Genomic DNA, 236,724 nt, shown 5'->3' with positions numbered 1-236,724 from the left:
GCATGTTCTTCCTGTGCTCGGTGGGTTTCCACTGGGTACTCCCATTTCCTCCCACAGTCCAAAGAATTAGATTAGGCTAATTGGCATTACAAGTTGCCTGTATTGTGTATGAATTTGTGTGCCCTGTGATGGATTGGCACCTATTCCAGGGTGTAGCCCACCTTATGCCCTAAGTCTCCTGGGATAGGCTCTAGGCCCCCTGCAACCCTGTATACAGGATAAAGCGGTATAGATTGTGAGCGAGTAAGTGTAACTAGTCAGAAATTACAGCCATTTTCACATACACACACATTTGGGGGTCATAAATAACAGAAAAAATGGCTGGCATGCAGTTGAGGTGGTTCTGTGTCTTACACATTTGGTAGCTGTTTACACAAACTCTGAGCATAAGGTCCAAAGAGGTGTCTGTAGAAGTTGCAGGGGCTATTATTGGGCAGAAACCCTAAAGACAATCCAATCAGAGAGATGGAAAAACAAGAAGATGTGATCAAATTGCTTTATCAACTCATTGGCCTTGGCTCATTTTCCATGAAGAACATATGAAAGAGTTTTTCATTTTCAGTGACTGCTCACGGAAAGACAGAATACACGCATCATGTTTAAAACTCCTTATGCAACACATAATGCATGAATGTGTTCAATGGGAATGATGTGTTGTATAGACTGGCATATACAGTATGCTGTATTTGCTTAGATTGACATGGATGTGTTTAATTTCAGCTTTGGTTAAAAAAGATAAACAGGGAGGTGCAGGTGGGAATAACCTGGACAAAAAGATGCCATTGGTTTCATTTACATATTACTGATTACTGCTTATATTCATTTTTAATATGCAAAAATTATTATTTTATTATCTTTGATTGTACCACTGCTTTGCAAAATAACTTTTTATACCACCTACTGTGTGTTATTCAGTTTATGAGAAATGATGGTTTGTAGAACTTTGTATTATTAAAGAAAATGTATTTATATTAGCCACACGTGCACTGCGCGTTCTGACACATTTCCACCAAAACCAGCATTAACCTTTTCCTATTGGATCGGACTAGACGGGCCAGCCCCCATTCACTCCCCATGTGCATCACTGAGCCTTGGCCACCCATGACACTTTTTGCTGGTCCACCAGTTTTCCTTCCTTGGATTACTTTTGGTATGTCCTGACCAATGCTGCCTGGGAACAGAGAGGCATCAAATCTTGGCTCTCTTGTGGGATGTTCCCAGTCTGCAGTGGTCAGGACATACCAAAAGTGATCCAATGAAAGAAAACTCTGTGAAATGGGGAAAGGGTCATGGGTGGCCGAGGCTCACTGATGCATGTGGGAAGTGAAGTCTGGCGTGTGTAGTCCGATCTAATAGAAGAGCTACTGTATCTTAAATTGTTGTAAAGGTTGATGCTGGTTCCAATAGAAATGTGTCAGAACACAAAGTGCATCACTGTTTTGGTAACAAAAGGGGGAATCTACTCAAAATTAAGCAGGTGGCCATAATGATACGGCTGGTTAAATCAGACATCTCTGTCCAGCAAACCGTAAAACATTTCCTTAAACTTAGCCAACTGACTTCAGGCATGTTTTAGATTGAATGAATTAAAGTTCTCTTAAGCAGGAGTTTTCGATCTTATCTACAAAGTGCCACTGCGGCTGCCGGCTTTCATTCCCACCAAAAAATGTTGTAGATGATTGACGACCAATATGTACTGATTAAACAAGTGGAATCATTTTTTCAGACATGTTTGGTTAGAATGGAAGTTTGCAGTTATGCCAGCCCTATTTGGAGGAGAATAAGGGAACCCCTTGCTCTTCCAGGTTTTCTGCAGTACAGTTATGATTGTAGAACTTCCACTTTTGACCACCAGGTGTCACCATGTTGGAAAGCTGCTGGTCTGCTTGCAGATTTCCCAGCACTTCCACTGTAGAACATAGGGTCGAAGGTCACCTCTTTTATGTTTTTCTCAAATCCCAAGCTATTCTGTGTGACAGGGCTTCCTCAGAGAAAGGGAAATCAATACCAAACACATCTGCAAAACATCACGTTCCTGGCTGAATTCCTCTCACTCAGTCAAAATAGGAACGGGGCGGATACTGTATGGCTCGATACAAATTAACTGCTGTTATAACAGAGTCTACCAAGTGTCATGAATGTAGACGGATAGATAAAGCTATAAAGTGAGACTAATAGCAGCTATTATACATTTTTTTTATCCTGAAGGAGACAGAGATTGAGAGATCGGTTTAGGGAGCCTGTTGCCTGGCAACAAGTCTTTTTTACTTCGAGCCTAACTGTGCTGTAGTTTTTTTTTTTTCTTCCATGCTCAGTTCAAGAGCATATTAATTTGATTTTTGGTTCTGAAGTGTATTTGATAGAACTACAGAAAAGAAGAAGTAATGGAATTGGTATACTTTTATAAACTTTAATTTCTGGTTCAAGCATCCTCCAAATGCCATTCTCTAAATGCCATCCTCTTACCCCATAACTCCTGCAAACAATTTTCTGCGGGTTTGACATACAGGTTTATAAAAAATAATTGGTCAGAGAAGAATGATTCAGTGGTTACGTTTTCTATTCGTAAACCCAGACTATCACACACTGTACAGTATTATCATTCCCTTTCAGCTCTTCCACAGGCTGCATTTCTCTAATACTTTTAATGAGTCATGGGTCTATTCTTTTTAAGAGAATCCCAATTGCCTTCTCATGGACGGCTCTGCTAGATCATTAGAGCAGATTTTAAGATTCTGGATATTGAATAAACCTGACTAGACTTTAAAAGTTGAACTTGCCCACAAGGCACTGCAAGATGATGCAATGAGCCCTTTGCACACATCTAAGAGATTTTTTATTTTTTTTTCCGGCTGGAATTAGCATTCTCACTTGCACTACAATAACCACAACAACAACTGAATCGAACTCTTATGAGCTTTTGCAGCATTCCTTCGTGTAACAGTTCTAAATAAAAAAAGACTTACCTCAGCTTTTATAGCTTTGGATGAAGGAGAATAGTAGATGAAACAATATGGTAGAGCAATCAGTAGGGATTGAATTTTGGGAAGGAATTCAAAAGGATCTTTGTGTACAGTTAATATTTCCACCTCAAACATACATTACCTGGGTAAAAATATAGTCACACAAATTAAGATTTTATTCAATCACTGTGAGCTTTAATTAAAACAGAGAGTGTGTTGGAAAGTTCATGTCCTGGAATATGCCCTGGGACATCAAAGAAGAAGGACTCCATAGACCTGATAACCTGATCATTCAGTACATTCAGATCATCAGCTGACATTTTATTGCCACATAACGTGGCTGATATTAGACCTGACCAACTGAAGCATATATATAGTGAGAGGCTTGTACAGTGGTCACTATAGATATATAATGGGTGCATCGCTTCATGCACTTCCCTTCTTACCCTGACATGCCTATAAATCTAGAATAGGGTTAGCAGATCATACAACCTTTTTCCATTGCTTCAAGGTCCAGTCTTTATGCTCTGAAGCAAACTGAAGCTTTTTTTTTTTTGATGAGTCTCACTAACAAGTGGTCTTCTTATGAACACACAGCTGTTTAGTCCCAGTCCTGTGAGTTCTCATCTTGTACAGCTGTTTTTTAACTGTGGATTTTTTTTTTTTTTACCATGCAACTTCACCAAGTGTTTAGATGATCTCCACATTTCTTACACAATGATGTCAGGTCAGCACTACCCTTTAAGGTTATTAAATACTGTAAGGGTTCTTAACTTAGTTCCATAAATTTTAAATCTTTGAAACTTGTAAAATTGCAACTTCCACCGCCCCCTTTTTGGCCACATACTGTAGTATAGATCATTGGTGGGGCAATTGCCGCTCAGTGGTAGGTTCTTCGCCTGGGTTCGATTTCCAGTCAGTGCCCAAACCCCCCAGCCACTGAATGCGGTGCCTTTCTCAAGCCCGGAGAAAAAATGGGAGGGTTGCGTCAGGAAGGGCATCCGGCGTAAAACCTTTGGCAAGTTGTTGTGCGGACTGGATATTCCGCTGTGCCCCTTGCCTGGAGCAGCCAAAACACCAACCACAACAAGTATAGATCATTGGTGATGGCTGATGTTCTTTTCAGGCACTTCCAGTGGAATAAAAAAAAAAAAAAAACAGCTTGAAACCTATAGGGGCAAATAAACTGCCACTACAGTGAGTAGAAAGCTAATCTGACAGACTCCCAAGCCAGCCAGTGGTCTTACTGTACCTCAAAATCATGTGGCTCTTCCACTTTATAGACTACTAACACTGACTGCATTTAACACAAAACTAACAAAAACACTCATAGTCATTTTATGACTGTCTACTCTTACAAATACTAGTGTTTGCAAAATAATGCTAACTGTTAAAACTCATTCACCAATCTTTTGTTAATTTCAAAGTGTAATTACGTAATAAAACACACATGATGTCAATTAGCTACCTATCTACGATAGCTAGTTACTTATCGCCGATGCTAACATTGGTTAATGTTAACTTACCCTGCTAGCTAAAAATGGATTTATTCATGCTCTTTATCTAGCATGAAATAAGGCTTACCAGAATTTATTTTACCCTCTTTCTAAAGTGTAAAGAAAAAGTAATCCCTTCATATTTAAAAAAAAAAAATATATATATATATATATATATATATATATATATGACATCTAATTTAATACTAATTAATACCCTTTAGCTGCTTTATTTTTGCTATTTATCCGTCCAGCTTATTAGCATGCTGACACGACTCCCCACATACTGCAGTTCAGAGGAAAAGGAAAAGGAATTAGCCTGTACAAAAATATCTTTCTGTTGCTTTTTGTTCTTTTTGCCAAGGTCGAGTGAGTTCTTCTTAAAATCACATCCCACTACGACCACTCAGGGACAAAAGGGTTACACCCTTCCAGACCATGAAGGGAAAGTGAAGGAGGTCATTAACAAAAATGCACAGCTTACATCTAATAGCTAGTTGCTGGTCACCATGGCAACTTAAACTGGTACAATAGCCGCTCCATTTAACCTCTTTGGATAAAATCAGTAACTTGGATTCATAAAGATGAAAAAAAAAAAAGCAACTGAACTGAACTAAATCAAATGTGTTACAACAACAAGTTTTTACAGATAAGTACACGTGCGCTTGACAATCAGTCTGAGTGGGAAAAAAAATCTGACGTCTTTATATATATAAAAAAAAGAAGTACATAATGTACCTTCAGGAGTATCCTTAAGAACCTGAATGTGGGAGTTGTCACTGAACGCGTCTGTCAATTCTTTTGTTAAAGAAAGTAATGAAAGGAATCATGGACGTCTTGTTCAGTTCTGCAAAATTGGATCACTTTGCTGACTCACATGCTTAGACCAAAAATAGCTTAAAAGATTAAAAGAAAAGTTTGCTTTTTAAACCCTAATGTTTCAGCCAAGGATTGCTTCGTGATTGAAGTTTGCTTCTTTTAGTTTTGTACATGAGCTACTAATTTGGTTAACAGTCGTAAAGGACCGGTTATCTATAAATACAACTCACTGACATGGCGGCTGTCTTAAAACCAGCATGTCTTCTCGGGTAGGAGGAAAATAATTGAGTATTTAAAGATAATGCAGTAAGTCGCCAACATACAAACATTTGAGGTATGAACTTTTGGAGATTCAATCGCAGAAGTTAGATCACATGTCTGGCGAACATAGTCCTGTGCGTGCTGTGTGAATCTCAGGATGTCCGAAGTCTAAAAGCAGCGGCGATGAAACAGATAATGCTAAGAACGGCAAGTAGTAATGATGGAAACAAAAGTAAAACTTATTAAGGTAATGGAGCGAGGTGATACGAAAATTGCTTATTCTTTTAACATGAATCGTTCAACCATTGGGACGATTCTAAAGAACAAGGACATGAAATGTGTAAGTTTTATACTGTGTATAGTCAAATAGTATCTTAGTAACTATACATTGCTTGTTGGACTTATGAACAAATTGGCCTTATGAACAAACTCTCAGGGACGTTTCTTCATAAGGCAACTCGTTCAATTGAGGAAATGGAAAATATAGCATCCACACATTATCTCTTAGAAGAATCTGGTTGGAAATCCACAAAACCTGAGGAGAACATGCAAACTCCTCACACATGAGGGAAGACTGGAGGGAAGTTTCAAACAAGACGTGGTGCTCACCTCTAAGCTGCCATGCTGCCTTAAAATTCATTTGGATATATTGGAGTTGTTTTTAAATATACACATACTCTGTGATTTAATCTGCTGAAAAATCCAGCATGTTCTAACCAGCTCCAAGCAGAAACTGGCCTAACTGGTAGGCCATCTTTGTTCGCTGCTTACTTTCTCAGAAGAGCTGCTACTAATGCCACATTGTAGGAAGATACTATCAGGCATAAAAGTAGTTCGAAAACTACATACAATTATTCATCAGCTTGTACAAGTAATAACAAAGCTGTAATAAATAATCTACCAGTTGGCAAAGATGGTCTACCAGTTTGGCCAGCTGAGTGTTTTGGCAGACCAAGCTGGATTTTTCAGCAGGATTATGAAACCGTTTATGTAGAAACTGCGTTGCTAAGAAAAAAAATGTGTGTTTAAATAGGCTTACAGTTGCATGATGGGAAACTGTTAGTAATAATGTCTTTTTCTTGTTTGCCTGCTAACAAGACTGACCAGTCCAGAAGTACCTTGACCTGGACCCTGAACTTCAACTATATTTAGAATAAAATGGTAAATAACAATAGTGCAATTTATCTCATTACATGCTCTGCAATCATTAATCATTCATCACAGCCTGACATAAAAACACTTTTTATAATAATGCAATTAATCCAAATGACTTTCACCCCAAAAATCACTTCTCATAAACTGCCTGATGTCTGGTTTACAGACTCACCACTACATTACAGAACTCTACATTGCCCAGTTCTGGCAGTGAGATCTACCCTGGAATCATTACATTGAGTAGAGTTCTGCTTCCAGTTCCCACGGCCTACATGGTTACGCAAGTTATGTCAAGGTCAGCGTCACTACATGGCTAATATCGCCCAGTCTTGTGGTTTGTCCAGCTGGGTGGTTTTTGGCAGAAATAAAAATGTCCTGCTGAGAAGGGAACTCAATTTCTGTGTTGAATACAGAAGAGCTGGCTTTGAAGGTAAGTCCAAGACTTCTGGAGCCCTTCCTAGCCACCAGTGGCGTCCAAGGAAATTATTATTGGGGCTGTCCTGGACACCTACTGTATTACATGGAAATAACAGAATATCCAGATAGACTTCAGTTTAATTCAAGGAAATATCCTGTTTTAAATGTATAATAAGTTGGTAAATAAAGCTTTTCCTAGACCCTCCCTAGTAATACTGGTTGTATCTTTAATCCAAGACATTATTTTTCTTGCCATAAAACCTTAGTCTCACTCTCGCCTCTTTCTGTACATCTTGTTTCCTTAATTGCAAGTCCTAATGTTCTTCCACTTTGTTTAGAATCCACTCCATAGCCACAACGATCGAGTCATTTCCATCATAGGAGCTCAAGTTTTATTTCTACGGTCTACTCGTCCTCTTTCATTTCGGGTCCATCTGCTGGACCTCAGATAATGAAGGCCTAAAAACGCAGTTTTAATTCCAATCGGACCTCTGCAAACACAGGGTTCGAGTTGAGGCCATTCCAGCGGGTCATTTTGGTGTAGCTAAATCCGTAGGGACGGTGTTTATCTGGCGTCAGGGCAGGGTTAGCAGTTATCTCTGCCTCCCTTTGGGACAGTGCTGGGGAAAGGGGTTTGTTTGCGTGCATGGCCGTGATTAGAGCCAGTAATAGCACATACTGCGATATGGAGCAATAACACCACTAAGTAAACATTCTGATCTCAATGATGGCACTGGGCTTTTAGGGACTTCTCATAGAAAAAGGATATTCATAACTCAAAACCTTGCAAAGAAAGCGCCAGAATGATAACACACAGGACTGGTAAATATTCTCATACTGTCTAGACATACTATAGATTTGCTATAATAACCTAAATCATGACCTTCATGTGCATCTATAACGTTGAGATCTAATGATGGTCTCAGTTTTAAAACAGGGGTATTTTCACTTACATTATCAAAGATCCAGACAGCACAAGTTTCTCTTTAGTAAGACTTTTCGTAGTTTAACTGTTTAACCTTTGACTGTTTGAACCGCTGACACTGAAGACTCCCTTTCAAAAAATGATGAATAAAAGTCTCCTTATAGAAAATATCCTGTTAACTAAAGAACATTTTAAATCGTTCAGAATGATTAGAATTCAGATTATATGACATCCTTGTGAATGCTGTTATTATAGTCAGAGATAATATAAGCTGCATTTTCTATAGGAGAAGAACATTAGGGAATGAGGCCATTTGGATTTAGCACATCCAGGCCTCTAGAGGGGGCTAATGCATGGTGGTATCTGTGGTAGCATTATTTGGTTCTTTTTAGGAACACCTGAGTTTCACTAGTGGGCTGATCCTACTATCCAGGCTGATCTCCAGGAGTTAGTGGATTGGTCAGGATTTAGGCAGGAAGGGTTAGCGTTCATTTGGGATTAGGATGAACACACTGTAAAAGACCACAACACAACACACTACCATGCCAATGCCACTGCTGGTCGAGTGATGCTGGTAAATGTAGACGTACAAGCACAGCAGGGACATTGTGGTCCAATTACTCAAAAACACACGGCGTTAAGTTAACTACAAAACCACTTTATTGAAAAAGCAGATTATCTCATCTACAGTTAAAGGATATGTCCAAACTTCTTATAACATTAAATAACTTTAAACCTTTTTTGTTTTGTGTTTAGATAAATAAATCTACTTTTCTTTTTTTATTTAAGAAATATCTAAGGGAATCAAAACATCGAATGATACAAAAAAAAAAAAAAGAACAAGCAGAAGGTCAGAGACGCGTTCTGAGAACTACACTCAAAGATCAAAGCTACGGCTCACCGCCGTCTCGGATAGAAGCAGAGGATAAACGCTAGCGGTGTTTATTTACAGGGACTCTATCTGTGCTCTATCAAATAGTAGTACTTTTTAAAAAATTTATTAAATGTATTAAGACATCATGGAGAGGAAATAATAATAATAATAATAATAATTATAATAATACGGTTGTGTAAAGGTGAAACAACCTTTCTGGGAATGCTCTGAGAACAAAATATCAGCGTTGTGTGGAATTCTGCACGTGATTCATCTTCTTTGTAATAATAATAATATTAATATTAATAATAATAATAATTTCTGTGCATTTTGAAGTAGAATTGTGAAAGTATATGTTAGAAATGTCACGTCGGAGACAGGATTGGTTTCAGCCTGCCTTTGTCCACTCAGTAGTGTTACAGCAGGGCTTCTGTATACCTGTGATAGGCCACAAAGACACATACACACACACAACCACAACCGAGGCAAGAAGAGTTTGCTGGTTTGTCATCAGGCTGCCATCAGCGCTTGACATTTAACACACATACAAACACAGACACTCAAAGTCGAACAAACAGGCACATACAGAGTGGCCCAGCCACTGATGCATGTTGGGAATGTTCACACACACACACACACGCACACACACATCCATCCTGTGGAGCTCGGGTGAAACCAGCACCTCGAGTGTCAGCAGAACGTCAGATCTATTCACAAGTGAACAAAATGGCCATCCTGTCTTCCGTCACCACGGCGGCATCGTGTCTACAGTCTACAGCGTGGCTCCTCTCAGACAAACCAGTGCCGGGAAGGTGTACTCTGCGTCGGAGTCTAGTACCAGCTTAGAAAGCGATCGAGACTCAAACCGGAAAAAGTCTACATTCATGTAAAGAAAATGTCTCTGAATATCAATAGGGTTAAATATGATATGTTAAGGCGGTATATGTGTGTGTTATGAGCGCGGCTACTCATCCTGACACACAAGACGTAATGTCTGTGTGTATGTGTGTTACATGTGAATACGTTGTAAGGATTTATATTCCTTACCAGCATCACATCACACATACCGTATGTAGAAATACAAAACATCGTACAGATAAGAACAGTGTAACATTAAAAAAAAGGCAGTGAGTAAAAAGACAACAACAACAAAAAAGAGTTAAGTGCGAGATTTTCAGTGAAAGGCCACTTGTAAGGCTTTTCCTTTCTCGGAATGTAGCTGTATATGCTGGTTGTGTCCTGTAAGTGAGACCAGGGGGGGTCAAAGTTCGAGTCTGTGACATCATTCCAGGGTGCAGCTGCAGAGAGACAGATTGTGTGTCTTATCATTGAAGGTGTGGAGGGTTGGAGCAGCAACGGAAATCACACACATTTCTCTTCATGGCACGATCTTGTGTGTGTGTGTGTGTTCACAGCTCAGTGACATGAAGCGGATAGTTGGTCGGTGGCTGGGCGGGACCGGAGGTTTTTAACCGGTGCAGGTGGCAGGCGTGACACAGCAGGTGACCCTCCAGCGGGTAACAGCGATGGCCTTCTTCATCAGTCAGCTGAAGGCCACAGTCCTGAGATCAAACACACACACACACACACACACACATACACGCTGAAATGAGTTCAGCTGTTGTCATAGCAATGATTGAAGTCTTTCGGGTTTCTAGTCTAAAAATATTGAATAAGAAATGTATTTCAAGATGTGACATAAAAGATATGAATGAAAAGGAATCAATATGAAAAAAAATGAACAGGAATTTTCTGCTATAGGACAACAACCGATGATTAGGTGGTGATGTTCAGTCGAGGTTGTATTTATTTATTTATATTATATTATATGTATATTATATGTATATTAAATGTATATTAAGAGAAAAGACTTGTCCACAGCTCATCACGTCTAATCCCCCTCAGCTGTTAAAGCCCTGACTCTGGGGACTCCTTTCAAAAATACTGACTCACCATCTATACTGCTAAATCCTGTATACAGGATGCCTGGAGCCCATCCCAGAAGACGGGATAAACCCTGGTTAGGGTGCACACACACACACACACACTCATTCACAGACTATTTGCTTAATCTGCATGTATTTGGACTGTAAGCCATAATGAAACCATAATTCCTGAAGGAAACCAACCAAGCACATGCATCACTACAGAACTCCACACACAGACCCCGAGGCAGGAATCAAACCCTGGAGGTACCAGGCAACAGTGCGAACCACTAAGCCATCTGCTAAATAATCGTCTCCCTAAATAAACCAATCATATGCCATATAAGGCCTTGTGCAGGTTGAGATTAAATGTCTTAGATCGAGGTGAGATTGAATGTCTTATCTGATCTTGTCTTATCTTAACACACACCTGCGATCTGATTCACCGCTGACTGTCAGAGCTCCCATCCAAGGAATGACTTCTGACTAATCAGCAAAATGAAGAATTCAACAGCAATTCAACTGTGATGTAACAGAAAATGAATTCTACCACCCTCTGCCAAGGTTAATGAGGGCAAAGCCTTTTTTGAACTGTCTTAAATCTGTCATTTGTGTTACATTTTGGTAATTTACAGTGACTGAAGGCGGTTATGGGCAAAAGGAAGTGGATCACTCAGAGGGTACAATAAAGAAGCAGGGTTTAATTTCATGCGGAGAGATGTCACGACTTGTTACGACAAGCAGAAATCAAACTCCAGCTAAACCTAAAGCTACACCCTGAGCACCACGGAGAGACATGCAGCTACGAGAGGGCGAGAGGGTTTTATTTTTTTACTTGTAATATCAGAAGACTTTTTTTTTTTTATGAGAGAGAGAGAAGGAGAGCAAGCTAGAATGTGAAGCGACATTTATATAGAAACAGTGAGGTTTCATACACACAGCATAAAAAAGAGCTCTTACAGGGTTCAATTCCACCCAACGTAAAGTTTAACAAACAGTGGAATCTGGTGAATGATTTACACACACACACACAAACACACACACAAACACTGTGTATTAAAACATTACATTTACGCCTTGTTTTTCTTTCTTTCTTTTTTTTTTGAAAAAACATAAAACTGACTTCAAACCGCATTCTTTTAGGAAACTCGTAACTCTTATCTAAAATATCATGAGTGCTCCAGCATTTAATAAAACATGCATGTTCAGGTGCAAAAACACACACACACACGTTCTTCTTACCTCACAGTGATAACACTCTACATGGTAGTCTTTATCCATGGACACGACCCGTATGGTCTCCTCTGATCCCTGTGGGAAAAAAAAAATACACACACACACACTCAATAAGTAAATGATGACTGATGTGGAACTGAGCATGAAGTTGGAGTGTATGAGGAGAGCCCTTACCTCAGCGGGGAGAATGGGTTGACCACACGATGCACATTTTGGAGCGAATACTCTGTAAAAACCCAAAAGACATGTCATATATAGAGCTTTCACATCTAAACCTGTGTAACTCATAACTGGTAAATAAACAGGTCAAATAGCACATGCTTTACAAATACATTTCTATAGCTGGTTGTACCACAGCACTTTGAATTCTTGAATCTGATTGGTCAGAATGTGCTGATTAATTTTCTATCACAGCAGCTCTGACTATTTTTCCAGCTGCAAATCACAGATCCATATTAATGTACTCATTATAAGACTGAGCCATAGAGACAGACAGACTGATAGATAGACACATACATACTTGAGTGATCAGGAAAATAGACTGTTATATATAACTAAAGCAACTTTTCTACAATAGTAAACAAATCGATATAGACAGACAGACAAACAGATTAATTTTCTATTATAGCAGCTCTGACTCTAATTCCAGCTGCAAATCACAGGTCCATATTAATGTACTCAGCTAACAGTTAGAGATATAAACAGACAGAACGACAGATAATTGAGTAAATGAATATATAAATAGACAAATAAATGAGACAGACAGATGGTAAAGAGTTCAACAGAGACAGACAGACAGACAGACAAATATACAAATAGATATATAAACAAAAGATAAATTGATAGAACAATTAATAGATATAAGTTAAAAGACAGACAAAGAAAGAGACAGATAAATAGATAGATTAACAGATAGAAAGATTGATAGATAGATAAAGATAAGTTGATAGATTAATAGACAGACAGATAGTGAGAGAAAGAGAGAGTGAGACATCTCTGAATGAAATTCATTAATCCATCATTGTTTCTATAGTAACAAGTTTAATAAACTTTTAAAAGATTATCATTATTTAACATTTTTTCCCAGATTTTCTCCGTTATTTAGTCATATTTAATTCCTCCCCGTTACTAGGGGGCTCAAACATTAAGGCTACTACTACTAGTCAGTCAGGGAGGACCGAAGACTATCATGTGTTTCCTCCGAACCACATAACGCCAGCCAACCACATCTCTTTCGACAGCGCTATCCGCCCCTTCCGCTTGTGTGAGCTCACGGACGCCAATGATTGGCTGTAGAGCCGTGATTGATGTTAGAGCACTAAGTGTCTCCCATCCCTCCCCTCTGAAACAGCTCGGCCAGCTCGGAGGCTACAGCATCACCCGGGAATCAAACCAGCAATCTCCAGATGATAGAGCGAGCACTTTTCGGGAAGATGTTAATTTAGAAGGAGAAGGAGTCTCTGGTTGAATTGCTTTCTAACAGTTAGCAGTAAAGCTGTTTGTAGGAAAACAGGTCATGATGACTATCATTGCTGGCAGAGTGCTGTGGTACAAGTGGATTAAAACATCAGGATGTGCTCCTATTAACACTCTACTTTGTGTCAGGCCACACCCTGTTGTTGATTATTATCCTAAAGGAGCATGCACCCAGGTGATTTATTCCTTACACACACAAGCTAAGAGTGTTACGACTGTACTGTTACGTAAAGGCGAAGAAATTCAAAAAAATCACACAGGCTGTGCAAGAGCAACATGAACCTAATTAGAAGGTAGTCTTGGCTGTAGTTCCTGGTGAATATTTCCTCTGATACATCTGAATTCCAGCAGGGGTCTTTAACACAACAGACTCACTCACACCAGCGTGATTTAAAGTGGGCTCTATTCCAGACCTACTGCAAAACACTGCATCATTACAGCTTTTCTGTTTATTAAAAGTTAACTGATGTGTTTTGCACTAGTGGTGTAAAGTTAAGCAATATTTATGGACGGATCCAAACTGAACGGATCTGTGAGTCCGATATCTATATCTGATCCGATGTTCCCCGACGCCGATGAAGCACTTACGTGTGATAGTCTTTAACACAGTAGATGTTGTTCTCAACGTCAACGGTGAAAGGAACCCCGTCTAGTCCCTCCTTACACACCACACAGCGGAAACAACCCGGGTGGTAGGATTTCCCCAGAGCCTGGAGGATCTACACACACACACACACAAATATATATACATCACTCAAAGGAATTTAAACATACAAACTGTAAGGTTTTTGGAAAAGAAGATTTCTTGTTGAGTTTAATGCACGGCTTTCTTTCTCTGAAACTCTAAACCATCCTAACTGACATCATAACGAGAAAACATTGACTTTGTGTCATCGTGTGTGCGGATCTGTTAATTACATTGCTGAACTAAAACACCATATCTGAATACTGATCATTAAAACAGAAGGGAAAGAAAAAAATCGTACCATTTCCATGATGAGGTGTCCACACACGAAGCATTTCTCTGCCGTCTGCTGGAAGCCAGAATACTGACACACACAAAAACAAACACGAACACATTCGAACCTTAATTAATAACACAGATTGCACAAACACACACACACATTATGCGCTTAGGGGTAGTCATGATTCATTTATTCTAAAGAACCAGTTATTCATTTTTTGTTCTTGCTTCTGAATTGCAGAAACCCTATGGCTCATCATGCATTTTAATTTCACATAATAAAAGACATGGCCTTTTAATCAAATCTATAATCAAGCTTAAATAGAAAGCTCCTCTTCAGTTAGCAGTTTGGGATGAAACTCATGAATCGGCTTAGATTTCAGCATGGCAGGTGCTTTATAAGTCTGATTAGAAATTAAATCTAAATTTATTAGGACCAATTAAAAAACAACCTGGAAATTCTCTATTTGCATGTACAGAAAAAATACATGCAATGAGAGACACATATCGCTGTTTGCTATCATTCCTTCTGGAATGTGCTTTAGAGATTCAGATTTAAAACTACAGGATTGTAAACGAGATGTAAATTCAGTGCATTGGTGCAAGACGCTAGCTCAAGTTATTCTGTGAAGTTTCTGAAACAGATTCACACTAACATTATCTGTCCAATAACAGCTCTGTTTCATTCTGATATCAAATCAGTTTATTCATTTTGACACGACTGAGTGATCAGATGCAAGGAAATAAATAAAAGTGGGTGATAACTGTACTGTAACCTTTCCTAAGGTATACGGAAGATTGCGATTGCAAACCCAAGCCCTTCTAGAGAGCCAATGCTGTCGTGTCAAACAGATCCACACGTCTGTTCTGCTGATACCTATTCTGTTTCAGGCTACAGGGGGTGCTGCTGAGTCCTGGACTACAGAAAATCGGGAAATAGTGTGGGGACAGTAAAGACTGATTTACAGTCTTGAGCCACCTGTGATTTTTTTATATTTTGCTTACTAGGAGCCAGACTTTCTTGTATTTTTTTATGTAGTCTTGATAAATAGTTCTTCAGGCTTTTTTGGCTTTAATTTTTGGAAGTGTGTTGGCCTTTTTAAGTCCAGTCCGTGTACCCGAGCAGTTTCAGAGGAATGTTTTTTGTTTTAAAGCATGAACCAGCGAGTAACAGGTGCAGATGATGACAGATGATCAGGCCGGTGATTAGTACTGTATACTGCTGATGCTGAATGCTGAGTGGTTGGAACAGACGAGAGGGGAAATGAGGTCGCTGCTGAGGTTGTTGAATAAAAAAATCCCAATATTTAAATTGTATCTTTAGGCACCTTGCAGCCTGTCGTAGTAAAACATTTGTTCTCATTTCTTTTATTTAACCTACATTATTGGATTTCATTTAATATAAAGAAATGAGAGGCTTGCATAGTACTATAGAGCCATGTTGGAAGTTACATGGCTACATCTCTAGTTTATGAACGTAGACAGCTGAATTCAGCTAATATTGGTAAACATGCAACTATAACTGTGTGATTATCCATATAAACAACTAATGTGTGCAGGAAGACAAAAACATTCATCACCTAACCATTAAACCATTAAATAATTATGTGATTTGTTTTGTTCTGTAGAAACCTTCCTCCAGTGAAATGTTTTACACAAATGCAGAAATAAACATAACACTGGACAGAAACTGCAATGGGTCACAGAAAAATGTATTAAATAAAAATATAAATAAATCAACAAACAAACTGATTAATTAATAAAATAATAATAATAATAATAAAAATAACCTGAAGTCACTGGACTACAGACATTTACACACTGATCAGCTCTGATACAGTGTTGTCTGAGTGCTTGGTTTGTTGACCTAGGGGTTAAAGTGCAGTGTAGTTTGGAACTCAATCTTATAAGTTTTACCTTATAAGTTTTTTAAAACCACAGTTCCTTTAGTCGTGGGTTGCAGAACAAACAGGAATGTCCTATGTGCTTATTTTTATAGCAAATCAGTAGCACATTTAAAAGCATACACAGTGTTTGATTTGGGGTAAATTCCATGGCTGTTGATGAAAAGTATATATATTCTAAATATTTTCTTCATAAATATCATATTTTACCTTTTAAGGGAAAGCATGATGGAATATCACACAAACATTATGCACACTTTATGCTTCACTTAGCAAGACAAATGTCATAATGCAGCCAAATTGACCATTTTAACCATGTCCGCTTTTACAAGTTGACGGTTTCAAAATAATGACAACAACAACTAATTTAGAAAGTCAGAATGCTAAAAAATAAAATTTTACCACTGGTTTTCTCCTTTAAAATGGAATTATGCTACTAATAGAACTTGCCACTGTGGTACACACTGTGCTAAGTGTTCTCTCATTTTTAAAAATATTTTATCCATAATAGGTCACTGTCATCGAGTATATTAATCTTAATCTCTACAATTTTAATTAAATTATGTGTTAAAATATGATGTTAAACTGTCCATGATAATAAGGAGTGGTCAGCCAGGCGAGTCCAACCCCTGAATGTTATACGGTAGAGCTTTACAACTAGCAGATATGTTACAGGGATAGACTTTACTAACTCAAAACTATTATTTGCTTTAGAGAGAAAACTATTGTTTTTGTACTTTTTGACTTATGTGAAATGTATGTGAAATTACAGAATGGCTTAAATTTACCTGAAATTGGCTGCTATGGCTAAAAGACATTTAGCAATTTTTAATTTGCATATTGGGTGCATTCTGGTTTAAATTGATGCAATTTGCAGTGTTAAATGTTAAAATTTAAATTCTCAATGTAAAAATGATTTTTTAAAATAGTGTATAATAGAAATTTCATAAAGTAGCATGATATGATATTTTTGTTTCGTCTCCCCGCTCTAGCTGTATCCTGATGATATGTAAGTGTGGACTTAAACACTGCTCTACCAACAAAAGGCCACAGATGCTCCATATTCCTTTGTTGTTTGGATCCACATTTTCAGGCAACAGGTTGTAAGCATCTAAAGGAAGGAAATGACCCTAAGGGTGACCATCTGCCTACCCTTAGGCCATCAGGGGAGAAGCAGCAATGGGGTGGAACTAGGAGTTTGATTGTCAGAGCAATCCACATTTGTGAAAACAGCATATTCAATTGTTAAACTTTTTGATTTCTATTGTTTGAATGCATCCCATTATTGCCATAAAGTTTTGGTAATCAAGACATTCCAGCCCAGATTGTATTGGATTAGGTACTGTAGAGCTAAGGGTGCATTTACTGCTAGCAGGTGGGCTTAATAACAAGCCAGTCAATACCAGGAATAGACCATCTGTCAGACCCTCAGTGTCAGGAACAATTATCTTAGTAATCAATTTAAAAAGCAGAAGGAAGCAGACGCACGCGTACCATATGACCAAGACTTCTAAAGATTACAGAAAGGGGTTAAAAGACTTAAACCCAAACAATTCCTGAATGCAGAGATCAATTTTATTGTTGGCACAAGGATCCTGCTCAATAGGAATCAATATTAATGCTTTATTTTTATTTAGTTTTAATGTTAGCTGTAGGGCAAATTTAAAATGTGTAAGGAATATTCCTAACATTTAGTACAGTATGTTAGAATTACTCCTTACCTTTCCTATTTTCAGAGTATTAAAAATAGATGATTAACCCAAAAGGTCACCAAAAAATAACCTTCGTTCATAAATTCAAAATTTACATAATAACCAGAGATCACGATGATGTTTTTATGTTGCTGATGGAACAAGATCATTCTGAACCCCAACTTACAACCCTATTGTCTGTAGTAGTCAATATTTACATTGTTGTACTGTGTAATTGCAAAATGTAATTGCTTTTTTTTTTATAATAACAAATTATGTTTTGGAAAAAAATAGAAAAAAAAGAATTTGCAGCTGTGTTAATATTTTATGGCTTGTGCAGAAGACCAGAGCAGTAGCTCATATCTTTGTTTGCCACTGTGATTATGGTTTAGAGATTTCGACCTCATAACATCCCCCCCCCCCCTCTCTCTGTCAGAGTAATAATCTCAGAACTAGGAGAATGTGCTCAGGGCTCCTATTATTGCCTTTAGAAAGAAAAAAACACTACTGACAATTTTCTCATGCAATGCCTAGAATTTGTCTACTAAGAATTGTTCATTGCTCTCATCCCTCCATCTCTTTCTGTAATTGTCTGTGTCTTGGGGGAGGGTAATTAGTCCCTACTGGGAAATGGGGGGAAATGGAACTAAATTGGGCAGGGGAGGGCTTCTATTCTGGCCAGTCACAACATCTGTTCTCCCGCGAGGGTTAAAGAATGTGCAAAATGCACTTTATCTGCTTATCCATCCATCCTTCAGTCCTCGTTATCTGTGCCTCTATCTGTCCAGCCCTGCATCCATCCCTCCACCCTCTCTCTCTCTCCCTCTCTCTAAGGAAATTTGTACACTAGTCACACTTCCAGTTATATATCTGTCTTATATCTGTCCATTGACTACCTCATCTGTTTGTCCATCCCTATAGGTAGTATTTAATTACATATAATTATATTTGTATAGTTACACTAGATGATATCACAAAGCAGTTTTACAGAAATCCATAGAGATTTAGATACATAATGAACAAACAAGAGGCAACAGAGGCAACATGAGGAGGAAACTTCGAGGTGTAGTAAGGTAAAGGCCAGCAGTACAGCACAAGCTTTATAATGACTGCAGTAGTTCTCTACAGTAACCAGGTTAGATTATCGATTGCAGCAAGAGTGAGACTTGGACATACACTGTTTTTAAAAGTGTGAACCTTTGGGGTACCCATGTGAGAAGCGAGAGGTAGCAGAAGAGAATTCATTAGTCCATGGGTTTGCTATTATGCAGTCCCAGTGCTTACAACACAACTGCACTGATTGTGTGTCAGCTAGCAGAATAGATGTCCATCTCTGTATAAGTACAATTTGTTGCCATATGCAGCTCTGTTTATTACTAGCATACATATACAGACATTATCATTCTATTTAAATGCATTTGAATTTGTTTGTCTCCTAGTCTCATGTTCCTCTGAAATCATCAGTGAACGATGCGCAGTTGACCTACAGCAGCTGTACTTGTCAATCCTGGTAAAGGAGGTGTGGCCTATGTCCCTGTTAGTCACATCAGAGAAGATGTGGTTTATGTGCCTGTTAGTCCCATAAAGGATTTGTGGACCATGTGCCTGTTAATCCCATAAAGGTGGTGTGGCCCAGGTGCCCGGTAATCCCATAAGGAGGTGTGGCTCATTTGCCTTTGCCTGTTAATCCCATGAAGGAGGTGTGGCCCATGTGCCTGTTAATCCCATAAAGGTGGTGTGGCCCAGGTGCCCGGTAATCCCATAAGGAGGTGTGGCTCATTTGCCTTTGCCTGTTAATCCCATAAGGAGGTGTGGCCCATGTGTCTGTAAATTTCATAAAGGAGGTGTGGCCCATGTGCCTGTTAATTCTATAAATGAGGTGTGGCTCATGTGCCTGTTAATCCCATAAAGAAGGTGAGGCCTATGTGCCTGTTAATCCCATAAAGGAGGTGTGGCCTATGTGCCTGTTAATCCCATAAAGGAGGTGTGGCCTATGTGCCTGTTAATCCCATAAAGAAGGTGTGGCCCATGTGCCTGTTAGTCACATCAGAGGAGATGTGGTTTATGTGCCTGTTACTCCCATAAATGAGGTGTGGACCATGTGCCTGTAATCCCATAAAGGTGGTGTGGCCTTTGTGCCTGTTAATCCCATAAAGGTGGTGTGGCCTATGTGCCTGTTAATCCCATAAAGGAGGTGTGGCCTATGTGCCTGTTAATCCCATAAAGGAGGTGTGGCCTATGTGCCTGTTAATCCCATAAAGAAGGTGTGGCCCATGTTCCTGTTAATCCCATAAATAGGGTGTGGACCATGTGCCTGTTAATCCCATAAGTAGGTGTGGCTCATTTGCCTGTTAATTCTGTAAAGGAGGTGTGGCCTATGTGCCTGTTAATCCCATGAAGGAGGTGTGGCCCATGTGCCTGTTAATTCCATAAAGGAGGTGTGGCCTATGTGCCTGTTAATCCCATAAAGGAGGTGTGGCCTATGTGCCTGTTAATCCCATAAAGAAGGTGTGGCCCATGTGCTTGCTAATCCCATAAAGGTGGTGTGGCCTATGTGCCTGTTAATCCCATAAAGGAGGTGTGGCCTATGTGCCTGCTAATCCCATAAAGGAGGTGTGGCCTATGTGCCTGTTAATCCCATAAAGGCGGTGTGGCCTATGTGCCTGTTAATCCCATAAATAGGGTGTGGACCATATGCCTGTTAATCCCATAAGGAGGTGTGGCCCATGTGCCTGTTAATTCCATAAATGAGGTGTGGACCATGTGCCTGTTAATCCCATAAAGGTGGTGTGGCCTATGTGCCTGTTAATCCCATAAAGGAGGTGTGGCCTATGTGCCTGCTAATCCCATAAAGGAGGTGTGGCCTTTGTGCCTGTAAATTAAAAAGGGAGATGTGGCCTATATGCCTGTCAATCAAAGATTTTACTGCATATCGTACTGTGTATGACTGTGTATGTGACAAATAAAATTTGAATTAGAAAATTTGAATTTGAAAGACGACCAGGTAAAGGAGGTGTGACCCATCCAACCAGGTAAAGGAGGCCTATGTGCTTGCAAGTTCCAGTACAGAAGGTGTGGCCTATGTGCCTGTCAGCCCCCATTACAATTGTATGTCCTATGTACTTGTTTATCCTCGTTAAGGCGGGGCGGCTCATTACTTCAAACCAGGTAAAGGAGATGTCCCTGTCAGCCCCAGTTATCAAAGGTGTGGTCAATGTGTCTATCAGTCCCAATGAGGGAGGTGTGACCAATGTATCATTCTTCAGGTGATGATTTTTCATATTTAAATCAAACTGCCCAGGACTCAATCAATCGAAACTAATCAGGACATCATTTCAGGCAGAAAGATGCATGCTGTAACTGACATATAATCAATTCGCTAAATCTTAAGATGTTGCGCAGACGAGCATTGTTTTTCCAAACTTACCAGGAAGTCCTCCTCACAGTAGACCTTTCCGTTCACATTGTAGAATGCTTTTCCTCTCAGTCTCCTCCCTGAAAAAAAAACAAAACACAGCATACGATTAGCCACAAGCAAACTTCACCTCACTAACCAGAGCTATAATAGTCCTCCTGTAAGACGTTTCACCAACAAACGTATCTCGTCCAATCAAAATTGTGTTTTGTCTTTAACTGATGCATGAGGCATGTCAGCATTTATAGGTAGACCTTAAGTTTGATAATTGGAGAAAAAATCTCAAACACCTCAGACTGGGCAGGTATTTTTCCCTAGTCAAGCACAGGATGTCATAAGTAATGAAAAAAAAGACTATACTATAATTCTGAATTTCTAATTAGGTAGCTCAATTTGTCTCGTGGTGCATCTGACAATGCAATGCAGAGACTTTATTTGAACAATAAGCTTACACTACATTAATTACTAGCAATAGCAGAAGCTTTTTTAAATAGTTGTGCAAATGTGAACAATGAAAAAAAAATCTATGAAAGGGCTTAATCCAGTATAGTTGATATATACAGAAAGAAAAAAAACAGAATAAGCAATGTGCATATTCAGGCTATCAGCTTTACAGTCACAGTTTCACAACAGTCACGCAAGTTTAGTAGAACGGTTAATATAATGGTCATAATGCATACTTTAGGGTTAAATTACCCAAGCTGACACTTTTTATCTTAGTAATTGGACCTTCAGGCAGGCAGAACATGGGCCTGGATAGCACACTGGAGCTTACACTTATCTATCAGCTAGTGAATTTATAATCTGTCCACCTGTGTATACTTGTACTCACATGCCTTGAAGATTTCCTTTGCTATTCCATTACATAATCATGCATTCGTGTCATTTCGACTGACGCATAGTCACAAGACTGTGTAGTACGCTAAGTGAAACTCCTGACATTCTGCACACTACTAAGAAACATCACCTAGTACCCAGTATATGAGTATGCCAGCTCAAACAAAACTCAAGATCCACTTTCAAGATTTCTTGGCATGCATGCACCTGATTCAGCTCGTGAGGGGCTTGGTAATTATCCGGCAAGTTCAATCAGGTGTGTTAAGGCAAGGAAAAGAAAAAAAAAGCAAAGCTCTACTGGAGTGTGTTTCTGCCTCTAGGTCTTGAACACGGTTCAACGGTGACGTGAGTGCCAGAAATTTTGTTTCCATGCCAATAACACGTGCTGGTGCTATTTTAACTCTGAAACTTTGCGATCATCCATGAAGACAGAGTGCGGTCTGAAAGCATCTAATCTCTACGTTATAAGGGAAAACTGTTTGTTCTGATTCTGTCAGCAGTGCAATTAAAAGCATTACATTTACAGCGTTATGTTAAGAGATTTCAGACAATTAACTCATAGTGCATGACTCAGACAATTAATTCACAGTGTATGAGTCAGACAAATTAAAGCACAGTGGCACTAATGCATGAATCAGCTGAGTGTTTAAATGTGGAAGAGCGACGAGAAAACACACCAATACACAGAAATCAAAACTACCACCAGTATCACCGGAAGCCACAAACATAAAGATGATCTCTATCTAATCCAAGTCATGCTATGGCACGGATACCAACAGTTAGTTATCAGTAGAGATGCGGGTAAAAATGCATAATTTTTTTTGCCACACTGACTCTTAAATTGTTGTTTTTTTTAAATAAATTATTTATTTAATTAATTAATTAATTAAGAAAGTTATTATTATTTGTTTGCATTTGAGGTGGGAAAGTGTTACCATTCCTGTATAATCCTACTGGTGGGTAGCACTCTAAAATATTTACACATTGGTAGGCAGCACAGCATCCTGTGTTGTAGGAGGCAATTATTTGTGAAGTTTGTTTAGAATTTTAGGATATTTATAAAATTGTGATACATACAGAATCACAATACAAATCCAATCCAATTGAAATCATTCAGATTAGGGATTCCATCTTACTTGTTTACATGGACTCTGGTCTGATAAGATGTGCAACTACAAGCACAAAGCATTTAATTAGAATGTAACTTTTTTTTCGTGTCCAATTCCTCCCCGACACTAGGGGGCCCTACATTAAACTACTACAACCACTCAGTTGGGAGGGCCGAAGACTATCATGTGTTTCCTCCAAACTGCGAGACGCCAGCCGACCGCATCTTTTCGAACTGTTAGGGGCGGCATAACACACTCGGAGGACAGTGCTATCCGCTCCTTCCGTTTGCGTGAGCTCACAGACGCCCCTGATTGGCTGTAGAGCCGTGATTAATGTGGGAGCACAAAGTACCTCTCATCCCTCCCCTCTGAGAAAGCTCGGCATCACCTGGGAATCGAACTCGCTGCCAGAATATAACTTTTTTTTGACATGCACATAGTTGCCACTAACTTTTAAAAACAATGTGTTTTTGGGTGTGGACCCATATGCAACCACATCCAACATTCAGGTTCCAGCTGGTAAGACTGGAGGACAGAGTTACGATTTTACACGTGTCATGCTGACACACACAGCCTATAAAGTACAGCATTTTATAGACTATAATATTTGTTTCTCCTGGAGCAGTGTAACTGTTATGAGTTACAACATGACACAGCATACTGTGTATATAGTCTAAGTTTTGCAGTTGACTTTACCCTGCCTATTTTTTTATTTTTATTTTGCATTAGCTGTGTTCCTTCAGTAATTCTAAAAAAGTTACATAAGGGTGCATAACATTGCCTGAACACTGAAATTCCCACTTATATATGCTAATGGAAAGTATAATTTCAGAGGCAGTGATTAAACAAACAAACAATAGCTATGAGGTCAAACTGGGACTTTTTATTGTGCAGAATAACAGAACACAGTTATGAAACTGTAAAAAGTAAGAACTCCGTTTATTTCTCTATAAAATCCCCTGCTACACTAATGCACTTATACCAGCGTAATATCACGTGTGCTTGGATACCATGCCTTGTACTACTGTAAATGTCTGATACACTGGCTTCCCAGGCACTCCTTTAATGGCCCAAACATGTGGAAATGGCTTGGAGTGAGGTTAGGACTGTACAGGTGATGTGGAGATAACTTCCAGCCCAGTTCCTGTAATGTGCAAGTGGAACTGGTGAATGATTGGGTGTACAGTTTACACAGACTGATGTGTCTCTTCCGCATGCTGGTTACAAGTCGATTTTCAAAGATCAGACGTTCTATTAGCTGAATGTTTACCAGAACGATTGCAGTGGGCTCCGAGCCTTCATAGCCGCGAATGTCATCCACGGATTTGAAAGTACGGCCTTTTTTAAAACTGCGCCGTTCATATGTTTTACTGCAGCTAAGTAAGTTCAATCCGAACTGTGCTTGAAGTCTTTTACACCAATTTCATTCTTGAGAGGTTTTATCCTAAATCCCGGTTTGACTCAAACATACATCGTATCTCGAGTATAGTGCAAATCGCAAACTTAATTACTGCACTAGTCTGCAGTTAAACATCATCACAGTCTGACTTTTTGGTGCAATGAAATATAAGCTTACTTGATATCTAGTAAAACAGATGGTAATGCAAGTGACATTAATAAATTAGGTCTTATACTAAAGCAGGGATGAGAATGTGGCTAGTATTCTTATGAGTCCACACATACACACGAACATCCATGAAACACACACACACACACACACAGAAACAGAGTCTGTAAATCAGTCTGACTATTCCGCATTGAACTGTTCCCGCCAAGCTGGTCTTTTAGTTCCTGGGGTTGACGGGAGAGACCGGTCACTTTTCTTTTAAACCCCCAAATTTATGCCCTTGCCCCTTTCTAACAGAACCCCAACCCACAAACACACGCACACACACACACACACACACACCCACACACACCAGCCAGACACCAGCTCTGAGTTTACTAACAGAGGCTGTGATTAATTCCCATAAATGAGGGCTCTAATGGGCGCAGGCATACAGAGCGGGTGTTGTTTGAAAGCCTCTGTTTGCTGCCAGCTGCAGAGAATCCGGATCAGGGCTTTGGACACAACAAAAACACCGCTCACACATACTGACACACGCACATGCAGACCCTTGCAGCGGAGACAGGATTCGATAGATAGCGTGCGAAAAAGCGCTCTACATGTGCTGAACAATAGAAGGTGTTGAAAGATAGGAAGGTGAAACATACGGACGCACGAAATACGTGACAGAGTGCAGGACGTCGAGCTTTGAGTCACTGTAACATGCTGAAAGGTGGGGCTAAAGTGAAGCGGAAAAAGGCTGAGACACAGATGGAGCGAAAATAGAGAGAGACACAAGAAAGATGCAAAGTGAGTGAGAGAGCGAGGTTAGTGAGTAAATGGGGACATTCTTTCGGTCTGAGGTCACCGGCTGGTCCCATTCACCTCCTTCTCTCCTCCACCCCACAGAGAGACAGCGAGAGAGAAAGAGGGAGGGGGATGGTGAAGCCTGATTCTTCTACAACTCCCTGCAGTCTTTGTTAAAATCCTACGTGCCCTCTACTTCTTTTTCTTACTTTTCCTCCGCTCCTCCATAAACTTTCTAAGATGCTACTGATACACATGGTGATAAAAAAGTAGATATGCATCATATCGCATAATTCGACACACATCATCGCTGTAATGACAGTCACTTCAAACCATCACCACTACTGTGCTACATTTGGGTGACATCACTCATTCATCAATCGTCAGTAAGGGATTTATCCTGGGCTGTTGAAGCCAATTCCAGCGAACACGACCCGTATGGGACTCTCATCCATCTTATGGCATCATTTGCACATATATTTACACCTCAGGGCAGTTCAATTAAGCCAATCCACATTAGTTTGGGTGGAACTGGAGAACACACTCATACTTGAGGAGAGCAATGCGAAACACAGACGGTATCCCTGGCTCAGGATCGAACCAGGAGCTTTTGTTCCTGATAAACAGATTTTATTGTCTTTTAATACTCAGGTCAATGCTTCAATGCTGGATTTTTTCTCCACTTAGAAAAAAGTTCGGGCTTGGGAGTATTCCGCACTTTCACAAATTATTATTCGAAAACATTATTCTCTACACCTTGACAAAAATATAGTGTTCAAGAAAAAAAAGGGAGGTAGCAAACTGCAACAAATTATAATTTAGTAAGTGAACATACCTTAAACACAGTTTTCTTTAAAATACAGTTACAACAAACCAATTATCAGCAGATGATTAAACTGATTCCTAATAAAATTTTACAAAAGATTTTAAGCATTAAAATTCTTGTTCTATTGGCAAATAATTTTTTTTTTGCTCGTTTTAGGAAATTATTTCTAAACAGATGCAAAATTCTCTGTCAACAGAATGAGAAATTTTCTATTACAATTTTAGTAACATTTGACTAGAAATAAGTGTTATTAATATTTGGTATGTTGTAAACTTTTTTTTTTTTTAAGGAATTGCAGACAGGTTTGGCTAGATTCAAGAATTTTTCACTTGCAAAGATGGTAAGATTGTTTTGCAATGCACTTTCAGCACAGAATTATCTAATGTTGTAATTTTACACACTAGCTATAAAACATATACAGAGAAAAAAAACCTATATAGCATGAAGTCCTTGAAGGTGAAGACTTATGATGTCGAAGCAACATTTTTGTAGTAATTTCATGAGATTTTATTCAAGGCTGTAAAAACATATACAGTAAATAAAAATACAGTCAGAAACCTTGTCTCGCAACTTAAATTGAAATCTTTCATTCAAGTACGGTTGTAAAAACTGCAGGTTCTGCCAGGTTTAACACACTCTTCACATAATTTAATATATTAACGCAATATATAATTTAACTACATTTTCTAGTAGCCTAGAGCAAGGTTTCTCACAGCTTGCTGTTAATAAACTTCCACTAAACCCTAAGTACAGATTTTAAAATATTTTATATAAAGAGCTTTGGTCATAGAGCTTTTGATATGTGAACTTTGGCTAAAAATATGTGTTATGTTTTTTCAAGACATAATACCTCCCTGTACTGAATAGTATGTTTGTGCACTTGATTTATTTTATTCAAACTTTCATTTGGTCACTTGTGAATCAAGCTGCATCCATTTTACTCAAAGAGTGAAGCAGCAGCTTTGCTTCCAACAGGTATTCAGCAGGAGGTAGGTTTATGGTGGAGGTAATTTAAATGTAGATTTTCTGTGTGTTTGCATGTGTTTACTGGAGGTGTAACAATAAATGCATGTGTATTATCAGGTCAAGGTTGTTGGGTTTGGTGTGTGTTGTGTTTTAAGTGAATACAGTCTAGCTTTAAACAGTGCTGGGTGATTTTCTTGACTAATTCGGTTAATCTAGGTTAATGGAAGAGGCAGCACTTCACTGAGGACTTATCTTGTAAGGAAATATTTAAATATCACTTTAGAGACATGAAATTTGAACAAGTTGATTGAACAAGTTTATTTAAAATATAATGCAGCATCACATTCCAAGTGACAATTTAACAGTTGGAATTACGTTATTTCTGAGCCATTAAAAAGAACTAGAAAGTCGATCTTGGTGCTGTGCCTTATATTATCGATATTTCAGACAAAATGTCATGAGCAATACTCTCGCATGCTTTCCTACTTTATCAGCTCTGGCTGTATAGGTCAGAGGAGCACATGGAGATTTTGCTGATCACAAATTTACCAGACTTCAGTGTTCTAAGAAATGATCCAAGGGCCCTAACATAAAAATGCCCTTAAATATCTTTTTTTTAAATAATGGCTAATTTGCAACTCTTTACAAGTTAAATTTATAATAAATGAAAATAAATTTCCTGGGTTTTCTTCCTCACTACGATGTGCCAAAAACATACCGAACTCTAACTTTAAAATTAACAAGTTACGTATCAATCTGTAACGTTTACGTATTGTTACACCCGCTAGTGTTTACATGTGGGGCTCCAGGTGACCATGAGCTTCTGAAAATCACAGATGAACATGCACACACACATACAGGAAAACAAATGATGTGCTCTAAACCACCATCGCCATCATCATTAAACACTACACATTACACACTTCAGACCTCGAACCCTGTACAGCTGTCACAGACACACCAGTCGTCTGGTCCTGCTTTCACAGAAGGTTATTGTGTATGTGTGTGTGTGTGTAGACTGCCAAAGCATATGTTAGTTTACTGAGCCGAGAGCCTGGAGTTAATCCATGGATGGCTGTAGCGCTCTTGTGGAGTTTTATCTATTGATTCTCGGGGCTAAGGGGGGCAACAGAGCCACAGCGTGAACACGATAGAACACAAATCTCCCTACAAAGTCACTTCTGTCTGCTCTGGAGCTGTAACGCTTCAAGCGAAATTTATACTCCGGCTCATGCTTAGACATCGGAGAGTCGAAGTTTTCTCTTTCCCCTCACTTGCTTCCTCCTTTGCTGCACCGTATCAAAAGTCAGAAACACACCAAGCCGAGCACCACACAGCCAGGCATTCATGGGAAGAATTCTTTAGGGCGTTTTTTGAAGTTATTTTGAAGAGAACATAAGAACCTTCACATGGACAGAGACAGAAACATGTCAGTCATATATTCTGAAGCTGGCAGAACAGGAAAGAAACCCCAAGGTAAGGTCTGTACCAATGAAACCTACTTCTCTACTTATATTCATCACATTACATCTGACTGGAGAGGATTTTAAATAATTTAATTCAGATTCCTCCTCAGAAATGATGCCAAGGGCAACAAGCACCAACAATATTATTTAATTTAGTAGCAGATATACCTTTAGTATAAAAAACCTAAGACTGACGGTATATTTGCTACTAAATTAAATAATATTGATGGTGCAAGTTGCTCTTGGCTACGTGCTAATTGAAGAAAACATTTTTGTATACTTCCAAACAAATGCTTTTAGCATACAAGCTGATAAAAAACATTTTATCATTCTACTTTAAGAAAACATTTTAAGCATGGTAACTGAAGGAAAACATTTTAGCTATACACATTGGTGAAAACATTTTAGCATACTAATTTCAGAAAACATTCTTACCATGATAAAATGATTTAGCATGGTAGCAGATTTTTTTAAATGTGCTAGCTGGAGAAAATTTTTTATTAGCCAAATAAATATATTTTAGCATAAAGCAGAGGAACCATTTTTATTATTTTACTTTAAGAAAATATAGAGGATAAAACCTTTAGCATTGTAGATAAAGAAAAAAAATCAACACTAGGTCAAGTAAAAAGATTTACTCTAGAATGCTAAGAAATCCTTTTAGCATGCTATCTGAATAAAACGTAATTTCTTAAATTGCTAGGTGTAGAAAACATGTAATACAAGAGATATTTTAGTTTATAAGCTGATAAACTTTTAGTATACTAATTTAAGTAAAATATTTTTACATGGTAATTTCAAAAAATGGAGAATGGTAGCTGAAGAAAATAATTAAGTATATAGAAGGTCAAGAAACCATTGTAGCACACTAGCCAAAGACCCTTTCACATGCTAGCTGGAAAAAAACATATTTTTTAATGGAACATTTTTATGGTAACTGAAGAAAATATTTTTAGCGTACTAGTATAAGAAAACATTTTAGCAAACAGGCTTTTAGCATACAAGCTAATGAAAACTTTTTTTAATCAATTTTTTTAAAAAACATTTTAGCAACTAAAAACATGGTACAGTAGCTGAAGAAAACATTTCAGTATGCAAGCTTTGGACAACATTTTTACTACAAAAGGTGAAGAAATTATTTTAGGATGCTAGAAAACTTTTTTTTTTTTACATTAGCTAAAGAAAATGTTTTTAGTATACAAACTTTTTAACATACACATTCATGAAAGTATTATTAGAAATATAACTAAAGAAAACATTTAAGCATACTAGCCAAATAAAAGATATTTAAATTAGGAAGTTTAAAAAAAATACTTTAAGACTGAATGTTTTCTTTTCACATGCTAAAACTTTGAGGCTTAATAATAAAAAATAAATACATTTTAGCATAGAAACTAAACTAAATATTTTAGCATGTTAGTTTCAGACAGTATTAGTCTGAAAAATTTACTATAAATAGTGAGAAAAACATTTTAGCATGCTAGCCAAAAAACTTTTTTCAATTATTAGATAAATATTTCTTTGGCATGCTAGTTTAAGAAACCATTTTACCATGCAAGCGAAATAAATCAGATTAAGAATACTAGCTGAAGAAAAAAAAATCCAGAGAAATAAAATAAAATGTTATATATACAAAGTCATAAAAAGCATTACACTTTACCTTATCCTAGAGAATTTCTTGTAAGACCAAATGTAATAAAGTCTTTCATCTTGAAGATCAAATTTAAGGCCTTTACCTATTCTTTATTATTAGTCTTGTTTTGTCTTGTATTAACTGTATTAGCTATATAAGTGTGTATTTGTATGCAGGTAGTGTGTTGATACACTGCACATACAGATACATAAAAAAATAAAAAAATCAAAATCAATGAAGAGAGTTTATCAAAAAAGCGAGTTCTCATATTTCCTCTCCAGTCTGATTACTGAACTTAGACATGACTTGTTAAATATAGATGCCAGCATATTTATAGAATAGAATATTTAAAGACCACTGGACATAGAAGTACGTATATATTCTCTGCTTCAAGTTCAACAGCATCATTTGTAGTTTGTGCCGCTATTTAAAAGCAGTAACAAAGCAAAACATAGCCACTTTATTAGTGGTTAGGCGATGTTTACGCAGCCAATATTTCTTTAATCAGATCTGAGATTCCAACTGTAACAGTTTACATGTACACTGATCTGATAAGCTGTGTGTCTATGCCTAACACATTTCATCAAAATATAACTTTTTTTAAATGCACAAAGTGGTATTTGCTGGAAATATTCAATATATCCAATTTTTAAGTTACATCATCTTTTCTAATAAATCCCACCCCCTGTGTTATGATTGGTTACAAGAATTCAGTCTCATCTATTACTGGTTAGATGCTTTACTATATGTGAAATGTGAGCCAATCAGAGGTCCTCCTTCTGCTACAGCCCCAGTGGCTGGAAGTTTGTAAAGACTAATGGGACAGAGAGTTCCTGGAAAATCACCACCTCATGCAATGTTACGCTCTTGTAGGACAACCGTATATAAGAATATATTTATTCCAACAAGCAAAAAAAGATTGGATTTACAAACTGGTTACTTGTCTAATGTTTCTTATTTAATAAATAAATTAAATAAAGATTTACTGTATACACTACCCTTCTTTTAATTCGCATTAAAAATAAATACACGATGACTTGATGCATTTTTATTCCAACTAGGCTATTATTTCCATTATAAGTGCATTACTCAGGTCTATGCTATACTATATGAGGGAGACCTCATGTCTGTGTTTCCTTCTGGCTCTCGTTTTTATTTATGCAATCATTGTTAGTCCTTGCGTGCACGCTGCACAAAAAATACTCTCACCATATGCATTACGTGAGTTTGATCATACATAACTGCTGTCTCTATTCTTTCTCTCTTTCTCTCTTTCTCTGTCCCTGTTTCTCTCTGTCGTGCTACACTTGGTGCTCCTGAGCTGCCAGTGATGAGACCCACTCTGCCCTCCAGCCCTGTCTGACTCATCCTGGTCCCCTGATTCTGGCAGAAGATCTCATCACAGGGAGACCCCGTGTGGTCTGCTTGGGATGCGTGACGATTCCACTTGACCATGAAGACGGCCTTGGACTCGGCTGATGCAGACAGCTGTTCTCTGATGGCTTGAGTCACTCAATAGAACTATTGAATCACTCAATAGTTCAAGACTAAAATTCCCACAGTTTTGCACCTGAGCCTCCAATAACGAAAGTGGACTCCATGTTAACTTAACCTGTTATACTGAACTTCCAGCCTCCTAACACACAGTATAACTGCAGATAAATCCCAGGTATCTGATATCACCCTAATGAGGATGGGTTTCCTGTTGAGTCTGGTTACTTTTAAGGTTTCTACCCACTGTCAACTTAGAGAGTTTTTCCTCGCCATCGTCACCCTCAGCTTGTTCATCAGGGACGATCTGATCATTTTGTTTTGTTGACTGTCAAAAGCGCCATATAAATAAAATATAGTTCCGTTGAATCGAATATTAGCTACTATCCAGATATTTGTACGCAAACAACTGAATTTTCAACGAGCCTTAGTGGTATAATGTTAGCACTACGCTTACAGTTTGGCCTATTTTGGTCTAGCGATGCAGTACACAGTCCAGGATTTGAGGGAAAATTCCTGTGTTTCAGGATTTGCTATTGTATTTGAACAATAAGCAATGTTTTTTTTTTCTGGAAGTCCAGCAGAGTTTCTTAGTTGTAGCTTTTCTTTTTCTGCCTAGTTATTTCCTTTGCCTGTTTAGCATTCTCTGTGCTTGACCTTTGCCTGTTTTGGGATTGGCGGTAATGGAATTTCCTTCGATTAGCATGCCTGTCTGTGTTTTGACCCCATGCATGGAAAAGCCTGGATAAAAAGAGAGATATGTTTGCAATCCTGAAGCCTACACATCCTCCACCTCGACAAAATCGTTCCCTCCCTTTTCCCCTTAGTGTCTCGTTATCTCCAGCTCATTTATTTCTACATCAACATCAAACTGGTGTGATTAGAAAAGAATCTCGAGCCCTGTGAGCAGTTGCGTAAGCTCACCTGGATCAGCGCCGTCTCTGCGTAACGCAGCTCTTATCTGCTTTTAAATAAAAACACGCTTTCTGCTTCTGCTTATTCAGAAAAAAAAACATCTACAGTGCTGCCTCTTATTTTTGCCCAATGCTATGAAAGAAAACATGCTCGTTGTAATTCTGTCCTTCCTGTGTGCACCCCCATTCTCCTCACACACACACACACACACACACAGACACACACACATACAGAGTAGAGAGAACAAGCGGGTCCTTATTACCTGCAGATGGGCACAGTGCATGATGGGATGCGGAGGTGATGACTCACTGGCTGTGTTTTATTCGTGAGGGGGAATTCTAGTTGTGAGCATGTGTAGGCCTGCTAGTCCACACACTAACCCAGCCTCTCTCTCTCTCTCACACACACACACACACATATGTTTCAGGTCAACATGCTACCAAACACAAGCAGGCGGATGTGCGTGAAACGCCAAGTTCATTTAACCTCCTGGCACCCACAGGAAGCTCGAATCTGAGCACGCTGTCAGCTCTGGTGGAGTAATATGCTCAATAACAACTAGAGAGGAGATGGGAAAAAATGAGAGAATGGACAGAAATGAGGAAGCAAGAGAAGAGAAGAGTATGTGCAGAAGAGACAAATGAAGTTTGGTGAGACAAAAAGAAAACAGCATGAGAACAGAACAGAAGCGAAGAGAAGATGAGAGAAGAATCAGGCAAACAAGAAGAAACTAAAAAAGAGACAAAGGAAAAGTTGAAAATGAGCAACAGGAGAAAAGAAGCGAGCAAAACAGGAAAACTGCAGAGAAAAAGAGGAAAAAGAAAAGAAGAGAAAAGGACAAAAAGTAAAGAGAAGGAGGAACGAAATAGGAAAACATACAACATAAAAAAGATTAGATAAAGAGACAACAAGAGAAGAAGATGATGTGTGTGTGTGTGTGTGTGTGATCCATGTAGAAGTACATTTATTGTTTGTGCCTGGTTTTTGGTGTGCATGTGGTAATATGTAAATGTGTACATGCCAGACGTGTGTGCGTGTGTGTATGTATGCGTGCGTGCATGTGCGTGTGTGGGGGTTTGTGTTTGTGTGTGTGTGTGTGTGTTAGGCCAGTTCCGGAGGGTGGGAGGGAATTCCTGGCTGTTTGAAGAGGAAAGGTTGCAGCTGTGGGACAGCGCCAAGAGCACAGAGCAATTACACAGAGTCGAGCTCCTGTACAAAATGACCGAGAGGGCGCTCACACTCTCTCTCCCTCCTAATTACACAACTACGAGTCACCCACTGTAACGAAGAGGTTATACAAATAAGCATAATTTCACAAACACACACACACACACACACACACACACACATGCGTGATTTCCGCTGTACCTTTAAAAAAAAAATAACAAGCAAAACAAAAACTAAGAGAACTTAAGGGTCTGGATTTCACTGACTCCAGAAAAGACACAAGTCCCAAAAAGATCAACAAAGTAAATCTATCCCATGTAGACTTATCTGTAGTGTTCCAAGCACTCTTGAGGATTTAACACAACAGGATTTAGAGATGGAATTAGAGATGCTTCAGTGACCTTCGATTTGAGTCCAGAGGTTGCCAGCGTTGCTAATAAGAAAACCGGAACCACACCACAATACGACCCCAAGCACGTGTCAGTTATTCCACAACAGATGTGCGTCCTTAACCTGAAGACAAGTAATGTACGCTGTGAATTAAAGGGTGCTTTGACACAACGTACTACCTATCAATTTTTGCAACTTCAAGATTCTGCACATGCAAAGACAAACTCGGGAACAGTTTCATTCATTTTGTTGATTATTTGTACTGGGAGCATTATTTGATGGGAATATGTGTATATCAGTAAATGCTACCCCTAAAATCTACAGTAACTATGTTAGAGTAAAGTTTCAAAACATACCGGACTTACTGTTATAGTACAGTAACCCCTTCAGTAAGCACTTTTTTCGGCTGCTCCCGTCAAGAGGTCACCACAGTGGACCATCCATTCTGCACACACAACTTGGCACAGGTTTTACACCGGATGGCCTTTCTCATGCAGGAATTTGTATGAGGTGTGGCAACCCACTGACGGTGCTGCTCGAACAACTTTGCGTTTTCGATACGGTAGAGTGAATCGATTCATGCTGTGATAGCATTTTTTGACACGTTATGTCAAAATAATGACACCTGTGTAGCAAAATTCACTTTTTGATTATCTTTTGACATTTACATTGGTTTTCAGAGTGGGTGTACACAAATAGGAAATTAGGAGAAAAATAAAACCCCTTTTTTTCTTTTTAAATTTTTGTCCATAAATTTGAACACGGCCCTTAAATTTTAAAAAGACATACAACACTGGGCAAAAGTCTTACAGCTCCCCATATCTAACCATTCATATTTAATTAAATTAAATGATGTAGATTACATTAAAGAATGGGAACCTCGTTTCCCCTCTCGTCTGTTCCAACCACTCAGCATTCAGCATCAACAGTAGAGTGTACTAATCACCGACCTGATCATCTGTCATCATCTGCTCCTGTTACTTACTGGTTCAGGCCTAACGTTAAATTTTTTTTTCAAGCTTGAATGATTCATAAGTCACTGTGTGGCATAACAATAAAAAAAACATTCCTTTGAAACTGCTCAGGTACAGGGACTGTACTGAAAATGAGAGACAAAAAAAGCACTTCAGGAGCCCTGAACTATTCCTCAACACTACATAAAAATACGAGAACATCTGACTCTTTGGAAGCAAAAAATTTAGACTTTCACACAGCGCTAGATGTTAACATTTAAAAATACAATAATATGGCACCTTTAATAAGAATCAGCTCAGACCAATAAGATGACCGCCATCATGCTTTGTGCTGTCTCGAAAGACACAGAGAGACAGACAGAGAGTCTTGTGAATTCACAGGTCAAAAAGAATCTAAAGAAAGGCAGCATGGAGTAAAAGTAATTGCTACCAGAAGCAAATCCATCTATTGCTTCTTGCACTCTTTTCCCTCAAGTGAACTTTTCTGTCAAGGCGAATATTGAAACACATAAGCCATCAAAAATCTATGTTAAGTCAATGCTAAACTAGATCCCCCCTGTAATTCACTACAGCATGTTAAAAATCATTTAAAACCTACGAACAATCATTCACACAGCTTATTCATGGCGACTCACGGAAACGACAAACCAATGAATAAGTAACTTAAAACAAAAAAATTACTCAGATTATACATTCAACACTCTCTTCAAGTCGTGCCCGTGCAGCGGTTTAGTGCTGCTGTAATCCTAAAGAATGTCCTATGCTCATCCCAGAATCCCAATCTGCTCATAATGAACATCCTTTCCACACACTCTGTACTGGTATACTATTATAATACAGTTTAGGGCTGTATGGATCTAAAACTACATCTGGATTCCTGTTAGGCTGCTTGTTTCATTGTGTATCTTTTTTTTTTTTTTTTTAATAAACTACTAGCTCATTTTATGATCTAAACTACACCATAAAGGGCCTCCTCAGTTCCTCTGTCTCTGCAGCTGGAGGTGTAGGCGCTGATGATGTGCATTCCTGCTCAGAACAATGCATTCGGGCAAATGCGGAAGTGATCTGCTCCGCCATAATCCTGGAGAAAGTGTATCTCTGTTCAGGAGAAATGGGGGGAAGAGCGTTCCACTGTTCCATGTGAAACGGGAAACCATTTCAGACTTAGGTGACACGGAATCACTGGAGCGGGTGTGTGTGTGTTTGTGTTTGTAACTCACACATTCATAAAGACATTCAGGAATATGTGTCATAAATAAATAAATAATGAGGAATGAGGAAAGCAAGGTGTGAAAGGGTGGGCAGGTGTGTGAACAAGTGCATGCGTGCGTGTGAGTGTGTGTGTGTGTGTGTGAGTGTGTGTGTACTCACCACATGAACAGCAGGTGAAACAGTTAGTATGGTAGAGTTTCCCCATTGCCTGGCAAGCCTGACTCGCTCCATACACGCCTTTCCCGCATTTTATACAAACACCTGAAACAACACATACGTGCATGTCAGAATTCACCTTTCAATCCACAGAAAGCGTTAGTGTTAATCATAAAAAACATGCAACACACAAAGCGAACCAAACCAAACTGAGCTGCTTGGGTTTCTATATTAAATAGGAGGGGGAAAGAAATCTGTCAGCATGCATGGCATGTATTAAAAAAAATATGCCAGTGAACTGGACCAGAAAATATGTCAAACTTCATCCAGCGCAAAGATTCAGATATGAAGGCACTGAAACTTTTCAGCCAAAAAAGGGCAGAGATTTATGCCTCTTTCATCACAAGTAAATTGAATTGCAGTTTCAGACAGTAATCTCCATTTTGGTGCCTCGCTAGTTTCAGAGAAGTGCTTGTAGTAAAGTCGTCAAATCTCGCCAATTTCCAGGAAAGAATGATCGTCCCAGGAAAGGAGGATCAAGACCTACCTCTGCTGCAGAGGATACCTTTATTAGATAAAACCAGCATCAGAAACCACCAGTTTACAGCAGCTCAGATTAGAGCCCACATAAATGGTCAAACGTTCTGCCTTGGTAAGGGAAAATGTCAGCATATACAGTACCTGTACTATATAATGTCAGGTGGTGTTTGTGTGAATTCTATGAATATAAACACTAAGGTTTGGTTTTTAACGTTAAATGTTGGTTACAACATTTGGCTGGGTTTCGTTATGAGAAGTCTAATGCATAATGTGATATGAGACACAGCTTTACGCACTGTCATATTCAAATTTTAAGCAGTGGCTTGTCTCTACTTGTATCCTGTCTATGTGTCATGCTGATATCAGTGCATCCTACCTGTCTCGCATTTTCCAAAATAATATGAATCACTGGTGCTTCGGTATTTCAGCTCAAGCTGCTGAATGACACTGAGTCATTTATTCATCTCAAGCTGGTAAATGTTTATCAACTGACTGTTTCCTCGAGCGTCCGAATCCTCAAAAAACAAACTTCAGGTGTTCGTATTTATAGAATTTACACCACCCATATAGACCATCTTACAGTTTACAGTACAGGTGTGCGTAAACTCCCCCCCACTGCGGCAGAAAGTTGGACCAAACAGATTCATGCCTCGGGCTCCCTCGGTTATTCTTTTTCTTTGCACCAGGTCACAAAATTTCTAGTTTTCACACAATATACAATAAATTAGTAATGAGCACCCGAGCAATCCTGGCAAGGATAAAACTTTTACTTTGAATTAATAAACTAACAAATTAATAAATGTAGTAAATAAGTTACATAGTGCCACATAAACACGGTACTGTGCCCAATAGGCTCCGTGGTTCTATTGCACTTCACAGGCTACTCATTGCTACAGTATAATGTCTTCTTAGAGTTTCAATTCGCACTAAGAAAACTCACACACACCTAAAGAACAGTGTGTTATTTCCGCTATTTTTTTATGGATTACATTATCAATCCTTTTAATCTTGTTTGTTGTAAATAGACCTACATAGGGAAAACAATAATCTAGAGACAAGCTCTGATTGTGCAAGCTGTAGTTGGACAGTAAAGGGATTATTCATACTCATTACAGCAAAATAGGAAAGCATTGTCCCATATCACATTTTGGCTCAACTACAACTTATCGTAATCCCCATCAACATCTCCGCACTGTTGCTCTATGCCCAATCAGAGCACTCCGAATTGCTGATGTAGTACGTTTCTTACACACGTTACATCACGATCATCTTGTTAAAGAGCTCAAAATTATGTGATTTTGCACAAATGCAGTTTTGGGAGCTGTGCATGTTATTGGCGAGTAACTGTAATACTCCGAGTGCTACTCCACATGGTAATTGGTGGAGCGTGAAGGAGCAGCGGTCATCGTCCACTTTTAGTTAAAGAGCAATAGCTTGGCATTATGGGAGAATGAATCAGCACATGGCGCTCCGATGACTGCGGAGCTCTCACGCACGACATGGCCGGTCTCCACTGGGGGGTCGCATTCCACAGCGAGGGCAGGGTCAAAGCCTGGGGTCGCCACGAGGTCAGCACGCCTCCAAGACACAGCGTCGCGCTCGGGGGGGTCGAATCACACGCCACACACACACACACAGAAACTCCCCCACATGCAACATGGGTGAATGAACAAATAAACAGGAGGCCTGTGAGTCATATGATATGAATCTTTAGAGCGTCAGTGTTCCAGCTCGAGCTGGTAAATGACTCCAGGCTGAATTGATTCATTCCTCAAGCGTCTGGAGCTCCATAATCCAAACCTCTGGGATGATACATTCACACAGTTCGTTAGAGATGCATTTCCTGTTGCTGCTCCTTAAACAAGAACAGCAGCAGCTCAACAAGTCTTCAGTGACTCTTTTATCATTTCACCTCAATCCTTTGCACGAAAGATGGCTTTATAACGTGTCTCAATAAAAATCACAAAAAATATTGGCAGTTGCTTTAATCACATATACTTTTACAGAACAAAATTCTACCTTTTTGTGCACCATTACCGTTCACATTATGAACATCTCGCACATTATACGACGGTCTCTGTCTTTTTGTATTAGAGAATTGAGCAGTGTCACTGCACAGATGTTGCGCTAATAAATGTCAAAGGAGAACCAAGTGCTAGGAGAAAGGTACAAAGCACTCTCTACTCTCTCTCTACTCTACTAACTGCAATTATAATCGAAATATATGTATAATATACACTCTACATCCCTGCTCTGATGCAATTTTCGGGCATTTTTCACACTTAGTATGTTTTTTCCATATTTAGTGAGATGTAAATGCTGTTTTCAGACCCACTCCATAAATGTGATTCCTGGTCCTGTAAAAAAAATTATGGTCTGGGTTTCACATCCATCAAACCCAGATGTGATCCACATCTGGTGGAAGATACCTGCGTCGTTCAATTTCTCACAGTATTTCCTGTACGTACTGTCATAAGACTGGACATTGTAATCAAACATGGTGTGTAAGAAAGCATGTCTTTTTTGTATAAAAATCTTCTTATACAAGAACATCTGCATGCTTGAAGCCATTCCAAAAGAATGCATCTACACATTGCGATTGCAAAGCGGGAAAAAAAAAATGATGACCTTTGCACACAAAACTTTTTGCAATTCTGCCTTAATGAAAGTGATGCAAGAAGCTGAATAATAGATGTTTAACTTGGGTAGAATTCTTGAACGTGAACAAAACATGCGATTATAAGCCTCTACACCAAAACAAGCCCTGGGTCTGGACTCAAGCGCTCATACCAAGTGTGAAAAGACTCTATAATAGTGATAAAATCCCACTAGAAACACAGTATGCTAAGTGGAATAGGTGGGATAACAGATGCCATTTGTTCGTTTATTTGGTTTCTTCCTGTTTTAGGGGTAAAGAGATCGGGTAGATATTGTTTTCTTAGCTTCAGGTTAGTTATTAAGCCAAGATTGCTTTTGTTTTGTTATTTTGCCACATGCTGGTCACTGAAGCGAACCTCCAGGACAAACTAAAGTGAGAATACAATTACATCCATTAAAACTTCAAAAACGTATTAAAAAACTGTTCAGTGTCTTGGGCTTTGGGCGATCCCCCTCTCTCTCGTTCTTATCGGCCCTCTCACCCTCCTTCCCGCAGACCCCGTAACAGTCCATTAATCTATTTTTAACCCACTTAATATGAAACCACATACAAATGGTACTCGGATCTTGGGAAGTTAATGCATTCTTTGTCATTTTGACTGCTTAAATGACATATGCAAGGAAAAAATTTAATTTAAGCCATATTTAAATAATCATTTAGGCTATATACACACAGGACGGCAGTCTAAGTGTGAGTCAGAATGAAAGATTGAGGTTCTTACTCACACTGACCTAAATCATGCACCATAAAGAATTTACCTTAATGATTTTTTTTGCAAGACACAAATTTAAACAGGTAAACAGAAAAAATTTGATGACTGTGTGTTCATTTTCCTTCCAAATAGACCCCGAGATGGTCCCTGACATCCCATCGTAACCCCGTGGTGGTCATTTCATGTGACCGACCATACACCTCAACAATTTTAAGCAGGGCAACAGTACTTCTGAAAATCTGCCAGCATAAAATTCCTTTCAATTTCAATAACAGTCACGAGGTCCAGACCATCCCGCTCCAGCAGTAAGCCGACCCAGGCCTGTCTGCGTGGCTAGACAACTTCCCGCCGCAAATCAACTCCTTCCAGCCTTGTGTTGCCTTTTTTTTTTTTTTTTGCCCTGATCAGCGCAGCCTCACCTGGTACACACTGGTACGCACTTCCTCTTTAAGACTTTTGGGGTTCCTGATGAGGAACAGCTGGAGAACTGCTACGGTTTTGCATTGTTCTCTGCATGAGCAAAACCTGTGCCGCTTCCTGCTGCATCGCAGGATCCTGCTGTTCTCAGAATATATTCGCCTGGGGGAGCTGGTTATTGTAAATGAAACGTAAAGACAATTTAAGTGATTAAAGCTACGAAAGTAACTCAAAAATTATCTGCACTCTAGTTATATTGAGAGTCTGAGAGTAAACGGCAGAGTTTGGAACGGGAACATCCTCAATCGCCTCAATCAATATAAAAAGTTCAATCAACAGAAAAAATTTATGCTTATAGTTTTTAGGAAACAATCAACAGTGCTTATTACAGTGAGACGTTTATCGAGCTGAGAGCTGAAGTCTAAACTTCACATTAAACGCTAAGAACTGCTATCCAAGGGCGTCATGATTTTGCATGACAGCGCACGTCCGCATACTTCTGCCCACAAAACTTTTTTTGAGGTGTTAAAGGATCCTCCCTATAGTCCTAATCATGCTGCATCGAACTTTCAAAGTTCTACGAGGACAAAGATTCAGTTTTGATGAAGAAGTGAAGACAGTGGGGCATTCGTTGCTCACAGCCCAGCCTAAAACATTTTTTAAGGAGCAAATACGAAAGCTTGCTGACAGATGGACAAAGTGTATTGAAAGGCAAAGAGGTTATGTCAAAAAATAATGTATTTGTCTTTTCTAAATGTTAATTCAAATATATTTATATTATATATACTATAGAGTGTGGATAATTTTTGACTTACTCTAGTACATTACTCTTATGTTTAACTGGATTAAAGCTGGGCGATATGTCACATCACAGACATTTCTGTGATACACTTTTGTGATACGCTTTTATTCAATTGAGACTTGAATTCAAAATTTCTGTCTTGCCGTTTTGTTTTCAAGATGCTCTCCTAGCTAGAGAAGGAGAAAGCATGCGGCTTGTACATCCTTTGTCTTTTAAATTCTCTTGTCCTTCAGGAATTTTTTTTGCGCATTTAGTCTGACAACTACTTTAGCTGAGAATGCATAAAATCATAGTGTTTCCCAGTATCACCATAGCTGGGGCTTTTGCAAGTCACTCGGAATAAAAACAACTGCTGATGATGTATTGATGCCAGTGATGTATTTTTTATGTTGTTTTTATAAACATAAAAAATACATCACTGAACTGGCCTGCACAATGCATCCAGCATTTCTGGCAAAAAAAGAAACCCTCTGCAATTGTCCCACAATGCATTGCTGGAAAACGATGCCCTCGTCCCAAATTCCCAATCCCAACCTTAAAATAAAGCCTTCTGGATCGTGCATACTGTATATCTGTAGTGAAATGGAGTGGTGTATGTATACAGAGAACACATGAAGAAACATCAAGGAGGATGACTGTAGTTCCCATGGCGATTAAAGCGCAAGCATGCACATCCTGCAACTGTCTATTCAAACGAGCTTAGAAACAAATAAGCGAGCTGTTTGTTACTCTATCCTTCAGGCAAGAAAGTACCACCTGGCTTTATTTACCCACAAGAGAGTGCCTGGGGCTACGTGTGGGTGTAGCGGTGCTGACACTGGCCGACGCAATGCTCCTGTGTGTGTGTGTTTGCTTGTGTGTGCATGCGTGAGTGTGTTCATTATCATTCTGAGCAGACAATCAGACTTTACCCCCACCGGTTGCGTCTGGAGCCCGAGCCGCCGTCACGTGCCAAGAGTCTGGCGTCGCCCCCTGACCAGGTAGTGAAAGAGAACATGTGGGAACACTATAGAATATATAAAGTGTTGGAAAGTGAGAGAGTAAAAAAAAAAAAAAAAAGACAGGTATAGAGGAACGAGGGATTGAGAAAGCACTGTTGGGAGAGGATGAGATAAGTAAAAGAAAGAAAAGGGAGTGAGATAGTAAGAAGACTGAAAAGTGAGAAGACAGGAAAGGGAGAGATTAGAAAGCGTCAAAAAGCGAGAGAGAGAGAGAGAGAGAGAGAGAGAAAGAAATGTAGACACTCAAAAAGCATTACAGAGCGATGGAGGGAGGAAAAGGGGGGGGGGGGATTATGCTATCATGAGCCACGGAGCCAAACACCCTGCATGACTATCAATTTTTCGGGACAAGGTTGTCACGGTAACCCAGAAGTTTCCTTTTAACAAAAGGAAGAGAATTCGTGTGCATGGTCACTTACCTAACTCACGAACATAGTACCAAAGAACACACACACATACAGTACAGACATAGACGCACTCACACACACCTTTCCTCTCCTCAATTCACTGAGATAAAGAAAGAGAAGATTTCAATAAAGCCAAGGTTGCATAACAAAACTGAGTAAAATCTCAAAAAGGGGTTAAAGAAAATCGATGCACGAAAAAAAAAAAACAAGAATAAAAGAACGACTATGATGTTTTTCCTCCTCCACGGTGTTTGTAATGTGCGGAATAACCACAGGCAAAAAGTGCAGGAAAATTATCTATTCAAAACTCACTCATAATGGAAATCTAAAGGCAGCTGCTTGGAGGCCATTTGCAATCTAAATCCCAGGTCCCACTTTTCACAACTTTTACTACGCATCACTACAAACTCACAAACTGTGATGAGCCATGAGGTGACCCCTAGTAATGTACAGCTCGCCGGGTATGGGCTGTGGCCGAGCTCCGCCTCGTAGGGCTGCCTGTGGTTGACTCTATGTTTCATCACGGCCTATTTGTTGGTCGTTCGTGGCCTTGATACAGAATCCTACAGCAGACCTACAGTGTAATTACGGTAGCACTACAGTACATTCAGCTACCGCTAGCTGCGACAACGGCTATATGATCCTGGCTCTGTTAGATTTATATGTGGACAGGTAAAATCTTTTCTGGGACACGGACATACATATGTCTCAATTTGGGATGTTAAACACAGCAACAACGTCTGTCTTGATTTGTCTCAAATCAAAAAACATCCTTTAGAATTATTTGCTCATTTAGCCTGGCATGTAAGTCTGGCTTTTTTCAGTAGGACTGTGAGCTTCATGACTTTATTTATAGATACTAATTTATTAGTCTATCTATCCTTGTCGCAGTAACTCTAGTTAGTCGTATTTATTTGTACGCTCATGGATGTGGAAGAGGGCAGACAGTGGTGTCTTCGCAGTGTGTTATGCTGCCATGTGACATAGCTTCAGCAGAACTTTGGAAAGTTGAAATCCTGAGCTTTAAGGAAGCCTTCATCCTTCCTGGTTGGTAGAGGAATAATGGGCGAGAGCTGGCTGGTAGGTGGGAGCTGTCCAAACCCAAACTGGGGACAAAATATCAATGGTGTTTAGAGGGTTGGTGGGGTTGTTTAAATAAACTTTCTAAGAAGACAACGCCGCCAATCTGTCCGCAGATTCATTCAATAAGGCACAAATATTCTGTATGGTATCAACAACTCGACTTTTAAGTTTGGAGTCTGAAATAAGAAGAAACAAGACTTGTTTTATGCAGCATGGTAATGAAGAGATCGTAAAAACGCAGGAGCATCCCTTTAAGAGAACAAAGCGAGTGTATGAAGGGTTTAGTCGGATATAATGCACTGATAAAGAAGAGCTCTTACATAACCTCTCTGTATGAACTCATGAGCTGCAGCGTTGCTAGATCAGCCAGGAACGGCAAGCCTTTATTTAGCCTTTTACTGCAGCAAGGATTTGTGTGCGTGTGTGTAAGTAAGAACATAATTGTCTGAGTGACAGAGAAAACGTGTTTGTGTGTGTCAGAACGAATTACGATTCCCCTGAAGAAAATTCCCATTAGTGTGGTTCCAGTAAGAGATTAGATTTTTTTTTGGTGAACACACACAAACTCAGCTGATGCAGGGACACATAGTTAAACTGTATATACAAAACACAGCACACATCCACCCAAGGTAGAACGACTGTTAGATTGTCCTAAAATTGTCTCAGCAGGATAAAGTGCTGCAGGTTCAGAAACACAGAGCGAGAGCCCGTCTCTCTCTGCATGATTGGTCAGTGGCTGTGACCTGCCTGGGGCGAGCGTAACTGATCAGCATTCAGCTGGACATGCGTGCAAAAATGCTTCAGTTTTTCACTGCTAGTGGTCTTGAATACATGCACACATATACACCTCGGGGAAAAAAACGCACGCTGGAGATAAGACACAGAGCCAATGGATGCTGTTACGGGACAAACAGTAATATAATAAATTTAAGTTTGTAAATAGGTCTTGTAGGTCACCACTTGACGTTGTGTTCTTATGATCACAAAGTTTGAAAAACTGACAATTAATAAGAAGTGAAGCTCAGCACAAAATCCTCATCTTGAGCTTTCTGTCTACATGTCTCATGTTTGGTGCCTAAAACGTACCTTGCTTCCGTAGCAGTGATGATGTTAATAAAGCGAACTGGTAGATCATGTTTAGCACACTGGGTGCTAATATAATCATATGAAATGTTATCGAGTTATTCTTGCACATGTGGTTTCTGACACTGTGTAACTACTCCCTGCAAGAAACAAAGCGAATGTGAACAGGATTGTGTATTTCTATACACGTCAAAGCGAACAGCGATGTTTTTTCTCGCAGCTTTAGTTCTTACTAGTTACCATTTAAAGGTTGACGGCCAAGAATCGAAGATAAGCTTATAATCGTGCTTTTATCAGCAGAGTTCATCTGTGACTTTTTTTGTGTGGGGATGTACACCAGGGATCACTCACTCACTCACTCATCGTCTATACCGCTTTATCCTGTATTCAGGGTTGCGGGTGGCCTAGAGCCTAACCCAGGAGAAGACAGGGTACATCCAGACACATATAGATACAAACATTACGGGCAATTTGGGAATGCCAATCAGCCTAATCTGAAGGTCTTTGGAGTGTGGGAGGAAACCGGAGTACCCGGAGAAACCTACCAAGCACAGGAGAACATGCATAACTCCATAAACACAGAGACGGTAAATCGAGCTTAGCCAGGAATCGAACTCAGACCCTGAAGGTGCAAGACGACTCATCACTACACCGCCGTGCCGTTAAACCAGGGATCACCAGATACGATATTATCATGATGCCTTGGCGCTTATTTGATTTGCATTGCGATTCTCTAAGTATCATTATTTTTTGATTTTGTTACAATTCTAAACAAACTTAGCAAATAATTCGCTCATACCACATGGAATGCTGTGCTGCCTGCCAGTGTGTGAACACTTTAGAGCACACCACCTGTAGGATTATAGAGAAACAGCAATGTTTCACACCAAACATCTATACGTTTTAAACATTTTTGAATTGATACATGAATTGCCACACATAAGATTCACAATACATAACAATACTGTTATCTATAAATATGAAGCTCAACGAAATGTAAAAGCGTTTTGAGGGAGATTCAGGTTTTCGGTGTTAATCTACAAGAAACTACTAACATACAAGATTCAAATGAAGTCCAAAATGTTCATATGGAGAACATAAATACAGACTTTTGTGACAACCAGCCTGAGCTGAGTTCAAGGTGAGTGTGTGACTATTTAGATATGCTGGCTTCCTAAACTTGGAGCTAAAAAGCTACAAAAAGAGGGAACTAGAAAATGCTAGAGGGCAGAGAGAAGAGAAGTGAATTTTACCACAAAAATATAAATAAATAAAACCCTAGTCAATTTTCATAGATGAGAAAAATATGGACCACACAATAGTATAAAACGAGTGATGCAGTAGTCTAGTATAATGCTACTAAATAATAAATGTTTGTAATAAATACTTAATAGAGCATTCGGAATAACCTTATAATGTCTTATTTCTGTTTTATCTTACTTATCACATAACACTAAACCACATGAGGTCATACAATAAAGCTCAGTCAACGTGATGGAAAAGTTACCAGGTGGAAACATGTGCTTTTTACATCCGACATCCTTTCCCCTTCAGTGAAATAACTTTCTGTTGATGGGATATTTTTAAACATTTTAATCTGAGATCTGCTGTTTTACTTAAGAAAACAAAAAAGTCTAGGTTTCAAGTGGTTCATGTTTCACTACATCAACAGGTAAAAAAAAACAACACACAAATCTTAAACATGTTCATGTCTTAATTTAAGGTAAGTAGTGAAAACCCAACATTTATTATTATTATTTTTTTAAGTTTGATTGACGTCCTTAAAATTCCACCCTGTCTCAAGAAAAACAAAACAACGAAACAATGACTCGCTCTCAGCATCAGCAATGAGCAAAGTAAGTGGTGGACTGATGTCTGGAGAAATTCCCATGATTCACACAACAGCCCAGACGCTCCTGTTCGCCGGTGGAAAGCTAAAATAATAGACGTTACCTGTGCACCGTGTCGGCTTGGTTTCCCAGGCTGAGATTAATCCCAGCCTTTTACAATGCGGAGTCACCGCACACAATGCACCTCAGTCACAAACCCTGGACTGCATGTGGGAAACGACCCCACCTGCTCTTAAGCCACTTCTACGCACCACACATGACTCACACACACCCTTCAAGATGCACAACACAGGCCTTTGTTTCAGCACTCAGAGTATCAACAGTAGTGCTGTTGGTGAAAAACTTTCTTAGAAAAACAAGACACAAACCTAATAATCAAGACAAATCCACCAAAATAACTTGGCCTGTATACCGTACACAACAAATCTCTTCCAGAACTTCCATACTAACAAACTCCATGTAGGTCTTTATGTGAAACTGATTACATCTAAAGAAAAATTCATTACACACTCTGGAAAAAAAGGATGAGAATACGTACAGTATGTGTATTTCTATATGCTGCATCAGAATTTCAAGATTGAAGTTATCATTTAAAAAAGTACGGAACAGTTCGGTACGCTTTTATCTGAGAATGTTCACTATATGGACAAAAGTATTTGGCCAAACTTGTTAATTATTGAATTCAGGTGTTTCAATAAGACTGCTTATCCCCAGTGATGAGCAATCTTAATGCTTCAGCATATCAAGACATCTTCCAATTTTGTGGCAACAGTTTGGGGAAGGTCCTTTTCGATTCCAATATGATCGTGTCCAGTTCACAAAGCAAGGACTATAAAGACATGGTTTGATGAGTTCGGTGTGGAAGAACCTGACCGGCCCGCACAGAGCCGTGACCTATACCCCATCGAGCGCCTTTGGGATGAACTAGAATGGAGATTGCAAGCCAGGCCTTCTCGTCCAACATCAGTGCCTGACCTCATATTGTAAGTGCTCTACAGAATTGAAGGGTCCCACAGAAACCCTTTAAAATGTTGTGGAGAGCCTTCCAAGAAGAATGGAAGCTGTTATAGCTGCAAAACGGGGACAGACAATGACATTTTGGCCAAATACTTTTGTCCATATAGTGTAGTTTATTCAGTATAAAAATCCAGTGAACAAACATTTTCTAGATGAAAAATGCAACTCAAGGAGAAAGATATGACTTTTCAAGAAGCTGTTACTTTATCAACAAGTCCAGGTGACACCTTCTTGTGCATAAATTAGTTTTGACTGCAATGCATTATTTAAAAATGTTGGCAAGCGGATTTTAGCTATGTTGATATAAGTATGCTCTATACGTTACCGAAATATTCCTTCTTCATGTGCATTTCCAGCTCCCTCTCCAGCTCGAGCGTGAGGGCCTCGAGCCGCCTCTCAGCCTGGCTCGCGCCGCTGTCTCTCGCAGGGGTCACCTGGTAGGGCAGTTTGAGTCTCGGCCCCTGGGCGCGGGCTCTGGTGGAGGCACCGTGGTGTATCTCTTCCTGCACAGTGAACGGATGAAGGTGCGCGCGGTGGAGCACGCTGGCGTCACCGGTGTCCTGCAGCAGCGCGTCTTCCAGCAGGGACGCGCGAGGCGACGAGGCAACTAGTAGCTCCGGGCACGCGCCCATGGAGCCGCGCGAGCTCCGCGAGCTCCTGGAGCTGTGGCTGGAGATGCTGGACCTGGGGCTGAGGGTGAGACCGGCGCTGCTCGGACCGCAGATGCTCGATCGAGGGCTGGCGTGCCGCTGGTCGTAGCCCATGCTGACGCCGCTCGTGCGGTTGCTGCTCGGGCGGCTCGCGCACTCGTAGACGTAGCCGGGGCTCGAGGGCTTGCTGGCGTCGCTGGAGGTGCTCGCGTAGCTCGAGCGCGGGCTGAGAGCGCCGCTGCCGCCGTCGCAGTGCGCAAGACTCGAGCGCGGGCTCCCGCATTTCTCCTGCTGCCCGGGCGCCGCGAGGCTCGACCGGGGACTCGCGTGAACAACGCACGATCTCCGGTGCCGGTCGCCGCCGCTTCCGCCGTAGCACGGCAGCGCGACTTCGGATCTCGCGTTACAGTACGCGTCGTCCACGTAGAAGGCGTCTCTGTGCGCGCGCTTGCTCTTGTGCTGCTCAGGTAGCCCGAAATCCAGGTCGGGCTCGAGCTCCCGGTAAGGCTCGCACAGCGACAGGTTCTCCATCAGCTCGCTCGCTCGGCGTGCAGGATCCTCCTCGTAGTAGCGATCCATCGGTGTTCCCGGTGCGCATGCAAGGAGAAGAACGAGAAAAAAGCTCGTGCATTTCACTCTGTTTCTGTCGTGAATTCCTCGACATGCATAATTCCCCGAAGTCACCAAGCAGCAGCAAGGTTTAGGGGGAAAAAAACAGCAACAGCAAACTGTCTTTAAAACAAAGTTTTCTGCACGAGGTGCTTGCCGAAGTTGAAGGGTCCTTTTGCAGTCAATGGCGGAGGAATTTCCTCTCTCACTCTCTCTCTCCTTCCCAAAACAAAACGTCGCCTTCTCGGAACAAATCCGTTTAATTTCTCGCGCGAAAAGTTTGCCAGTGATTCGAGCAAAGAGCAAAATAAGGAGCAAAGAAAGGAAAACTCGACATGACAGAAAATGGGGATTTAAAAAGAAAAAGAAAAAAGAACGAAGAAAGAAAGTAGAGTAAGGGAAATAAGAGAAAAGGAACAGAGGAGCAGCGCGCGGGACTCGTTTGTGTGTGTGTGTGTGAGGGGCAGGAATGCGGGGAGGGAGGTGCGGGAGGCGCGCGAGGCCGGGCAGGGGTGCGCTCCGTCGCTCTGGAATGCGCGTTAATGCGCGCGCGGAACAATGACGGCGAGCGAGCTCAGCAAAGGGCGCGCGGGGAGGGGGAGGGAGGGTATGGATGGTTAACGGGGGCGGGGGATCTTGTCCTGCCAAAGATTAAAGCAGTGGTTTATTGGGGGGTTGTTTGGAAAAGTCAAACTCATGCATCGATCCCAAAAGTTTTTGTTGTGCCAGATGGTTGTGCTTAAGTCTAACTGAGCTAAAAAATTAATAACTAGGATAATAATAATAATAATAATAATAATAAGAAGAATTTCAGAGTGATAATTTGCATCATGCAAAATCTACCCCATAATTACATGAGAACTTTTCAGACTGTTCTTTCTTTCTTTCTACTGTGCAGCTTGCTTATCCCGTAGAATCCTTTGATCCATCTTTTTCTGAACTATCACCCCAACTTTAACTCAGGACGCCCCGTTACAGTGTCTATAAGGCTCTCTGTTGCATATACCAGTATGAAAGTCTATGAGGAAAGAAACGAAGAATTTGTGTTCATTTTAATATTATAGTTGATAGTTAACCCACAGCATGGTGGCACTTTCAGGCTCCAGGTTCCATTCCCACCTCAGCTCTGTGTGGGATGGGGTTTGAATGTTCCCCTTGTGCTTGGTAGGTCCCTTACTCTGATTTCCTCCCACCGTCCAAAGACATCCAGATTAGAAAAACTGGTGTTCCCAAATTGCCCATTAGGTGTGATACAGTGCAGAGCCTAAGCTCAGATAAGATTCAAGATTCAAAGAACTTTATTAAATCCAGAGGGAAATTGCTTAAATGGGGGGAGTTAAACCAGGAAGGGCCTCAGGTGTAAAAACCTGTGCCAAGTTGTTGTGCAGATCAGATGGTCCACTGTAGCGACCCCTCGACGGGAGTAGCTGAAAGACTAAAAAGAACATTAGCAGCAAACATGGACAGGTATACTGTTCTGTTCCTGGCTACCTGGACACTATTTCAACCTTTCCCATTCAGCCCTCATTTGAGAAAACCAGTCTGTTTTGTCTCTTGACACCGTTGGAGCTTTTTCTATCAGTAAGAGTATTTAATGAATCCCTGTGATGTCCCTGACTAACTGTTCACTGAACAAACAAGAGAAGATTCTGGCAACCAATTTGCATCATGCAAAATGCACTCCAGAATAATTGCATGCTTATGTGAACTTTTCAAACTGCTCTCTCTGTCTCTCTACAGTGTTGCCAGAATATACAAGGTATTTATAAATAAAGGACATTTATAAAGCAACAAAACATGTCTGATTTAGAGGCCGAGGTAGGCGCATAGCACATGGTCTGAGGCACAGGTTCCTCCTGTGTGGTGAAACATATCACATTCAAGTCTTTTCCTATTTCATGTCTTCACATTGTAACTACACCCAGTATCAGGTTTATGTGCTGCCCCTGCAGGAATGCATGCTTTGTGGGTCGGTGTGAGGAAACGAAGAACAAAGTCAAAACACTTGTTTAAAAGGCAAAAATCCTACTCCTGAATTAGGAGACTGAGGAGAAAAATAGATTTAGATTTGTGAATTAATGTATTGCAATGCTGACTCCAAAATATTTTTTTAAAAAGTAATTTTTAATTTATATACAGTATGTTTGCATTTGCAGGTAATGTGTTGCAGTTCCTCTATAGTCCTACACGTGGTGCGCTTTAAACTATTCGTAGCATCCTGCATGGTAGGAGCAACAAAAAAAGAAATAATTAAATGATGAATAAATAAAGTTTGTTCAGAATTCTAACAAAATCTTAATTAGTCATTTATTTAAGGCCAAGCCTTAAAGATTTAGTGTAAAAGCTTGTCTAAACACGCTTTATATAAGCTTTTACAGATTTTTTCCCCCTATAAATCCATTTGCATCTTTTCTTCTAGAAAAATGAGGCCCATGGCGTGTTACAGTACTTGTCCTCAGTTTATGATCAAACCGGTTAGCTATAGGTTTTCCTCTTCTTATTATATAATTATTATTATTATCACTGATGTAAATACTTTCTTAGAGACCCAAAGCCACCAATTGGCTTTGAAAAACTCAGGTTAGTGTTGTATGGAGCACCTGAAGGGACATGTTAAAAAAATACAATTATTATGTGGTAAGTTTCTGCTATGCATGAGAAAATCCAATATTTTTTAAACACATGTCCCTTCAGGTGTGCCATTGTGTTCCTTATTTGTGTTCCTCGAGTGTGGAAAATCTTAAAAACAGCCCTGCTGAGAATAATCCAGTATTTAGTACAATCTGGTCAGTTGTAGTCCTAGTAGAAACCATGTTAATCCCACAAATCACTTGAATCTTCTGCTTGAATGCGCTCACAGCTTTTGAAATCAGTGCAACCACAAAACAAAGCATGGCATGAGGCAGAATTCTGGAAGAAAATGTACAAGAAATTTCCTTTTCTGTAAATCTGTAGAATAAACACACCTGTTACTGAACACCCCCACACACCTACATGGCATACCAGCCACCTGTTGCACAAACGCCACAAGAACGATTTATCTTTCAGAATGGAGCTGCTTGTGTATTATATTAGTATTGTTACTATTCGCTATAATTTATCTAGCAAATGTGGAATAAAACCATTTCATTGCACAAATCTGAAATCTGCATTTACACTGTATAAGCGAAAAAAAAAAGATTAAACAATTGTACTGTTTGCGCTCAATCGTGTGAACGTAAACAAGGGTGAATAAAACATTATATTAATTCTAGCTTTATTTTAATTTACATTAAGGAAAAAATAATAATAAAAAATTCTATATAATCTTGCTTTTCAATATACTTTGTCCATCTTTCAACAAGCTGTCGTATTCCCACATTAAAAAATGTTTTAGGCTAAGCTGCATGCCATGAATGCACTTCATAAGTCTTCACTTATTCATCAGAAGTGAAACTTTGTCCTCGTATGGCTGCTTTCAAGGGGACCAAACAGCGGATCATTTTTGACTTACCTTATATTAATTATTGCAAAAAAAACAACAACAACTTACATCAATTATTACTGTGGCAATCCAACCAGCCTAACATCAGGATGAATCGCTTTAGTTGTGGTAAACAAATAATCACATTATGAAGTTAATTAATAAAAAAGTTAAAAACTGTTAATACAAATAAAACACAAGAAAAGGTTTAATAACAAACAACAGCTGCACTTACTGAATGGTCGAATGTAGATACTTTAATGATTACAAAAAAAAAATGTAACCCTTAATACAGGAGATTTGTTACAGTGATTGGTCAAGTTTTTGTCATGTGACTTGTTTCATAAGGATGTTCAGTTCTTCAGTTATTATAAAAATATAAGGTGGTGTGTGTGACACAGTGCTGTGTATTCAGTCATGAGATGAGATGGGCACTACATAAAATATTAACCATACTGAGTTCTGATTGGTCAAAAGAAATTAATAAGCATGCGTCATTTAACAGCGATTGGTTCCTGAAACGTTGAACCAATGCTTGTTTTTGGTATTTCTGAAACATTCCTGAGAACAGAACTATTTTTAGCTCATGTTAAGTTTTCCAAGAAAATGTTTTTCTTCCACAGAATATAATGTTTATGCTGAATTTTTGAAGATCTAATCTCTCGAAAAATTTAACTGGACATACTAGAAGCTGTGCTTTGGAACTTTATTGACCCACGACTGGCAGGAAAGACAGAACCAATGCCACAATCATAAGAAACAACACCACATCCAGTATGAGCTGTTTAATGGGTGAAGTGATTTGCTTTTTCCCATGCCCTCTGCTCCTGAACCACTCCACCACTTCTCCCAGGTCGTACTCCTTGGGGTTGTAACCGAGTTCGGCCCTGGCTTTCTCCATGCTGAAATAATGTGTGACTCCGGTTTTGTAAACTTCAGCACGTGTCAGGAGAGGTTGGAAATTGTAGACACGGCCGATGACGCTGTGAAGCATCTCTGTGAGAAATGCAAAGAAGTATACGAGAGAAACCGGAAGCCGAAGCTTGGGGAAAGTGTAACCCAGACCTTCAACTAATGGCCTAAAGAATTCAAAGTTGTTGATGGGCCGGCCGTCTGAGATGAAGTAAGCCTGTCCGTCTGCACGGTGCTGACGTTTATCTGTCAGAGCTTCTGCAGCCAGTTCGTGTGCACTGACTAGGTTATCGACATGGACAAACTCCACTAGACTCTCAGCACCTCCATACACAACCCTAAAGAAGCCACGCTCGATGTATCCTACAATCCTTGGAAGATGTCTCTCCTCTCCTGGGCCGTAGATCCCAGCTGGACGAAGTGCACAAGTGTGCAAGACCCCACCTCCACCCGCTAGAGGCAATCCGTTAACTTTTAGCACCCGTGTTTCCGCCAGCGACTTGGTCCTGGAGTAGTGGTCCGGATGAAGGTGTAATGGCAGATAAGGAAGTGTCTCGTCACCGTTCTTTATGACCTGGCCACCGAAGACTACGTTAAAGGTGCTTGTGTATACCAGTCGAGGAACCTGGAGATCCACACACGCCTGGATAACGTTTTCCGTCCCCTGAACGTTCACCTCTTCAATCAGCTTCCTGTTGAGTTGCTCTCTCCCAGACATCCCATACGACGCAATGTGAAAAATGCAGTCTGCGCCACGCAACGCGTTTACCACCTGTTTGAATTCCCGGATATCACCCTGGATGAACTCAACGCCCTCAGGTAATGCTTCACTGGGTGGCTTCACATCAAACAGGACCACTCTGAAAGACTTCTTGCTGAGAGAGTGAGCAAGACTGCATAGAACAATTAAGAAAATGTATTATTATTTAATAAGCCTGTTTTTTCTTCTTCAAATTAATGACTAATCAAGTTTATTTTGATGGGAAAAATAATTTAAAAATGCTGTGGGTAATGCATTGCATTCTTCTCTGCATTCTGAGAATTCATAACTGGGTCCATAACAGTGTTTGGTGTTTGTTCGGTTGAGTTGTTGAATTTATTTACCTCATATATTTCAATATAGTCTATCATGGTAACATCATGACATGATTGAATTACACCTTTATAAACATGCATCTTCACCTCTAAATAATGACTTAAAGTGGCGTCAGTGATTCTATTTAAAGACACTTTTAAAAAATCTTGGACTTGAATAATTTGTTGTCCGTACACAGCCCTGGTTCGCTCTCCAAAAAAAAAAAAAAAAAGGAAAATGGCCCATACCACATCACACAATACCATACATCAGTGGCATGTCTGTGTTTGATAACATTTGTTTTATTAGTATTGAGATTAGAAACCTAAATCACAATTAATAGTTTAAGGCAACAATCATTTGGGGGAAAAAAAATGGTAGGAAACCTGGCTTTCTGGTCAATAACATACTGTATGTTTGTATTCAGACATACAACTGAATTGTATTCAGTCATTTTATAGAAATGTCCCCAATATCACCTCTTTATCCTTTCCTCTTAAAGGAGGAGTCAGCAATACTGTAGAAATATTGCAAATATTTGAACAACTACGGGTAACAACATCCTTATGTTTTAATATGAATTAAAAGAATAAGAATACGTAAAGCTTTTTTTTTATATTTAAGCTTTTGGCCAGATGCCTGGTTTCACGTACTATGTAACATACATGAAAAAAATTTCAGTCATTAACATTTAATAAATTAGCATCTTCTTGTTAAACAAAAAGTTAGACAGAAGCTATCTTTATGTGTGTTTGTCTGAACACAGACTATAGGAAGTGTTACCTTCATCAGTAAGCACAATGAGAGGGTTGTTTTATGGAAATAGAGGCAAGGAATAAGTTGCATCATATGATAAAACCTTACAAATACAACCCTTCCTTCACCGCACCTTCAAAAGCCCCGCCCACCCAAAAGTTAACGGTCATATAGCCATGTGATGGTGGACACCTCCAGGGTCCACGTTCGATTTCGACTCGGGTGTGTGTGTGTGTGTGTGTGTGTGGAGTTTGCATGTTTCCTCCGTGCTTGGTGGGTTTCCTCCCACAGTCCAAAGACATGCAGATTACCTAAACAGGCAATCCCAAATTGCCTGTAGTGTGTGAATGAGTGTGATGTTTGTGTGCCCTGTGATAGATTATCCCCCTGTCCAGGGGATGTACCCCACCTCATCAAGGCCCCCCGTGACCCTGGAAACAAGATAAAGCGGCACACACGACTAGATCTAGCCCAACTTTGAGGGGATATTATTTGAATTTGAATTTGAGAAAAACAATCTTAGATTAGAATAGCTGATTTCTCCTTTAAATCATCAAGAGAAGACATGGCATGTTTTTTGAGTCGTGCGTCAGGGATGTCAACTCGATGATCGTAGGTCCTGGAGGTCTGGCTTTGTGGATGGAAAATGTAAATAATGGCGAGTTCAATGAGGAAAATAATCTTATTCACCTCCACACATTTAGAACTTGTCTAGTTTTGATCTTATTTACCTCCACACATTTAGAACTTGGCTAATTTTGATCTAATTTACGTTCACACATTTAGAACTTGGCTAGTTTTGATCTTATTCACCCCCATATATTTAGAACTTGGCTAGTTTTCCTCCTATGGTACCTAATGCACCGTTAAAGTACACCTGAAATGGTTTAATGTCTCCCTCTGGTGGTGAACACAGGTGCTGCATGGATTTACCTCATATGATGTAACGTTTTACGTCTATTTTCAACAAAATAAAACATTTCTTAGTGATGTATTTATTAATTATTACATACCGGAAGCCAAAATATCCTCCTCCTCCAGTAATGACGTATTTCTCGACATTCATCTTAGGCACAGAGTGATATGAGCTAAAGGGAAAAGAGAGAGAAAAGTGTTGTTGACATTGTGCACTATTGTTGCATTAACAAGGATTTAACGCTGATGGTATAAGGCAAAATAAGACAATAAGCACCAAAAGCAGTCATTAACATACAAATATATTTGCACATAAATACCTGTTACGGTTTTGTACCCAACTGCACACGAGAGTAGGAAGAGAGTGTTTAATTCTGATTGGCCAGAGGCTCGTCACGTGACTTGATTCAAAAACGCTGATTCATTAAAGGCACAGCGCTTAAGCAGTTTCAAAATGGCAACCTGAAGCAAACGGTTATTGAGTTCCAGAATGTTCTGAAAACAGTGTCTGTTTAGTTCTTGTTTTGAAATAACAATAATTTAAGACATAATAATTAAACTCTTGGGAGTTTACATCCCTTATTATCTTAAAAAATACTTTTGCTGTTATACATGATGGTTTAGATACCATTACAAAAAAAATGTTAACCTCTTGGTAACCACTGCAGTAATACAGGATGGTTTGGAAAATGTTCCCAGCGTAATTTTCTAACCTTTATCTTTACGTTTGGAGTAAATTTCCATAACATTCCCATAACTTTAAATATTAACTAATCTCTTACAGTAAGTGATTTGAAAAACATTACTGTAACTTTAAAAACTTTACTGTTAATTTCTTGACCCCCTCTGCAGTAATACTGTATAATTTCTTAAAACATTAAGCTCTTGACAGCCTCTGTCGAACCTGAGGATCATTTGCAGAACATTCCCATAACGTTCACATAACGTTTCTTAAAAATATTAATCTCTTGGGAGTATGGGACAAATTGGAGAATGTTTCTGTAACATTTAACGTTTAATTTTTTTAAATGTTCATCTTTTGGAAACCTCTATAAAACCCGGGGACCGTTTGGAGAACATTCCCATAACATTAAACATTAATTAAACTTTTAAGAACCTGTTCAGAAGTGGTTTGAAGATCATTCCCACTATCTCTCACTCATCATCATTATCGCTTTATCCTATATTCAGGGTCACAGGGGCCCTGGAGCCTATTTCAGGAGACTTAGGGCACGAGGCGGGGTACACCCTGGACAGTACACCCAATCCATCGCAGGGCACATACACACACTTACATGCTCAGTCACACATTATGTTTGGGAACGCCAATTAGCCTAACCTACATGTCTTTGGACTGTGGGAGGAAAATCACAAAGCACGGGGAGAACATGCAAAATCCATGCACACAGGAGGTATAAGGTGACAATGCTAACCACTACACCACCGTGCCACCTAAAAAAATATCATGTTATAACTTAGAAAAATATTATCCTCTTGAGAACCTATTCAGAACCTCTGGGTTATTTGAAGAACATTACCACAATGATCTCATGACTTTTTTTTTTACTTCTTGTGAACCTTTGCAAAATCTTGGGATGGTTTGGTAAACATTACCATAACATCCCCAACATTTCAGCAACCCACAACATTCTTCTAATGTTTTTGTTACCTTAACTGACGTGTTCTTAGCATCACAGTGGCTTATTGGTTAGCAATGTCACCTTGCACCTCCATGGTTGGGGTTCAATTCCCGCCTTAGGTTTCCTCCAGGTACTCTGTTTTCCTTCCACATTCCAAAGACATGCAGGTTATGCTAATTGGCGTTTCCAATTCTCCTGTAGTGTGTGTGTGTGTGAGTGTGCGTGAATGACCATCGGGTGTTAAAATGGCAACCCTACCCCTTAAGTTACCCAACATAGGTTAAATAATGTAATCTTTACGATTACATTATTTATATAATTGTAAAATATGACAAAAAGTCTTATTAAGATCATGTTTATAACAATAACAAAAACACATTCAATGAAACAAAAAATAACAAATCATATTAAAAATGAACGTAGAAAGAAATGATATTAAAATGCAATAAGTGAATAAATGTGAGCAGATTTACAGGAGGTTTTTGTTTTTACAAAAGATGAATGAGCTTTATATCTACATCAAAATTATGGAAACAAAAGGCATATTCAAATACTATACTGAGTCACTCAAAGCTTAAACATCAAGGGGAAAGTTTTTCTGCTTAACAGAAACCTGGGTTTCAGCACTGTAAAACAGGTAGTTTAACATTTGTTCTGTATACAATAACCATGAGTCTGGGTTTCATGATACACAACATATAAACACTGAGGAAATCCAAAATATAAATACAACAGATAAAAACAATAATAACACTAATATAAGTTAGTGAAAAATGTAATACACTGCATTGACATCGGTTTTGCTGCTAAAAACAAATAGGGTCCATAGCCACAACGCAAATGTATATTATTATTATTATTATTATTATTATTATTATTAATGGTCTATTGATAACTCCTAACCCTAAGATGGATTGATGTTTTGTGTCAATGTGAAACATAATATTTTACTGTAGAATGGCATTCAAATAAAACCAATTACAGATCAAACATAATTAAAAACTGATTAAAGTTATTTTGTCAGGCTTTGATGTTTTCAAAGCCAAATATTAATTCTAAACAAAGGATCAGCTATAGGAATAAACAAGCTCACAGGTCATTATGATATCACATGGTATGCCATTAAGAGTTATATTAATGATTAATTATAAAAGTTTTATAATAATCAGTTAAAAATATTTCCAATTATTATTTGACTTAAACTGATTAAAATGTCACTTATATTTATGATGAAACATTAGTCACTGTATTTAAATAGTTAAAAGGTTTGAACATCTGGTGCTTCTTTGTAACCACAAACCAAAGAGAATAATCACAATACAGAATCACAATTAAAGAGAATAGAAAATCCACATACTGTATGTTTGGAACTTCAGTGAAGTGCTATATTAAAATATACTCGAACTCATAAATGAACTAACTGTGAAGCATAAAGTAATGAGTATAATGTGTCTAATTAGAGTGACCTGGACATTCCTTATTAGATTTGTTTTGATCTAACATTACTTAATTAACTAAACATTAAATAATAATAAAAAAAAATCAGTTGTTTATAATACTTGTTTTTTTATGTTGGCGTATTTAAATTTGAGCCATTATTTTTATGCTAATGGTATGGTACAAATTTGTCCTTATCTATCAGACAAAGTTTTCTGCACATATCCACACCCACAAAATGAGCTCCAGAATGCTGCCTTTTAAAACATCCAACAAACTGGTTAAAAATTTTTAAAAAAGCCGCATTATTTTTAAAATCTGCTTCAAGAAAAATATTAAATATATAATCAGGGTAAAATAGGTCTGAGCATGGATGAGTTTTACATTTAAAATTATTTTGTAATGTTTTCTCTTTCTTTTTGCCTCTTAAAGCTTTGGAAATCATTCCAGATAAACTGGTAGAACTCACTGTGTTGCCAAATACAGAATATAAACTAGCACAGGGTGTGTTGACACACTCAAATTGCTCACAGCAATTTGCCAATTATGATTAAAAAAAATATTTATTAACGAAAAAATATGTTGCACTTTTTATCCTATAATTGTTCTGTTTCATGTTGTGAAATGTCCATAAAATATGCGAGTTGCTTTTATCATTTATGTTATAGCAGCTATAAACAGTCACTCCCATGCCAAACTCTCTTATTTCTTTCTTACAGTTAAAGAGAGAAAGTTACAGCTTTACCTATGACTGTTATGAAACTTTGACACTAGAGACTCCTTCCATTAAATGTTAAATAAAGCCTCCTTACTGAAAAAAATATTGTATTGACAATTACACATTTATTATAGAAATAATAACACATTAAAATAAGCACACTAGAACTATAAACCTGTGATTTTGCAACCATCAGATTTGCTGTTAGAGAAAACTAATCAACCCCTTCTGACCAACCAGATTCCAGAACTCAACAGCATCGTGCTGTAATAAATACAAAAAGCAAACTTCCTTCAATGCAGCATGAACCTCGTGCTTGAGAAATATTTATTTAGCCCAGGACCCCGATGAGATTCCTATATACATCGATGCGTTGTTAATGCCGTAATAAATTCCCATCCACTTTCCTCATCCATGACTGCCATCTCAGAGAGGATAGCTTCATCCTGGCTCTAGAGATAAACCCCGCGTCTGCTTGTCCATAAAGGAAATGAGGCAGCCTCATTGTTTGAGACACTCTTTCGAATGCTTGCTCATATGTGAAGGCAGTCGCTTTATTAGGAACAACATTAGCATTAATAATTTGAGGCTGAGCTGATGTGAAAAACGTATGTGAGAAAAAATAGAGCTGTCTAAATCTTTAGCATGTGAAGTGTCTACAGTGCGAGTGTAGAAACCAATTCTGATTGTGAAATACTGTGCGAGATTCACAATTACTGCAGTCGCTCAGTCGCTCATTTTTTGTTGCATAGTTAATCAATAGCTGTAAAGGAATTGAACATTAAATATTATACACACTATAAAACTCTGTACGAAGCTGTCGGATTCTTCAGTTGAGTTGACGATGAAGCACCATGTGATGAGTATTATTGTGTATTTGGCACGGTATAATCATTGTCCTCTTACACGTATAAATAAATCGTTAAAAATGAACAGATGCTCTTTTTCTCTTTTCCCAGATCAGTCGAGTGATGTACAGAGTGCATTCAAGGCTCTGGACTGTTTCTTAAGATCATCACATTGCTGCCTTTTTTTTTTGCTGTCCTCCTGCGTCCACAGCAAGTGAAGCAGAGCGTCTTGCAGTAAGCAGCATCTGCTTATAGCGCCTGTCAGGGAAGGGCGTGATGTGGTTGATGAAACCATCGGACCTGTTCTATCGGTAGCCTCTGTGTGGTGAATGTCTCTGCGCCACACGTGCACACGAGGCACAGCATGCCTTCTTATAGTAATCGTACACACACAGACGGGCCTGGACCACCACGTTGCAGTTGAAATATTTGTCTTTACACTTTTCATCTGGGGAAATAATGAGGAATATAAATATCTGGTGCTATGACTTATTGTTTAATCATTTTAAATGTATATATCACAATAAGAAATCTATTGGAATATTTATATAGAAATTTTATATATAACTGATTTTATTAGCATATTTGTCATATTTGTTACACGTAAATGATCAAGATCATTATAACAAATGTTTATATTACACACAGATATAATTTAAATCTTGAATATACCAAGATTTTGGAAAGCTACGGTAAATTTGACGTAGGCCTGATTACTGCCAGATCCGTTGAATCAAGAAATAAATTATCTGTGCGATATTAAAATTTGTTTGTTGATCTGAATCGTTTGAGTGTGACAATTACTTTTTTTCATGAGACTATATACAATTTGTAGTATATAGCGGTATATACAGTAGCACAGTTAAGTATATAGCACTTTATGCTCATTCTGTTGTAGAATGGCTATAAATATTATACTTTTATATAGTTGAGAATGTAGCTCTGCGTATAATTTCGTACAGTATTGTATTTGTATAGTATTTGTCCAATACAAGCATTGTTTTGCATAATGTATCAGCTCACCAATCTGTGGAACACATGGATCGGGGTTGCACTCCTCTTTGTCTGCTGGTTTCACCTGTTCTTCACATCCCTCGCTTGGCATCATATCATCAGAGAGACAGCGCACTTCTCGGACACGGAATCCTCCCTCACATGTCTTTGAGCACTACACACACGAAAACACACACACTTGATATGGCCAAATTTCCACACAAACAAAACTTATTATTATTAAACCAAATATGCGTGTTTGTGTGTGTTTGTGTGTGTGTGTAAGAACATGTTACTCACTGTACTCCAGTCAGTGTAGTACCACTTGGCTCCACAGGCCTTGGCAGAGCAGGTCTGTTGGCTGAGTGGTTTGTCGAGAGAAGAGCATTCGTAGGGTGGCATCACCGCATAGCTCTCCTCAGACTTCATCATACACACCACTGTCCTCTGCTGGCTGCCTGTTCCACACTCCGCTGAGCACTGAGAGCCCAAAACCATCATCCGTTAACAGAGAAGGATCAGCTATTTCCTATTTCCAGCTATTTTATTACCAGCAACACAATGTACAGTATGTGCAAAATGTCAGAGCAATGTACAGTATGTGCAAAATGATAAAATGTGGTAAAGATGGTGGTAATGGTGTGTGTGTTTTGTGTGTGTCTATACTCACCTGACCCCAGGGCCCGGTGAACCACTCAGTCCGGCTTTCACACGGCCCGTTGTTACACGGCTGAGCCTGAGGGGGGCGCTCAGTACCACAGCCTTCCAGGGGCACGCTGCTCACCAGGTTAGAGAGACACACGACACTGCGGCTTCGCACGCCAAAGCCGCACTCTGCAGAGCACTGACCCAAACACACATATACGGTTATCTTATTGTGCTTTTAATGACCTTCCACTGACAAAAGTATTAATGCAAATTGTTCATGTTATGCTCAACCTTAATCTCACACACACCCTCACCTCAGTGACCAAAAAAACAAAATCTTCTAAACAAAAGTTTTCTAAATAAAATCTGCAATGTGTTTTGTATTGAAAAAGGTCAAAACCTTCTATCGATCCTATCACGGTGAGAACATTCGGTCCTCAAAATCATTCCCAAGCACACATATGAGAATATTACTGCAACATCATTATTATCATGTGTGTGATGTGCGATTGTCTTTACCTGCTCACCCCAGTCTGTGTAGAACCAGCTCTTAGCACACGGCCCCGTGTCACAGTTCTCAATGTCACGGGGGCGAAGATTCATGTTGCACTCTTCATCCTCTACGATATCACCCACGTTACTGACGCAGTGCACCTCACGTGTTCTCTGACCGACCCCGCAGGGCATGGAACACTGACACCACACACACACACACACACACAAGAATAAATGCCTGAGCATATGATCATTATCTTTTACTAGCACAGATCCTAATTTGTTGTGTTTATGAACACAACAAAGTGTCAGCAAGTTGCTGTGCAACATTTCAAAAATATTGGTTTTGAAAAAACATGAGGTTTTGAGTTCAGTTCTTACTCTGAAGTGTAAGTGCACAAACACACGCAAACGTCCTGAAAGCATATTATTACTGTGCAGTAGAGAGTATATATACACCGACTGGCCTAAAAAATAAATAAATCACCATTTCAGAAGAATCAAATTATTGGCCTGCATCAAGTACCGAAAAAACTATTAAGAAGATTGAATAAATAGAAATCACTTAAACAAAGCTATCTCGTTAACGTAATGGTAATGTAAAAAAAAAAATTACAAGCAGTTTGCTCTCCAGCAAGTAGCTTGAATTTACTAGAGAGCATAAAGATTGGACTTTGGAGCAATGAAAAATGTGGTCTGATTAGTCCAGACTGACCCTATTCTAGAGAGATGGGCGTGTCAGGGTAGGAAGGGAATGCATGAAGTAATGCACCCATCATGCATAGTGGCTGCTGTGCAAGCCTCTGCAGGCAGTGTTATGGTCTGAGGTTGCTTCAGTTGATCAGGTCTAGACTTAGGAACATTATGTGGCAATAAAATGAAGTCAGCTGACGACCTGAATGTACTGAATGACCAGGTTATCACATCTATGGATTTTTCTTCCCTGATAGCACATGGATATTCAAGTTGTGAAAGGGTGGTTCTGGGAGCATGAGGAATCATCGTTACACATAACTTCACCACCACACTGTCAATGACATCTAGTAATTGTTGTTGTTGGTCTTTCGGCTGCTCCCCGCAAGGGGTCGCCACAGTGGACCATCCAGTCTGCACAGGCATTACCCCGGGTAGCTTTTTTGACGCAACCCTTCCATTTTATCCGGGCTTGGGACCGGCACTGCATCCAGTGGCTGAGGGTTTGGGCACTAACTGGGAATCGAACCCGGGCCTTTCGCACGACAGGCGGTACACCTACCACTGAGCCTCCAGTACCCCCAGGAGTGCAACTTTTATTTTGACCAGCCAGTGTATATCTTGTGTCTACATTATACCAGATGTACAGATAACATGAGGCTAATTTAACAGGATAATAATAATAATAATATAAGAGCATAAAAATCCATAATTAGTCTGAGGGATGCGAGATGCTTTACACTCACAGTGCTCCATTCTGAGCGAATCTGCCACTCGCTGCAGATCTTCAGCTGACAGGTGCTGCTGCTCTCGGGCCGTTCCAGATGTTCGCAGCGTTTGGCGGGTACGGTGAGGGTGCGGTTGGCATAAAACTGTCGGCACAGTATCTGTCGGTGCTGCATGCCGAGGCCGCATGTCTTGCTGCACTCGGACCATTCGCCGATATCCCAACTGCTCGAAAAAAACATTCAGCAGAGTTAAGTTATTTATCACAGGGTATTTCTGGAAGGAATATGTTTTTTTGTGCTGTTATATAAAAAAAATAAATAAATCAGGTTGTTTGATGCAGCCCCAAGAAAAATAGAGGCTTCCGTACCACGCTATATCTGAATATTTTCCATTAATAGCTGATCCTCAAATGTTTTATACCTTTTATACCACAGCAATTTGTCAACAATTACAGCTGTTTTTTGTATTATTATCAAGGACCACACTTTTATAAAACACTGATTATGGTTACAAAAAGAATCAAGAATTCAACAGTGCTGTGGTATTAAAAAAAAAAAAAACCTGGTTTTGGTCTCCACTGTGAAATTCAGTAAGAGATGCCTTGTTGGAATGGCCTGTACTGTAAATCAGTGTGTGTCTGTTTCTGTGTGTGTGTACGTGTGTGTGTGCGCTCACAATGCAGGACATGGCTGGACGTTGCAGGGCTCCTCCTGTGGGCTGGGTTTGGTAGCGCTGTCACACTGACTGTCTGACACACGCTCATGAGTCACTCGGTGCACACAGCCGAACACAGTGTGTTTGATTCCTACACACACACACACACACACACACAGTTATTAATTACTACTATCTGTATATACCTAATACATTTCCAGTTCATTATACAGTAGATATGTTGTACAAGTTATTTGTTATTCTAGTCGAGCAAATACTAAACTAAAAACCAATGCAGTCTTCTCATTTTTTAAAACCTACTCTTTGATGCAAAGAGTATTGCTGAGTAGCCATCGATCAATCTGTCAAGGTCTTTTGGAAGTCAAATTTACTGTATGACTATCAACTATAATGATGGCCGGTGTCTATCGCAGACCTCTAGAATTATACACCATAAATGATGAAAAAACCTGTCACCAAGCTATGCATTAATTTTTTTTTGCAAAAGTAAGTAAATTAAAAAATAATGCAAATACAGTTTTTTTGGAGCATTCTATTTACACTTAATCAGGATCAAGATTCTGCTAATGTTTATTACTTTTGACCAATAAACATATGCAAGAATGAACATTTTAGATTATGTTTAGATTACACTTTAGATACCAGCTCTAAACCCATGAAACTTTATATGAAATCAGTTTCTAAATCTGGAAATCAATGCCAGTGGAAATGCAAAGTTTTTTTTTTCTTCAGACCTCTGCCACAGGAGACGCTGCAGTCAGTCGTTCCAGTGAGTTTCCAGTTGTGTTCTCTGTGCCTGCGAGGTGGGACCTGATTTTCAGGCGTATGTGGTGGGTTCCTGTGCCCATCTATGTGTCCTTCCTGAGACGGCCTTTTACCATACTGATCGTATCCTGCCTCACCGGTCACTGTGTTACCTACAGAAAACAGGGTCCCGACGTACAAATGAGCTACAGATTTTAAACAAATGACCTATCGAATGTTTCCACGTTGCGTTCAGGGTAAGTGTTAGATTCAGGGTTAGTTGGGTTTTGGGTTATGTTTTAGTATGGGATTGGGAAAGGAGGAACTGTCAGTTGATGCATATTAGTTTAATGTTAGTTTAATAAGCATTTGGGATTAAATCTAATTTACTGTAGGCAAAGAAGCTAGGTGAAGCAGCGTGTCACCACTAGACTTGTGATCCCACGATGGGGAGCCCTTTGTGTCTATTATATTTCCATATCTATACATAAAGTAATGTTAAAATACATTTTAAGCACAAAACGTGTAAGGTGAACATCAAAGCACCCTACATTACCAGTCAAAAGTTTGGACGCACTTTTAATCCTATGGTCTTTCCTGATTTTTATTTCTATACTCTCCTTCGAACAGTTGATATTGAGATGAATCTGCTACTTATGCTCTGTAAAACCTTCATGCTGGTTGTTAAGTGGTGATTTCTGAGGTTGTTACCTCTAAATGAACTCCTCTGCAGCAGAGGTATGTTTTAAAAGTCTCGCTTTCCTGGGAAGGTCTTCATGAGAGCCAGTTCCATGATGGTGCTTGATGGGTTTTGCAAAAGCACTTAGCAATACTGTTCCTGCTAGAACTGTATCCGATGTAACCGACCTCAATGTCTTAAAATAACAACTGACTGTTGCTGTTGTTGTTACTTAATTACATTATGCCATATGTATTATTTCTTAGTTTTGAAATCTCCAGTATTGTTCTAGAATGTAGACAATAAATTACTGAACCGAAAAACATCGAATTAGCGGATTTGTCCCAACTTTCGACTGGTACTGTATGGAAATATTTAAAATATATTAATTAAAACTTTATTTTAAAATTTGGCTGAAAAAAAACATTATATAACAACATTATTATTAGTTTCCGATTCTCACGCCTTTATTCTCTAAGCCGCTTATCCTGTACAGGATTAACCTAATCTGATTGTTTTTGGACTATGGGAGGAAACCAGATAACCTGGGGGAAACCCACTAAGCACAGGGAGAACATACAAACTCCGCATACACAGACCCAAGTCAGGAATCAAACCATCAACTCCGGAGGTGTGCGACCACAGTGCTAACCACTAAACCACCTCCAGTGAAAAACCAAACTGGATTTACTGCTTTCCCATTCACTAAACCACTGAACCATAAAGTACTAGCACACCAGCTACAGAGTGTTATAATATGAATCAAGATAGTTAGTTAGTTTTTGTTAGTTGTTGTAAATATAATAATAATAATAATAATAATAATAATAATAATAATAATAATAACGATCAGCTCACCCTCTTCTGAATCTGGGGTCGTGCTGATGGAGTTCTCAGAAGGAAGGACGTACTCATAGTGCACTCTGGGATTGGGCTGCTGGTAGATCATCTGAGCCATGAGAAAAAAACTCTAAATGAGCGTTCCTGACCCAAGCAGTGTAGAAGGCAAGGCTTACACTTTTATATAAGATACTAAAATCCAGTACTAACTGTATCTAAACTAGCTTGAAGGGACAGTCAGATCAGAATTCATGTGAATTCATTCAAACAAGCAGTTTCTCAGTACTTTGTCTTATTCTTCTTTGATCCCTAGCTAATAGCTGGCGGAGGGGGCTAGCACTGTAGCCAGTAAACTGCTGTGGGTGCCGCTGTATTCCGGACATTATGCAGGACATGTTACCATTTCTGGCAGTCGGTGGCTAAGATCCTGGCGTCATTTGTGTTGAGACGGCGGTTGTTCACATCTTCCTCAATGTTCTTGAGCAAGGTTTTCTTTGAGGCTGCTCACTGGATCTTCCACTAGGTTGGTCGCTGTCCCCAGAGGAGCTGGTGTGGTAGTCCAGCATGTTCATTCGGCATACTGTACGTTACTCAACACTTTTTAAACATGCTCTTTAATAGTTACGTGGTAGTTACACCTCTCTCAGATAAATTAATTTTGAACAGGGTCACAGATGAAAATTCCCAGTGTCTGACCAGACATCGCATTTAAAAAACCCTAAGCTGGTTAAGATTCTCGACCATGTCACAGATCCATAAAGGAGGATTGTGAGAATGAGTGTCCGAAAGAGGGAGATTTTGGTACAAAAAATGCTTCATCCATAGGCACCACTTGAGTGGAGAACACCTCTGCTGCCTGTCCGATTCTGCTGTGGATGCCACTCACTTTCTTCTCTTGAACCAGCGATCCAAGGTCTCTGTACCTGCGTCTCGTCAGTTGCCACTGCTTTAGTTTGCTCTGTGTTCAGTTATTTTTAAGTGCTGTGTTACAGATCAGAAGGGCAAAAGTTCAGTTTGCCTCCATTGGGCCATTGAGTAAGGCTCTTTACTATGTCAACTCACAAAGTACAAGGAAAATATGGAAACTCCACTCACAGACCAGAGGTGAGTTGTGAGGCCTGGAGGTGCGAGACAACTGTGCTGATCACTAAGCCACACCAAATTTTAAAAAGATTATTATACTAAGACATGGATGCGAACATGGCCAACATTGAAATACACATCCAACATCTAAGTCTATTGCTGCATGAACGGTACTAGATACAATAATCCCATTGTGCGGTAGTCAAATTTACTTTAACACCCTTATTATTCATGATTCTTGAATCAGCACATTCTATTATACCTCATTTAATCATGATATTAAACCAAGGTTATTAAGTTGCACGCATCAATCACCCAGAAATACATCCCATAAATAACCTGCCTGTGAACATCACTCACATAGACATCCAGAATCTCATTGGTTGGTCCTTCAGCTAAAAAGGACTCTCCAGCAGTGCTGCTGATCTCATTGGGCCGTCTGTAAGTGAACATCGTCCCTCCTCCTTCATACTTTCCAGGTCGGTCGATGGCCCAGTTTCCATTAATGATGGAACGTCCAGAGCGACTCCGCAAAGCTGCGGGGGAAAAAAGGGGACACGCTGAGACTGGAAGCTGTCAGAAAGGGTGTATAAACATCTAGTTTATTTCCTCCCAGTTAATCATGGTGATTTTTAGGAAATTTACCTTTAATGCATCATCTAGTGGTCTATATATTCTCTGTGACACAGGAATCGAATGATATTATAAAGTGCTATAAAAAACAAATCATCATATTTACGTTTTAGGAGTTACCAGGGTCTGTTCTTTGGATCCAACTCCAAAGTGATGCAATGGCGTATCAGCTATCTTTTCAGTATTTTTTTTTCTGACACACAGGGGGTATTTCTGTTTCCAGTTATCTAGTATTGACCATATAACTTTACGATGTAACAAACTCGCCAGAGACATAATTTATAAATGAATTCAGTCAGCAGAAGGCCTGCAGGGCAATGCAGCTTTCCAGAGGAAAATCTTAACAATTTTTTCCAACCTCTGTTAGACATCACCTTTCAGCAAAGCCGTAGATCCTGCGGCGTTTCGTGTCTTTCACAATCATCTGATCTGAACTTCAGAAACGGTCCTCTATTGTCTGTTCCGAGTCAGACTGAGACTCCACAGCAGCGGCGTCTGTTCGGTTGACCGTTTTGACACTGTCGTGTTAACAGTGGCCGAGTTTACTGGAAAATTCTTCCGTGTAATTAAAGTGGCTGCTGAACTCATTGGGGAGGAGAGTTAAGGGGACACTAATGAAAGCTTGTTTATGTCCATGACCCCTAAGGCAGGACAGGAAGGAGTGTGAACACAGGGTCCTGTCTGCCACGAGCCAGACACACTGCTGGGGCTCGACGTGGCTCTCATTAAAGCAATGTCTCCAACAATAAAGCACTGACATTCCTCCAGTCACTCCTCATATAGCAAGAGACTTTCGTTCTCTCTCTCTCTCTCTCTCTCTCCGTCTCTCTATCTCTCTCGACACACAGATTTTGCGACTATAATCTCAGAAACAGAAGAAGCTGACTTTTAGTGGGAACTAAAATTATTTTGCTCTTATAGAAACAATCCCAGATTCTTTCATGAGCTCATAATTTTATTTAAATTGAACAATTCGTTATTAATACATCAATAAGAATTTAATGTATTATTAAATTATATTACATTATAACAGTATATATTTACATGCTATTATATCAAACGTGTTGTTTCTGAATGACAAAACGTGTTATTAAGCTTTTTATTCCTTAAATTAGGAAATTAGATTCTTCAACATAAAACTGGAATTATAGTCTGTATGTGTATATGTGTGTATAACCTTCCACTCACCGAGGTAGTTTTGGCTCTTGACCATCTCAGTGATGTTGATTTTGGTGGCTCCCTCTGGGATCTCTACAATCTTGTGGTAGCCCACTTTGGACAGGCTGTGCTGGAACAGGCCAGAAACCAGCCGGCATGCCGTGTTGTCCCCGCCGCAAACACCACATTTATCCAGCACCTTCCCTGAACCCAACAGCTCATCACATCCTGGACTCTGTTACACACAAGCAAGAAAAAGGACATAAAGAGTGTTTCATGTGATGCATCTGCCACTGATTTTCTCACCACATGATGAGAATCCTTTTGCCATGCTGTATATGGGGAAAAGATGTTCAAGAGCTTTAAGGAATCACAGTTACGCAGACTGGTCATAGGCAACAAAAATGCATATGACAGAAGTATACAGTAAATGACAGCACTGGCTCTTCTCTGATACTTTCAAGGCCCCTTATATTGTATATAAACATTTTCAGTTTTCCATTTGTTTGCCCACAAAAAGCAAAGAGGACATGTAACCCTTTTATAAATAAAGTAAAAATAGTCAAGGAACGAAAAACAAATAGAGCTAAGCCCTCAGCTGAGCACTGCTGCATTGGCTTTTACCCCTGAGAACAAGATGGTCACCTCCATGCACCTCCGTTGCTCAGAGGAAGCTACTGACTGTTGTCTGGACGACTACGTGGGGAATTGTCCTATTGTCCTCTTGGGGGACGCCAGTGCTCATGTGGGCAATTAAGGAAGAACCTGGATGGTGATTATTGGAAGAAACAATCTGCCTGAACTGAACATAAGTAGTGTCTTGTTATCAGACTTCTGTGCTTATCAGGGATAAGCATTAACGAACATCATATTTAAACAAAGGGTGATCCACAAGTGTACCTGGTAGCTGAATAATATAGGCCTAAGATCAAACATTGACTCTGCGGTTGTTCTGGACAGATGAGTAAAAATAGGAGTAGGGCTGTCAACTGATCACCACTGATGGTGGGTTAGATCAGATAACAATGGAGATGGCCAGATATATTGGGCAAACCCGAAAATAGAGAAAATGAGCTTAAAAGTCTTTGATGCCCACATCCAGAAGAACTTCATGGAATCTACTTTAAATATTCCTCGGTCAAACCCTTCGTTGTAGAGGTGACTACTCAGTTCTATAGCAGAAGAAGCAGAAGAAGCAACACAGCCCACTGGTAAAGTAGATGGTAGGGGTAAAGAATGAGGCTTTCTGGACATGGTTGATCAAGGGGAATTCTTAAGCAAATGATTACTAGCAGGACAGAAGGCCTGCAGCCAGGGTGGTCATAAATACAGAAACCTTCTGGCTAACTATCAGCCAAGGGAAAACAGAGTTTGGTCCAGGAACTATTTAGTAGGGGAGGAGATATGTGGCATCAGGTGGAACTCCTGAACCAAACTAGCAGGTTCTCTGAGGAGAAGCTAGAGTCTGAAGACTTATCAGGAGCCTCGCTTATACCTTTGACCGGGTCAGTTGATATGAGTCATTTGGCGTTTATACCAGAGAGCGTAAAAAAAAGGAAAGAGTAAGTGATATTTAAAATATATAATTTTTTGTTACCTATCAACATAGCAATATTACCAATAAAATATTTCCATTAAATATGGTGTAGATATGTTTTTTTTTTTCCTCCATGTTTGGTTTTCTTTATTGCCCTCAGCTTGTGGTCTGATTGGCCAGGAGATTGAAAAGCAGTTTGCAACCAAATAATTTTTGGACTCTAACATATAACACTTCATTGTGATGACATACTGTAGACATGCAGATTTTTAAAAACAGGATTTCCAGCAAGTGCTGGAAAGCTCTCTGTGACTAAGCTGCCGGGATTATCATGGTATTGGAGACTCCTTTCATAAATGCTAAATAGAATGGGAAATGTCTTTATTGTCATTGTAAAACTAAAAATAAAAACTTTTTTTTTTACATAACATTTACATTGCTTTACAACAATTACATGTTTATGAAGTCTTAATAAAGTTTATGTGGCATGTCTTCTCTATAATCCTTAAAAAAACTGAAGATTCTTAGTCATCCAGGTGATGTTATCTAACCTCACCTTATTAAAGAGCTGTTACTGTACTATGGAAATGTACAGTATATATAAGGTATTAAATTGCCTTAAACATAACCTGTGATTTGACTTGCAGCCAGATGTTAAGGCTGTTGTTATAGAAAATAAATCCTTTGGACCTGTCAACATACAACAGGTCCTGTTAAACATTTGTAAAACAAGATTCTTTCTGCTGCTCTATTAAATCCATCAAAATCGAGACATCTTATCGTAAAAACAAACCTCAGTGGCACACAGCTTGAGTGAGAAGCTAATAGTTTCTTCTTTTGCCTGGTCTCCCCGGACCTGAAGTGCTCGTGTTTGACCTTACAGCACTCATTTCTGTCCCTGCGATTTGCTCTCAGTGGGTGGTGGTACACCGTCAGGCTCCAGAAGAACTACCAATAACCGAAGTAATGAGTTAAACCTTCCCCGAGATCCACTTTCAGCTGGAGACGGTTAGACGGCTTGCTGGTCGCGGGCAGTCTGACTTCCCTCGCGCATTCCTCACCATTACTGCTGGAATAAGCAGCAGTAGTGTCTGTGTGTCCACGGTAAAATCAGGCACAACTCAGATGGTGGTTGGGAAATGGTTAAGAAAAGACTGATATGTTTATTTTGATGCAAATGTGGTTTAGTTATAAATATTCATGCTACATTTAATAAAAGTCATGAATAAAATATGCTATGGAGAGCTTAGTAATGTTTAACAAAAAGAAAACATCCTTGTATGATCAGATGAACCAGTTAAATCAGATCACTAATGTTTGGTTTGAGTGGGCTTCATCGTTGACTTGTGAGTGAAAATGTTATTAAATTTACTGCAAATTGCCCTGTTTTAATTCAATTCAATGCATCTCAGAAGTATGAGACGACCTTTACAGAAAAGCCACACGCAGAACCTTTCCGCGTCACCCGCACTGGCAGATTAAAATGAGAGTGTCAGATGTGGTACACTTTGCAACATGTGAAGCAAAAAAGAAAGGTTGTGCGAATTTTTTATCAGACTGGCACAGCTCCACCGTTTCACTGGAATATGAGCTCTTTGCTGTGTCTGGGTGGCTGAGTTTATGGTTACGATGTGTGAACAAGAAAAGGTCAATGATCTGAGACATGTCGTGATTAGAATTACAGAAACTGTCTGATTTCCGCAGTCAGCCATGGTGGCTAAGTCTCATCTAAAGACAGCCAAACCACCAAACATCTACAGTAATGTAGCTCTCTGTGTAATATCTGAACCGGCTGGTCATGTTGTCTGCAGAAACACAAAAGGTTCATTTTAACAAGTGAATGCACCAGACATTTTATTTCTAGCTTTAAAAAGGGAAAAATCTTTACTGAAGTAATCATCAGCAGCAAGTTCAAAACAATTTGCGTTAGCTACAAGTAAGTACAGGCTCTTTGGCGCTCTCACTCATATTGGATTGGATGCAAAAATTTAAATCCCCATGGTTTCCAGTTGAAAAGAAAAGAGATGATACAGTAAATACTGTTTGGCATATGAATATTACAAAACATGATCAAGATCAGGGGTCTACAACGATTCCGTGCATGCCTTCTTATGTCTAATGATTTCTTTATGCCCATAAATACAATTATTTGAAGCAGAAGCTCTGTATCATAATCCTGGTTCACGTCACCACTTTTCAATAGATCCATGAACTCTGAACATATGAGACACATCTGTTTTCACTCTGACACAGAAATAATAAACATTTTTACATTACATGAACATTCTTTCAGAGCTTACATACAGTGGTGTGAAAAACTATTTGCCCCCTTCCTGATTTCTTATTCTTTTGCAGGTTTGTCACACTTAAATGTTTCTGCTCATCAAAAACCGTTAACTATTAGTCAAAGATAACATAATTGAACACAAAATGCAGTTTTTAAATGAAGATTATGTTATTAAGGGAGAAAAAAAACTCCAAATCTACATGGCCCTGTGTGAAAAAGTAATTGCCCCCCTTGTTAAAAAATAACTTAACTGTGGTTTATCACAGTTAAAAGTATAATTTCTGTAGTCACCCCCAGGCCTGATTACTGCCACACCTGTTTCAATCAAAAAATCACTTAAATAGGAGCTACCTGACACAGAGAAGTAGACCAAAAGCACCTCAAAAGCTAGACATTATGCCAAGATCCAAAGAAATTCAGAAAAAAATGAGAACAAAAGTAATTGAGATCTATCAGTCTGGTACAGGTTATAAAGCCATTTCCAAAGCCTTGGGACTCCAGCGAACCACAGTGAGAGCCATCATCCACAAATGGCAAAAACATGGAACAGTGGTGAACCTTCCCAGGAGTGGCCAGCCGACCAAAATTACCCCAAGAGCGCAGAGACAACTCATCCGAGAGGCCACAAAAGACCCCAGGACAACAACTAAAGAACTGCAGGCCTCACTTGCCTCAATTAAGGTCAGTGTTCACGACTCCACCAAAAGAAAGAGACTGGGCAAAAACGGCCTGCATGGCAGATTTCCAAGGCGCAAACCACTTAAGCAAAAAGAACATCAAGGCTCGTCTCAATTTTGCTAAAAAACATCTCAGTGATTGCCAAGACTTTTGGGAAAATACCTTGTGGACCGACGAGACAAAAGTTGAACTTTTTGGAAGGTGCGTGTCCCGTTACATCTGGCGTAAAAGTAACACAGCATTTCAGAAAAAGAACACCATACCAACAGTAAAATATGGGGGTGGTAGTGTGATGGTCTGGGGTTGTTTTGCTGCTTCAGGACCTGGATGGCTTGCTGTGATAGATGGAACCATGAATTCTACTGTCTACCAAAAAATCCTAAAGGAGAATGTCCGGCCCTCTGTTCGTCAACTCAAGCTGAAGCGATCTTGGGTGCTGCAGCAGGACAATGACCCAAAACACACCAGCAAATCCACCTCTGAATGGCTGAAGAAAAACAAAATGAAGACTTTGGAGTGGCCCAGTCAAAGTCCTGACCTGAATCCTATTGAGATGTTGTGGCATGACCTTAAAAAGGCGGTTCATGCTAGAAAACTCTCAAATAAAGCTGAATTACAACAATTCTGCAAAGATGAGTGGGCCAAAATTCCTCCAGAGCTCTGTAAAAGACTCGTTGCAAGTTATCGCAAACACTTGATTGCAGTTATTGCTGCTAAGGGTGGCCCAATCAGTTATTAGGTTCAGGGGGCAATTACTTTTTCACACAGGGCCATGTAAGTTTGGATTTTTTTTCTCCCTAAATAATAAAAACCATCATTTAAAAACTGCATTTTGTGTTTACTTGTGTTATCTTTGACTAATAGTTAAATGTGTTTGATGATCAGAAACATTTAAGTGTGACAAACATGCAAAAGAATAAGAAATCAGGAAGGGGGCAAATAGTTTTTCACACCACTGTAAGTAGTTGCAAGACTGTAGCTGGCTTTTGGTCTGATTATCTCCCTTTAGGTATCTAATTGAGACATATTTATGGTCACTGCTACGGAAGCTGTGCTGGGAACATATACTGTAGACTGATTCATAGACATGGGGTGGAGGAAGGTTATTGCTTGAGTTATGCCTCCAAATACGGACAGCAAAGCCAAAGCCAGAGGCCAACTGAGTGGCCCTCTAGAACAGCTTAAGTTAGAGGCAAACAAGGTGGCCTCTCCAGCACAGCCCATACCAGAGGCAGATAGGGCAGGCTCACTAACAACATCCAAGCCAGAAAATCAAGAAAAAACGAAGAGGGTGCAAAATGACTCCAGGGTTGGGGGTTCAAACCTTACCTCTAATCTGAGTTTATATGTTCTCCCTATGCTTTATGGGTTTCCACCAGGTACCAGGTAGGCTTGTAGGGGTTTACAAATTCCTCGTAGTGTGTAATTGTTTGTGTCCTACTGACTTCAAGGAGTTGGCACCCAATCCAGGGTGTCCCTCACCTAGTGGGCTCCCTGAAACACTCTCTAGGTAAGATAAGCGGTATGGAGAATTAATAAATGAAAACACCACCTACATTTGATATAGAAAATAAATAAAACCTATAGTTTTTTATTTGACTAAGACATCATGCATTTGTTGCCACGAGTACATCTGAGATAAAACAGGATGGTTCGTTGGCACCTTAAAATCGACGTATGTCCAGTGAAAATGTAAATTTGTTCTTGTTTATGAATCTTGAAGACTGGCACAAACTTTAAATTCTAGTGTCTCCATAAACAATGATAATGGCACTAAGTAAACTAATTAATGAAGGAGGTAGTTAACTGATCAACTATTTAAGTAGCAGCAGAAGTAGCTTAATAGGAAAACAAAAGACAACGTGACAGTGCAGGAAGTACTGTAGTTAGTAAACATTTTGGGAAGTTTAATGGATCTAGAACAGGATCAGCTCATCTGGAAATTCAATATCCCCCATTACCTGAACTTCCAGCCAAGCATTTATTACCAAGCTGAACGTACACCAAGACAGCTTGATATAAGATGGAAATTAAATAACCCTGTGATATTCTCCCAACTGGAGATGGAATAAAAGAGAAAAGAGAGTGCAATCCCATATTTGTTTCATTACAAGCATTTAAGCATCAAAGAACTGCTGACTTTGCAGTTTCCTTCCATCTGTAAGAAGCTATGCATGGAGAGAGGCTGCACTTGCAGATGGCCAAATGTGACCATCCATATAGAACAGAAAAGGAGACCTTAGCTAAGATCCTTCTACTGTACACACTTTACACTGCAACACAACATTACACTAACATGTATTTACTGGTAGAGAGTTACGTACAAAGAGATCTATGATAAATATTGCTATCTCATGATCACAGCTGTTAATTATGGACTAACAAACTGGGCGAAGGGTCAAGTCAACCTTTCCTTAGATCTTTAACAACTTCCTTCCTAATATTCCCTAGTATGGAGGACCTTAACACGGCCATCAATTCTCTTAACCAGGATTATTAACCCAAGTATTATATCATTAAAAAAAAGACAAAAAAGTTGATTAGTTAGGAAGAGATTTGAAAACAACCCCTCTAAAAGCATGGAATAGTGGTAGGTGCAAGGCAAGTAAACAGTCAAGTGTTTTGTGTTTTAGGGGACTAACTACTGTAGTCAACTGATGTTGTAGGCAGCAGGGTAGAGCGGCAGATACCATTGCCTGTTACAGCTCATGATGTTCGAGGTTGCTCTGTGATGCACTGACACCCCATCCACAGATAGAAAATGGTCTTGCAGGATATTTGCTCCACATGGGGGAGACACTAGGTGGTGTAACTATACGTGGTGTTTTTTGGAAGGTAATTCTTCTAACCCTAATTATCAAACAATGTCTTTCCTCAGTCTTTACTTTACAGACTTTCCTCCACTAGTTCATGAACGATTCGTTCTTTTTTAACGAGTCTTTAACGTGACTTAGAAGAATGATTAGTCTTAGAGAGAGTGTTTCATTCATCTTCTACTGGGCGCGCATACGCAAAGCATTGCAAAACCTTGGCAGGTTATGTACAGAAAACAGAATTGAGCGGTTTATCTCATCTCATCTCAGTCTTTTAGTCTGTTCGTTCTTTTGTCACGTGACTTCCATAGACGCTATGCAGTGAACTGCTCATTCTGTTTATCATATGTCCTTAGCTGCATTGTGATATTTTTAGTACTGGAACTATAGTCAAAATGTGTGTGTGTAGATGTGTAGGAGGTCTGTTTATTGAAAGTGTAACATTTTATGACATTAAAAAAAGAAAGAAAGAAACTGAAAAAGATTTGTTCATTTTGATGAACGAAATTCCAAGAACTGAGTCACTAACATGATCCAAACGTCCCATTACTATCCTTCACTGGGTCTCTGGATTAGGAAGGAGCACTGACTGGCTTACAGTTCCCACGTAGTAAATCATCTAACCCATCATAGATGAGACTAAGTTCTTGTAACTAATTGTAACATTGAAGAAGTTTCAAAAAAAGGTTGGTGAATGAAATGATGAAGCTGGAGAAATATGTTCTTCTTCGGTTATATCACCTGCTATCAATTGGTACCCTGTTCAGGCAGAACCACTTTGCACATGTTAAAAAAAGTTACAATCTGAATAAATGCTTTGAGCAATGTGTAAATGCACATCTTATTAGATCAGCTTCCTGGTAAACAGTTAAGTTGGAATCTCTAATCGGACCGAATGATTTCAAATCGACTGAAGAAATATTGTCCATGTAAAGTTAGCTAACAATCTAAGCAGTTTAGGGATGAAGGTTTAACAGGGGCAGTTGTAGAGTTTATTTTGTGAAATTATAGGGCTTCTTTCACAATTTTTTATTTTTTCACGCTATAGGAATAACTCTAACAAGTTTCAGGACAATCAATTTCTGCAAAAACTAAAAAAGCCAAATGCTGCACTGTAAAGGTAAAATACTGTATGAAATGGCACACACTACACCAACTACTAAAAATTCTTATAGATATTCCTGTTAGTCCACAACCCTTGTAGCTGAGACTCACAGTATTACCAGTTACTGCTCCAGCATGATCGAGAAACCTGGTGAAGTCTGTGCGGTTTGGCTAAGATTGGAGCCCAAAACCTCAGCTATCCCATCCCAACCCATATGATCTCCTGCCAGTACTGCAGATTTCATCCTTACAGAGCAGAATAAGGTGAACAGGAGCCACTGCAACACTAGGAGGTCGATGTTCGAGAAACGTGAGAAGGACAGCATTTGAAAAATGAGAAAAGGAAAACATGCCGCGTTCATTGTGAAGAAAAATCAGGAGAAGCATAAAATGCAACATTAACCGAAAAATGTCAGACGTCTGTTCGTCCAAACAGACTATCGGTTTTCACAGTCACAAAAGGTTAAACATACCAGCTTTGTTCGAATGACAATAAAAATGACACATGCATTGATGCGTTCTTTGCACTTCCTCCTGTCCCGCTGCACTTTAAAGAGACCGGTCATGACGCGACAGCTGAAACTGAATATAACAACAAAACCGGTGTGTGTGTGTGTGTGTATGGGTGTTTGTACAGCATGTGGCCTCCACATAAGGAGGTAAAAAATAATCTTTAGTACTTTTAATGAAAAAAAAAAAAAAAAGACAGCACCTGTTTTGGATACAGTTTGCTAACATCTTGTTTAGCTTCTAGGCATTTATTATTTAAAGTGATTCAAACATATGTTATGGACAAATGGACTAAATTCTAGGTTACTTAGGTTTAAAAACTTACATGTTAGACTACAGCACTTATAAAATGTAACATACAAATGTCAGATGAATGTTAAAATATCTTTCTTCTGAATGTAAGACATCTGCGACTCAGCTACATTACACGCTATGTTACAGCTAAAGGTCTCACCTTCTTCACCTGGGGTCGTAGTGGTTAGCATTGTGGCCTCTCACCTCCAGGGTCGAGGGTTTAATAACATGTCTCTGTGTGTGGAGTTTGCATATTCTCCCTGTTCTTGGTGGATTTTCTCTGGGGACTCATCCACAATCCAAAGACAGGCAGATTAAGCGAAATAGTTCCCAAATTTCCTATACTGTGTAAATGAGAGTGTGTGTGTGTGCTGTGATGTACTGTATTGGTACCCTGTTCAGGTTAAACCCCTGCCTAGTGCCCAAAGTCTCCTGGCATGGCCTCCAGACCTCCCGCGACCCTGTACAGGATAAGCGCTATAGAAAGTGAAGGGATGAATGTATCAGACTCAATTAATATGTAAAACAGAATTTTAGAAATGTATTAGTGCCATAGGTTGGGGGTATGTTTGGGTTAAAGTCATCTAATTCAAGTGAGCAGTAAAAGATATGAAGCTGGAAAAAAGGTGATGCTCACAGTATCTACATGCGAGTCATTCATTCATTATTAGTATCTGCTTGATCAGGGTTGCTCTGGGGTAAATTAGGCTGTATGGTGGGGCTGGGGTAAATTACTGGTTGTATGTCTATAAGTTTAGAAAAATTAACCAACCAGCAAAAAGCAAAACCTCACTATAGAGAACTACAGAAAGAGTCTTGTACACGTCTATAGTTAAGAGCAATTATGGGCGGCGTGGTGGCTTAGTGGTTAGTGTTGTTGCCTTGCACCTCCAGGGTCCGGGTTCAATTCCCATCTTGGGGTGAGTGTGCATATTTGCATGTTCTCTCCATGCTTGGTGGGTTTCCCACATTGTGAGTGTGTGTGTGTGCCCTCTGATGGACTGGCATTCAGTCCAGGGTGTACCCCGCCTTCTGCGCCAAGTATCCTGGGATAGGCTCCGGGGCCTGTGTGATCCTGTATACATATGGTCAGAGAGGGTATTCACATATCACACTGACACAGTGGACATTTCATTTTCCACTGAATATTTTCCCCCAGAATTATCTAGCATTTTGGGGAAATTGTGGTGTAAACTAAACCGGGGAACTCTGGCTTTGCTGTACAGACTTTGCTGTGCTACTTTGAATATCCCTATACAATACACACATAGACCTTTACAGGCTAACTGCCGGGACTCACAGTAGCCCTGTTCACACCAGCTAAAAATCTTCTCTTACATTAATCTGTGTAACTCAAGACACAGAACACCATGGGGTTATAACCAAAACGGTAGTCCGAGCGCGGAGCTGCCAAAAGAAACACAAGGCACCACTGGAAAGCAGTAAATCAGCCTTCGTGTGAATTCAGGACATTTTACACAAAGTCGATTCAAACATCCCGTATCGATGCAGATTAACTAGGCTTCTGAGGATGAATGTGAGCGCACAGGAAGTCTCCAGTGGAAGAGGACTATACCTTAGCGTGATCATCACAGATCCATACAGTGTATGCACATACACAAATAGGCTTAAGGGCAACCTGAGAACTTTAACAATCCCTCGTAAGCACGTTCTGAGGCATGAGGCCAAGGTTAGCATCACAACATAAACACACAGCGCTAATAAAATGAGCTAAAATAGCCAGAACAGTGTTGATTCAACTGGTGTTATGGGCGTCGGGTTTCCCAAACGCTTGTTCAGAAACCCACACTACGCTTGGGCGTAAGCTCAAAGGTCATCTCTATGTATCACGTTTCTAAGAATATATGTGCTACTTTACTCTGTAATGGTTAGTTCCTGCTTTCCTATGCTAATGATATATATATTGATAGAGATATATCAGAATAAACAGAAAGAGAGCAGAGCATGATATGTTTTTATAAGGTTAAAAAAGGAAAGAAAGAGAACCGTGAAATGGCATTTTGGTGGCCCCTCAGCTTATAGATCAGTCAGTGTGTGGGATGTAGTGACAGCTTAACAACATGGAGGGTCAAACCATTTCTGGAAGCCAAATAACAGGAAACTACAGTACATGCTCACTAACAATAAAAACCTAAAAAAATAAATAAAAAAAAGACAGGGCAAGGTCAGGAGAAGGATGCAGCTGACAGAGCATCGTGGTTTATGGTTTAGCAAAAGTTCAAAGTTGATCAAAACAATCCATCTCATAACTGAACATGGGTGAAGGTGATGATTAATAGACTTAATAGAGATGTTAAGTTAGGATTCAGAAGTGAAAAAGTAAAGTATGAATGATCTTGGTGAATTTGGTCATTATGAAATTAATTTTTCCATTGACTTAACCATGAGCTAGATTAAACAGTGTTATAATCGAATGTAAAATCATACTGTAAGTCAAACTGATTTTTTAAAATAAAAATAAATTTTCTCATGAGGTTCTACATCGCTTGCGATCAGTAATGTACACCAACATCAAAGTAAGCATGGAGACAATGGTATTCCTTATTTAACCATAACTGTAACTCATACTGTAGCATAAAAAGTAAACACCCCTCCATCTTGCTTTGTAACAAAGGTTCAATTCTACTCAATTATAGAAACATTGATATAGATGTCTATCCCCAATGAACAAGCCGGGAAAACCTCCTGCTGAAAGTCGACATCAAGAAGAGACCTTGGCAGAAAGTAGACAGTGTCGAATTCAGCACATAATATCTAATATCAATATGTTCACACCTTCAACAGTAAATGACTACCACTTGTATTACAAAAGCAATTATAGTTGAATTTGCTTTATATTAGTCATACAGATTTAATATTAAATTAAATATATAACCATGACCGTAGAAATACATTTATTGGTAATGTTAATATATTCTGACTGATTATTATCACTTATAACCTCTGGCTAGATTTTTGCTAAAACATCATTTTTTGGAGCTTGGGCATACAGAAAACAAAAAAACAAACTTGTTCTTCCAAACTATCACTTTGCAAAGTAATTCCAAGCTCAGAATTTCCAGTTACACGTTCTATAAAATGCACACATTGACAGTCTGAGACACTGCTTAAAGCAGGGCTTATAGATAGCTAGGTGGCACAGTGGCTTAGTGGTTTGCACTGTCACCATGCACCTACAGGGTCTGGGTTTAATTCCCACCTTGGGTCTGTGTGCATGAAGTTTGCATGTTTGGTGGGTTTTCTCCGGGTACTCTGGTTAGATTGCTTGCTGTTCCCAGTGTGAATGTTGACCAGAGGTCCAATCGTTGCCATAAAGTCACCATTGGGACTACACAGGTTGATGGATGAATAGTAGAATGTGTACATGTGCATGTGTGCAACTGGAAAACACCAATTATGGCAGCATGTCTTTGAAGTGTGGGAGAAAACCAGACTACCTGGAGGGAACCCACCATGCATGGGGAAAACATGCATACTACAGCACATGCATGCTAAATTCTTTACTACAAAAAAAGGCTTGTGTGAAAATCCCAGTAGATCAGCTGATAGAGAAATACTTAAACCAGCCAGTCTACCATCAACAATCATGCCACTATCAAAATAACAGTTTATTAAAAATAATAACTTTCTCCTCATTCCCATGATTGATGTGAACATTACCTGAAGCTGCTCATCTGTATACAGCACTGCTGCCCCATGATTGGCTGATTAGTTAATTGCATAAATATAAAGGTGTACAGGCATGGCAAGTGCTGTTGATGAAGAGAAACCTCCAAAACAATACTTCGAGAGACTGTAAAATGAATTGCTACTCAGTAAATATCTGTTTATTGTTGCTATAACAGTGATAATAATAATAATAATAATAACTAAGTTATTTTAAGACCATTACACAACATTGCATCTTAGTATAACTGAATAAAATGTAAGAATGTCCAGTTTACAATTTATATATAAAAATTTATATTGATGAATATACAGTATGTTTTATAAGATAAATACATTTTCCGCTTAAATAAAACCACACCATTCCTTCGCTGATTATTTTGCTATACCAGCACTCCTCCAAGTTTAATCCACATCTACTTAATCTTATGTACATTACATAGCCCAAGGATGATGAGAGGGCCAGATGTGATGCGAATGAAGGAAAGTAGCTGCCCTGTATAACATTTTGGACGTACTTATCCCATATTAGACCATATTAAACTGTGGAAAAAGAAAACCATGTCTTGTCATTATGGTGATAGTATAAACCATGAAATGAGTGTACAGAAATGATTATAGAAATATATGAATAATAGAGATGCGGGAATAGACGCAGTTATAAAGTGCGATTCTTTTGCATTGTGTAGCAATAAACGTCTCACCAGAGTCACTATAAAATAGATTAATTTTAATGCATATGTTAGCCTTTAAGGTGGTAAAGTGTCGCTGTTTTCTTTATAATCATACAGGTTGTGTGTTCATGCAGTACAGCATCCCGTGTGGTAGAAATTAACTATATGCTGTTTGTTTCAAATTGTAAGAAAATCTGGGAAAAAATAATTTGATACATAAAAAATTGGTACTTACGTAATCGCAATACAAAGTGAATCGACACCTAGGTATCATGATAATATCGTGTCGCGATTTCCATCCCCAGAGACTAAAACATGCCTTCCGAGCACAAAAACTAAACATGATCGCTTAATATATCCCACATATGGATAGGGTGAATCAAATTTTTAGAAATTTACACTCAGTTCCAGACAGAAGGTAGTCATTAAAAAAAAATAAAACTAAACATCTGTGCATCATGGTGTGCATCTGTGATAAGCACTGATAGGAAACTTACCTGAGTCGGCCAGGGCAGCACATGTGCATGAAGGCAGAGCAGCAGCAGGAGGGCTAAAGCCGAGAGCATAGTGGCTCTTTCAGCACAACAGCTATCCACAGAAATATGCAACGTTCCTGCTGCGTCCTCATCCACTGCACTTTCTCAGAGTGTCGAACATCATCGCGCGCTCACACACTGACACAAGATCCTACACCTTCTGTGTCTGTGAGTAGCAAAAATGCTGCAGCATGACAAAAACAGTCCCGCACAGTGCAAGGAAAAATATGAGCTGCTAAAAATGAGAGAGGAGGTCCTGCTGGAGGAACGGGGGTGTGGTGGTTGGTGGGGAGGGTTGTGGGTGAGAGACGAGGGATAGTATATGAAATCAAGAGGAGATGAGAGAGAAGGTAATCTGTGTGTTAGACACAGACTAGCTGGAGGGGAAAAAAGGAAAGAAAGAGGATGGAATGAAATTAAAAGATACACCGGAAATCAGTTAGGATGTGTGCACGCTGTGTGTCCTTCAGAAAAAAAAAGAGGGATGGAGGGACTGAGCAACAAGGGATAGAGAGCTGGTGGTAAAAGAGGAGGAAGGAGGGAGGTGGAGAAATACGCTCCAGTCCAAATGCACCACTCGAGAATCATTTAGCAGAGAGGACTCAGAGCGTAGCTCAGCACGTAATAAATTAAGACAATTACTGTTCAATGTGTTAAACACAAAAAAAGTTTAAAAGGCTGAGGTGGTCAGTGATGAAGGGGAATAAAAGACTAAAAAGATTTTCAGACAGCATGAGGCCTCTCAAACTGTCAACTGCAATTAGTGTTAATCTCATCCTGAAGAATATTTCTCATGAATGAAGTGTTTTTTTTCCCCCGTCAACTGTACCAAAAGCGAAAAAAAATGGCTGGGCTGTAAGAAAACGATACTGCTTTTAATATTTTTTTTTACGAGAACAGTATTAAAATCTCTAGCTGATTCAAATAAAACATTCACATAAATGGTATTGCTTTAAAATTACATTTGTAAAAATGAAGGAACTATTAATAACCGTGTGGTCAGATTTTTCCCCAGCTCCAAAAGTATTTGGACAGTGACACATTTCTTTAATTTAAACAATTAAATTGAAATTGAACACCCAAGAACAGAAAGGCCAGACTAGGTGTGGTTCTGTGAGACTCTGTGATGGATGCTGGCTTTTGGCATGGGCATGTACTGTATATCTGCCTGTGGAAGGGGGTGACTGTTGTTTATTGATGATATAACTGCTGTTAGAAATTCTGAATTGTATAAAGCTCTAGTTTCTACTCAGATTCGGTCTAATGCTGCAAATGTGGTACCATAGTGCTTCATGCTACACACAATGACCTAAAATGTACAATGAAATTAAATTAGTAAAGTAAGAAATTAAATAATCTTAGTCATTTGATTTTAACCTAAAGAAGAATGTACTTACTTAAGTAAAAATTGAAGATACTGTATAAAAACTACAAATGAGCATCAAGTGCACAGAATGCACTTATGAACATTCATGAGTAAAGGAAAAGTCCCTGATTTACAAACGAGTTCTGTTTCGGGAGCACGTTCATAAGTCCGATTTGTTCTTAAGTCTGACAAAGTGAGTCTTATAGGGCTTCTACATGAAAATACAATGTAAAGCATACCAATCCAGTTGACTACATCCTTCCCCTTTCCCCACACTGCCATCATGTGGCCAAAAACCATAATAGTGCCTACGGAAATTAAGTTTGCATGTCAAATGTAACAGTGTTGTCACTGCGCATTTGAATCGTGAAAGAAATCCTGGACGACATTTTGTCTCAGAGCTGTTTTCCACTGCATTGGACTGTGAAGTTCAGAACTGTGTTTTGTTAAGAATTTTCTGAAATTAAGATTATTCACCATCAGGACAGTTTTATAGGACATCCATTTTCTATGATCCTGCTCCCGGACTGATTCACTGAAACCGGTGAGGCTGAATCATTTTTCCCACACCCTTCACAAGGAACACATACAATCAGACTTTAGACATATACGTACACTACCGTTCAAAAGTTTGGGGTCACTTGCAAATTTTTGTGTTTTTGTTTAGTGATTTATTTTCTACGTTCTGCAACAATACTGGGGATTTCCAAACTATAAAATAACACATATGGAATTAGATAATTACATAACAACAACAAAAACAACAGTTAGTTGTTATTTTAAGACACAGAGGTCAGCCTTTCTGTAATAGTTCTTGCAAGAACAGTATTGTCAAGTGCATTAGCAAAATCCGTCAAGCACCATAATGAAACTGGCTCTCATGAAGGCCGTCCCAGGAGGGCGAGACCAAAACCTACCTCTGCCGCAGACGAGAAGTTCATTTAGAGTTATCAGCCTGAAAAATGACCAATTAACAGCACCTCAGATTAGAGGCGTTATGAAGTCTTTACAGAGCAGAAGTAGCAGAAACATCTCAATATCAAGATAAATGCATTTTTTGGACAACTTCAGCATTCCTTTACAGTGTAGAAAGGAATAAAAATCAGGAACAATCATGGAGTTAAAAAGTGACCCCAAACTTTTGAACAGTAGTGTATATTTTGTACAATATACATGAGCTACTTCCATGATTAAATCAGAAGTAGAACCACGGTCTGTTCATATCTGCGGAAATTCGTGACTTGAATGTTTGTAAGTTGGGGACTACCTGTAAAAATAAATTTTATATTGTGTACGTACAGTATACGTTTTTCTGTGTAGGTGAGGCCAACCCTATATTGATAGACCACTGGATTCACTGTGGCCTTGACCAGGATAAAGTAATTAATTAATAATTAACTTTAAGGCTTGTTTCACCAGATGTGCATATGTACACAATTACACCATACAGTATGTGCAGATACTGTTCAGTTACTGGATAGTTATATTGAAATTTGTTTATTGCTTTATCACATTATTTTATTCTAAAAACATAATTAGTGACATGTTCTGATCAATCACAGATCGCTCATTTTATAGTACAATTTACAGAATTTTAAAAATGTTACGAATGAAATTATACATAGTTCAGTTGTAGTTTCAGAAATGTGCGGATATTTTTTGAAAATTATATCTTTGTTGTTGTTCCTCTTTCAACTGCTTCCAATAGGGGTAGCAGAAAACCAGGTCCGCATTTTTGATTTAGCACAGGTTTTTAAAACAGATGCCCTTTTTTATGATGTGATTTATCTGGACGTGGGCCAACCACTGAGAGTGCACTCCTGCAAACACCATGCTGGGAAGATTCCATGACCAAGGAATGGAACCCGAACCACTGTGGCAAAAGTGCCATATCCTAGTCACTAGTACATCCCTGTATGTCATCAAAACAAAATGCTACTTTAAATGGAACTGAACTTAAATAGATTTAAAAGACTACCCATTTTTTAATAGAAAGATTAAATCTTTGAATTGTTTACATCAAAAGGAATTAAATGTAGTTGAGAGTTATGACAGATAATATAAAGGTAGATAGATAAATAAATAGATCTAATCTATTGATCCAGAAAAAAAAATCCAGGTAATGTGCTGATCATCCATAACACTGACAGGTAAAGTGAATAATATAGTAATAATACTGATCTCTCTATCAAGCAGCATAGTGACGTAGTAGGTAGCACTGTTGTCTTGCACCTCCAGGGTCGAGGGTTTGATCCCCCCTCTGGTCTGTGTGGATAAGCGGTATTGGAGATGAATGAATGAATGATCTTACTGTGACTACTGAACCTACACAAGTCTGGTGGTATAGAATGTTAAGAAATTAAGGATTGCTGAAAGGTTGTGAGTTCAAATCCCAGGACTGCCAAAGAGCCACTTGTTGGACCTTTGAGTGAAACCTTAAACTCAGATTAATGTCTGGATTAAATTTCTACTTCCCCATAAGTTACTTTGAATGAAAGCATCTGGTGAACGAATTAACATAAATATAAACCCCACTGCATCTGACAGAGAGTCCGTGAGGGAGCAGGAGTAGCCTGTATAAGTGTCATCCACTCACCGATGCGTTTTAGCATAACTGGATCTAGGGATCATTTCTGCATTAAAGATGAACACGTACACTATGTTCATCGGTGTGGCAGTTTATCAGACGATAAACTATACAGCCATGTTAAAGTCATCAGGGTGTTATAGAGAACAAAGTCTCTAAAGGAAACCTGGGAGTGAACTGAAGAGTTTTTATATAAACACACAAATAGACACATGGCTAGTCAAAACATGGTGAAAAGATTCTAGTAATCTATAAACATGTAATCAATCTGTAAAGTTGACATGTCTGTACTTTACAAAGATAATTCGGGGGTCGTAAGACGAGTAATAGAACACATCAACTTGCTTTGAACACGGAACATTTGGATTTTTTTGTCTGTCTGTCTATCAGTCTGTTTGTTTGTGCACACATCATGTTAAACCTACTGAATGAATTTCATGTTTTTTTTTACAGGTGTATTTGGTCGGGCTTAAGGTAACATATAGGCTTTGTTTCATTGCAATCGGCCCACAGGAGAAGAAGATGTGTTAATCTGAATTTTAAATTGAAAACGTCTTTATTAAAAACATTGACCTTGAAAAATACCATTAGTTTATCTCAACAAATGGCACTGTACATTTTTAATATGAGTGTGCGATTAAATTCCTAAATGCAGTTGAAGTCGTGGGCACATCTACTAATAATAAATAACTTACTGTTACTATTACTGTAACCAGTATTTTTGAGCCATAGTGTATATCACATGATTTTCATTAAAGGCATGAAACTGTTATTAATGTCATATGTTGTTCCCTTTTTGTTAAATCTGTAATTATGTCATGTTTCATTTAAATAGCAAGGACAATAAGCAAAAAATCTATCCAAGAAGCATTCAGGAAATTGTAGATTTCTTCCATTTTTTTTCCATTCTGTAAATTTTTACTTTTAATAATTAGACTATTTACTTCTAGTACCTAAATGAATTACTGAGAACACAATCCATGGATGTGTCAGTTAAAATGGGATTAAAACTGTTATACCAGCCTCTATGAATGTAGTCCTGTCACCTGATAAGACTTGTCACAACTACTTTCTCATGTTTGGGCCATTAAAGGAGTTCCTGGGAGGCCAGCGTTTCAGAGGTGAATCAGGTAGTCAGATTATGGTTCCGGCATACTGAGAAAACTTTTTACTTTGATGGTATTCAAACAATAGAAGAACACTGGGATAAGTGCACTAGTGCAATAGGGGTTTTATATAGAGATAATTTTTACTTTCAGAACTGCTCATTAAAAAATATAATTTTTTTTAAAGTTTATTATTAAGCCTTGATCTGTCCACCATACATGTTATCTAAATGTGCAATGTTAGAAACTTCATTTTTGTTACAGTCAGACATACTAGCTAATATAATATTATATATACAATACTACCTAGTATGTTTATAGCTTCTGGACATCCTGAATTGTGGGTTCAGTCACACTGTGATTTAACAGCAAATAAGTGGATGAATTAAAAAGTCAAAATTTATTTTTATTAGCCTAGGATTTTTACCCGCAAGCTCCCTGTTGCACACATCTATGGGTAAAATGGTGCCTCAGCTAGCTCTGTGTGTGTGTGTGTTGGTGTGTGTTATTCTCCATAGGAGGCAGTAACCGGCATGCCCTCTCCCCCTGAGGCAACAGGTGTCTCATCACCATCAAAAACACAGACTCCTGTTTAACAGCCATTCTGTGCTCATAACACACACTCACGTCGATCCATTACTGAGGCGGTGACAGCTTTCCATCCCCGCTATGATGCACACACACACACACACACACACACACACACACACACACAAGCAAACAAAGCCCAGGAGCAATACATTATGCTGTACCCGAAAATCCCTCTCTCTCTCTCTCTCTGTCTCTCTTTCTGCAATGTTTTTTTCATCAGTACATTCATCTCCATAAAGTGAAAGACATTTATTAAACTCGTCGTCCTTCATCATGAAAGATTCTCACTGAGCTTTCCTGCCTAATGAGGACCTAGCAGGCAGAATGTTTTCACATGGTACTGTATGAAAAAGTTCATGCAAATTTTTTTTTTTTTTTTTTTTTTGACAGCATGAATATATAAAAAATACATTTCTTGGGCTTTGGTGAAACGCAATGCAATCCGTCACTTTTATTCATGTGTGGTAATAAAATATGTGGCAATATCACCAGTTTGACCAGCCAGAAATAAAAAGAGGGAAAAAAACATCAGTCAAGCTCGATTTCTGTCATCATTTGAACAGGAATCTTCAGCCTGCATTATGTTTGCGACACCTTTTAGGGTGATTGCTTATAGTATATATATATATATATATATATATATATATATATATATATATATATATATATATATATATATATATATATATATAAACTGTTAAGCTTAACCCTGGACTGGCTAATAAAACGTTCTTACAGTACAAGCTAGACATATAAACTGTGTCGTTGTGTTTTGACATTTGACACTGAAGTGTGACATTTAAATCATGTCCCATATTTCTGACTATAAATCTTAAACATATTTAAAAAAAACAAGAACTACATTAACATTTATACATATAAGGTCACTCCACCAGTTAAGCAAAAACGTGATCCGTGATTTTTAGGATGTCTGTAAAATTCTTGACCCAGCAGGAATTTTTGGTTTTGTTAAAACGTTGTGATGACATTCATTTAGCGATGTTGTTATTACTGTAGGTTGTTTTTGAAAGTTAGAGTTATTTCGGTAAAATAAAATGTTAACTGCATGAGGATATGATAGGGTCCATCTACATGCGATCCGGCACATCGGGCACAGATTGAAGATCCTTAGTTTCTGTGGCAGTTACTTACATGGACGAGTTGCCAGCTCGATGCCCGATTGTCGATCTGTGCATTCGGAGATGAAGGACCTTAATCGAGGGTCCAAGAGTGGCAGCCCAGTGGTGTCAGGACTCATACCAGAGACTTCCTGATCAGCAGTCCAACACTTTAATCACTAAGCTACCCCTGCTCCGTTGATTACATGATGATGAGATAATGAACGCCCCTCACAATGTTACAAAAATAATTTTAAACCAATATTCATACCAAACTGATGGGGTGTGGTGAGATCACTGATCATTGCAATCTCCGATCGGAATTCTAAACCCTGTTAAAAACTAAAGGCACCATGGATGTGGTCGGACTCTGTGTGAACGGATGTTAATCGGCATAAACGCTCCAGACAACAGTTACTGAGGTTGTACAGTATTTGCAACGTAACGTTCCATTCGCTACAGAATGCATGCCCTACTTCCCAAAATAGGGCACATAACCAGAGCATTACTTCACAGGATCCCAAAAAAATGATGGGCTTGTGTGTCCATATTACTCTTTCGGAAAACGCTGTCATACGAGCACATATGCTAAGAGTTTGGCAGTGGAGTCGCAGAGTAGGAGGAAGAAAAACACTCGCATTGCAGCTGGGAGATGTATTAGAGTCCAGCAAGGCCAAACAAGCAGCTCTTCACAACGAGGATTCCAGACTGCACAGGAAGTGCAGAGAGTTTCTCTACATTTTCATTTTTAGATAACTTAATCAGCATATCAAACAGAGCCGGGAAGCAGTGCCAGTGTCCAAAAAATACACGTTCATATTTAAATTCAATTTCATACAGGGTTCATCCATTTTTGTGGTCTTACAAAGATAAAGAGACAAGAAATACTGCTAAAACAAAGATAAAGATCAGGAGCTGCTTTTCATAAGACAAAGTACTGTGCATTACATAATTTTGGTCTACGGAGTTTCCCATAAATCTGAAATAATAGTTTTTTTTCCTCTTACAGACCATGATGTAACTGAACAAGGTAGACTGAATCCAAATAATTCTACTCATAGAAATTGATGGTTTGAGGAAAATGGTGGACATGTTGAGCAATTTCTCGATTTCAGTTGTTTTGTTTTTTCTTTCTTATCCTTATTTAATCATAATTCAGGTTTAAACCAGCCCTAATCTGGTCTATCAAATCAAGTTTAATTAAGTACTGGACACGGACCCTACAGTAGATTTACTGCCTCCTACTGATCAGCTTTCAGGCATCTAGACGTTTCAGAGCGGATTAAACACGATTGATTTCTTTTTACTTGATTTAATATCCAATGAAAACTCAGAGCAGGAAAAGCAGGAAGTAAATTTAACATTCGCAGCTGCTCTGGATATTCTCCACTGAGGACTTGAAGTAATTGAACTGTAAAATCCTGATGCTTTACTCCTGCCTGGAGCATTATGCCGCGCATGGTCCCACATGGGTAAAAGATTTACACTCTACAAAAACAGTTCTCAAGTCTTACCAGCGCTTTTTAATTTAAAAAAAAGAAAAGAAAAGAAAAGACGATGCTCATGAGTTGTGCTCATTCTAGGATTGCGTCTTGTGTACTTCACAATCGTTTCATACTCAACTTGCTTTAAACACATTACCACACATGTATGATATTGGGTTTGATATTCAAGATGTCATCTTAGGTCATCACCGTCAAATCTGACATGGAATCAATTTTTATAGCCGGATTTTAGTATGTGCGAATTTGTTCAGTGTTATAAATACACTAAATATCTGAATGAACCTGGATGACAGGATTTTAGTGCGTCCAAGAAGAAAAGAAATAACTAAGCAAAGATCTGATCATTTGAATTATTTCAGATTTGTTAAAAGACTTTAGATTTCTTTTCTGGCTGCATATGGCTCCAACCTCATTTTGTCTTTTCCCATCATCGCTCTTTTCCTTGCTTATAAGCCCAGGCCAGGTTCAGAGTCAAAGCTCAGAGACTAAACCTGAGCAGACAGCCTGATCACCCACAGAGACCGTTCAGGAATACTGGAGATGATTTCAACACACTGTTCATATTTTACATCATTATTTAATGAAGATTTAAAATCTTGCAAAAAAAAAAAAAAGAAAAAGAAAAATCTCATCTCCTCCCCGTGTGCTGTTCGGTTTTGTTTCCAGAGGTGTGAAATTATTTTTGGCACATTGTAAAGCGACCACCTGGTCTGGGAGCGGGTGAAATATGAACTGCTTTCTCCACAACAGCCAAAAGAACATTTCAGAAAGACATCCACTAAAACCTGAGTAGAATTTACAGCTTGGTGAAAAAGACCTGGGTGTCTTAGGCTTTGCAAGTGGATTTTTTGCAAATGTGTAGATTTATATAGAAAAACTGAGAAATAACAGGACATAGTAATTACAATGTACAGAAATATGGATGTATATTAAGATATCCATCCATCTGGGAACTTCTTTAGTCCAACCAGGAACTGTGGAGGCCCCATCATATTTATTCACGTTCAACATTCACTCACTATGGGCAATTTGGAAATGCCAGTTAGACTCATCTGCATGTCTTTGGACTGTGAGAGGAAACCGGAGCACCCTGAGGAAACCCACCAAGCATGGGGAGAACATTCGAACCCCATTCACACAGACACCACGGTGGGACTCGAACCCGAACCCTGGAAGTGCAAGTTCATCATCAGTACATCACCACGGCTCTATATATTAAGATATAATAAGTAGTAAGCAATTCAGAGGCAACAATGAGGATGTCCTGAAATGATATATATATGTAAGAACCAAACCAGACTCCAAAGAGCAGCCCAAGAGTCCTGACATGAGCACAAGACAAATCTTTATGAGCACAGCAGCATTTTTAAGTACAAATCTACAATATACACATGAGATCATCCACTCAAAAAAAAAAAAGATGTATAGTGTTAGAATAATCTAGGGAGATCCGTAGGGTGAGAGGGTGACATAGTAGAAGCAGTAGAAGAAGTAGACGTAGTAGACGAAGTCAGCCCAAGAGAAACCGTAGCAGCAGACATATTTTAGTGCTGGGATTATTTATGATGCCCGTGAGCGTCTCTCTCCATCACAAATGACCTACACTCCCTCCATCCCTTCCCAGATCAGAACTCAGAGGAGCAGCATGGATGCCGGTGTACTCTTGTGTGAGATAGAGAGATGGGAGATAGTATGTTCAGATGTGATAGCTCTATAGTGGCTGGATTTCAGGTCCTGTGTCTCTCCGTTTAATAAGAGCAACACAGACACCCGGGACGCAATGCATAAACCAGATGGACATATGGGAAAAGAGAGAGAGAGAGAGAGAGAGAAAGAGAGCTAGGGACAACTCAAGAACCACATGTTATGTTTTTTTTCCCCCAAAACTGAACCAAACTGGATTTCTCCTACACCATCACACATACATGCATCCTTCTTAACTGCACATCCAAACACTCTTCATACACAAATGGACATTTTTTAGCTTCTGCATATAAAACGTCTGGAGGCTGTTTTTTTCCTCTCAGAGAGAGCCTGGAACACAGGATCGATTCAGGTAGCAGCAGGAAGTTCCTGTGTGGTTATGGGGCAGTCGGCGGGGATTTAAAGTCACTTTGCAAGTCTCGAGGCGTCTTTCAAATGTTACTCTCAATTTACATCACTGGCATTTATCGTTATTAACCTGAACGAGATTTTGTGCAGCTGTCAATCAAACCTGAGCTATAACAACATACAGCTTTTTTATTTCTGTATAATTTTATGAAATCACAATTTATCTCCATCAGCTTTTTCACAAAGGATCTGCCTGGGAACGGAATACAGTAACTCCCAGGCTCGTGGGAAATCTGCTGGAATGAAGCTGTAAACTAAACCCTTCATTGCCTAATAGTTAAACCTGACTAAAGGAAAAGCTCCAAAAACAACACCGTAATTCCAGGGTATGGGAAGAGCAAGTGACGGCATTGTGTTAAACACTACGTGTATTCTCAAGTTCTTTTTTATTATTTTCAAATGTTGTTGTTATTAAACAAAGAAAAGAAATTCTGTAATGATGCCTTTACTTAGCTTTTAAGGAAGGAGTCTCCAGTTTCAGTGCTTTAAAACAAAGGAAAATCAGGATAGAAAACTTTAGAGTTTTTGTCTGGTTAAATCTATTATGTAATGGATTCTGATCTTTTATTGGTTATAAGCAGCTTATATATTGAACTGTCATCTTTTACTCTAAACCCAGAAATAAGTGAGTGAGTTTAAATGAAATATCATGAACTGCCATGACCCTGTTTGTACACCGCGGGTGTCTCACACATACTGGACACGGTTCCTCATAGGTAAGATTCTTTATAATCTAAAAAAAAAACCTCCACAAAGCTGCAGGATTTTTCTGACTGAATAACTCCCTGAGCCGTGTGGAATTCAGGCCATTGAGGGGAAGACCCAAAGAAGCCGCAGAGAAGAAAGAAGAAAGAGACTTTGCTTCTTCAAGTATTTGCACTTTTCATTAAGAGCCGTATTCAGAGTCACTGAAGTTCTAAACTTACTTCAATATTTACACAGGGAAAATTTCTGACTAGGTTTACTCAGGTGCTTAAGCTGATTTTCTGAGGAGCAGGTATACGCCTGTATATTTTAACACCACAGGAAACACTGCTAAATCGACTATATGAAGCAGGGCTAAACATAGAAAAGGAACAGTACAGTGTTTTTCACTTAATCTCTATCTACATCATCCAAAATCTAAAGTCCCAAATCTCATAAGTCCCTAAATGTGTGATTTTTCTATCCTTTTTTTTTCTTTTTTTAAATCTTGTAAAGAAAATTTAGTGTTCAAATAAATGTGCGGAGAATGTTAATGTGAATGCCACTTACTCATGCTGTTTTCTTATGCAGATAAATAACTCGTTCCCACAATATCATAATTTGTGGGCTCAAAATAATAATTTGTTACAACAAGATAACTTGTGTCCAAAGATAGCAGTTATTTTGTATGCACAAGATAATAACTTGTTTTCACTTGACAATAATTAGTTTTATCCTACGGGTTCTATAAAATAGTAAAAGTTAGAATTTATACACTATTTCCTTTGAAGATAAACTGAATCTGCAAATCAGTTTTTGATTAAAAATCAAGCCATGTCCGACAAATGAACAAATTCTTTAAAAATGTACCACTGCTTTTGCAAAAAGAATTCTTCCACAAAATATTTTGGCTTCTTATTCTTTTGAGTTTAAGGGTGATTAGTGCAATAGTGCCACCTACTGAAAGGGAGTGTGGAGCAATAGATTAGCAAGAAACAAATTGTCATTTAATACACATAATACAATCAGCATTTTGTTGCACAGCATTTTAATGCTTATTACTGTTACAGAATGACACACAGACAAAGATGTAGAAAACCCGACTTGGCGATTTATTAACAATGTGGATGAATGGATAAATGAAGATATTGAACCGGAAGTTCTTAACTGTGATAGAGCTGGAGCTGGTGGACGGATAACCACAGACTGAAGGAATGATGAACAAAAGATGGAGGTAGGTGGACAGACGAGACGAGAGGGTAGGAGACGATGCGACGAAAAATTGCATTAAAGCGTAGCTTATGGAGTCCTTGTCCGTATTGGAGACCAGACACTGAGTGAAGGGAAGTGCGGTGTATTTGTGTAGTGTTGGTGATGAGGTTCAGGTGTGTGTGATTAGAATTCGGGTGATTGGGGATGTTGACTGAGGGTAGAGCCTGGAGTTTCCGTGACAGAACCCTACCACCCCAACCCCCTACCTCTGGGACCAGCCGTTTTTGGGTGTTGTAGATAAAATTCCCTGAGGAAGTTTGGGTCAAGGATGTCTGCTCGTGGAACCCAACTCCTCTCCTCAGGACCTTACCCCTCCCAGTCTACCAGTTACTTTAGGCGGCCACTTTGATGACGAGACCTCAGGATCTCCTTCATGGCGTAGATCGTTCCTTATCGAGAGCCAGGGGAGGTGGGGGGGGAGGAGGGTATCTTCGGGACCAAACCCTAGGAAACGTTTGAGATTAGATGGAGTGGGCCTCATCCGAATGGCCTCCACCTTCCCCTTATCCATTTTGATACCAGAACGGCTAATGTGACAGCCTAAATGTGTACAGAGGATTGACGGAAGGAACACTTTTCTGCCTTGAGAAACAGCTAGTGTTTTCGGAGCCTCCGGAGAAGTGACATGGAGGTGATGTTCGGTTTCGTTTCAGGAGTAGATGAGAATGTCATTAATGTATACCAGGACAAACTTATTTAAGCACGGCCGGAAAACCTCATTCATGTAACCTTGGAATACGGAGGGGGCGTTGACCAGGCCATACGGCATGACGAGGTACTGCATTAGGCTAATGAACGCCGTCTTTCATTCGCATCCCCCCCGCCACCCCCGCCACACACACACATATTCGAATGCGGTTATAAGCACTCCGGAGATCCAGCTTTGTAAAGATCCATACCTTGTAGTTGTTCTAGGGCGGCAGGGACGAGAGGTAGTGGATAGCTAAACTTGACTGTGAATATGTTTTGATCCTACATAGATGGCGAAATCTAATAATGCAAAAACTCTGTTTATGTTTCCATGGTTTAAATAGTAGCTATGGCAATCGTACACATCCATGTTAGTGCACTATTTCTTTAAAACAGATTTTTAATTAAGTGCAGTTTCAGAAAAGCGCTTTCGTCCAGCTTTAAGTAAAGGACGTTTCATTGTTTTCATAACCCTGTAGTAACCTGTAATCAAGATCATCATACAGTACAGAGTAAACACTGTAGTTACTTCTGCATCATTTGCTGCAGAGTTTGCTGATCTGCTGATGTCTATTGCTAGCAATGACATATACAATAAGATCTTTAATTAGTTTACTTCTATTGTTTGAAGATGCTGAAGTTACTCCTCTTAATATATTTCCCAGAGAAGACTTTGCAGGTCATCCAGGAACACACCCAGATCGCCATAAGCCATCGTCTAGAGATACTGGTATTGATGCATCCCTAGAAAAAGTCCTCCAAAAGCTGCCAAAACAGCAATCAAATGTTCTTTGCTAAAGCTCGTCTTTAATCTCTCTGCCTGTCTTGAATTGGGAGAAACAGTTACACATTCCCATCTGAGTGCTAAAATTGTCAAAGCGTGAAATCTTGCTTCTTTGGTGCAGGAGTGACTTTTAAAGCTAAAAATCACAGTGGAAAAAAAAGATGGAGAGTGCCAAAAGGCATGTTTGGAGTGATGCTTAGCTCAGTACGCCAGGCATCTTGGAGAGTTTTTTGCTCAGAAATGCCTTCACAGAGAACGGGTGCACAGCTAATCCGTGCTGGAAAGTCAACAAGAACAGGGTTTTGATTTTTTCATTTTTACAGGATGTTCGAGAACTGCAGCTTGTCTGGAGCCAAGAAGAGATTCAAGAGATTCGTGTTTGATCTTCAGCCTGAAGGGCATTTCCAAAAGCTCTTGTAGTTTTCTCTGCATTTCTGAGAGGAAGCCAGTCTCCTGGGAAAGTCAGCTGTGCCCACTCTATGATTGAACATCTCCATCCATCTGAAAATAAGCTCTACATTCAGTTTCATTATGTACATGACCACATATGACATTTGTGGTCGATTTTATTTGCAGTTTCATTGTGACACTGTTGTGATGTTGGAGACCGAGACGGTACAACAGGGCTGTAGCATAAAAACAACCACAAGTGTGCTCTCTCTCTCTCTCTCTCTCTCTCTGCCCCATACATAGTAGAAATATGTTTTGAAGGGAAATGGTTCTTGTCTGTAAGCCTAGCATCTTAATATAACGCAGTTTGTACTTTTTGTTTCAACATAGTTATGTTCAAGTCAAACCGGGACTCATGAAATCGATTGACATTTACAGAAGACTTCAAGCACAGTACGGTGATGAGACTCTTAGTAAAATATTTGAATGGTGCAAACATTTTAAAGAAACCTGTACATCCATGAATGATGATCCTGGTATCCTCCGAGATATCCAGAGCCTATTTTAACGAGTGGAACGTCTGATCCTTGAAAACCGACGGATAACTTGTCTCTAACTGATGAGAGTTATTGCCACAGTCTTGACCTTGCTCCAAGCCACTTCCAAGTGTTTGGGACATTTAAGGAGTTCCTGAGAAAACGTTCTACCTTTATGGTATCCAAGCATTAGTAAAGCACCGGGATAAGTGCATTATTGTAGCTGGGGATTATATAGAGAAATAAAGGGATTTTTATTCTCATAACTGTGTTCTGTTATTCTGGACATGTCCTGGTTTGACCTCATATAATCACATTTGACTTCACATTTTTTTACGATTTGGAATCCCTGTTTGTATTTGTTGAGATCATAGAACCTTGGGTGTTCATTCAGAAAAAGATTTAATTGTATACAGATACCTCCTCACTATACAGCAATAAGGGAAAGATTGTGCCATTTTTTGAGGCTCTGATTTAAAGGTTGTGCCATTTTTTGAGGCTCCGGTCTAACCCAAAGCAGCATCAATCTGGCTCTGATTGATGCTGCTTTGGGTTAGACCAAATTTAGCATGTCATTTTGTAGGCTTTGTCATAGATCCACCCTGCTCTCAAAGGCCATAAATAACTAATGACACATACAGTACAGTAAACCACCACCAGTATTCCAACAGAGCAAACATGACATCATTCATTTAGCTCCACTCAGCCAATCGTCTTGACGTTGGCTGCACGCATTGGTTCGTGTGGTTCTGTAATTTATTATCCTGACCTCTAACAATCTCCAACGCTGTACATTCTCTAGCAGCAAAGACAAATCCGAGAAGCCCATGCTCACATTCTTGCATGCAACAGCAAGATCTCAACCCATGCTTCGAGATATGAGCAAACATGGAGGATATTATGTCTGTACTCAAAATCTGCAGAGCCACAGATCAGACCACAGAGAGTCAGGAAGACGGCCCCAAGGGTAGCAAAACCACTAGTCAATGAGTCACACAGAGTCTGAAAGACATCAGAGCCTACCAGTATCCACAGAGTCACAGCATTAACACCCACTAGAATCACTAGAGTCCCAGTGTCCATTATAGACGTATACAACCCAAAAAGTATTAAAACTCTCTAGAGGTGCTTAGAATCACAGCCCTTAAGGCATTAGGTCTCACACTAATTGCCCACAGAGTAACACACAGCTGTACAGGAAAAGGATCCACAGTCACATAGAGCCTGAAAGTCAACAAAACCATATCGAGGCACCTATAGGGCATGTAGTGGGACCCACAAGGGTATTTCATCATGTTCTCTCACATGTAGCATCACCCTAAAAGGGTTAGGGTTAGGCATTTCATCACTTTCCTTCATGTAGCCTCACCCTAGAGGGCATTTCATCAGGTTTTCTTGCATAAAGCAGCATCCTAGATGGTACTTTGTCATGTTCTCTCACATGTAGCATCACCCTAAAAGGGTTAGGGTTAGGCATTTCATCACTTTCCTTCATGTAGCCTCACCCTAGAGGGCATTTCATCAGGTTTTTTTTACACCATTTAGTGGCTCCCATGAGGGCGTTTTATCACATGTAAAACAGCCATTAGAGCACATTTCTTCTATAAGACCACCCTGGAGAGATTTGTCTTGCAAATGTATGCAAATATTTGCACTTTACCATATCTTATATAATATAAGAAAACATGTTAGGATTGTGTTTGCGTCAAGAGTAAAAAGTGCTAAGCCAGAAATGTGAGTTTCAGTCTAAAAAAGTAAACATCAGGACAAAAATCCGCCAAAGTAAATGTAAAAACTAAAAAAAAAAAATATATTCAAGTAAAGCCAAACTGGATGAGAACAGAAGCCAAGCACAGTAAAGAAGGCCAAACCTAAGAGATGACACCTGTGTACGGGTGAGTGGGAGAGTGTGGCTGTGTGTATCTTGGTCCAGTATCAAGTCGACCTTTCTTTGGAAAAGGTAATGCAGTTTGTGACTATAGATACTCAGAGAGCACGAGGCTTCAGAACAGTACTTAGTTGTACTCTACTGCCTTCTACTGGCCACTGCACTTACTACACTTACTGTACCAGGTACATTTGTCTATCTACTGTACAGTACCTATATTACAGTCTTCTTTGTCTTTCAGGGGTCGCCACAGCGAATAATCTGCCTCCATATAACCTCCGCATCGTCTTCTCTCACACCAACTAACTTCATGTCCTCTTTCACTGCATCCATAAATCTCCTCTTTGGTCTTCCTCTAGACCCCCTGCCTGGCAGTTCCAACCTCAGCATCCTACTACAGATATATCCACCATCTCTCCACTGAACATGTCCAAACTACCTCAATCTGGCCTCTCTGACTTCTAACACCAAAACATCTCACATGGGTTGTCCCTCTGATGAACTCATTCTTGATCCTATCCATCCTTGTCACTCCCAAGGAGAACCTCAACATCTTCAGCTCTGCTACCTCCAACTCTGCCTCCTGTCTATTTTTCAGCGCCACTGTCTCTAAGCCGTAGAGCATCGCTGGTCTCACCACTGTCCTGTACACCTTTCCTTTCATTTTCGCTGATACTCTTTTATCGCACAACACACCTGAAACTTTTCTCCACCCACTCCAACCTGCCTGTACCCACCTCTTCACCTCCTTTAAACACTCTCCGTTGCTCTGGACCGTTGACCCTAAGTACTTAAGGTCCTGCACCTTCTTTACCTCTGCTCCCTGTATCCTCACAGTTCCTCTTAGGTTCCTCTCATTTACACACATGTATTCTGTCTTACTGCGGCTAACCTTCATTCCTCTGATTTCCAGAGCATACCTCCACCTCTACAAATTTCCTCCACCTGTTCCCTGCTCTCGCTAGAAAGCACAATGTCATCTGCAAACATCATAGTCCATGGAAACTCCTGTCTAACCTCATCTGTCATCCTGTCCATCACCAGAGAAAACAAAAAGGGGCTTAGAGCCGATCCTTGATGCAGACCCACCTCCACCTTAAACTCTTCTGTCACACCTACAGCACATCTTACCACTGTCTTACAGCTCTCATACATGTCCTGCAACACTCTAACATACTTCTCTGCCACTCCAGACTTCCTCATACAACATACAGAACCTACAGTATATTACAGTACTATGCTCTTACTTAAACCCATAATAAGATACTTAGCTCAGAGTACTTAACCTGCTTATATTAATCATTTATACCTTTTTTATCTATATAATACAGAATCTGTACATCCTTTGAGAGAGGACAAACTGCAAGGCCACTTTTCACATCATACCTTGTAAAAATTTCCATGGTCAAATAAATATTTTTTTTACTTTCTCTACATCACATGATGTTGAACTGTTTCTAAACAACCTTTAATAACACATACACATACAGTATTAAGAAATCTTAAAATGTTTAAAAATGGATTAAAATCAAACAACAATAAATATCATCTTATGACCCAGTGTGATAATGAGTAGTGCTAGGTTGACATTTCTTTTTTAGATTGGCTGTAATTCTAAATGTATAGTGCACTTTGTGTTTCTAAGTCATGTAAGTCCATGTCAGACACACATATTGCGATTTGAATTTCCCCATAAGAAATAATGTAAATGCAGACCATCCATTCCAGTCATGCAATCACAAAGAGCGCCTTCTGGACATACGTGCAACTTAGCCAAACATGCTACAACAGTGCAAGGGTTCTTAATTAATCATAATCATTTCTAATTTAAAAAAGAATCTGATAAAAAGCAATGGAAAATAGTGAAAAATCACTAATATTGTCCAGCAATGAGTTATTTGTGAGCCGTGAGTCGGCGCTTAGCGTTCAGCTGAGTCAAATAATGTGACTTTAAGTGCGTAGTAACTGAGTCAGAATTCCCAACACTGTGAGGGGTCAGGTATTACATGACCTGATGACACTGTCAGTAAACAGCTCTAAATCATTACTGAGCCAGCAGTACAAAGTGACAGAGACTTGTCTCTCCTACCTGACACGTCCCAGCCACGCAGATGGCCGTCGCATTCTGTCCACACGGCGTCCCGTCAACGACGCGCTCTGACTGGCGGACGTAGAACCGGTATCCGATCGCACGGCAGTTGAGCTCGCAGAGCTGATCTCCAGGAACTGTGAAGATTCACAGAAAGCACAATCACAGGCCAAATAAAACCAGACTAAGGATTATAACATAATCATTATGCATTAATTAGGGAATTTCCACATTTTGTAGACACATAGAAGAATATCTTGTGCATTCATGAATTTCCACAATTCCTTTGTGATAAACTAATATCCAAATAATGAACCCTCGAGAGTAAAGAATACCCACAATGCACTCTGCATTTCAGTCCCAGAGAAACAAGCATAGAGGCCTTTTCTTTACCAACTCTTACAGCGGGGAAAATAAGTATTTAGTCAGCCACCATCTGTGCAAGTTCTCCCACTTAAAAAGATGAGAGAGGCCTGTAATTTTCATCATAGGTATACCTCAACTATTAGAGACAAAATAAGAAAAAAATCCAGAAAATCACATTATAGGATTTTTAAAGAATTTATTTGCAAATTATGGTGGAAAACAAGCCAGATTTCTGTCTCTCACAGACCTGTAACTTCTTCTTTAAGAGGCTCCTCTGTCCTCCACTCGTTACCCGTATTAATGGTATCTGTTATCAGTATAAAAGACACCTGTCCACAACCTCAAACAGTCACACTCCAAACTCCACTATGGCCAAGACCAAAGAGCTGTCAAAGGACACCAGAAACAAAATTGTAGACCTGCACCAGGCTGGGAAGACTGAATCTGCAATAGGTAAGCAGCTTGGTGTGAGGAAATCAACTGTGGAAGCAATTATTATAAAATGGAAGACATACAAGATCACTGATAATCTCCCTCGATCTGGGGCTCCATGCAAGATCTCACTCCATGGGGTCAAAATGATCACAAGAACAACAGAAATCCCAGAACCACACGGGGGACCTAGTGAATGACCTGCAGAGAGCTGGGACCAAAGTAACAAAGGCTACCATCAGTAACACACTGGCCGCCAGGACCTTAAATCCTGCAGTGCCAGACGTGTCCCCCTGCTTAAGCCAGTACATGTCCAGTACCGTCTGAAGTTTGCTAGAGAGCATTTGGATGATCCAGAAGAGGATTGGAAGAATGTCATGTGGTCACAGATGGTCAGATGAAACCCAAATAGAACTTAATAGAACAAAATAGAACACCATACCTACTGTGAAGCATGGGGGTGGAAACATCATGCTTTGGGGCTGTTTTTCTGCAAAAGGACCAGGACGACTGATCCATGTAAAGAAAAGAATGAATGGGACCATGTATCGTGAGATTTTGAGTGAAAACCTCCTTCCATCAGCAAGAGCATTCAAGATGAAACGTGGCTGAGTCTTTCAGCATGACAATGATCTCAAACACACCAGCCGGGCAACGAAGGAGTGGCTTCGTAAAAAGCATTTCGAGGTCCTGGAGTGGCATTTCAAAGTCCGTGTTGCCCAGCGACAGCCCCAAAACATCACTGCTCTAAAGGAGATCTGCATGGAGGAATGGGCCAAAATACCAGCAACAGTGTGTGAAAACCTTGGGAAGACTTACAGAAAACGTTTGACCTCAAAGGGTATATAACAAAGTATTGAGACGAAAATTTTGTTATTCACCAAATACTTATTTTTCACCATAATTTGCAAATAAATTCTTTAAAAATCCTACAATGTGATGTTCTGGAAAGAACTTAAAAAATTAAATACAACAGGCTTTCCCTTTTCTTTTTTTAATTGAATTTCCGCCTGCTTTGGGGAAACATAAAATCTCTGCCAGAAAAGATCCTCACATCTAAAATATGCACCAACATGACAGAACATTTTAGCACCTGCAACAAACAGCAGGATTAAAGGGTAACATTACATGTAATAAACCGAATTTGCTTACATTCCACCTGCATTATTCTTTCAATCCTTTCATTCATTAACTACACATGCTGTCACTTTGACATGTCACTTAATTGCTCTTCTTATTACTGCGCTAAGAGTCTGTGTGATTCCTGTTGCTTAGTGATACTAACACATAATCTGTATAGCTGTGGAGTGAAGGTATACAATGACACACAGACTACAAAAGTAAAATTACATGTTGGTTCATATATCACTAGAGACGCCAAATATCTGAAAGACAACAAATTTAAAGAGAGAGACGTGAAAATCTCACCTTCGTTAAAAGGTTCCCATTCATAGAGCCGGCCCATGAAGGGGTGATTGTTATATGAGGAACACTGGATGTCTCTGATGTTTCTGCTGGCTGTGGGACAAGCCTGACACATACAGACGCAGAAGTATACAAGTGCTGATTCTGTGGATTTTTTTTTTTCATTGCAATCATTGTTATCTTTATGGAAGGATATATTATCTTCATAATTTATATTTATTGAAATACCTATACAGTATTTTCCCTATAACTTATCTTGGATTTCAAACTTAAACACAAATTATAATAAGTTAAACTCATTAGACATTTAGCACACAGTATGTTTCATATATAATCTTTGACCCACGCTCTTAAAGCTGTCAGAGAGAAAGAGTGAGAGAGAGAGAGAGAGAGAGAGAGATGTGAGCCTAAACCCCTGACTCTATAACATTCCCGCCCCCCGGATAATTCTGGATTTTATGATCGCTCTGAGGAGATGTCAACTCCCACCATGTTCACACATACGCACATACCAAAATCCTCTCTGCCCCAACAAGCACTGGAACTTCTACACACAATAGCAGAGCTATAACATTTCAAGGACAAAATCATTAGGAAGGTTTTGACGTCCTTGGATGTCCTGTATACCAAGGACGCTGTTCCTGGTTAATGCCCAAGATCATTAGATTACGTGCTATTATTTGATTAATAAAAATGCATTTATCCGCCATCCAGCACATTCCCAAGGCAGATGCTTGCCCGCGCGGTATCCTTTGCAGTAGAATATATTTCATATGAAATATCAACATGCTTTAGATACTAAAGATTCTTACATTCCCGTTGCAAATCTTGTACTGGCTGGCAGCTCCAGAGCAGGAGGAGGCTGGCAGCTGTACCGGGTTATGAGGTCTCCCAGGAGACGAAGCTTGGCTAAAACCTGATGTCAGTGTGCCAGAAGGGTGTGGCTTCCCCCGAGACTGGAGACTTGAGCTGGGCTGGTGGAGGGGAACCCAGGATGCCTGCTGGCTCGTACTGTGATGGGTATTTTGAGGGAGACTTTGCGCAGTATTTCTGTACTTCTGCTGCTGCCTATAGCTGTTGTATCTGTATTCAGATGGTGAGCGAGGCTGTCGCTGGCTGTACACGGATTGTCCAGGATCTCTCTGTGACGAGACCACATATGGCATCTTCCCGTAACCGTACATCCCCGGACTGATCCGAGTGCTGCTGCCTCGCCTGAGAAACCACATGATGCAATAAGTACGTAACATAACAGAGCAAATTCCAGGTGTATACTACTGTACATATGGGGAAATTGTTCACTCTGCAGCAATCAGTAGATCTAACGCAGCCACTTGATCTTAAGAATTACAATAACTCTTGATTTAAATCTTAATCTCTTAAACCACAACTTCCTTAAGAAACATTTATGAAACTGATTACCGCCTCCCAGGCCGAGCTTCACTCTGCTTTCTCGTCTCCCCGCGGCTGCTATGCTGTGACCCCCGAGCATCCGGAAGAGGCCTGTTATTACCATGATGCACAGGCACAGAGGGCTTTAATGCTGATATGACAAGATTTAAATCCTGTTGTCCAGTGTGAGGACCCTGTCTGGAGGAATAAACTGTGGCTGGAGGGCTGTACATCCGAAAGCATGGCCTGCTTTGCTCCTGTACCCCACCACCACATGAGCGAGAGCATTCACCCCATGGACCCCAAGAGCCCCACGATCCAGCCGAGTCATCGTTCAAAATGTGAGGTTCGACTTCTGGTCTAGGAGCCACCTGCAGCCAAAGACATACAGCACGAAACATGTTGAAGTTTGTGGGAATGTGTAATGCATTTACAATTAAAGATTTTTCCCCTTAATATTAAAACATATTATTCAGTAACTACAGTCAGTGTGGGAACGGTGCATTATTAAGTTGAAAGGCTTAATAAGTAAGCCCTACAGTAACTTGAGCTAAGATTTATAGTAATATGTTGTTTTTTCTTTTGATTTTATAAATGCACTTTGATTGCAAAAATATAAAGACAGTGTGTGTGTGCTAAAAAATTAATATAGCACTCCATACAGGACTGTTAGAACCATGCAAATAACTGCTGTAAAACAAGGATGTCTTCAAATTCAGAAAAATACTATATAAGCAGTAAATCAGTAAACAGTAATTAATGAAACAAGGTCAGCGATGGTGCTTTGCTTAAAATATAGTCTTAGGTACAATTTGTGCATTTTTATGCGGAAATTAGCTAAACCAGTCATAATTCATCTAAGGAGTTTGTCGCACCTGCTTCTTTTTTCTTGCAGCAAAACCCAGAAGCTCTCTTTTCCTTTTATTTTTTGTCTGAAAATTTCACTTTTTTATGGTCTACAGACAGCTTCCTGTAAGATTACTAAGATTAATGGAATACCGATGTTTGGAAAATCAAAATTTTTTTGTACTGGCTTAATAATGAAGTCATAAAATAAACCTGTATAACAAAGTTTGTACTAAAAAAACACAGTGCATAAAACGTTTGCAAAGTACTATATGTCTGGTAGGATGTTAAAACAATTTATTCTCAGTACATATAGAAAATGTGTATGTTTTTGCTTCTGTTATGGGCTTATTCAAGTTTGTATTTTATTATCTGCTTGTTGCTATGTTCATTAACTCAGTGCTGTCAGTTCCCCTTGCTTCAGAAAGAGTGGCCTCCCATACATTTTGCTTTCTTAAAATGAGTAAATGAATGTTCTAAAGGCCCGCAGAGAAGCGCGCAGCAGTGTTCCACTAGAGAATAAAGCCTGGGAAGTAGGAATTGCTGGCATCCTCAGCTGTCTGTCAATGCCAGACGGCTATTCAGAGATCAAATGCGCTAAACTCCTTCCCTTCTGTTCCTGTAACTCAAACTCTCGGTCATCTTCTGGGTCACCGAGGGGTCAAACAACTGATCCACACAAACTCTTCCTATGAGTGGACAGTCCAGGGTGGACTCAGTGAGTGGTCAAATGACCCGTCCTTCACTCAAACATTGAGTGAAAGTTCATTTTGGTTCCTAACCGATCTGTCATGGAGGAATATTAACGGCGTAGATTTTCCCGACCTCTTATTCATCATCACCTGTTGAAAAGGCATCTGTTGGTCACCGTGATCTCTCGTTCCTTTTATCGCTAATGACCTCTCAATGCTCTCGCTGGATTTTAAGACATCTGACCTCCTCTCCTTTCACACTGGGCGAGAAAAAGTATCCCTAAATGCCTGCTTTGAGATAAGCATTATCTCCCCTAATCCCAACCAGCCAAACTGGTCTCAGGTCAGCAAACTATGAATCACACGTCCTTTTTGTTTCTGTCTTTGTACCTCCTTTTCTATCAGGACCACAGATTTGCACCAGGATCAGGTTTCTCAAAGGGGGTTTCACACAGCTTGGTTACATATTCTCCCGAGCTCAGGACCCTGCTGTGGTTCAGGGCTTTTGCGGTTAAGCAGGAACACTGATGTTAATTGCCTGTCATCTTAAAGCAGCTTGAAATGTGTATAAAAAAATAGGCTTGCCTCTTCAAAACTTCCTGGGACATAAAGTTAAATGTGACAAAGAGGAATGTTTGATAGAAGACCTGCTCATGGACATCACTGGGACATGTTGCGAACCCATTGGATGCCACTGCACTTGGCAGGCAGAAGGTAACACCAAACATTCACTGAACCAGCTGTAGAGCTTCTCAGGCTAAAAAGTGGAACGTTTTCGGAATGGGAGTGAAGGGTAATTAAAATTTACAGGCTTGGCAAAAGATCACCAGGAAAGACATCTAAAATGCCCTGATAACGCCTTGACAACATGTACTGTAACAACTTAATATACAAGGAATAAGAGACTTAGCTTTGAAAAAACATCAACGTTACTATTGTAGCGTTAATAGGACATATTATTTAAGGATTTAAAAAAATTATAGTATTCTTTTTTTGATGGGAACATCTCATTTTTGATATAGCCTTGAGAAATAGTTCTGGCTTTCTGAAGGGAATTTTTGACTCTCATTTCCCGTCTAGTCCCTGTACCTGAGCAGTTTTTGTTTGTTAAGCCACACAGTGAGCTATGAATCATTTCAAGCTTTAAAAAACTATGTAACTTAAGGCATAAACCCATGAGAAACAGTTGCAGATGATGACAGAAGATCATGCCAGTGATTAGTATACTGGTGATGCTGAATAGAGGTTGGAACAGACGAGAGGGGAAATGAGATCGCTGCTGAGGTTGTTACATAAACAACCAATTTTTAATTGGAATCTTTAAGCATTTTTACACAGTACTGTACATGGAACCGCATGCATGTTGGAAACAGTTGTTCCCTCAAAAGCCTCTCTTTTTATCTTGCTTCAAAGAAAAGGCAAAAAACAACAACATTTTTTTAGTTGTTCTAAATGAGAATGCCAATTTGAACAGCTCCTTGGGATTAACTAGGAAAAATCCTAAATCACTTTAAATGTTTTGTCCAAAGGAAAGTTCAAGCGCATCTCTGGTGCCAGCGTTACCTTCTTGTGGTCCGGTGTGAGCTGGCCGGCTGAGAGGTTCGTCCAGAGCAGGCCGATAACCATGACAACGCTGTGAATAAAAAGCCCATGTCCTTCAATGAACTTTCACAGAGCACAACATTTCAGTGTACAAACAGCAGGCACTGTAAATCCAGTATTCCGCTCCAGACCCACTCTACAATAAGAGCTATTCTATACAGTATATCTCACTGTATTTATAAACCATGTCAGCTCCTGTGATTCAGTCACGCAAGACTTCTGTCCAGATATATGAAGAAGAGTATTTAAGTCAAATTGGAACTTTTGATGGTGCAGAACACAGTTATGAGAGTAAAACCTCCCTTTTTTTCTCTATATAATCCCCTGCTACTGTATACTAATGCACTTATCCCAGTGTTTCACTAGTGTTTCACCAGAGCCATATTCAGACTGCCTGCTTCATGTCTAAAACGCCGGTCTCCCAGGAACTCCTTTAATGCCACAAGCATGTGGAACTAGCTTGGAGGCAATCTGGTCAGGACTGTAGGGGAATGTGGCAATAACTCCCAGCCGGGTTCCTGTAATGTGCAAGTGATTGTGTGCACAGTTCCCACAGACAGATGTGTCTCTTCTGCAAGGTGGAGACAAGTTATTCGTCAATTTTTGATTGACTGCAGTGGGGTCTGAGCCACCTCGTCTGGAATCATCATTCACGAACGTACGGCCTTCGTTAAAATGTTTAATGCATTTAAATGTTTTACAGCGGGTAGGAGTCTCATCACCGTACTGTGCCTAAATGTCAATCAGTTTTCACGCCTCTATTCACCAGAAATTTCATCACAAGTTCTAGTTTGACTTGAACATCCCTCATATTTCGCAATTTGAGAAACAGGCAACAAACAAGCGCAAAAAACTTGCTGATGTGACACTGTATACATTCTTACCTTACACATGGCACCGTGTTCATGCTGGACACAAAGTGCAGAGCTCTACCTGGGAAATGTAAAACAGTGTGTCAGTTTTGGTGGTCAAGTGCAATGTCTGTTTCAGCTCTCGAGCTGGCAGCTGTGCTTTCGCTGTGTGGCACAGGACACGAATGAGCTTTGACCTCTAAAAAATTCCCAGGACTCTTTCATTTAACTGGAGCACCAAATTTGGAAAGTGCACCCCATGAAGCTAATTACACCTTAGGGATAGTTTGAATGACTTTTTCCCCCGTTAGACTGACTGTATTTCATTTCAGGCTGTCGAGGAAATGGACACTAGCACCATTTTCTCCCTAATTTAGTCTTGGCTGATTCCCAGCCAACAGTCAGGTCTCCTTATCGTATGACAGCTACAATCTGTAGAGGGTGAAGCCTAACACGTGCTTTGTCCAAGAGTCGTGAAGCCAACTAAAAAGTGTTATCCACCATGTTCTGCATACATGAGCTCAGGAAAAAAAAAAACACGGCTGGCTGTGATCACGGATGAGCTTGGGGTGACAGGTCAAACAAGTGCCTGCTAAGCCAATTGTAAGGCATTTTTAGCACTGTTCTATAATTGTAGGAAGCTGATCTTTAAAAAGTCTATGGTTATTCTTTTTTTTCCAAACACAACTTGTGTAACTACAACATGACATAAACACCAGATTGTCTAAACATTTTGAAACTTCTATATATCCTTACTTTATATCATTATCACTGGTTTTGCTGCATTTGGCAGCCTTGAAGTATTGTGTTTATTTTGTCGCATTCTCCAGTCAGGAGTTCTGATTTTCATGATAGCCCTATGGGACCATGGACATACAGTATATAGGGTTCGGACAATGATACTATGATACCACGATACCACGATAGAACGCTGACATCAACTACTGAATAAAAACTTGAAAACTTAGATTTTTTTTCTCCAAAATGGACTTATCTTATATTGCAGTCAAACTGTCCATATATAATGTACATTTTTAATGTATAGGAAACTGGACCGGTCTATAACCACCTAAAGACACAATCTTTATAAAACAGCATTCTTTAAAAAGTTGAAGTTCTATTTTTATTAGTCTATAATACTTAAATCACTAGAGAAAGAGACACTGTTCTATAGTGGAGTGCTTCCTTCCTTTTACACCACAGCAATTTGCCAATAGTTACTTTTTATTAATTAAAGATCATAAATAATTATATTGCATCATATTTCTTACATTTATATAATTATATAATGTTAAGGCAGCACGGTGGTGTAGTGGTTAGCACTGGCTCCACCTGGCTCCTGGACCCTGGAGGTTGCACCTCCAGGGTCCAGGTACTCCGGTTTCCTCCCACATTCCAAAGATACGCAAGTTAGACTAATTGGCGTTCCCAAACTGCCCGTAGTGTGTGTGTATGTATGTGTGCCCTGCAATAGATTGGCATCCTGTCCAGGTGTACCCTGCCCCATGTCCTAAGCCTGAATACAGGATAAAGCGGTATAGAAGATGAGTGCTTGAGTGACTGTAACTTCTTGTTTTTGTTGTGTGACTCTCTGTCCTTGAACTTCCCCTTAGTGAAACACTTACTGAGTGGTACAAAGCTCTGACACTGGAGACTCCTTTCTCAAATGTATGTAAACATATCCTTAAAATTTATTATTTATGAACACAGGCCTCTTTTTAGTTAAATAACATAGTTTTGAATCTGGTTCTTTTGTCTTAAGGTCAATGTGACCGTTAGTTATCGCTATGGAAACAAGAAATAGAACAAATGCCTTAATGTTATCTTGTAATTTGACTCACACCTAGATCAGATACTCACTCATCATGTATACCGCCTTATCCTGTGTACAGGGTTGCGGCAGAGCCTGGAGCCTATTCCAGGACACTTAGGGCATAAGGCAGGGTAAACAGTGGACAGGGTGCCCATCCACTGCAGGAAAAACACAACATGGGCAATTTGGGAATGCCAATTAGCCTGATCTGTATGGAAGGAAACCAGAGTACCGGGAAGAAATCCACCAAGCACACGGAGAACATGCAAACCTGACACAGACCCGAGGTGGGAATCGAACCCGGATCCCAGAGGTGCAAGACAGCAGCGCTAACCACTAAGTCACATGCCGCCTTAAAATCACATACTGTTAGTGCAAATATGAAATAATATTTGTTATCAAGTTGTTTGAACACTATGAATTAAATCCACAAATAGTTTACATCATGATGAACATTTAAGTTTATCTAAATGGCAATTTTAGATGTTTGCATGGGTTGCTAAAAAACATACTGGTAGGTACAGTAGCCTGGCTCTGTGTGTGTGTGTGTGTGTGTATGTGTGTGTGTGTGAGTGATTCAGGGTGTATTCCCACTTCATGCGCAGGATAGACTCCATAAAATAAATCAATAGCTGAATATACCCCCAAAGTTATAGTTGCATGGTAGTAAAGAACACATACAGTACAGGTATTGTTCAGTCGGATGTTGTTGAGAATGCTGACTGTACCACAGTTCATAATTAGAATAATGAAATAGTATTATTGGCAATGCAATTAACAATACTGAATTGATTGTTTGAGTCCGCAGAAGCCCCGAGTGAAGTCAGTGAGGAGTGAGAAGAGTGCATGCGGTGCTACCTGTCTCTGGCTGCGGTTCCAGGTGAACACCGAGCTTTCATTCAGCACCGGGAGCTCGGCGGGACGCGCGCGCGCACGGAGTCTAGTCGGGACAGATAAGAGGCGCGGACTCTCCCTCCGAGCTGCTGCATGGTGACAGAGCATAATCTCCACCGGGGACAAGAGTTACATCCTCAACCTCTGCTTCCAGCGCAGGGAAAGACACAAAGAAAAAAAGTCATGCCGCTCCGCAGAACTGACGCTTCTCATTAAACCCTGAGGGAGAGAGAGAGAGGGAGAGAGAGAGAGAGGGAGAGAGGGAGAGTCAGTCCTTAATGGAAAGGATCAGTCACCTGGTAAAGCACTCCAGCACAGCCTCTGAATGTTTTCCCTGTTTAAGGAGGACCTGAGAGAGAGAGAGAGAGAGAGAGAGAGATTATTGCTAAAACTCACTTATTTGGCACGTGATCGTATGAGTGACATATGAGCTGACACCGCACGTGGGAACTTTCATCTGGAAATAAAGTATCTAGTTGAAAATGATCAAACAACATGAAATAAAATGTGAAAACATTTCACTTGTAGAAACCAGGGAAAACATAGTAAAAGGAAATAATAATAAAATACACACACACACACACACACACACGGTAAAGTGAAAAATAAGCATGTGAAAATGAATGAAGCATGTCTAATTTTCATATATAGGGAAAATACTACAAAAATACTAAAAAAAATTATATATTTTTAATATTTCAAATTTTTTATTTAAATTCAAAATGTATTTGTCACGTACACAACCACACACAGTATGATATGCAGTTAAATGTTTTAACGGCTGCTGGTGATCTAAAAAGAAAAGCTAAGAATAATTAAGAAGATATAAGGATTTCTCTTCAATTAGAGAAGAGTACTGTACTAAGAAAAGAATGTAAAAATTAAAATCTACACATTTACTGTACAGATTACAATATAATTAAATAAAAAATATGCATATACATATACAGTATAACGTATAAATCACACAGAATGTACAATATATACATATAGTATATGATCGTATGTTTTTTGGGAACAATCATATTAACTACTTTATTACCATTATATGGGAGAATCACGTATAAAGAACGTGAATCACATATGAAAAAATATGTGTTGCATATGTGAAAATTTTTATGTCAAAATAAAAATAAGAATAAACACCAAAAAAAAAACACAGGCACTAGCATGTACAGAGAAATATACTAATATGAACTTAACATTAGAAGTTTTATAAAGAAATAGAAATACTGTACATAGAACAAATTCTAAACTGAATTTTATCTTAAAAAATAAGATGGGAAAATGATCAATTTATGTAAAATGTGAGAAAATATGCAATCTAGGGAAAATAAATTCACATTCACTGCACGTGTGAGAAAAAATGTCAGAGTTTAAAATATGGCACAATTACATTAGGTCCAATTTCTTGTACTACATATATTAAGGGCTGGGAAACTAATGTTAATTTATGTAATAAACGGGACCTGTTTAACACGTTTAAAAATATTTTCAAATTAAAATTGTATTCTTTCAAATACAAGTTATCACCTTCATCGTCACTGTAATGTGTTCCTCTGTGTTGTAGTACCTCTGGCTGCTAGGGGCGCTCTCCATACCGATTGCAATTCACCGCGTTAATAAAATGCTCGGCCTGATGTACAGTACCTGTTTGTGCTACTGTCACATTTGGCGAGGAATGTCTGTGACATGCATCCAGAGAATGACATTAAAGATGATAGTGACGCTGCATAGGGTTACATCATGGTACGACATAAAAGTTGATGATGATGATGATGATGCAGACTACACCTGGTGTGCAGTCCACTTACTGCTGCTTCACCTGCTGCTCCAATGGTCCTTCAGCCCCAACTTATGCCTGTCATACGCGCTGTTGCTGAAGATGCTCCACAGTGTTTCGGGAGCTATAAGCATGGCCTGAGCGTACCTGTATTTGTCATACACAGCGCTGCATACTGTTAAAGTTGGTGTTGAATACCTGTGATTACAGTATGACCTAAAAGTTTACACTGATGACGTCTGAGACCTAACTGTTCAATGTGCCCACCCACATAACCAAACAGACGTGACATACTGTGTTAGCATGCATATTGTATAGTTTTCACACAAAATTAGTTTATGTGCACACTAAATGTTTGAAAAGAGTACATGGATAATGAAAGCTTAACAGTATAATTATAAATCAAGTCATATTTCACTTTTAACAGACTTTATAACTGCATGTCCTTTTCTATATACTGTATTTATATGTATAACAGGTCTGCAATAGTTGGACTGTGTACTGACACCAGTTATAAAATGTTTGCGCCCTCTTAGTTAAAATATTAAACCCTGGCCATGTGTAATGCATGAGATGGACATATGTCTAAAAACTACATGGTGTAAAGTTAACATGGTGATGGATCAATCTCAGCATAGCAAAACCACTAACATGGTAGTGTATATGTGTGTGTTTAAATACTGCATTCTCACTAACCACTTCTTCAAAAAACACCTTCTACGTTACTCCAGGTAGACACTAAAGCTCACTGATTTCTACATGCACTTTCTGTTTATCGTCCTTTACCCATATTCATATGAGCAAAAAGTCTGAAAGAGTTAACAGCTTCTTCTGGGTTAAAGTATGTTTGTCATAAGAGGGAAAACCCTAAGGGTGTAAACATTAGACTTGCCCACAATATGATACGATTTGATTTAGTACCCTCTGCTAGATATGAAACCATTCTTTGGGGTAGGATTTCATAAATGATGATGACAATGATGATGATCATCATCATAATCATGATTAAGTGTATCAGATTTCCCTGTTGTCCTATTTACAAATCAGTTTTAAATTATTTTTTACACATCAGTTATAATCATTTATAATCAATTAATGATTGTTGCCTTTATTTATTTACTGCAAATCACTGCCTTTCAATTCATAGATGTCATTACATTCATAAAAATAAACAGTGCGGGACACGATGTGTGCTGGAGAGTGGACCTTCCAAAAGGAGGGTTAGGAAAATAGGGTGTAGGTTCAGGATACAAACAATTAAACTTTAAAAAACATTAGAAGTGAGCTCTGCAATTTTTTTGTTAGAACAATTTTACATATTATATAAACTGGAGAAAATCTTCATACAGTATGACCATCAGGACATGGAGGCACTTCTACTGTGCTGTTGGTTTCTGCATGGCTTTATTCGTAATAGAAAGACTTTTGTGTTGAACAAAATCAAGGCAGTGGTAGCTCATTAGTCATGATGTTGGCCTACTGATTGAAAGATTATGGGTTCAAACCACAGTACAGTACTACCAAGCCCTTAAGCAAAGCCTTTAATCCTCAACTCCTCAGATGTATCCTACCTGGCCAAAAAATTGCACACATTAATATTTCATCCAGATTTAACTCCGTTTAAGAATGGTTTTCACTAGTTCATGTGTAAAATGATTCCTCATGCTCCCAGAAACACTCTTTCACTTTGAGTTCTGAAATATACCCGTGCCATCTGAGAGTACCCATCACTCTGGAATAGAGTCAATCTAGACTCATCAGTACACATGACCTTTTCCCATTGCTTTAAAGTATAATCTTTATGCTCTCTAACATACTAAAACTTTTTTTTACTGATTTCCACATTGTGTGTGTACGGAAATGCTCTTACTTTCACTATTAAACATAGCTCTGATTTCTACTTTTAATATGTTTAATTGATTTCTCTTCACTCAGTCACTCACTTATTGTACATACAGTACTGCTTGATGGAGCCCAGAGATCTTAGGGACGAGGCGGGGTACACCCTGGATGGAGTGCCAGTCCATCGCAGGGCACACACACACACATTCTTACATTCACACACTACATGCAATTTGGAAACGCCAACTAGCCTAATCTGCTTGTTTTTGGACTGTGGGAGGAAACTAGAGTACCTCGGAGAACTCACCAAGCAAGGCAACAATGCTAACCACTAAGCCACTATGCCGTCAAACTGATATCAATTCATGATCATTTTTTGTGACCACAATTCTTTTTAAGAAGTAAAGGCACAATACATTTAAACGTGTGTTGGAGGATTCTTAATTTCCTAATTCCAGGAATTTTATACTTGAAACTGAATTGAAAAAGTGTGACAAAGATGTTTACTGGATGGGATGCTACAGCTGAACAGCTGCATCAGATTTTTTTTCCGTCACATTCATTGATTAAAAAGAGTGATTGTACTCAATATAAACATTTTAAATATCTCTGACTGGATGGAATATAATCACTTAGTCAAAAACAGCTGCTTTGTTTCTGATGTGATAAGTTTTGTCTTTGATGTGTTATAGATTAATAAACAGCTGGGTATAAACAAACCTTAAACCTAATATGATCCCATGTGTTCCAAATCTCACAGAGACTTTGAGATTCAATACTCTCAAGATTCCTAATCTGAGTGTAATCGATTTTTCATTTTTTTTTTTTGATGAGGTGTACCGTTATAGCAAAATGTACCTTTATCCTTTTTAAATGTATTTTTTAAAGTTGTGAAATGTTTGTGAAATATACAGTATGTTATGGCAGCAATGAACCATTCCCAACGAGGCGATTCCCTCACCATTCTCTCTCTTAAAGTTATTAAGACAAATAAATTATCATCTCATTTTGGCTACATGTTGATTCCATTCCATCTAAGCTTACATTTAAACATTATAAACCAGAAATAGAAAGAATGAAGCCCAAGTCTTTTGAATCGCTGTTTGATTTCTGCTGGCTGTTTAAACTCTTCCCTCCGTGGGCCACATCAGCTTTCAATCCACACAAACGTACATTTGTGATGCGAGTTAGTTAGCCTTGGGGATTTTCCTACGCTGCTATGGAGGGATTAGAGCCGGATTAGGTCCATGCAGCTTTGACAGCAGTGTTTAATGTTGCGTGACATTTCTGTGGACTTTGTGGTTATTAATTAAACAGAACAAAAAACATGACTGCAGATTTATAGTGACGACTAAGTTTTCAGAAACTTTAAGGTTTCTCCTTTTTCTGTTTTTGTCATGGATTTAAATCTTTTTTCCCCTGAATCAATCAACACACAAAACTTTAAATTAACAAAGGAAAAGCAGGTGTTTTGAGTGTTTTTTAAATCTATAAAAATAAAGACTGAAATATCTAATTTATATAATTATTCAGACCCTTCACTCTGTATTTGGTTAAAGCACGAAGTCAACAACTCGTGAATAATGCTTCAGGTTTGGCACATCTTTCTTTTGGAGGTTTCTTCCATTCATCATAGTGGAATGTTTCATGCTCAACAAGTTTGGAAGAACAGCTATTTTCAGGGATCTCCAGAAATCCTCCATTGGTTTCAGATCATTGGGCCACAGAGTTGTTTTAAAGCCACTCCTGTGTTGTCTTAACGGTATGCTTTTGCTCTCGTTGGATCTCAGATCTGAGATCCTGAGGACTCAGGATAGTTCTTTATTTTTCTATCAAGTTTCCCAGACGTACCAAAAACCTTTCGGTAGGTGGACCAAATTTAAATTAAATTAAATTAAATGACCTCTTTGTGTAAATGAGTGTATGTGTTGTGTGTGTGTGTGTGTGTGAGAGAGAGAGAGAGAGAGAGACCCTGGGTTATCACACACACCCAATGTGAATGTCTATAGTCAAGTAAGTTTACATTATGGTAAAAGCCTTCTGGAAGTAAATTTAGACCAGGGGAAAGTTTGGAGAAGTAATGTAAGACATTTAACCCTTAGAACAGTGTAGCACTGTTATGCATGGTGGTGGTAGCATCATGTTTTGAGGCTGTTTTGCTGCCGCTGGAACAGAATTCTTCCGCATAACCTCAAATCATCAAGTAGACGTTGAAAACCAGGGCACAGCTGAATGTTCCATCAGGAGAGAGACCTGAAAACTCAAAGCTAGGTGTGTAATGAACAAAGCAGGCTAATTTAAACTTTTTGGCCCATGCTTAAAATTTATGCGTTTGAAAGCCTATCTGATGAAAGTAAAACTTTCTAATGTAAAATTTCACTAAATATTAGGTGATGTGTGTATAATTGTGATCCTGTACTGATTTTAGAAAGCTCAAAATGCAAGATATCTTGTACTCTCAAATTCTATTAAAGATTTGTGATTTGTGACAATTCTTCTTCCTCAGAAATACCAAAAATAAATTAATAAATATGACTGTAAGCTCAATTTTGCCATGACATTCAGGCTCATGATAAGTTTATGTAAACTTTTTCCATGTGAAGGGTATTCCCAGACCACACATTTCCGTTTTTTCCCGTCAGGATCGTACATCATTTAGAAAATGCCCTGTTCTAGCCTGAATGTGTTACGTTTCCCATTAAAGGTAGGAAGGATGTTGATCTTGAGCACATGTGGTCTGGAATCATGCGACTATAAATCTACACAACCTTTCACATTTCCCTTTTCCTTTTTTCTCTACCCACCAGTGAAACTATAATTATGTATATAAAAGTGATCTATCTACAAATCATCATACAAGTGCAGCAATAAAACATTTGGACCTGTGTGCATGTGAGTGTGTGGATGTGTGATTAAAGGATATGTAGAGAGCCTATTCTGAAACAAAACCTCTCCTGTTAAACAGATAAAAAGCGAACTACTGCACATTCCTCTCCCTGGTAATTACACACCTCAGACTTTCCTGTGAACTTGCGAAGATAAAGAAAAACATTTTTCACGCTCTGCCAAGCAACCTGAAAACACTCATGCAGGCAGAGTGCCACCTTGACAGATTCGGCCCACTCCCGGTGCGCCCGTCTCCGGTGGTGGCTGTTGATTTTGGAAAGGCACTGTGCTTTTCTTTCAGTACTCAGACGCCGAACAGTCAAGAGTTCATCATTCTCTTTTAATATCCTGTAAAATATAGAACAAAAGCAAAACAAAAACCCTCTGTGCAGGAAGAGTTTAAGTCATTTGGATCTTATCCAGCAGCATAAAAAGAGACTAAACGGCTAAAACATAAAACAAAACATGGTCTAATCTCGTCTAATGTTTCGCAGTTAGACAACGAACAGAATAAGAACCGGACCAGGTTTTCTTTTTTTTGTGTCTGTGTTAGCAGCACCATTAGGAAGACGCATCACTTTTTACTTCTCTTCTGGGACACTCGTGAAAGTGTAAGTGAGCAAGCATAAAAACATCACAGGCATCATGTTTTTCAGAGATCATTCCTTTCTCTTTCTCAGAGCTTAAGTGTGTCACAATGAGTCTTACAGAAGTGTCAGTCTGTCCCTCCAAGTCATACACAAGTTCAAATCCCAACACTTGGACTAATCTCCATAGGAGACTGTGATTGGGGAAAAGGGAAAAAAAAACATCATCAGGAATGTTGTTTTTTTTTCTGGGTGGAGTAAACATCCTTTCATTTCTCTCTACACACTCTCCATGACATCGTTTTCCTCCTTCTCATTTGGCATTAGAGAGCGTGTCGAGGCAGGTGCGCATGCACGCCGCCGTGTCCCTGGTCTTGAGCACGCAGTCCCTCACCATCTCTACAAACATGGTGGGCCAGAGCTTGTGCAGTGCTTCTCCCTTCACGCTGGTGCTGGAAGCCGAGTGCACGAGTCCCCGCAGGTACTGATCCACCACGGAGCTGCGCTCCAGCACCTCGCTGCCGGGCTCCTGTGGATGTTAAGAGCTCTCGTTAGAATTTACAATCTGGACACAGAATAATGAAGTTAAAACATGAGAGAAATTGAGTTAAAAAAAATAAATAATGAATTTTCACCGGCACGTCACTACAGTATATACTTCGTATAAAAAGCACAACACAAATATTCGTGTAGATTCTGCCTGAAGGAATGTGAATGTGTTTCATCATTTAATGTGTGTAATAATGGAAATTACGCTTTAGGTACAATTCTATGGTGTGAGAAGTCATTATAATTTCATACTCTTACAACATTTTTACGTTTACATTTAATGGAATTGACAAAAGACGAAAGAAAAAGTTAATACAAATATTTTAATTGTTTCTTAAGTTCCTTTATCTAGATCACTACTAGTTTTAGATCTTTAGGTTTATGCAGTTTCTCTCTAATAATTCAGCATGCCTGATTGCACAAGAAACCTTCAAAACATTAACTGTCAATATAAATGGTAAAAAAGAGCCATTTTTTCATTTCTTAAAAAAATAATATATACAAAAGGAAATCACTGACTTGTTGACAAATTACTGTGGTGCAAAAGTAATGAAACACTTTAGTACATGCCGTTCAGGGAAAAATGATCAACTTCACAGTGGGAACAACTTGCTTGCACCACCCTATCGTGTTATATTCCATGCTACCAAGGCAATATCAACAAAAATAACATGAAGAGAGGTAAAAGCTATACAGCATCATATAATATAGTTGTGCAATTTGTACAAAAACATAACCTGTCTATGCAGGTCTTAGATCGTGACTTTCTTTCTTTCTTTCTTTTTTACTTGCAGTTGCATGGATGGAGTTGGATGGATCCATGTTTTCATATTGTTTGCAGCAAATTTTAACCTTCCCATCTAAATGCTGAAGAAGCTGAGACTCATCATACCAAGCAACATTAATTTAATCTTCTGTTGTCCAATTTTGGTGAGCCCACATGAGTTGCAGCCTCAGTTTCCTGTTTATAGTTGACGCGGATGAGTTACAGTTGCCGTCTTTTAGCTTGAACCAGTCTGCCAATTTTATTCTGACCTCTGGGAGCAACAAGGCATTTTCACACAGAGACCTATCGCTCACTGGATGTTTTTCTCAGTTTCAGACCATTTCCTGTAAACCCTGGAGATGGTTGTGTGTGAAAATCCCAACAACCATGCCATGCTCAAAGTCACTTAAATCATCTTTCTTCCCTGTTCCCTGCTTTGTTTGAGCTTTAGTAAATCGTCTTGACCATATCTATATGCCTAAATGCTGTAATGTAATGAGTATACTGCAATGTGATTATTTATGATTAATTATAATTCTAATTTTTAAAAGTTAGCAAAGCCTGAAAGCAACAAACAAGCTACGGAGCTATAAGGGTTTTTATCATTTACAACAACCACTTTTGAATGATTGAGAGATAATTTACATCTTATATTTTATAAAAAATTTAAGAAAGAGTCTTACATTGATGTACATGTGGTCTAAAAAGGCTAAAAACATGTAGACTGGTGATACCCCTATACACAATCAGAAGAAAAAAACCTAGAGTAACATCAGCATGTTGCATGCTATTGTGAAGCTAAGTGTGTGTGTGTGTGTGTGTGTGTGTGTGTGTGTGTGCATGGCGTGTCACCTCTGGACTGTCAGAGCCTCCAGCCTCTTTGCTGTGATAGTTAAAAAGTGCACGGCTCATGCTCTCCCCCAGCAGCTTGCCGTTTTCCCTCAGCTCTTCAGGGCTCAAACCGAACCTGCGAACTCTGCCCTCCAGCAAGAACTGCAGCTGCCTTTTCCTGCAGAGAAACACAGTGAATCTTCCATGTCAGCGCTTTGAAACAGGCTATAAGTTTTCAAATACTTTCTAAGGGCTCCATAACACGATAAGCTGCATTTTGATCTGGTCTTATTAACTTATTCGACAGATTAAAAAAAGAAAGACTGGATGTTGAGTAAGTGATTACAACATGTAACTATAAATGTCAAAAACGTCTTCATTTAATTAATTAAAAAGATAGTTGCTGGGAAATTGCTGTGCTATAAAAGGATGTGCTGTTAAATAAAAATTATAAATTTTAGGGAAATAGTTTTGTCACTGACTGTTTTCCTATAATTGCTCTCCTGAGTTGGGTGTTATACTTAACAAAGCATTCAATATCCGTGTGTGGAAAGATAACACGATTACCGGGTTGTACTATAATGTATACATGTAGAGATGTGATGAAGAACAGGCGCAATAGATGTTTTATCATACAAGAATGTTTAGGTCTCTCTCTCTCTGAGGCTAAAAATGGCACCTGCCTTAAACAAGCACTGGCCTGCTCACACTTTGCCATATTTGTGCACACACTTTCATACACAGCTATAAAATATTGACACGCATACCCATCTACCCTTTATTGCCACCTTAGGTTCAAAGAAAGGAAATCTGAAATGTGTCAGAAGTTGATCACAAGGCACTGCTGAATTCTCAAATCGGATTGGTCAGAACGTGGTGTTAATAAAAGTTCAGTGATCTAAGGAATGAGTCGCCAGTTAAAAAAGAAAAAAAAAAAAAAAGGTCCATACTGTAGATGTTTCACAGCATTAAATTGACATTTAACTATATGTACCACTCCGCATCCTAGGTGTTCTAATAACCATTAATTACACTGTCAGTCACAGGATGGGTGAAAGTAGGTCTCTATGGTCTGCAGTACTAAGGAGAGAGCAGCTGCCTGCCAAAACCCAGACTCAAAACCAATCACTTCTGATAAAGGCTGAATTCAAAATTCCCCTCTAACCTTAGATCAAGGGCCGTATAGATTGTATACTTTAAATAGCACACTAGATGTACGTTGAACGCTATTTGGAATTTAACCCTGGAACTCGTAAGTCAACAAAGCTGATGTTCTAAAGCGGAATAAGTGGAAATATAAGGAGAAAATTACGAGATTTACAGGACTGTCCATCTCCTCCTCCTCAACTTTTGGCTACATAGTGCTGGTAAGAATTTAAAACTAATTTCACCCCGGTTAATTACACTACAGTACCTGTTTGTCGTGCTTAGTTAGTTCCTTGTTAGTTAGTTAGATGTGTTGGCTGAGCAAAATAACTGTTTAAAGAATGAAACGAATCATAATCTGTTAATAATAAATAGTGCTTGTGGAGCTGTTTGTGGAGCTGTTGTATAAAATATCACACTCGAGGTCATGCTGGATATCGTCACAACTGTACCTTGTGCCTATAACTGCATCACAGCTGTGCTGATATCCAGTATAACAGCACTTACTTGTGTGGGATATTGCTTAAAAATATTGTAAAGTTGAACTGATAACGAGGAATGAAACACTACTGCTGTTATAGAAAAATAATCAACTTCTTTGTAATAATTGTGTCAATAAACATCTATTTCCTATAACGGCACAAAACACCTCATGTTTTATTTCATACATGCGATAGATACACTCTTAAGGAATACTTTTACTAATTCATGATTGTGGCTAGAAAATTCAGGCATCAGGGATTAACAGGTTCCAGAAGACCGTGTCTGATAGGTTAATGAGATGTTCCTGTGAGGTGCTGGCTTAAACGTGACAGCACGCCGAAGCTACAGAGGAACTAATGGCTGATTTTGTGCTGTGATGCTCTCTGCTGCCATAAGCAGATTTACTCAAGAAGGCTGACAGATGGAGTCAGAAGTGATTTTGGCTGGGATGAGGAACGCCTGCTGATGCCAAGCAGGTACCATCCTGCCCCTGAGTAAATACAGGTCAATATATAGGCATGTGCACACACACATATACACGCATAATTGTTACGAATGTCAAGTGTATTTCCGTGCGAAACATTCTTGTTAACTGATGCAAACACATAGACACTTTGGCGTGAACACACACCTAGACTCCTCCAGCAGTAGAAGCAGTCGACAGTGCGGGGTTTCCGTGGAGGCCACATGACCCAGAGTCCCAAAATGGCGCTCGGCTGTCATGACATCATTCATCGTCACCTGGCAAGACAGACAAAATAATGAGCTTTTACATAAAAGATGGACAAAGAATTTACGCGAAACTGAAAATGTCCTGCCAATATGCAGCAACGGGTAAATACATTCACACCACTTAGTCACTAGTCTGCAGTGACTACCTCATTAGCTGTGAATGCTAAATTAGCCTGTGTAAGTATGTGCTTAATGGATAAGGCTGTCTGCTGTATGGTTTTAGTGTTTCTAATGACGATTATGATTATGATGACTACACCGATGCCGATGTAGGTGTGTGACTATGTGTGTACCTCTGTGCCGTTGATTCTCTGCAGATTCAGGTGGTTGAGTCTGTAGATGAGGAAGGCTCGCCACAGGGTCAGACCTACTACAGGGTTCGTCTCCGGATCAATGGTCACCTGCTCCAGCCTCTTTACCTGCGCTAGTGCTGCTAACTGCAGCAGGCGTGTTATATTAGTCTCCCTGAAGATCAGGTGCTGAGGAGAGGAGATAAGTCAGAAGATATAAGACAAGCACAAGAGAGAAAGATAAGAGGAGAAAAAAATTAAATAAGAAATGAAAATGAATAGAAAGTGAAGATGACAGAGAAGCAATGAAACAAATAAAATAAGAGAAGAAAAAAAACAGGAGAAAGCAGGATGGAGAAGATTGAAGACCAAAAGTGAAAGGACAGTGAAAGAAAAGAAACAGGAAAAAGAGAGAAAAGAATAAAAGAAAAGAGAAAATAAGAGAGAAGGGAAAACAAGAGATGACAAGACATGACAAAAAAAGAGATGGCAGAAAAAAAAAATAGAAAAAGAGAAATTAATAGGAAGAGGAGAAGAGAAGAAAGAAAAGAGAATGATAACAGAAGGAAAATGCAGAGGATGATTATATTTATGGAAAAAAGAAAGGACAAATGACAAAGGAATGAAGATAAGAAAAGAGAAGGTTTGATAAGAAACAAGAAAAATAGAAGAAGAAAAATTTATAGTAGGAGACATTGATGACAAAGGAAAGTAGAGGAAGAGAAAATTAATATAAGGAGAGGATAAAGAAGAGACAGAAGAGAATGATTACAGAGGTGAGGAGGAGAGGAACATTAGGATGTACATGCACACCTGCACAGAGAGAGAGGGACATTAGGGATGGTGAAATGTGGTTCTAGAGTGTGAGGGTGGAGAACCCAGGCTCACCGTGAGGTTGGGAAATTTGAGGCGAATGCGTGGCAGAGTGGGCACGATGCTGTCGTACTGGATATAGCGGAAGGCGATGGTAGTGACGGCGCTGGCTGTCTGCACGCCCCAGCCTCTTTCTAGAGTCTCCAGAGCTCCTGGACCGAACAGACGCACCGTCTCGCCATCGAGCTCGGCCACGTGGCTCTCAGACAGAGACAGACTCTGAACGCTGGCACCCCCTGCCTCCTGGAGTCTGGAAACGACAAAACAAAAATCATTGGTGGGTCAGGGCCTTATCGCATCTACGTAAGACTGAAGAGTGAGCGTGTTACAGTATCATCTTTTACTGATCTTGTGCTAAAGTGCTTTTGGGACGCTTGCCCAAAAACAATGGCTTGTAAAATGAATCACTGAAATGGTTTACAGTAACACATGTGTACTTCAAGACTCCTGCATTAAATAGGAGTCATTTTAGTGATCAAATGAGCTTTACTTTTTTAATAACTGCTCCACTTTTAAGGCTTGCCAGGACTTGTATCTAACACATGACTAAGGGTTTAGTTACACTAACAGTCATGTTTTCTGGCAGCGCAAAGCTAATACTGGGAAATCAAATACGCTTATTTATATCATTTCATCCCACAGCACTGATAAATTCAGACTGCAGCATTGCAAAAGCAGTTTTATAGATAAATTGTTTGTAAAAAGATAATTTATTTAGGAGATGTTTACATAACATTTATAAAAATAATTTCTAGTGCCACCACTCTGGCTACGTTAACATTACCACCCTGTAGTGACCAAGTTTTAATTTAATGTGATACAGATATGTTTTTTTTATGGCTGCCTAAATGTACAAATCTAACTTCCATCCCTTTGTAATTTAGTCCTAGATTGCATATCAGGTAGGACTTGAATGAGAACAATCGGATCGGAATTAATGTAACTTTTTGCGTCTGTGCATGTATAGGGCGCTCAGTGACAGCATCACTCAGCACCAGCATTGCGGGGATTTCATAGCAGTGCTAGCAATAGCTGATAAAACAGATCTCAATTGATACAGCCAATTAACTCCTTGCCATCCTCCAGAGCAAAACCCCAAGCATAATTTTAATAAAATCACATCAACTATTTAAAATGAATGAGCAGTCGCACAAACTCATGACATTTGTTTCACTACTGCTCCAATCATGCTGTTTCTGTGTCTGCAGCTTTTTTTATTTGGGTAAATTATCCATTCAGTTGAACCCTTCTGTGTTTCCTACAGCAGCTCTGATACAGGACGTCCTCACACAGAGGCCACCGAGTACAGATATAAACACAGTAGACAGAGTCACACTGCTTACGGCGCTGAGTGCCTAAATGGTACCCTGCCAATTCCTATCTTCCTGATCCATTAGCACTGATGCTAATCGTTAACTCTCTTACAAAGCTCTGCATTTGTTTACGTGTGTGTCAATAGGACAGAGCAACCGAGTGTGTTAGTTAAAACCGAGTTAAAACAGTCTGTCAGAGAGAACAGTCATCCGTCTGACCTAATTGGCTCGGTTCCTGGCGCTGGACCGGAGAGGGTATGGTTAATAATGAAGTCGTGAGAGTGGAGGATCGTGGTGAGTCTCAGGAAGGCTCGATATCCAGGCGGAGCTCTGTGACCCGGCGCCGCCGTGACCTAGTGACACCCACATGCCAGCGGATCGGCTACACGAAGACCGGTATTTAGTATTAAAACACCTAAATACGTGCGATTGGCTTATTCAGGTTTCACTCACTGGAGACTCAGAATGGGGCGAGACATGGTGTAACACTAGAACCACACAGGGAATCCCGAAGAGAACAGGGAGGAATTTGTTCGATTTGTTTCAGGAAGAAGTTGAATGAGGACAGGTGTGGGAAGAGCGCTGTAAAAGGTGGGCATTGTTTTAGAAAAAAAAAAATCTATCCAAGTGAATACACCTTTAGTGATAGAGGGCCAAAAGTGCAAAATAATAATCGTATTCCTGAGATGAAAGACAGACACGAGGTTTACCACTTTACATAATTATTGTTGTTGTTTTTAAAATCACAAGTCTAAAAATTATATATAATTAGTGAAACGTTAAAAAAAAGTAAAAAAAAATTGAAACCTGACTACCACAAACACGACTTAGATTAAGTAATGATCCTAGTGATGCTACAAAGCGTTGAACTTGGCTGAACCCAAAAAGCCACTTGAGTGTTCATCATACCCTTTATTTAATCTTTATTATCTCCTTCCAAGCCAAACAAATCCAAAATATAACCCAGCTGTTCCAGGAAGCCATGCAAGGTCATGGATATATATGGTTGAGATAAAGAAGGAAGGGAGAGAGCACCTTTTGTGATTTTCTGGCACATTGGTGTTAAAATCGGGCCAATAGACATGTAGTGTAGAACAGACATTATTTAAGTGTAAAAGGACCTTCGACATTCAAAGACTCCAGAGAGTCATGTGTATACTACCCTCTTATTATACATACAATAAGATCTTACCTTTGGGATTAATAAGATACTCTATCTAACTGTTATTAATACATCTGGTGGGTCTGAATCAAAGGGAATTCAATACTTTATGTTTGTTTGCTACTTAATTCGGTTTGGAAATCCCTTCAAAAAAATGGAAGGGTTGTGTCAGGAAGAGCATCCGTTGTAAAACTTGTGCCAAAAATAACGTGCGGATCCAACCTCAAAGTCAAATGTACAACAAAAGCAACATAACTGGAGTATGTAGCACCACTGAATTTGAAAATTCTGTCCCATATTCTGCCCCCATTTGTTTTTTAGCATTATCGCTTTAACTGACCCCATGAGCAGACCTGGAGGCGCCAGGAACTGACAGGAAGTCCTGATCCCTTACCTTAATCAATCAATCTCAAAGTACACATATACACACATGAAGACATGCTGACAACTAGCGCAGAGATAAAACCGAGTCAGCGATGTGAGTCAATGTGTCACACCTTTGCATGCGATCACATTGCAATGGATGAGCTACGTCCTGGAGACATGGTCCCTCAAACAAATGTGCTTAGATAAAAAGTAATGAAAAGAAAAAAAGTGGTAGAGAAACAAAGCCACGTCCTCATGTTGCCTGCAAGGAACTGACTAAGCTCCAGCTGAAACAGGTCCAACAATAATAGCTATTTTTAACGGAGGTATGGGTGTGATGTAGTTTCGAATGCTCTGGCTGGCACACAAAGTTCAGTTTGATGTATTTATTCGGTCAGAGCAGTAGGCTCTCAGAGCAACTGGTCTATCAGGACATTTATCCTCACTGACTGGCTGATTGTGTTTTATCTGTGAGGTGTGGGATGGTAATGGATGGGATAAGAAACAAACTCCCTCTTCTGCTTGTTTCTCTTGCTCGCTCTTTCTCTTTCATTACTTTTATTATTCACAGTATCAGAATATTACTATATATTATTGTTTATTAATTATATACTATAATATTAGTTTAACTTTAGTTAAGTTTGAGTTTAGTTTATTATCATATGCATGTTAACACAGGGCCAACAGTACAATGAAAAGCTTTCGTTGTATGTATACATGAGCACATATGTATGTACAGTATGTATGTACTGTATATGCTTAAGTGAGTGCTTGTATGTGTATATGTGGTATTGCATATATAAGCACATACAGTATGTATGTATGTATGTACATGCATAAATGATTATGTTGTACTGTATATTGTACTGTGTATAAGTGGTATTGAACATGATCAACATATTGTACATTAAACTTCACATAATGTACATTAAAATTGTATTGCACAATGTAAATAATAGCTTGAGGTGTTCTAGTGCAGCCATTCCTTTAATCCTTTTATAAAGGTGTATATCACGGACGGACGGGATCATGCATCCAGTGATGTTCTGTGCCGTTTCTTTGTGCGCCACTTTTTCCAGTGCTTTCCAGCTTTGGCTGGAACTGTTTCCATAACACACTGCGATACAACCCATCAGCAGGCTCTCGATCGTGTATGTGTAGGAATTTGTAAGGGTGCTGGTCTTTATGCTGAACTTCCTTAGTCTCCTCAAGAAATGCATCTACTGGCAAAATTTCCTGGCTATGGTGTGTGTGTGGTGTCCAGAAAAAATGTTTGTGATATGGAAACCAAAGAATTTGAAGTTGTGTACCCATTCGACCTTGTATATACTGTAGATGGGGGATATAGATGGAGGAGTGTCCAGCCCCTTGCCCCCTATATTACTATAATAGCTAAGCTTGATTCTATGGCTATGCTTTTCTTCAAACAGCATGAAGTCACTTTTTTGTGTCATAAGTATGCCTGGGTTAACAAGAGTTGAATTTGATCAACCATGATCACTAGAGATTCTTTGCTTAACCTGAAATGCCGGTTTCGGTAACACAATTACACAAAATCCAACTAATCCGTTTAACTATTTTACGTTACACACTTAAAAGTTCTGATTTTGCTTTGTAAATGTAAACCTGTTGGTGTAAGGTGGCAAAAGAGTGTAAGAAGCTTAGCTCAAACAGAAATGGTCAATTTACAGAAGTAGTGCCAAAGACAAAAAGACCAAATCTGAGCTCAGTTAAGGACAGCGCAATGATGCAGTAAGTGACTCAGGGTTTCATCTTTTAAACTCTTGCGTTGAGGCAATCTGATGTCTTCACTTCCTGAAAACATACAGCTACGTGACCTGGCTACACTTAAATGTCTTTAAGTGTGAAGTATTGTATCCTGTGTCTCTGGAACGAACTCCACCAAAAGGCAAAAAAGCACGTACTTAACTTAAACTGTGGACATGCATGGATGGAAATGCCTGGAAGGTCCTGGAAAGACCTCTGCTCTGTTTCTTAAGACTAATGTGTCCTGGGAGGAAAAACTCGTAATTCATGCTTTTTTATTTGAACTGTGTGCTACAAGGCTACACCCACCCACACACACACACACACACACACACACAAACACGTACACACACTGCAATAATATAAACCAGTGTAAAACTCATTTTAATAGACAGACTTGCTTTCTTAAGCAATGCTTTACATTCCTTTAGTTTCTCTTATGAAACAAATTGATCACTATAATAATAATAATAATAATAATAATAATAATAATAATGTCAAATATAGCGAAGCAAATGTTTATCGAGGCTAATTAGACACAATTTTTTTCCTAAAGATGATGTTAAGTAAACTTACAGGATTCGTACTTTAAATGTGTGTGTGCTTACAGTATGTATACACTCTATACACTCTGAACATTGTGTCATCTGTATGATGGAATACACGCACACAATACAATACACACACAAATGTAAGTGGACTGTGTGTGTGTGTGTGTGTGTGTGTGTGTGAGAGAAGAGAGTAAAAGCAGATCAAACACTATAGAAATGTGAAGTCACTGCAATGGGAATGCAAAGTGGAGGAAAGGAGAAACGTCCACAAGTGATCTATTTAACAGGCATTAGATTCAGGCTGCATAATACAGGAGAAAGATACGTGTGTCTGTGTGTATGTGTGTATACATGTATGTGTACGAACCTGGGGTCTCGGGGACTGTTGGGGCGGCTGCTTGAGCGCAATTTATTGTCACTGCCCCCTGCTGGGCGCTCAGGAACAGTAAGAGGACTCCCTCTATCTCGTCTGAGAGGGAAAAGATACGTATAGAAATGACATAGAAGAAAGTTAATATAATTTGCATGTTTATATTAGCAAAGAATTCATGTCTGAACTTTGGTTTGACAAATTTCTCTCACTCTTTAAGAGCAGGAAACGACTGTAGGTGCACGACATATATATGACACATTTATAGAATAGTCAGAATAGCCAGAGTTCAGCAGCGCACTGAGGTGTATGATCTGAGAAAGAGCTTTAGCAGTAGGCAAAAAAGCAGTAGGCTTAACAGTAAAATTAAATTGGATATTGCCAATGTAGTGCATCACAACAGCTTAAAAGCCAGACGGGCTATCTGGAAAGTAAAAAAAAACTTTGTACATTGGACAATGATGACTAACAACCTTAACAACCAATGTGCCAGTCCAAGTAGGCACATTGGGACTTCACACTTTTTTCCTTGTGCGTTTTCCACAGTTTAAAATTTAAAAAAGGCCAGAAGTCGTAAGGCGTCAAACCTGGGCTGTGATGTGGTGCGGAGTTAGATGGGTGATTTGATGTTTCATCAAATAAAAACAAAAAAACAACAACAAAGCCTTCTGAATCATCTGGTGCAAATGTGTTTCTGTACTCGCTTACTCTTTTTGGATGCGACGGTCACACAGTGCAGTTGTCATTGTTCACGCATACACATACACAATCCACTCTCCTTGGCTCCCAGGCTACATTAATGTCATGCAAACCGTTCTCGTTATATTATCAATGGCTGGAGTTTTTTTTTGTATTTTGATTTATGATTATTTAAATGTTTCAGAGTTAGATAATTAAATCTGAATCTAAAAACGCATTTAACATTCGGCTGTCCTTTAATAGTCATGGGGAGAGTGTGGAATATAACTACGTTCACATTATATTGTAGTATAATACCCTCCAGTTTAAAAAAATATATTCTTTGACATGTGTGTAAAAAAGGCTTTCTAAACAAATTATAGCCTTGGACAGAGCAGAAGTTTTGGAAGCACAAGGATTAGACAGGTTGAGGACTGTTGAGGTGTAGGCATAAAAGGCAAGATAGCCGTATCAACAAAAATCAGGTGTGAATGTGAGCTCTACGGTAGCACACTGTGTCCTGTTTAATTTCTTACTTAACTTCTTTTGTTTTTAATGAGTGAGTGAAAAATCCTTCTGCATTTCATCATTGCCTTATTTTAACATGACCATAAAAATAACCTGTGATGATGAAAAACATCACACACACACACACACACACACACTAACACTAACACACACTAATCATTTAAATGAACTAAATAACAACAGGACTAAACTGATAAACACACATGCACAATCACCCTGATCTGCTATTTAAATATTTGCTCAAAATATTTTTAAAATCATAGCTGCTACTTGTCAGAAATGTCAACGTTTACTGTTTCTCTTCCCACTACCACAACTCATACTTCATCACAAAAAAAACAGTACTGTAACGTTACGTTGTCGTGTTACGTTGTCGTGTTATGTTGTCGTGTTACGTTGTTCTTTAGCTCTTTGTTTGCACATTTGCACGTCCACTTTGTTGTCTGTTGTCTATTGTTGTCTCTTTTATGTATAGAAATAGATAGTTTTAGATTAACTTAAAAATGTAAATCTGTCATATCTGAGCTAGTCAGCTAATTAGATCTCTTAGTTAGCTAGCTGGTTCCGGTAAAGTGTGTTGTTAGTTTATGTTGTGTTGTTAATTTATGTTGTTGCATGTATGTAGCACCTTGGTCCTGGAGAAACGTTGTTTCGTTTCACTGTGTACTGTATATAGTTGGAATTACAATGAAAGCCGACTTGTATGTCTTGTACAGTATGACTTGTATGTCTTTTATGAGAAAGACAGAGATCTGAGATTTGTAAAAAGTTGTTACTAGTTATCTTGTACGTCCGTTTTTTTTTAATACTTTTCTTTGTGTTTAATCTCTCTACCTGAGGTCATCAGGTGAAGGCTCCTGAGTGATCCCATTGGTCTGGCCTGGACTGTGGGCGGGGCTTGTCTCTGGACTCAGCTCTTCCTTGGCGCCATTCTGTGCGGGTAGCTCAAGGAAGCTCCTGGACTCCTCCCACTGCTGCGCTGCATTACGGATGGCCAGCCGTCGCTTCTCCTGGGGCCAGAAAAAAAGAAGGAAATGGCGACATCACAGTTTAATGGCAGCTGTTTTAACACTTCCGAACAGCAGCTTTCAGATGTTATCGAATAATAACGCAGAACACCAAAACACCTGGACAAGCAGAGCTTCATTACCTGGGCCAGATGTAATATCTAGAACTGTTCGGCTGAAACCAGCTGGGACCCAGTTTAATTAAATAAAGCGATTTTTTATGCTGACATCTCCAGATTTTAAGTACTTCCCTCACGAAAGAACCTCATGAAGGAGCTTTACAGAAATCAGGATGTGGATTTGTATCTCTAATGAGTTGGAGACAAGGGTGGCAAAAAAAACTGCTTGAGATAACATGAGGAAGAAACTGTGAGAAGAACCAGATCAGGGATTTTGTGCCAGAAGGATGAAATAAGACACAGATATGTCTGTTTTTACAGGGTGGTAGTAAGATACACATTTTGACACTATCAGTTATGGGACTTGATTGGTAATATACTAGGATGTTAGATTGCATAATGTTACTGAGTTCAGCTTCTCAGCCTGTCATGCAGGTGATAAATATTCACCCTAGTATATTTTTGTTTCTCCGATTTATTTCTTCCTGTTTTTAGGAAGTGATTAGTTGATGTGCACATGAACAACCTCTTTATATTAATTACAATATTTTGGATTTTTTTGAATTATTATTATTATTATTATTATTATTATCATTATTATTATTGGTGTTGTTGTTTTGTATTTCTTTCTCTTAATTTTTTTAATCAAATTAGAAAATTATTAAGATACTATTTATATATTTATCTCAATTCCTAAACTACTTCCTTACTCATTCATTCATAAAATCCTTAACATGAAACACCTCTCATCCTCCAAACACTGTAGTTCTTGGTTTAAAGGTTTTCAAATGTCTTAAAATATTTTTATCCTAAATAAAATTGAAAATTATTTAATTAAAAATTGATAATTTATGTTTAGGATAATATGTGTATAGCTAATAATTTTATTAATTCTTATATTAGATTTTTCTTAGCACAATATTTTTCTCCCCATTTTTAGCATTTATTAGTCCTTACTGTCCTCTGAATGGTGGGTTAAAAGGAAAAAAAAACAATAGCATTGGGTTAAAGTGTTAAACCCCATAACTGCTTTAACGATTTGTGGCTTAACCACTTTTCTGTCTGTAATACATATTGTGGAACACAGAATTGGTGCTGTCGGTTGGTGCCTGTGGCTGTGGCAGATATTTTGGGTATGCTTCTGACCCATTTTGTGCGTCACAGCTTTTTTTTTTTTTGGGGGGCTACAGTATTTAAGCAATACACAGCTCAAGTTCAACTTGCACCTAAAAAAAAAAATCCCTCATAGTTTTACTTGCCATCACCCTCATTGAGCTTTACTACACTGATGTATATCATGTATACAGTCTAGCTCCAGTAACTTAGGTCATTGAGCTGTGAGACTGCACAAGAGATGGTGGTGCAAAACACCTGCTATGGACCACATAAAATACTGTAGATGAGCTTACTGGAAAATTAGCTACACACATCAAAAGCATGACTTTATGTCCTCATAACACAGATGGGATAATAAGTCAAAAACGCCAATATAGTATTACATATTACTCATGATGCACTTCGTAATACAGAGGAACTTTAAGAAAAATCTTTCTTCCTTTAGCCTCTTATTAAGTTTTACCTCGACCAGGTATGGAATGTGCCACTCCCTCCCTCCCTCCGTGTGTGTGTGTGTGTGTGCGTGTGTGTGTGTGTGTGTAATAAGGCATGAAGGAGTTGACATTTTATCAGGGATTAACTGGCTTTCATTACAGAGAAACCATCAACTCCTACTAGTCTCTCCCACTTCATTCTCATTCCCCCATGGGCACAGACATGAACGAAAACAAATAAATCACACACACATTACACAAAAACACAAAACTTTGCCAGTTCTTTGGTTAAAGCTAACTTAAGTAGGAGGGGAAATAATTATAAAAAGCAAAGTTCTGTTTTGACACATTCCTGCACTGTTTTCTATTTTTTGTATATTGGAAGGAGTCTCCAGTGTCAGCTCTTTATAACAGTCACAGAAGGAAATGCCTCAGCATGCCAAAGCATAAAACCTTGAGTATTAGCTGATATCAATAATAATTTCTTTGAAGGAAAGAATAAAAAAAAGGTTAAAACAGGGGGGGGGATATATATATATATATATAGCTAAAATGTTTGTTTTTTTTGGAGAAAAACAGCTTCACACTAAATCACTGACAATACAAATATAATCAAGTTTATATAACAGTTAGTTCCTACCGAGCAATCTGATTGGACAAGAGGCATTCCACGAATAGTAATAATGGAAGGTAACAGCACTGGGACATTCATCTTTATGCATCAGGTTTTCTAACCTCATTAATTACACTAACTCTTGATTGCAGCATGAGTGAAAGTGGGTCTGTACAGAGCCAATTCATGCAAAACACAACATTCAGAACCAGTCACAGAAGCACTTTCAGCAAAAAACTACATCTGATGATGTTGTGTTATCGTAAACAACACTTTAACTCCTAATAATTGTTTCAAGTCGTTCTGAATAGCATCTGTACAATTCGTGTAGTTTTATTTATGACTACAAAGCTATCTAGCTCCTAACACAAGGCTGAATCCCAAATCACTCTCTATCGCTGTAAACATTGCATATGAACACAGATTAAACCTAACTAAAATCCAACCGAGTCTCTTTATATGGAAACATTTTCAATTCCACAAAAAGATTTCTCAAAATAAATTTAAGGCTTTTCCGCTTGAAATAGGATCATCTCAAACATTTAATTGATAACCAGTACTGCAGGTACTGACCTGATACAGAACTTGAGTATCTCCAGCTGTACTGAAAGTGAGAACATGAACTAACGTGTTCTATGGATAGTTTGCAAAATTAAATGCAACTCTAAATGGATAAAGAGTACACCATGCATATGTTTCTTTGATTAACAAAAGCTTTCAATTCTTGAAGATGTACTGTTACAAGATACTGTATATTGTATACAGCACCTACTGTTATCGGAAAATAATGACCTTCTCTACTCTACTCTTTTCTACTCCAACACCACCCATCTTGCTTTATTTCTTACCAAACAATGTGCTTCAAGCAACAAATTCACAAAATTGCAGTGTTATTACTAAACGACTAAGGGCTCTTTAATGACTCATCTAATGAGCATCGTCTTCCTCCGTGCACCAGGCTAAAGAGCAGCCTGTCACCGCAGCAGCAGGATCTCTGCTAAAGATATTATGCTACAGTACTCAGAGAAAAGAGGACAAGAGTAATCATTATGAAGTCAAACAGCATGAAATGCAAGGAAAAGTGACAGGTTATTTAGTGTCTACCTTGTGAGCGGCTTGTTTGTGGCTCTCGCGCTTCTTTTCATCCTCCTTTCGTGCTAAAAGATTTGCCGTGCGTCTGTCCTCCTCCTGCAGAACAAATCCAGAGACACTCTCTATTCACAGATCAGCTACAGCAAGATGTATACAGTACATGGGCAGAACACAGATGTTTGCAGGGCATGAATGTGATGTGTGTGCATACAAGGATGTGAAAAGAGCTTTAGAGCAAGTATGCAAGTTTGAAAACTCTCAAATTTTTATCAGCTTTATGCTGCTATGACAAAAATTCTTTCTTATACAAAAGTAGAGATGAATTCTTTAATCTGATTGGTCATAAGGGTTCATTTTCTTTAGCAACCTAGCTTAAACAGTCATAGATTAAATTATGGTTTATAAGAATACTATTATGGGTATTCTAATATATGATATATACAGTGGGGGAAATGAGTATTTGATCCTCTGCTGATTTTCTAAGTTTGTCCGCTTACAAAAAAATGAAGGGTTTATCATTTTTATCATACAGTAGGTTTATGGTACAGGATAGAGACAGAATAACAAACAAAAATCAAGAAAAAGCACACAATTCAAATGTTATATATCGATTTGCATTTCACTTGCACTTGTTTGCAAGCACAGAGGTAAGACTTTTCTTGTACTGTAGTTGGTTATCAGGTTTGCACACATCTCAGGACGCATTTTGATCCATATTCTTTACAGATTCTCTCTTACTTTTTAAGATTTCTTGCCTGCCGCTTGGCAACTCAAAGTTACAGCTCTCTTTATAAATTTTCTTTAGGATTATGGTCTGAAGACTGGTTAGACCACTCTATGACCTTAATGTGATTCTTCTTGAGCCACTCCTGTGTTGCCTTGGAAGTATGTTTTGGGTCATTGCCATGCTGGAAGACCCATCCACGACCCATCTTCAGGAGGTTTACGTCCATATTGTTACAATACATGGCCTGTCTATTAACCCTTCAATGCAGCGAAGTCAGTCTGCACCTTTAGCATGAAACCTGTCCTAAAGCATGATGTTTCCACCTCCGTGCTTAACTGTAGGGATGGTGTTCTTGGGGTCATAGTCAGCATTTTTTCCTCCAAAATGGCGTGTCAAGGTAATGCCAAGAGCTCAATTTTGGTCTCACTTTATCCCAATTCTTCTGTTCATTGGCAAACTTCAGATGGGCCTGTACATGTGCATTCTTGAGTAGGGGGACCTTGCTGCACTGATTTCAATCCTTGGCAGCATATCATGTTACCAATGTTTTGTTTGGTGACTGTGGTCCCAACTGCCTTGAGATCATTCACAAGCTCCTCCCTTGTAGTCCTGCACTGATCCCTCATTTTTCTCATGATTATTTTTACCCCATGAGGTGAAATCTTGCATGGAGCTCCAGACTGAGGGCGATTAATGGTTACTATGTATTTCTTCCATTTGCAAATAATCACTTCAACAGCTGTCGCCTATTCACCAAGCTTCTAACTTATGGTCTTGTAGCCCATTCCAGCCTTGTGCAGGTCTACAGTCTTGTCCCTGACTTCCTTTGACACCTGTTTGGTCTTGCCGATAGTGATGAGATTTGAATGGAAGATAGAGATTCTTTGGTCAGGTAGCCTTTATACACATTACGCGTTGTTGTTAGCAGCTCCTTTTTAAATTGATATGTGTACCATATGAGCACATAACCAGTCTGTGGGAGACAGAATTATTATTGGTTGCTTGGGGATCAAATACTTATTTCCCTCACTGAAATGCAAATCGATTTCTAACATTTGTATTGTGTTTTTTTCTGGATTTTTGCTTGATATTCTGTCTCTATCCTGTACCATAAACCTATGATAAAAATTATAAACTCTTCATTTCTTTGTAAGCGGACAAACTTAGAAAATCTGCAGGGGATCAAATACTTATTTCCCCCACTGTATTTGCAACTTTCTTCTGCCACAATTCTACCAAAACCAATGACCAATTCTACCAAAACCGGTCTGTGTGACTGGAGTTTGTATTTTCTTCCTCTGGGTACTATGGTTTCCTCCCACAGTCCAAAGACATTTAGATTAGGCTAAGTGGCTTTTACAAAAGTGCCATAGTGTGCAATAAATTGGCACCGTGTCCAGGAAGTACCGCACTTTGTGAGACTTTATGGCAGAAAGTCTCCTGCTATAGGCTCCAGACTCCCCACTACCCAGTACAGGATAAGCGGTATAGAAAATAAATGAATAAATAAACAGTGGCAAAAAGTGTGTTCTTTATGTCAGATTATACCATAAAGTTCATGGAAGAGCCATAGAAAACTATTATATTGAATAAGGCTCTCACCTGCTCAAATAAACATGTATAATGAGATAAATATGTAAGTTGCTTTGGATAAGGGCGTCTGCAAAATGCCATAATGTAAATATATTGATAATAACATGACACAGTTCTGAAGACGATCCACTACATTTAATGTAGCAATAAAATATGATGTACTGTTCTCTGAAACACAAAACATTAATTTTGACAATTCATTGCATTTATTGGAAAATATTGTTTCTATAACAGCACACTCCAACAGTTTTATTCTATTCTTATACAATGAGACCTCTGTAAACGTATTATGTTATGACTGACAGCTTTCGTGAGGTTTAGTTTTACAATGAGCCTGATGCTGTAACTAGCATAACATGCATAGCCTTTAGCCATAGATACAGAAAAACATTCCACGGATTAGGATCAGCCTAAACAACTAACAAGGACAAATGAAGTCGGTGGAGACATCTGAAACTAAACCCATCAGTTTATCTCCTTTGCTATTAGTAAATGTAAAATATTTTCCTGGATTCACTCACAGATGTCAATCCGCCGACCCTGCTTTGTGAAAACCCTATCTGGCGGGCATGTCATATCACACCCATTCACCTCCCAAGCTCCAACATATCAGTCAGCACGAGATCCCTGCAGGCCAAGGCACTAAAATCCGCAGAGGGAAATAGTAAGTTCTGAAATACACTCCCTGTAGAACAGTCTGGAACTTGCTCTGCGTGCCATGCTGACACAGAATAGCGTGGGTGGACCACTACAGCAGCTCAGGAGTTGAGGGAGGAAACGATTAAGCTGAGCCAGATTTCCCTTTCACAACACAAGTTACACCACACCAGTCACTCCTGATTACCTGGGAATCCCAACAATATTTTCACTTCTTCACATTTTGATGACCTGCAATATCATCATTGTAAGTCGTCGACTTACAAAAGTGCCTAAATGTAAATGTGAATGAGTAAGTAAGTAAATTAAATGAATTAAGTATGTAAGTGAACAGTTACAAGTAAGTAAATACATAACAGATAAGTAGGCTAGTAAGTAATAAGTAACTAAGTAAAGACCCATTAAGTAAATAATAAACAAGTAAATAAATTAAAAAATAAGCACGCACTAAGAGTACATAAATTCATAATAGCTACATAGGTAAGAAACAAGTAGGTAGTGATTAAGTAAGTAATTGAGTGAGTAAGTAGGAAAAAAAGTAGGCAATAATTATACTAGGTGAATATGCAAGTAATTAAATTAGTAAGTAAATAGGTATATAAGTAGGTAAAAAAAAAAACAGGAAAGTAAGGTAATAAATAAGTAGGTACTAAGTAAGAAATTAGAAACTAGGGATGAGGAAGGGAAGGAAGGAAGTTCGTAAATAGAGTAAGTAATAATAGAGTACTAATTAGGTAAGGTAATAAGTAAGCAAATAATACATAATAAATAAATACGTTTTTAATTAAGTTCTAATTAGCTAAGTTAATTTAATTTACATTTAGGCATTTGGCAGACGCTCTTATCCAGAGCGACTTACATTTTTATCTCATTACACATCTGAGCAGTTGAGGGTTGAGGGTTAAGGGCCTTGGTCAAGGGCCCAACAGTGGCAACTTGGTGGTTGTGGGGTTTGAACCTGGGATTAAAATGTCTTATTATAAATTTCCCCCCTTCTTTGTGCATCAAATAATCATTATTTATTAAACTGTACTCATTCTTATTAATAATAATAATAATAATAATAATAATAATAATATATGTATATGTAACTGAATAAAACATTATTTTTTATTATTTAGTCGAGTTTCACAGTTTTGTTAAAAAACCTATGTCAAATAATACATTTTAAACAATATACAAGAACATGTAATAAACATTAATTATATCACAATAACATATATAAAAATATGACGAAAAATCATAGTAATATATATGAAATATCATAGTAATAATAATAATAACAACAGTTTTTGATAATAATTATAGTATTATGTTAATAACTTAAGCCCTGTTTTGTATGTATATATAAAAACATCAGTAACTCATTTTACATGAAATTGCAAAACCGCTCTTTTCGTGGATTTCCTAACATACCTGTAGGTTATGATACATACATACATTCTCAGTAATGTAAAAGATTTTATATATTTCTCTTCTCTCTCTATGATATTTTCAGTACCATATTTGAAGGGTTTTGATTTTATAGACACATGTCTGACATGTAATTAAGGCTAATGAGACTAAAGCAGTGTGTGTAATTCTCCTGTACTGTTTAATTAAAGCTGGCCTGAGGCAGCAGCTCTGCGATCAGATAGACACTACACACTCAGAAACATCTCCCAGGATCAGCTGATCTTTATGAGAAGATGAATGGAACAGTAAGAATTCCCTCCAAATTAGTTTTGCAAGCATCTGATTAGATGAGACAAAAGCTTCTCCGCTGAAGGATGGCTTCAGGATGGCTTCAGGAGTGCAAAAGGTAAAGCGTGTGTGCTGGCATTATTCCTAAAAAACTGCAGAAGGGTGGTGCGTCAGCAGCAGAATACAAGGTGCAAGGCATTGTGTGTGTGTGCGTGTGTGTGTGTGCGTGTGTGTGTGTGTGAGAGAGAGAGGGAGAGAGAGAAATCAGGTACGTGTTCAGACTTGGACACTCCCTGCTGAAAAGCCTCTGGATACAACATATGCAGATACAGACAATCAACACACAAACAAACATATTCACACACACGCGCGCACACACACACACACACACACACACACACACAAACACAAACACACACACACAGACACAAACACACACAGACTAACACATGCACGCACACAGGAGTTATCACCCATATTGCACTGAGACAGATATTTGAGTGTGTGTGCGTGTGTGTGTGTGTGTGTGTGTTAGAGTGATGGACTGTGCAAGTTTCAGTGGCATTATCAGAACAGAAAACAAACAGAAATATAAAGTATGTATTTGAGGACACACACATGCAAACACACACACACACATACACACACACACAAAGACCCATCTCAGTGCAATATGGATAATAATGCCGGTGTGTGTGTGTGTTGACTGTCTGTCTCTGTGTATGCTGTATCCTGCCTCACTTTAATCTGAGTGATTACTCATTTGACTGTGTGTGTGTGTGTGCGTGTGTGCGTGTAAAAAATCTGGAGAACACACTGTAAAAAATATAAAACACTTCAGGGTGTGCTGCTGCAGGAAAATAATCTAAGGTGGGATGATGGGACGTGAAAGCAGACTTACTGTTATCAGAGTGACTCGCCAGTGATTGTGATTTTTACTTTATTAACAAACATCACTTTTTTAACTGTTTAGTGAGTCAAAAATTATCCGCTGTAGAATTTATTTAAATTAACTTTTGGAAAGGCAAACATTTTTGACATAACCTCGTTGTTTTTCAGTACACTTTGTCCGTCTGTCAACAAGTTTTTGTTTTCGCTCATTAAAAAATGTTTTAGATTGAGCTGTGAGCCACAAATGCACCGCTGTCTTCACTTCTTCATCAGAAGTAAATCTTCATCCTCATAGGGATGCATACTTTAAGGGAACCAAACAGATAAAATCTGACACAGCATGATCAGGACTATAGGAAGGATGCTTTAACACCTTAAAAAAAGATCATGCGAGATCACGATGTCCTTGGATAGCAGTCCACTGCATTTAATCTGAATTTTAGGCTTCAGCTCTTTAATAAGCGTCTAACTGTAACAAGCACTGTTGATTGTTGAATCTTTTTCCTAATAATGTTCCAATACTGTTCCTTGAGAACCCCAGAAAACTGTAACCGTCAATTGTCTAGCTAATGGTTAAATTTTGAACTTTTTCTCGGTCTCTGATTGAGGATGTTTCTGTTTTATACTCTGCCGTTTACTCTCAGACTCGTAGTGATGAATCCGTGTCTCGTCTCCAGTTATGATTATTTTTAAGAAACGTGTACCTTCCTTAGAGTATCGCTCCAAATGTTGTTTGCAGATTACATAAATGCTTCTGTTTATGCTTTTCCTTAAATTGTATCGCCACCGGGTACTCCCTTAGACCACTTACACACAAAAAGAATCACTGCACTCTGCTCTTCTTTTATGCAAATCAAATGTGGGACATCCTTTTTTACTCGCACCGCAGTTACAAATGAACTGATGTAACACGTTCACACCCGCACAGCAGTGACTAGGGAGACAATAGCCTTAAACGGAAAGCTAATAAGACAAATAGAAGCGTAAGTATAACCAGAGTGTAGAAAATTTTTTGACCTAACCTTAAAGTTACATTTAATATTGTGAAATGTCAGATTAGTCACCGTAATGACCATCAAAATTGCCACTCTGCTGAAGACTCATTCCATACTTTTTTAGAAAGCTTTAACATATTAACAATTATATTTATTTCACTTTTAAATACCGTTTTCTTAATCTATTCATTATGAATATGTGATGTGGAGCTACCACTGCATGTATGAGCTGTCATTAAAAAAGCTAAACAAAATATATACACCTGTGATTTGAGTTACAGGTACAGACATAACAGTCAGAGTTGCTGTTAAAGAAAACTTATGAACAATTTAACAGATTGGAGAGTTCCACAGTGCTGATGTTTTAAGCTTGTAAGGACAAGCTAAGAGACGTCCCAAGTACACATTTACATGCATACACACAGACACACATGCATGCTCTTACTGTGATGCGCTTCATGTCCAGCAGCCGGAGTGGAAGCACACAGCGCAGCACGGTCTGTTTGTAGCATGACTCCTGAGCTACAGGGTTTCCATCCAGGGCGAGCTCACTCAGAGAGCACAAGTCTCCCAGACATGCCAGCTCATCAAAACTAATGGACACACACACACATGCACACACACACACAGACACATACATAATCACAAATGTCAGCCTGTATCAATAATAACTTACATGCACTTACTTTACTCTGTGTATATACTGTAATGCTGTTAGGAAACCCTGTATTTAATATAACCTTTAATATGATCTCTACATGCATTATTCACATACTAACCTCATTAACCTGTACTGAACACATACCCCAATATTGAACGCATTCTGCTTTACTGAATTTAAAGTACAGCAGAATTTAAAGCACTGCTGTACTGATCATACTGTAACCTGCTGTACTGAATACGTACTGCTGTACTGATCATACTGTAACCTGCTGTACTGAATATGTACTTTTGTACTAAAAACGGACGTCTGTACTACATATGTACTATTGTACTGAACACAGACTGCTGTACTGAACATACTGAATACGTTTTGCTGTTCTCATTACATACTGCTCTACTGAATACGTGCTGCTGAAATGCACATGTAATGCTGTACTGAATGTGTGCTGCTGTACCAAATTTATGCTGCTGTACTGAATATTAAATGCAGTACAAGTAAACCTGTGAAATCAGCAAATAAATACTAGAGAAGAGAAAAGACAGAAGAGAAGAGAGCATCCTGAAACACAGCTGGTGCCTTTCACATTCATATTTCTTTCTCTCTCTCAGGCCATAGCAGCATGAATAAATCATTAGCCTGGACCTTTCAACCATTTATGATCAGTGCTCTATCTGGGTTCTTCTTAGCCCCATTGCTCCATTACCCCATCAATCTCTCCATCACCCCTTTCATTACCTCCTTTGTTACCTGCACATCATTCCTCAACTACCCATGCCATCACCCCTCCAACATCTCCTCCATAACCTCCTCAATAACTTTCTCTATCACCTGCTCCATTTACCAACTCCATCACCCCTTTTCCATGACCTCTTTCATCACCCAGACCCTACCTCCATTACCTCCTCAATCAGCTCCTTCATTGCCTTGTTCCCCCTTCAATCACACCCTCCAAAACCCCATTACCCCATCACTTCCACACCATCACCTCTTCCCTTACCCCACCATGTTCTTCAATGCCCCATCACTCCCTCTTTACCTTCTTCATCACACATTTCCTGTGTCATGAGCAAAAATGCAGAGTCACTTTTACACTGTCTCTCTCTCTTTCTCTCTCTCTCTCTCTCTGCTTGCCTGGAGCTGGACGCATGACATGGCAAAATAGCGGGACAAAAGGAGTTCAAAGGAGTAAAAAAACAGGACAAACAAGAAGAGAAGCAGAACTCCAAATATATAAAGAGAAAGAGAAAGAGGGAGAGAGAGAAAAGATACACAAATACTTACATACTTATATACACACACACACACACACTATATTATGAACTGATAGTACAGTTATCTTGTAATGTATCATCAGTCCTCACGCATGGGCAGGGCAAAAAAGAAGAAAAAAGATGTCTACCTCAGCACTTTTGTAGAGTCGTGAAAAGGAGGGGGTAATGCAGCCGCACTTTCTCTTACCTGCTGATGTTGTTAGCACTGAGGAAGAGACGCCGGAGACAGGGCAGCTGGTCCACCTCCGTCTACTCAAAGAGAAAGAGAGAGAGAGAGGGAAAATAATGAGGGATGAGGGAGGGTGAGAGAGAAAGAGGGATGCTGCAGAATCCCTTGTGAAGCTGTGAGCTCTTACCATTCGTCCAGTCACCTTGCAGCGCCGGCAAACTGCTCCATCCGGCCAGCGCACACGCATGCGCACATGCATAAACACACACACACACACACACACTCTGAGACTGCTGCGGCTGCTTGGGGAGGGGTGTGAGAGGAGAAGGACAAGGAGGAGGGGGAGAGAAAGAGAGAGAAAGAAAAAAGAGAGAGAGGTAGGGGAAATGCAGAGATGCTCATACACGCTTTGCGAATAGCTGAGATGGTCCAGCTGATGACGTTGGCAACGGAAGACCTAATGAGGGGGGGATGTGTTTTGTGATTATCCTATGTGAGTGCTCGATGGGAGGAGAAAGAACAAAGGATGGAGGGGGAAATTGGGGAAAGGGAGGGAAGGAAGGGGGTGGATGAGGGGGAAAAGGCTGTGACTGGCAGATGTGGACACAGACGGGCGGCAATGTCACAGAGGGCAACAGTTATAGAAATTATACTCTAACAATTGTGGGTGTGTTTGAGATCAGATTTCAGGCACATCTTTATCCTTCCATCCATCCACACACTCACAAACACACACACACAATTACTGTAGTATACTTTCGTGAGTCAGCACTTATTGGCTGGCAAGTTAGCCCTTAACTCCTCTCACAAAGCCAGTCTTCAGTACTGCACTCTTCACGGCTGATTATAATGCTCTCAGGCAGGTGTGTACACACTCAGACAAGTGTCCTCTTGTCTGGTTGTATAATAATTATGTTTTTTAAGGCCTCTGGGAATAAGCTACTGTCCAGGACCTACTTCAGTGAGGCACAGATGGCTTAGCCTTGCATTAGAGATGCGATAGTAAAAAAAAAATCATTGATCCTTGAACACACTGGGATTCTCTCTGCAACAATGTCTTTTTCGTCATCCCACAAATACAGGCATACAGGCAGTGTATTCACCAGCTATTTGTTTATCGGGAACACTTGTACACCTGGACATACATGTAATTGTCCCACAAGCCAATAATGTGGCAACAGAACAATGATAGAGGTCAAGAGCTGACAGGAAAGCTACTGGAACTTATATAATCACTCTTTACAACCCCTCAGCATTCAGCATCACCAGTATACTAATCTGTAACTGTTTTTTTATACTTGCATGATTCATTCTGTAGGTCACTGTGTGGCTTAACTAACAAAAACATTCCTCTGAAACTTGTCAGGTACAGAAACTGGAATGAATAAGAAACCAAAAATTAAGAGTCAAAAAAGTCCTTCAGGAAGCCTGGAGATCTTACTCACTCATCGTCATTACCCCTTAATCCTGTATTCAGGCTCTTGGGGGCCTGGAGCCTATTCCAGGAGACTTAGGGCATGAGGCAGGGTACACCCTGGACAGGGTGCCAATCCATACACACACAAATACTCATTCAGACACTACACACAATATTTTTGGGAACGCTAATGAATGCCTAACCTGCCTATCTTTGGACTGTGGAAGGAAACTGAAGTACCCGGAGGAAACCCACCAAGCATGGGGAGAACATGCAAACTCCATGCACACAGAGACAGGAATCGAGCCTGGCCGGGAATCGAACACGGACCCTGGATGTGCAAGGCGACAGTGCTAACCACTACACCACCGCGCCGCCTGCCTCAAATAAAAATTTTATTTGTCACATACACAGTCATACACAGTACGAAATGTAGTGAAATGCTTATACGACTGCCAGTGCCCTTAAAAGAGAATTAAAGCTTATAATAAGAAATAAATATGAATAAAAGAAATACGATAGAAAAATTAAATAGAAAAATTAAATTGGATTAGGAAAAATAGAACTAAAAATAGAAATATACTGTACAAATTGAAATATACTGTACTGTACAAGAACATTTAAGAAATTTTGATATTTTTGGAAGAAAGATGGTGAGCAAATATGCATAGAACAAAGTGTCTTTGTGCAAAGGTTATTAAAGTGTCTTTGTGCAATGGTCCAGGATGTAAATGTAAACATGTAGTGTAGATGTGAAGGTAGGTGTGCGTGGAATTGTCCATAGTGTCCATGGATGTAAAAAGATTGATTGATTGATTGATTGATTGTGAAAAGATTGTGTTAGTTCTGCATAATGGTGTGGTTGAGAGACCTTATCGCCTGCGGGAAGAAGCTCCTCCTCAGTCTCTCTGTGTTGGCCTTCAGGGAGCGGAATCGCTTCCCAGACCGCAACAGAGTGAACAGTCCATTGTTGGGGTGGCTGAGGTCCTTCACGATCTTCCTGGTCTTGGTCCAGCACCGCTTGTTGTAGATCGAGTGCAGGTCAGGGAGCTCGGTGCAGATGATGCGCTCAGCTGATCGCACCACCCTCTGTGGAGCTCGTCTGTCCTGCATGGTGCTGTTCCCAAACCAGGTCGTGATGTTTCCCGTCAGGATGCTCTCTATGGTGCAGGAGTAGAAATTCCTGAGCATCTTGGAGGGCAGTCTAAAGTCTCTCAAGCGTCTGAGGTGGTAGAGATGCTGCCGGGCCTTTTTTACCATGGTGTTGATATGACAGGACCATGCCAGGTCCTGCGTGATGTGAACACTGAGGTATCTGAAGCTGTCCACTCTCTCCACTGGGCTCTTGTTGATGACGGGGGTCTGGTAGTTCCTCACCTGCTTTGTACTGAAGTCCACTATCAGCTCCTTTGTCTGGCTGACGTTCAGGAGGAGATTGTTTCTCTGGCACCAGTTCTCCAGATTTCCAACCTCCTCCAGGTAGGCCGTCTCATCGTTGTTCATGATCAGGCCCACCACAACAGTGCCCGGAGATTTATTCCTTGAAAATCTGACTTTTTATCATAATATATTAGACTTCAGTCTATGCATCAGTCCTTCATACCATGCCTAAATATGATTACCCACTCCTCTACCCCGGAACGCTCAGCTTTCATGTTCGCTATGTTGTTCTGAACCTGTGCACACTTGGGTATCTACACACGCATACAGTAGGTGGCAGTATTAGTTTCCATTAGTTTAGTGATCCACCAATAAACCTAAAGAAGCACAGTACAACTGTGTCTTCACACTATGCCCGCTTTTACTAATATTTTGAAAGCAATATCGAGAGAAACCCTTTTACATGCCATCCATCTCATCAGCGGTCCACTACTGTGATTTGGTGCAGTTAGTGATCATACCTGATTTGAGCAAACCTTAACGTTTTTAAGTGATGACCTATTTCTGGGCACAAAGTGTCAGAGTCAAGTATACTCAGTTCTGTGCCCCATCCCAAGTGTGAAAGCAGTCTACATATAAAATATAAAATCTAATAACATCAGACATCTTGGGATTAGAAAAACATTGCCAGATCTGATGTATTTTAATTACTGTTTTTGAAGGTAGATCAGAATCTTTCAGATTAAGGTTCAAGTTTAAGTAGGCTTTATTGTCACTTCAACCATATACAGTTTGTACACAGTGAAACGAAACAACATTCCTTCAGGACCAAGGTGCTACATGCAACATAAATTTACAACATAAACTAACAGGAGAGCTAAAACTAGCTAACTAAGAGGCCTAGTTAGCTGGCTAGCGGAGACAAGACAGATTGACCTGACAACATAAATCTTTACAACATAAATTAACGAAACCAACTAGCTAACGCAAAGAGGAAAACTATCCTTTTTTTCCCCTTTTTTTTTTTTTTTTTACAGACAACAGACAACATAAAGTGCAGGTGCAAAGGTGCAAACAAGAGCAATAAAGTGTGTGTGAGTGTGTGTGTGTGTGTGTGTGTGCGAGTGTGTGTGCGAGTGTGTGTGTTGTGTGAGTGTGTGTGTGTTTATCAGTCCAGAAGACGGACTGATTCTTGTTGAGAAGACAGATGACTTGTGGAAAAAAAAAAACGTTACACAGTCTGGATGTGTGTGCCCGAATGCTTTGGTACCTTTTTCCAGATGGCAGAAGTGTGAAGTGTGTGTGAGAGGGGTGTGTCCGATCAGCCACAATGCTGGTGGCTTTGTGGATGCAGCGTGTGGTGTAGATGTCTTCAATAGAGGAGAGAGACCACAAAGATCTTCTCTGCTGTCCTCACTATCCGCTGTAGGGTCTTTTGGTCCGATATGGCACAATTCCCAAACCAGACAGTGATGCAGCTGCTCAGGATGCTCTCGATATTTCCTCTATAGAAGGTGGTCAGGATCGGTGGTGGAAGCTGGGCCTTCTTCAGTGTTCTCAGAAAGAAGAAACGCTGTTTGGCTTTCTTGTGCAGGGAGCTGGTGTTGAGGGACCAGCTGAGGTTCTTCTCCAGGTGGACGCCCAGGAATTTGGTGCTTACCAAAATCTCCACAGAGGAGCCGTTGATGCTCAGTGGAGAATGGTTGCCTCGTGTGCTCCTAAAGTCACAACCATCTCCCTTATCTTGTCAACATTCAGAGACAGGTTGTTGTCTTTACACCAGTCCGTTAGCCTCTGCACTTCCTCTCTGTATGCTGACTCGTCGTTCTTGCTAATGAGACCCACCACGGTCGTGTCATCAGCGAACTTGATGATGTGATTCGAACTGTGTGTTGCTACACAGTCGTGAGTCAGCAGTGTGAACAGCAGAGGACTGAGCACACAGCCCTGTGGGGCCCCAGTGCTCAGATCCGTCTGGCATCAACAGTTCAGGTTGGTTGTTGGTGGAAGTGTAATGGTGTGGGTAATGGTTACATAGCACACATTGTGCACACTGTTGCGAATGCCACAATCTGAGTGTTGTTCCTGACCATGTGCCATAATTTAATGGTCACAATTTACCATTTTATAATATCTACTTTCAGCATTAAAATATGACAAAGTCAACTAAAATTGATTGTTGGAACACTTCACTTTGGAAGAAGCAAAGCGCCTCAGCATGACCTCTTCTTCTTCCTCTTCTTCATATTATTATTATTATTATTATTATAAGTAGTAGTAGTACTAGTATGCAGTATTAGTAGGGTGCCCAGTTTGTGTAAATTCAGTGAGAGGGCTGCTCACATGATACTAATCCAAGAAGTACATCAGTGACATCCAACTGGTGATCTTATCATAATTTGCAACACCCCAGAAAGGGAAAAAATGCATTCCTGATCAAAGCTGAGAACCTTAATTACTGTCTGCTCCTGGACGATAATGAGTGTCATCAAAGATTACGATCTATGTGATGACACCGGTCTGATCATCTTTTAAAAAAATCATCTTTAAAACCTACAGCACCAAAGCTCCATGTTCAGATCAGTGTGTTGGAGCTGTTTCATTGTGTAACGGGAACGTCGACCTCTAGATCTAGGTCTGTTGTGTTACATAAATAGATTTATCGAATACACAAGAGGATGCATGTGTCTAAAGGACACACAACAAAGGATGAACCCCAAACCAAAACACACACACACACACACACATCCCCAGCACATTTTGGAGTGCTCTCAGACAAAAATACACTATAATATTTGCATATCAAAGCTAACTATAAACCTCTGAACAGCATATGCTTATGTATGACATCAGAGATTAAATGAAGAGCTTAATACATCTATCAAACCCTCTTTCATTTCCTGTATGACTGTGTCTATATTTAGCAACAGACGATGACATCATCACTCAGCTGATATGGTGCTGGCCAAAAACGTACCAATCCCGAGAAAGGCACCCAGACAGACAAACCCAGACAGAATTGTGTCAAGAGAGAACTCATCCTTAACAAAACTACTTAAATCAAAAAGGTCTCATCAGTACAAGTGCTCTTTCTCTGCTTGACTATTTATTCAAATCCATCTCACTGCACATTAAAAATGCTCTGCATTTTTTTAAGGAGACAAAAAGAAAGACACCTTTGCAGTCAGATTTTTTTCAGTGCATATCTTAACTTGAAAGGAAGCTCAGGACAGTGTAGGGATCAGCTTTATAAAATTTTGATTAGAGGGCAAAAACTTTAACCGCCGAACCACCAGGTAATAAACTTATAAAAATAAAAAATGGCTCTAAGTATGGCAAAAGAACTGTTACAAAACAAACAGACATATTAGATCATAAGTTGATATATTTGACCTGGACCTCTGTAGCTCTGTCTGACTTACAGTAAGTCAAGAATTAAGTCAGATTAGAGAGTTGAGTTTATTTTGTATTATCATTCCATATATGATAATGACTCCGTATACTATAGAAACATTCCCTTTTTCAAACAACTGCACATTATATTGTCTGGAGGTTGAGTCATGTCAACTGGAATTCTTAGTTTAGTAGAAACATTTCACTACTCATCCATGTAGTTTTGTACATTGCACCGTGCCACCAGAGGTATTACATTCATGCTAATATTCAGCAAAACAGCAACCTTAAATGCTATATTGCTTTTATAAATTAGTTATTAAGAGATTAAGATTTGTTTCTTTATTTAACCAGTTATTTTGCTCCACCAACACTTATCCTTTCACATTTGGTGGAAATAACTAACCGCGAAAGTTAATGTAATTAACATGGGTGAAAATAGCTTTAAATTCTTACTCGTATTACTGTATGTAGCCAAAAGGTGAGGAGAATAAACCATGAAGGTGATGGACAGTCCTGTAAATCTCACAAGTTTTACTTTATGTCTCCATTTAATCTGCTTAAAAAAATCAGCTGTTATCTTATCCCAAATAGTGTTAAAAGGAACGTTAATGCGCTGTACAGGGTGTACAATCACTTGTTAAACACATTTGGAATTCAGCCTTGTGTTAGAAGCTAGTTAGCTTTGTATCCATAAATAAATTAACATGGTCGGTTCAGAGACAATTCAAAATGACTAAGGTAGTTAGTCATTCTCTCATCAGTACTGCAGTAAAGAAACTTAAAGGATTTCCTGATAGAGAGAAACCTAAACCTAAAATGTCTTCATGGTCTATGATTAACTTATAATAAAATAACATTTACATTCTTACAATAAGAATAAAAACACATTAATGACAAAATGCTGGTTTGGAAACCGCTGACTATTCTGAAAAAATAAAATCATTCTATTTTACAGGGCAAAATATGTTCTTAAAGATGTTAAATCTTTTCTCTTATCCTCATACACTATGTACTTGCTAAAATGCTTTGAAATAATTTTCATATACTTATTTTTTATCTTTCTGTGTCATACAGTTTTATAGAACTTCCTTTTACTTCTTTCTATGGGGGGTGACATTTGACTATTTTCAAGATATTTTGATCTATTGATCTCACTTGCTATGCTGGGTTTTATTTTTTCCTAATTAATTTTTTGATTATTGTTTCATTATGCAGTGTCACAACAGTAGAGTCAAAGATTTTTTATTTGCCCAGACACACAAAGGGCATGTCTGTAGTTGTAGCTCATTGTTTTTTTTTATTTATTACACTTTATTAGGAAACTCACATCACTGTCTTTGTTCTCAGACTGTATTTTGCAATAGTTGAATAAAACTATTAATAAGGAATAAATCTATCATACAAATAAATTTGTCTCTTGTCCCTATATGTCAGGAAATATATATATAAAAAAACAATATAGTAAACTGTGGGTGTGTTGTTTTTCAGTACTCACCACAAAGGAGATGTGGTTGCGCCTGAGGTCGAGTTCGATCAGAGATTCCAGGCCCTGCAGGTTCTCCATCCTAGAGATGCAGTTTCCTGCCAAGTTTAGCACTCTGAGTTCTGCTAGGTGAGACACGTTCTCGATCTTAATGATCTACAAATTTAAAAAAAATTGAACCATGAACAGGACATGTGATTTATGCAAATGTTTAAAGGGGATACGTCTGGAGTTCTGATACGTGCCTACAGTACATGATTGCTACTGTTGATTATGTTAATATATTGTCTTGCCAATTTAGATTTTAGATTTACCCATGACTAAAATGTATAGAGAATAGTCATTTGGATCCTAACATAAAATTTGCACAGCTCAAAGATATTTTTATTACTGGGAAAACTCATCTTTGGCACTTGAAAGACGTGAACCACATGCAAGCAACTGAAATCATTTCCAAATATGAACAAAAAAAACATTTGAACTCAAGTCACTGACTCTGATTAAATCCCACAGTAATTCTAGTACATTCTCAGACATACATTTGGTAAACACCCTCATAAACTATTACCACAAGGTAAGCATAACATTTATCAAGAAGGGAAATAAATCATTCTTTACCCTGACACCTACAGTCTCCAAAACAACCAGGGTAACACCTATTTGTAATTCAAGCCCAGATGTTTTCGAACATGTGAAATGTAGATGCATGTGGAAAGCAGATTGAATACAGATTGTGGTCAGTACATGGAGATCATTTAGATGTTAAAGAGGCATCTTTGTTCGTGTGTGTGTGTGTGTGTGTGTGTGTGTGTGTGTGTGTGTGTGTGTGTGTGTTTTTTTTTGAGAGTATCACTTCTAGTCAAATAATAATATCCTTATTGTCAGTGAAGGAAGATCCTTTTTTCCTGGGGTGAAATTAAAATGATTCATCTGTTATGAATGCAACAAGCTGATTCATTAGTGTAAGATGAGTTACAGTTCACCCAGGAGGTGTTTACTACTGGCATAAGTAAAGGCTGTGGGGAAATTTTGTGCATTGAGGGAGTAAAAAGGGAGCTCTTTAAATATGTTCTCAGTCCATTTTTCCATTAATCAGCTACAGAGAGAGAGAGAGAGAAGGAGAGAGATTGAGATAATCTAATAAAAGGAGATGGATGCAAGATGACAAGATTACATCACAAAATGGCGAGACTGTACGGGGAATGTAACCTAGCAATGTAATGGAAGGAAGGCTAATGACCAGTACCAGTGCACAGCAGGACATCTGAGCAGATCCCACAACACAAGACATCTCCTGCAAATACAAAGCTAAAACAAAGAAACAAGGAAGAAGGGATGTTGTACAACAGCTGGACAGCGAAAGAAAGTGTATGAACAGAAAGATAGACAAGGCAGTGAAACTAAAAGCAAATTTCTCATTAAGAGCATGTAGCAGATTTTTCATTAAAACTTTCTCCAAGGCTCTCTCTCTCTCGAATTATGAACACCATTGATAAAACCTGAATTAGAAAGCTGAAAGAGAATGTATGTACATAGATTATGCATTGAGATGAAATTTCTTTCTTTGTGTTATCAAGATATACAGGCTAGAAAAGAAAGGCTGCAAAAAGTTTGTACTAAATACAGGGGTGCCAGTAATTGAGGCAAATACAGATTTGTTTTATGGAGTTCATGCAGAAATCAAACACCCAGTACCAGTGTCAGAGCGATATCAGCAAAAATGGTGGATTGGATACAAGAGAACATATATCAGGTATCAGATCCTGAAACAAATAGCTGACAGGTTGAAATTAGATTTTGAAAAAAAAATTCTGGGACTGGAAATGCTTTAAATATAATGACACTGTTTGTTAGTATTTATTTAATTACATTTAGCCTTTATAATAATAATAATAATAATAATAATAAATGAATAAAAAATGTAAGTGATACCTATAAAGTGCTCCGGTTAAAAATATTTTCTTTAAGAATTGTCACCTTTCTCTTATACTGTCAGATATACTGTTAAAATAATTTAAAAAAATGTATAACTTATGCAAATAATTCTGGAGCTGACTCTCTAATTGGAATATCGTATGTACAGTACAGTAATATCATGTGTAAATCTTGCACAATGGACCACTTTGCAAACCAAGAATTATCTACAAATTACCCAATGATTATTCAGAAATTGGAACTAATTAATGCACAACCATTGCTGCTTTTGTTAGCTGATTTAAGGGGAACTTCTGCATGGAACTTGTCAGCAGTGAGACAACCCATCATTACTCAGAACTCAGAACTGATGAAATAAAGAAAAAAAAGGCAAGAAATCGCCACTGCTGCTTTGAGCTTTTACTCTGAGTCATTCTAAGAAGCTGTTCTGGGTGGGATCAGCGTGATTTTGTCACCTCTGCTGGAGTCCTCAGGATGCAGACACTTCCTCACTGCTGAGCAGCCAATCTGCTCTATTTAACCAGTATCCGGGAAGACACAGCTAAAAGTCACTAAATGTCACGCATTCAGACTGGCAGCAGGTGGAACATCAGGACAGTACAGTCTAGTGCTGAGACACACATGATTTAGGGAGTTTAATAAAGGACTTGATGATTTGATACCTGGTTTTCGTGCAAGTCCAGCACATCAAGTTTTGTCATGGTGTCCAGACCGCATATCCTCTGAATTCTGAAAGAACAAGACAGAAAAATGCAATCATGGCAAAACTGATTATGTCTTCCTTTAAGTTTTTTTTTCTTTAAGTTCATAGGCTTATGATTGGTTGCCTGGGAAAACCTGTTGGCTATTGAGTTTTACCTGACCACCACATTATTATGTGGTTCTTTCCTAAACTTCTGGCACACAGTTCCCTACTGTATATTGTCCTTATATGCTGTAACCATACAATTTTCTTTTACTGGAATTAAAAGATCCAAACCTTTCCAGGATCACAGTGCCCCTGTGCACAAAGCACTTAAGAGTCCTGCACAGAGCTCTGACATTAACCCCACTGAACACCTTTGCGATTAACACTGACTTTACACGAGGCCCTCTATTTCAACATCATTCTCTGACAACACTAATGTTCTTGCAGAATGACCACAAATCCCCACAGGTTGGCTGTAAAATCTAGTGGGAAGCGTTCCCAGAAGAGCGGAGACTACTATAACAGCAAAGTGGAACTGATTCTGGAATAAGATTTTCAACAAGCACATACTGTATGGGTGCGTTGGTTTAGGTCAGGGTCAACAAACCTTTGTAAATATAATACACTTTCATCTCTTTCATCTCTAAAGTTAACATTAATAATATAATTTGTACCAAAATGGCATGGAGGTGTTTTTATTTAAGCAAAGTTCGGCATCTACCCACTAAGATCAATAAATCAAGTCAGTCTTTAAAATGTTAATTTATCAAGCAATTAATGTGACATTTTCGGGCAGGGGTTAGGATGTTGTGACACTGATTAGAGGCCCATAGGTTTGAAACCGAGGAATACCCAGCTGGCACTAGTGGGCAGCAGGGTATTTGTGCAAGTCCCACACCACAAGACATTTCTGCAAACATAAAACTAAAGCAAAGTAACAAGGAAGAAAGGATGTTGTACAAAAGCTAAACAGAAAAATAAATTTATGAAGGGAAAGATAGACAAGGTGAAACTAAAAGCAGAATTATCATTAGAAGTGTGTAGCAGATTTTTTTGTTACATTTTCTCTAAAACTCTCTCTCTCTCTCTCTCTCTCTCTTTCTCCCTGGCTGTCTCTGAATGATTTATTACTTTACATAATCACATAACCGCTTAATTGTCATTCTCCAGAATTATTAACACTATTTTTAAAACCCTATTTAGAAAGTTGAGAGAGAATGAATTTCCACAGATTCTGTATTGAGATCAAATTTCTTTCTTTGCATTTCTAACATTTATACGCTTGAAGAAAAAGGTTGCACTAAGTATTAAATCCAAAGGTGGCAGTAATTTAGATTGATGCAGATTGGTTCAAATTAAAAAAAAATATTTTTTATGGAGTTGGCTGCCATTAAAGACCCAATGTCAGTGCCGGAGCGATATCAGAAAAAAATGGTGGATCGGATATCAGAGAAAAGATATCAGATGTCAGATCCTGTAATAAATGGCTGAAATGTTGAAAATTGATTTGGAAAAGACAATCCAGAAATCCGAACAGGCACTGTTGGGCCCTTGAGCAACGCCCTTAAACCCCAAATGCTTAGTCAGATACCCAGCCCATGCCGTGCATTCTCAGTGCCTGTCCTGAAAAATAGGGAACTTTCAAAATGAATGGAGAAAAAATGATGATTTGTGGCAGAGGGGTATCAGGTGTAAAACCTGCATGAATAACTTGTGGCTACCCCGAGAAGGGAAAAAGTCCATTTTTTTTATCATAAGCCTAATCACTTCAGGTTATATTGTCGAACTATCTGCATTGCTTCTGCATCATGACATCATCGTTACGAATGAAAATAACCCATGAACAACATCAACATTTTGAATAAAATCTTTAAATGAGCTAATCAAATTATAGTAAGCTAGAACTTTCCTTGTGATTGAGCTTCATGCAAAAGAGAAACACATTTTACTCTAGAAAAATGTTTGGAAAATGTAAAAAATTCACCCAAGTAAAAAAATTCAGAAGTTAGACAAATGGTGCAGATGGAGTCAGTAGGTTGGCATTTGGAGGTCGGCAGGCTGCTATGCCTCGACAGGACAGTCCTTTGTATAAAGGGTGTAGATGGGAGAAGCCTTTCAATGGGGAGGAAATGCCAGCAGAAACTTAACACTGCTGTGTGCTTTTATTATAAGGCAGAGCTGGTAGCTTAATGGCGAAGACAGAGCAAGGTCTCAGTCTGTAGGCCCGAAGGCGAAGGGCAGACCAGTGCAATTAGATCTCAGTGGCATTTAACAGTAATTAGGTAAAGACTTCAAAGTGAAGCAGGCAAGAGAGTTTTTTTTCTTAGACTTAGGCAAGGTTCACTCAGGGGTTAAGTGGGCTGTAAATCACACCTAAATCATTTACACATAATAACATTCCAGAGTTATATAATGCCTGATGTAGGATACATGCATTTCATTACTCCACCCTTCTGTTAGGAAAGAACAGGAAAAATAGTACAGCTCCAGTATGAACAAGCTAACATGTTTACAGCAATCAACTGGAGAGAGTTATTATTTATTTCAAAGCCTCTCTACAATCGAAGGCCGAGGTGTCAACTCGTCTTCGCGAACAGGCCACTTCAGAATAATTACACAATTACGAGTTAAGTTAAATGCAGGATTAGTCCAATGTGAGGTGAAAAAAAAAAACATCTGTGACCAAAAACATGTCTTAACTTCTCTTAAGTGTGTTGAATTTTTAGATTCATTGCTGAAATAGTTTTTTCTTAAGAGACACGATTACATCATCGCATTTTAGTAACTAAAGAATGACAAAATTATTTGCACAGTTTCTTAGTAGCTAAGTTATATAGATATAGTTATATAGAGTTTAATTCTGAGTTGAGCTTCTAAATTGAATATATTAATTAAAGTGAAGCTCACTAGATGTCTTTAAGTGCATTCTAAATCTATTTGGTGAACTGGATTAGAACTGGCCATATATTTTCTACCCCTGCTCTAAAGAGTCTATACCAGCAATCTTACATGGCCATGAGAAAATCTGAGCACCACACTTATCTAAAGAGCATCTCTTTATTATTCTGACAGTTAGACTGAACATGGCTGAGCATTAAACTCTGATGGATCATCATCATAAATGTGCAACTTCCACAGCACGTGTGTTCTTTTCTTATTATTCCTCTTATTAATCTCGACACATGGAGCGTAAAATGACAGCGCTCTTCTCAAAGTGTTTTCCTGATTGCTTTTTTATCATAATGGTTATTTCTGCTCAGCTGTACTCATCGTCATGGGGTGTGTACTTTGTCCCAAACCATCACAGACACACATTTATAAAAATAAGGAATAAGGAAAGGAAGTTTTCTACAGGTTTTTCACTGTATAAGCACTTTGCTGGGTGTCCTGCTCTACACACCTGTTCCTGCCGAGCATGAGCACGCGAAGGGAGCAGAGGGGCGATACGGCCGACATGTCAATCAAACGGTTGTCATAGAGATCGAGGAAGACGAGGTATCGCAAATGAGCCAGGTGGGGGAGGTGAGAAATCCGGTTGTGCTGCAGGTTGAGGAAGCGGAGCTTATTCATCCCATCCAGGTTTGGGCAATCCATCAGGCCACGACTACACACACAAACAATAAGAATTTCAACCTAAACTCACTACCAGAGCTAAGTAATAAGTACACTGAGGTCAAAAGGTGGATGTGGATGCAATTTACGCACTATAATTTTCACTATAATAACTATATTTTTAAATATACTGAGATCATAACATATCTTGTTGCAAACTGTATAACTTTAGCCTATGGCTTAAAACATCTACTTAATCACTAGGCTAATGTTTTATCACGCGTAACGTGACAAGTCTAGTGGGACATCCACGTTGCATAACCAGTGATTCCTGTATGTTTTCACAGATAAAGGAAAAACATCCCTGCTCAGGTTAAGGTCATAACAACTTAATTTTATTGATTTCTGTCTCACTTGTTATCAAAATACAACAATTTCTACAAGTTTCTCCTACTGTATACAGAAAATATATCTTCACTTATGTTATGACCTTAATACGTGAAATTGCTCCAATTGAGGTGTATTATGGGGCATTTTAATCAGCAATATTCAGCGACACTTCAGGGCCGAATGCAGCCCTTGAAAAAGTTTCCTTTTGCAGTTAAAGGAACTATAATCTATTGAATCTCTTGACTTTTGGGTTTGGTAGGAGCACAAGAATGAAAACATTAGCGTCCATGAAAGGTCACGGATCGTTTCAAGAACTTTGCTGCCCCCTTTCGGCTCATTACTGAGTTTCATGCCTGATTACTGGATAATTCTGGATGGAGTGCTAGCTTTTGCTGGACTTGAGCACTGAACCCAATCATTCACACAACACCAGAGGAACTACATGAATATTGTGGATAGACCATCAACAAGCAAACAGCTTTCACACTGTAATTGTGGCACTGGTTTACAATAAACTTATAAAGTGATGTGTCATTCTCACAGATCAAATACATGAGAATTAAAATAAAGACATAAAACTTCTCATGAATCTCATGACCAGAATTCCTATATAAACTTCTTATTGAAGTCTGTCAGATAAATTAACATTCACATTTTCTGGGTTTATCAATTAAGTCAGTTACACAGACCTGGAATTGATGATCATTAAACTGTAGTCTGTATTTAAGTTCCTAAATAAGTATCACAGTTCACTCCTCGGTTACTTTTCTACAACAACACTCCCTGAAGTGTTAATCCCGATAATGATAATAATAATAACAATACCGGAATACAATTTATTATTTTTTTCCAGAGCAACACATGCTTTTTGTCCATTTATATTTACACTTAAAAAATTGTCCATTAATCAAGATCCTGTTCTCACCACATATATATAGCAGCTATAAACTTTATAAAATTATATAATATATATATATATATATATATATATATTATATATATATATATATATATATATATATATAATTTCTTTACTATTTTTTCTTTTTCTAAAAGTCAATAAGACAAAAAGAAAAAACGTAGCTTGTTAAACTGCAAAAAAGATCCTAAAAAAAGTCCTAAAGATACAGTCCTATAAAGAAACCGTAAAAAATGTTTACCATATCAACAATTACATATATGGTTTTAGCTTTAGCTTAAATTACAACTTTAGAGCATTTAAATTCGGCTTGATCAGGCTGAGATTATGTGGAGCATGTCCATGTGTTACTATAGAAACGATAATGTATTAAGTGCATTAATATAAGGCTGTTATTCGCAGAAATCGCTCTCAGAGCTGTGCTTATCTAATTATATGCTTTTTATTCAATGTATCTGTGCTTGTGCAGTGTCACTGAAATGTCCTGATACATAAATGCTCATTATTATTATACAGTAATTGTATGTGACCTGCTTACTTCCCCCTTCCTCTTATTTTACACTATATAATTATACTTCCATTTACAATGTCTGTAATATGTTTTCGTCCTTACAACAAATATAAATCTAATATTTAGTTCACTATTTGTCAGTCTCCTGCACTTGAATATTGAGCCTGTCTAGACAACTATATGCTACACATCTGTGTGAGCAGAGCGTAACTAAACTGAGCTGAATGGGGGAAGTGAAGGATAAATTCAATCTGCACCTGCTTGAGCTGAGTGGATGTCTGAAACAAGCTTTTCTACATCACCCTATGAACTCAAACTGCATTTAAGTAAACTGCACAACCTACCGGTCGAGGTCCAGTCTGTCTGGGATGACAGGATAGTCATTCCGACAGCAGAAGGTCACGGGAAAACCCGGAGCAGTTCTGTCATTCAGAGCTACAGGATCACCTTACGGAGAAGACATTACAATGGCTTTGTGTTAAAATGTTAAACCTTTTGAGTTGCGATGAGTTTGCTCAGAAAGTGTTAATTAATTTTCTGTAACAGCAGCTTTGCCACATTAAGGTCCATCTTTCTATATGGGGACTTCAATAACTGAAATAAGTGTAACTATAAATGGATAAAATGTAGAGTGGGTCATTCTTTAATACAAAAAAAACTTGTAACTGTCAATTTGCTGTGGTACAAAATGTTATAAAACTCTTTAAAATGCTGCTTTGTTGTATATTTTTCTATAAAGGCATGTACCAAAGTATTTCACTCTTTACCCAATACTTAAAGAAAACCCAAAATAAAGTTACTAGAAATGTTTCTTCAGAAATAGCAAGCATATAATCCTATATCACAGTGTTTTATAAGCAGGTGATCGAGAGATTGTGTTAAATAAGCATATTTTTCTTTTGGGAAACTGTTCCCACTCCAACATTGAGCAAATCAGTTTTAATTCATGTTGCTACACAGGAAAAATAACTGTTTCTGTTTCCAGAAAAGGTATTTTTTCACAAGTACTTACCGACTGGGTTTAAAATGACAGGGGCCATGCTGGGCGTGTAGGTGAGGTCTGCACCTTGGCTGACTCGCTTTGCTTTCCCTCTCTTGACAGTGACTTGAGGGGGCATTAAAGTATGTTCTGTCTCTGTGAACTCTTTTACAAATCCCAGTGCTGGGGTATGGAGGTTTTTACTATACATGGTCAGCCTGCAATCTGCACAAAGAACACGACAAGTAAAGCAGAAAGTCACTTCCAAAATCATTATAATGTAGGTGTCTACAGTGAGTGCATATATACAGTACCTTGCTTCAACAGTTTAGCTCTTAAAACATCCACGTTGGCTTTTGTGACGTCTTTCGGCAACCTTATGTCAAGCTGTAAGGTAAATAAGGCGGTGCACAACCAAGAACAAGATTTATCGGCGATTATTATTAACCACTGCCTTGCTCATCCTCTAGATAACAGGGATATCTGAACAACACACACGATACTTACAGGCTTGGGTATGACTCTCTCTGGCAGTAGGGATTTCACTGCTGCTAAATGCATTTTGTAGCTGTTTACCTGTAGATGTGGAAGATAAAAAAATACAAACAAATACAGCTGATAAAAAATACATTTTGATAAAGAATGGTAAAATCTTCCATGTTTAGATTAATCACATTAAACATAATTAGAAGATTCTCTTTAAAATATTCTAATTTAAATAAAATAAAACAAACATTATTTAGTTTAGTAAAAATAGACATAATATCAATGTGTATAAGCTACACAAGGCCATTATCTTTTTCTTTTCTTTTTTTTTTTTTGGTGTAGATAAATAGTAGCAACAGCCTGTATTTAACTCTTGTGTTCTGGAAAAATTACACATTTTAAAGTGGAACCATGCTAAAAAAAAAAAAAATCCTAAAAATATATATTTTTTAGTTTAATGATAGTACTTATGATTGACTATAGTTTCTTTGTGTCAGTATCAAAATTTAGTTTGACTTGTTGAATTGACCAATACACATTACAAAGGGAAAGTCCAAAAAGCTTACTGCAGAGGTGAGGATCTGAAACAGGATGTTAGATTTACACAAGTCAGGAATGTCTCTCATTTCTAAACAACTGCAGAGTCCAAGATCAGTCCAAACTACTGCACATACTGTACTGTATGTACAAGTTATTGGGAGGTTTAGTCACTTTGCCAAGGTTCTGTTAGAAGACTTAAACTGTCACCATGAGTGGAGAGTAAATTCATTTAGATGGTTAGGAACAACCCAGAAACCACCAAGGCACAGGCCTGCTATGAACTGAGAGCTGTGGAACACCAATGTCCCTGTCTACAGTCAAGTGAGTTGTACATCACCATGGTCCGAAAGCTTAAATAAATTCTGCACCTGAGCACATTGGCCAATGTATAAGCTTGGGGGGAACGTTTTATCGGATATTTTAAAAAGACACATTTAACCTGAAAAACACTACAGCAGTTGTGCCATGATGGTGGTAGTATAATGGTTGGGAATGTTTTTCTGCTTGGTGCACTGAACAAAATAAACCTTAATAAAAAGCCTAACTTTTAATCATCAGCTAGACAGGTAACACTTGGATGTTTCAACAGTGGACCATGCTTAAAAGGTCTAATTAGACCGGTTGAAAAAAATAATTACATCCAGTATGCACCTGATATTTAATATATTTATGATGAATGTTTGTACACTTGATCACAACTCACAAGGTTTGGCATTTTTCATTTTAACCTGAAAATCAAAAGAAATATGAAGTATAAAGAAGTGCTTTTGTACAGAAAATAAATAATATAGATAAATTAACACTATGTTACAGTGAATGAATGTCTTAATAGCACCCAAAAACACTGATCCCAACTGTTTCCCAAAACACTGATATTTGGTCATTTTAAATATGATCATCTATTTTAGCTGAACAAAATTAGTATAAAGCACAAACATCAGACTTAAAGCCAAAGTCATGAAAAAGTAAAAACCAGAACACAAGAGGTAAAGTGTCTAATTTAGAGTTTATATATACGCTTTTTGTTTTCCTAGTGTGTGGGAAGCAGCACTGTAGCCTAATTGTGAATAGAAATAAAAAGAAATTAGAAAATAGACCATGTGGGAATAATTGGCACAAACACTAGTTGCTCATATTGTTCAATCCTGTGACTCTGACTCAGCTTTTTGACTCATTTAGCACTTTTGCACCTGTTGGCATTTTATTCTGCCTTATTGTCGTTGTTTTTATTCTTCTTCTTTTTTTTTTTTTACCGTGGGTGTAAGAAATTGTCCTTGGGTATCACGTCCCTGCTGTTTATGAGACCTCATATCCGCTGGAGAAAAAAAATAATAATAAGTGTAAAATGCCCCTTAGCAAGCTATCTTCGTAATCCAAGCCAGCGGTAATTGTCGTGTTTAAGTATTTATTCGCTTTAAATGCGTGTTATCTGTATTCCATCGCGTTGCTAAAAACAAACAAACATAACGACAAATACTACGTATAATTATGATTAAAAATTAACACGGAGGCTTCTAATATTATAGCTACAATCAAACCAGTGCTTCTGTTTATGTACACTTCGCCTCCTTAGCAACCGACATCAATAATGTATTAGTTACGGCTACTTCCGGTATCAGTTGAAAAACGTTCCGGGTAGAAATAACACATAAAATAAGTAGTTCCGGGAGGGGTTTCTTGTCAGAGCTTGTTTGTTCGCTAACATTTAAAAGGGTGTGCATACTGACTTAAAATAAATCAGATTACTCATCTTAATAACACACAAGAAAATGACTGGAAACCAATTTGACAAGGAATTGGCTGCACCAGTATTTCCAGTCGTAGTGTTTTGCTGTTAACACTGTGTTTTAAAGTTCACTGTAAAATTAAAAGTAAAAAAAATCTGGATAAGGTATAACTACACACTCACACACACACACACACACACACACACACACACACATATATATAAAGTTATTGTCTATACTGCTTCATCCTGTGTACAGGGTCGCCAGGTGCCTGGAGCCTATGTAATCCACTGTATACACACAGTGTATATACACAGTACATATACATGCTGAATATATATATACTGAGAAAAAAAATTAAAAAAGGGAACACCCCTCATATGTGCATGAGTATTTAAACAAACATTGATCTTAGACACATGTCATCACAGACATACAGTGGTGTGAAAAACTATTTGCCCCCTTCCTGATTTCTTATTCTTTTGCATGTTTGTCACACGTAAATGTTTCTGCTCATCAAAAACGTTAACTATTAGTCAAAGATAACATAATTGAACACAAAATGCAGTTTTTAAATAAAGGTTTACGATTTTAAGGGAGAAAAAAACTCCAAATCTACATGGCCCTGTGTGAAAAAGTGATTGCCCCCCTTGTTAAAAAATAACTTAACTGTGGTTTATCAGACCTGAGTTCAATTTCTGTAGTCACCCCCAGGCCTGATTCTGCCACACCTGTTTCAATCAAGAAATCACTTAAATTGGAGCTACCTGACACAGAGAAGTAGACTAAAAGTACCTCAAAAGCTAGACATCATGCCAAGATCCAAAGAAATTCAGGAACAAATGAGAACAAAAGTAATTGAGATCTATCAGTCTGTTAAAGGTTATAAAGCCATTTCTAAAGCTTTGGGACTCCAGCGAACCACAGTGAGAGCCATTATCCACAAATGGCAAAAACATGGAACAGTGGTGAACCTTCCCAGGAGTGGCCGGCCGACCAAAATTACCCCAAGAGCGCAGAGACAACTTATCCAAGAGGGCACAAAAGACCCCAGGACAACATCTAAAGAACTGCAGGCCTCACTTGCCCTAATTAAGGTCAGTGTTTACGACTCCACCATAAGAAAGAGACTGGGCAAAAACGGCCTGCATGGCAGATTTCCAAGGCTCAAACCACTTTTAAGCAAAAAGAACATTAAGGCTCGTCTCAATTTGCTAAAAAAACATCTCACTGATTGGCAAGACATTTTGGAAAATACCTTGTGGACCGACGAGACAAAAGTTGAACTTTTTGGAAGGTGCGTGTCCCGTTACATCTGGCGTAAAAGTAACACAGCATTTCAGAAAAAGAACATCATACCAACAGTAAAATATGGTGGTGGTAGTGTGATGGTCTGGGGTTGTTTTGCTGCTTCAGGACCTGAAAGGCTTGCTGTGATAGATGGAACCATGAATTCTACTGTGTACCAAAAAATCCTGAAGGAGAATGTCCGGCCATCTGTTCGTCAACTCAAGCTGAAGCGATCTTGGGTGCTGCAGCAGGACAATGACCCAAAACACACCAGCAAATCAACCTCTGAATGGCTGAAGAAAAACAAAATGAAGACTTTGGAGTGGCCTAGTCAAAGTCCTGACCTGAATCCTATTGAGATGTTGTGGCATGACCTTAAAAAGCTAGAAAACCCTCAAATAAAGCTGAATTACAACAATTCTGCAAAGATGAGTGGGCCAAAATTCCTCCAGAGCGCTGTAAAAGACTCGTTGCAAGTTATCACAAACGCTTGATTGCAGTTATGCTGCTAAGGGTGGCCCAACCAGTTATTAGGTTCAGGGGGCAATTACTTTTTCACACAGGGCCATGTAGATTTGGATTTTTTTTCTCCCTAAATAATAAAAACCATCATTTAAAAACTGCATTTTGTGTTTACTTGTGTTATGTTTGACTAATAGTTAAATGTGTTTGATGATCAGAAACATTTTGTGTGACAAACATGCAAAAGAATAAGAAATCAGGAAGGGGGCAAATAGTTTTTCACACCACTGTACATAACCTAAATACTAAACAACCAGTAGTACAGTATGCCCAATTAACAAAAGTACATCTATGTATGTATCTATCTACCTATCTGGTATTATACGATTGTGTGTAATTGGGAGTGACCCTATATAAGAGAGAGGGGGAGAGATTTTAGACATTCATTTTATATCATAATGGTCAAAAGTATTAGGACACCATATTTTATAGTTCTATGCACATAACAGGTCACACACACAGTACGCCCTGAAATATTAAACAAAAAAGAGCAAACAATGCTGTGAGGTGAGGTTTTCTGTAAGGAGTCTACATTGTCAGAATTGTTCTGATACTGGAATTTCTGGTTACTTAGTAACATAAACTCTGTGTGGGTGTGTATGCGTGTGTCTTTAACCTCAATAGAGAGCATAAGAACAGAACTGTTTAGAATAGGGTACTGAGGAAACAATTGCAGCTACAACACTAGTGAAAATAGGAACTAACATGCCTGACAAATGCTTCACAGTATTAAATGAAAAACAGTTACAAATGAACAGTATTATTAATACATTACGAAAATGGTAATAATTTGGTTAAGAAATAACAATAAAATGTTTAAAAAAGTCCTTCTGTATAATAAGATTAAGAATAAAACTTTTCATGAAGTAGTCTTATAGAAAAATCATCACCTTTAGGGTAGTACCTCCTGTCATCATACGAGGGACATTCGAGTCAAACCGGGACTTTTGATTGTGCAGAATAAAAGAACAGTTATGAGAAAAAAAATTCTCTTTATTTCTCTATATAATCCTCTGCTACACTAATGCACCTATCCCAGTGTTTTACTAGTGCTTGGATACCATCAAGATAGAAAGCCAGCTTTAAGCAAATGTTTAAATGTTACCATAAGTCTTGTGTAAATGTCAATCAATTTTATTCCTTAATTCACCAAAAATTTAATTAAGTCCCAGATTGACTTGTACACTCCTTGTAATTTCACACACTGAAATGATGTATTTCTTTTTGTATTCTGAAAACATAATGACAAATAAAATGTATGTCATTGTGGTTTTGCTGTTCCTAGTATACTGGTAGAATACTCATCCATAAAGCAAGCCTGGGTATTGATTAGCCACTGATTCTATTTGTGCATCACACACGAGGACTTGGTCTGTCTTAACTCTCCAGGGTGCAGGAGTCTGTCTATAAATATCCTGACTGAGTCAGAGACGGGGAGGGAGGTGCGGCGCTGCAACATGTATCCAAGCAGCACGCCATCAAATTAAGGATTTAAACACAAAGGACCAAAGGCATGGATGAAGAAGGTCAGAAAAACACACTGAGAACAAACCACACGATGGAGGCGGTAGGGGAGCTTGTAGAGGTGGACAGCATGTGCACAATGATGTCATTACTTTGCATGTGCAGTGGTGCTGGGGAACAAGCAATCCATTCCTCTAGGCCTTATAGCTCATTTAGCATTGACAAGATGTATAAATGAATAACGGGCCTTAACATTAAAGTGCCTAATTGTCTTTGTTTGGAATAATGCAATTATGCTCATCACAATTCTAACAGCATGCAGAAAAAAAGCCCTTTTATTGCATGCAAATTCTCTCTCAAATGAACCCCTTCCAGACAGCCCTGTCTGCTGCAGGAGCTTTGTTTTTGCACACCATCAGCATTCTCGTCACAGAGCTGGAGTGACGTCCCACTGGCTGCCTTCTTAAGTGTGCGGAAGGACACATACACACATCAATGACACACATCAGCTTGTGCTATGAGTCATGATATCATTGGTGATCCTTATTATTTTGCTGTTATTGTGCAGTGTTGAGCTCTGCAATAAAAAAGTTCTTGCAGAAAGCTGCATGATGCAAATCACCTTTTCTACTACATGCTGTGAGTGAGCTGATTTCTTATGCTCCTGGTGATACCCTAGTTCAAGGAATAAAAATGTACAATTTTATTACTGTGCAAAAATGATGCTGCAAGAAAAAGAAGTGTGAATACTGAGACAATGAGTGAGAGAAGGTTTCCAGGAAGTGTGAATACTGAGACAATGAGAGAGAGAGAGAGGTTTGTTCTTCTCCTTGCCCCAAAAACAAATCCTATCACCGGCCCAGGGGAAAAGCCTCTTAACCAAGTGGCATTAGAAAAAAAAACTGGGTCGGACCGTTTAATTGCTGCAGCTGCATTGCTGATTCCTAATTGCTTAATTGCATTCAGGTGAAAGTTGCAGGCTCTTATGGGCATTATAAGTCATTTGCACATAAATGGAATGCCAGGCTCCTTTACTCTTACATGCAAAAATAAGCTAAAAAACAAACAAACAAAAAAAGACACAAACAAGAAAAAAGCTCAATAATATTAATAAGAGTAACAATAAATTGAACAGCTATGCAAGCTCTAGTGAACGCCTTCTTGCGCTTTCTCTCCTTCCTGCTTCCTCCCTCTTGGCTCCAGCTTGCGTTTCGCTGGTGGGTTGGGGGAGACGAGTGCGGAGGCTCTCCGTGGCCCAATCGCGGTGCGCCTTTCTCGCGCAGAAAGCCTCTTATTGCGCACGAGGAAGTGACAGCGCGAGGCGACTCCCGTCCTCCCGGTCGCGTCTCGCCCGCCGCCGCTGCTCCTACGCCCTCCGCCGCCGCTCCACCTCCATCTCCTCCCGCGGACGGACCGGGGTTTCCGTGGCGCCGAATCCGGGAAGCCGCGGAGCTCGTCTTTTCGGAGCGCGGGTGCCGAGAAGCGAGAAGCTCGCCGTCGCCGTGCGATCGACCCGGAGGAGGAGGAGGAGCCGCCGCCGAGGACACCGAAGCAGCACCGTGTAGAGCGCGCTGGTCCGCCACGGTCATGAGCGCGGCTACGGAGCTGTCGAACCCGGTGGAGGTCGTGGGCTCCACCGCTATTGCCGCCTCCGGCTTCCAGGAACAACGTCTGCGCGAGATGGGGACTCCGGTAACCATCACTGTGGCCATCCAGGCGGCGGAGGACGAGGAGCCCGACGAAGAGGAAACGATTAACAGCGAAGACGAAATAGTGAGGCACGATAAATCAAGGTGAGCTTGTTTTAGTGTTTTTGTTTTTTAATTACTTTCCAGGTTTAACAGCCACAAATGGTACTAAAGTATCAGACCTCTTACTTTTCTTTCAATATTTGATACATTGTAATAGACTCTATATCAAACTTTACCGGTACATGCAAAACACAGCTTTGGACAGTAATTGGACTGACATTTTTTTAATACGTGTTTGCATGTACTGTATATACAGTACATGTACATACTGTGTGTCTTTATGTGTGTGTGTATATATGTATGTACACACGCATATATTTTGTATACATCAGGTTATTATGCCACATCATGTTCAGTGTTGCACAACTCTTGTCTATAATTACTGCTTTTGACTTAAACTTAGGGCACAGCTAATGCCTGAGCACCTGTAAACTGTGCCTTGCTGACGTCACCTGGTGGGAATGATACCAGACCTGTTACTCCAATTCTCCCCCCCTTTGCGTCATCAGACAGGCCTAGGTTATTTACTGTCCTCCACCCTACTGACCGCAGTAAACACACAAGCTTGTGTATGTTATTGACGTTTTTATGGCCAGTGCTTTCTAGACCTGCTCGTTTCGCCCTGATTGAGTTGCCCTTTGTAAACAATAAATGGCACGTTCTCCACCCGAACACACCCGAATCACCTTTAACAATTTAACAAGCATGTAATAAGGTTAAAAATGGGTGTCTGGTGCTGTGTATGAATTGAATGAGCAGGATTGAAAAAAAATATGTTACAAAAAGCACTACCTCATTCCAGAGCGAGGCATTTTGGCAAGTTGTCACAAGTTTTCTGGATGTGTAGCTGGTGAGAGCATATGTAAAGCTCAGAAATGGATTCATAGTGGATATGTTTTTAGTCATTTGGCTGCTCTCGGCAGGGGTTTGCTGGAGCATCCAGTCCACACACAACTTGGCATGGGTTTTATGCCTAAAGACCTTGTTAAGACAACCCTTCCATTTTTATCTAGCTTGGGATGTTGGGTGGGAATCGAACCCGGGCCTTCTGCATGGCAGGCAAGAAACCTTCCACCAAACTGCCAATGCTTATCGTAATGGCTATATACTGTACTGTAGTGCACCTTATTGATTGTAGAATACGGCATTTTATTTTTTATTTATTTTAAAAAGCTTTAGGCTGCATGCACTGTATTAGTCAATGTTTACGGTAGTCTTTTCATTTTTCAACTGTGTGTGAAAGGGGTTCTCTCCTGCCATTCACTTGTTGAATATGGTAGATGCTTTCATTTGTCTACATCCAGCTTTTAAAGGGTGTAGGAGTTCACAGAAAGCCAATGAGTCATCAGTTTTAATTTGATTCCTGGTTCTTATTCCAGGCATTAAGTAGGCAACTGGTGTAAGTATGAGCCGGCTTTTATTTTAATTGCGAGCCGATAGAGGGGAAGATTTGTGTGCATGCTCCCCTGTTGCGTTTCATCACTAAAGGCTCCTGAGAAGACCATGTGCTCATGCTCACTTGGCAACCAGCGTATTGTCAGATGGAGAAGGCTTTTTTTTTTCTTATTTTTAATGGCCTGTTTATAAAATAGTGTTGAATTGGCTTACTCTACAGACTTAAGTCTCAATGTGGTTTTTTAGAAGCCTAATCCTTATTTTATGTCTTCTTTAGTGGTGCTGGCACTAGTGGCGGAGAGCTCGAGGAGGAGAGCTGGCAGCCCCCGGACCCTGAACTGACCCAGAAGCTCATAGCTCAGATAGAGTACTACCTGTCCGATGAAAACCTGGAACACGACGCTTTCTTGCTCAAGCACGTCCGGCGCAATAAACTCGGCTTCGTCAGCGTCAAGCTGCTTACGTCTTTCAAGAAGGTTGGTTGTGAGCGCAGAGCCTGCTCTAAGAATCTATTACTGCATCCAAGAGAACTGACAACTGTTGCGTAAGCTGTCAACTGGGTGTATGAATCATGTGCTCCAGAAAGGCTGCACTTCAGAGAAGCAGCATTGAAGCAATGAAAACTCATTCTATAGTCCAGGCTTTCAGTGGCACTAACTGGCATTGTTGTTCTAATATAAATAGAATTATCCTAAATATACAGCTGTAAGCCATAGTTTTCATGAGTTAGAAAGTTTTTCAGCTAAGCCTATTTGTCCTGGCTAAAGGGGTATTGCAGTTTCAAATAATTCTCCTTCATAGTAGTCAGCTGTACCACTTCCAGTAAAATACAGTTGTAAGTGCTACAAAAAGCCGTTGATTGCTTATCTATTGCGACCTGAATTCTGACTTCCCCTTTTATTTCCTGCTCCTGCTTACATGTTACAAATCTCAGATGGTTAACAAGTTAATAATCACAAAACCCTGACACATGCTGGATTCATTATAGCTTTTCAAGCGTGCAGCAGATTCACCCGATTTATAATTGTACAGTTTGGTCCTAATTTAACCAGTATAATTATGGAGCAAGTGAGAAGTGGTTCTGGTAATTGGTGACCTTGTAGGTAATTGGTAATGCTGAGTGGGATGTTCAGTGAAGAGGGATGGAAGTGGGGTTTTGCTTTTCTGTTTCACTGCTTGTTTCTCCATGTCCCATTCTTGCATTTTCACAATCTGATAATCAGTTAATCATTAAGGAAACATGTATGTGTTTATTAATGCCATATGTTTGAAATATTTAGCATTTCATTGTAATGCAAGTTTGGTTACAAATGGAGTTTCTATGACCTGAATCACTGTAGTAGATTGTTCAGTTCGAACCCCCATGTTGCTTGAAACATACTGTACTAATCAGATAACTTTAAAAATTATCATGCTGAGATTTTGTTTAGAGTTAATTGTATAGTGTTGATCTTTTTCTCTCAGGTAAAGCACTTGACAAGAGACTGGAGGACGACAGCATATGCACTGCGCCATTCCAACCTGTTGGAGCTGAACGAAGAAGGTCGGAAAGTTCGCCGCAGGACGAGCGTACCGGTTTTTGCCAGCGAGTCTCTGCCGAGCCGCATGCTGCTCCTGAGTGAGTTGCAGCGCTGGCCCGAGCTAGGTGTGGCTTTGGCAGGTGAGGGTGGGGCTGGAGATGGGAGCCCTGGGGCAAACCCTGCCCAGCAGGAGCGGCTCATGGAACTCCTGCTCAAGGCCTTTGGTACTTATGGTCCGATCGCCTCAGTCCGTGTGCTGAAGCCTGGCAAAGACCTGCCACCTGATCTAAAGAAGCTGAGCGGGCGCTACTTGCAACTGGGCACTGAGGAGTGCGCCATTGTTGAGTTTGAAGAGGTGGAGGCGGCTGTAAAGGCGCATGAAGCATATGCAGGCCAGCAGGGAGACGGGAAGGGCTCAATGGGGCTGAAGGTGGTGCTGATTGGCACCAAACCACCTAAAAAGAAGGTACTCAAGGAGAGGCAGCGGGAGGAGAATGGAAATGGGGGAGGAGGAATACGCAAGAGCCGATCGCTGAACAGCCGTGTACGTGAGCTTCAGTATCACGGAGATGACTCCGCTTGCAGCTCCTCTGAAACAGAAAGCAACCCAACCTCACCTCGACTCGGTCGCAAGTCACGTTCGTGCAACAAGCTGAGCCCTGGGGGCTTCTTAAGCCCGGCCGTGTCTCCACGCTCCAGCCCATGGAACAGCCCACGAGCCAGCCCTTGTTCTCAACGCAAAGCTGCTCCTAATGCCCGCTCACCCCTGGCCAGTGAGGGCAGGTTGAGCCCTGAGGCTGGGCGCCGCTGGGCTGATTATTCCTCGGACAGCAGCTTGACTCCTTCAGGAAGCCCATGGGTACAGCGCAGGAAGCAGGTTGCCAGTCAGGAGAGCAGCCCAGTGGGAAGCCCCATGCTGGGAAGAAAGATCCAGAATGCAGACGGCCTCCCCCCTGGTGTTGTGCGTCTGCCCAGGGGTCCGGACGGCACACGTGGGTTTCACGCGGTCTTGGTGGCAGAACGGGGCAAAACCGCAGCCACTCAAACCTGACTTGAACCAGAGGGAGCTTCACTTCTCCCAAAACGGCAGCACTGAACTATAGCAGTGAGGTTTATCCATCGTACACCACACTGCCATCATGGTGAAGTGACATTCTGCAAAAATGGACTACTGGTTACTGTTACACATTCTGTCTGATTTTGTCTTTGTAAAAAATTTTTTTTCCTTTTAATAAGGATATTTTGGGTTTTTTTATAGACATTCAGACTTGGTATTCTAAAAAAAAGTTAAATCACTTAATATATACAAAAGAAATTTAAATTTTTGTGGCCAGTGTTGTCCAGACATGTGGATTTGTCAGATCACTTAATGCCTTGTTGCGCGCACACAAAGCAGCAATGAGACTAATTTTGTGGCCATAGTTTATTTCCTGGAAATGGGCTTGATAGTAATCACTTAAGAACATGGCTGTCTTTCGTTTTATTTTAGGTTTTAATTTAAATTTTTGTTTATTTTTTTTCTGGACTATTTTGTTCTTTTTAAGGGATTACTATTTTAGCAGGGATGTGGTTCATAGTATTCGAATCCTATAAAAAGCCCTATCTGTTTTGTTCCAGTGTTGCCCATAAGGGATGGGTGTAGTGAGGCTCCAGCTTGGCTCAGGCGTGTAAATATGCTTTGCTTTTTGCCTTTACAGTCGAGTGAAGGCAAAGTACTGCACATTTCATACTGTACAAAATAAATCACTGCAATGACATTCATCTGGTGTTCATTGCGCCTACTAAACTTCACGCTGTGTTGCTTTGTGGCTTATTTGCATTCAATATGTTAATCCTGTTGTAAATAGAGAAGGAAAAAAGGTTTAGCGTGGTGCTTGGGGATGACCAGAGGCAGTTCATGATTTGTTCCACGCTGCACATGAAAACTGTTTGCTTAAAGCTGCAATTAACAATGATTAGTATTTATTGACATTGTAGATGAGAGCTTTATTCAAACTGATGGCTCCCACCCCCCCAATATCCTTTCTTGGTGGACTTATGTGTTGACCTGATTATTCCAAAATGGACCCTGTAGGTTGTTGGTAGAAATGCTGCTTGACTCTGTGCCGCTCAAACACCGAACATGCAGGGTGTAAATGCGGCACAGATGGACGGCGGTCTTATCAGGATTTGTCAAACGTGGGCCGAATCAGAAAAGCTGTGTGAGACTGCAAACCCGAAATTGTTCAGTGTTACTCCTGAAGATAATGTAATGCCTGCTGTGAAAAATGTATCGCTTAAAATTTGCTTAGCAACTGCTGGCTTTTTACAGGAGAAGGGGGCGGGGGGAATACTAAAGCTTACTGACAAATTTAATTAATATTTTTTTTATTAGGTTTTATTAGGCATGTTTGTTAGAAAGGCATGTACGTAATTGATATGATGCTCCTTTGGACAAAATAGCTGACTAGACTGCCATAATTGCACAATCATTTTCATTTTCCTAATTTCCTCTTCAATGTAGAATTAGCTCAATAACCCACAACATAAGAGATCATTAGTGAATAATGACTCATGACTTTTTATTCAAATAATGAACTCTTGACTTTTCCTAATCTCGAACTACATGACACAAACTCTGAATGATCATACAACAGGAAAGTGTCACTCCACAGACCTCAACATGCTTTCTCCCTTTTCTTAAGAGTACTACAGTAGGAGCAGAATGTACTTATAGCACCGAGTCTTAAAAGCCTCTTAATAACCTCTACCTTTTCGTAGAAGTATTCAACTCTGTAGGCTGCTGTGTGTAGATTTTCTTTTTTTTTTTTTGTGAACTATCAAGGTCTATTTCTCAAAGCCTATGACGCCTTATATAAAAGCCTTTGTTCAAAACAACGAGCGATGCGGGCTGGAGTTCATACAGAAGAGAACTCTTGGATGTAATTGCCCATGCCGTAATTGCCCAGGCATTATTGTAGGTGCGTTGTTTGTTTTTTGCCCCGTGCTGCTTTAAATTGCAGCTGTGGGAGAGAAATGAACTAAAATTAGTGACCACTACCAGGACTGTGTTGAGTCTGAACACAACTGACACATTGTATATTAATTATTCAAATGGTGTCAAAGTGTTTCTAATCTCCAAATCTGGCAATTTGTTCAATGTACTTGTTTTGTAGTTTGTTCAGGGGTGAAATGCAAATATTCCTCTGGTTGCATCATAAATTCCCAAACCTGAGCTTGAAACAGGAAAACCATGTAAATGTGTTTTATACAAGTTCATGCCACCGCTGATCTACAGTATATGAAGGTGAGTCACTGTACTCTGGCAATAGAATTCATTTTAAATTATCTTTTAGAAGAGACAAATACATTTTTTTTTTTTACATACTCATCTTGCTTTTTCAATAGTTTGTCCAGTTATCAACAAGCTTTTGTGTTCCCTCACTTAAATGTCTTAGGCTAAGCTGCGAGCCACAAATGCACTGCTGTCTTCACTTCATCAGTGGTGTATCTTCGTTCTTGTAGTGATGCGTTCAGCGGACAGAGTGAGATCTGGGCCCGTATCCACAAAGCTTCTTAGAATTCTCTGAAAGCTTCTATCTTAGCTTAAAAAGGCCTAGCTGGGAGACCTAGACTAAAAGTGATTTAGGAAACTTTACCGAGCAACTTTGAGGAAGGAAAGTACAAAAACCCTTATCTTGGTGAGGTGTGGTTGACCCCGTTGATAGGGATTTTGCAATTTAATGACTGTGATTTGTTAATAAAAAAATAACTTCTGACCTCTGGAAATGCACTTTTCGTGAAAATAAAACATGATAAAATAGACAGTGAAACAATTGTTTGTTTATAAAGAAATTGTATAATCATGACTACAGGTTACTTTTTGCAAAGTTTCTGTTATAGGCTAAATATTAAGTTAATAAAAGCAGCCAAATGTTAAAGTCTACTTTTGAAGCAACTCATCTCCAGGCAGCAGTTACTATATTTAAGTTCTTACATTTAATAACCACACTGATTTTATTAATTGTAATCCATTTAAGATTGATAGGAGAAAAATGGCTTAGCTTTTACCAATTTATATAATTACAAAAAAGTCTATTTAAGTTGCACTGTTGGATGGTATGTAGTCAACAATCCAAGAAAGATGGGAGGAAGTAAAAGAACAAGAACCAAATTGGACAGAAGAGCAGTGTTTACTTTTAGCTTTACATTCAGTGTTTAGAGAATATTTTACAGAAACTCTTAGGCCTCTTAAGTCCTCCTCTCTACTCTTAATTTTTACCGTAGAAAGTGTTTGTAGGGATAAGATGTTTTGTGAATTATTTTTATCTTTACTAAGATTTAGTCCTAAATTTAAGGGGAAATTCTAAGAAAATCTCATGATTCTAAGAATTTTTATAATATTTCGGCACTAGGAGCAACCTTTAGGCTTAGGAGCTTTGTAAATACGGGTCCAGGACTATAGGGAGGATGCTTTATTGCCTGAAAATGAAGTTTTTGGGCAGAAGTGTATGGACGTGCATTGTCGCCCAAAATCACGATGCCTGAGATATCAGTCCTCAGCGTTTAACCTGAAGTTTAGGCTTCAGCTCTTTAATAAGCGTCTCACAATAATGAACGCTGTTGATTGTTGAACCTTTTTCCTGCTAATGTTCCAATACTGGCCGTTGAGAATCCCAGAAGACTATAAGCATAAATTTTCCAGCTGATGGTTGACTTTTGAACTTTTTCTTGGCCGACGATTGAGGATGTTTCTGTTCTATACTCTGCCGTTTTACTCTCAGACTCGTATTAATGTCTTATTACCAGTAAAGAAACAGTACTTTTATAGAGTTGTTTGTTGTCTGCCTTTCGGCTGCTCCCGTCAAGGGGTCGCCACAGAAGAACATGTGATCTGCACAACAACTTGGCACAGGTTTTTTTTTTTTTTTACGCCGGATGCCCTTCCTGCAACCCTCCTATTTTATCCGGGCTTGGGACCAGCACTGTATCCAGTGGCTGCAGTTTGGGCATTGGCTGGGAATTCCCAGTACTTTTTTAGAGTATTGGTCCTAATTTAGTTTGCAGATATCCAAACGCTTTTCTTTATTCTGTGAGTTGCTTCAGCACATAAGATACTGATAAGACAGATAAGACAGTGCTGCCAATTTGTAAGGGGCAAATTGATAAGACAGTGCAGGCAACAGAAGCTTTATTATAACCTCACATATCTCACTCACATATTTAGGCTTCGTTCACATTATGCATATACTGTAGTTCTGTTCACATTACAAGCCTGTTGCATGTCATGATGGTTTACTTTAATAATTACAAGTGACTTTTATCCGAGTCTAATGTTGCATTTATTTTCAGAAATGCCACAAAGTCGCATGAGTTCCAATCTGCCCGATCTCATTCAGGGCACATGATTGGGTATCGCATATATATCTGATCTTAGGATGACAAATAAAACTGTCCGAAAATCATCAGATTTTTTTGCCATTCAGATAGCCCTAAAAATAAAAAAGCTAAATATGACAAACAGCATGAAGTGCATTAAAGCTTTCAGTAATGCAGACCAGACATTGTAGTGCACTGGCTAACACATACTAACTAGTCTAATCTTTAGTGAGTCTCCTTTTATGTAAATTTACATAACTCCAGATCTCATCTAGGATATTAACTTTTTTATTTCCCCTCCCAAGTCGCTTACAGAAAAATTTAAGAATTTTACGTTTGATCACTTGGCACACTTGAAACTCCATGTGTGAATTCAAGTAAACAAATGACATCATGAAGAACAATGAACATAGGGAAAACATCTTGGACTGAATACTGAAATTTTAAAAGTGAGGTCTATAAGAAAAATTAGATAGATCAATAAATCTCTCTCTCCAGAGGGCTAAAATGTTTTGTCTAAATGCTTATGTAAATAAGTTACCCAGCTTGAGGCCCAATATGTGGAGATACAGCAACCTTTAACTTCTTTGGAAATAATTAGATGCATACAATATTAAAAAGTAAAAAACTGAAACGCACTTGAACAAAAGCAGTTACTTCTAAACCTTAAGATGAAAACACATAAGAGGAGAAAACGACTTGGCGGAAAAGTGTATTTTTTTCAGCTGATCAGGAACCTATCGTTGTTGCCTTGTTCCTAAATGAAATCATGATCCTGAACTCAAGGGTTGGACGTATCTTTGTGAATGGCGCTCACATTCTTGAATCAAAGTTGGCGCTACTTCAAGGTTACTTCACAAAGCTGTGACTTTTTAACAGATTTGTAGTGCACCCACTCATCACTCGCGCCTCCTCTAATTATTCTCAGGCCTGAGTGGTGGTGTCGTGTGGAGAATCCGATCATGGATCAGAAGCTGAGCCGTAGGCAGCACCAGACCCTCAGCGTGCGGAGGACAGAGTGGGAGTGAGTGCGTGATGCTGATAGCGGGCGAGCTGACATTATACTTTATGCGGGAGGCTCAGACTAAAGCATTTCCAACCAGAAGTGCAGAAATGCAACATCATGGTCAGGGTGGATCTTGACGCTTACTGGTTACAGAGAAAGAGGTGTACAATATTCCCCATACACTCCAAGTGTTGAGCATTCTGAGCTGCTTTCCTCCTCACCTCTTTTGTAGAGTGTTTTCTTTTTATTGCTTTTTTTCTGGCTATTTTTTTCTTAGCTCTATTATTAACAAGGGAGTTCTTTCCACAGCACTACCATTCACTGGATGTTTTTTCCTTCCGATTTTCCTGTGTAAACCCTAGAGACCGTTTTTTTTTTTTGGGAGTTTTAACCCATAGTAAGCCTCCAATAAGAATGAAAAATAATAAAGCTGAAGCACCCTTAAATAGTATTTAAAATGGCCTTTGCTTGGGACATTGCATGTATAGAATCGACGCAAAGAAATGTAAAGCAAGACTCAAACTCTGCTTTTGATGCTCTCCAAGAATTTAAAGGAAAATAGCAATTTTAAACCTCACTGCAGGTGCTTTAAATGGTCCATTTATCGGACTCTGCAAGAAGGCGGGTACACTTAATTTACCCTCCGTGTGAATGAGGGTATATGATGCCCTGTGATGGAATGGTTTCCCATCAACCATTTATCCCACAGCATGGATATGTGTAATGGTGTAAATATAGACCAGAAAAAAAAAATGTAGTGAGGAAAAAGTAACTAATAAAATAAATAAAGGCTATAAAATTTATTTGTCCTGCCAAGTTTGTTTTCGCACCTAAACATTTTTTGCAGCAGGAACACATTTTTATTTTAGATTCAATGATTCAAAAGAACCAAAACACAAAGCTCTCTTTTTATTTCTAGATGAACACTCACAAAATCATACTAAATGTTTTGTATCTCCATGAACACAGGAATCATTTGTCTATGGACAAATAGAGTCTATGGTACTAAGCTCACTGGCATCAGATGGAAAAATAATCAATGTTGGAGAGAAAAACGTCCCGTGAGATGCTGGATGAGAAAATCCAAAGTGTGTACGGAATGCGGGAGGTGAAGAAGCGTTCACTTGGCACGCACAGACGTCCTCCTCCAGTTTTCCTGTTGGCACGATGCCAGCTCACAATGAAAAGGATTACAGCTTACAAGGCTGATCTTTGTGGGCCAGCGCTAGAGAAATGTGAGTCCGGGTTTAAAAAATCTAGGACTGACAGCTTAACATTATGCTCGTAACACACTTAACATCCATTCTGTATTATGTTCCAGAAAGTTAGATTGTCCTTTATTTCCTCCCAAAGAACCCATATCTACTTTTTCATTGTGACATAATCACACCTCCGTCAGTGACAATTTTATTGTGCAACAGTGTGTAAACTATAATTCTCTGCTGTGCCAATTCCCAGCAGTTCCTTTTAAATGTATTTTTCACTGAAAAGTAGAACACAATATTGTTCAGGGTGTGATTTTTTTTTATTTTTATATATGTTCTAGTTCTATAATTGCTCCCCGTTCGTGCATCGAACACGCTCGGCCCTGTACGCTTGAATGTATTTGCTTACTGAAACCTAATGGAGCTAAAGAATTGGTAGGTATATAACCAATTGCTCTTGTCAGGAGCTTATTTGTTTAAAAAAATAAAAAAAAAAGCAGATGAAAAGAGAAATAGTGGTACAAACATAATTATTGGTGTAAACACATCACAAACACACGCATAACGTTTTAACACGCATAACAGCAGAATGGCTTGGAGTGTCTTTCTTTTTATCAAGAGGTTTGTGTTTCCTTTTTAACATTAGAAACAAAAAGACAAAAAGAAATCAAGGACAACATCCCAGGTGTGCATTTTTCCTCATTTTCTCACTAGCGGCTCATTTCCCCGGCTCTACAGGACTAAAGAAACCACTTACAGTGTACGTCTTACCACTACAAATCAAAGTGGCATTACAATTTCTCACTGAGAGACTTAGTCTTTGTGAGCGTGCGAGACTTTCACATAACCAGCGAGCGCGACTCCATGACTGGGAATCATGCAGACGGCTAGGAAGTCATTCACTCATAAGCTACACATTGTGTTTTTACATGAACACGGTGATTATGTTTTCCTGTAGCATAGTGATGATAAAAGCCAGCTCAAGCTTAATCTCACCTGAGCTTTAGACATTTTGTCTCTTCCAGTCCAGTCTGAAATCCCCATTTTGTAAAGGAAAAAAAAAAAGGTAGTATAATGTCACTTTATATCTCAGATATAGAGTGATCCATCAGCGGGCCCCACGTAACCCACAGCGATGAGAAGGACGTCGATGAGGGTCCAGATGCCCAGGCCTCCAAAACTGAAGAGCTTGCCCAGTCCCTCTCGCCACTGACCCAGATAAAAGCGGTCGGCTCCAAACCCACCCAGAGTGATGCTGCGTGAAACCAGGAAATATACATTGTAAATTTTCATCTTACTCAAATAATCTTTTAAATGATATCCATATCAAACATACTCTAGTAGTAAGAAACCCAAAATTATTCAAACTGAAAAGGTACGGGTATAAAAAAAAATAATTTATAATAATACAAATCAAGACATACAGTACTGTGCAAAAGTCTCGACCCCCTTTGTTTCTTCATATTTTGCTTGCAAAGATCATTATTAATGCAAAATAATTTAATTTAATTTTGTGTCTCTCATTTTTAGTTTAGTTCCTGTTTACTTTTGTTTTTTAAACCCCAGAGTGAGCTATGAATCTTTCAAGCATTAAAAAACTAAGGCATAAGAGACAGGTGCAGATGATGACAGATGAACAGGCCGGTGATTAGTAAACTGCTGATGCTAAATGCTGAGTGGTTGGAACAGAGAGAGGGGAAATGAGATTGCTGCTGTGGTTGTTAAACAACCGATTTTTAAATAAACTGTATCTTTAGGTACTTTGCAGCCTATTGCAGTAAAACATTTGTTTCTTTTAAATTTAACATTATCTTTTAATTTCATCAATTATTTAATATGAGAAAATAAGTGGGGCTCGGCACTTGTATATAATGTTACCTTTTTTTTTTTTTAATCTGCTGCATTTGCACAAAAGCAGAAGTACTGCATAAGATCAACATCTGTGAATTTATGCACATACGGGTGCAAACGGCACGCGATCTTCATCTTTCAAATGCCGTCCTATGTGACCTATTTACTGTGAGTAAAAAGTGTTTAGTGCAGCTTTACATCTCTTCTTTGCAGAATCTGTTTCGGTTTGCTTTTCAACACACTAGCCAAATCGTCAAAATCATCTTTTTTATGTTTAGATTATGTTTAATGTATTCATTTTATAGTGATTTGTCACATTATATAAATAGTTTTGAGAAAATCAATATTTTAACCATCATTTAAAACTTTAAAAAGTTTAAAACTAGTGAGGTAAAATATAAATACCTTTCAACCAAGGTTCAGGATAAGCCCTTATGTGATGATGATAATAATAAAAATAAATCAAAACACTGGCGTTTATACAGACTGTATGGATTACCTGAGTGTCAGCGCTGTGGACCATTTATATCCTCCAGTCCAGTTACAGAAAAGACGCTTCTGAAATTCCCTCTTTCCTGTTCAGACCAGACAGAGATGGACAAAATGTTTTGCGTTTAGATAATTATTTTAGTGCTACAAATTCAAGGCATAGACATTTTCCTTAGCTTATAAATGTTACAGGGATAAACAAACAGCAGTAGATACAGTGCTAGCTACAATTATTGGCACCCCTTGTAAAGGTTAGGAAATTATCATGCACTGAAATTGCTTAAAAGACATGTTTCTTGATGAGGGATTTGTTTTTCTCCGAGTACATTCATTCCAATGAAAAAGATTTTAACATTACATCCATTTTACATTATTCCATAATATATTAAATTACTTACATTTATTCTAAATAAAATAAAAGGGATTTAGTTCTGTTTTTTTTTTTTTTTCAGTTAAAGATAAAGCTATTTTACTCAAAGGGGTGGCAATAATTGTGGGCAGGACCATATTTAATAGCAACTATGCAACTATAAATATTTTCCTCCAAAAATACTTGTAATGCATTCTGGAGAGATATACAAAGTAGCTGTTTTTGGTTTGTTCTTTCATTTCCCAGAATTAATATGTTTTTAAAAGAAGGCTAGAAACTACAGGTCTTGTCCAGGAGTTGTCACACAAATGAGCGGTTTAGACTTTTATTTTGTGCAGAATATGATATGATAGTTTTGGGACAAACAACGCTCACGTTCATTGATTTGATCGTCAGGTCCCGTGTGATGCCTTTACCGCATCTTTAGTCACTGCCTGGTCAGAAGTCAATTCCAATAGGCTGAGAGTTTAACAAATTAAAAGAAGCTTCCTGACTAAAGACGCATTCTGTTAAACCACTACTTCTGAGGTAATGATATGCCTGAACATGTTTCATGATTTTTTTTCATCTTAAGACGGGTTTATCAGGTCATAACCCCATCGTAATTCGAGAAGCAGCATCAGAATATTGTTGACCAAATAAGAGCATGAGAGCGCACCAATCATGAGCTTCATGTACTGTACATCTTAGCTGAGACTGAATCCATACACTACACCCGCAATGTAGCATTTTCACCAACGGGGTTTTGGTTTCCCAGAACTTTTTGTGTCTGTGGCCTTTTGTTTTAGGCCCCACCCACTTTTAATTTAAGATATCAGCATTATGTTACACACCGAATATCCAATCTCCAACCAAATAAATATACTTTACCTTATACTGACTATCTTTACCTGACATTTATCTCTGATAATTATTTGAGTATTACCTGAGCCATATCCAAGACACACAACAGATAAAAAACAAAACAAATCAAATGGCAAAAAAAGAAGAAAAAAGAAAACTCCTATATAAATGCCAATCCATTTTAAATGCCAGCTTTATCTAAGAAACTGGAACAAAATGACATTTAACTTCCCCACTCAGCTTCAAATTTACCCGGACTAAGAGAACTGATACCATCTTTGTGCTTGTTCATATCAATACAGACACCGCTGCTAGCGCATCTCTTTAACATCTTAGAGCTTCCTCTTCTTATTCACTATGCAGCTCGTCTAATGATAAACTCAGCTGCACAGATAGAAAGCCTGATGATTTTTATTCAGACTTCTTCGCGTAGAAGGATAAATTTCAAAATGGCATAAATCTAATACCTCCACTCCTCGAACCTGAAGCCGTCTGGAGATAAAGAGGGGAAATGAATTCGGTGCGCCATGTCACTGGGAGACACTATGAGGATGCGAGAGGACCGATACATCAGAAGTGTGAGGAGATATATTAGAGAAGTGTGTGTGTGCCCGCTGGAAAGCGTTATTCGTAAACTAACACAGCAATCGATTTCGCTCCTTTTTTGATCTCGAAAGCCTGTGGGATTGAAATTGTGTTTCCTTTTGGACAATTATATGATTGTAATAACGATAACGATAAGGATGATGATAATGATATAATCAGTGGTGCAGTCTGCATAAAAAATTAAACAAAAACAGGGTATTCATTCAGTTTCTAATTTCCATCATCAGTAATGATTATTTATAAAGTGTTAGACTTGACACTTCATTGTCAAATTTTTCAGTTCAAACCCTTTGTATTCTCTTCCTGCTGAAAACCGAAGGACAAATTCTAAGTCGTTCTGACAGGAAACACCCCTAATAAATATAACAAACTAATGTCAGGTAAGTTAGACCAGCTCTGATTGATTAAAATCTTCTATTTACATTTACAGAAAGCCAATGTAATGAGATTTTATTTTCACTTAAAAAAAAAGCAAAAATAATTTCTGACCAGGCGGTTTGGGCTGAAATTGGAATAAATATGGTGTGATGTACAGTATATACTGCAAAAAATTTTTATTTAGCTACATATTGTGATTCTTTTGTGTATGGCCACACTAAAAATGATAAATTATTGCATTTAGTTCCCTTATAATCCTACAGGTGGTGTGCTCTAAACTAATCCAACATTTGCAGGCGGCAAAGCGTTCCATGTGGTAGAAACAAATGTTTCAAGTTTAAAATTGTAATGAAATCTCAAAGATTTCATATTGAATTAGGATATTTATAAAATTGTGATAAGGGAGACGTGCAGAGCTGTGGCGAATACAGAGGAATAAAGCTGATGAGTCATACAATAAAGCTGTGGGAAAGAGTAGTAGAAGCAAGGTTAAGGGCAGAGGTGAGGATTTGTGAGCAGCAATATGGATACTTGGAGTACAACAGATGCAGTATTTCCTTTGAGGATGCTGATGGAGAAGTACAGAAAAGGTAATAGAGAGTTGCATTGTGTCTTTGTAGATTGAGCCGCTTGTGACAAGGATTGACAGGATCAAGAATGTGTCCACCAGAGGGACAGTTAGATGTTTTGGAGATAAAGTCAGAGAGGCCAGAATGAGGTGGTTTGGTTCAGAGGCGAGATGGTGAATATATCGGTAGAAGGAGGCTGAGGTTGGGACTGCCAGGCAGGAGGTCTAAAGGAAGAGTAAAGAGGAGATTTATGGATGCAGTGAGAGAGGGCATGAAGTTAGTTGGAGTGAGAGAAGAGAATACGGAGGATAGAGTTAGATGGAGGCAGATAATTCTGTGGCGACCCCTGAAAGGGAATAGCCGAAATACAAATAAGAAGACAAAACCACAATTTTATAAAATGTCCTGATTCAATATGAAATTTCTCAGATTTCAACATTTCGTTTTCAATTATAAACAAACATACATTCCCAGTCCATGTGTATACACTAATGTCAACAATGTTTACTTTGAATCAAATTAACCTAAAACATTTTTAATTCACCACAAGAGATAGCAAGCACACATTTATTTCTTTTTTCTTTATGGGTGGAGTTTGGGAAGAGTGGGCAGGTAGTGAAAAATTACGAGAATGGACAGGACAAATGACAAGAGAAAAAGTCTAGTTTAAACAATATTTCCAGAGAATGATGTAAGCAGAGGTTCACCAAACATTTTAGTCTTGGTCCTTATGTTATGAAATAGAAGAGATTTTACAGCAGGATTAAAAGACAGCTCGTCATGGAGGAGGCAGTAGATATAAGGAATTACCTTGTCCTAACGTATACATCATCTGATCCTGCCCTTCTCGTCATACTGACCACTGGTTAGTTACCACAGCTACATACTGTTAGTCAGACTCCAACAAAGCAAAGATGGGAAAAAAAAGTAAAAAAACTGAAAAAATTATTTTTGACTAGGCACATCTGCACCAGTCTGACCAGATGTGATGTATATTCTAAAGAAGAGGGTAAAGAAAGAAAGAAAATCGATTCATTTACATAAAAGAACAAAATCTTAGCCACAAAAACAGGGCCACATAAGACTTATTACATTTAACAATGTGGTCCTCTGCACTTACGCACATGCATCATCTGACTTCGCTCCACCTGACTGCACACGAGGAAAGTTGATGCTGGCAATTTTCAGTCATCACACTACAACCATCTACCTGTGGTGCTTCATAAAAGCTCTTCATGGATTATGTGTTTAATCGATCTAAACAAACGTGGACACGCAAACCATAGGCATTTTTAATAGTGCTTTCTGCTCAGCAGACATGACATCCTTAGTGACCTAACTCAGAGCACTTAAAGCACAAGCGTGGATCATTCGGTATTCACACGCTAATTAACTTTTCTCTGGTTTCTTGCAGTTTCAAAATGTTTTTTCCGAGCGTTAATGTGAACAAGCACATGCTTGTGTCTTTGCTGAGCTCCTGTGCCAAACAGCTGTCGTGTCTGGTAAAAGAAAAATATATATGTGGCAGATGTCTTTGGATGACAATTATGACGGTTATGATCCCGCTACTTAATCTTCTCAGGCTGTTTTTTTTCTTCTCTCCACTCTCCTCTGTGCCTGGCGCATTAGTGATCTAAACCAACGTCCAGATTTTTGTGTTAAAAAAGTGCTATGGTGATAAAATACTAATACTAATATTTTATCACTCTCGTTCTGAATTCCCTTTTTTCAGCAGAATATAAGAGGAAACAGACCATTTCTCTAGAGCATTTTGTTTATTAAAGACTAATGCAGCGTGCTGTACACAGGCAGGGATAAAAGCGTGCGCGGCATCAGAGACGTGTGCCAGACAAGGGTTGCTCAGGTTAGGGATTTCACACAACACAAGAAGAAATGTTTTCATTCTGTTGTACGTAATACACATGCAATGCTGGCTAATGGAGCAGTCTGGAAGCTGCGAGATGTCTCCTGCCGTTTCCCTTAATCGCTGCTTAGGTTTTGTTGTGATTGCCGGTCCTTATTGATCCGAGAGACATACTGAGGGTTTTCGCTTTCAGCAGGTCAGTGTAGTTGAGTCTTAGATGATGTAGTTATTAAGCAGCATTCGGAGTTGTTCCTGTAAGTGACAGCGAGGCAGAGTCGTGCAATATGACCGAACAGTGTCAACGTTGCATAATACTTTTTCTGAATGTGCTTTTTTTTTTCCCATGAAACAACTCCTCATTTGCTCAGCTAATTTGATGCTATAAAAATATCATCAAACATCTTGTCCATCTTTGGTGTGAGGATCTGAGAACTGAGGTGATGGTTTTCCTTTATCAGCGTACTGAACATGATGTCTGCATCAATTCTCAATTTAAATCCAGGTTTTCGATTCCACTTTTGTTCAAAGCCAAAATTGTGCATTAAATATAAATCGGAGAGTAAATTGCGAATTTATGTGTGCCTTACACGAAGAAAATAAGCACTCCCTGCAAGATCGCTCTCATGCAATCAAATCATGCAATCAGTAGGGTTTTTTAAAAAGAGAAGGGGAAAAAAAAACAAAAGAAAACAAACATAGTCCAAGGTTTAATGCACATCTTACATGAGTGAATCTGTCCGAGTGTGTAAGATGAAAAACAAAAATAATAAGTTTAAAAAAAAAAAACAGTTAATATAGAGCTGTCAGGAGACTAATTGTTTCTTTTGCATTAAACTCCATGTTGTTGCAAAACAAACACACACACAAAGTTTCCTTTCACCTTTCAAGCAGTTAATGCAAGCGAATGCTCATGTCAGTCTTTTTTTGATGAAACATGCTGTTACATACTTACCAAGGATTGTAGCTGAAGTTGTGGATGTACTAAGCTAAACTAAACAATTCTGGGAACAGTTTTAGAATCACAGGACCTAAATGACCCAGATTTTAGAAATAATTTTTTTTGTTTGCTAAAAAAAATTCTAACCCCCAGTTTTAGCATTCGTCCTTGAATTTGAATTAAATTATTTAAATGCATTTGTGTGTGCATACAGTATGTGTGTATACAGTATAAGTGATGAAATTCTCCTCTGCAGCAAAGGTAAGTTTTGGTCTTGCTTTCCTGGGAAGGTTTTCATGAGAGACAGTTTCATCATGGTGCTTGATGGGTTTTGCAAATGCACATGACACAATACTGTTCCAGAACAGCCTCACATCTAAGGAAAACTTGACTGTTGTTGTTGTTGTTACTTAATAAAATAAGGCCATGTGTGTTGTTTTATAGTTTTGAAAATCCCGTTTTGTTCTAGAATGTGGAAAATAAATCCAAATTAGTGTCCATATACAGGACACACACACACACTATATTGCCAATATATATATATATATTTTTGACCATTCTTCCAGAAGTCAGACACTGGTGTTGGCATAATGCAAGTACCGTTCTCCTGGTAACCGCCAAACCCATACTTGTCTATCAGATCTGCCAGACAAAGAAGCGCGATTCATCACTCCAGAGAATTCAGAGATTCGTCTAAGAACTTGACTGGCCCCAAGACAGAGCCCTGACCCTAACCCCACTGAGCACCTTTGGGATAAACTGGACCAGAGTTTGCGAACCTTTCTCGTCCGACCTCATAAATGCTTCACAGAATAAATGGACACAAACTCCAACAAAACACTCCACAATCTTGTGGTTAGCCTTCCAAGAAGAGTGGAAACTGTTATAGCTGCAAAAGGGAAGGGGGAGATGGGGGGAACTCTATATTTAAGTGTTCTGTATGTATTTGGTTACAATGTCAATGCAGTTTTGTCCAAATACTTTTGTGCATATAATCTCTCTATATATTATGTATAATTGCTTATGAATCATAATTGTGAGATTGAAGCTCTGTTGAAGCTGTACACTACACTTTCTTTTTTTTTTTTTTTTTAGAAAAAGCAGAGCAGTTCTGTTTTCTAGAAAAACATGAATAAATGTTTGTAGAACTGGTTCTGATGTTAATCTTTAAAAAAAACTGTGATAATGCCGGTGTCTTGTCTTACCTAACATTTAATAAACAACGAATTAGGAAAGATTTAATGTGGAACCACCTCACTGCAGACAGATTTTAAACTTAACGGGAATGAATTGCGAATCCTCTCCAAGGTTCACGGTTAAGCAAACAAACTGATTTAGTTTCCAGGGTATAAACCGGCACACTGTGACATTTCTCTGTGTTCTTGCTGTTGTATTTTAAAGGTGGAGGTTTGTTGTACGATACACAGCAGGGCGTTCAAACAAGACCTTTTGACCAAATCGATTGTGTGTTTAGTTATTCGGTCAGATCTGTGTGTGTACGTCACCAACCTATCTATGTTGACAAAAAAAAAAGAAAGATACAAAGCACCACATGTCTATTTGAAATGGTGCCATTTTATTCACTGCAAATAATACAAATAATAATAAAAACACAAACAAACAGCCCTCTAAAGGATAAAATGGGCCCATATTTAAAGAAGATTTTTGTATTACCCTTATCTGAGTTCACTGTAACACCATGCATATTGAGAAATATAGTGATTAAGGGGGATGATTAAAGTCTGCCTCATTGCAATCAGAAAATCAAATGGCCTGATGCCTAGTAACAGAGCAGGAGCCTTTTTTCTTTTTCAATTCAGTGCTATTTTAAAAAACGAGGGAAGGACGGAGTGACTAAGCTCTAAGCCCTGGCTCTAGACTGTAATATATTTGGAAACACTAAACATATTTGTACTACATTTCAGAATTAGCTTTTTACATCCAGCAAGATTTGATGAGATCAGCAGATCTAGGTTTCACTTCTTCCTTACAATCACGCATTTACATCCACAAGCCCTTACCTAAGCAGTTTACGTGGTCCAGGACAGTGCAGGTGGCGTTGTAGCGTTTGCGGGGACACGACACGGTCATGCAGGTGGTAGAAATGTTGCAGTGATACTTTGCCGGGTCAAGCTGCCAGCAAAACTGACAATCCACCGTCAGGTTAAAGACGTTCTGCTGCTGACCCGAGACGTCCTAACCAGCGCACACACACACACACATACACATACACACACAGAGCATACAGAAAGACTTTATACAAGTGTAATATCACTGCATGTGTGTGTGTGTCATAATATAAATCACACGAAACGTTTAAAGAGTAGTATTTCGGTTCAGAAACAATGAACAAAATGGAACAAATATTACAGTACCAATATTTTTTTTTTCTAAACGTGATTGGGAAGGGGGAAAAAATCCAACAAACAGGACAAAACAAGCCCTTTTTGACGAACATCTCTGTAAACCATTTACTTAAAGATTAAAACATATTTTTATTTATATTATAATATATCTTATATACACACAAAGTTTACGTATTGATATTAACCAGGGGTGCCAATATTTATTACATAGACTTAACCCTCATTTACAGTGTGTTGAACCCTGTTTAATAACAGAATTGCTGCTTTGACTTGACAACAATTTCCTGCGCTGCTCACTTTTGAGAATAAAGTACTCTGTTTTTTCTGGCATACACACCAGGCAGTGAACTCCTTTCTTGGTGGTGCAGGTGAAATTGGTCGGCTTGCCGTAGGTGCAGTTGTGATGGTACGCACACGTAAAACAGCTGGCCGGCAGCTTACTGCACACTCCTCCACTCGGACACTTCGCCTCGTGATTCTCTACATCACTTAGGGACTCTGAAAGACACCAAGAATGTTTTTTTTATTGTCAGTACGACATATACACTGCGCAGAATGGTTACACTAAAACACTGCATCAAGACCAGACCTAACGCTTATTCTTACATCAAAAAATACAACCTTTCAAATCACGATATGATCACAGTAATGACTCTTCCATATTAAATCATTTATTTACATGGACGCTAAATAAAAATGTTTGAGATCTTTAGTTTTTGTTTCTGGAAGTTTTTAGATGCTTTTTAAATGTGAGTTATTACAATTATTTACCACTTCATGCCAAAAATAAAAACCTCAACCTTTTCAATCTTACCTGACGATGATGATGATGATGAAGAAGAGAAGGAAGAAAGACCGGCTACTGCCGCTGCTACTGCTGCTGTAGATTTGACTGGACCTGGTACTGCTGGGCTGTGCTGCGGTGTGTAAGCAGGATCTCGATCAACACTGGCAGAGCTCAGGTACCCTGATATTGAAATTATGAAGGTTTAGGAAAATCAGACAGACAAATAAACGTGTACAGTAAAGGAAGCCTAATATTAATTTCAGTAATTAATTTAATAAGATAAGAGGCATAAGTGGGGATTATTGCCAGAACGGGTCTGGGATGTTTTACTATGTGCATCACTCCGTGTCACAGATGTAATAATCACTAATTACACTAACTGCTAATCACAGGTGAAAGTACGTAGGTCTGTAACGTCTGCAGCACTGAGGAGAGAGAGCTGCCTGCCAAAACCCACATTCATAACCAGTCCCAGAAGCATTTTTAGCAAGAAAATACATCTGATAATGTTACGTCATCTTAAAGAATACTGAACCCTCTCTAACCCCTGATCAACAGCACTATTTGGTGTGTAGAACAAGGAATTGTTCACCCTACACAACACACTAGCTTTCCATTTAACGCTATTTGGGATTTAACAGAGCTGGAATTTAAAAGCAGAAAAAGTGGAAATATAAAGAGAAACTTGAGAGATTTACAGGGCTGTCCACCACCTTGGTGATTTATTCTCCTCACCTTTTGGCTACACAGTACTGGTAATAATTTAAAACTACTTTTACTCCAGTTTATTACACTAACTGACAGTTGCTAGCTCCATCATTTGCGGTTAGTTAGTTCCTGCACTATCCAGCATGACAGCACTTCCTTTTTGTATGATATTGCTTAAGTACACCACAGCGCTTCTCGTGTCTGATTCAGATGTACCCCATGATACCAGTGTTGCCGAATTAGCAAATCAATTGCTAGATCTGACAACTTTTACACCCATTTAGTGATGTTATTTTGGGGGCAGGGGTAGCTCTGTGGTTACCACTAGGGATTCAGACACAATCGGGCACTGAGCTGGCAACCTGAACCTGTAAGAAACCGCAAATGAAATGACAAATATCTCTTCAGGATGGGGAGAATTCCTCCACAGGTGTGTCCGATTGCATGTGGACAGACCCTATACCTAATGTTGTTACCTTAAGAAAAATAATCGCAGTACATTTTGCGACTTTTGGAGCTGATATCAGCAACCAACACAGTTTCTAACACCCAATCGCTAATCAGCATCATTTCCAAACACCCGGCTGGTGATCAGCATTGGCGACCTCAGTTGTTCCCAATGACAGATCGTCGATCAGCATCCTAACAGCCAATCACTAATCGCTGCTGTCCTCCAGGGTGCTGCTGTCCTTTTCTGTATTACTACTCTGCTTTACTCTGCTCTAAGGTTTTGATGTGCCAATTTATAAATAAAGTCAATAAAAAAAAAAAACTAAATGTAGAAGTGACACAGAGACGTTTACATAACATTTATTATTAACTTTCCCCTGAAAATATTCAGAAGCACACCAGGGTGACAGACATGTTAACATTAGCCCAAAAAAAATCACATTATAAAAATTATAAATCTTGTAAATTTTATAACTTAATAAATACATTGAATAAATTGTTCAGTTGAGTCATCTTGTTTAGTAAATTTTCGTACTGCTTATACCTGGTTTGAATAAAACAATCAGGATGACATGTACAATAACATTAACTAGCATTATGACTAGCTAGGGTGTTGGGTGGCCAAATCCCAAATCACTTCTCGTTCCCTTCACAAGTACTCTATATAGAGTAAAAGTAATAACGCATGTACAGTATCTAGTACACTATTTTATAAAGTTGCCGGGGTTTGTAATTTAACCCAGTTTAACGCTAGCAATGGTGACGCTAATGTTAGCTTGTTAGCTTTCTTATCCGGAATGACAGTAAAACAGAAAACGAGAACCGCACTCCGTTTCGATTCACAATCCTACCGTTTGTGGATTTGAAAAAAAGATCAGCGAGTAACAGAAATAAGACGCCATATTTCCTCATAACGCTCCGTCCTCTTTGGAAAATCCACTTTAAGCCGTTAGCGACCATCTCAACAGCCTGATTCGGATTTTTTTTTTGTTTTTGTTTTTTTTCCCCAGCCGTTTTCTGGAAACTCACGCATACTAAATCGTAATTGGCTAGTAAGACTGGCTTCATGCACAGTGATTGATTCAAAGTCCCTCGTGCCTACCAGTCATTAGCCAATCGTCGACAAGAAGGCGGGATTTGACAGAATACGGGTAAAAACCTATGGAATAAAGGATGGACTGAAACAATAAATATAATAAAATATGATATATAATCTTTAGTAACCTATTGTATAATCTAAACTGGTTTGAGTTAAATAAATTGCAAAAATCCCATTTTAATTAGAATTAATTCCAATGGTGTGTATAAGTATTCATCCCCTCTTGAACGTTTTACATTTCTGTAGTGTAACAGTGTTGATACTGATGTAGGAGAAAGATTGCAAAATCATGCACAAATTAAAATAGTAAAAGTGGTAACTGTATAAGTATTCGCCCTCGCTGAGGTCAACCTTGGTTATGGTGCAACCCAGAAGTCACATCATTAATGTAATGGAGTTTACCTGTGTAAAAGTATCATGCTGCAAGATCTGTATGGAAATGTACTTGCTCCTTGAAGGCCCTAAAGCTCTTCATAAAAAATACATAAAAAAAAAACAGGTCCCATATTCACAAAGCTTTTCAAAAATTCACAAAGAATTTTCTTAGAATTTCGTCACTAGGGGTGAATACTTTTAGGCTTAAGAAGGTTTGTGAATACAAGCCCTGTTAGAATTCTCTGAAAGAGCCTCTTTCTTAGATCATCTTTCTGGACTAAATTCTGGACTAAAAGTGATTTAGGAAACTTCTCAGAGCAAGTCTGAGTAAAGGAAGTACAAAACCCTTTATCTTAGTGAGGAGGTGTGGTTGACTCCGTTGCTAGGGATGATGCAGCAATTCAAGGACTGTGATTGGTTGATAAAAAATAACCTCTGCAAAAGTCTTGAAATGCGCTCTTTGTGAAAAGAGAATACATGATACTAGAACATACAGTGAAATCATTATGTTTGTATATAAGGAATTGTGTAATCTTGACTACAGGCAACTTTATCCAAAGTTTTTTTTTTACAGGCTAAATATCTTACAGACAATTTATCAGCCGCATGTTAAAAATGTGTCTACTCCAATTTCGTAAGTAGTTACTATATTTAAGTTCTGACATTTATTAACCACACTGATTTAATTACTTTTATTATATTTCAAATTTTTTACATGATTGCAGGACTGTCTATTTAAGTTGCAGATTTGGATGGTATGTAGCCAAAAATCCAAGAGAAATGGAAGGAAGTAAAACAACAAGAAAACCAAATTGGACAGTGTTTACTTTTAGCTTTACGTTCAGTGTTTGGAGAATATTTCTTCTTTCCGCCATTTTATCCTCTGCTATAGAAACTCTTAAAAGTCCTCCTCTCTACTCTTAATTTTTTTTACCTTAGGAACTATTTTTAGGGCTAAGATGTTTTGTGAATCATTTTTATCTTTACTAAGATTTAGTCCTAAATTTAAGGGGAAATTCTAAGAAAATGTCATAATTCTAAGAATGTTCTTAGAATTTCGTCACTATAAGCAACTTTAAGGCTTTTGTGAAAGCTTTTTAGAATTGTCTCAGAATTCTCTCAGAGAGCTCCTATCTTAGCCTAAGAAGTCCTAGCTTGGGATGATGCAGCAATTTAAGGACTGTGATTGGTTGATAAAAAAAAAAAAAACCTCTGACCCCTGCAAAGGTCTTGAAATGGACTCTTTGTGAAAATAAAATACATGATAGAACAGACAGTGAAACCATAATGTTTGTATATAAATAAATTGTATAATCATGACTGCAGGCTACTTTATGCAAAGTTTCTGTTACTGTATAGACTAAATATATTAAAGGTAATTAAAACAGCAAATTGTTGAAAATGTGTTTACTTTTGAAGCAACTCTTCTCTTAAAAGTCCTCCTCTCTAATCTTAACAATTTTTACCTTAGGAGCTGTTTTTAGGTCTAAAATGTTTCGTGAATCATTTTTATCTTAACTAAAATTTAATCTTAAATTTAAGGGGAACTTCTAAGAGTTTTCTTAGAACTGTCACTAGGAAGAACTTTTAGGCTTAAGACGCTTTGAGAATACGGGCCCAGGAGTGCAGCTTGGCTTGGTGATGAAACACCGATGGAGGCTGTGGGGACAAGATGTGCATCATAGCCAGATCTAATCAGGAAGCTGATCCTCGATAAGTAAGATCGAATACCTAGCTGCTTGGAACGACTTCCTGGAGGAACTATGAAGGCCTTCAAAGGATAACCATATTATGGACACTCTAGAAAGATGGGGCAAACAGAAGAGGAAGAAATCAATATGAAATATATTAAATGGAGGCACTGTGGCTTACTGGCTTGCACCTTCAGTGTCAGGGTTTGATTTCTGCTGAGACCCCAAATTATCTGTAGTGTGGGAATTAGTGTGTGTTCGCCTAGTTATGGATTGGTATCAACAACATACTGTGGTGATACCTGGTGACTCATGGTGACTCTAATCAACCCTAATTAACTCACAACACCTGCTAAGGTTTCCCGGGCCTTTAAATGGTCTCTCATTCTGGTTCAGTACGCTGGCTGTTTACATTAATGTAAAGTTGAATGGAAAGAAAAACTGGTAGAAAAAGGTGCACAAACAACAGGGATAACCACAGCCTTAAGAGGATTGTGAAACGATGCCCATTCAAGAATTAGGGGAAATTCAGAAGGAGTGGACTGCAAGCTGGAGTCAGGGATTCAAGAGCCATCACACACGGACATATCCGGGACAAGGGCTACAACTGGCAAGATGTTCAATATTTCTTGAAGCCACGCTTAAACCAAAGACAATGTCAGAGGTGTCTTACCTGAACTAAGGACAAAAAGGACTGGGCTGTTGCTCAGTGGGCCAAGGCCTTTTTTTTTTAGATGAAAGTAAATTTTGCATTTTATTTGGAAATTAAAGTCCTACAGTCTGGAGGAAGAGAGAAGTGGAACAGAATCCAAGCTGCTTGAAGTCCAGTGTAAAGTTTGCACAGTCAGTGGTGGTTTGTGGAGCCATGTCAGCTGCTGGTGTTGGTCCAATGGGTTTTATCAGGTCCAAGGACAGTGCAGCCGTTTATCAGAAAATAAGAAATTAGAGCACTTCATACTTCCCCCTGCTGACCAGCTTTATGGAAATGCTGATTTCATTTTCCAGCCGGACTTGGCACCTGCCCACACTGCCAAAAGAACTAATACCTGGTTTGAGGACCATGGTATCTTTCTGCTTGTTTGGCCAGTAAACTCGCCCAACCTAAACCCCATATAGAATCTATGGAGTATTGTAAAGAGGAAGATGCGAGACACCAGACCCAACAACGGATGAGAACTGAGGGCCGCTATCAGAGCAACCTGTGCTTCCATAACACCTCAGCAGTGCCAGAGACTGATCGCCTCCATGCCACGCTGCATCGCTGCAGTAATTCATACAAAGGAAGCCCTGGCCAAATATTTAGTGCTGTACTGTTCATTCATTTTAGTATTCCAACATTTCTGTGTTAAAAAGCTCTAGTTTTTAATTGGTCTTAAGTAATATTATAATTTCCTGAGATACTGAATTTTAGGTTTTCATTAGCTGTAAGGCATTTTCATCAAAATATTTGAAATACATCTGTTTGTGTGTAATAAATCTATATACACATGTTTAACTTTTTGGATTAAATTACCGAAATAAATCAACTTACCTTCAAATTGAGATGCACCTGTATATAAATAAAATGTGTGCTTCATCTATCAAATGGTAAATAATGATCCATAATGTCAAGTTTACTTCCCAGTTCTTACTGCAGGAAATGTGGAAGGCAGTAAATACTTATTCCAGCCAGTCTGAGATCCAACTCTTTCTACACAGCACAGTTGATTTAGGTTTTGTGGAAATAAATATTAATTGCCTAATATTTGAATAGCTGGATTATAACTACTTAATGAACGTTTTGAAAAAAGATCACCTATTTTTTTGTCTCATCATGTAGAAAAAGTGAGAGCTATTTAGTCTGTAAATACTGTGTGATTGTGAAGTCGTTTCTTGATGAATAAATGCATATCTAAATTTTCATTTCATTCACACACAAAACACAAATTCTAAATTGCGATTACCTCAGGAGAACTGTCTCTGAAAATTGTTTATTCTTCATTTATTCCCAGCAGTCATCAATGGTTCACTTCAATATTTTACTCAATCAAAGAAAGCTTCCCTTTAACACAACACAATTTCCATCATAACAATCTGTACCGAACTCACCATCTGTTTGTTCTTTCATTCAGCGCCATTGAGGCTGAATGAAAAAAAAATTAAAACATCACTTTGATGACATTTTGTCAAAATGGTTTCCTGCATTCACAAGTGTGCAAGCCAAATGTCACCTCTACCAACTGCTTCCCGCTTGCCTACAGAACCAAAGCACTGTGCAATCATCTTTCCTTCATCATACGGTACATAACAGAAATCTTATTTACTTTTACAAATACATTCCATGAAATGCTGTTTGTTAAACTCCATCCGTCATTACATCCCACGCTCTAGAACATCGACTGCTTTTCCTGTTTCTGTTTTTGTGCTTTTTACCTGATTCCAATCCAATGACAAAGCCTCTTTTTATCCCTCCCATTTATAAAATAGTGTTTAATAACGATAATGACAGCCTAGGGGTGTTACATTTAGAAATGTTTACAGTATAATAGCAAAAAATAATAATAAAAATACTAATAATTAATCCCCTCATTCTACTGTATACGGTTATACAGAGTTAGATCTGTTAGATCTGGAACCTATCCCAGGTGACTAAGGGCATGAGGTGGGGTACACCCTGGGCAGGGTGCAGTCCATTACAGGGCACAAACTCACTCACACTACGAGCAATTTTGAGAAACTTAATCTGCATGTCTTTGGACTGTTGGAAGAAACCAGAGTACCCAAGCACGAGGAGAACAAGCAAACTCCAAGCACACAGACCCCAAGTGGAAATTGAACCCTCGCCCCTGGTGTAATTGTTCATTACTAAAAATATATTTTGGGAGAAATTACTTCTCTCTCAGTATTTATCAAATTCTGAGGGAAAAAGTTGCAGAAGATCTTCCTTGACATAAAATAAATAGTTGTTTGGTTAACAGTGTTGTATTTTAACAAGTTCTTCACATCATCGTACAGCAGAGGTAGCACGGTAACACGTTTACAAAGAGCAACGTGGGCTGCTGTGAAATTTTACTATTCACTAAAGAAACCAGAGCCTCTGGAGTAAAGAAATGAACTCGATTTGGGGAAAGAAATCAAAACAGGCAGTGATGAATGGAAATGCATTCAACAATGAGGTAAGCATCCAGTCATCACTGTGACTAACCGTGTCACCGTAACACCATAACACCCCTAGTCAAGTTGTTATCTGGTACCAAACAGCTGCTACTGAAAAATAATAAAGATGCAAGAGGCTTTTTAAAATTCTAATTGGAATCAGGCCCACACATTTTTTTTATAATATTTTTTTTTTAGAAGACCTCCTCGGCGTTCCTGCAGCGCGACTGTTTGAGCAGAGAGAGCCGAGCCAGAACCTCGGGCACGGTCAGCTCGCCGTGGACCTTGTTGTCCCTCGTGCGCACGTTGACGCTGTTAGTCATCTTCTCCTTCTCACCGACAACTGCCAAGGACAACATCAAAACACCAACAATGCATAATTATTTCCATGCTAATTTCTGCAGCTGCTCTGCAAAAGCAACAGTTGGCATAACAGCATTGCGCGTTTCTTTTGCAAACAGACCGAAGATTCATTCACAGTCAGAGAACGTGCACACGTGTCAATAACATCAGACGCAATGAGGCAATAGAGCAAAGCTACCGTACTTTTTCGGCATGCTTCTTAATGGGTCGTTCCCAAACTTAACGAGGCTACGGCCTGATTGGAAATGTGGAAATCTTAGATATTAGACACGTAAAGTGCATTTTATTGGTTCTGTCCATGTACTTTGCACAATGACAATAATATTGAATCTAATTTAATCTGATCTAATCTAATCTAAAGTGAGGAGTTTCAATTTAGGATTTTTTTTTTGCATCGATATTTAAAAATCTTTTATTCTACGATAGATTTTGGCTGTGGAGTAGTGATGGCTTGGACATGGATGTTCTTATAAAAACAGACAATTATTTTAATTAGTTAATAGTAGTGTATAGAACAATTACGGGAATTATGGGAAGTTACGGGTACACAAGTTTATCCTTTGGTGGTCAGGTCTCCAAAATTCACTAACTAATTTGTGAAAATAGATAAATTATTAAAGCTAATTATGTACACATATGTGATTAAAAAAAAAAAATGAGATGAGTTTCAAATCATCCCAGAACCACCCCTTACCCAAAATGAAGTTGTACTGGGCCAGCTGAGCATTGCGGATCTTCTTGTTCAGAAGGCAGCCCGAGTCCAGGTCTGCATCAGCCATGAAGCCCGCCTCTGCAAACTGCTTGCTCACCTACAATACAACAAAATGCTCTGTTGTGACTCATGCTTCTTTCACAAAAAACTCTGCACCCACTTCTCTCGAGCATCTCCCAGTAACGAACACTGATCTATCATCAGCCGATCTCTTCCCTGACTAATTACCCTTTATCTATTAGAAGATGTTATACATTAGCATTGTCGAACTCTGAATCAAATCAGATTTTTGTGCTAGTTCTAATACATTACCAGAAGCTGATTCACACTTGGGGAAGATCTACAAATTCTAAAGTTAAATGCAGATGTTTAATTAACGTTAATTAGTAAAGGAGTCTCCAGCGTCAGTGTTTGTCTCATGAACTTCAGGACAGAGAAAAGGTTAGGCTGGTGAGTGACTGACTATCATGACTCCTAACTATTAACTTATGGGAATGTTCCCCAACATTCTATACATCAATAAATGAATAAGGGAGATAAGAGTGACTTTTATTTTCACCAATGATCTCACCAATGATAATTTTTCCTTTTACAACACACCCCTGTATATGTTCCTGAGATGGCTAGAAGTGTCCAAGCCTCCTGATAGAGAATTTTAATCATATGTGCACTAAATATTGAAGGTGGCCCAATTACACTTTTCCGGGATACAGATTAACCCTTTTAATTTTGAGACCAAGTTTAAATTTTTATATCTTTTTATATATAAAAACAGAAAAGCTTACCCGAGTAGCATATTCTTCAAGGGACGGATTAACAGGCACTACCATAACCTGGCGAGGAGATAACCAGAGCGGCCTAAGGAGACACAAAGAACATAACAGAAGGTAAGTGATGTTTAAACCACTACCTGGCCCCAAGAAAAGTCTCACAGACACACATACACACACTAGTATTCTTTGAATTCGATTAATGTGCAGAGTTTCAACATTTACTTCTATTTAGAGCTGTGTTCATTTTTGGCCGAGATCTCATATTGATTACGACAGAGTCAAACAAATCCATAAAGTCTCAGCACAATCCTGGAATATGGCGATTTCATTAGGGAAGAAAAACTTCACAGATGTGATAACCTGGTCATTCAGTACATTCAGGTCGTCAGCTGACTTCATTTTATTGCCACCTAATAATCTAGATAGTCTTATCTTTATGCGTCCTAGCAAACTATTTTTTTTTTTTTGATCACTCTCTCCTACAAGTGGTTTTCTTATGGACCCACAGCTGTTAGGCCAATCCTGTTCAATTCTCATCACATTGTGTAGGTGTATGAAAATGCTCTTATTTTCATAACTAAACATTTGTACTGACAATTTTTTTTTACCATGCAACTTCACCAAGTGTTTGAATTGATCTCTGATCATGCACATGCTCATTCATTATTATTTTCTGACTACATAATTAGAAAAAAAAAATTATATATTATATATAAATTTATATAATCACCAGCTCTGTGCTTTGTAAAAGAAAAAAAAAAGATGGAAAATAGCAATATAGACAAATAAAATTGCTAGAAACTGTGGAAAAAATTAGTAATTAAAAATAGAATTTTTTTTATATATATATAATATAAAAGCAAAATTTAATTAAATAAATTATATAATTTACTTCAATAAATAATAATTAATTATAAATTAATACATTTCAAGTACATATATAACAAGTAAAATAATTTCTTAATATGGTAATGTTACATTACTGTAACAGAAGTATAGTAAACAATAGTATACAATTTTAGCAATAAATAATCCAAAAAAAAAAACGAACCAAAAGTCTTCACCACTCCTTTTTTAAGTCAGTAAGTTGTTAGTAAAATATGGTTAAAGAATAAAACGTAAGTACCATTTTCCAGCATAGTTTTCTGTGAGAATGGCGATCATTCTCTCTACCGAGCCCAGGATAGCGCGGTGGATAATCACAGGCCTGGCTTTGTCATCCCCATCCTTCCTGTAAGAACATTCAATCATCAGTGATGCCATAAATATAACAATAATTAAGTGGTAAATAACATGAGAATTGTGTGATAATCCTCACCCTATGAAAGTTAAGTTAAAGCGAATAGGCAGCTGGAAGTCCAGCTGGATGGTGGCACATTGGTGATAACGCCCGATAGCATCTTTAATCTTGATATCAATCTGTAAATGTAATAAAAATTTTACAATATAAAGTATTTCTGGTTTTATGCTACAGGTATTCCCCGACTTACAAACACATTCTGTTCTGGGAGCACGTTCGTAAGTCTGATTTGTTCTTAAGTCTGACAAAGTAAGTCTTATATGCCTTTAGACACGAATATACATTGTAAAGCATACCAATCAACTTGTCTAAATCTGTCCCCTTTCCCCACACTGCCATCATGTGACCATAAAAACATAACTCCGCCTAAGGAAATGAATCTCATACACCGAGACATCACAGTGTTGTCTCTGAATCCCAGATACCATTTGATTTCAGAGCTGTTTTCCACTGTATTGGACTGTGAACTCTACAGGACAGACATTATCCATCATTGTGCTTCCGGACTGATTTGTTGAAACCAATAAGGATTCATTTATCCAGCACCCCCCACACTCACACATAAAATAAACTGGACTCTAGACATTTTATACGTTCACTCACACACTGAAAATATTGTATATATATTTGTAAATATTGGTATCTGGTGCACTGGTGCATAAAACACATGAGCTACTTGCTGTGATTGAACCAGAAGTAGAACCGTGGTCTGTTCGTATCGGCAGAAATTCTTAACTCAAATGTTCCTTAAGTCGGGGACTACTTATTAATGCCAACATTGTTAAGGTCTTACTTTTGGCCCATAAAAAGCTCCATCGCCTGGGTTTAGCTTCCATGGTTCTCCGAACTCATTCAGACTGTTCTCAAGTTGCTGCAGGATACAGGGGTAAAGTCATCAGTACGTTCATCGTGAAGTGCGCTAGACAAGAATTATCACTTCAGACTTAATGTAAAATTCATTCAAATGTTTTTAGGACAAAAACCTCCTTATTTTTAAGAAAGCCACAGCACCTTCTCAGCCTGGTCCCACACGGCGATGTCCCCGAGGTACTTCTCCGGCCGCGTGGACAGATGCAGCTGGAAGGAAAACCCGAAGACGTCGTAGACACAGCGTAGGAAGTCCAGGCAGCCCTTCATCTCTGACTCAATCTAAAAGGAGAACAGAGGACAGGAGAGCCACATGAGGATGCCACAGCTCTACACAGGACAACGATTTAAAACAAAAACTAAAAAAAACAAACATTAAAAATATTAACATTAAAACCACCTAGGTTTTGGGTTGTGCCACTGGGGCAGCTTTGGTCCCCATGGACATGGGTGAGGCTGGGGCACCGCTGATCCTGTCCCAAGTTTACTTGTGTATAGTTAATGATCAGTGTGTCCAGTTCACCTATCAGTGGTCATAAAGTTATATCTGCCTGATGTATGCAGTGGGTTTGGTACCGTACCTGTTCCATAGTGCAGAAGATGTGAGCGTCGTCCTGCTGGAAACGGCGAACGCGGGTGAGTCCCGTCAGAGTCCCTGAGAGTTCGTTACGGTGCAGGACACCAAAATCCGCCAGTCTGAGGGGAAGCTCCCTCCATGAGCGCGGCCGGTGAGAGAACATCAGACTGAGAGAAAGAGACAAACCAGAGAAAGCAAGAAAGACAGACAGAGGTTGAGAGAGAAAATGATATGGGTAGTGAGTACAGAGAGAGACAATGAGAGGAAAGTTTGTGAAAGGGACAGAAACAGCCAAATACTGTTTCAGCGCTTCAGCAATACTATAACTAGTGTAATATCATGTTAATAATGCACTCAGTGAATTTAAAAACAAGAAAGGACCAAGACTATGGAATTACAAAAACACTATTCTAACCAGTTAAAGAACCCAACAATGAGCTATAAGGACTTATAATGTAACTTATGAAAATACACTGCCTGGCCAAAAGAAACCCTGGACTTGTCTAAGCAAATAATTTAGAGCCTTCCATCATTTTCACACATGGATCGACCTTACTGAGAATTTTAGGGATGTGCTGGAGAAGGCTTCACGCAGTGGTCCAACTCTCCCATCATCAATACAAGATGTTGGAGAGAAATTAATGTGACTTTGGATGGAAATGAATGTTGTGATGTCGCATAAACTTGCATTAAAAAAAAAAAAAAAAAAAAATCAGTCTGTAGTCCATTCTGCGCGCTCCTCCAGACAGGCTCCTGGAGCCGACTCTCTCCTGCTGCCGTGCCAAGTTGCTCGAATTTGTTCATTTACAAACAGCTGCAACCTCTGAGAACTGTTCTGAGAAACCACCAACATTCCCCAGTTTTGCGAGAGTTTGCTTTGGCCGGTTCCCAGTCACACTGGGAGTTCACTTTAGAACAATTCCCAAGAATTGTCCAGTCTAATTATTAGCATCCAAACATAAAAATTACGATGATAGACAGAAAGTCACAGCTGGGACATGGGCTAATGTTCAGCAAAATCTTATCTTTTCCTGCTAACAACTGTGATTTTATTAGGTTTCTCCTACAAGACAAAAATATATTTTATTTATAAAACAGTTCCCACTCTGCGTAAACGCTGTGACAGTTCTCATTCACTAGGAGTGTGTGTGTACAATTTGTACCAGTGGCCAGGGCAGTTCATGGGCTTGAGGGCGAAGATGTCCTGTTCCACGGGGAAGGAGAACATGTTCTCGCTGTAGTGCTGCCAGTGACCCGACGTCTCCCACAGCTTGCTGTTGTAGATGTTTGGAGACGCCACTTCCTGGAAACCTCTCCTCCAGTACTCCTCCTGTATGTAAGAGCACATAAAAATTCTAAAATTAAATTCAAAATTTCTTTGTCACAGTCGTACACAATATCAAATGAAGTGAAATGCTTACACGACTGCTGATGACCTAAAAAATAAAAACAAATAAAAAGAAAAAAAAAGTTTCTAAAAAGAATATAAAGTATGAAATAAAAATGTTTACAAATTAGAAAAAAAGATTTTTTACAGTAGTGTTCAAAATAAGAGCAGTGTGTTAAAAGAAGTGAGTAAAGCTCCATATCCATATAAGAATTTTTTATTTCAATCACACAAATGCATAGGACACCCTGCACATTCTATTCTGAATCACATCATGAAGAAAAATGTGCTAAATGTATTATTAGTTTACAGAAAGTGAAGAAAAACAAATATTAGTCTGTTCAAAAAAATATCAGTGTCATCATTCATCTTTACAAAGTGATGAATTTAACGGTTAAACAAAAATGCTTGAGGTTTAATCTTTCTTGTGCATCTCTGAACTAATATTTAGTTGTATAACCATGCCATTTTTTTGTCTCAGAAACAGCTATTTTAATGTCAGCCCACAGCTTTTCTATTGAAATAAGGTCTGGGGATCGAGCTGGCCGCTCAATAACGTTAATCAGGTTGGTCTGAAACCAAGATGCTGCTCACTTACTCCTGTGTTTGGGGTCACCTTCTTGCTAATGGCTTTCTGGTTTTGGTCTTCATTTTAAAGCATTTGATATCATTTTAGCAGAGCAGTCTATCATTTTCTGCACTTCTTTGTATGTTTTCCCATCTCTAATCAACTTTTGAATCAAAGTACGCTGTTCTACTGAACAATGTCTGGAACGACCCATTAAATTTTCAGAAAGAAATGCACAGGACAACATTTACTGCATTTATCCTTGAATTTTTTTGACACCTGTTTTACACAGAATAATTTACCTCTCTATTTGAACTCCACACTGCTAATATTTCGAACACGCCCCTTTTCAATTAATGATTTAATTACACAGAATCAGGTGCATGCAAGTCATGACTGTTGGGTCTGTTGGTTTTCTTTTACTCCACTACACCTACAAGTAAAATATTTACCATGAAGAAATATGATTTCTCCCAAAAACAATTATTGATTAGTTTACTGATGTTGGACTGCTATTATTTTGAACGCTACTGTATGTATATATCACACACACAGTATATATATATATATATATATATATATATATATATATAAACCTTCACCTGTAAAAGAATTTACATTATGTACAAATAATAAAAATTTAAAAAAAATAAGTAAATAAAATATAATAAAATATGATAAAAAAACAACAACAACAACAACAATAAAAAAAAAAAGAGTTAAAGTGGAATGTAGAAACCATGTCCAGTTATGCGCAAGACAATGTGCAGAATACAGGAAAACACTCTGGCTCTTCGGATGCAAAATATAAAGAAATGAGGATGTGGGGGTTAAACATTTTGCATTGTAATGTAGATTAAGAGAAACAACTCGAAAATAATTATATGTTGATTGGCATGTGGTAAATTTGATATTGGTATTCAATATAAAAAAAGAAAAAAAAAAAGGATGCACTGGAAATAAAAAAAGGGAAATTATATTTCTATAACATATAGGCTATTTAAAAAATCTATTTCTAAACCTTTTTTAATGTTTGTATTAAATAATCTACAAAATGCCTCGACTGCTCCTGATGTATAATGAGATTAAAACGTAAGTCGCTGTGGGTAAAGGCGTCTGCAAAATGCCGTAAATGTAAAAGCTTGAAATGAATAGAAATGCTAAAAAAAAATCTCAAAAAGTCGCCTGTATTTAAAGCGTACTTGCTTTCTCAGATCAGCACATTTCCATAAAACGGATTTTCACACAATGATGCTGTTGCTATCTACAGAAGTTCACACCAACAGGTTAAGAGCTGACGAGAACAAGAACACAGCTCTGTTACGTACGGTGAAGACGAGAATCTGTCAATCATACACAGGAACAGTGTCATGTAACATGTACAGATGGTAACGTATGAGCGTGTGGAGCAGATTTACCCTGATGAACTCGGTGAGAGTGTTGTAAACGTAGGCTCCACGTGGGAGGAAGAAACAGCTGCCTGGACTCAGATCATGAAAGAAGAACAGCTCCTGATCCTGAAGCGTGCCATCGGAGTGGATGAGAGAGAGAGAGAGCAAAATACAAATAAGATGAACAATTTGTAAATACTTATATAAAAAATATTTATACTATAAAAATATATCTAAGAAATAAATTCCATTTTAATTGAGGACGAAACTGACGCTAATGCTTATTCTAAGGACTGATCCTAAAAGCCTTTCGAGTGGACGGGAACGAAGGGGCCTAAACGGCCACTTATGTTCAGTGGGAGGACACGCGGTGCCAAAGTTTTCTATCTCCACAGGGAATCGAGGGGACACATGGCATCAAATCTGCTCTCGACTCCCTAGACAAACTGTTCTCCGAGCCCTCCAACTTCAGATCACTAGCGTATGGCGGCAGGGCAGGACGTGACACCGCGCACCACACAGACAATCAGGTCAAGTCAAGATTAAACCTGACCCTACTACAGGTCGGCAGTCGCATGTATCTCTATACGTAGTCAGAGGAAACAGGAAGTCTTCTCTTTAAGTACCAGCTGGTCACCACGGGATCAGTAGGAAGCATCGATCACACGCTAATCGAGAATGTGACATAAGCGCAGCCTTCGCTTTCCGCCGAGATAGATAAGGCGGGTGAAAATTTATTCTGTGCATTTCCAAGACGACGTCGCTTTCATCAGCTCCTTTCGAAGCGTGCAATGCCGAGAAAAGTGGATCTTGCAGTACTGCAATTCCCTTCGTCCAGATCAAAGCAAGCACACACTCATTATTTTGCTTTTAACCTTCATTCCAACTCTCCATTTTCCTTTGAGTAGCTTCCCATCGTTCTGGTGGGTTGCCATTAAAAGTAAAGTTACACAATCATTTTAAATGAAGCTGCTCAATTTAATTCTAAGGAGTACTACAATGAGCCATCATTAAACCAACAAACAAAAGCCCTGCACCAGTCCTTTCTGTGCTTTATTTCATCTCGGATTACTCACAGACCAAGTGGAACAGGACATTTTGAAATTCTGATTTGGATTTAGGCCAGAGCTTATTTTTGTCCATGATACGTTGACGAAATGCGCTACATCCAAAATATACTGAAACAATTCCACATGATTATAGAGACCAGCAATAAACCACACAGTGGTATAGGGTTAGAAGGAAGAAAAAAAAAAAAAAACAGTAATGAAGTTGTGTTCTTATACTTATATGTACATCAGCTCTGGCCCCTTGGGGCATGACTCCATAGGACCTCTGGGGTGTGCTGTGGTGTCTGGCACCAGGACATTGGCAGTGGATCCTTTGGGTACTGCAGGTGTTAGGATGGAGTCTCTACAGATCAGACTTGTTTGTCATGGGTGTTTTGGATCTGGGGAGTTTAGAGGCCAGGTTGGCAGTCTTGGGATCTTCGTCTGTTGGACAACAGGCTGTGGTGCACTGGGTGTTCTGGTGACTTTCTATCGTGGCCAGCATTTACTTTTTTCCTGTGATTTATGCTGCATCTGCTTTTCTGTGGGATCGGACCAGATGGACTGGCCTTTTGTCTCCGTGGGCATGAATAAGCTTTGAAAGCTCATGTTACAAGTTTACTGGTATATAATTATTAATCAATGTTAATATGTTAACGTTATGTCTGATCGGTGTATATCTGTACAAGAGACAAGTTCCTGTTATCACTTATGTTACAGCACTGATAAACAGTGGTTCTTCCAACAGACTTTTTTCCTCTTTTAAAACTAATACACATAATTTTCATATCATAACCCATCTGTCCTGATGAAGACTTGGCACGTGTCCTTAAACCTCTCCGAATGTTCACATAATGGTTCAAAAAACATCTCCTTGCACCGCGCTTCACCAGACTAATACACCGTTATTATATACATTAAATAACAACACTCGAGTTTTCAATTACACGAGCATCTCTAATGCTACACAAGCCCATGTGAGTGAGCTGTTGCTATTTTTGACTCGCCTCGCAGCTAGAACGACTGTCTGAGCTGCTTTTAGAGGAAAATAATTTAATTATGGAACTGCTAATATAATGAGAAAGTAATGAGTTTCTTCAGCACACAAACTCTAAAACAATAAGCTCTGAAACAGGACCCGAGCCTTCTCCACTCTGTCGCATCACCTTTCCGATTTTCCGATGGTCTCGGTTCTTGGCCTCTTCCTGAAAGCGCTCCCACTCCTTCAGCATCTTAGAGTCGGGAAAGGATATCCCGTAGATCCTCTGGAGCGTCTCCATGTCTGATCGGCCTTCCCAGTACGTGGACGAGTTCTAGATGTCAGACGGAGCAAGATTTGCATTGAAACGTTAACATTTCTAAACCAAACTACCGTGCAATTAAATTGCACATCACCTTATATTTAACATTACTGATTATGCTGCGAATGCTTTAAAAGAACAAATACTTTATGATCTGGTTATTCAATGGCTCTTTATTATTTACAGAACGGCTCCCGCACCTTATAGACCTTCAGTGCTTTGATCTTTCCTGTATGCCGTACGTGAGGGCCTCGGCACAGGTCGATGAGAGGACCACATCTAAGGATACAGAACCATTCAGAACCTGTTCAGACTGGATCACACAGGATCAGAAAACAGCAGCAATGGTTTTATTTACCTGTACACAGTAGTGGTCGGGGTAGTGACTTTTTCATTCAGGATACGACATTTAAACTTGTTGTACTGCGAAACAAAAGTAACACAAAGATTGAAAGTTTAACACAAAGCAAAACATCCGTACCACATGAATTATATTAACACCCTTGGTTTTTGGAAACCCTGCATGATCCCTGAACCAAAGTCAAACTGCTCACTTGACTTGAGCTCAGTATCAAACCCGGGTCATTGGCGTTACGAAGCAGCAACGTGACCTGCTACGCTATTGTTTTATCATTTATTAATTCTATAATACTATACTGTACTTATTTCTTGCTGTTGATGCCGGCATGCCCTTATACAATGGGATTACTTTAATATAACCTGAACTGATCACACAAACTCGACATAATTCAAACCAGTAATTTAAAAACTTGAAATTACAATAAAATAAAATCAGATTTTTATATCCAAAGCAAGTATTTTTCCTTAAACTATACAAAATACACCCTCAAAATAAAAATACAAATCTGACCGACCACATTCTTTAGTTTATCAGAGTATCTGAGAAGGATTTTACCTTGAACATCGCCAGTAGTGTCTTCTTGCTAATCTCCAGTCTCTCAAAGGGCTGCTTGTCCTTCATGATGCCTTTACAGAGTGTTTCCAGATCTCCGAACTCCGTGCTCGAAACTCCTCTAACGGAGACAAAACACGCTCGGAATTACTGTAGTGTTATACCGTATACAAAAAAGTACTCGTTCAGTATGTAAAGTTGGCACCACGTTTAAAAAGATATTACGTCTAATAAATAATAAGTCTGTATTGTATTCGTTCAATACCATATGGTTTGTTTTTTTCATTAAATAATAATATAACAACAGCAACCTGGTTAACTGAAAGGCGCGAGTGTGACGATGTTACTAGAAGAACTCCAGCACACTCAGTAAAACCTACTAGCTGTTTCACTTATAAAACTGTATACATGTCCTGGGAGCATACAAAAAAAAAAAAAAAAAAAAAAAAGGCAAACAACAAAGATGGCTTAAAAAACATTTGTACATAAAACAAATTTCTATAAAGAGAGATAAAACTCTTTGATTGAAAATAAAAAGTCGTGTTAGATACAGATGTGTGCAGTTTTATAATTAAAACAGCTGTTGGGTTTTACTGAGTGTGCTGGAGAATATGCTAGATACTTTCTCTGTCCAATATTCATGCAAAATCCAGGAGCCAACATTAGCGTTTAATTTGTTTCCCTCTGAAAACAGGTTCATCATGCATTCATATGATGCTTTCTATACAAGCATGTAAATATGCTTCTGGTTTTTATTTATTAATTCATAAGTTATGTTCGGAAATAGTTTTATACATAACGATGCAGACATGATTAACATCTAAAAATTCGTACTATATATAATATGGCGCCTAGGACTTCTGCATGGTACTGTGTAGACATCCACTACACACGCCTATCTATACATAACCTCTGGTTTTGTTCAGAGCAAAATTTCCAAATTTACTCTAGGAATTTATTTCATGAAGGGAAATAATCAGTATTTAGAGGATAATTCCATAACTGTCCAGAAGTGTTTACTCTCCCTTATACCACAGCATTTTACCCATTATTCCTTTTTTTTTTTTATTGACTAAGGAATGGAACATTTTAAGCATTGAATAAAAGTTCAATTTAATGTTGTAGAACAACGTGCTATTCTCAACTAAATCGTAATGCTCCCTTATAGACTGTAATAAAACTAATAAAATACTGGAGAAACATTCCGAAGTGACTTCATTTTCCCGTGAATTCTACAGTAATGTTTCCCCGATGTGGTCCTGAGCTTTCAAAGCAAATTCAAACCAAATCTGATGAGCTATTTGTTCTGAGGTAATCTCATCTGCCTGGTTTGTAGCCCGTCTGTCTGCTTGCACGATTCTCGTCTTCATCCTCTGATCCCTCTGATCCACAAGCTGTTTCATCCACATAATCGCTACTCACTGCCACAGTCTTCCTTTTCACGCCGTTCTCAATAAATCCTTGAAAGTGCTGCGTGTGCGAGTGTGTGTGTGTGTGTGTGTGTGCGTGCCCATGAAAAGCCTGAGCTGACAGAGCTGAATATCACACCATGTTAAAAGCTTTCTAATTTTATTCATTACAGAGCGCTTAACTAAACAGAGAATGCTGGTCTTCCTCATTCACTCCACACATGGAATGTACACAAGCTTTCAGACTTTTTCAGACAAAATTCTTTAAAAATCCCATCATGAAAATAACAAAACATGAAATGGAGCATCTAAATTTAGAAACATTACACATCTCATGTATGTAAACCTTTTTCCATGTTACCTTGTGTACCTAAAAAAGTGGCAAACTACGTGAAGCGTTATAGAAATAACTGGGGTGTGCTATAACAGAAAAACCAATCAACGACAAAGTACGGTCATGAAAGGAAGTTACTGTTATCATCCTCCAATTTATTATTTAAATTTAACAACAGCATGTCTTAAAGTCTTTTATTCCAGCGGGTTGGCAAGAATATATATATATTTTTTTTAATAGTGGATTTTTATCCAGTTTCAGTTCCATGTGATGTTCTGGAGCATCTACAGTATGAAACAACTTTTTACTTGCACTATAGCAGCTATAAATAGTCATTTCTATGATTTAGAGCGCCAACACTGGAGACTCCTAACATAAATGCTAAATAAAGCTGTGATATTTCTTTCTGCTGGAACGACTGTCAAAGCTGCTGCTACTACAGAAATGCAATAATCCACACTTTAGGGAATTTTGCAGTATTATAACATGCACACTCACTTCTGGCCGTCCAGGAACATGTCGTAGTAAAAGCCGTTCTCGATGGGAGGCCCGTAACAGAGGCAGCCTCCGTAAAAGCGCTCCATGGCCTCTCCAAGGATGTGGGCGCTGGAGTGCCAGTACACCTGCATGGAGGCACGGAGAGCGAGATGTGATGTAGAGCATAGCAAAAAACAAATAACATATGTAATTTACAATGCAAAATAGGAAACTGATTAACCTGAGGTCACTTAGGACTTGTTTCGTTATGTTACTGAAAGCCTTTTCCTGTACTGATTTCCCTTTTAATATTTAAGCAAAAACTTTGATCTTAAGCGCAAATATTCTCCGCAGGTTCTTTTATAGCTGTTTTCAGGCAATATATAATTTTTCATGCATTTTAATAAAATAAGAATATAATTTACTAATTTTGTAAAAAATATTAACGTACATTCGGCTACGTTTCCATATAGAATAGAATATTGTATAAATCTTTTAGTACCGTAGAGGAAAATGCAGCTTGTGATGGGGAAATATTACAGTATTTATCCTACAGTACTGATAAAGAAACCGACAGCGCCTGCCTAAGAAAACGCGCTCGCATGAAGCCCACAATTAGCTCTAATTAGGAAAATCTCAATCTTGACATGACACGAGGAAGTCCGCCATCACGCTCTAACGAAAACCATTAAAAAGTTCCCACGCCGTTCAAAAAAATATCAAAGATATTCATTTATCAAGTTCATAGTAATTTCTAGTCACGTCGCTATGAGGTTCTCAATGTGTCACAACATTTAGGCATTTGGCAGATGCTCTTGTCCAAAGCGTCTTACAGAGGTGCTTTAAAGTTCCTATCATCGGATAGATCCTTACACTGGGTTACTAGGAAAACGTCCAATGAGATTAAACAGAGTTATTACTTTGTCTGATCAGATCGCACTTTGTGACACGTGCAGTGCTTTTCATCACAAAGTGACGGAGACGGTAAGTGGTTATTAGAAGTAGTTATACTAAATTCTCTGAATATGACATAGACGCATTGATAACGTGCTGCACTGGGGCCATAAATGTGGTCAGCACCAGACAAATGTATTGTGATCATCCAGAGCATGGCATGGACCTACCATGGTCAGAGCACAAACCTGAAGAGACTGTTGTGAGAACTTCTTTAACGTAGCAACAACGCAGTTACAGCCGCTTATGAAATCAGGTAAAGAGGTGTTAGTTACACTGTTGTGGAAACATGGCTCAGTGTGACGGAGGACGTAAGAAACGGGTGGAACGAAACTCAGACACTCACAGCCTGGGCGTCTTCATTGTCGAAGCGCAGCAGTTCCAGAGAGCAGTCTTTCTCCAAGGGCCGATCCAAATCCCACAACTCGTCGTCCACTCGGGCAATCACGCAGTTATCAGCCAGACCCTGACTGCAGGAGCACAAACACCATAACAACACTCAGGACTGAAAAACACACTCTCAAACAGCTTCTTTGTTTTGGTTCTCATATTGTGACATGATGTAATATTACACCAGAGTACGAGCATGCACATGAATATCAAGTGAAACCCTTCCCAGTTAGCACACTTACATCAAGCAATTATTCTGAACAATAATTCAGACATCCCCGAGTACAAACAACTCGGAAATGTTGTAAGACAGCGCCCTCTCTTGGTAAAGACTTAAAAATAATCTCTAGCCTTTTACTAAACTAAGTTTGGAGTAAATTAGCTCATTTAACTCACCCTTATTTCTAGACTCTCACTAGACTAAACTTGAAATATTTTGGACCAGCCATTGTTCTTTCCTGTGCCAAAAGTATATGGACACTGACCATTGTGTGGTTCCTCCGCAATCAGTGGGTACAAGGTTAAAAGTACTCAAATGTCTAGAATATCTTTGTATGATGGAGCATTATAAATTCACTTTACAAGAACCAAAAGACCCAAACCGGCTCCAGAACCAGAGGGTCTTTGTGCACAAAGCACGCTTCATGAATATATGTTCTGTTATGGTTGGAGAGGAAAATAAAAAACTTGAGTTTCCCGGTCACAGCCATGACCTCGGCCTTGACTGCACATCTTTGGGAGGAACTGGAACACTAAACACACTTCGGACCTTCTCGCCCGACATCAGCATCTGAGCTAACTAATGCTCTTGTACCTGAGCATCTCTTAGATCTGATTCTTGAAGAGCAAGTTGTGTCTTAATCATGCTATGCATCCAAACTGATATTTACACAGACGTTGATTTTAATATGGCCACCTACAATTAAACCACACAGTCTAGGTAACCATGGAGCATTAAATGCACCATTATAAGTGAAACGATCGCCCACAGCATCCCACCTGATACCGCAGGCGAGTTGGTAAGGAGTGGTGACCCAGGATCGAGACTCCACTTTCTGTCCATCAGGCAGCTGGACGGAGATAGGTTTGCTGTTTGCTGCCTGCTTGGCCAGATTAGCATCGCTCTCCTTCTTCAGTCTCTCATAGAGCTCCAAGCGCTCAGATATGTAACCAGGCCATGGGTTCAGCTGCTCCAGGAGAAAAAAGATACATCAAAATTAGATACTATCCATTAACCATGTATAACTGATATCATTCAACATGAACCAAAACTCCAGCAGTATCCCTGTTGTGTTTGGTGTTTAACAGTGGTGCATTTAATATTCACTCTGATCCAGAATCAGTGCGTTATAATGAACATACACTGCCTGGCTAAGAAAAAGTAGCGCCATCTAAGATTTTATTCAATTACCTTTTGCATGGTGGCTGGTTTATGTGTGAAAATGATTCCTCATGCTCCCAAAACCAATCATTCACAATCTGAGTCTTTAGCTACGTTTACACGGTCAGTTAAATGTGACCAATTCCGATGTTTCGCTCATATGTGACACATATCGGACATGTTCTATGTCCATGTAACGCATGCATTCCGATATTTCAAGATCGGTTTCAGGCCTCCTTCATATGTGGAAATAAATCAGATAAGTGCTAATGTGATTGTCGTGTAAACAGACAGATTGGATTTCCTGAGGCACTGTGTTCTGTACATCATTAAAACTGCGACTTCTTCGCGGTTTAATGACGTAATGTTATTCTCCGGTGGAAGCGCGTGTGGAATGATAACATCGCAGGTGACATGGAGGAAGAAAAAGCCCCCCGCTTTGTGTTAATGCTTATTTAGGCTAAATAACATAAAGAAATTAGTATTTGGTGAATGAAGCAAATGCATTTATGGCATTTTTTTCTCCTCCTCCATTTCAAAACCATGGTGACGTTTTGCGAACTTTGCATATATCGCAGAGCGTCAAGCATACTTCACCTTCGTCCATCTTGGCCAGTGTGTAGTGCAAAAACTTCCCTTTAAGTATGCGCGATGTTTCAGATGGTATGGCAACGGATATGGGTCATAGTTGAAAGAACGTGTAAACGGACGGTTAAAAAAAAATAAAAAAAAATCAGATAAGGGCAACAAATCAGAATTGGGCATCGAGACCTGCAGTGTAAATGGGCCTTTTTTGTCTATGCTATAAGGAACAAAAACACCCATAGATAACCTGGTCAATCAGTACATGCAGGTTGTCAGCTGACTTCATTTTATTGCCACATTTTTTTATTGGCTGTTTACTGCCAATCTTGTTAATTCTCATCACATCATGTAAGGAAATGCTCTTACTTTCACTATCAAATTAGAATTTTTTAACCACACAACTTGAGCAAGTCACATTTCGTCTACGACGTTGACAATCCAGCACTATCCCACCAGATTTCAATAATGTGTTCTTAACCAGTTCCAGTAATTTCAAATCCCCTTTAGTTGTTTTCTTTGCTTGACGCAGCCCAATAATTCGACCCTTCTGAAATGACGATGTATTTTTGAACAGGCACTGTATGTATTATAGGCTGCAGGCAGACAAAACCAGTTGCAGGTCACTAAAAATATGACCGTCTGGTGTTACTGATGCAACATCAGTGCAATGGTGTTCTGGCAGTGCATCATTTCGATAATTAATAATAATGAGAAAAACAGAGAGAAAAAACTCTTAACGTACCTCTCCTGATCCTCCTCCCTGTACTTTGGGTTTCTCCTTCTTCTTGCTCTTCTCTGTTGTGTTCTGGACCTCTGGAGGCTTCGCCGGTTCAGTACGCTGGTGTGTCTACACCAAAATAATGTAACATAGATTAATCGATAAGAGCAACATCAATATTTATGTTGATGCTAAATGTTATTACTCTGTATGAGCTGCTTGAGAGCATGCACAATTACATTACTGCAACAAAGGCAACATTTGCATCATGCTTTATGACGTCACGCAATATTATTACTACTACTACTAACAATAATACCTATAATAACGATAAGGATAACAATAGACCAACCTTCTGGGGTGCATTTACTTTTGGCGTTTCGCTCTCCAACGCGTTGGTCTTTTTCTCGCGGCCTGTGCGCGCGCCGGCCTGGCCCTGCTGCTTCTCGAGCTCGAGCTCGGCCCGGAGCGCGCGCTGTAGGTGCGCGTGCCGGTAGCGGAGCTTCTCGTTCTCGCTCCGCAGGTCCTCGAGCTCGGCACCGCCGCGAGCGAGCTCAGCGTTAAAGCAACCGCCGCCACCGAGCGCATCCCGGAGCCGGCTGATCTCCTCGCTGAGCGCCTCGATCTGCCGTTCCTGCGCGGCCAAACGTGCGGCCATGCGCTCCGCCATGTTTAAAGCCCCAGTGTGACAGTTTGTACCCCCCACTGAGGGTCATTTAATAATAATTAAAAAAAAAGATTTTGTGCGTGCTACAGCGACATCTTGTGTACATTCACGGAAGTTTAGTTTTACTGACCAGCCATAATCTTGTACACATTTGCTGTACTGTAGGTCATCTTACGTTCACTAACCAGCGACATCTTGTGTATATTCCCGGTAGTTCAACTTACGCTTACTGGCCAGCGCCCTCTTGTGTACATTCGCGGTAATGTGCTCAATGACCAGCGCCCTCTTGTGAGCATTTGAGGTAGTTCATCTTACTGACTCCTTACGTCACTTTGGACGCCGGAAGTCCATTTCGCACTTTCATTCATTTTTTTCAGATATACTTTTTTTTCGCAAATAAAAAAAAAATCCTTATGTTTAATGTACTTAATATGTGGTATGTATTATTTCTAGGAATTAATTTAAACAAATTTGCATGTTAACACTAAGACCGGAAGTACCTTACGAAAAGGACGGGTAGGATACTTAAAAGTCTCTGTTTTTTTTAAATAAAATATAGCTATATTTCTCGTGTAAACACTATTTCATAATGTCACGAGTATAAAAAACAAATAAAGATGTATGTAATGATTGATATAATTCATAAGGATCGTTCATTTCCGGTGACGTCGCCGCGACTCCATGGCAACCACCGGTGGACGTTCTGAATGTTAGCATAATGCTCAGAATAATAAATTAAAAAAAATACATGGACACGGCACTTAATGATATTACAAGTGGTATATAATAATACTACAGTAATGTTTGGCAGATGATTTGCTAAAATCGTATCATATTTGATTGCAAATTTACATATTTTTCGGGTTTTTTTAGACAATACCGAATCTCGCCTCTAGGTGCCAGTGTTGTTCCGTTTGGCTCTGACGTCATTTTTAACTGACAGCAAACATGTCTGGAAAGTAAACATAGCACCGGAGTTATACAAAACGCAATCGGGGAGCTAAGGTAAGAACGTATATGTTTATTCGCAAACAAAAATAAACAAACCTTAGGATTTGGACACCAGTGTGGTTGGTTTATTAAAGTCGCAGTTGCAGATGTAAGTTCAAGAGAAAAGTAATACTAATTATAACCATAATAATAATGATAATAAAGCTGCAGTTTGATTTTACAGCAGAAAACCTAAACACTTCCGCATGCACCAGGTGTACATCAGCTGTAGACTCATTGTGCATGTGTGTGTGTGTGTGTGTGTGTGTGTGGACGCATAAGCGCGTTATTAACGCTGGTTATTATTATCACCGCTTTGCTTTCAGGAAGTGTTTAATGTCACGCGCAGGGGTAACATGGCCTCGAGCTTTGCCCCTCCGAGGCTCGTGGACTTTCTGCTCACTGAGAAGCTCGGCAGTGGCACATACGCCACGGTTTACAAAGCCTACAGGAAGGTGAGAGGGTCGAGCCCCCAGCTTTCACCCCATTCTACATCTTCCATGCACTGATCTGCCCATTTTGGCCCTGGATGGGTGCACACACACACACACACACACACACACACACACTGGCAGGATGTAACAGATAGAGTCAAGAGTTCACAGATGAGTTCAAGAAGATAAATCTGCTTTCAGGTCATGATAAACATGAACATCCTGATTTAAAGGAAGCTTTATCTTAGTGACACAACAACAGGACACCATGTAATGGGGCAGGGAAAGAGCACGGCCCAGGCTCCCATGCCTCTTTGGGTTTCTCTCTTCTCTGCTGAACTTCATTACATTTACACTTACAGCACTTGGTGTAAGTGATACTCACGTATTCAGAGCGACTTACGTTTTATCTCCTTACACCACCATGAGGGAAAGCCTGTGTTCCATTCCCACACAATGACCAAACCCCGGTTAGTGCGGGTCCCAACCCCGGATAAAATGGGAGGGTTTGTGTCAGGAAAGGAATCCGGTGTAAAACCCGTGCGGATCAGATGGTCATCTGTGGCGACCCTTCGACGGGAGCAGCCGAAACACTAAAAACAACACGTGTAGTTGAAGTTAAGAGCCTTGCTCATAATTGTTCATAATCTGGGACCTACCAGTCATTGGGTAGTCCAACGCTTTAACCACTGAGCTTCCCCCTGCCTTGGGCTTCAATATGCCGCAGTGTGCGTTGCAGAATTGTTAAAAAAAAAAAAAACAGTTATTTCAGAAGTGTCATCAGTGTCTGTGTGGATTTACTTTTTCTTTTTCTTTCAGTGCTTGTCTTTTGTGCGTCTGGTTTTACGCTTTGCTCTTGTTCTACATTAGTTTCAGTTCACTTTACTCATTTAGGGATGCACACATTTTATTTTAGATTTTAATGAACTCTGAACACAAACACACCAACCATGGTGAGACTCAGTGCTGAATCTCATGACTCTCATCAATTCAGCTTTACACATTTTCTAAGCTGAAGGCCTGAGCTTAGTACAAATAAATTTTTACCCGATAATGCAGATGCACCAAAACGTTTGAGATGGAAGAAAAACTCTGTAACAGAGCTGATGATTGTATTTCTTTTTAAAACCGTCTGTTATTTAGGCCTTTTTGTTTTTTAATGACACCTGAACCCTCTCAGCTTCTGTAGCAGATCATTTCTTGCAGACTGCATAAATTATTTATCTGGGGGAAACATATAAGACCAGAGACTAGCTACAGGGCTAGAGTTATTAGATTAAGATTTCTAATATCTGTTTTTTTTTTCAGACTGCCTGGCCCAAAAAAAGACACACTAAGATTTCACTCTGTCACCGTTACAGTAGCTTTGATTACAGCACACACTGTATGTGATAATGATTCCTCACGCTCTGAAACTCACTCTTTCACAATATGAGTCTCTAAGGAGAAATCTCCTGAGTTGTAATCTTTGCCTAATAATTTGACACTCCTGAAATGGCAACTTATTTATTTGTTTGTTTGTATTTTGGGGCCAGGCAGTGTGTTGTGGGGTAACTTTAAATCTTGGTTAAAGAAAAATCAAGACTGGAAATAAAATGGATTAAAGTTAATAAATAAATCAAGAAGTATGTGCTTATTCAAAACTGGTATCAGATCTGTTCATGGCACAAGTAGAAACGTGACACATTAGCGCAAAACGAAGCATATAATCATAGCATCAGTAACAACTAAACCCCACCCTTTACTTATTCTTTGTAAAGTACAGCATTGTCCTACTTGTTCTACAGTTACACTATCATAATCCTCACACTGACCTGAAACCAGATTTGACCTTTTAAGTTGTGTATTTGGTTATGCGTTTAGACGGATAGCAGAGAAGCCGTGGCCGTGAAGGTCGTGAGTAAGAAGAGCCTGAACAAGTCGTCAATGGAGAACCTGCTGACGGAGATCGAGATCCTGAAAACCGTGCGCCACCCACATATCGTTCAGCTTAAGGACTTCCAGGTACAGTGCTTCCAGGAAATAATTAGAACATTTCTTGTAACTGAGGTCCAACAACAGCAGTTTAGTGATTTACATTTATTCAAAGACACTTTTTTGATTCATAGAGATTTCTGACACAAGTGTAAGTAATGTTCACTCAACTGTCAATCACAGATCCAGGAAATGCCAACGTGGCACTAGGGTTGTGCAGTAAATAACTTTTTTTGTTGTGTGAGTTCAGTACAAAATGCCATGTGGGGTAACAGTTGCATTGTAAAATATTAGGGATAGGATCGGATTCCCCGATACAGCAATATCATGGTACCCCTGTGTTGATCGATTTATATTCAAGTTTATAAGTATAACAATTTTATAAATATCTAGATTCTTTATTAATTATATATTTCTCAAATTTTGTTTGTCTTGCCGACAGCACCACCTGTAGGATTATAGAGGAACAATAACATTTTACTATCTCATATGCAAACATAAATTATTAATAAAAATTCAGGCGATGCATGAATTGCCACATCAAATAGCCGCAATACATCACTCATCTGTATACAATATTGATATCTTAATGGTTTCTTTTTAGCATTTTGCAAATATAAGGAGTCAAAAATCAATGTTTTCACATTCTTTTGTGGGCTGATTCATGTATCGACACACTGACTCCAAAATAGATTTTTGTAAATGATTTATTATAATTATAGTAGAGATTCACTGGACGACCAGCTGGTGACCAGAATAGGCTGTTTTTTAGCTTGATCAGGCATGACCTATTACACTATGTTATGTTACCCATTACACCATTATGTTAACACTAACACCGGAAGTACTTTGCGAAAAGGACGGTAGGATACCTAAAAGTCTTTAAAAAAAAAAAATATATATATATAGCTATATTTCCCGTGTAAACATTTCGACACACTATTTCACTATTTCACTATTTCATATTTCACGAGTATAAAAAACAAATAAAGATGTATGTAATAAATGATATAATTCATAAAGATTGTTCATTTCCGGTGACGTTGCCGCGACCCCATTCTGTGCTGAGTGCAAAGCTTCTTAGTCCTGCAACAGAAGCTCATTTTAATAGCGTTACATTATCAAAAATTGCCTGGGTTAAGAAGCCTCCGATCTCCATTTTTTTCCAAACTCTGTGAGCAAATCAGTCTCCAAACCCACTCATTACACACACTTACAACCGGTCTCAAAACACCATCTGCACTAATTAATCTCGAAACACACACGTGTGCCCATGTAAGAAGCTTTTTTATTTAGAAATAATGACTATGGTGGATGACACTGATATGTGCTGCTTAAAGTCTTGTATTTAAAACCAGTTTGTATTATTTAGATTCTGCGCTTGCTTCCTAAGTAAACTAATGCTATAAGGAGTGGGCTATATTTAATTAATTACCTTCAATTCCATTCCTAAGATATAAAAAGTTATGGTTTCAAAGACCTAAAATTATAACAGAATTTTAAAAAACTATAATATCTACTCAGAATATTTAGAAAATTTGTGATACTTACAGAATTGTGATATTAATCGAATCAGCATTGGGGTATCGTGATAGTATGATATCGTGTGGTGACTAGTGATTCCCATCCATACTTCCAGGCATAAACTTCGTGAGTGGTACGAGTGTGTGTTTGTGTTGCAGTGGGACAATGAGAATATCTACCTCATTCTGGAGTGGTGCTCCGGCGGAGACCTGTCTCGCTTCATCCGGAGCCGGCGGATTCTCCCCGAGCGAGTGGCTCGTCTCTTTCTGCAGCAGATAGGTAGGTCTCGCACGTACGTACACCATCACGTCATTGAAGCTTAGCTCGTTAGAATGGCTTTCAAAGGATTGGTTCAGCGGATGGTGCTGTTGATCTGGTCAGTAAAGAACTGTTTGTTTCGTTTCAATTGCATGTCTTTAGCCTGTGCGCTGAAGTTCCTCCATGAGAAGAACATCTCTCATCTGGATCTGAAGCCCCAGAACATCCTGCTGAGTGGCAACGTGCTGAAGCTCGCAGGTACACACGACAGGGCATGAGATCACAAACAGGAAGTGAAAAGCAGGTTACTGACTGATCACTTTTAATGATCACAATTAATAATTGTAGTTATATAAAAAATACTTGATATATTAAGGACTAATGGAATAAGATAACCATTTATGGTTTTGAATCAGATTTTAAGAAAAGAGTAAAGTTGGCTTTATTCCCCAAAGTAAAACGGATAAATAAATCATTTAATTTGGTACAAACCTGACCAGGATAAAACTGCTACAGTTTATAGATAGATAAATCTTCATCAACATTTTCATCCTACCCTAATTAAGGGTTTTGGTTTAAATTAATTAAGATTATTAATAACTAATAAACTGTAAAAAAAAAAAAAAAGAATAATTTCTTTGTAATACAGGGTAGAACTTCATCACATTATATATTTTATTTTAAACAAAGTTATAACCAATGAAAGCTTAGTCTTTAATATAGCATATGTTATAATTGTAATTAATAACACAATTAAATATGCTTAAAAACAAACAAACAATGCATTTGGTCTATTTGCAATGTTATTAAAAATGTTCCAGCCCTAAGGCGCATGTGAATTATCACACACACACAGACACACGAGAGTGCGAAAAAAAGTGAAACTAAATCAGTGCAACTGCTTAGCAGTAGCCTGAATAGTTCTAGCACATCACACTGTTTTTTTGTTTTCATATTTATGATCCAAAAGCTTCATCTTTACCTTCCTACTGCGTCTATGCCGTCATTTGGGAATCATCCAGACACGCACAACTTTCTGTAAGTCATGTGACCTGTATCATGTGCTACTAATCACCTAGCACTGATTAGCCTCCCACCGAGCACTACTCAGAACCCTGCTGGATTATGTCTTTTACGAGAGGAGCGTTAATCAGAATCTTAATCAGAAAGCAGCACCCATGACCCAAGCTTATTCTCGCTTATCGCTTTTCTCTTTCACCATCCTGCTATCTCTCTGTCTCATCTCTGTCTATCTGTCTGGTTGTGAATGTGTGTGTAGATTTCGGCTTCGCTCAGTACATGTCTCCGTGGGACGAGCAGAGCTCTCTGAGAGGTTCTCCACTCTACATGGCCCCGGAGATCGTGTGCCGTCGGCAATATGACGCCAGGGTGGACCTCTGGTCCGTAGGGGTCATCCTCTTTGGTGAGAGAGCCTCCGGCATGTTTTTCTTTTTAAAACCAGATAGCAGAACTGCTGCAAAACTTTCCTGTAATTAGACTGGAATTACGGGAAATATCAACAGAAAGCACAGTCACTCATACAGACTGATCTGATTAGTCAAGACCAACCATGCAGAACAGGAAAAACGCAGAAAATATTTCTGCTGTGAGAACGAAGGCCTTTTTATAGAAAGGTTCTCAATTAAACGGACAAGCTTGCACATTTTTACTATTTGTATATTAAATTAATTTGTGGTTATTACTTTTGTTTGTTGTCATTACTTTTGTTACTTTTAAATTATGTACAAAAATGTAGGTATTTTCCAGCATTTTCTGAAATCATAACACAGTAAAATACCATACCATCAATAGAACACCATCACCACGTCATAGTTTTTATCTAAACATCCATAAAACAAGTCTGAGGTAATAAAAATAGCAGCTTGTCATATTAATGAGAAATCATTAAAAAACACAGCTTATCTCTAATGTTAATAAGTTAAACGGGTAAGGCTTTGAGTTACTGATCAGAAGGTCCTGGGTTCAAACCCCAGCACCATTAAGCTGTCACTGCTGAGCCCTTAAGCCAGGCCCTTAACCCTAAGGTTTTACACCGTATGTCCTTCCTGACGCAACCTTCTTATTTTATTCGGGCTTGGGACCGACACTGGATCCATTCGCTGGGGTTTGGGTCATTGGGTGGCAATCAACCCGGGCCTTCCGCATGGCAGGAACTGCACACACTTGTGTGTATGTGTATTGGATGAGGTTTAAACATCCTGTAAGATATTCATGTACGTGTGCAGTTGAGGGTAAAAGGGCCTTGCTCAAGGGTGTGGCAGTGGAAACGTCCGATCAGTAGTCTAGTAGCTACCACTGCCCCAGGTATTCCACCTAATGTGACCTCATATGAGAAAAAGATCCCCTCCCCCTGGCTTGTTGCTCAGCTCAGCTGTTCTCTAGAGGGATGTGGCTTAGGTGTTAGCTCATTTAAATAGAGGAGTGAATTAAAGGGAGATTGAGGTATGAAGAATAGCATTATCTGAGGGGTATTTCAGCTGGAGCATTAACACACTTTAAAGAGATCTCTGTGTTAACATTTAGATACAAGACTCGTCTTCCATTTCAGAAGTTACACAAGTTTCTGAAACTCATAGATGTACTTAGTGTCAAAGCTGCTGTTATAGAAAACTAATATTTATACTGTGCATGAATATGAACAGTGAGATCTGTATGCAAACTAGCCATTTATTAACCTGTGTGTGTTTGTGCACGCATGTCTTCTACCCCAGAGACGTTATTCGGGCGCGCACCGTTCGCTTCTCGCTCTTACGCTGAACTGGAGGACAAAATCCGCAGTGATAAACCCATCGAGGTGAGAGGAGAAGATACACAGGGTTTGAGAAGCGTTAAATCAGATTCCTTCAGCAGATATTTTTTTTTTAGATCTACGGAGGTATTTGCTTTAATTTGATCCAGAGAAAGGCATTGAGCTTAGTTAGTAGTTGAACCTCAGTATATTGATGCATGAAGCTGTACAGTGAAGCAGAACAGATGCTGGACACACTGGATTGTACTTTTGGAGAGTTCAGTGGTGCAAATGTATTGTAGCGTGCACTAGGGAAAAAACGCAGATTGTATTTTTTTTAGGAATAAAAAATAGAGATAAAAAAGATGAAGATAGATACTTATTCAAATCTGTGTCTGTGTGTGTGTGGACACTTTGTTCAGCTGCCAGCCGGTGCCAGAGTATCCCGAGACTGCCGGGATTTGTTGCTCAGGCTGCTGGAGAGAGATCCAGACTCCCGCATCTCATTCGACGAGTTCTTTCTGCACCCGTTTGTGGACCTGGAACACATGCCCAGTGCTGAGAGTCTAGACAAGGCAGTAAGTGGCGTGTGTGTGTACGTCTAGATAGATACATAAATATAGATATATTTCAGTCACAAAGGCATTCCAGTCACAAACATTCATTCAGTGCCTTCTGACCAATCAGATTTAAGAATTCAAACAGTGTTTATTTTATATAAACTATTTGAGAATAAAAAAAATTTGCTGCTTTTAAAAGCCATAATGTCTCAACTCTATAGAAAACTTTAATATTTCAAATTTTCTTCATGCGCAAACAATAACGTTTCCTCGGGCCGAAATTTAGCTTAATTTTGTTTCAAAGAAAATGCGTGTGTGTGTTTGTGTGATGTGTTTGGTTCGTGTGGTTTTCTGAAACCATCTCCTTCATTAACAATCCTTCTTGTCTGCTGTAAGTCATTAACACGATCTCACGAGTTTGTTTGAAGCTCCGCTTGGATCTCCGAGAGCCTTTGGCAAACTCTGGCAGGGTATCGTGGCGTTTTCACGATCTGTGTTTGTCTTGTTTGCTTACGCGTTTGCAGCTTAGTGTAAATACGGGTCCCGTAATGAAAGCCATACGCATCCGTGTGAGCGCTTGTTGGATGCAAGCGGTGCCAGCGTGCTAAACTCTCTTCTTCTGTGCCTCTTTCAGAAGGAGCTGGTCCTGCGGGCGGTGCAGAAGGACCAGGAGGGGGAGAAGGCTGCCGCTCTGTCTTTCTACTGCAACGCACTCGAGCACTTTGTGCCTGCTATACACTGTAAGACATGCGCACAAGCACACACGCTTTCTTTTGTTCATTTGCTTAAGATGTTCAGACTTAAAAAATAAATATGTATTATTACAGTTTAAGTATGCACATACTTTTGTTTGCATAAACCTTAACGAAAAACGAAAAATTAAGACGATTTTCTAATCCGGTTTTAATGTTTTTAATCTGTTCTTTCCTTAGACGAAACAGACAGGCAGAGAAAAGAGGCTCTGAGACAAAAGGTGAGTTAAACATGATGTATGATTAGGATACGTTTCCCCTGACGTGCCACACTCACTATAACCAACACTAAATCTGGGGTTTTACCAGCAATGGTACTTCGGAAATAAGTTTTTTCACATTTGAGCGAAAAAGAACGTCCCTCAGGCTCATCAGAGATCTTAAATTCCACTCCATCCGTGACTTTGAATCTGAGCGAACAAATCTGTCTGTGCGTAACCCGTTTAAACTCACTCTCTTCTGCAACACTTTACACTAATCACGTGAGTTCTTGTACGCAGAAGAGGGCAGATTGTATTTTTGTTAGTCTGAGTTATGATCCAACGCAAAGTTTTAAAAGGTAGTGTAGTCTATTTTCAAGATTGGTTTGGTCTTTAAGGAAGCACATGTTAACTTTCATAGCTCCCTGGTTGGTTGTACGACAGCGGAAGGGCTGATGGGTACATTGGAACTGGCAGGTGACCAAACTGGGGGTTAAACTTGTGTCTTGCATTAGTTTTTGTTTTTATCAATTAAAGGTTAAACGTACTGCTGTTGATTAAGCATAATACAAGGTCATCTACAGGTCAACCAGTATGTCTCTCGAGCTGAAGAACTCAAAGCTCTGGTGGCTTCTGACAACAAAGCCAGCTTCGAGAATGCCCAGTCAGCCCGTAATATATTAAGAGGTAAATAGTTTTTCATCTACCTAGTTAAAAACACACACACACACACACACAAATACATTGACCTCCTCTGATTGTCTTAATTCTCTCTGTCAGAAATGTCCCGGGATCATCCACGCTTACTCGCTGCACTGGATTTAGCTGCCACCGCTGTAGCAAAGGTGACACCCTTTTGTTTAGCCATTATAAATCTTATCGTTTGTGGTGCATTGTGGGTACCATGCGTCTGACCCGCTGTATCGTCCAGGAGGCACGAGGGATAGAGGACTACGAAACGCTGGATGTGTATCAGCAGAGTTTGGGAGAGCTGCTGCTGGCTCTAGCTGGTAAGAACCTCAGGTCCCATAACTCACAATGATGCTCTACAGAAACCTGACTGATCCTAAGCCCCGCCCACGCACGGTTACTGTTTCTATTTGAAAAACAGAGACCAGAGTTGGGCAGCTAATGCAAGAAATCATTTTGGAGATCAGAAATGTTTTAAGTAGATGCTAACAATGACTAGTTAATTCAATCGCAGCAATAATAAAATCAGTTAACACAATTATAGAAATTTATAAACAATAACGATCTGTCACTTAATCCTAAAGCTCTGTTTTGCGTCTTAGCCTTTCCAGCTTAGTGTAAATAGTTTTGATTCAAAGTTCAAGAGTTTTCTTGTTGAGATACGGATCATGAAAACATGACGATCATGATGACATCTGAACGTTTTAAATAGAAACAGAGCTCGTCAGTCTGTTTATCATCGGCGTGCATGAAATCACTTCAACTTTTTTACAGTTCCTGACTCGGAGTCCAAAAGCACAGGGATGTTCTGGCTCTGATATGGGATCCAGTGAACGTCACTGCTTCTGAACATGCACGCAAAGTCACGCAAACCGGTCAGAGGAAACTAATTAATTTCTCCATTACAAGGATCATTCTTTCTGTCCTAGTAAATTTCCCACAGATCCTATAAATGATGATGATGATGATGATGGTGATGAGTACTTATTATGATGTCAGGTTGTGAGTGGATTTAGCTACGTTTAACCTCTGGCCAAACACCTGCAGACCCGCGAACAAGTTCGAGATTGTTTGTTTCGATCAGATGTGTCTTTTGACACAAGGCTTTAAAATACTTGATTGACATAATGATTGGTACCGTTGTCGGCTAATCAGTGGCTGGACACCCCAAAACAAAAAGCAGAGCTTGGGATTTGCGAGCTAGCCGCAAGCAGTCCACGTAACATTTACTTCGTTCTTTGAATGAACAACGTTGTCAGGAAGATTGATTAGTTTCCTGTCTTAGAGTGAGTAGCCAGGCTGTTATTATAGTGTCGAGTCTGGCTGATGACCTCATGCTGGAGTTGGTCCTAAAACTAACGACAGGCAGAGTGGAGTTGGAGGAGGAGGAGGAAAGAGATAAAAACAGGAACCAGAGAATGAAAGAGAGAATAAGCCAAGTGAAGAGGGATCGATGAAGAATGGAGAAAGATCCAGGAAACTGAATTGAGGTTAAATAGAATAATTCAGAAAAGGAATGTGGAAAAAAGGATTCAAGAGAAAGTTTAAAAGCAGATGTGTGTGTGTGTGTGTGTGATCAGTATGAAGGGAGCAAGGCCGGGCCGGTACCAGGGCAGCGTGTGTGGTACTGCTGCTCTGCCATCTGGATCCCATTCAGCTCCACTCTCTTCCATTCGCGCTGTTATTAAATACTGGAAACAAATGAAAACTGTTATCTCTGAGTGTACACTGAGCTCGAGCCAACGGCCCAGAGCACAAAATGAGCTTGACGGCAACCTGAGACCACCCAAACCCACAGAATTACAGCATGAGCAAAGGAATAATTAGTGAAAAATGTTGGCAGGGGCGAGATGGGATCAGTTAGCAATGTGGCTTTTAAATAAGACCATGATGGATCCCAAGCCTTGTTAACGCTGTTAACAGTGAAGAAGAGAATAAAAGCTTAAAAGGAGCAATATGTTCTATTTTTATTAAGATGCTCATGTAGATGGAGGAATAATTGCATTAAAAATTGTAGCACTGTAATATTTAACACAAACTTCCAGTGCTTCATGCAATTCCAAATTTAAAAGAAAGTGAATCAAACAACTCATTGAATGATTCTTCCTTTATAAAGGATGTGAAGTTTAATCTTAATTAAATTTATTTTCTTATTTTTTTTACCCCTGTTCATCTCCCACGCGGTCAATACCTTGTTTTTCCACAGACTTTGTATCATCACTAAAAACCATCCTGCTCATACTAAATGAAGAGCCTCATCTGAAAAGGAACGTCTCTCTAAAGGCTTGCTTTTTAGAGTGGAGAGTTTCAGCCCTTACTGAGGAATCAGAAGTTTTGCTAAAAGTAAATTAAAGACGCTTCATTATTTTTGTTCTGTCTCTCTCTTCCCCTTTATGTGTAGCCGAGCCTCAAGGCCGCAGGAGGGAGCTGCTCCATGGCGAGGTGAGTCAAGATTCTATGTACAGTTACATCTATGTTATAATATTCTCACAAGTCACTTGAAAAACCTTGAACATTAGTCAATCTTCAGTTATTGTTCAAGTTAAAAGGGCAGCTATTATGGAAAAAAATAGTTTGGGACATTTTCTGACATTCACATGGGTCTGTGTGTGTGTGTATGTGTGTGTGTGTGTGTGTGTGCAAACAAAAACAGAAAGAAACAGAAAAATACATTCCCTGCCTTTTGTTCTTTTTTTGTATTATTTTTCTATTGGGCCAGTGTTTAAACAATCCAATTAGATTTTTTTCCCTGTTGTAAGCTTGAGCTATTTTGCAAATAAGAATGGCCAAAAATTTCACTCTTTAGATGTGCAAAGTGGGTAAAGCCCCAAAAGCACCCAAAAGATTGCAGTGCAAGGTGATTCTACAAAGTATTGACTCAGGGAGGCTGAGGACAAATGCACGCCACACTTTTCAGATATTTATTTGTTAAAAAAAATTGAAAAACATAATTTCATCATTTTTCTTTCACTTCACAGAAATGCGCAACTTTGTGTTGGTCTATCAAATAAAATCCCAATAAAATGCATTTACATTTGTGGTTCTAACAAAGAATTCAAAGTTCAAGGGGTATGAATACTTTTGCAAGACACAATGGGTACAGTGGGTTTTAAAACTGGTCAGTGGAAGATTGGGAAAAAAAAGTCCAGGTGATGTTTTTCACGCATGTTCTGTGTGAGCTACAGAGACCAGGAAATCTGCAGTTTCTAAAAATCCTCGAAGTACTGTAGCCCATCTGCTACCAGCAACAGTACTGTATTAAAAGTCACGGAGATCAACAGAGATGACACTTTCCCTCATTCTGATATTTAATGTGAACATGAACTGAAGCTCCGGACCTGCACTTCTGTCGAGTGACTGGTTTACTGGATAACTGTTTAAATGTTGCAGGTGTTTATATCATAAGATCTAATTAAAGTGCAACTCAGGTCATGTTAGTGCACGTCAGCGACACCGTGCAGCTTGGACACACAACATCAGCACGTGTTTAGGTTCTGTAATTCCACCTTTCTGTTGTAGGAGCCACACTAGCTAGGGCCTTCGCCTAATTTGTTATGAGACTGAAGCCAGAAGGCACCGAAGTTTAATTAGTTTGATTGCGCCTAGATTTAGAGCCTGCAAAATGCAACACAAACATGTTTCTCTTCAACACAGGAGCTGCGTACGGAGAAGTAAAAAGAAAGAAAGATGATGAAAGAAAGTGTGGCTTTTAGATTGTTCCCATCTGATGTTTTATGAGACCTTAAATAAATTCAGATGTGGCCATGCTAACCAAAAACAGCTCTCTCTCTCTCTCTCTCTCTCTCTCTAAAGACCAAAAGGATTACATGTCCTCACAATAATCTTCATAAATCACCAGGTCCTCACAAAATAGTCATGTTTTTACCAAAGAAATCTGCAGTTTAACTTTCTTTTTTTGCTGTTGCTGAGGTTAATATTAAAAAGTTTTACTTTAGCATTAATTATCTTTAACAGTGTTAATCAATGAAATACCTTTACCAAAAGAATCATCAAGATAGTAAGAATGCTATGGTATAATAATACGAGTAAAAGACAAGCTGTTCTAGGAAAATAATCAACTTCAGCTTCAATTTAAAGTTACCACGACATCTGAAATGGACTGAAAGCAATGCAAAAGTGAATGTAACATATTAATTGACTGGCATAAGTGGTTGAAATCGCACGATTCGTTCTTTTTGAACAAGTCTTTAACGTGACTCAGAAGAACGTGTAGTCTCGGAGAGTGACTCTTTCATTTTCTACTGGGCTCACATGCGCAAATCATCGCAAAACCTCCGTAGGTTATTTACTGTACAGGAAACAGAAATGAGTAGTTACCTCTGAGTCTTTTGGTCCAAATCGTTTGTTCTTTGGTCACGTGACTCCCATAGACGCTATGCAGTGCAATAGATTCAAAAGAACGAGCGATTTCGGACCAGAAGATATGAGAGGTGAGCTGCTCATTTTGTTTGTTATTACTGTATATGTCCTTAGCTGCATTGTAATATTTTTATTACTGGAATTATAGCCAAAATTTGTGTATGTAGATGTATTGGGGGTCTGTTTATTGAAAATGTAACATTTTATTTTATTTCTGATCAAAAGAACTAAATGAACCAGATGACTCAAAAAAAGATTCGTTCATTTTGATGAACGAAATTCAAAGAAGCTCACATGATGCTACAGTACACAGCCAATCAACCCTGTGTCTTCCAGGTGGCAGAGGCAAGTGATAGAGCAATAAAAGGCGAGAGTCTAGACAGAAAAGAAGAAAAGGGTAAACTGCTAAAAGGGTTGCTGCTACACTTTTTAATTTACTTTATAAAATTAATGGTAATTTATGTTATTTTCTCTATTTTTAAATACAGTCCTCTTGTTTAATAACAAAAAAAAAACAATATAGTTAGCTAGTTCATTGTTCAAGTGTCACTACTATACTAGACTGCTTGATTATATAGTGGTGGAAAGATGTTTCAAAAGTTCAGCTGCATCAGACAGACACAAACAAATGCAGTTGATAATTTTTTGTTAACAAAATGAAACAACTATTTTTTATGTTCATAAAACTAAACAAAAAATATACATAAAAATAACAAAAAACAAACAAAAAAAAGTTTAACAAATAATTTTGGAGATTAGAAATGATGATTTTCTGGACCTCTGTTTGAGGAAATCTTCTCTACGTGACCTCATTGAATTTTAGTTGAATACCCCTGGTAGAGAGCAACATGTGCAATTTGAACCACATATGTTTTTCAAATTACACCCACTTTTGCATTACTTTTGGTACAGCCCTTATACATTACAGATATGCCATTTGTGAAACTGTGTTTTTCTTACTCCTTCCTTTTGAAGTAAAAAAACAAACAATATTAAATTCTGTTTTATCTTACAGATTAAGAGTTTGATGAGTAGAGCCGAGTACCTTAAAAAGCAGATTCAGGTAATGTCACTGTATCTAGAAAATCTGGTTTGGAAAGTCTGCATAGTCTACATGTTTGTTTTTTTCTTTATTTTTCCGAGTGGAAAATCCACATCGAGTTCATTAATCTTCTTCCACTGCTCCTGATTCCTGTCTGTATAAAAAACCTCCATGTTCTGTATGTGATCAATCTTACATTCCACACTCACAGATCTACTCTCCATTCCTAAATACTGTGCTTTAAATTAATAACTTAACTGTAAGCCAAGAGATTAAGGGGTTAATTTCCTGGTGTGTGTGTGTGTGTGTGTGTGTGTGTGTAGATCCGAGAAACCCAGACAGATGTCTCGCTGGATAAAGATGTGGTTGCTGAATCTGTGCGAACATGTAAGTGCACCACACTTAAAACAGTTTATGTCATGCTTACACACCACTAAGAGGTGTAATTCAAGAATTATTATACCGTCGTCATGCATCAAACAAACAATACACACGCTACCAATTGTAAGGTGTTACACTGATGCTATACTGTATGGGTGTATGATAATAAACTGGTATGTGAATTACCACAATACTTAGCATACATTATTATCATGGATGCCCTTAAATGATTTAACATTTAGTTTGGTTCATTTAGATTTTGTTAGTATGTATGTAGATGCACTGGGGAATCAATGGAGACACATAGCAATTCGGCCTTCCATTCATTAAGTTGACTTTTTAAATGAATTGTCTGTCATTTCCTTATTTAAATGGTTAATATAGAGTTATATATAAAGGAAATGAATAGTACTTTGTTATTACTGTATTACTACTATTATTAAAGGTTAAAGAGTAATAATAATGATGGCATATAAGGATAAAGAGGAGTTCCTGCCACCACCCTAAAGTTTAGTATTTTTTTATACCAGCACATCCTAGAAGTGTTTTATTTCTCATATGCTACAAAAATTGTATGATGTCAATTTTAAATTACTTTTAATTAAGGATGGGAAAAAAAATCTATTCAGTTACGTACCATGATTCTTTGTGTCGCAATTCATGTAGCACTACACTGACTCCAAAATGTTTTTTATTTTTTTTAAAATATTTATTTATTATTTTAAGTTTGCATTTTAGGTGCTTAAACATTGTTGTTCCAATATAATTTTACAGAGAGCGTGCTCTAAACTGTTCATACATTGGCAGGCAGCTCAGTATTCAAATTATTTGGTAAATTTGTTTAGAATTTTAACGAAATCTAAAAAAAAATTATAATAATTTTAATTCAGATATTTTTAAAAATGGTGATATTACTATCGCGTTACAAATTAAATCAGCATCTAGGTATTATGATAATATCATATCAGGATAATCATTTCATTATTTAAATCTATTATAATCCATCCAGCTACTTTTATCCTGAATAATTAGCTACTTTAGAAAACTTTAATGAACAGCTTTACATCTTTCTAACTGTTACAAAGCAGAGAGACTGGAAACTCCTTCCAAAATTTTGTTTTTTAAATTTTACATTATGTGCATGCTTCTTTTTAATTCCTTTTAATATTAGTTTGGGATTTCGCAGTAAATCCGCAGAAGTACCTGTTAATGAGCTGTTACTATAGTAACAAATATGTATTCAAACGAAATTTTTTGATATTAACATGTGCTTTGAAATAAAGTCAAAGCTGCTGTTCGAGAAAATTCATCATCACCTTTTGATTTAATGAAATGAATAACAGTGAGGTGTAATAAAGTGTAACATAAAAACATCTGATTTCATTAGATGGAAACTATTTGGCGTAACATCTGCGCACCAGAACGGGTTACTAGTGAAATATAACTAGTGAATGTAACAGAGTCACTAGAGACCTGTAATGCTTTGATTTTTTTTTCTTCTTACGCAGCCTGTTGCCTGCAGTAGCCATGAGAACATTCAGACTTATCGGTCACATCACATGACCAGATCGGTGCCTTGATGGTGCACTTTGGAGCCAATCTGATCGAATCCCTGCAAGACTAACTGACTCCGCCCTTAAACCGCGAGACGGCAAACGCAAGCTGAAAGTAGTCAGTTGGAGTTGTATACGGATTATTTTAACATTACTGTACTGTATGCGATTCGTCCTCTAGTCTGGAAAATAGAGCATTCTAAATATAACGACACACACACACAGTCTATATCTGCTGTATAGAAGTAAGTAAACCATTACCATTACTCTTTTCTGTTCTTGCTGTATCGCTTTGCTTTCACACACACACACACACACACACACACACACAACCCCCCTGCTCAGTGCAGTGGGGTTCACCGCAGCTCGTCCACATAATGAGGGCGCTGTGTGGTGGTGAACGTGGCTCTGGAACCATGTGGTTTCCTCCCTGTTCACTCTCATCTTACATTTACTTTTCTCTGCCACACATCAAGCTATGCTTCGTTTTCTCTGCCCACCTCACACACCGCCGGTTAGCACTTTAAACCAATGAGGCAGCAGTAAAGATAAAACAAAAATACTGAAAAGCACTGGAGTGTTGTAATGAAAACATTAAAAGTGTTGTTGTTGTTTTTTTTTTTATACTTTTTATTATAATTTTTTCTGCTGTAATAATTTATTGAACGCTTGATTATAGAGGAAATAAACTTTTTTCTGCATATGCTTTTGCCTTGTTTCGTGTATATGTGTGCATTGACTGTTAGATGCTTTTAGATTTGTTATAAACCTCTAACATACCAGGAGAGTGAATCTTTTTCACAGATCAGAGGTAGCCAATTCAATTCTGTTTAGCTGGTGCCATAACATTTTTCTTTTCCAATTAAGATGGCGATACTATTCCCTAGCACGAGGTGCATTCAAGTCAAACCATGACTAGTTAAAAACTTCAAGCACAGTATGGTAATGAGCTGCAGTAAAACATTTAAATTGAGCAAATCTCAGCCAACGTAAAATAAGTGGAAGAGCCTGGAAAACCGACGGA

At 38.9% G+C, this 236,724-nt stretch overlaps 8 protein-coding genes across 9 annotated transcripts; 2 read left to right on the top strand and 6 right to left on the bottom strand.

Moving 5' to 3' along the window:
- Positions 1–8,679: 8,679 nt before the first annotated feature.
- wtip (WT1 interacting protein) lies at positions 8,680–50,347 on the bottom strand. Its single transcript, XM_053501116.1, has 8 exons — positions 48,913–50,347; positions 37,020–37,121; positions 21,534–21,601; positions 14,534–14,596; positions 14,136–14,266; positions 12,246–12,297; positions 12,078–12,146; positions 8,680–10,472 (listed from the first exon to the last, which is right to left on the bottom strand). Exons 1-8 carry the CDS (start codon positions 49,814–49,816, stop codon positions 10,320–10,322), a joined length of 1,542 nt encoding a protein of 513 aa, XP_053357091.1. The 5' UTR covers positions 49,817–50,347; the 3' UTR covers positions 8,680–10,319.
- A 3,197-nt stretch (positions 50,348–53,544) lies between these two features.
- sdr42e1 (short chain dehydrogenase/reductase family 42E, member 1) lies at positions 53,545–57,332 on the bottom strand. The gene is made up of 3 exons (XM_053500648.1): positions 57,288–57,332; positions 57,066–57,140; positions 53,545–55,114 (listed from the first exon to the last, which is right to left on the bottom strand). Exons 2-3 carry the CDS (start codon positions 57,116–57,118, stop codon positions 54,016–54,018), a joined length of 1,152 nt encoding a protein of 383 aa, XP_053356623.1. The 5' UTR covers positions 57,119–57,140; positions 57,288–57,332; the 3' UTR covers positions 53,545–54,015.
- A 3,004-nt stretch (positions 57,333–60,336) lies between these two features.
- adamtsl7 (ADAMTS-like 7) lies at positions 60,337–114,290 on the bottom strand. 2 transcript variants are annotated; one of them, XM_053501147.1, is made up of 18 exons: positions 114,096–114,290; positions 111,458–111,506; positions 110,535–110,604; positions 107,464–107,804; positions 106,854–107,256; positions 106,045–106,147; positions 103,819–103,955; positions 71,011–71,215; positions 69,550–69,725; positions 68,125–68,215; positions 66,578–66,760; positions 65,844–65,973; positions 65,186–65,390; positions 63,771–63,944; positions 63,274–63,447; positions 62,904–63,083; positions 62,634–62,778; positions 60,337–62,058 (listed from the first exon to the last, which is right to left on the bottom strand). In XM_053501147.1, exons 2-18 carry the CDS (start codon positions 111,478–111,480, stop codon positions 61,916–61,918), a joined length of 2,883 nt encoding a protein of 960 aa, XP_053357122.1. In that variant the 5' UTR covers positions 111,481–111,506; positions 114,096–114,290; the 3' UTR covers positions 60,337–61,915. The 2 variants fall into 2 exon arrangements, with proteins under 2 accessions (XP_053357122.1, XP_053357123.1); XM_053501148.1 differs by lacking the exons at positions 103,819–103,955; positions 106,045–106,147; positions 106,854–107,256; ... (2 more) ...; positions 111,458–111,506; positions 114,096–114,290 and adding an exon at positions 85,062–85,367.
- A 6,695-nt stretch (positions 114,291–120,985) lies between these two features.
- Positions 120,986–165,729, bottom strand: LOC128527910 (leucine-rich repeat-containing protein 49). Its single transcript, XM_053500566.1, has 18 exons — positions 165,595–165,729; positions 163,823–163,891; positions 163,630–163,702; positions 163,349–163,540; positions 162,681–162,783; positions 160,365–160,568; positions 156,939–157,005; positions 154,354–154,497; positions 146,684–146,745; positions 145,007–145,154; positions 138,028–138,111; positions 134,469–134,644; positions 132,426–132,527; positions 126,915–127,149; positions 126,030–126,215; positions 125,636–125,745; positions 123,397–123,553; positions 120,986–121,758 (listed from the first exon to the last, which is right to left on the bottom strand). Exons 1-18 carry the CDS (start codon positions 165,649–165,651, stop codon positions 121,543–121,545), a joined length of 2,385 nt encoding a protein of 794 aa, XP_053356541.1. The 5' UTR covers positions 165,652–165,729; the 3' UTR covers positions 120,986–121,542.
- Positions 165,730–170,439: 4,710 nt separating this feature from the next.
- Positions 170,440–175,801, top strand: larp6a (La ribonucleoprotein 6, translational regulator a). The gene is made up of 3 exons (XM_053500855.1): positions 170,440–171,137; positions 172,768–172,966; positions 173,955–175,801. Exons 1-3 carry the CDS (start codon positions 170,482–170,484, stop codon positions 175,059–175,061), a joined length of 1,962 nt encoding a protein of 653 aa, XP_053356830.1. The 5' UTR covers positions 170,440–170,481; the 3' UTR covers positions 175,062–175,801.
- A 5,462-nt stretch (positions 175,802–181,263) lies between these two features.
- On the bottom strand, positions 181,264–194,787 carry tm2d3 (TM2 domain containing 3). The gene is made up of 6 exons (XM_053499718.1): positions 194,649–194,787; positions 192,667–192,819; positions 192,190–192,350; positions 191,508–191,682; positions 183,930–184,005; positions 181,264–182,834 (listed from the first exon to the last, which is right to left on the bottom strand). Exons 1-6 carry the CDS (start codon positions 194,755–194,757, stop codon positions 182,669–182,671), a joined length of 840 nt encoding a protein of 279 aa, XP_053355693.1. The 5' UTR covers positions 194,758–194,787; the 3' UTR covers positions 181,264–182,668.
- Positions 194,788–198,901: 4,114 nt separating this feature from the next.
- tars3 (threonyl-tRNA synthetase 3) lies at positions 198,902–218,230 on the bottom strand. Its single transcript, XM_053501023.1, has 19 exons — positions 217,899–218,230; positions 217,571–217,675; positions 215,862–216,049; positions 214,819–214,942; positions 213,540–213,664; positions 211,302–211,419; positions 210,744–210,808; positions 210,586–210,664; positions 210,251–210,397; positions 208,063–208,161; positions 205,853–206,019; positions 204,694–204,856; positions 204,257–204,394; positions 204,039–204,116; positions 203,264–203,364; positions 203,072–203,176; positions 201,958–202,030; positions 201,155–201,269; positions 198,902–200,440 (listed from the first exon to the last, which is right to left on the bottom strand). Exons 1-19 carry the CDS (start codon positions 218,214–218,216, stop codon positions 200,292–200,294), a joined length of 2,457 nt encoding a protein of 818 aa, XP_053356998.1. The 5' UTR covers positions 218,217–218,230; the 3' UTR covers positions 198,902–200,291.
- An 838-nt stretch (positions 218,231–219,068) lies between these two features.
- Positions 219,069–236,316, top strand: ulk3 (unc-51 like kinase 3). The gene is made up of 17 exons (XM_053500632.1): positions 219,069–219,218; positions 219,530–219,658; positions 221,501–221,641; positions 223,294–223,414; positions 223,556–223,651; positions 224,673–224,816; positions 226,126–226,208; positions 226,565–226,720; positions 227,337–227,442; positions 227,635–227,675; positions 228,239–228,341; positions 228,435–228,499; positions 228,586–228,664; positions 230,746–230,786; positions 233,740–233,787; positions 234,090–234,153; positions 235,656–236,316. Exons 2-17 carry the CDS (start codon positions 219,560–219,562, stop codon positions 235,670–235,672), a joined length of 1,404 nt encoding a protein of 467 aa, XP_053356607.1. The 5' UTR covers positions 219,069–219,218; positions 219,530–219,559; the 3' UTR covers positions 235,673–236,316.
- The last annotated feature ends 408 nt before the right edge of the window (positions 236,317–236,724 follow it).

Source organism: Clarias gariepinus, chromosome 7, assembly GCF_024256425.1.
Source record: "Clarias gariepinus isolate MV-2021 ecotype Netherlands chromosome 7, CGAR_prim_01v2, whole genome shotgun sequence".
NCBI lineage: Eukaryota > Metazoa > Chordata > Actinopteri > Siluriformes > Clariidae > Clarias > Clarias gariepinus.
Note: the sequence above shows the minus strand (reverse complement) of the source record. Positions and strands in the feature narration are given on the sequence as shown.

Excerpts from the sequence above, each read along its gene's own strand:
- tars3 (XM_053501023.1), bottom strand. The coding sequence starts at position 218,216 with ATGGCGGAGCGCATGGCCGCACGTTTGGCCGCGCAGGAACGGCAGATC. Across the intron at positions 210,665-210,743 it reads CCGACCACTACTGTGTACAG|ATGTGGTCCTCTCATCGACC; the intron begins GTAAATAAAACC and ends CTGTATCCTTAG. Across the intron at positions 203,177-203,263 it reads TTTAACTTAACTTTCATAGG|GAAGGATGGGGATGACAAAG; the intron begins GTGAGGATTATC and ends ATGTTCTTACAG.
- wtip (XM_053501116.1), bottom strand. The coding sequence starts at position 49,816 with ATGGATCGCTACTACGAGGAGGATCCTGCACGCCGAGCGAGCGAGCTG. Across the intron at positions 12,298-14,135 it reads TGTGTTAAAGACTATCACAC|AGTATTCGCTCCAAAATGTG; the intron begins GTAAGTGCTTCA and ends GGGTTTTTACAG. Across the intron at positions 10,473-12,077 it reads TAGAGTGTTATCACTGTGAG|GACTGTGGCCTTCAGCTGAC; the intron begins GTAAGAAGAACG and ends GTTTGATCTCAG.
- tm2d3 (XM_053499718.1), bottom strand. The coding sequence starts at position 194,757 with ATGGTCGCTAACGGCTTAAAGTGGATTTTCCAAAGAGGACGGAGCGTT. Across the intron at positions 192,820-194,648 it reads TTTTTTCAAATCCACAAACG|GGTACCTGAGCTCTGCCAGT; the intron begins GTAGGATTGTGA and ends TTTCAATATCAG. Across the intron at positions 184,006-191,507 it reads GGACCACGTAAACTGCTTAG|GAAAGAGGGAATTTCAGAAG; the intron begins GTAAGGGCTTGT and ends TGGTCTGAACAG.
- ulk3 (XM_053500632.1), top strand. The coding sequence starts at position 219,560 with ATGGCCTCGAGCTTTGCCCCTCCGAGGCTCGTGGACTTTCTGCTCACT. Across the intron at positions 221,642-223,293 it reads TTCAGCTTAAGGACTTCCAG|TGGGACAATGAGAATATCTA; the intron begins GTACAGTGCTTC and ends TTTGTGTTGCAG. Across the intron at positions 228,342-228,434 it reads AGCCCGTAATATATTAAGAG|AAATGTCCCGGGATCATCCA; the intron begins GTAAATAGTTTT and ends TCTCTCTGTCAG.
- sdr42e1 (XM_053500648.1), bottom strand. The coding sequence starts at position 57,118 with ATGAATGTCGAGAAATACGTCATTACTGGAGGAGGAGGATATTTTGGC. Across the intron at positions 55,115-57,065 it reads GGAGGATATTTTGGCTTCCG|TCTTGCTCACTCTCTCAGCA; the intron begins GTATGTAATAAT and ends TGTTCTATGCAG.
- larp6a (XM_053500855.1), top strand. The coding sequence starts at position 170,482 with ATGCAAGCTCTAGTGAACGCCTTCTTGCGCTTTCTCTCCTTCCTGCTT. Across the intron at positions 171,138-172,767 it reads GTGAGGCACGATAAATCAAG|TGGTGCTGGCACTAGTGGCG; the intron begins GTGAGCTTGTTT and ends TGTCTTCTTTAG. Across the intron at positions 172,967-173,954 it reads TGCTTACGTCTTTCAAGAAG|GTAAAGCACTTGACAAGAGA; the intron begins GTTGGTTGTGAG and ends TTTTTCTCTCAG.
- adamtsl7 (XM_053501147.1), bottom strand. The coding sequence starts at position 111,480 with ATGAACACGGTGCCATGTGTAAG. Across the intron at positions 69,726-71,010 it reads CAAGAGCCAAAACTACCTCG|CTTTGCGGAGTCGCTCTGGA; the intron begins GTGAGTGGAAGG and ends TTTCCCCCGCAG. Across the intron at positions 65,391-65,843 it reads GTCCAGCCATGTCCTGCATT|TTGGGATATCGGCGAATGGT; the intron begins GTGAGCGCACAC and ends TTTTTCGAGCAG.
- LOC128527910 (XM_053500566.1), bottom strand. The coding sequence starts at position 165,651 with ATGAGGTCTCATAAACAGCAGGGACGTGATACCCAAGGACAATTTCTT. Across the intron at positions 163,892-165,594 it reads GACAATTTCTTACACCCACG|GTAAACAGCTACAAAATGCA; the intron begins GTAAAAAAAAAA and ends CCACATCTACAG. Across the intron at positions 146,746-154,353 it reads GCAACCACATCTCCTTTGTG|ACGGAGGTGGACCAGCTGCC; the intron begins GTGAGTACTGAA and ends CTCTTTGAGTAG.